We start from the raw sequence: 285,228 nt of genomic DNA on the forward strand, positions 1-285,228 counted from the left end.
TTGAGTGTATTTACGATAAAACAGTAGATACTAAATTACAAAGGTTTCGCGTCCCGTACAGCGCTTTTCGTACTCGACTCGCGTCGTTACACCGAAGTGATTTATGCTACTATGTGTGAGTGTGATTGCTTCGGTCTCTACAGAGCTTCTGCCCGTCGTCGCCGGTCCTCGTATCCTTCGAAGCCGAACAACGTGCACGTCGCGCCACCGGTCTTACTCTAGCGAGCGCTCTCGCTTTGCACGCTTTTGCGCCAAATTTGAGTGTCGAATTACTATTTCCATCATAAAAGTCTCAATATCTTTTTAATTTCCAACGTTATATAAGAAAAAAAGCATGTAATTGAACATTTTTATGACACAGTTATTCAGCAATGGTTCGGATAAAATTATAAAAAAGTGGTCTCAAAATTCATTGAGAAATACGATAATTGTCATAAAAACGGTTGAATTTAATCTCTATATATACATCAATTAATATATTTGTAACTTTTATATAACAACTATACAAGCACGCGCATTGATATTATTTCCATAATTTATTTTATTATTTTTAAACTATTAATCTTCGGGATGACGATTGCTCGAAGCTATCAATATGATCATAGTTTTACCTCGCCGAGCTTCTATTATGTGCATAATTTGAATTCGCTGTATTACTATTATGTATATATAATTTTAATTCGCCAAATTTGTATTGTTTGAGAACTATTTTGTATATATGTATCTTTTTATATATTTTTTTCTAAATTTATTTAGTTTAATTGAATATAATTACGTGCGCGAAGCGAAGTTATTTTTTGATAATAAAACCTTAACAATTGCGACGCATGTGTAAAATATTATTATCGCAATTCATGCATAAAAATATATTTATTATGTAACATCTGGTCACGTAACCTCGACTTCGCGGTCGCGATACTTCGCACAAGAAAGAAATAGAAGAGAGGAGGATAAGAGAAGAGAAAGGAAAAGAAACAACGTGGTGTAGAAAGGAATTGAAGAAGAAAATAAGGAGGATGGTCCATGATGTTGGGATAAAGAGTGTATTAGGTAAAGAAGCTGGAATTAGTAGGAGATGAATAGGAAGGATAGAAGATAGAGAGGAAATGGAGTGTGATAAGAAAGGGAAACAGAAGGAGAAGGAAGATTTAGAGAGAATAGCATATTAGGAGAAGGAGAAGGGAAGTTTAGGACAAATAGGAAAGAGAAGATATAGAAGGACAAAAGTAGGAGCCAAATGGATAGAGAAGAGAGGAAGGGAGAAGGCAAGAAAAGGATTGAAATGAAGAATAAGGATTGTAGAGGAATTTAGTAAATTATGACTAGAATATTAATATGAATTTTGTTCGTAAAAAAAAATGTTCGGGACCACTCCTTATAAAAGTGCCTTGTAATTCTCACTGGGAGCACAATAAAGAATGTATGTATGTAATTATGATATATCAACTTTCTATTTTCATCTTACATTTTTATAGATATAGCAACTTATAAAAATATATACTTTTGTTCAAAAATTAATATTTTATTTGGAAGAAACTTATATTAATGTGTACAAAAATTTTTAGTACATTTCGTTAATATTATTTCTATAAATAGATAATTATAAATTATATAAAATATTATATACATAATATACATAATATTTATATAAAATATTATACATGTTATAGAAATCACTATATAAATTACATATGTTAAAATTATAAATGTTATGAAATATATTTTTAAAAAATGATAAATATCTAGATAAAGTACATTTTAAATGTATGCCGATTCTTAGTTATAAAATATTTAACATAATATATGCGTTTACAGATAATTTGAGACACACTGCGAAAGAAAATTGTAAACTTTACTGAGTCTTTCAGCTAAATAATTTATTAATTCAACATATAAAAATTTTTAAATTAAATATAAAATATTAAATCTGACAAAACATATATATATTTGAGTTAAATACTAATATATATGTATAATTAAAATAATAGTAATTTAGTTGAAAGATTTAGTTAAGTTAACAAATTTTTTTTTCAGTGCAGTTCTGCAGTTATATAATTATATGCATTTACAGATAATTTTATACATTTATAACATTATTTCACTTTATATATATTATATTTATATACATATAAATAAATATATAATTATACTTTATAAGTTATAAAACATAATATATATAGAGAATGATGAATATATAATTATAGATTATATATAATTTATATATTATATATAATTATATATTATACAAATTAAATGTTTTATAAAATACATTAAATAAATACAAGTATCTAGATACATATCTTGATGTAAGATGCTTAATTACGAAATAATTAAAAAATATAAGTTTTGCCGTTCATTTAATATAATTAGATATAATAAAATAAAAATAAGATTATTTACGCCATATATTATAAAGATAAAGCGATAAAGTCAAAAATATGAATTTCTTATTTTATTTTATTGTCCACGTCCATGATAATACGTTAGCCTCATTTCTTTCGAAACCTGCGTCCATGTTGTTGAACTTTTCATTAAGCTTCTGAAATTTACATGAAAAATTAAATCAATAAAAATTTAGAATAAATAATATTAAAAAGAAATTAATACAATTGTCGCTCGTATATTGAAAACAAAGTGATAAATATAAGGCCAACTTATCGAGCTGAATATTCGAGATGTTCAGTCAACTACCATTTATTACATGTATAAATTATAAAACTACAGTCATTATATTAAAACTAACGCAAATTACAATCATTCTATAAACGTTTCGACCGCACGCGGTCTTCTTCAGTATAATTATTGAAATATAAATTCTTACAATTCACATAATATCGAAATTTAATTATAGTTATTCAGAATCAAGAGTTTTTGAGCAATTAACGCGTGTTTCAATCCGTCCTGTCCAACAATGTTCGCCTCGATATGATCCCTGATTTTGTTCAGATCTCGGATAGTTTCATCGTTAATATGCGAGAAATTAACCCGTTCCGTAGGCGCTGCGATTAATAAAAAATTACCGATCAACGTATGTCCAAATTATAATATGTATCCCCTACAATTGGTAGTATGCTTACCTATCATCGTTCTTCTTGACAATTTTGCTACTTATTAACAGTTATTAAGGATGACACATAACAAACCAACAATACAGAAAGACAGCTCATTTTAAACTCTACTTGATCGGAGAGCGTGCGTGTTTATATATGATCTAATATCTATGTTTTACTCGTTAATGTCCTATTTGTCCTATTATTATTTCTTGTTCGCTAATATATCCAAAATATCAAAATACGACTCGCTAAGTAACTCAGTATCTTTGTTTAAATTTAGTCCATTTTTTTGTTCCTTGATATGTAGCATCTCAGAAATGAGTCTTTTATAATAATTATTTTCGTTGTCCATGATCTTAACATCAGGGATCATATCGAGGCGAACATTGTTGGACAGGACGGATTGAAACACGCGTTAATTGCTCAAAAACTCTTGATTCTGAATAACTATAATTAAATTTCGATATTATGTGAATTGTAAGAATTTATATTTCAATAATTATACTGAAGAAGACCGCGTGCGGTCGAAACGTTTATAGAATGATTGTAATTTGCGTAAGTTTTAATATAATGACTGTAGTTTTATAATTTATACATGTAATAAATGGTAGTTGACTGAACATCTCGAATATTCAGCTCGATAAGTTGGCCTTATATTTATCACTTTGTTTTTAATATTAAAAAGTTTTTTTCTTAAATTATGTGCGTTGTTTAATATTGGACAAAATGTAATTGTTACTATTAAACTTTATCTTATAATTCATACATTCGTGAGAATTCGAGAATACATGTCTAAATATTTTCCGGATCCAAAAGAGACCCTAATATTTATAGATGTACAAATATATATTTTCAAATTGATGATGATGTTTGCTAATTGTATGTAAATCAAAAGTTGATGACATATTTAAGATTAATGTAACAAAGTTGATATTTATTAACTTCTAATGCTTTCAAAACACAAATGTATGCGCTATACGTAGATAATTTATATATTTATATATTTATATGATAAAAAGACTAATATTTGAATTTCTTGCGCTTATTGCACATGAATACAAGTATTTGCAGTAATCATTGTTGTGCTTAGAAAATTTTAAAATTAGCTAAATAAAGATGAGAAGAAAAACTATATATATAAGTTAATTTTCGATAAGATAGAGAGATATGTTTTTGATTTAAATATTACTTAGATAAAAGATAAAATTACACGGCGATTCATCTAGATAACTTATACAGCTAATATTATTTTTAATACCGCTTATGTAAACACAGTTCAAAAACAATGTAAATTATTAAAGGGTATTCATACTTATGTTTATTAAACACTAAGATTACCTCAAGGCTCTTTAGGATCAAATATATGTATATACAACTATGTTTATTAGAAATATATTCACTGTTATAATTTCTATTGCTTATTAATTAAGTTCTACTAATTAAGTATTTTTAAGTGCTATAACTCTAAGTAAAATTATTTAACCATTATTTTAAATCTGAATAATTTAGTGAAGATAACACTCTTTCTCATTTAAAATGCATAGATAATACATAATTTTATTGTCTATGTAAATATAAGAATAAAACCAAAATATCATCTAGATGATCATCTGTATAATTTTATTTAGTGTTTGTTAAACAGTAAACACTGCAAGTAATTGAGAAAAAATAAAAAATAAAAATACTGTTTAATTTAACACTTATAGTGCTTTTAAGATACAAATGAATTTAATATAACTGATTTAAATATTTATAATAGTTAAAACAAAAGTGGCAACATTTGATTATAATGTGCTTATTGTTCATAAAAATGCATGCAATAATTGAGAAGACATAAAAAATAATATTTTATCTCAATTATAAAAGTTATTGCTATTTACCATTAGGGCGTTCTGGTGAAACGAAATTTTTTGCAGCTTCTCTTCCCGTCCTTATTGATTGGTGAGGATTAAATTTATGATCAAGAACCAAATGCCCAAATAAACATGCATACGGCATGTATGGGTGTTGTACCCAATTGCAATTAGGTTCTTTGCATTGTTTCTCTAATGGTCTATTCCTGCTATTACGGGATTTTATTTTATAATATGGTGATATCCATTTATCTATGTTTATATTGCGAGTTTTGATATGGGTTCCTACGAAATGTACTTGCATTTCTAGCATCTTAATTCGATCGAATGGAAACTTTACTTCACAATCTTTAAGACATTTTGCAGAGACCTCATCGCCATCATCGCTTATGTAGAAGTAACGCCAAATCATATGAGGCCAGGGGATAGTTGATCGCTTCATAGATTTTGTCCAGTCAGAGTTATGTGTATCACTTATATGCTGACAGATACATCTTACGGATTTAAATAGTAATTTCTTATAGGCACATAATCTACATTGTGCAACGTTAGTTTTCATTGTAAAAAATCTCATTATCCAATTCTCGTTTTTTTCTGCCATCGTCGATATGATGTTCCTTTTACTATCACCGATTGTGTTCCACGAGAAAATGTTTTTCCAGTCACGCAAGAAGTGACTCTAACTAAACAAAAGAAAAAGATCGCGAATAAATGTTCGTTTCCATCGAAAATGACACATGTACACAGTTTAAATCTACTTAATGTCTCGAATTTCCTTGTTATTTTTCATCATTTGTTTACAATAATAACATTTTGGAAGTGACAAAGATATATTTATAACTATGTTTATATACATATACGTTATAAGGACAGACACAAATATGTAGAGAGAATTTTTCGTTATATTTGTCCTCAAAATTCACTACAAATTTTATCATGTTTGAAAATAAGTCGAATAATAATTACTAAACTCTATGTTAAAAATTATGAATTATGAAATTATTAATATTGAAATTATTAATATTTAATTTTGTTATATGATTATAGATATGATTTATGCGTGCCAATAATCAATCTTCATAATGATATAATTACATTTTGCAGTTTTACTTTCCATTGTATAATATTTCATTAGCCAGTCCTCGTTTTCAAATCTAATATCGTAACAATAAAATTGAAAATATTATGCTGTATCATAAAATTTATATAAAATATATGTTTATCACTTTCTCTGGCATACATTCGATTTATGAAAACACTTCAAGGAGAGAAAATCAGAATATTTTAATATATTAAACATTCTCGAAACATTATTATATATATTTATGCAAATAAACTTAAATTAAATTTATATCTTATTGTTGTAGATATGAATATTTTTTATCGCGGTAAATATTAATCAGAGAAATTCTAATATAATTCTTCCAGTACCACATTGTCTCACGGTTACCATACATTTCAGGTTAAATGCTAATGGAAAAAAATTCTCTCTGTATGTATATATATATATATATATATATAAATATGTATGTATGTATATTATATGTATATGGGCATGTATGTGTAAGTACGTAATGAAACATTATTAGAGAGAAATTGGAGACATTGAACAGATTTAAACTACACACATATATATATTTTTGACTTTCAATAGTATTAATTAAATAAGTAATTTTAACTGAACTCACTATTTATATTGTTGATCTCTCTTGGCTTCAATTGCACTAAGGAACAGGATGCAAAATGATAAAGAGTGACGTATTTTCCAAGTAATATTCGCTATGAAGCTCTGTTCGGCACGTCTGTCTGTCGATCCAATTTATATTCTACTGAAAATATGCGAGAACATCGAAAGATGCTGATGAGATTTTTTGCATCGTGTTGTGTACGTTTGCCTTTATGTATGTCCCTCTGTATTCGTGTGCGTCTTCCCTGCCTTGTGTTTATAATTGTTTGGCTGGATACGTTTATCTTATGTGTGTCTGCGCACATGCGTATGTAAAAATTTTTAAATAATTAGTTGTTTCTCTTTATTATTTGTATATTATAAAACTAAAAAATAATACAAAATTTTATTCATATTTAAAAATATTTTAAACTATTTTTATTATAAACATTTATTCAAGCGAATTTCTTTCAAATTCAACATTATTAATTTTTTTATGTTTGCTGTTTCATCTTAACGATAATTTGAAAAATGATATATTTAAACAGTATTTTAAAAAATGATTCGTATTTATACTAAAAATACATATGTATTTATCTCATTCAAAATACAATTATGCCCCCGTTTTCCTCTCTCTCTCTCCACTCTTTATTATAAGCCTATTTTGTATACCTGCAATGTTAACATTTTAATTATTGCTTCTGATTTGTATATTACGAACACTTACATATATGCGAGTAAAAATAGATATACAACTTAAGATGATAAATCTATAAATTCTAGAGTTGTTTAAGAGTCTGTTCTTTAATTTTCGTTAATCTAAGATTAGCAAAGATAATTTACGACATGATTATCGTCGGACAAAATTTTTTGTTTAGTTGATAACGGCTAAACAGTAGCCAGGTAATAAATAATTGAAGAATGTTATACTGCTTACATAAAAATTTCAATATATTTTCAATTTCTTACGTTGTGTTAGAAGAACAAAGCTTATAATTGAACATTTATGACACAGTTATTCAGTAATGTTTCTAATAAAATTATAAAATAATCGTCTGCAAATTAAGTGAGAAATACGATTTTTACATACAAACAGATGATTTGAATTTAATCTATATATATATTAACATCAATTGATATATTTGTAACTTACATATATAGCGACAATATAAGCGTGTGCCATTAATATTATATTTCCATAATTTATTTTATTATTGTCAAACTGTTAATCTGCGAGATGACGATTGCTCGATGCTATCAATATAATCATAACTTTATCTTGCCAAATTTCTATTACGTACATAATTTTATTTCGCTGTATCACTATTATGTACATAATTTTAATTCGCCGAATTTGTAATGTATTGTTTGAGAACTATTTTGTATATATGTATCTTTTTATATATTCTTTTCTAATTTTATTTAGTTTAATCGAATATAATTACGTGCGCGAGGCGAAGTTATTCTTTGATAATAAATCCTTAACAATTGCAACGCATGTGTAAAATTATTATCGCAATTCATGCATAAAATATATTTATTCTCAGCAAACACAGTATATAAATGTTATATATTTAAGTATGTTACATGTAACGTATATGTTAGTTGTAATTTCTCACTTATAGATGTAACATTTTTAATATTACATATATTACATTGTAGTTATATTGTCATTATATCTTAAGATAGCACTGACTTATCAATACATCAATGTGCTATTTGGTATATAATTACAGTATAACAATGTAATATATGTTATATTAAAATGTTACATCTATGAGTGGGAAATTACAACTAACATAAATGTTACATGTAACGTACACGTTATATTACCTGTTATATTCCGTATTATTATAGCAATGTAACAATAATATATCGGTGTTTGCTGAGATCTTTTTAATACACATCTGTCATAAGTCCAATCAATTTTCTTTGATACGTGAATTACTTCTGTTACACATATTTTGACTTAGAAAGTTTGCAGACGTATGAAAAAAATATTATTGGGCCTTTACGTATAGACCGGCTACAACAACATTTTTTTCATATATGTTGCCGAGTGTTTTCCGGATAAGACGATTTTGCCTGTGGAAGTTTTAAATATAATTTTCATTCAACTGTATACAAAATTATTTTTTTTTAGAAATGATGTAACATTGAGTAATGGTAAAGAGTTGATAATTTGCGTAGCTTTTACAAACACATTTATTGAAATCAACATATAAAAATTATTGCCGTAAACGCGCGAGGAAAGTTAATTATGTCGTTTTCGTTCCTAATGTGAGAAATGCGCAATGTACCATTTATATGATAAAAATGTATCGTCGATTATATATATGTACAGATTTTACAAAATACATATATCTAAAATAAATACCTAAACTAATGTACTAACATTCTCAGTTGATATGCGCTTGTCTTTCTCAATTAATAGTTTTAACTTGTTGTTTTTTCTTTCAAAGCACCCTACTATTTATCTATTTATTTAATAATTAATATATATTATTTAAAATTTTTCTTAATTTAATAATTTTGTAAATAATATATTATTTAAAAAATAAATATATAAATTTGTTTTCTTCAATTAATAGATTTAACGTTTTGACTTTTTCTTTCAATGCACCCCACTATTTTAGCTATTTATTGAATAATTAATATATTATATTAAATTTTATTAAATTTAATAATTTTTTAAATGATGTATTATTTAAAAAATAAATATATAAATATATATATAAATATTTATTTATCATTAAATGTTTAATTATATATATTATTAATAATATATATATATATATTTTTTTTTAAATAAATTAAAAATATATTGTATTCATTTTTTTCTTAATATATTATTCATATATTTCTTATAAATAAATATTTTATATATTTTTACACATTTTTACACTATTAAATCTTTGTAACGTAGGCAATAAGAATTTGAAACATTCGCGTTATCGCGCACAAGACACTGCTTACATTTCTTGTACACTTTTCGTGGCTGAATCTTGACTGTGAGTTTGTTTGGAAACATATATAATAGCATTATCCCTAAATCACGATGTCCCGAGATCCGACGCCTATCGATCGTTTCCGAATTAACAATCGGGTCTCCTCGAGAAATATTTGGTATTTCGCGAAGCTTCGCACGCGACCCGAGAAATCGAGTGGAAATCCGAGCTCTAGACTCGATTTTAAATATGTTTCTTTAAATTCATATTAATCTAAAAAAAACTAAAAATGATTTCAAACAATTTAACATATATTATCACTATATATCATACATATTATATTTAATTAAATATGACTTTACTTAATCATTAATGTGGTCTTCTATATTTTTCTAACAAGACAGATAATAATTAACATAATAATGAAGAACGAAGAAAGGAGATGGAGATGCGTTGTTAGGTGGCTTACTCTGTATAATATTTTATTACAGTCGAAAATTTCATGTGTTTGAATGAGCGAGTTTTCGTGAAAAATATTGCCTTGACAAATGCGTTTGCCTAAAATATTTTGTCATGTTTAATAAAATTTTCGCTTTTTAGAAAGAAAATATTAAGACTCGCACCTTATTAATTTGTTAAATAATAGATGCGATATATAAAGATAAATTTAATAGAAAAATACTAATTGCCGATGTAAATCAGAAACTCTTTTTCCAACATTTATAATATGTCGAAGCTATACCACACGGATATATTCAAACTAGATTAATGAAATTAAATGAGTACGTTTACCAAAATGAATTTCATTATATATAAAAAAATAGAATTATGTGTTTTAAGCAAATATTGAAACAGTCTGTAAGTGAAACTCATATTTGTTTTTATCTCTATAATTATTTTAAAAATAATAATTTATTTCCTAAAATATTAATATATTGTCATATATTATGCCATTTATGTGACTAAAAGAATGTTTGTAAATTTCAAATATTACAATAGATGTAAACGAAACTCGATTTAAAGGTTTATTTAAATTAGATATTTAACCATTAAATTATTGTTTAAAGATGATTTATATTTGTGAAAAGATTTGGGGGAGAATAGAAAAGAAAGAAGAAAGAAAAAAGGGAAGAAGAGAAAAGAAAGAAGAAAAAGAGTGCGGAAAGAAATAGAAGAGAAGAGGAAGAGAAAACAGAAAGGAGAAGGAACAACGTGGTGTGAAAAAGAATTGTGGAAGAAAATACAGAGGATGATCCATGATGTTGGGATAAAGAGGGTATTAGGTAGGAAAGCTGGAATTAGTAAGGGATAAGTAGAAAGGATAGAAGATAAAGAGGGAATGGAATGTGAAGAGAAAGGGGAACAGAAGGAGAAAGAGGATTTAGAGAGAATAGCATATTAAGAGAAGAAGAAGGGAAGTTTAGGACAAATAGGAAGAAAAAGATAAAGAAGGACAAAAGTAGGAGCCAAATGGATAGAGAAGAGAGGAAGGGAAAAAGCAAGGAAAGGATTGAAATGAAGAACAAGGGTTGTAGAGGAATTTAGTAAATTATGACTAGAATATTAATATGAATTTTGTTCGTAAAAAAAAAATGTTCGGGACCACTCCTTATAAAAGTGCCTTGTAATTCTCACTGGGAGCACAATAAAGAATGTATGTATGTAATTATGATATATCAACTTTCTATTTTCATCTTACAATTTTATAGGTATAGCAACTTATAAGAATATATACTTTTGTTCAAAAATTAATATTTTATTTGGAAGAAACTTATATTATGTGTACAAGGATTTTTAGTACATTTCGTTAATATTATTTCTATAAATAGATAATTATAAATTATATAAAATATTATATACATAATATATATAAATATTTATATAAAATATTATACATGTAATAGAAATCACTATATATAAATTATGTAAAATATATTATATAACATATAAATATGTTATATAATATATTTTTAAAAATGATAGATATCTAGATAAAAGACATTTTTAAATGTATGCCGATTCTTAGTTATAAAATATTTAACATAATATATGCGTTTACATATAATTTGAGACACACTGCGAAAGAAAATTGTAAACTTTACTGAGTCTTTTATCTAAATAATTTGTTAATTCAACATATAAAAATTTTTAAATTAAATATAACATATTAAATCTGACAAAACATATATATATTTGAGTTAAATACTAATATATATGTTCAATTAAAATAATAGTAATTTAGTTGAAAGATTTAGTTAAGTTAACAAATTTTTTTTTCAGTGCAGTTCTGCAGTTACATAATTATATGCATTTACAGATAATTTTATACATTTATAACATTATATTACTCTATATATATTATATTTATATACATATAAATTGATATATAATTATACTTTATAAGTTATAAAACATATAATATATATAAAGAATGATGAATATATAATTATAGATTATGTATAATTTATATATTATATATAATTATATATTATATAAAATAAATATGTTTTATAAAATACATTTAATAAATACAAGTATCTAGATAAAGATCTTGATGTAAAATGCTTAATTACGAAATAAATAAAAAATATAAGTTTCGTCGTTTATTTAATATAATTAGATATAATAAAAATAAAATAAGATTATTTACGCCATATAATAAAAAGATAAAGCGATAAAGTCAAAAATATGAATTTCTTATTTTATTTTATTGTCCATGTCCATGATAATACGTTAGCCTCATTTCTTTTGAAACCTGCGTCCATGTTGTTAAACATTTCATTAATCTTCTGAAAGTTAGATGAAAAATTAAATCAATAAAAATTCAGAATAATTCATATTAGAAAATTTTTCTCTTAAATTATGTGCGTTGTTTTATATTGGACAATTTCTAAATATTTTCCGCATCAAAAAAAGATCTTAATATTTATATATATAATAATATATATTTTCAAATTGTGTAAATCGAATGCTGATGACATATTTAAAATTAACGAAACAAAGTTGATATTTATTAACTTCTAATGTTTTCAAAATACAAATGTATGCGCTATACGTAGATAATTTTATATATTTATATGATAAAAGAACTAACATTTGAATTTCATGCGCTTACTGCAAGCACTTTTATTACATAAATAAAAGTGCTTGCAGTAATCATTGTTGCGCTTAGAAAATTTTTTAATTAGGTAGATAAAGATGAAATGAAAATATATAAATTTATCTTGTTAGATGAAATAAAGAAATGTTTTTAATTTAAATATTACTTAAATACAGGATAATATTACATTCCGATTCATCTAGATAATATACGGCTAATATTTTAAGACCGCTTATGTAAACACAGTTATAGAACAATGTAAATTATAAAAGAAATATAAAAGTATATATTCATACTTATGTTTATTAAACAGTAAGATTAACTCAAGGCTCTTTAATATCAAATATATGTACAACTGTGTTTGTTAAAAATATATTCAGTTATGATTTTTATTGCTTATTGATTAAGTTCTCCTAATTAAGTATTTTTATGTGCTACAACACTAAGCAAAATTATTTAAACATTATTCTAAATCTAAATAATTTAGTGAAGATAGCACTTTTTTTCATCGAAGGTGCATAGATAATACATAATGTTACTGTTTATGTAAAGATAAGAATGAAGCCAGAATATCATCTAGATGATCATCTGTATAATTTTATTTATTGTTTGTTAAATAACAGTAAACACTGCAAGTAATTGAGAATAAATAAAAGAAAAAAATAATATTTAATTTAACACTTATAGTGCTTTTAAGATATGAATGAATGCAAATAGCTGATTTAAATATTTATAGTAGTTATAACAAAAGTGTCAACATTTGAATATAATTTGTTTATTGTTCATAAAAATGCATGCAAATAATTGAGAAGATATATAAAAAATAATATCTTATCTCAATTATAAAAATTATTGCTATTTACCTCATCACCGTAAATCATTATCGCAAACAAAAATTTCCAGAAGAATCTTTGAACAATCTTATTGATGAGTCAGGTATTAAATTATGGTGAAAAATTAAATGCCCAAATAATAATACAAACGTGCCCATGTTTTTGCGATATACAAAATTAGAATTAGGTATTTCACATTTTCTCACTAAGTAGCGATGGTTGCGCTCACGTTCACTTATTTTATAGTGTGGTACTGTCCATTCATAAATGCTGCCAGAAAGTCGAAATATATGGGCACTTATAAAATGTAGTTTCATATCTCTTATCTTATTTAAACTGGAATTATACGTTATTTGACAATTTTCTTTACAACATTTTGCGTTGCCATCATTGTTTATGTAGAAGTAACACCAAATCAAATGAGGCCAGGGGATAGTTAATTGACTCATAGATTCTTTCCAGGCAGGGTTATGTATATGAGTTAAATGAAGGCGCATATCTTCTACGGATTCAAATAGTGATGTCTTATAGTCACATAATTTACATTCTGCAATGTTACTTTTCATTCCAAAAAATCTCATTATCCAATGCTCGTTTCTTTGTGGCATCGTTGATATGATGTTCCTTGTACTATCACCGATTGTGTTCCACGAGGAGATGTGTTTCCAGTCACGCGAGACGTAATTCTTACTAAAAAAAAAGAAAAAGTTCGCGAATAAATGTTCGTTTCTATCGAAAATGACGCATGTACAGTTCAAATCTACTTAATATCTCGAATTTCCTTATTATTTTTCATCATTTGTTTACAATAATAACATTTTAGAGGTGACAAAAATATATGTTTATGACAACGTTTATATACATATACGCTATATGGACAGACACACATATGTAAAGAGAATTTTTCGTTATATTTGTCCGCAAAATTCACTAAAAATTTTATCATGTTTGATAATAAGCCGAATATTAATTACTATACTGCATGTTAAAAATTATGATAAATTCGTTATACGGTCATAGATATAATTTATGCGCGCCAATAATCGATCTTCATAATGATAATAATTACATTTTGCACTTTTACTTTTCATTGTAAAATATCTAATTAGCTCGTTCTCGTCCTCAAATCTCGTCGTCCGAGACAATTGAAAATATTATGCTGTTTCTTAATTTATATAAAATATATGTTTATCACTTTTTCTGGCATATATTCTACTTATGAAAACCCTTCGAGAGAGAAAATCAGAATATCTTAATATATTAAACATTCTTGAAGTTTTATTATATATTTATGTAAAAAGAATTAAAATATCTTATTGTGGTAGAGATATGAATCTTTTTATTAAGAAAATATTATAGTAAATATTAATCTGAGAAATTCTTATATAAATTCTTCCAGTACCACATTGTGTCCCACAATTACCATACATTTTAAATTACATTCTAAGGAAAATGTATGTAGAAAATGTATATGTATGTATGTATGTATATAATATGTATATGGGCGTATGTGTATGTACGTAATGAAAAATTATAAAGAAATTCGAGACATTGAACAGATTTAAACTTATACACATATATATATTTTTTTTATTTTTAATAGTATTAATTAAATAAATAAGTAATTCTAACTGAACTCACTATTTATATTGTTGATTTCTCCTGGCTTAAATTGCACTAAGGAACAGGATGCAAAACGATAAAGAGTGACGAATTCCAAATAATATTCGCTATAAAGCTCTGTTTGGCACGTCTGTCTGTCGATCCGATATATATTCTACTAAAAATATGCGAGAACATCGAAACTGCTTAAGAGACTTTTTGTATCGTGCTGTGTACGTTTACCTTTTATATATGTCTCTCTGTATTCGTGTGTGTCTTCCCTGCCTTGTGTTTATAATTTTGTTTGACTGGATATGTTTATAGTATGTGTGTCTGCGCACGTGTGTGTGTGTTAAAGTTTTCAAATAATTATTTTAGTTGTTTCTTTTTACGGTTTGTATTGAATAACTAAAAAATAATATTTTATTCATATGTTTGTTATTTTAAACTATTTATATTATAAACATTCATTCAAGTAAATTTCTTTCAAATTAAATATTAATAATTTTCTTATGTTAAAATATCATCTTAACAATAATTTGAAAAATAATATAATTAAGCAGTATTTTGAGTCATGATTTGTATTTATACTAAAAATACAAAATAAAAATATTTATCGTATTCAAAATACAATTGCCTCCGTTTTCTTTTCTCTCTCCACTCTTCATTATTAGCCTATCTTGTATATTTGCAATGTTAACATTTTAATTCTTGCTTCTGATTTGTATATAACAAACACTTATTTATATGCGATTAAAAAAAGATATATAACTAAAATGATAAATCTATAAATTCTAGAGTTGTTCAAGAGTTTCTTATTCTTTAATTTTCGTTAATCTGAGATAAGCGAAGATAATTTACGACATGATTATCGTCGGACAAAAGTTTTCGTTTCGTTAATAACGGCTGAGCAATAGTTAGGTAATATATAATTGAAAAATGTTACAACTAAAAGAATTATACGTAACGATATGGGCCAACGTAACGAGCAAGAAATTATAATATACAATTTAAAGCATGCTTAGATATTTATTAACACATAAAATTAAAATTGATAAAATAAATTAAATAAATTAAAATTATAATACAAAGCATTAATATTCAGAAACAAATATAAACTAAAAAATTATAAAATTTAGATAAAACTATAAACTAAAAAATTAACATTTCGACTGTAACCTCAACCTTCATCAGAAAAATTTAAAATTTATAATGTACTTAATTATCTCAACATAATAAATCAAAAATGAGAATTACTTAAGATAACTTTTGCAGTAGTGTTGACAGGCGCTTGTATTAAGTTAACAAAATCGCGGCGCTCACATAAAAAGTATTGAAACAAAATAACTCAGTCACACATAATGATAAACGCAGATCCCCAATTGCAATGACAAGCACAACTAACATGTCCATCATTCAAAGTAGAGATGTAATAATTCCGTCAAGATTTTAAAATTCTATTAAGTCAAATAACCAATGGTTCTAGATTCCGTCGTTGTCAACCGGCGAATTAGTTGGTCAAGAATAAACTATTTATGTCAAAAGAAAAAAAAGAAAATTATATCAATCAAGTGTTTTTGGTTGCTAAATTAATCTTAAATTTAAAATTGCTCACCATCCTGAAGGAAATATCAAAACGTTGTCAAAGCAATCTCAAAGATCCGATCGATAGTTAGGAAAACAATACAATTAAAGAGCGATGACAAAAATGCATGTTTACATATTTGTTTGTCTGTTAGCTATTTCTTCTAGAATATCAAAGTATGACTCATCAAGAAGCTAGTTTTTTAGTTTATAGTTCTATCTGAATTTTATAATTTTTTAGTTTATATTTCTTTCTGAATTTTAATGCTTTGTATTATAATTTTAATTTATTTAATCCATTTTATTAATTTTATTTTTATGTGTTAATAAATATCTAAGCATACTCTAAATTGTATATTGTAATTTCTTGCTCGTTACGTTGGCCCATATCGTTACGTATAATGTTTTTAGTTGTTACAATCACGAGCTATTTTAAGATTTGTATATTTCATAATTGTTGAAAAATGTTATACTGTTTACATAAAAATTTTAATACATTTTTTAATTTTTTACGTTATATTAGAAAAATACAAAGCATGTAATGAAACATTTATGTTACAGTTATTCAACAATGGTTCGGATAAAATTATAAAAAAATTGTTACAAAATTAAGTGAAAAATACGATATTTTACATACAAATGGATGATTTGAATTTAATCTATATATTTATATACCGGGTCATCAAAAAGTATCGGACCCCCTTAATATTTTAAGTTAGAATGCATTTTGGAGAAAATGTCCAATAGCAAAGTTGTATGGTTTCAAGCGGGGAGTAAGATGATGATCGTGACTTTTACCTTGACCATGGCCTTCAAGATCATTTTAAAGTCAATTTAATTTTTGTAAATGGAACCTTCTATATTATATTGCATATTCTTATAGCTTATCTCGAGAACTCTCCAAAACACTATAATAAAACATTTTTTCATTAAGTACTTTACAAATATTTTACATTTTGTGTCAAAAACTTGTTAACTTTAAACCTGTATAATTCAAAAAGTACTTAATAAAAAAATATTTTATTATAATGTTTTGGAAAGCTCTCGAGATAAGCTATAAGAATATGAAATAAGATGTAAGGAGTTCCATTTACAAAAATTAGGTTGACCTTGAAATGATCTTGAAGGCCATGGTCAAGGTCGAAGTCAAGGTCATCATCTTACTCCCCGCTTGAAACCATACATCTTTGCTATTGAACATTTTCTCTAAAATGCATTCTAACTGAAGGTATTATAGGGGTCCGATACTTTTCGATGACCCGGTATATAAATATGTATATAGATTAATATAAGAGTTTTAACAAGGCTCTGTAATATAAATATAAATTTAACGTATAAGACGGGCAACAAGAGCCAAATCGCGGATGACAATGCGTTATCCTAACGAAACTAAATAATTTTCCGTTAGAATTAAATACCGGTGCACAAGGCACCAAATTTTACTTGGACACGGCCAAGATTTTAAAATATGAAATAATCTCATATTTGAGATTTAATTTCAATACCCCCTTTAACCCCCCTACGGAAAATAAATAAATGAATGCATTTATATTTATATAGATTAAATTCAAATCATCCATTTGTATGTTAAATATCGTAAATATATATATATATATATATATATATATATATATATATATATACATCAATTAATATATTTATAACTTTTATATAACGACAATATAAGCGCATGGCATTGATATTATTTCCATAATTTATTTTATTATTTTCAAACTATTAATCTCTTCGCGATGACGATTGCTCGATGCTATCAATATGATCATAATTTTAACGCGCCGAATTTCTATTATGTGCATAATTTTAATTTGTTGTATTACTATTATATGTACATAATTTTAATTCGCCGAATTTGTATTGTATTGTTTGAGAACTATTTTGTATATATGTATCTCTTTATATATTCTTTTCTAATTTTATTTAGTTTAATCGTATATAATTACGTACGCGAGGCGAAGTTATTGTTTGATAATAAAGCTTTAACAATTGCAACGCATGTGTAAAATTATTATCGCAATTCATGCATAAAAATATATTTATTATGTGATTCATAAAAATTCAATATATAAATTTTTAACAAAAAATAAAAATATAATTTTTTACAGTTTGTTTTTTTCTATCCTTTCCATCAGATTAATACATCCCAAACATGTATCGCGCTGCGCGGCTCGCGCGGGACTGATTCTCATTTCATGCGGGGTATCGCGAACGCGGGACCAATAGTCACATGATAGCGGTCACATGACCACTGGTCACGTGACCTCGGCTTCGCGCTCGCGATACCTCGCACGAGAATCAGTTTCGCGCGAACTGCGCAGCGTGATGAATGTATGGGATATAGAGTCTTGCGCAAATTTAATAAAATTGTAGATATTTGATCATAAAAAGATCCTGTAGAAAATTTTATTTCTTTGTTCGTATTTTCTATAAAAAATTCAAATATAAAATTTTTATATGCGTTGCATAATTCATTAATATATTTTTTTTATGCATTGATTGCAATAATAATTTTTGCATGCATGCGTCGCTATTTTTGAGATTTTATTATCAAAGAATATAACTTTGCTTTGCGCGCCTAATTATATTCGATTAGATTATACGAAGTAATATATATATATAAATATATAAATATATATATATATATATGTATATATATATATGTATATATATACATACACACACACACACAAACATATATATATATGCTATAAAAATTTAATATTTATAAGCAAATTTGTTAATACAGTAGGAAGTTACATATGAAAGTAATTATGTCGACTTATAAATTAAATTCACTTTTATTGTCAAGTTTAATTATGATAGCAAATTATTTTTAGTATAATGAAGGGTAGAATACTAATACAAATTTCAGAAATACAATTCGATAATTGTTAAAAAATTATAAAGACATAAATGATGCTACAGTATTATGTTTAACTAGTTACATTTTAATTTTATATTTTATTATATATTTTATATTTTAATCTTAATTCTTGAATGTCTTTTATGTAAATAATTTTAATTCACCGAATTTCTATATGTCCATAATTTTATTCTTGAATTTTCATTGTGTACCTAATTTTAATTCTTGAATTTCCATTATGTTATCAATTTTGATTCGCCGAATTTCTACTATATGTACAATACATAAGTATTTTTAAATTTCTATTATGCGTTATAATTTTAATTCGTCAAATGTTATTGTGTACATAAATTCAACTGGCCGAAATTCTATTAAGTACAATTTCAGTTATTTATATCAAGAGACACGGTAGTGTCTCGCGACCAGTTAAGGGCGTAGCGGAGACACCGTGTATCTTAACGCGAGTCGGACATTTGAGTCTTTATAATATTTCGAATTCTCAATAATGGCTGAAGCAATCGAGTTTATACTAGACTTAATCGATAGATTGAGTTCGAATTATATAATAAAAGTGTCTTTATTTCTGCTCTACGTGATTTGTAAGCAGAGATATAAAATGCAAAGTCGAAATATGAAAAATTTCTATTAAGAAACGTCCCCGTCATCATTATCATCATTATCATCATCATTATCATCATTATCATCATCGACCACGCATACATAGTAGTATCGTGCTACACGTATTCACACGTATACAACACATGCGCACACATATATCACACGTACACAACACATGCAAGATGCATGTAGTGGTAATTTTGTCCATCTCGCACGTTTTACAACAGATGGCGATAGTGGCGCTCCGCCATATCGGCAGCGTGCGGGTTATGTTGGCTAACTCTCTCTCTCTCTCTCTCTCTCTCTCTCTCTCTCTCTCTCTCTCTCTCTCTCTCTCTCTCTCTCTCTCTCTCTCTCTCTCTCTCTCTCTCTCTCTCTCACACACACACACACACACACACACACACACACACACACACACACACACACGCACACACACACACACTCTCTCATTCTCACTCACTCACTCACTGTTCGTCTTATTTAGTACATTCATGATTAAACATCTATATGCATTAATGTGAAATTTACTTACAATTAGTTTACTTGAAATATTCAATCTCTAAAGTGTTTATCTTATAGACAAAAAAATCTGAGTAAATAATAAGAAAAAAAAACAAGGATTATTATTGTCATAATTTTTTATCAATTAAGTACTCTCAACTATCCAATAATTAAATAAATACGTACAAATGTGCGCGCGTGTACACACATACACCTATTGATATTAAAGAGATTGAAGGAGAGGAAGGAGAAGATAAAAATTTAAATATTCACATATATTTTCAAATATTATATATGAATTTATAGTTTACATATCTAATTAATAATGAATTTCTAATTATATTAAACATATCAAAATAAAGACATACATGTATTTATCAAATGAATAAAATTATTGAATACAGACTTAAAAAATTTATTAAACATAGACTTAAAAAATTAATTAATTAAACATATTCCAAATTTAGAAAAAATAAACTTTATTTATATATGCAACAGCTTTTTAAACTAAATTTTTAAATTCTATTTTATATTAGACAATTATCTCAATCAACATCTACGTCCACATTAGCTGCACTGCAGACTACCTCTACAGCCACATTATCTGCTCCGCGGATATAGCGTTATGCCAATACGATACATTACATGTACTTACTTACTTGCCTTTACTGTACCAACTCTTGTTCTTTCCACGTAATCATGTTTTTACAGTTATCGTTTGCTGTATATCTTCCAGCAAACTTTATTTCGTGTGAAGTGTATTTAATTAATTAAATCTCTGCGAAAGATTGAGAAGATGAAGGGATAATTCAAACTATGAAGACATGGTTACATGGAAAAGACAAGAGTTGATACAATAATAAAGACATACATGTATTTGTATCCTGCTGGCATAAGGTTATAGAAGTTGATTGAGATTGAAAAATAATAATGAAAATAATAAAAAAAATAAAGACACATGTATTTGTATCGTGCTGGCATAAAGTTATAAAAGTTGATTGAGATTGAAAAATAATAATAAAAATAATTAAAAAAAGGAAATATTCAATCATCATTTAAAAGCATATTTGAAATTTGTAGAATAAACAGTTTTTGTAAAAAATGTGGAGCATTTGAGCTCTAGTAAGTCTAAAAATAAATGTAAACATCAATTAATAATAACTGATGTTATATATATATATTATATATATAAACCAATTTGTTGCAATATTCACTATAAAAGGTTGTAAGGGTAAGATGGCTAAAAGTGAATAATTTAAAAGATAGTTAACATAATTTTACATAAACTGAAATATTTCATAAAATAAAATATTTGTAATATTTCGAAGTTTATGTAAGATTATGTAAAAATTATACCTTTACAACTTTTTATAGTAAATATTGCGAGTTAAATCGATTTATATGAGAAAAATTAAGGTAATTCTATTTTGAAAATATAAGTGACCTTTAAATAACTTTGAAAATCGCCGTTTAGGAAAAAATGTCAACTTTTTCTTTTTCGAAATCCTGCAACTTTTATCTAAATTTAATAGAAAATGTATAAAAAATGCTCGACATTAGTACACACACACACACACACACACACACACACACACATATGGGTAAATTTATATAAATAGGGTGCTTTAGGAGGAATGATCAGGATTCTAGGATATGATTGTACACATCATTTTAAGCAAAGAAGTTTAGATAAACATGTTTAATAATTGTTTTATTCCGGTCATAAAAATATACAAAAATGAATGATATAATCTCTAAAAACTCACCTTTAAAAAAGGTAAAAAAAGGCGACCAGTTAAGGGCACGCCATTAACAAAAATTATCCATTGCAAACCCATGTAGAATCCTATCCTATTGCAAACCCATGTAGAATCCTATGAAAAATTAATCATTGCAAACCCATGTAGAATCCTAGGCAAAATTAACCATTGCAAACCCATGTAGAATCGTACCCATTGCAAACCTATGTAGAATCCTATGAAAAATTAACCATTGCAAACTCATGTAGAATCCTATGAAAAATTAACCATTGCAAACCCATGTAGAATTGTATTAAAAATTATCCATTGCAAACTTATGTAGAATCCTACATTGCAAACCCATGTACAATAGAATTGTATGAAAAATTATCGATTATAAACCCATGTACAATCGTAACAAAAGTAATGAAATAAAAAAAAAATTGCGCCAAGTGAAAGTAGAAACTTGTACCAGTGGAAAATTAAAGTTGCAGACATATATAGAGTCGTATAATGAATCAGTAAAAATTTAAATTTGCAAATGTAGAATCGTACCATAAAAAAACTTATCTTTTAAAAAAAAAGATAAACAAGATGCCAAGTCCATGCGCCATGTGAAAAAAAAATAAAAAAATTTTAGTTAAAAAAACTGGGAGCGCTGCTAAATAATATTCTAACAATATTAAAATTAAATTGTTACTTTTAAACTCATTACAGTTAAAATATGTTTTGTGTTTAAATTAATTAATGTTACTTTAAGGTGCATTGTAATTTTGAAACTTAGCAGCGCGCCCAGTTTTTTTAACTAAAATTTTTTTATTTCTTTTTCACATGGCGCATGGACTTGGCATCTTGTTTATCTTTTTTTTTAAAAGATAAGTTTTTTTATGGTACGATTCTACATTTGCAAATTTAAATTTTTACTGATTCATTATACGACTCTATATATGTCTGCAACTTTAATTTTCCACTGGTACAAGTTTCTACTTTCACTTGGCGCAATTTTTTTTTATTTCATTACTTTTGTTACGATTGTACATGGGTTTATAATCGATAATTTTTCATACAATTCTATTGTACATGGGTTTGCAATGTAGGATTCTACATAAGTTTGCAATGGATAATTTTTAATACAATTCTACATGGGTTTGAAATGGTTAATTTTTCATAGGATTCTATATGAGTTTGCAATGGTTAATTTTTCATAGGATTCTACATAGGTTTGCAATGGGTACGATTCTACATGGGTTTGCAATGGTTAATTTTGCCTAGGATTCTACATGGGTTTGCAATGATTAATTTTTCATAGGATTCTACATGGGTTTGCAATAGGATAGGATTCTACATGGGTTTGCAATGGTAATAGATTTACGGCGAATTAAAATTATGTGCATAATAGAAATTCAAGAATTAAAATTATGAACATAATGGAAAATCAAAAATTAAAATTATTTATATAAAAGAAATACGGCGAATTAAAATTATGTTCATAATAGTAATTCAGCAAATATAAGAGTTTTTAACAAGGCTCTGTAATATAAATATAAATTTAACGTATAAGACGGGCAACAAGAGCCAAATCGCGGATGACAATGCGTTATCCTAACGAAATACGTAATTATACGTTAAATTTATATTTATATTACAGAGCCTTGTTAAAAACTCTTATATTTGATACACGCTGGCTTAAAAAATGCGTTTGTTTACCAACATTAATATATATAACAGAGAAAAGTATAGAATCGAAAGGATCTGAATAGCTCAGCTGGAAGAGCAGTCGCCCGGCAAGCGAAAGGTCTCGGGTTCGATTCCCGATTCAGCGATTTTCGGATCTATATTTTTCTCTTGCATTCATTTATTTATTTTCCGTAGGGGGGTTAAAGGGGTATTGAAATTAAATCTCAAAATATGAGATTATTTCATATTTAAAATCTTGGCCGTGTCCAAGTAAAAATTTGGTGCCTTGTGCACCGGTATTTAATTCTAACGAAAAATTATTTAGTTTCGTTAGGATAACGCATTGTCATCCGCGATTTGGCTCTTGTTGCCCGTCTTATACGTTAAATTTATAGTAATTCAGCAAATTAAAATTATGTATATGTATAATAGAAATTCGGGAATTAGAGTTATGTACATAATTGAAATTCATCGAATTAAAATTAGGTACACTCGCGGAGGAAAAATTTGTTTGGCGCGCGCTTGTGGTATTTAGTTTTTGTACAATATCCCTGATAAAAAAATCGATAAAAACTATAAGAAACGATTATATCGTTTTTAATCGTAGTTATAAATCGGAAGTTAACGAAAGGATATCGTGAATGTGCAATTGATTGTAACGTTTCCTTTCGTAAGTATCTTAAATTATTAATGTATTATCGTTTCTTTTCGCTATTAATCGTGAATATACCAAAAATCTATCGTAAATTAATGATAAATGTTGTATCATTTCCTTTCATAATTATCAAATATTTATTTTTAAAAGCACACATTCAAAAGATGACATTCAGAAGATGTTTAACATCTGCATGATTAACAATTATAGGTTTCTTTTTTTAATTGTACGTTTAAAAACTTAAAACTTTCTTTATCGTACATATACAATTGATTACGATAAATTTTCAATCATTTTTTGTCGGTAAATTCCAACAAAACGATAAAAAGCAATATATTATTACTATATACGAATTTTATCGTATTTTAACGACTGAATCCGATTTTAACAGAAAATGAAAGGAAACGATAAGAAACGATAACGCTTCTTTGAAAATATAAAAAGTGAAACAATAGGTTACGATAGAAAACTGTAAAACTTTTTACAAATCCTATCAGATCTAAATGTTTTCTATCGATTTTTTTTTATCAGAGATGTCAAACTTTTTGTAAACTTTATATATGCATCAGTGTACTACAAAATTAAGATGTATAATTTGCAACATAAAATGTAAATTGTATTTATATTTTAAGCAATATATAGAGATTTATGTTTAAAGTCTAAAAAGCGAGAAATCAAAGCATACATGTATGTAGATAAATAATAAAATATACTTATTATTTATAAAAACAGAATATATCAGATTTATAATTAATAGTATATAACAATTTCATTATTGTTTAAAATATTTTCATATTTGCACATTTATTTATTAAAGTTCATTCATTATTCTTGATATAGTATTATTTGGTGTTTTCGATTTGATTGTTTTCGATAGCATTACGAATTTTGACTAAATTATTATTAATTATGGATAAGATTTCTCTCCTCTCAACTAAATACATACCTATGTCAAGTCCATGTTGTTTGGCAAAATCTTTTATTTATAACACAAGTTATTTCGGAATTCAATGTATATCTATCACATTCAAAAACGAACTTAATAAATATTTTATATAATATAATATTATATGATAAGTAATAAAATAATAATAATATAATAAAAATATAGAAATAGTATTATTTTATCTTTAATGTATTTTACTAATAGTCTAATAATATCAAAGTATAATAATGACATTTTACCTTTTTAATTTGATTTCCCGCTAAGTATAATAATAAGGTAAAGGACGTATTGATTAGTTCGGCTATAATAAAATATATATTATTTAAAATTGCTTTAAAAATGATTATTAAACATTTTTTATTATATCTATCTCTGAGCAGATAATTATCTACATCAATTAATATAAGCAAAACTTATTTAAATATACACGCAAATATTTTGCTTTATATAAGTATAATAATATCATGCATCAACACTTACATATCTTTGAGAAAGAGAAAGACAAAACGAACATTAAGAGAATATTAATTTTAGAAAAAAATAGAATGAAACGCCACAGTACTGAGTGATATTTAATTAAATCTTTTTAATATGATATATATATATATATATATATATATATATATATATATGATATTGATTCCGACGAATCTGTGATACTTAAAGGTTAATCGTTTTATGATTTCGAATCTTTATGAGTTGCACAGCTGTTTAACCTATGCAACAAAGCATTTTAATTGTTATTATAGTTTGCAATTGCTCTGTTGGATTCCATTCAGGTTAACCGATCTGATAGAGTGGATTTTTAATATATTGTTTAATATATTGTTTATGTATGCGAGAAAGTGATTTTCTTTGCATGTGTTTTAGTGCTATATTTCTTCAATTTATCATTATGGATAAGATTTCTCTCCTCTCAACTAAATACATACCTATGTCAAGTCCATGTTGTTTGGCAAAATCTTTTATTTATAACACAAGTTATTTCGGAATTCAATGTATATCTATCACATTCAAAAACGAACTTAATAAATATTTTATATAATATAGTGCTATAGAAATATAGCACTAAAACACATGCAAAGAAAATCACTTTCTCGCATACATAAACAATATATTAAACAATATATTAAAAATCCACTCTATCAGATCGGTTAACCTGAATGGAATCCAACAGAGCAATTGCAAACTATAATAACAATTAAAATGCTTTGTTGCATAGGTTAAACAGCTGTGCAACTCATAAAGATTCGAAATCATAAAACGATTAACCTTTAAGTATCACAGATTCGTCGGAATCAATTCTATTAGCAATTCCTACATAAAGATTTAATGTTAATTAAGTCATTAATATACTCTTAATTCTATGTATTTTAATATAATACAATGAGATTTTTTTTAATTAATTTGACTGAACAAAAATTAATGAAGTAAAAAAACTGATAATTTAAAAATATTAACTATTAAAAAAAGTTTTGATTACATAAAAAATATAAAAGCATAAATATATTTGGGAAGAATTTTTTTTATTTATTTTATTTTTTAGAACATTGCAATTTATTTTTTTTATTTTAAATCACAATGTATTTGCAAAAGCTTAATTTGATCAAAAACAATTTTTGTAAACAATCTATCTATAATATACATATAAAGTAATTCTAATTATTATAATTAGCAATTCAAAAAAATGTTTAAGCACAAATTTTAATAAAAATCAATTTATTAGAAAAAACGTCCCTCTCGCTCCCATTCTTAAAAATTGTATTCTAGTTAAATGTTATCTCGTTTTTTGAGAGTCGCAACAAAATCAATTTTGACAAGCTTGTAAGAAAATAATTCCGATATCGTGACAAAATTACGCTCTTTTATAATATTCCTCTCACTGATAGCTTTTAATATAATCATAAAACGTGAATATTAAAATATTACCAGCTTTGAACATGCTTTGTTCGAGAAGAAATATAAAAATATTGTATTATTTTCGACGATACGTGTTTTAATGTTTCAAGGCGAAATTGTTGACAACGTCATACATAAACTTTTATTCACGGTATTACTTTTTGAATTCTGGCACTATTTCCGCGATTGCTCTTTGACAAACCACGTAGTGTAAATCAATATTGCAATAAACCTTTATGTTAAAAAAAATCGGCGGTAATTTTGAGCGATTTCTACAATCGATCGAAAGATGACACAGGCCGAGATATATTTTCAATATTTAAAATTCAATCCAAAAATACCTCCAATCCGCCAAAAGGAAACAGCTTTGTGTGTGTGTATCTGTAAAGTTCCATTGAACGAACAAAAAATAACGAATGGGTACAACACGCAAAAAAAAATGCATAAATGATGTCTGTTTGAACATTCCTACCGTAAAAAATTGATAAAACAGACAAAATGTGCAAATAATATAATAACTGCGTGCTCACGTATACGAGATTTACGTGGCAAAGTGAACTATCCGATTTGATATAATGTAGCTAAACTAGCCAATGTAAAATATGTAATGGAATATCTCGAAAAACTTGATTAATAATAACGAGCTGATCAGTTGATATCTGTCAGATTTAAGACTGTCAAATCTTGAGTTTATTTCTGTAGACTTTTTAAATTAATATCGAATTGCTATAAAAAATTACACACATACAAAAAGAAATAATAGAGATTATTTTGAAATCTTGGAAAATATTGATGGAATACAGAACGAATTCTGCATTGAAAAAATTGTATGCTTATTTCAAGAATTTTTCATATTTTTAGAATTGTTTCAAAATAGAAAGGTGTCAAAAGAACTTTTATATTAACAAACAAAGATTAAATTTTAAAGATTAATATTAGATCCTGATTTATAAGAATATAAATAAAATGAGATTTATTTCTACATCAACAAAAAGTATATTAATATAAATTTAACATATATAAGATAGGCAATAAGAGCCAAATCGCGGATGACAGTGCGTTATTCTAAACGAAACTAAATTTTTTCGTTAGAATTAAATACCTGTGCACAAGGCACCAAATTTTTACTTGGACACGGCCAAGATATAAAATTGGAATAATCTCTACAAGAGATTTTTAATTCCATGTATCCCCTATTCCCCCTAAAGAAATAAAGTGCGAGAGAAAAATATAGATCCGAAAGTCGCAGAATCGGGAATCGACGGATTTTCTCTCGCACTTTATTTCTTTAGGGGGAATAGGGGATACATGGAATTAAAAATCTCTTGTAGAGATTATTCCAATTTTATATCTTGGCCGTGTCCAAGTAAAAATTTGGTGCCTTGTGCACAGGTATTTAATTCTAACGAAAAAATTTAGTTTCGTTTAGAATAACGCACTGTCATCCGCGATTTGGCTCTTATTGCCTATCTTATATATGTTAAATTTATATTTATATATTACAGAGCCTAGTTAAACTCTTAATTTATACACGCTGGCTTAAAGGCGTTTATTTACCAACATTAATATATATAACAGAGAAAAGTATAGAATCGAAAGGATCTGAATAGCTCAGTTGGAAGAGCAGTCGCCCGGCAAGCGAAAGGTCTCGGGTTCGTTTCCCGATTCTGCGACTTTCGGATCTATATTTTTCTCTCGCACTTTATTTCTTTAGGGGGAATAGGGGATACATGGAATTAAAAATCTCTTGTAGAGATTATTCCAATTTTATATCTTGGCCGTGTCCAAGTAAAAATTTGGTGCCTTGTGCACAGGTATTTAATTCTAACGAAAAAATTTAGTTTCGTTTAGAATAACGCACTGTCATCCGCGATTTGGCTCTTATTGCCTATCTTATATATGTTAAATTTATATTTATATATTACAGAGCCTAGTTAAACTCTTAATTTATACACGCTGGCTTAAAGGCGTTTATTTACCAACATTAATATATATAACAGAGAAAAGTATAGAATCGAAAGGATCTGAATAGCTCAGTTGGAAGAGCAGTCGCCCGGCAAGCGAAAGGTCTCGGGTTCGCTTCCCGATTCTGCGACTTTCGGATCTATATTTTTCTCTCGCACTTTATTTCTTTAGGGGGAATAGGGGATACATGGAATTAAAAATCTCTTGTAGAGATTATTCCAATTTTATATCTTGGCCGTGTCCAAGTAAAAATGTGGTGCCTTGTGCACAGGTATTTAATTCTAACGAAAAAATTTAGTTTCGTTTAGAATAACGCACTGTCATCCGCGATTTGGCTCTTATTGCCTATCTTATATATGTTAAATTTATATTTATATATTACAGAGCCTAGTTAAACTCTAAATTTAAAAAGTATATTGTTTTACAGCACATGAGCAAAAAAAGATAATAAAGAAAGCATAGATATATATATGCATATATCGAATTAGTTATGCTACATATTTTCCTTAAATCGCTCAAGTATATTTTTTTCTAATTATTTATTATTATTTTAAATTCTAATTATTTATTAATATTTTAACTTCATCCATTCTTCTATTAAACTAAAAAAATCATTCAATTATAAACATTGCACTGTACTTGTATATTGCAACATTATATATGTTGCTGCAATAATATAATCATATTAACACATAATGAATGGTTCGCATAAAAAAACATATGTGTGACCGGTTTTTTATTAATAAAAAATCTTAATTTTTTAAAGAATGTTCTAGAAACACTTAAGAATATCTGTCAGAAGGGATTTTATGGTATAGTTCTCTCACTTCGAGAATACAATTTTTTCTCTCAATGTAATTATAATATCGTTAATCTTATATCTGACTTCGCGATGTAAAAAAGAAAAGTCACATTTTCGGTTCGGTTGAAAAATTCTACTAAAAAATTGAATAAGGGTTGTTAATTTCATGTTCTTATAACGGTATGGGGAAAAATTAAAACAATACTATAATTAAAGAGTAAAAAATGGTCAAAGAGCACGATCTTGGTGTAAAGTTGTAATAAAACAATACAAGCAATCAGTTGTTAGACGTTTCGGTTATTATTTAATCATTTTCAGTGACAAACTAAAATACAATAATTGATATTAACATATATAATCGGATAAATAAGAATAATTAAAAAATATTAATAAATATTCTTTTTATTAGTAAAAAAAATATCTGCCAAATTTCATTTTTTTAACTTGTCCACAATTTGAGAAAAAAAAATCAAAAATGTAATTTTTATTTCAAGGAAAGATATAGGAAAAATGTGTTTATATGAAAAACACCTCTCAATTTTTATTAAAAAATTGAATAAGGGTTGTTAATTTCATCTTCTTTTAACGATATGAAAAGATTTAAAAAATATTATGAAAAGTATCCTTTTTACTAGTTATTTTTTTATTTTTTATTTATACTTTCATTTTTTCTAACTTAACTAACAATCTCTATTCAATTTATTTTTTTTATGGATCAGAATGTGATCATTTAAAAATATGCGTTAGAGAATTTGATTCCATTGGAAACTTTTATATTTCTTTTATTTTTCGTAAAATCAATTATTTTTAAGAAAAAAAAATAAAAATCTAATTTTTACTTCCCTCTTTGGAGGAATGTAACTTCTCAAGGAGAGACTAGAAATACATGTTTAAAACTTCTTAATTTTTGACAAAGAATTATATCCTAAAATTTGTCACATTTATTTAAAAATATTGAAATTATTTAGAATAATTTATAAAATATTTTTAATACTTTATTTTACCTTACTTAAAATTTAATTTTCTAAAAATTCATAAAATATTTATAAAAAAAATACAATTTTATATAATTTTATAGAATATATTTTTCTCTAAAATAAAATCAGATATAAAACAATCTACTCTATAAATTAGAAATATAAATAAAAATCTTTCAAATATAACAAACGTAATACAGTACGAAAAAAAATTATTTTCAAATAAGATGTGTTTATTTATATATTTTGTATAGAAAATACGTTTAAAAATCGAAAGGACGTCTTCCAGAATTTTGTATCGTCTAGAAAGAAATTGACCACTCTTTCTCGTTCCGAGATATTCGTCACGTTTTTCTGTTTTATACAGCCCTTCAAGCCGGAATTCTCGGATCTCGATTATGCGGACGTGGACTACAAATCTTACGGACCGATAAATTATAAAGCCGCCAGTATCGCGATCCTCCAAAAGCAAAAGCAGCAACGGCAACAGCAACAATTGCAACAACAGCAACGACTTTTGAGCAGGAGGCCGCAAATGTTGCAATTGACATTTTGACATATGCATAGACGACTTATGACCTAATCTTCACATGCGATTGGAAGAAAAATGGCGGACGAGAATATTCACTTTTATAGAGCCTTAGAGAAACCAATCGTAAGTTGCATGTGTATTATTTATTATATATATTCACTCGACGATACGCTATAATGAAATTACATAGATTGTAATTTGGGATTCGATCGCCTACACGATTTCGATTGATGATTATTTGTATTTCGTTTGTAGCAAACACTTTTTAGATTTAGACGGAACGAGACTCACGCTTTTATGTGATACACCTTATCATATATTTTTATTCGTTTTAGCATCTCTTTGGATTTTATTTCTCTTTTTATCGTCTTTTACGCGCTCGTATTTTGCAATTCAATCGTGTCGCCTCCGAAATTCGCCATTCATTGATATATGTATATAACGGGTGTCGCAAATTTCTCTTGAAGAGTTTCGCAGCATTTTCTTTCATTTGCGAATTTACTTTGACCAATTTCAAGTCAATTTTATATCAGAGAAATTCGATTTAACGCCATCTCCTTTTTTATATCTTCTCGACATATTTAAATTTTGCAAGATTTTTCAGATTAGAATTTTGCCGATTAAAAATGCAATTTAGATAAAATTAAGCGATTTTAGCACTCTAAAATTCAAATGTTTACTATCAAAATTTGTATAATATGCAAATTATGGAAAAGGTGGGTATCCATCAAAATTTTGTTTGCGAAAAAATTAACTTCAAAACCAAAGAATTTGTAAAAAAATTGCTTAAAAAAGTATATATATATATATATATATATAATAAATAATACGCAAACACGTAATGTGATAAATTTGCTATATGTCATGAATTTCTACACTTATTAAAAATGAAAATACACGATTGGATAGCTTTTTCGGAGAATTGTTAATAAGATCAATCATTTCTTCTTTTAAATAAGAATGTGGAAATTTGTTTACCATCCTACTGTTCCACGTGCATATACATATTTTTCAATATTTTATTGCTTTTTAAAGCTCTTACAATAAAAATGTTAAATTTAATTAAAGTTTAATTGCAGTTTGAGATGTGTATTGAGCGTTAGAGTATGTGTATAGATTCAACGGAACATTTATGAAGTTCCCGATGATCATTTTCCTAAATTCCACAATAATAGTGATCGATCATTTGTAACATATTTACACAGAGATCCCCGAAGACAAATGAGAAATAACACTGTTCGACAAGAAAAACACTGGAATGATACTAGTCACTTTACATCATTTTTTTGACATGTTGAATACGATTCCGATAAGCGATAATTGCTCCATTACACGTCATCATTTTGAGAAATTTGCAGTTGAGGTTACACAATTTTTATATATTTTCTTACAATATGTGACGGTTTGAAAAAATTTTATTGTAATAAAAAAAAAATATTCGTCAATTATAATTAATAAAATATTTATAGTTAAATATAAAGTATATTTTAGAAAAATTGCGAAATAAATTATTGAAAATATACCAAATATATAGTTTTAATATTTGTTCACTTGACAGTTATGCCGCTAAATTTGTTGTAAATGTTAAAATTAACAAACTTAAAATAGTTAGTAGGAATTAATATTGATACGCAGCTAAAAATTAAAAAATGTTCGCATGTTTGCGAAAATTATATATATGTACATGTAAAAAATGGAGACATTTTGCAAATTTTATATACTTTTCTACAAATGTCTCAAAATTGTGACGTATGGGACAATTTGAAAACTGCGAAATTGATTTAAAAAAAAATTAATGACTAGTCTTGTTCGAAAAAAAATTTTGTTAAACTGTGTAATTAAAAATGTGTGCGAAGTGTGAAAAGTATAAATAACAATAAAAGTTCTTCGAAAAAACATGTATTAGACATACGTGAAGTACCCAGTTATATACACAGGAAGCAAGAAGCACGAATTACATATTTTTTTACATTGAAAGTATACGTATGACAATTTTTTTCGGATTTCAGCCATTTCTTTTTGATACGCATCGTTGTATGCAGAGAGAATACTAAAATAACAGTGCATTTACAAGATTTGGAAATATTAATAAAGCAAAGGACAACATATTGGAGATGTTCAATTTTGTAAGAAAAGTCTAGATTTATGTAATATTAAGAAGATTACATTTGCGTCGCCTTTATTGTTAACGTGTAACGTCCAATAAAATTTTGTTGTATACAATGCATTACATTTACTTCTCAATATCCCATGAGAGATTAACAAAGTTACTCAGAAATAAGAAATTTTAATAATTTTTTTCTAAATAATTATAATATTAATATTAGAGTCTGGTAGCATAATATAATAAATGTATATAAATATATAAATATATAAATATATATATATATATATATATATATATATAAATATATAATAAATATAATAATAATATATATATATGTATAATAATAATAATATATAAAATTATTAATATATATATATATATATATATATATATAATATATATATGTAATAAACGAGATGAGAAGAGAGGAGAATGACTAATTCACAAGAGGATATGTTTCGTACAAAACCTATTATTTTGAATGTAGGCAAACGTGACTACCCCTGTATTTCAATTGTCTGTATGTCAATTGAGCGATTATTACTCCATTACCCAACTACTTCATATAAAGCAAATCAAGAGATAGAGTCAAGCGCCAAGTCACGTGCAAGCAACAGCGAGCCACACTACGAGCCCAGTTGTTCCTCATATTTCGGATTCTCAATAACGATCGTTCGAATTCTTCATAGGTTTAAAAAATAGTTTGAGTCTTAATTATGTAAGGAAAGTGTCTTTATTTTTTGTTTTACATGGTCTATAAGAAATATTACGATGCAAAGTTCTATATGTGAAAATTTATGTTAAGAATTGTCTACGTTGTTCATTATACAATAATTCAGATACAATACATACAATACAAAAAAATGTGGTAGCCTTTTGCTATTTTTTACAGAGGATTCTGGAGACGTATAAAATGTTGATACTAATTTTTGATTTTGACACTTATGCGTTTTGACAATTTGTATATCATCATAATGTGTATAATGAGGATTAACACATTCATCAGAATAGGTATGTGTATATTTTAAATATTAAATTTATAAAATTTATCTTTATTGCTTTCTATCTCACTCGGTCAAAAAAAGACACAGAAAAATAGAAAAAAATTGAAACCTTAAATGTTTGTAACGCAGCTAATAATTACGATATTGAAAGCCAAAAGTCTGTAATTTGAAAGAATTTTAGTGTTCATTACGTGGAATAATCAGTTTTGCAATAGCCGATGATAGAGTGAGAACTTGCTAAACTGATTAATAATAAAAGATCCACTTTCCTAAATTGCATGAAATGAATCAATTAAACTTAATGAGATAATTTTAATATTTATTGTAATAGTTTTTAATAGTTAACTTCTAGTAATTTAAAATTAATTTAATGCAAAATTAACATTTAATGTACAAATTAACTAAAAATATGTTAATTTTCGATTTTATCCCACACATCCTCACTTATATTAAAAAATAAAAATGAATATTTTATTTTGTAAATTTTAACAGATAAATCTTGTCACTAATAAAACAGAACATTATTTATTATGTAAAATTAAAAATAGATGCACATTGTGTTATTTTTACATTTTTTTTAGTTGTTTTAATAATTTAATATTTAAATTCAATTAACACAACAGTTATACGTTAAATTAACACATGAATGTGTTAAATATTTAACACAAAAATTTTAATGGGGACTGTTTTTAAGAAAACACAAATTTTTCTACTGTGTACTGTGTACTGTGAATGTATCGCTGATTAAGTAATAACAAAATTAACATTTAGTTCGCTTTAATTAGAAAAGCGGAAAATTTTAAGAGGAAAAAATTTTTTGACAAAAATTCTACCATATATTCACGTATATGCTGTAAACACGAAAAGTACTAGCCTTGATGCAGAATGCATATTTGCGACCAATAATGCCTGTCACAAAACGTTCAAACTTTGAATTTTGATAACAGAATCGTGCACCTTTCTCTGTCTCTCTCTTTCTCTTTTACAATAGATGCATATATCCTGAAACTCACTGAAATTACACGAATATGCGAATCTTATCTTATTGTTAGTGCGGTAGTCATTCAGAATGCTATTGTCATGTAATTTGAAACGGCCATTTTGCTTTCCCGTAGGAAGCATCCGATAGAATCCTAGCTGATCTTCCCGTATATGTATGATTTATGTCAAAATTATACATGCTTTCAATATTCTCAACCGTTCGAGCAGTAACAAGATATTTTATGTCGCGTGTATAAATTGCTCGATTTGTAAAAATTGTTTGCTTTCAAGTTTCAGACATACCAGAGAGAAATGAAGAAGTCTGTCTACGATTTTTGATTTAAAGCTGCGCTGAGACATGGAGGCCAAATCTGATAAAAAATTGTGATAAGACTAAGTACACGGAATTTAGATTGTCGCTTTCTTAAGTCTTCGGGCTAATAAAATCATTCTATTTGAGCATGAATATAGATAAGGTAATCACCGCTCAATGTTATATTGAATTGCTTTTGGTTTCGCTACGGAAATATTACTCTCTCTCTCAGTTACATTTTAGCTCAATTTCGATCAACATCGATTTTATATTTCAATGTCGCTTCCTCGTTCTTTTTTTAATTCGCGAAATGAAAAATTCTGAACTGTAAAATACAATTCCAAATTGTGTTCAAATCACGCTCTAAATTCACTGTTCCAAATCTAATAAGCAAAATTTAAAGTGTAATTAATACAAAATTCTATAACTTGAGCAAATGTCGGAAGTGAATTTTTTGAAATTTTTTTATAAAATAATATTTATATAAATAAAAAATATTTCATAAAAATTTATTAATAAATAATGTAAGATATTTCTCGACTTCCTTTAAATATATTGTAGATTCTAGTACAATTACTGTAACGTAAGTGAGAGAGAAAGTAAAGGTTTCTACGAAACATACTTTGCGAAAGATTTAGGAAAATGGAAGATACAAATCTGAACGAAGTGCTCACTGTAAAAAGTTCGACAAAGATTGCGAAACTAGACGTGCAATCGGACATTAAACCGATAAAATTAAAAGTGTATAAAAGAAGATGGTTGATGCTGGCCATCTATATGTTGTATAACAGTACGATGGCTTCTCAATGGATAGAATACGCGATAATAGCTAACATAGTCTCTAGGTATTATCACACGTTTCTCTTAATATTTAACACAGTAAGAAAATTTGTGCTTTTTTTTTTGTTAAAAATGGTTTCCGCTAAAATTTTTGTGTTAAATATTTAACACATTTATGTGTTAATTTAACATATTGCTGTTATGTTAATTAAACTTAAATGTTAAATTATTAAAACAACTGAAAGAAGATGCAAAAATAAGACAATATGCATCTATTTTTAATTTTACATAATAGATATATTATGTTTTATTAGTGACAAGATTTATCTACTAAAATTTACAGAAAAAAATTTTGATTTTTTATTTTATAATACAAGTAAGAAAAATAAAATCTAAAATTAACATATTTTAAGTTAATTTTTACACATTAAAACTATTAAAACTATGTTAATTTTACTCCAAAAAGGAATCAAACCCGATTCAGCGACTTTTGGATCTATATTTTTCTCTTGCATTCATTTATTTATTTCCGTAGGGGGGTTAAAGGGTTATTGAAATTAAATCTCAAATATGAGATTATTTCATATTTTAAAAATCTTGGCCGTGTCCAAGTAAAATTTGGTGCCTTGTGCACCGATGTATATTTAATTCTAACGAAAAAATTTAGTTTCGTTAGGATAACGCACTGTCATCCGCGATTTGGCTCTTATTGCCTGTCTTATACGTTTATTTTAAATTATTTTAAATTTTGTATTTATTTTGTGTTAAAATATTAACACAGTATTTGTGTCTTTATTTAACATCCATATTATGTTAAATTAACACAAAAATTTCTGTGGACCGTTTGAAACATGTGGTATCTGTTAAAGTTAACACAAATTTTTCAACTGTGAAACAATCATAAAAAATATAAGTGAATTTATGTTTTTCTTGTATTATTCAGATATTACAGAATATCTACGTTAATGGTCGACTGGACGTCGATGTCCTTCATGCTGCTTTACGCGGTGTTCGTTATCCCAGTGCAATATATGTCAGACAGGTACGGAAGTCTGAGATGGACTGCCCTTCTTGGCAGCGGCTTGAGCTGTCTGGGAGCATGGATAAAAACCTTCTCCATTCACCCCGACAGTTACCACATCGTTATCATCGGTCATTCTATCGTCGCATTCACGCAGGTTATTTTCCTAATCTCGTTAAAAAAATTTTATACTTGCACTCTATCTTCTTTTTCTAATCTTTTTCCTATCTTACTATATTTACATTACAGTAAATTTTAATATCTATATGTAAAGTATAGATGTAGTAATTATGTAAGTAAATGTAGTAGTAAATATAGTAATTATAAGTATAGTGACTATACATCTAAAATAAATATAATATCTACAGTAACTATACAAATATAGTTATTAGATGTAATAACTATATAAGTAAATATAATAGTAAATATAGTAACTATAAGTATAGTGATTATATACATATCTAAAATAAATATAATATCTACAGTAACTATACAAATATAGTTATTAGATGTAATAACTATATAAGTAATATAATGGTAAGTATAGTAACTGTATAGTGACTACATAAAATAAATGTAGTAACTATATAAATATATAGTCACTATATAAATAGTTATTAGATAAGGTAAATATAGTGACTGTGTAAATATAGTATGTATAGTTGCTCTATAAAATAAATATAATAAATATAATAACTATATAAAGTATGTATATACAGGGTGTCCCACAATTTTCGCAAATTACAATACAATCATTACAAGAAAATTCTCGAAAAAATGAATTAAGAAAGTATTTGTCATTTTTCATTTCAAACAGTAGTTTGTGAGATAGAAAGGGTTAAAACTGGTCAATTGTAGATTAAATAACGATTAAATAGACGCTACTGTTGAGAATAAAAATCAGCAAATATCTTTTAATTTATTTTTTCGAAAATTTTCTTTTTACAATATTTTTATTAGCAAAAATTTTGAGATACTGTATATATCTTCCACCACGTTTTCTGTTAATGACAATTACACTGTACTCTATTAGACTCTGATTCTACCAATACCAGGACGCTTGGCCGCTCAATGGTTTCCTTCTAACGAACTTTCGACCGCGACGTGTTTGGGTCTTTTTGGTAACCAAGTGGGAATAGCATTCGGTTTTCTCTTGACGCCTATAATAGTGAAGAATCACGAAAATCTAGATAACGTTGGCAACGATCTGTCACGTTTATGCTGGATTGTTGCTATTGCTACTACGGTTGGATTTATTTTAGTCATCCTATGTAAGTTGAATGCTTCGATATGTACATATATGTATATGTAATATGAAACCTATATGCAAACGACAGGCACGTCTCGTGCATCTAATGTGAATTATTCAATTTTTATGTGTTATAATTAACATAGACCTGAGTCCAATAATATTTTAATTTTTGTACAATTTCTCATGACTATTTTTCTAATTTAATAAACATAAAGAACAAAATTTTGGTTATCTTATATATTTCTTCAATATTAATTTTAATTAATAAAATTTATATTTTTTTTTATACAATATTCTACATATTAAATTATAATAATTTAAAGTTAATGTGTATTTTTCATAAAATAATTTTTCATAAATCTAAATTAGAAAGTCATTTATTGTATATCTCGTATATCCAAATGTCTCGTATCTTTTATATATACATATGTAAATATGTATATCCTGCATGTTCCGCATTTTATTAATATGCATCCAATGTATTAAAGAAATTTTTAACATATTAGTGGAATGAAAAATTCGATAATATCGACATCTCATCTTTTTTCTAGTATAATAATATTTTTCAATTTTCAATGCGGTCAATCCCAGTTTTCATTTGGTTCGTTTTTTATTTACATATGCCAACCACGAGAACATATATACGGAATTAATTAAACTACAGTCGCGCATTAGGAAAGATAACGTATTGTTTTTAATTCTCTCAAAGTGCTTTCGTGCATCAGTATTTCAGGACGAGCCAAAACTGCCACCAAGCGAGACGCGAGCCCTGCAAAAATTGAACCGAACAAAAAAAGGAGAGCCTTTCGTCGCGCCGATTAAAAGACTTTCCAAGAACAAAAATTACGTCCTGCTCTGTAATTCTCATGGCTTGAACGTCGGCGTGCTGAATGTCTTCGCTACATTGCTCAATCAAATATACCTCCTGCACTTTGAGGTAAGCCACTTCAAAATGTTTAACTATGTAACAGATAAAACTTCACAGTTGAAAATTTTGTGTTAAATTTAACAGATATCACATGTCATCCCGAACGGTTCACAAAAATTTTTATATTAATTTAACATAATATGAATATGTTAAATGGAGACGCAAATACTGTTAACATTTTAACACAAAATAAATACAAAATTTTAAATAATTTAAAATAAATTTTGTGTAAAATTAACATAGCTTTAATGTAAAAATTAACTAAAAATATGTTAATTGTTTAGATTTTATCATCCCCACTTATAAAATAAAAAATCAACATTTTTTCTTATAAATTTTGTCAATAATAAAACAAAACATATCTATTATGTAAAATTAAAAATAGACGCACATTGTATTATTTGTACATCTTTTTTTCAGATATTGTTTTAATAATTTGACATTTAAGTTTAATTAACACAACAGCAATATGTTAAATTAACACATAAATGTATTAAATATTTAACCCAAAAATTTTAACGGGGACCATTTTTAACCAAAAAAACAAATTTTCCTACTGTGCTAGAAAGAGAGAATATCGCGAACAAATATTTTTATGCATTAACAACATTTAAAAATATATTCACGTCCATTTCGTTTAAAATCAAAGATACGCATATGTATTTTAGAATGGAGAGGAAGATGCGGGTAGAATTGGATTAGCTATGATTTTCAGCGGGATGATTGGTACCGTTGTTTGCGGTATCGTTCTTGATAAAACACATAAGTTCAAGTAAGAACGACTTTGTTTTAATGCAATTCTAATTTATTCTGGCGGTCGTAAACTGCTCATTGTCAAAAATCATGTCGATATATAGCTATTAACGATTAATAATTTATACTTTTAGAGAGAGTGCCATTGCTGCATATTTTCTCACATTGTGCGGCCAAGCACTATTTGCCGTATTTATTTGTCTCGGCATAAATTGGATGGTATATGTGTCATCCTTTATTTTAGGGTAATATATCAATACATTTATATATATATGTATTGTATATACATATAATGAAATATTATATGTATTATAATAATACAGAGAAAAATATATTATATGTAAAATAAATTATACGAAAAAATAAAATAAAATTTGTCAACGATATATTTTAAGCAATGAGTCATTTAAATTATTATAATTATTATAATTTTTAATCCGTAAAAATATATATATATATATATATATATATATATACAGAGTATCCAATTTTAATCGATCATCTCTAAAAACGTTTTTATTTTTGATTATACACTAACAATATCTGACAATGAGATAAAAGTTGTTTGATTTAAAAAAGGATAGAAGATATGGTGATACTGATTTTTTCCTGAAAGGTGCTTTTCAAGATCATTTGAAGATTATTTATGTTTTTTAAATGAAATTATTTTAATTTTTTTATATAAAAAAAAGTTTGTAGCATTAAAACATTCTATTGTACAATAAAAAATAAAAGTTTTTAAAAATGATCAATTAAAATTGGACACTCTGTATATATTTTTTACGGATTAAAAAATTATAATAATTATAATAATTTAAACGACTCATTGCGCAAGATATATCGTTGACATAAGTTATTCACTTTATTTCTTATTGCAACATAATTATAACATTTATACTGACGAAAATTCACGTATCAAGTAAATTACATCAATTATGTGTGATACAAGAAAATGCATCATTTTATTATTTCGTATAATTTATTTTGAATATATTTTTCTATATTAATTCTACTACTATGTGACTCCTGAGAATAATATGTTACTTTCTTGGTGTTTCATGTTTGATAGATTTTTCATGTGGGGATACCTAGCAATGGGATATGAATTGTGCACCGAATATACGTATCCGGAATCGGAGAATATGTCTGCAGGAATTCTCAATATAACGAATAACATTTACGGCGTAATATTTGTTATAATACTTGGAATAGTATTGCAAGCATACGGAGATATTCCCGTGCACGTTGCCTTTTGCTTGATTCTCCTGCTCGGCTTGATTATAACCATTTTAACGGAAGACGAACAAAGACGACAGGATACAAAAAAGAAGGCTCAGTGTGAAAGAACTGCGAAGCTCGAGGACAACATCGATAACATTCCAGAAACCGATCAACTAACTCATAACATTAATTAATAAATATTTTGTAAATATCGAATTCTTTATTATATTTTATATTTTAGAAAAATATGTATATAATTTTTCAAATAATTGTGATTTTATTGATGAGACATGAAATACATCAATTATGATGAATTTTGATCGATATTTCTCTGCATCTCTGCTCAATATGCATTTGCAATGATAAAAGCGTAAATAATAAATGCATATAGTCGGGTGAAAAAAAAAATATATATATATAATATTGTATATACATATAGTTATCTATTTTATAAATTTTCTTTTAATAATGAAATTAATTTTTGCTAACAAGTAATATGGCGTACTTTAATATTACCTTTATCGTATAAAACGAGATTACTTCTTAAGAAGATTAACTTTATGAGAAAAGCTTTAACACGATCTAGTATCTAAAAAAAGGCAATGGATAAGCTATGAGGGAGGTTTGTGCACATTAAAAATTATTTTTTTCTTAAAGATCGGAAATGCTCGTAAATTGTTCTTAACTTTTGTAAAATATTCTGACTTTATCTTGTTATACGCGATAAGAGCTTAATTAATTCTAAATAACAAAACTTAGGGCTACCGGTAAAATAATCGTTCTGTAAATTCTAATTTTTAAACGCTTAGACAACACTCGCGATCCGAGTAATTAATTAACCGAATAGAAGCAAGCATTCTCCAAATTAATTCTTTTCTTAAGCTCTTCTCTTATTTCATTAGTTTGGTTTAAAATCGAACCCAAATACTTAAAATTGCTGACCCGCTCAAACATTTTATCTCGAATGATCAAGCTTCCGCAATTATGAATACTCTGGATTCTATCAGTGACCATATATTTAGTTTTTTCAACGCTTACTTGCAACCCAAGTTCTTTCGTTTTATATAATAAAGTTTTAGTGTTATCAATTAATGTTGCTTTATTATCTCCAAGCAAAGCAATATCGTCCGCATATGTTAACAGCTGTGTTATACCGTTTAACCGCAGACCATTTTCACTTTTCTGCATTTCTTTAATAGCATATTCCAATACTAAATTAAACAAAAGAGGTGACAATGCATCCCTCTGCTTTAATCCGCTATGAATGTTAAAAGTTTCCGATATTTGGTTACCTATTTTTACCTCTACCTCTAGAATCTTTTAAACAGATTTGAACCATGCTAACCAATTTTTTAGGAATCCCCAGCCGAATTAAAATTTCAAACATTTTCTCCCGTTTAATCGAATCATACGCTTTTTTGAAATCAATAAAAAATTGATGTACCGGTTGACCAAATTCCCATTTTTTCTCCAAGATTTGCCGAATAGTAAAGATTTGATCTGTAGTCGATCTGTTTCTTCTAAAACCGCATTGATGATCCCCACTTATTTCCTCTACATATGGTACAAGCCTCGTCAATAAAATGTTCGACAAAATTTTATAACAAGTAGGTAACAGTAAGATGCTCCGATAATTATTACAACTCATTTTGTCACCCTTTTTGAAAATCGGAATTATAATTGAATCTTTCCATTGTTCCGGCAATGCTTCTTTATTCCAAATTAAGATAATTAATTTCTGAATTTCCTCTATTAACCTACTTCCTCCCCATTTCATTAATTCCGCCGGAATCAGGTCGATGCCCGGTGCTTTATGATTTTTTAATTTTTTAATCGCGCTTTTTACTTCTGAAATTGTCGGTTCGTTAATCAAAGGTTTCGCCGTGTGAAACTCAAAATTCTCTATTTCCCGGTTGCTTTCAGATTCAACATTCAATAACTGATCAAAATAATTTTTCCAAGTATTTAGCACTCCCGTTGAATTCGTAATTAAATTATCGTTCTCATCTTTTACCATTTCCGTCCTAGCTTGGAATTCCTTTCTAAAATTATTTATTCCCATGTAGATACCGCGGACGTTACTGCTTTGACAATTTTCATCTATTTCTTCAATTTTACGTTTTAAGTATTGACGCTTTTTATTTTTAAACATATTATGAGCCGCTTGCCTAATATTAAGAAACTGATTCCGAGTTTCAGCCGTATTTTGAGTCAACCATGCGATACGCGCTTTGTTTCGTACTTTAACAGTTTTTACGCATTCTTCGTCAAACCACGGTTTGTTTTTGTGTCTTTTACAAAAACCAAACGTGGCTTGCGCCGATTTTACGTATTTTGTCCCGTTCTCTTCCCTCGGTAAGACTTTGCACATTTAGACGTTTGGAACCAATTAATTGCCCGTTAGTTTTGTTTAACGAAAGACGTTCTCTGATTTTGGCAATTACCAAATTTATTTATCGCTCGCTTATAAATTCCGATTGCGATTTTCAGAGTAACAACTCGAATCTTGTCATCCGTACCCTTGTGAATTTCAATGATTTTTCCTAATTTCCACTTCAATGGTGGCAAATTATTTTCTTGTATTAAAACAACGTCGTTAATTGCGATGTTGGGCCTTTCTGACTTCCATTTAGTTTTTCCTTGCAACAAAGTTAAATATTTTTTGCGCTCCACAATCGCCAGAAATCTTGAGTTAATTTTGGAATTAACTGCCAATAATCCAATCTGTTGATCGGTACGTCGAGTACGTCTAATTCCGGAATAGCTGTTAATGATTCCCCGATGAGAAAGTGACCCGGTGTTAACGGTTGTAAATCTGTGGGAGTTGAGGGCAACTGACATAAAGGCCGTGAATTTAAACATGCCTCGACTTGTATTAACACGGTAGCTAATTCTCCACATGTCAAAAACGTGAAATCTATGACTCGTCTCAAGTGAAATTTACAAGATACCGGACACCCTGTATAAGAGGAAAACAATGTCTCATGTCTCGACTAGCACATTCCAGAAGATACATGTCCAACCATCGTGCAAACTCGTGAAATATAACAACATGGAATAATAATTCTAAACACATTTATTGGAATCAACATATGAAAGATATTCCCGTAAACGCGCGAGGAAAGTTAATTATGTCGTTTTCGTTCCTAATGTGAGAAATGCGCAATGTACCATTAAAAATGTATCGTCGATTATATATATGTACAGATATTACTAATGTATTTACATTCTCGTGTGATATGCGCTTGTCTTTCTCAATTAATAGTTTTAACCTGTTGCTTTTTCTTTCAAAGCACCCCACTATTTATCTATTTATTTAATAATTAATATATATTATTTAAAATTTTTTTTAAATTAATAATTTTTTAAATAATATATTATTTAAAAAATAGATATATAAATTTGTTTTCCTCAATCAATAGATTTAACGTGTTGACTTTTTCTTTCAATGCACCCCACTATTTTGCTATTTATTGAATAATTTATATATTATTTTAAATTTTATTAAATTTAATAATTTTTTAAATGATGTATTATTTTAAAAAAAATATATAAATATATATATAAATATTTAACAATCATATATAGTAGGCCAACTAAACGAGCAAATAAATAAGATGTAAAAAATTTTTTTATTAATAGTCAAATCATTAAATTAACATTCCGTTACAGAATCGATATAAATTGTAAACGTTTCGACTGCACTACAGTCTTTATCAATACATAAAAATTAAATATTAAAATATAAAGTTAGATGTTAAAAATACAAAGTTAGTTAAATATTAAAATATAAAATTGAAACGATTCTTCGCTGTTGACCAATAGATATGCAAGGCGATTGGTCTGAGATGCCAAGTTATGCGACATTTGAGCATGCTACGGATATAATACGCGAATTAAATCAATGTCAGAGAAAATTAAAAAATCTTTCAACTTACATTATCGTTTTAACAAGTCCTTTTCCCCGATATTTCAAGTGTGTGTTGCGAAGTCTGAATACCAAATGTCAAAATAGAGAGCGTGATGTATTTATTTATTACCAATGTTTTTTCTAAATTATGATTCAGCAAATTTTTTAAGTATGTCAAAATAACTACTGTCTAACAATTCGGTGTCTGTATTTAAATTAATTCCATTTTTCTGTTCTTTAATGTGGATCATTTCAGATATTAGTCTTTTATGGTAATTCTTTTCATGATCCATAATTTTAATATTGTCCCAGTCAAATGTATGTTGTTCGTTTAGAATGTGTTCCGTGATAACCGAATGTCTAGCAGAGTCTAATTTAATATTATTTTTATGTTCTTTAAGTCTCGTTCCTAACTGTCTTTTTGTCTGTCCGACATATGTGGCGTCACAATCGTTGCAATTCAATTTGTAAATAACGTTAGAATTCGTGGGGCAATTATTTTTGTCTTTTTGAACTTTTATGAAGTCATTCAATTTTTTAATGCAACGATATGCTATCACTACGTCAGGTCTTCTTATTGCTGAAGCAACTTTCTCAGATATTGATTCTATATATGGTATGACAAAATATTTAATGTTAGTATTAGTATTATTAGTATCTGTTATATTGTTATTATTAGGCTTGTTAAATTTCTTAGTTGAGAGATTTTTTAATCTGCGTTTTATTTCTGTGAAAATTAGATCAAGAGGATAACCATTGGATAGCAAAATGTTAATAGCTTTCTCTATATTTTTTTTGTGAAATTGCGGATGTGATAGTAATAAAGCTCTATCTACCAAGTTATAAATTGTTCCTATTTTATGACAAGTCGGATGATTTGAAAAAAATGAAAGTAATCTACCTGAGAATGTCTTTTTGTGATACCAATCTAAATAAATTTTGTTATCTATTACTTTGATCATTATGTCTAAAAAGCTTATACAACGATTATCCTCCTTTTCCAATGTAAATTGTAGTCTATCGTTATAATTGTTGAATTCGTTCAAAACATATGTAATATTGTCAGCGGAAGTGCATAAAATAATGTCGTCTACATAACGGAAATAGAAAGTCATTTCGCAATTTAAATTACTAATTACTAATGTTTCCAAGTCCTGCATGACTATATCGGCAATGATCGGAGAAAGTGGGGAACCCATAGGAGTCCCATAAATTTGTTTGTAAGTTATGTTATTAAAAGTGAAAAATGTAGAAGTTAATATAAATTTTATCATACCTATGAATTCATTTTTGGGAATCTTTGTGTGTGACTCTATAAAATGCCATCTATTATTGATACCGTTTAATGCAAGATCTACGGAAACATTAGTAAATAATGAAACAACGTCCAATGAAGCTATTATGTCGGTATCTTGTATTGTTTTCCCTGATAGAATGTTGCATATATCAAAACTGTTATTTACAAAACTGTCCGCTCTAGGAAGGCTATCTTTTAAAATTTTATGAAAGAAAGAAGCAATATTATATAGAGAAGTATTTATTGAGGAAACTATTAATCTAAAAGGAATATTTTCCTTGTGGATCTTGGGGAGCCCATAAGCTTTAGGAAGAAGAGAGTCGCTTGAAAATAAATAATAATATTCTTTTTTGTTGATGAAGTCTTTTTTCAACCATTTTTTTAAACAAATATTGAGGTCTTTTTCTATTTTTGTTGATGGATTGTTTTTAACTATGGTATACGTAGAATCGTCTTCTAGGAGACTCTCAACTTTTTTTATATAAAATTCTTTTTCTAGTGCGACTGTAATGCTGCCTTTATCTGCTCTAGTAAATAAAATATTAGGATTTTGATTGCAGAATTTAATTGTGTCTTTATGCATGTGAAATAATTTTTCTTGTATGTCCGTTTTTTTGTCGTTATTGTTTAAAAATAATGAAAATTGTGGAATGGCAGCATTACGAATCGAAGTAAGATTTCTGATCCCGTTAGAATTGCTTTCTATATCTTTGATGAATTCGTGTATAGCTACTTTTTTATTTAAGTTAACTGGGAGACTAAATTCACCTCCCAATTGTAATAGATTGGTTACATTGGGGGGAATTTTTTTATCAGTTAAATTAATAAACCATTTCTGGTTAGTTTGTTGTAAAGGGTTATGTGTAGCATAACGAAAACTGTTGGCAGAAACAGTGTTATCAACAATATTTGTCGATGATGTTGTTTTTAATTCGATAGGATCAATATTTTTAATGTACTCTGTTTCATGCGATTTACGTAGCCATAGGAATTTTTTCTTATGTATGAGATATAATTTTTGGTTGAACAAAGAAAAGGAGTTGCAATGGTGATTTAAAATCTCCTGCCAGATATAAGATGGTAAAAGATTTTGGAGAATTTGGAATTGCCTTGACCGTTTTTTATTAAGTGAGTTTAAAGTTCTATATAAATCAAATATCTCTATGTTAAGACATTTGTAAATAACAGTTTTGATATATGCAACATTCTATCAGGGAAAACAATACAAGATACCGACATAATAGCTTCATTGGACGTTGTTTCATTATTTACTAATGTTTCCGTAGATCTTGCATTAAACGGTATCAATAATAGATGGCATTTTATAGAGTCACACACAAAGATTCCCAAAAATGAATTCATAGGTATGATAAAATTTATATTAACTTCTACATTTTTCACTTTTAATAACATAACTTACAAACAAATTTATGGGACTCCTATGGGTTCCCCACTTTCTCCGATCATTGCCGATATAGTCATGCAGGACTTGGAAACATTAGTAATTAGTAATTTAAATTGCGAAATGACTTTCTATTTCCGTTATGTAGACGACATTATTTTATGCACTTCCGCTGACAATATTACATATGTTTTGAACGAATTCAACAATTATAACGATAGACTACAATTTACATTGGAAAAGGAGGATAATCGTTGTATAAGCTTTTTAGACATAATGATCAAAGTAATAGATAACAAAATTTATTTAGATTGGTATCACAAAAAGACATTCTCAGGTAGATTACTTTCATTTTTTTCAAATCATCCGACTTGTCATAAAATAGGAACAATTTATAACTTGGTAGATAGAGCTTTATTACTATCACATCCGCAATTTCACAAAAAAAATATAGAGAAAGCTATTAACATTTTGCTATCCAATGGTTATCCTCTTGATCTAATTTTCACAGAAATAAAACGCAGATTAAAAAATCTCTCAACTAAGAAATTTAACAAGCCTAATAATAACAATATAACAGATACTAATAATACTAATACTAACATTAAATATTTTGTCATACCATATATAGAATCAATATCTGAGAAAGTTGCTTCAGCAATAAGAAGACCTGACGCAGTGGTAGGATATCGTTGCATTAAAAAATTGAATGACTTCATAAAAGTTCAAAAGGACAAAAATAATTGCCCCACGAATTCTAACGTTATTTACAAATTGAATTGCAACGATTGTGACGCCACATATGTCGGACAGACAAAAAGACAGTTAGGAACGAGACTTAAAGAACATAAAAATAATATTAAATTAGACTCTGCTAGACATTCGGTTATCACGGAACACATTCTAAACGAACAACATACATTTGACTGGGACAATATTAAAATTATGGATCATGAAAAGAATTACCATAAAAGACTAATATCTGAAATGATCCACATTAAAGAACAGAAAAATGGAATTAATTTAAATACAGACACCGAATTGTTAGACAGTAGTTATTTTGACATACTTAAAAAATTTGCTGAATCATAATTTAGAAAAAACATTGGTAATAAATAAATACATCACGCTCTCTATTTTGACATTTGGTATTCAGACTTCGCAACACACACTTGAAATATCGGGGAAAAGGACTTGTTAAAACGATAATGTAAGTTGAAAGATTTTTTAATTTTCTCTGACATTGATTTAATTCGCGTATTATATCCGTAGCATGCTCAAATGTCGCATAACTTGGCATCTCAGACCAATCGCCTTGCATATCTATTGGTCAACAGCGAAGAATCGTTTCAATTTTATATTTTAATATTTAACTAACTTTGTATTTTTAACATCTAACTTTATATTTTAATATTTAATTTTTATGTATTGATAAAGACTGTAGTGCAGTCGAAACGTTTACAATTTATATCGATTCTGTAACGGAATGTTAATTTAATGATTTAACTATTAATAAAAAAATTTTTTACATCTTATTTATTTGCTCGTTTAGTTGGCCTACTATATATGATTGTTTAATTTTGTTTAATTTATACGAGCCTTTCATTAATTAATTTTTATATAAATATTTATTTATCATTAAATGTTTAATTATATATATTATTAATAATATATATATATATATATATTTTTTTTAAATAAATTAAAAATATATTGTATTCATTTCTTTCTTAATATATTATTCATATATTTCTTATAAATAAATATTTTATATATTTTTACACATTTTTACACTATTAAATCTTTGTAACGTAGGCAATAAGAATTTGAAACATTCGCGTTATTGCGCACAAGACACTGCTTACATTTCTTGTACATTTTTCGTGGCTGAATCTTGACTGTGAGTTTGTTTGGAAACATATTTAATAGCATTATCCCTAAATCACGATGTCCCGAGATCCGACGCCTATCGATCGTTTCCGAATTAACAATCGGGTCTCCTCGAGAAATATTTGGTATTTCGCGAAACTTCGCACGCGACCCGAAAAATCGAGTGGAAATCCGAGCTCTAGACTCGATTTTAAATATGTTTCTTTAAATTCATATTAATCTAAAAAAAACTAAAAATGATTTCAAACAATTTAACATATATTATCACTATATATCATACATATTATATTTAATTAAATATGACTTTACTTAATCATTAATGTGGTCTTCTATATTTTTCTAACAAAACAGATAACAATTAACATAATAATGAAGAACGAAGAAAGGAGATGGAGATGCGTTGTTAGGTGGCTTACTCTGTATAATATTTTATTACAGTCGAAAATTTCATGTGTTTGAATGAGCGAGTTTTCGTGAAAAATATTGCCTCGGCAAATGCGTTTACCTCAAATATTTTGTCATGTTTAATAAAATTTTCGCTTTCCAAGGAGAAAATATTAAGACTCATACCTTATCAATTTGTTAAATAATAGATGCAATATATAAAGATAAATTGAATAGAAAAATACTAATAGCCGATGTAAATCAGAAACCTTTTTTCCAACGTTTATAATATGTCGAAGCTATACCACACGGATATATTCAACTAGATTAGTGAAATTAAATAAGTACGACTACCAAAATGAATTTCATTATATATAATAAAATAGATTAAATGTGTTTTAAGCAAATATTGAAACAGTCTGTAAATAAAACTCATATTTGTTTTTATTTCTATGATTATTTTAAAAATAATAATTTATTTCCTATAATATTAATATATTGTCATATATTATGCCATTTATGTGACTGAGAGAATGTTTGTGAATTTCAAATATTACAATAGATGTAAACAAAATTCGATTTAAAGGTTTATTTAAATTAGATATTTAACCATTGAATTATTGTTTAAAGATAATTGATATTTGTGAAGAAATTTGAGGGAGAATAGAGAAGAGAGAAGAAAGAAAAAAAAGGAAAAGAGAAAAGAAAGAAGAAATAGAGAACGGAAAGAAATAGAAGAGAGGAGGAAGAGAGAAGAGAAAGGAGAAGGAACAACGTGGTGTGAAAAGGAATTGTGGAAGAAAATAAGGAGGATGGTCCATGATGTTGAGATAAAAAGGGTATTAGGTAGGGAAGCTGGAATTAGTAGGGGATAAGTAGAAAGGATAGAAGATAGAGAGGGAATGGAGTGTGAAGATAAAGGGAAACAAAGGGAGAAGGGGGATTTAGAGAGAATAGCATATTAGGAGAGGGAGAAGGGAAGTTTAGGACAAATAGGAAGTAGAAGATAAAGAAGGACAAAAGTAAGAGCCAAATGGATAGAGGAGAGAGGAAGGGAGAAGGCAAGGAAAGGATTGAAATGAAGAACAAGGGTTGTAGAGAAATTTAGTAAATTATGACTAAGATATTAATATGAATTTTGTTCGTAAAAAAAAAAGGTTCGAAACCACTCCTTATAAAAGTGCCTTGTAATTCTCACTGAGAGCACAATAAAGAATGTATGTATGTAATTATGATATATCAACTTTCTATTTTCATCTTACATTTTTATAGATATAGCACCTTATAAGAATATATACTTTTGTTCAAAAATTAATATTTTATTTGGAAGAAACTTATATTATGTGTACAAGGATTTCGTTACTATTACATTTCGTTAATATTATTTCTATAAATAGATAATTATTAATTATATAAAATATTATATACATAATATACATAATATTTATATAAAATATTATACATGTTATAGAAATCACTATATAAATTACATATGTTAAAATTATAAATGTTATGAAATATATTTTTAAAAAATGATCCGATAGATATCTAGATAAAGTACATTTTTAAATGTATGCCAATTTTTAATTATAAAATATTTAACAAAATATATGCGTTTATACAGATAATTTGAGACACACTGCGAAAGAAAATTGTAAACTTGACAGAATCTTTTATCTAAATAATTTGTTAATTCAACATATAAAAATTTTTAAATTAAATATAACATATTAAATCTGACAAAACATATATATATTTGACTTAAATACTAATATATATGTTCAATTAAAATAATAGTAATCTAGTTAAAAGATTTAGTTAAGCTAACAAATTTTTTTTTAGTGCAGTTCTGCAGTTACATAATTATATGCATTTACAAATAATTTTATACATTTCTAACATTATATTACTTTATATATATTATATTTATATACATATAAATAAATATATACTTATATTTTATAAGTTATAAAACATATAATATATATAAAGAATGATGAATATATAATTATAAATTATATATAATTTATATATTATATATATTAAATAAATATATACTTATATTTTATAAGTTATAAAACATATAATATATATAAAGAATGATGAATATATAATTATAAATTATATATAATTTATATATTATATATAATTATATATTATACAATCTAAATATGTGTGTTTTATAAAATACATTTAATAAATACAAGTATCTAGATAAAGATCTCGATGTAAGATGCTTAATTACGAAATAAGTAAAAAATATAAGTTTCGCCGTTCATTTAATATAATTAGATATAATAAAAATAAAATAAGATCATTTGCGCCATATAATATAAAGATAGAGCGATAAAGTCAAAAATATAAATTTCTTATTTTATTTTATTGTCCATGTCCATGATAATACGTTAACCTCATTTCTTTCGAAACCTGCGTCCATGTTGTTAAAATTTTCATTAATCTTCTGAAATTTAGATGAAAAATTAAATCAATAAAAATTCAGAATAATTCATATTAAAAAATTTTTCTCTTAAATTATGTGCGTTGTTTTATATTGGACAAATTCTAAATATTTTTCGGATCCAAAAGAAACCCTAATATTTATATATATAATAATATATATTTTCAAACTAATGATGATATTTGCTAATTGTGTAAATCAAATGTTGATGACATATTTAAAATTAACAAAACAAAGTTGATATTTATTAACTTCTAATGCTGTCAAAATACAAATGTATGCGCTATACGTAGATAATTTTATATATTCATATGATAAAAGGGCTAACATTTGAATTTCATGCGTTTACTGCAAGCACTTTTATTATATAAATAAAATTGCTTGCAGTAATCATTGTTGTGTTTAGAAAATTTTTAAATTAGATAGATAAAGATGAAATGAAAATATATAAATGTATCTTAGATGAGATAAAGAAATGTTTTTGATTTAAATATTACTTAAATACAGGATAATATTACATGCCGATTCATCTAAATAACTTACGGCTAATATTTTAAAACCGGTTATGTAAACACAGTTATAGAACAATGTAAATTATTAAAGAGTACATACTTATGTTTATTAAACAGTAAGATTTACTCAAGGCTCTTTAATATCAAATATATGTACAACTATGTTTATTAGAAATATATTCACAGTTATAATTTTTATTGCTTATTGATTAAGTTCTGTTTATGTTACTGTTTATGTAAAGATAAGAATGAAACCAAAATATCATCTAGATGATCATCTGTATAATTTTATTTATTGTTTGTTAAATAACAGTAAACACTGCAAGTAATTGAGAAAAAATATAAGAAAAAAATAATATTTAATTTAACATTTATAGTGCTCTTAAGATATAATTGAATGCAAATAGCTGATTTAAATATTTGTAGTAGTTATAACAAAAGTGTCAACATTTGAATATAATTTGTTTATTGTTCATAAAAATGCATGCAAATAATTGAGAAGATATATAAAAAATAATATCTTATCTCAATTATAAAAATTATTACTATTTACCTCATCACCGTAAATCATTATCGCAAACAAAAATTTCCAGAAAAATCTTTGAACAATCTTATTGATCGGTCAGGTATTAAATTATGGTCAAAAATTAAATGCCCAAATAATAATACAAACGTGCCCATGTTTTTGCGATATACAAAATTACAATTAGGTATTTCGCATTTTCTCACTAAGTAGCGATGGTTGCGCTCACGTTCAATTATTTTATAGTGTGGTACTGTCCATTCATAAATGCAGCCAGAAAGTCGAGATATATGGGCATCTACAAAATGTAGTTTCATATCTCTTATCTTATTTAAACTGGAATTATACGTTTCTTGACAATTTTCTTTACAACATTTTGCGTTGCCATCATTGCTTATGTAGAAGTAACACCAAATCAAATGAGGCCAGGGGATAGTTAATTGGTCCATAGATTCTTTCCAGCCATGGTTATGTATATGAGTTAAATGAAGGCGCATATCTTCTACGGATTCAAATAGTGATGTCTTATAGTTACATAATCTACATTCTGCAATATTACTTTTCATTCCAAAAAATCTCATTATCCAATGCTCGTTTCTTTGTGGCATCGTTGATATGATGTTCCTTGTACTATCACCGATTGTGTTCCACGAGATGTGTTTCCAGTCACGCGAGACGTAATTCTTACTAAAGAAAAAGAAAAAGTTCGCGAATAAATGTTCGTTTCTATCGAAAATGACACATGTACAGTTCAAATCTACTTAATATCTCGAATTTCCTTATTATTTTTCGTCATTTGTTTACAATAATAACATTTTGGAGGTGACAAAAATATATGTTTATAACAACGTTTATATACATATACGCTATATGGACAGACACACTTATGTAAAGAGAATTTTTCGTTATATTTGCCCGCAAAATTCACTAAAAATTTTATCATGTTTGATAATAAGCCGAATATTAATTACTATACTGCATGTTAAAAATTATGATAAATTCGTTATATGGTCATAGATATAATTTATGCGCGCCAATAATCGATCTTCATAATGATAATAATTACATTTTGCACTTTTACTTTTCATTGTAAAATATCTAATTAGCCCGTTCTCGTCCTCAAATCTCGTCGTCACGAGAAAATTGAAAATATTATGCTGTATCTTAATTTATATAAAATATATGTTTATCACTTTTTCTGGCATATATTCTACTTATGAAAACACTTCGAGAGAGGAAATCTGAATATTTTAATATATTAAACATTTTTGAAGTTTTATTATATATTTATGTAAAAAGAATTAAAATATCTTATTGTGGTAGATATGAATATTTTTAATCAGAAAATATTATAGTAAATATTAATCAGAGAAATTTTTATATAATTTATCCAGTATCACATTGTCCCACGATTACCATACATTTTAGGTTAAATTCCAAAGAAAATGTATGTGGGAAATGTATATGTATGTATGTATGTATATAATATGTATATAGGCGTATGTGTACGTACGTAATGAAAAATTATAAAGAAATTCGAGACATAGAACAGATTTAAACTATACTCATATATATATTTTTTATTTTTAATAGTATTAATTAAATAAGTAATTCTAACTGAACTCACTATTTATATTGTTCGTTTCTCCTGGCTTGAATTACACTAAGGAACAGGATGCAAAACGATAAAGAGTGACGAATTTCAAGTAATATTCGCTATAAAGCTCTGTTTGGCACGTCTGTCTGTCGATCCGATATATATTTTACTGAAAATATGCGAGAACATCGAAACTGCTTAAGAGACTTTTTGTATCATGTTGTGTACGTTTACCTTTATATATGCCTCTCTGTATTCGTGTGTGTCTTCCCTGCCTTGTGTTTATAATTTTGTTTGACTGGATACGTTTATAGTATGTGTGTCTGCGCACGTGTGTGTGCGTTAACATTTTTAAATAATTATTTTAGTTGTTTTTTTTTACGGTTTGTATTAAATAACTAAAAAATAATATTTTATTTATATGTTTATTATTTTAAATTATTTATATTATAAACATTCATTCAAGTAAATTTCTTTCAAATTCTAAATTAATAATTTTCTTATGTTAAAGTATTATCTTAACAATAATTTGAAAAATGATATATTTAAGCAGTATTTTGAGAAATGATTTGTATTTATACTAAAAATACATATGTATTTATTGTATTCAAAATACAATTGCCTTTGTTTTCCTCTCTCTCTCCACTCTTTATTATTAGCCTATCTTGTATATCTGCAATGTTAACATTTCAATTCTTGCTTCTGATTTGTATGTTACAAACACTTACTTATATGCGATTAAAAATAGATATACAAATAAAATGATAAATCTATAAATTCTAGAGTTGTTCAAGAGTCTCTTATTCTTTAATTTTTGTTAATCTGAGATAGAGAAGATAATTTACGACATAATTATCGTTGGACAATTGTTTTCGTTTAGTTAATAACGGCTGAACAATAGCTAGGTAATAAATGATTGAAAAATGTTATAACTAATAAAATTATACGTAACGATATAGGCCAACGTAACGAGCAAGAAATTACAATATACAATTAGGAGCATGCTTAGATACTTATTAACACATAAAAATAAAATTAATAAAATAAATTAAATAAATTAAAATTATAATACAAAGCATTAAAATTCAGAAAGAAATATAAACTAAAAAATTATAAAATTCAGATAGAACTATAAACTAAAAAACTAAAAAAATAACGTTTTGACTGGAACCTCAGCCTTCATCAAAAAAGTTTAAAATTTATAATGTACTTAATTATCTCAACATAATAAATCAAAAATGAGAATTTCTTAAGATAACTTTTTCAGTAGTGTTGACAGGCGCTTGTATTAAGTTAACGAAATCGCGGCGCTCACATAGAAAGTATTGAAACAAAATAAATCAGTCACACATAATGATAAACGCAGATCCTCAATTGCAATGACAAGCACAACTAACATGTCCATCATTCAAAGTAAAGATGTAATAATTCCGTCAAGATCTTAAAATAATTAATAGTTCTAGATTCCGTCGTTGTCAACCGGCGAATTAGTTGGTCAAGATTAATCTAATTATGTCAAAAGAAAAAAAAGAAAATTATATCAATCAAGTGTCTTTGATTGCTAAATTAATCTTAAATTTAAAATTGCTTACTATCTTGAAGAAAATATCAAAACGTTGTCAAAGCAATCTCAAAGATCCGATCGATAGTTAGGAAAACAATACAATAAAAGAGCGATGACAAAAATGCATGTTTATATATTTGTTTGTCTGTTAGCTATTTCTTCTAGAATATCAAAGTATGACTCATCAAGAAGCTAGTTTTTTAGTTTATAATTCTATCTAAATTTTATAATTTTTTAGTTTATATTTCTTCCTGAATTTTAATGCTTTGTATTATAATTTTAATTTATTTAATTTATTTTATTAATTTTATTTTTATGTGTTAATAAATATCTAAGCATACTCTAAATTGTATATTGTAATTTCTTGCTCGTTACGTTGGCCCATATCGTTACGTATAATTTTTTTAGTTGTTACAATCACGAGCTATTTTAAGCTTTGTATATTTCATAATTGTTGAAAAATTTTATACTGCTTACATAAAAATTTTAATACATTTTTTAATTGTTTACGTTATATTAGAAAAATACAAAGCATGTAATGAAACATTTATGTCACAGTTATTCAACAATGGTTCGGATAAAATTATAAAAAAATTGTCTCAAAATTAAGTGAGAAATACGATATTTCACATACAAATGGATGATTTGAATTTAATCTATATATTTATATACCAGGTCATCAAAAAGTATCGGACCCTCTTAATATTTTAAGTTCGAATGCATTTTGGAGAAAATGTCCAATAGCAAAGTTGTATGGTTTCAAGCGGGGAGTAAGATGATGATCTTGACTTTTACCTTGACCATGGCCTTCAAGATCATTTTAAGGTCAATTTAATTTTTGGAACCTTCTATATTATATTGCATATTCTTATAGCTTATCTCGAAAGCTTTCCAAAACACTATAATAAAATATTTTTTCATTAAGTTTAATCGAATATAATTGCGTGCGCGAGGCAAAGTTATTCTTTGATAATAAAACCTTAATAATTGCAACGCATGTGTAAAATATTATTATTGCAATTCATGCATAAAAAGAATTTATTATGTGACCACTGGTCACGTAATCTCGGCTTTGCACTCGCGTTACTTTGCACAAGAATCAGTTTTGCGCAAACCGCGCAGCGTGACGGATGTATAAAGTATGGAGTCTTGCGCGAGTTTAATAAAAGCATAGATATTTGATCACAAAATATCTTGTAGAAAATTTTATTTCTTTGTTCGTATTTTCTGTTAAAAATTCAAATATAAAATTTATATATGCGTTGCATAATTTATTAATATATTTTTTCTGCATTGATTGCAATAATAATTTTTGCATGCATGCGTCGCAATTTTTGAGATTTTGTTATCAAAAAATCAATAATATAACTTTGTTTTGTGCCTATTATATTCGATTAAATTATACAAAGTGATATATACACATATATATATACATATATATATCATTTTATATTATTATGATTTTATATATATATATATATATATATATATATATATATACAGGATTTGTCCCAAAAGTAATGAGCCTCATTTTTTTGCCACGCGATTGTACAGCGCACACTTGGGCGACCGGTTGGATGTGGTGATGGAGACTCTAAACTTGCCAACGACGCCTGGTTCAGATGCGTACAAGCTCTCGGAGCGGTGGGACGTCATTTTTAGTGAACCTCCGCGGAGAACCTTGTCGTGGTTACAGGTAGGATGGAGAGAACTTTGGAGCAACGCTATGCGATAAAATTTAGCGTCAAACTTCAAAAGACGGCGAAGGAAACGTTTGATTTGCTAACTCAGGCCTTCAAGAATGATTGCTTGTCGTACTCGCAGGTCAAAAAGTGGCACAAGTCGTTTTATCGCATAGCGTTGCTCCAAAGTTCTCTCCATCCTAACCACGACGAGGATCTGCGCGGAGGTTCACTAAAAATGACGTCGCACCACTCCGAGAGCTTGTACGCAACTGAACCAGGCGTCGTTGGCAAGTTTAGAGTCCACATCACCACTTCCAATCGGTCGCGCAAGTGTGCGCTGTACAGTCGCGTGGCAAAAAAATGAGACTCATTACTTTTGGGACAAACCCTATATATATGTATATACGTAAATATACCTATCCCCATTGTGTATCCGCCAGGAATTTCTATATCGTGACTATATAATGTCATTGTACGTTAGATATATAATTTACAGTGGCTGGCCATTCAGCAGCAACTGTATCAATTTGTTTGACCATTGGTCGAATATTATTCTCCTGTCTTTTTATTCTGACAGCTAATTCGGACATCTACAGATCTTCGAGAGCGGGAATTTGTTTGTCCGAAAAATCGTTCTGCTTTGCGCCCAGCAGCACGTCCTGCGAAAGTTTTGTACAATCGATGTTTTCTAAAAACACATAATAATTGATAATGTTCTTCATCTTTTCAAGAAACCAGCAATTAATTTTTGTGAGTTCGTATAATCGATCGATTGTGTAACCAGTCTTGATCGAAGCAGCGAGAACAAACATTCTTTCGTCAGTCGGTTTTTCCAATTCTTCATCGTTGATTGCTATCACATAAAGATCGAAGCCATTCACATTTTCATCAACCTTTCTTAATGCCTTTTGAAAAGTTTTCGCGAATTTACGTCCGATCGCCATTACTTCGTCTATACTCTTCATAGAACTGCCGATCTGAAAAATAAGTATTTAATATTAAAAATATAAAGAACAATCGATTAAAATAAATTATATACAAATAAATATATATATATATATATATATATATATATATATATATATATATTGTAAAATAAAAAAGTTTTATATTTTTTCTTTAATAAATTAGCTCTTTATATACTTTATTGTGACTCTTTTAACATATCATATAATATATACATATGGATTAAAGAAATACATATTTTCTTTCTTTCATTTTCAAATATATAATAGATAATACGAATAATAATATAACATCGTATAAAGTATTACAAAAATTATCAAACGTTTAACGTTTTTTAAAAAATTCAAAATTAAAAAATTTTTATCCAATACTTTGATGCTGAAATTTGTACGATGAAATTTTTTAAGATCCCATCTAGATATTTTAACTACACAATAATTAAGACTTGGCTCAAAACGAGCTGTTGTTTTGTCAGTGACAGAATTACGCATATAAAATTAATGTATAAGAATTTGTTGCACATATTATTTTTAATAAAATTGTAATTTTATAAAATTATAAAAAACATTAAGCTGTAAAAAGATGTCTTGTCGTTTACTTATATACCTCTTGAACGGAATACGTGGTGCGACTCTTTCATTTATCTCGCTAACACCATCTGCAATTATTTTTCTGTCTTCAGTTTTTATGATAGATTCGATCGGTCTTCCTAGAATTTTAACATTGTAGTACGCAAACATCCCATTTCTCTCAAGTTCTAGCCACAGTTAAGGGCAGTTTGTCCACTGAATGTTAATAGTACGCCATCCGGTCTCTCCGATCGTATTACCTAAAGCAAATAATTAAAAAAAAATTATTTCTTTCTCCGATAAGAAGATTCTTAGTATGAAATATCCACAGTAAAAGTTAGTAAGTATAAGTTATTAATTAAAAAGTTTAACCTTTAAATGTATAATTTGGCTTACCTGCTCGACATATTCTGGTGTAATTGGCAAGAAATACACTTTATCGGTCATGCCTTTTGATGTTTGTACCGTATCGATATTAGGATTTATCAAAATAAACTGTATCGATTTTTCCTTTAATACTTTTATTGCCTATGAGAGCCCGAATAATCGAATTCTCTGGCTTGGCCAACGCTGAATCCTCCGGAGCCCAAGATTAGCACTTTCTTAGGTCGTTCGAATGTAATTACTTCATTAAATGTTTAATTATCTATGTTATTAATAATATATGCATATATATATATATATATTTATAAAATTAAAAATATATTGTATTCATTTTTTTCTTAATATATTATTCATTTTTTTATTGTAAATAAGTATTTTATATATTTTACACATTTTTACACTATTAAATTTTTGTAACATAGGCAAGAAGAATTTGAAACGTTCGTCATCGCGCACAAGACGGTGTTTACATTTCTTGTACACTTTCGCGTCTCAATCGTGACTGTGAGTTCGTTTCACATATCATAACATTATCCCAAAACCTGATGTCTCGAGATTCGACGCCTGTCGATCGTTTCCGAATTAACGATCGGGTTTCCTCGAGAAATATTAGGTATTTCGCAAAGCTTCGCACGGGGCCCGAGAATTCGAGTAGAAATCCGAGCTATAGACATAATTTTAAATATATGTTTCTTTAAATTCATATTAATCCTAAAAAAACTAAAATAAATTAAAACAATTCAATATATATTATCACTATATACCATACATATTATATTTAATTAAATATAACTTTACTTAATCATTAATATGTGATCTTTCATCCTATATTTTTTTAACAAGACCGAGAACAATTAACATAAAATTGGAGAACGAAGAAAGGAGATAAAGATGCGTTGTTAGGTGATTTACTCTGTATAATATTATATTAAAGTCGAAAATTTCATGTGTTTGAATAAGCGAGTTTTCGTGAAAAATATTGCCTTGACAAATGCGTTTGCTTCAAATATTTTGTCATGTTTAATAAAATGCTCGCTTTTCAGAGAAAAAATATTAAGACTCATACCTTATCACTTTGTTAAATAATAGATGCGATATATAGAGATAAATTGAATAGAAAAATACTAATAGCCGATCTAAATCAGAAATCTTTTCTCCGACTTTTATAATATGTCGAAGATATACGTATATCTTCAAACCAGATTAGTGAAATTAAGTAAATACGTGTATCAAAATGAATTTTATTATAAATAAAAAGAAAGGATTAAATGTGTTTTAAGCAAATATTGAAGCTGTCTGTAAATAAAACATTTATATTTATTTTTATCTCTATGATTATTTTAAAAATAATAATTGATTTCCTACAATATGAAGATATTGTCATATATTATGCCATTTATGTATGTGACTGAGAGAATGTTTGTGAATTTTAAATATTACAATAGATGTAAACGAAATTCAATTTAAAGGTTTATTTAAATTAGATATTTAACCATTAAATTATTATTTAAAGATGATTGATATTTGTGAAGAGATTTGGGGGAGAGTAGAGAAGAGAGAAGAAAGAAAAAAAGGGATAAAGAAAAAAGAAAGAAGAAAGAAAGAGCGGAAAAAATAGAAGAGAGGAGGAAGAGAGAAGAGAAAGGAGAAGAAACAACGTGGTGTGGAAAGAAATTGTGGAAGAAAATAAGGAGGATGGTCCATGATGTTGGGATAAAGAGGGTATTAGGTAGGGAAGCTGGAATTAGTAGAGAAAAAGTAGGAAGGATAGAAGATAGAGAGGGAATGGAGTGTGAAGAGAAAGGGAAACAGAGGGAGAAAAGGGATTTAGAGAGAATAGCATATTAGAAGAGGGGGAAGGGAAGTTTAGGACAAATAGGAAAAAGAAGATAAAGAAGAACAAAAGTAGGAGCCAAATGGATAGAGGAGAGAGGAAGGGAGAAGGCAAGGAAAGGATTGAAATGAAGAACAAGGGTTGTAGAGAAATTTAGTAAATTATGACTAGGATATTAATATGTATTTTGTTTGTAAAAGGTTCGGGACCACTCCTTATAAAAGTGCCTTGTAATTCTCACTGGAAGCACAATATAGAATGTATGTATGTAATTATGATATATCAACTTTCTATTTTCATCTTACATTTTTATACGTATAGCAACTTATAAGAATATATACTTTTGTTCAAAAATTAATATTTTATTTAGAAGAAACTTATATTATGTATACAAGGATTTTTAGTATATTTCGTTAATATTATTTCTATAAATAGATAATTATAAATTATATAAAATATTATATAAATATTATACATAAATATTTATATAAAATATTATACATGTTATAGAAATCACTATATAAATTACATATGTTAAAATTACATGTTATGTAATATATTTTTAAAAAATGATAGATATCTAGATAAAGTACATTTTTAAATGTATGCCGATTCTTAATTTTAAAATATTTAACAAAATATATGCATTTACAGATAATTTGAGACACACTGCGAAAGAAAATTGTAAACTTGACTGATTCTTTCATCTAAATAATTTGTTAATTCAACATATAAAAATTTTTTAATTAAATATAACATATCACATCTGACAAAACATATATATATTTGAGTTCAATACTAATATATATATTCAATTAAAATAATAGTATTTAGTTAAAAGATTTAGTTAAGCTAACACTTTTTTTTCAGTGCAGTTCTGCAGTTACATAATTATATGCATTTGCAGATAATTTTATACATTTATAACATTATATTACTCTATAGATATTATATTTATATACATATAAATTAATATATAATTATACTTTATAAGTTATATAACATATAATATATATAAAGAATGATGAATATATATGTATATAGATAATATATAATTTATATATTATATATATATATATATATATATATTATATAAATTAATTATGTTTTATAAAATACATTTAATAAATACAAGTATCTAGATAAAGATCTTGATGTAAAATGCTTAATTACGAAATGAATAAAAAATATAAGTTTCGCCGTTTTTTTAATATAATTAGATATAATAAAAATAAAATAAGATTATTTACGCCATATAATATATAGATAAAGCGATAAAGTCAAAAATATAAATTTCTTATTTTATTTTATTGTCCATGTCCATGATAATACGTTAGCCTCATTTCTTTCGAAACCTGCGTCCATGTTGTTGAACTTTTCATTAATCTTCTGAAATTTATATGAAAAATTAAATCAATAAAAATTCAAAATAATTTATATTAGATTTTTCTCTTAAATTATGTGCGTTGTTTTATATTAGACAAATTCTAAATATTTTCCGCATCCAAAAGAGACCCTAATATTTATATATGTAATAATATATATTTTCAAATTGATGATGATATTTGCTAATTGTGTAAATCGAATGTTGATGACATATTTAAAATTAACGAAACAAAGTTGATATTTATTAACTTCTAATGCTTTCAAACATAAATGTATGCGCTAGACGTAGATAATTTTATATATTTTTATATGATAAAAGGGCTAACATTTGAATTTCATGCGCTTACTGCAAGCACTTTTATTACATAAATAAAAGTGTTTGCAGTAATCATTGTTGTGCTTAGAAAACTTTAAAATTAAGTAGATAAAGATGAAATGATAATATATAAGTTTATCTTAGATCAGATAAAAAAATGTTTTTGATTTAAATATAACTCGAATAAAGGATAAAATTACATGGCGATTCATCTAGATAACTTACGGCTAAAATTTTAAAACCGCTTATGTAAACACAGTTATAGAACAATGTAAATTATTAAAGGGTATTCAAACTTATGTTTATAAACAGTAAAATTAACTCAAGGCTCTTTAATATCAAATATATGTACAACTATGTTTATTAGAAATATATTCACAGTTATAATTTTTATTGCTTATTGATTAAGTTCTTCTAATTAAGTATTTTTATGTGCTACAACTCAAAGCCAAATTATTTAAACCATGTTCTAAAACTAAATAATTTAGTGAAAATGACACTTTTTCTTATCAAAGGTGGATAGATAATACATATTGTTTATGTAAAGATAAGAGTGAAGCCAAAATATCATCTAGATGATCATCTGTATAATTTTATTTATTGTTTGTTAAATAACAGTAAACACTGCAAGTAATTGAGAATAAATAAAAAGAAAAAATAATATTTAATTTTACATTTATAGTGCTTTTAAGATATAAATGAAAGCAAATAGCTGATTTAAATATTTATAGTAGTTATAACGAAAGTGTCAACATTTGAATATAATTTGTTTATTGTTCATAAAAATGCATGCAAATAATTAAGAAGATATATAAAAAATAATATCTTATCTCAATAATAAAAATTATTGCTATTTACCTCATCACCGTAAATCATTATCGCAAACAAAAATTTCCAGAAAAATCTTTGAACAATCTTATTGATCGGTCAGGTATTAAATTATGGTCAAGAACCAAATGCCCAAATAATAATACAGTCCTGCCCATGTGTCTGTTATATACAAAATTACAATTAGGTATTTCGCATTTTCTCTTTAATGATTGATGGTGTCGCTCACTTTGTTCAATTATTCTATAGTATGGTACTGTCCAATCATAAATTGTGCCAGAAAGTCGAGGTACATGAGCATCTACAAAATGTAGTTTCATTTCTTCTATCTTATTTAAACTGGAATTATACGTTATTTGACAGTTTTCTTTACAACATTTTGCGTTGCCATCATCGCTTATGTAAAAGTAATACCAAATCAAATGAGGCCAGGGGATAGTTAATTGGTCCATAGATTCTTTCCAGGCAGGGTTATGCACATAAAATAAATGAATGCGCATATTTTCTACGGATTCGAATAGTGATATCTTATAGTCACATAATCTACATTCTGCAATGTTACTTTTCATTCCAAAAAATCTCATTATCCAATGCTCGTTTCTTTGTGGCATCGTTGATATGATGTTCCTTGTACTATCACCGATTGTGTTCCACGAGGAGATGTGTTTCCAGTCACGCGAGACGTAATTCTTACTAAAGAAAAAGAAAAAGTTCGCGAATAAATGTTCGTTTCTATCGAAAATGACGCATGTACAGTTCAAATCTACTTAATATCTCGACTTTTCTTATTATTTTTCATCATTTGTTTACAATAATAACATTTTGGAGGTGACAAAAATATATGTTTATAACAACGTTTATATACATATACGCTATATGGACAGACACATGCACATATGTAAAGAGAATTTTTCGTTATATTTGTCTGCAAAAGTCACTAAAAATTTTATCATGTTTGATAATAAGCCGAATATTAATTACTATACTGCATGTTAAAAATTATGATAAATTCATTATACGGTCATAGATATGATTTATGCGTGCCAATAATCGATCTTCATAATGATAATAATTTTACATTTTGTACTTTTACTTTTCATCGTAAAATATCTAATTATCCCGTTCTCGTCCTTAAATCTCGTCGTCAAACGAGAAAATTAAAAATATTATGCTGTATCTTAATTTATATAAAATTTATTATATGCTTATCACTTTTTCTGGCATATATTCTACTTATGAAAACACTTCGAGAGAGGAAATCAGAATATCTTAATATATTAAACATTTTTGAAGTTTTATTATATATTTATGTAAAAAAAATTAAAATATCTTATTGTGGTAGATATGAATATTTTTAATCAGAAAATATTATAGTAAATATTAATCAGAGAAATTCTTATATAATTCTTCCAGTACCACATTGTCTCATGATTTCCATACATTTTAGGTTAAATTCTAAGGGAAATGCATGTGGGAAATGTATATGTATGTATGTATATAATATGTATATGGGCGAGTATGTGTATGTACGTAATGAAAAATTATAAAGAAATTCGAGACATTGAACAGATTTAAACTTATACACATTTATATATTTTTTATTTTTTTAATAGTATTAATTAAATAAGTAATTCTAACTGAACTCACTGATTATATAGTTGATCTCTTCTGGCTTGAATTGCACTAAGGAACAGGATGCAAAATGATAAAGAGTGACGAATTCCAGCAAGTAATATTCGCTGTATAATTTTGTTCGGCACGTCTGTCTGTCGATCCGATTTATATTCTTCTGAAAATATGCAAGAACATCGAAACTGCTTAAGAGACTTTTGTATCATGTTGTGTACGTTTACCTTTATATATGCCTCTCTGTATTCGTGTGTGTCTTCCCTGCCTTGTGTTTATAATTTTGTTTGACTGGATACGTTTATAGTATATGTGTCTGCGCACGTGTGTGTGTGTTAACATTTTTAAATAATTATTTTAGTTGTTGTTATTTATGGTTTGTATTAAATAACTAAAAAATAATATTTTATTCATATGTTTATTATTTTAAACTATTTATATTATAAACATTCATTCAAGTAAATTTCTTTCAAATTCAATATTAATAATCTTCTTATTTTAAAATATCATCTTAACGATCATTTGAAAAATGATATATTTAAGCAGTATTTTGAGAAATGATTTGTATTTATACTAAAAATACATATGTATTTATCAATTCAAAATACAATTGTCTCCGTTTTCCTTTCTCTCTCCACTCTTTATTATTAGCCTATCTTGTATATCTGCAATGTTAACATTTCAATTCTTGCTTCTGAATTGTATATTACAAACACTTACCCATATGCGATTAAAAGAAGATATATAACTAAAATGATAAGTTTATACATTCTAGAGTTGTTCAAAAGTCTCTTATTCTTTAATTTTCGTTAATCTGAGATAAGCGAAGATAATTTACGACATGATTATCGTCGGGCAAAAGTTTTCGTTTAGTTAATAACGGCTGAACAATAGTTAAGTAATATATAATTGAAAATTGTTATATTGCTTATATAAATGTCTCAATATCTTTTTAATTTCCAACGTTATATAAGAAAAAAAAGCATGTAATTGAACATTTTTATGACACAGTTATTCAGCAATGGTTCGGATAAAATTATAAAAAAAGTGGTCTCAAAATTCAGTGAGAAATACGATATTTGTCATAAAAACGGTTGAATTTAATCTCTATATATATATCAATTAATATATTTGTAACTTTTATATAACGACTATACAAGCACGCGCCATTAATACTATTTCCATAATTTATTTTATTATTTTTAAACTATTAATCTTCGGGATGACGATTGCTCGAAGCTATCAATATGATCATAGTTTTAACTCGCCGAGCTTCTATTATGTGCATAATTTGAATTCGCTGTATTACTATTATGTATACATAATTTTAATTCGCCGAATTTTATTGTATTGTTTGAGAACTATTTTGTATATATGTATCTTTTTATATATTTTTTTCTAAATTTATTTAGTTTAATCGAATATAATTACGTGCGCGAGGCGAAGTTATTCTTTGATAATAAAACCTTAACAATTGCGACGCATGTGTATAATATTATTATCGCAATTCATGCATAAAAATATATTTATTATGTGACATCTGGTCACGTAATCTCGACTTCGCGCACGCGATACTTCGCACGAGATTCAGTTTCACGCCAACCGCGCAACGTAACGGATGTAGGGAGTGTGGAGTCTTGCGCGTGTCTAATAAAAACGTAAATATTTGATCACAAAAAGATATTGTAAGAAAATTTTATTTTTTTGTTTATATGTTCTGTTAGAGATTCAAATATAAAATTTTTATATGCGTTGCATAATTCATTAATATATTTTATTATACATTGATTGCAATAATAATTTTTGCATGCATGCGTCGCAATTTTTGAGATTTTGTTATCAAAGAATCAATAATATAACTTCGTTTTGTGCACCTAATTATATTCGATTAGATTATACGAAGTGATATATATAATATATATACACACATGTATATATATATCATTTTATAGTATTATGATTTTATATATATATATATATATATATATATATATATATATTCATATAAATGTATATACGTAAATATACCTATCACCATTGTGTATCCGCCAGGAAATTCTATATCGTGACTATATAATGTCATTGTACGTTAGATAAAGATATATAATTTACAGTGGCTGCGGCCATTCAGCAGCGACTGTATCAATTTGTTTGACCATTGATCGAATATTATTCTTCTGTCTTTGTATTCTGACAGCTAATTCGGACATCTTCAAATCTTCGAGAGCGGGAATTTGTTTGTCTGAAAAACCGTTCTGCTTTGCGCCCAGCAGCAAGTCCTGCGAAAGTTTTGTACGATCGATGTTTTCTAAAAACACATAATAATCGATAATGTTCTTCATCTTTTCAAGAAACCAGCAATTAATTTTTGTGAGTTCGTATAATCCATCGAATGTGTAACCAACCTTGATCGAAGCAGCGAGAACAAACATTCTTTCGTCAGTCGGTTTTTCCAATTCTTCATCGTTGACTGCTATCACATAAGGATCGAAGCCATTCACATTTTCATCAACCATTCTCAATGCCTTTTGAAAAGTTTCCTTGAATTTATGTCCGATCGCCATTACTTCGCCTATACTCTTCATAGAACTGCCGATCTGAAAAATAATTATTTGATATTAAAGATATAAAGAACAATCGATTAAAATCAATTATATACAATTAAATAAATATATATATATATATATATATATATATATATATATATATATATATACATAATTATATTGTAAAATAAAAAAGTTTTATATTTTTTGTTTAATTAATTAGCTTTTTATATACTTTATTGTGACTCTTTTATAATATCATATAATATATACATATAGATTAAGGAAATACATATTTTCTTTCCTTCATTTTTAAATATATAATAGATAATACGAATAATAATATAACATCGTATAAAATATTACAAAAATTATCAAACGTTTAACGTTTCTTAAAAAAGTCAAAATTAAAGAATTTTTATCCATTACTTTGATGCTGAAACTTGTACAATGAAATTTTTTAAGATCCCATCTATTGTAGATATTTTAACTACACAATAATCAAGATTTGGCTCAAAACAAGCTGTTGTTTCGCTTGTGACAAAATTACGCATATAAAATTTATGTATAAGAACTTGCTGCACATATTATTTTTAATAAAATTGTGATTCTACAAAATTATAAAAAACGTTAAGCTGTAAAACAATGTCTTGTCGTTTACTTATATACCTCTTGAACAAAATACGTGGTGCGACTCTTTCATTTATCTCTTTAACACGATCTGCAAATATTTTTCAGTCTTCAGTTTTTATGATAGAGTCGATCGGCCTTCCTAGAATTTTAACATTGTAGTACGCAAACACCCCATTTCTCTCAAGTTCTAGCCACAGTTAAGGGCAGTTCGTCCACCGAATGTTAATAGTACGCCATCCGGTCTCTCCGATCGTATTACCTAAAGCAAATGATTAAAAAAAATTATTTCTTTCTCCGATAAGAATATTCTTAGTATGAAATATCCACAGTAAAAGTTAGTAAATATAAGTTATTAATTAAAAAATTTAACCTTTAAATGTATAATTTGGCTTACCTGCTCGACATATTCTGGTGTAATTGGCAAGAAATACACTTTATCGGCCATGCCTTTTGATGTTTGTCCGTATCGATATTAGGATTTATCAAAATAAACTGTATTGATTTTTCCTTTAATGCTTTTATTGCCTATGAGAGCCCGAATAATCGAATTCTCTGGCTTGGCCAACGCTGAATCTTCCACAGCCCAAGATTAGCACTTTTTTAGGTTGTTCAAATGTAATTTTTCATTAAATGTTTAATTATCTATATTATTAATAAAATATATATATATTTAAAAAATTAAAAATATATTGTATTTATTTTTTTTCTTAATATATTATTTATTTTTTATTGTAAATAAGTATTTTTTATATTTTACACATTTTTACACGATTAAATCTTTGTAACGTAGGCAAGAAGAATTTCAAACGTTCGTCATCGCGCACAAGACAGTATTTACATTTCTTGTACACTTTCGCGTCTCAATCGTGACTGTAAGTTCGTTTATTATCCCAAAATCTGATGTCTCGAGATTCGACGCCTGTCGATCGCTTCCGAATTAACGATCGGGTTTCCTCGAGAAATATTAAGTATCTCGCGAAGCTTCGCGCGCGCGCACGCGACCCGAGAATTCGAGTGGAAATCCGAGCTCTAGACTAATAATTTTAAATATACGTTTCTTTAAATTCATATCAATCTTAAAAACACTAAAATGAATTAAAACAATTCAATATATATTATCACTATATACCATACATGTTATATTTAATTAAATATAACTTTACTTAATCATTAATATCGTCTTTATCCTATATTTTTCTAACAAGACGGAGAACAATTGACATAAAATTGGAGAACGAAAAAAGAAGATAGAGATGCGTTGTTAGGTGATTTACCCTGTATAATATTTTATTACAGTCGAAAATTTCATGTGTTTGAATGAGCGAGTTTTCGTAAAAAATATTGCCTCGGCAAATGCGTTTACCTCAAATATTTTGTCATGTTTAATAAAATTTTCGCTTTCCAAAAAGAAAATATTAAGACTCGCACCTTATCAATTTGTTAAATAATAGATGCAATATATAAAGATAAATTGAATAGAAAAATACTAATAGCCGATGTAAATCAGAAACCTTTTTTCCAACGTTTATAATATGTCGAAGCTATACCACACGGATATCTTCAAACTAGATTAGTGAAATTAAATGAGTACGTCTACCAAAATGAATTTCATTATATATAAAAAAATAGATTAAATGTGTTTTAAGCAAATATTGAAACAGTCGGTAAGTAAAACTCATATTTGTATTTATCTCTATGATTATCTTACAAATAATAATTTATTTCCTAAAATATTAATATATTGTCATATATTGTGCCATTTATGTGGCTAAGAGAATGTTTGTGAATTTCAAATATTACAATAGATGTAAACAAAATTCGATTTAAAGGTTTATTTAAATTAGATATTTAACCATTAAATTATTGTTTAAAGATAATTGATATTTGTGAAGAGATTTGGGGGAGAATAGAGAAGAGAGAAGAAAGAAAAAAAAGAGAAAAGGAAGAAAAGAGAGAGAGAGAGCGGAAAGAAATAGAAGAAAGGAGGAAGAGAGAAGGAAAAGAGAAGAGAAAGGAGAAATGAACAACGTGGTGTGAAAAGGAATTGTGGAAGAAAATAAGGAGGATGGTCCATGATGTTGGGATAAAAAGAGTATTAGGTAGGGAAGCTGGAATTAGTAGGGGATAAGTAGAAAGGATAGAAGATAGAGAGGGAATGGAGTGTGAAGATAAAGGGAAACAGAGGGAGAAGGGGGATTTAGAGAGAATAGCATATTAGGAGAGGGAGAAGGGAAGTTTAGGACAAATAGGAAGGAGAAGATAAAGAAGGACAAAAGTAGGAGCCAAATGGATAGAGAGAGAAAGGGAGAAGACAAGGAAAAGATTGAAATGAAGAACAAGGATTGTAGAGGAATTTAGTAAATTATGACTAAGATATTAATATAAATTTTGTTCGTAAAAGGTTCGGGACCACTCCTTATACAAGTGCCTTGTAATTCTCACTAGGAGCACAATAAAGAATGTATGTATGTAATTATGATATATCAACTTTCTAGTTTCATCTTACATTTTTATAGATATAGCAACTTATAAGAATATATACTTTTGTTCAAAAATTAATATTTTATTTGGAAGAAACTTATATTATATGTACAAGGATTTTTAGTACATTTCGTTAATATTATTTCTATAAATAGATAATTATAAATTATATAAAATATTATATACATAATATACATAATATTTATATAAAATATTATACATGTTATAGAAATCACTATATAAATTACATATGTTAAAATTACATGTTATGTAATATATATTTAAAAAATGATAGATATCTAGATAAAGTACATTTTTAAATGTATGCCGATTCTTAATTTTAAAATATTTAACAAAATATATGCGTTTACAGATAATTTGAGACACACTGCGAAAAAAAATTGTAAACTTGACTGAGTTTTTCATCTAAATAATTTGTTAATTCAACGTATAAAAATTTTTTAATTAAATATAACATATTACATCTGACAAAACATATATATATTTGAGTTAAATACTAATATATATATTTAATTAAAATAATAGTCATTTAGTTAAAAGATTTAGTTAAGCTAACACATTTTTTTTCAGTGCAGTTCTGCAGTTACATAATTATATGCATTTACAGATAATTTTATACATTTATAACATTATATTACTCTATATATATTATATTTATATACATATAAATTGATATATAATTATACTTTATAAGTTATAAAACATAATATATATAAAGAATTATGAATATATATATATATATATATATATATATATATATAGATTATATATATAATTTATATATTATATATAATTATATATTATATAAATTAAATATGTTTTATAAAATACATTTAATAAATACAAGTATCTAGATAAAGATCTTGATGTAAAATGCTTAATTACGAAATAAATAAAAAATATAAGTTTCGCCGTTTATTTAATATAATTAGATATAATAAAAATAAAATAAGATTATTTACGCCATATAATATAAAGATAAAGCGATAAAGTCAAAAATATGAATTTCTTATTTTATTTTATTGTCCATGTCCATGATAATACGTTAGCCTCATTTCTTTCGAAACCTGCGTCCATGTTGTTGAACTTTTCATTCTGAAATTTATATAAAAAATTAAATCAATAAAAATTCAGAATAATTAATATTAGAAAATTTTTCTCATTAATTATGTGCGTTGTTTTATATTAGACAAATTCTAAATATTTTCCGAATCCAAAAGAGACCCTAATATTTATATATGTAATAATATATATCTTCAAATTGATGATGATATTTGCTAATTGTGTAAATCGAATGTTGTGATGACATATTTAAAATTAACGAAACAAAGTTGATATTTATTAACTTCTAATGCTATCAAACATAAATGTATGCGCTAGACGTAGATAATTTTATATATTTTTATATGATAAAGGGCTAACATTTGAATTTCATGCGCTTACTGCAAGCACTTTTATTACATAAATAAAAGTGCTTGCAGTAATCATTGTTGTGCTTAGAAAACTTTAAAATTATATAAGTAGATAGAGATGAAATGAAATATATAAGCTTATCTTAGATCAGATAAAGAAATGTTTTTGATTTAAATATTACTTTAATACAAGATAATATTACATGCCGATTCATCTAGATAACTTACGGCTAATATTTTAAGACCGCTTATGTAAACACAGTTATAGAACAATGTAAATTATTCATACTTATGTTTATTAAACAGTAAAATTAACTCAAGGCTCTTTAATATCAAATATATGTACAACTATGTTTATTAGAAATATATTCACAGTTATAATTTTTATTGCTTATTGATTAAGTTCTTCTAATTAAGTATTTTTATGTGCTACAACTCAAAGCCAAATGATTTAAACCATGTTCTAAAACTAAATAATTTAGTGAAAATGACACTTTTTCTTATCAAAGGTGGATAGATAATACATATTGTTTATGTAAAGATAAGAGTGAAGCTAAAATATCATCTAGATGATCATCTGTATAATTTTATTTATTGTTTGTTAAATAACAGTAAACACTGCCAGTAATTGTGAATAAATAAAAGGTAAAAATAATATTTAATTTTACATTTATAGTGCTTTTAAAATATAAATGAATGCAAATAGCTGATTTAAATATTTATAGTAGTTATAACGAAAGTGTCAACATTTGAATATAATTTGTTTATTGTTGATAAAAATGCATGCAAATAATTGAGAAAATATATAAAAAATAATATTTTATCTCAATTATAAAAATTATTGCTATTTACCGCATCACCGTTAATCATTGCGCAAAGATAAATTTCCAGAAGGATTATTGAACAATCTTATTGATCGGTCAGGTATTAAATTATGGTCAAGAACCAAATGCCCAAATAATAATGCAGTCCTGCCCATGTTTCTGTTATATACAAAATTACAATTAGGTATTTCGCATTTTCTCTTTAATGGTTGGTATCGCTCACTTTGTTCAATTATTCTATAGTATGGTTCTGTCCACTCATAAATTCTGCCAGAAAGTCGGGGTACATGGATATCTACAAAATGTAGTTTCATTCTTTCTATCTTATTTAAACTGGAATTATACGTTATTTGACAATTTTCTTTACAACATTTTGCGTTGCCATCATCGCTTATGTAAAAGTAATACCAAATCAAATGAGGCCAGGGGATAGTTAATTGGCTCATAGATTCTATCCAGGCAGGGTTATGTATATGAGTTAAATGAAGGCGCATATCTTCTACGGATTCAAATAATGTTGTCTTATAGTCACATAATTTACATTCTGCAATGTTACTTTTCATTCCAAAAAATCTCATTATCCAATGCTCGTTTCTTTGTGGCATCGTTGATATGATGTTCCTTGTACTATCACCGATTGTGTTCCACGAGGAGATGTGTTTCCAGTCACGCGAGACGTAATTCTTACTAAAGAAAAAGAAAAAGTTCGCGAATAAATATTCGTTTCTATCGAAAATGACGCATGTACAGTTCAAATCTACTTAATATCTCGACTTTTCTTATTATTTTTCATCATTTGTTTACAATAATAACATTTTGGAGGTGACAAAAATATATGTTTATAACAACGTTTATATACATATACGCTATATGGACAGACACACATATGTAAAGAGAATTTTTCGTTATATTTGTCCGCAAAATTCACTAAAAATTTTATCATGTTTGATAATAAGCCGAATATTAATTACTATACTGCATGTTAAAAATTATGATAAATTCGTTATATGGTCATATATATAATTTATGCGTGCCAATAATCGATCTTCATAATGATAATAATTACATTTTGCACTTTTTTTATATATTTTCATTGTAAAATATCTAATTAGTCCGTTCTCGTCCTCAAATCTCGTCGTCACGAGAAAATTGAAAATATTATGCTGTATCTTAATTTATATAAAATATATGTTTATCACTTTTTCTGGCATATATTCTACTTATGAAAACACTTCGAGAGAGAAAATCAGAATATCTTAATATATTAAACATTCTTGAAGTTTTATTATATATTTATATAAAAAGAATTAAAATATCTTATTGTGGTAGATATAAATATTGTTAATCAGAAAATATTATTGTAACTATTAATCAGAGAAATTCTTATATAATTCTTCTAGTACCACATTGTCCCACGATTACCATACATTTTAGGTTAAATTCTAAAAAAAATGTATGTGGGAAATGTATATGTATGTATGTATGTATGTATATAATATGTATATGGGCGTATGTGTACGTACGTAATGAAAAATTATAAAGAAATTCGAGACATTGAACAGATTTAAACTATACACATATATATATTTTTTATTTTTAATAGTATTAATATTAAATATTTATATTAATTATATAATATTTATATTAAATAAATGATTCTAACTGAACTCACTATTTATATTGTTGATCTCTCCTGGCTTAAATTGCACTAAGAAACAGGATGCAAAACGATAAAAAGTGACGAATTCCAAGTAATATTCGCTATATAAAGCACTGTTCGGCACGTCTGTCTTTCGATCCGATTTATATTCTACTGAAAATATGCAAGAACATCGAAACTGCTTAAGAAACTTTTTGTATCATGTTGTGTACGTTTACCTTTATATATGTCTCTCTGTATTCGTGTGTGTTTTCCCTGCCTTGTGTTTATAATTTTGTTTGACTGGATACGTTTATAGTATGTGTGTCTGCGCACGTGTGTGTGTGTTAAAATTTTTAAATAATTATTTTAGTTGTTTCTTCTTACGGTTTGTATTAAACAACTAAAAAATAATATTTTATTTATATGTTTATTATTTTAAACTATTTATATTATAAACATTTATTCAAGTAAATTTCTTTAAATTCAATATTAATAATTTTTTTATGTTAAAGTATCATCTTAACAATAATTTGAAAAATGATATACCATATTTAAGCAGTATTTTGAGAAATGATTTGTATTTATACTAAAAATACATATGTATTTATCGCATTTAAAATACAATTATGCCCCTGCTTTCCTCTCTCTCTCTCTCCACTCTTCATTATTAGCCTATCTTGTATATCTGCAATGTTAACATTTCAATTCTTGCTTCTGATTTGTATATTACAAACACTTATTTATATGCAATTAAAAGAAGATATATAATTAAAATAATAAATTTAAAAATTCTAGAGTTGTTCAAGAGTCTCTTATTCTTTAATTTTCGTTAATTTGAGATAAGCGAAGATAATTTATGACATGATTATCGTCGGGCAAAAGTTTTCGTTTAGTTAATAACGGCTGAACAATAGCTAGGTAATAAATAATTGAAAAATGTTATAACTAATAAAATTATACGTAACGATATGGGCCAACGTAACGAGCAAGAAATTATAATATACAATTTAGAGCATGCTTAGATATTTATTAACACATAAAAATAAAATTAATAAAATAAATTAAATAAATTAAAATTATAATACAAAGCATTAAAATTCAGAAAGAAATATAAACTAAAAAATTATAAAATTCAGATAGAACTATAAACTAAAAAACTAAAAAATTAACGTTTCGACTGTAACCTCAACCTTCATCAGAAAAGTTTAAAATTTATAATGTACTTAATTATTTCAACATAATAAATCAAAAATGAGAATTACTTAAAATAACTTTTGCAGTAGTGTTGACAGACGCTTGTATATATTAAGTTAACAAAATCGCGGCGCTCACATAGAAAGTATTGAAACAAAATAACTCAGTCACACATAATGATAAACGCAGATCCCCAATTGCAATGACAAGTACAACTAACATGTCCATCATTCAAAGTAGAGATGTAATAATTCCGTCAAGATTTTAAAATAACCAATGGTTCTAGATTCCGTCGTTGTCAACCGGCGAATTAGTTGGTCAAGAATAAACTATTTATGTCAAAAGAGAAAAAAGAAAATTATATCAATCAAGTGTCTTTGGTTGCTAAATTAATCTTAAATTAAAAATTGCTCACCATCCTGAAAGAAATATCAAAACGTTGTCAAAGCAATCTCAAAGATCCGATCGATAGTTAGGAAAACAATACAATAAAAGAGCGATGACAAAAATGCATGTTTATATATTTGTTTGTCTGTTAGCTATTTCTTCTAGAATATCAAAGTATGACTCATCAAGAAGCTAGTTTTTTAGTTTATAGTTCTATCTAAATTTTATAATTTTTTAGTTTATATTTCTTTCTGAATTTTAATGCTTTGTATTATAATTTTAATTTATTTAATCTATTTTATTAATTTTATTTTTATGTGTTAATAAATATCTAAGCATACTCTAAATTGTATATTGTAATTTCTTGCTCGTTACGTTGGCCCATATCGTTACGTATAATTTTTTTAGTTGTTACAATCACGAGCTATTTTAAGCTTTGTATATTTCATAATTGTTGAAAAATGTTATACTGCTTACTTAAAAATTTTAATACATTTTTTAATTTTTTACGTTATATTAGAAAAATACAAAGCATGTAATGAAACATTTATGTTACAGTTATTCAACAATGGTTCGGCTAAAATTATAAAAAAATTGTTTCAAAATTAAGTGAGAAATACGATATTTCACATACAAATGGATGGTTTGAATTTAATCTATATATTTATATACCGGGTCATCAAAAAGTATCGGACCCCTTTAATATTTTAAGTTCGAATGCATTTTGGAGAAAATGTCCAATAGCAAAGTTGTATGGTTTCAAGCGGGGAGTAAGATGATGATCTTGACTTTTACCTTGACCATGGCCTTCAAGATCATTTTAAAGTCAATTTAATTTTTGTAAATGGAACCTTCTATATTATATTGCATATTCTTATAGCTTATCTCGAGAGCTTTCCAAAACATTATAATAAAACATTTTTTCATTAAGTACTTTACAAATATTTTACATTTTGTGTCAAAAACTTGTTAACTTTAAACCTGTATAATTCAAAAAGTACTTAATAAAAAAATATTTTATTATAATGTTTTGGAAAGCTCTCGAGATAAGCTATAAGAATATGCAATAAAATGTAGGGAGTTCCATTTACAAAAATTAGGTTGACCTTGAAATGATCTTGAAGGCCATGGTCAAGGTAAAAGTCAAGGTCATCATCTTACTCCCCGCTTGAAACCATACATCTTTGCTATTGAACATTTTCTCTAAAAGGCATTCTAACTGAAGATATTAGAGGGGTCTGATACTTTTCGATGACCCGGTATATAAATATGTATATAGATTAAATTCAAATCATCCATTTGTATGTTAAATATCGTGTATATATATATATATATATATATATATATATATATATACATCAATTAATATATTTGTAACTTTTATATAACGACAATATAAGCGCGCGCCATTAATATTATTTCCATAATTTATTTTATTATTTTCAAACTATTAATCTTCGCGATGACGATTGCTCGATGCTATCAATATGATCATAATTTTAACGCGCCGAATTTCTATTATGTGCATAATTTTAATTTGTTATATTACTATTATATGTACATAATTTTAATTTGCCGAATTTGTATTGTATTGTTTGAGAACTATTTTGTAAATATATGTATCTCTTTATATATTCTTTTCTAATTTTATTTAGTTTAATCGTATATAATTACGTACGCGAGGCGAAGTTATTGTTTGATAATAAAGCTTTAACAATTGCAACGCATGTGTAAAATTATTATCGCAATTCATGCATAAAAATATATTTATTATGTGATTCATAAAAATTCAATATATAAATTTTTAACAAAAAATAAAAATATAATTTTTTACAGTTTGTTTTTTTCTATCCTTTCCATCAGATTGATACATCCCAAGCATGTATCGCGCTGCGCGGCTCGCGCGGGACTGATTCTCATTTCATGCGGGGTATCGCGAACGCGGGACCAATAGTCACATGATAGCGGTCACATGACCACTGGTCACGTGACCTCGGCTTCGCGCTCGCGATACATCGCACGAGAATCAGTTTCGCGCGAACTGCGCAGCGTGATGGATGTATGGGATATAGAGTCTTGCGCAAATTTAATAAAATTGTAGATATTTGATCATAAAAAGATCCTGTAGAAAATTTTATTTCTTTGTTTGTATTTTCTATAAAAGATTCAAATATAAAATTTTTATGTGCGTTGCATAATTCATTAATATATTTTTTTATGCATTGATTGCAATAATAATTTTTGCATGCATGCGTCGCTATTTTTGAGATTTTATTATCAAAGAATATAACTTCGCTTTGCGCGCCTAATTATATTCGATTAGATTATACGAAGTAATATATATATATATAAATATATAAATATATATATATATATATGTATATATATACATACACACACACACACACAAACATATATATATATATGCTATAAAAATTTAATATTTATAAGCAAATTTGTTAATACAGTAGGAAGTTACATATGAAAGTAATTATGTCGACTTATAAATTAAATTCACTTTTATTGTCAAGTTTAATTATGATAGCAAATTATTTTTAGTATAATGAAGGGTAGAATACTAATACAAATTTCAGAAATATAATTCGATAATTGTTAAAAAATTATAAAGATATAAATGATGCTACAGTATTATATTTAACTAATTACATTTTAATTTTATATTTTATTATATATTTTATATTTTAATCTTAATTCTTGAATGTCTTTTATGTAAATAATTTTAATTTGCCGAATTTCTATATGTCCATAATTTTATTCTTGAATTTTCATTGTGTACCTAATTTTAATTCTTGAATTTCCATTATGTTTTCAATTTTGATTCGCCGAATTTCTACTATATGTACAATACATAAGTATTTTTGAATTTCTATTATGCGTTATAATTTTAATTCGTCAAATGTTATTGTGTATAAAAATTTAACTGGCCGAAATTCTATTAGGTACAATTTCAGTTATTTATATCAAGAGACACGGTAGTGTCTCGCGACCAGTTAAGGGCGTAGCCGAGACACCGTGAGTCGGACATTTGAGTCTTTATAATATTTCGAATTCTCAATAACGGCTGAAGCAATCGAGTTTATACTAGACTTAATCGATAGATTGAGTTTGAATTATATAATAAAAGTGTCTTTATTTCTGCTCTACGTGATTTGTAAGCAGAGATATATAATTGCAAAGTCGAAATATGAAAAATTTCTTTTAAGAAACGTCCCCGTCATCATTATCATCATCGACCACGCAAACATAGTAGTATCGTGCTACACGTATTCACACGTATACAACACATGCGCACACATGTATCACACGTACACAACACATGAATAGATGCATGTATTGGAAATGTCCATCTCGCACGTTTTACAACAGACGGCGATAGTTGCCCTCCGCTATATTGACAGCGTGCGGGGTTAGATATTTTCAATTTTCAATTTCAATTTTTACATTCAATTTTAATGTTATTATTTGCAAATTTATTGTCATAATAATTTATGTGCAAGTTTACAGTCTGTGATACAAAATCAGATATTTTGCTATTATTTCAATAATATTTCAATTATATAAATGCCTATGTATGAGTATGCATATATTTTTAATAATTTTCTTAATTAGCTTCTATATTTTTTTCAGTTGTACATCAAGCAGGTAGCATTATCAGCTCACTTGTGAGCATGGGTTGGGCAATGGCTAGTTATCATCGCAGCATTCGATTAGCTTAACAAGATAAATCTAATATCAGTGCTATAGGAACTATTTTACAATTTTTCTGGCATTTTCTTATTGCAGGTACATATATATCCAATAATTAATATACAAAATTAAATATTATTCATCACACACTTTGTACCAAAATAATATATTTTTTAAAATTTATTTTAAATTTATTTAATCATTTTTATCATTGTGATTGTAGTGGCAAGGATCTTATTGCTCAGTGTCATTGCAAGCATCTGGCCTGTATATACCATAATATATTGTGTAATACATTGGCTAAGTATGACAATATAGATTTTGATAGATTCCCATGGAATATTGGAATGTTGTCGGACTTACAGTCATCCACCACATATGCAGCCTACAATTAAAGAACGCATTTATTCCATATGATTTGCTTCCGTTATTGGAATATTTAAAATAAAAATTTTATTAATAAATTTCGATGAAATAATTTATAAGAGGTTGAAGAAACTATGAAACACATTCAGTCTCATAAAAGGGTAGTTGGAACAATAGTGGTGAATGCAGAAGGTATTACATGAGATCATTGACATGATTTACTTGTAGTTGTAATCAAAAATTTATAAAATTATATTTGTTTTAGGTATTCCTATAAAGTCAACATTAGATAATACGACAACAGTTCAATACGCAGGTTTGATAAGTCAATTGTCAGATAAAGCTCGTTCTGTCGTACGTGACTTGAATCCAACAAATGATTTAACTTTCTTGCGCATACGTAGCAAAAAACATAAAATTATGATGGCACCAGATAAAGAATTCATATTAATAGTAGTACAAAATCCAGTTGATTGATATTTAAAAGAAACAAAAATATATTTTAAAGTTGAGATTTATTTTTTTGGTTGTTAATTTAATCTATATGCTACATTGGATGTTAATATCTAATCAATTAAATAAAGAAAAATAAAAGAATAAAGCTTAAAAATTATACAAAATGCAGTATTTAATTACTAATTTAACAAATTATGAACTTTTAGAGTTTTTAAATAGTGCTTTCTTCTTTGGTAACAATATTATATTTTTAAGTTTGATAATTATGAAAATATGTATATATAGTAATTCATGGCATGTTTATTTTTGTATTTAATACAATTATAAATGTACATTTCTCATCAATAAAATATCACAGTATCTTTTTTATAATTTAATTTTAATATTGAGATTGTTTTTATTCAGTGGAAAAAAAAATGTGTAGTTGGTCCCTATTAATTATACATACATATAAGAGTGTCGCACAAATAATTCTATGCAGTCTTTTTAAGATAATATAAAAATACTTATAAATATAATCAATTAAAATACATATAATCAAAATTGTATGTATTAAAATTCAATAGCATATAAAAAAGATTTTTTAAAATTATATATATAATAAAAATCCAACATTTTATATATATATATATATATATATATATATATAAATATATATTTATTTATTGTATATCATAAATATATATTTATTTATTTATATTTACCTATCTTTTTTTTATATATATGGTAGAAATACAATGTATGAGTTATTTTATTTTGCAAAATTGTTGAAAGTTAAACTATTAATTACAATGAAATTATTTCATATAATACCGAGATTCTTTTCATAATAAAGATTAAGAGAGAGTTAGATTTTATCATAAGATTTATAAAAGTCATAAGATAAGGTTAATTGCATATTGTATAGTTTATCTCTCATTTTTTAAAGTAAATAAATATCAAAGTTACATTGCTTGAACTGGTGCGTTTGAAGTATGTTGTCTTTTTGAGGGATGCAAGACAATATAGTACAAAAGCATTGCTGTAATTCCCAAGAAAAAGGAAATGATACAAATAATAAAGATTATATTAAAGTACTAAGCCTCTTTAACTGCAGGAGGACAAGCATATTGCCATAATAAATTTGCTGCAATATTTTCAAAAAAGCAGATAACATAGAAAGATAGATGTTTTCAAAATGTTTTGCTATCTACAGCATTGAGATATATAAAAATGTGCACTATGCCAATAACGGAAGCAAATAATATGGAATAAATGCGTTCTTTAATTGTAGGCTGCATATGTGGTGGATGACTGCAAGTCCGACAAAATTCCAATATTCCAAGGGAATCTATCAAAATCCATATTGTCATACTTAGCCAATGTATTACACAATATATTATGGTATATACAGGCCAGATGCTTGCAATGACACTGAGCAATAAGATCCTTGCCACTACAATCACAATGATAAAAATGATTAAATAAATTTAAAATAAATTTTTAAAAATATATTATTTTGATACAAATTGTGTGATGAATAATATTTAATTTTGTATATTAATTATTGGATATATATGTACCTAAAATAAGAAAATGCCAGAAAAATTGAATTTGCTTATTTATTTAAAGATGCTTATCATATACAAAAATGAATGATATAATCTCTAAAAACTCACCTTTAAAAAAAGGTAAAAAAAAGGCGACCAGTTAAGGGCACGCCATTAACAAAAATTATCCATTGCAAACCCATGTACAATAGAATTGTATGAAAAATTATCGATTATAAACCCATGTACAATCGTAACAAAAGTAATGAAATAAAAAAAAAATTGCGCCAAGAGAAAGTAGAAACTTGGACCAGTGGAAAATTAAAGTTGCAGACATATATAGAGTCGTATAATGAATCAATAAAAATTTAAATTTGCAAATGTAGAATTGTACCATAAAAAAACTTATCTTTTAAAAAAAAAGATAAACAAGATGCCAAGTCCATGCGCCATGTGAAAAAGTGTTAAACAAAAAAGTATTTTTAAGTAAAAAAATCTATCAATTGACAAAAATTTATGTTCTAAAATTAATATCTCTACAAAAAGTAATGTCCAATTATTGCGCGAATAAATAAACATTTTTATAAAAAATTAAAATTTAAAAACTTATGCAAATTTAAAATTAATATAAAATAAAAAGAAATAAAAAAATTTTAGTTAAAAAAACTGGGCGCGCTGCTAAATAATATTCTAATGATATTAAAATTAAATTGTTACTTTTAAACTCATTGCAGCGCGCCCAGTTTTTTTAACTAAAATTTTTTTATTTCTTTTTATTTTATATTAATTTTAAATTTGCATAAGTTTTTAAATTTTAATTTTTTATAAAAATGTTTATTTATTCGCGCAATAATTGGACATTACTTTTTGTAGAGATATTAATTTTAGAACATAAATTTTTGTCAATTGATAGATTTTTTTACTTAAAAATACTTTTTTGTTTAACACTTTTTCACATGGCGCATGGACTTGGCATCTTGTTTATCTTTTTTTTTAAAAGATAAGTTTTTTTATGGTACAATTCTACATTTGCAAATTTAAATTTTTATTGATTCATTATACGACTCTATATATGTCTGCAACTTTAATTTTCCACTGGTACAAGTTTCTACTTTCACTTGGCGCAATTTTTTTTTTATTTCATTACTTTTGTTACGATTGTACATGGGTTTATAATCGATAATTTTTCATACAATTCTATTGTACATGGGTTTGCAATGGATAATTTTTGTTAATGGCGTGCCCTTAACTGGTCGCCTTTTTTTACCTTTTTTTAAATAATAGAATTACGGCGAATTAAAATTATGTGCATAATAGAAATTCAAGAATTAAAATTATGAACATAATGGAAAATCAAAAATTAAAATTATTTATATAAAAGAAATACGGCGAATTAAAATTATGTTCATAATAGTAATTCAGCAAATTAAAATTATGTATATGTATAATAGAAATTCGGGAATTAGAGTTATGTACATAATTGAAATTCATCGAATTAAAATTAGGTACACTCGCGGAGGAAAAATTTGTTTGGCGCGCGCTTGTGGTATTTAGTTTTTGTACAATATCCCTGATAAAAAAATCGACAAAAACTATAAGAAACGATTATATCGTTTTTAATCGTAGTTATAAATCGGAAGTTAACGAAAGGATATCGTGAATGTGCAATTGATTCTAACGTTTCCTTTCGTAAGTATCTTAAATTATTAATGTATTATCGTTTCTTTTCGCTATTAATCGTGAATATACGAAAATCTATCGTAAATTAATGATAAATGCTGTATCATTTCCTTTCATAATTATCAAATATTTATTTTTAAAAGCACACATTCAAAAGATGACATTCAGAAGATGTTTAACATCTGCATGATTAACAATTATAGGTTTCTTTTTTTAATTGTACGTTTAAAAACTTAAAACTTTCTTTATCGTACATATACAATTGATTACGATAAATTTTCAATCATTTTTTGTCGGTAAATTCCAACAAAACGATAAAAAGCAATATATTATTACAATATACGAATTTTATCGTATTTTAACGACTGAATCCGATTTTAACAGAAAATGAAAGGAAACGATAAGAAACGATAACGCTTCTTTGAAAATATAAAAAGTGAAACAATAGGTTACGATAGGAAACTGTAAAACTTTTTACAAATCCTATCAGATCTAAATGTTTTCTATCGATTTTTTTTTATCAGAGATGTCAAACTTTTTTTAAACTTTATATATGCATCAGTGTACTACAAAATTAAAATGTATAATTTGCAACATAAAATGTAAATTGTATTTATATTTTAAGCAATATATAGAGATTTATGTTTAAAGTCTAAAAAGCGAGAAATCAAAACATACATGTATGTAGATAAATAATAAAATATACTTATTATTTATAAAAACAGAATATATCAGATTTATAATTAATAGTATATAACAATTTCATTATTGTTTAATATATTTTCATATTTGCACATTTATTTATTAAAGTTCATTTATTATTCTTGATATAGTATTATTTGGTGTTTTCGATTTGATTGTTTTCGATAGCATTACGAATTTTGACTAAATTATTATTAATTATGGATAAGATTTCTCTCCTCTCAACTAAATGCATACCTATGTCAAGTCCAAGTTGTTTGGCAAAATCTTTTATCTATAACACAAGTTATTTCGGAATTCAATTTATACCTATCACATTCAAAAACAGACTTAATAAATATTTTATATAATATAATATTATATGATAAGTAATAAAATAATAATAATATAATAAAAATATAGAAATAGTATTATTTTATCTTTAATGTATTTTACTAATAGTCTAATAATATCAAAGTATAATAATGACATTTTACCTTTTTAATTTGATCTTTCCCGCTAAGTATAATAATAAGGTGAAGGACGTATTGATCAGTTCGGCTATAATAAAATATATATTATTTAAAATTGCTTTAAAAATGATTATTAAACATTTTTTATCATATCTATCTCTGAGCAGATAATTATCTACATCAATTAATATAAGCAAAACTTATTTAAATATACACGTAAATATTTTGCTTTATATGAGTATAATAATATCATGCATCAACACTTACATATCTTTGAGAAAGAGAAAGACAAAACGAACATTAAGAGAATATTAATTTTATATGAAAAAGAGTTACTTACTTTTCAACAATCTTGTCAAATATTTTAATAAAGAAATCAATAGTTGCATTTATATTTGACATATTTTGCAACATATTTATAAAGAGATGATTATAAATATCATATTCTTCAAAATAGTTTATATTATTAGTTATTAGCCTTTCCATCATGTCTAAATTCTCCGAACAACCAAAAAATGGGAGATGTTGTAATGGCTTATTTACTTTCTGCAGGAATTGATTCGAAATAGATTTATTTGCTTGCATCAAGCCAAAGCAAATAAATTTTTGGTCAGATAGAACCCTATAATACGAAATTAAAATTAAAATATTTAAGACTTGTAATAATATATTAATACACAAAAAATCATACCATATGATTTTCAAATTATATATATATATTTATATATATATATATATTTATATATATATATGTGTGTGTGTATATGTACATATGTATATATATATATATATATACATATAAAATAAGAAAAATGTGATGTGCCAAAAATGAAAATTATTTACTATTAATCACTGATCTTTTTAACAAACAATTTGTTCGGCAAATTATTACGCGACATGCTTTTATGTTAATAATTATGTAGCATTAACTTTATTTATGAGCAACGTGTTACATTATGTAAAACAACAGTATTTATACTTTGCATCAATTCAAACATACATATATACATGCTATCTTACTTTAATAAAGCAAAAATATCATTCAAAAATATTTTTTTATATAAATCTAATTGTTAATTGTTTTTATTTTATACAGAGAATCTCGGCATTATCTAATCTAATTTAGTGACGTTTGAGATAAAACTAAATTTGTTGAATTTATTTGTCATATTCATATTTCTTAGATAAAATAATAAAAGCTCACATGTTTTTGATTGGACTTTCCATATATGCAAGTAATTTAGCGGTAGCTTTTGCTCGACATTTGTCATGATCAATCAAGTCTAGATATATGTTGTATAAACAAGCAATGCTCATAAATTTTGCTCTAATTCTTCTAGTCGTACGATCATCATCAGAATGCTCGTCGAAATCGATATGTTCAATTAACTTATTATATTGCGTCAACTTGTAGAAATATGGCTTAAAAACATTATATAATGATCAAACAATTTGAAAATGCAATAACTTAATTCAAGATAGCTTTCTTCCTAATAATTTTTCTACTAATTATTAAATATTTAATTTGGAAAAATTAATCACAAAATTATTATAATTTATGTATATTAATATTTAAATTTAACTAATACTAATATTTTTCTTTTCTCTTCTCTTTTGATTAATTTAGATATAATTGATCAGTTTTAATATATATTTATAAATTGTGCAAAACCTATCTTACTTTAAAGACCGTAGCTATACGGGGTATCCGCAAATAATAATCTAATTTGTAAATGATTCGGAATGCTGGATACCATGGAACGAGATCGATTTCGCGCGACAAATAATTTATAGCTTGGAGAAAAATAATAAAATCAAGCTGTCCGGTTGCTAACATGTAATAAGCGTCGTCGATAATTTGCGCACGATTAAAAACTGGGCTTTTGTCGTAATCGTCGGAATTAAAGGAAGCAATGATTCGTCTCCAATTGGTTATATCGTAATTAACGCGATAATAGTCTGTATTTAGAATAAAAAAATTAATAATATGTAATGTACACTTATAATTGCAGCATTATTTTTTATTAAAATAATTAAATTATATTTTTGAAATTTATATATTAATTTTCTATAATATTTATATATATATACAATTATATATAATTTATAATATATAGGTATATAATTTATAAATATACTATTCATATGTAACTGTAAATAATTCGCAGTACTCTGAGATGATAACAAAGTTTTATGAGCATACTGACAATAACTTTTAAATACAACTTCTTTGCTGAACCTTGCTGATTTCTATTTTTTTCTGTGCATTTAATAAAGCTCAATATTTCAGAATTTGTTATCAAATTTCGAATAAATTTTTTTAATTTATTATAAATAAATATAAAAAATTTAATAAATTTAATAATTTTTCAAAATTTTGTTATCAAATTTTGAATTAAATTTAAAACATTTTTTAACTTGTACCTTATCTGATAACATAACGATACTTACCTGTCAACTGCTTATTCACAATAATCCAGTCATTAATGTCGACTCCTGCGATCGTTAAACTCTCATCCTGAGGTTTTAACCATTGTGTAGAGTTGATGAAGAATTCGGATTACTTTGGGTAATATAATTCAATGGAATCCACCATGCGTCGTTTGTTTCAGTGTCATTAAGAGATGATAATTGAATAACTCTCTTTTACGTCACCTTAATCTCATTTGTATCATAATTTCGATCGACTGTCACGACTGGATACGCTGCCTGTTTGAACCACGTGTCCATCATTTCTTTTACTTTAAAATTATCATACGGTACGTTCGATTCGTCGAGAGCATCTTGCAATGCTTTCCATAAATCGTCTGGTGTAGCACTACTGTATTGGCTGAAAATACAGTAATCAATAATGCATATAATATAGATATGTAAGTGTACTTGATAATAATAAGACTTTTGATAATTAAAAGCCTTTGTATTTTCTGTAGCCTAACACATTTCTTTAAGAAAATTAGAATATATATAAATTTAATATTTTTAAAGTGAAAGACAGACAATAAGAGCCAATCGCGAAAGACTGCTTTATCCCAACGAAACTAAATTTTTTCGTTAGAATTAAATATCTGTGCACAAGGCACCAAATTTTACTTGGTCACGGCCAAGATTTTAAAATATGAAATAATCTCATTTTTGAGATTTAATTTCAATAATCCTTTAACCCCCCTACGGAAATAAATAAATAAATGCAAGAGAAAAATATAGATCCGAAAGTCGCTGAATCGGGAATCGAACCCGAGACCTTTTGCTTGCCGGGCGACTGCTCTTCCAACTGAGCAACTGAGATATGTTTTGAACAATTAATATTTTTAATTTCTCAAAATTTAAACTCATTTAAAAAACTTTAAATTAGATTATGTAAATTTTTTAAACAGAGGCATGTCTGTGATTAAATACACCAAATAAATTTAATGTTTAAATGATCAAACATACACGCAAAATGTTTTAATGATCAAACATATACGCGATAAAATTCTCGACTCTGTCTTACATCTATTAACTTGAATTATGAATTTATACTTTATTTAAAGGTAAATAATATATAATAAAAAATTCAAAAAAGTTATATTTACTGTGCTTGAAGATATTTTATCAAACCATTTCGAAACACGTCTTCCCTCAAGAAATGCGATACCATTCGCAATAGAACAGCAGCTGAAAAGATTAAAAAAACATAATTTGTAAATATATTTTACAAATATATAAGCAACTACGCGATATAAAGAAAGATAATATTTATCTTGATATAATAATTCTGAGGAACTTATGATTATGCTTTTCGTTTAAGACAAACGTTTGAAAAAAATTAAATGTACATTAATATATTATAAAAATTGACTTGTGTGATATTTCTTAACCAATTAAACTTTTTAATTCCTTTTTTTTGGCTCTCATTATAAATAACATATTAAGATGTTTATAAAAGATATTATTATAATTATTTTTTATAACAATTATCACATTTCTTCGAATAGATATTTAATAATGTCATTATATATACATATATACATATAGTTAAATAAATATATTTAAAAAATGTCTTGCATTTTGTATACGTGTTGTCAGAATATGTTTTGGAGATATCCAAATGATTTGTAATGTTTATGTTGATCGATTGAGAATGAACATAATCCTTAAACAATTTTGGTTGTTCATATCCCACCACCAATAAGTCCATCAACCGCCATTCTTTAATAAACTGAGAAGAACAAGTTCATGAAAAGAATTAATACAACATATATATTCTGATTGCGAAATTTGCCAATATTTTGTCCATAATGTAGAACTTCAAATAGGTCGATATGCCTTTGCTCAACCAAAGATAATCCCACCAAGACGGGCTGATTAGATTTCCAAACCATTGATGCACCAATCTATATATATAAGCACCGTCTGTCTGTATGTATGTACGCGAACTACTTCCACATTTGTGGACCGATATTCGTGAAACTGGTACCAAAATGTTGCAAATTTTTTGGGGGTGGCTGCTGTGGGGTTTTTTTTTTAATTTTTTAATTTTTTTTTTTTCTACAGAGGAGGGTATGTTTAATCTTTTTTTGCAATATTTCTGAACACATGGTATCAAAATGTTGCAAATTTTTTTGGAGATAACGACGATGCGGTTTTTTTAAGTGTTACACCCTCACCCACGCACCCACCCACGCATCCACCCACGCGCATGCGCATTTATGGACCAATTTTCACGAAATTAGTACCAAAATGTTGCAAATTTTTTTGAGAAAACTACTGGTTTATTTTTTTAAGTTTACCCCTCCACCCACGCACCCACCCACGCAATCGTATATTTATGAACCGATTTTTTTTAAATTGGTACCTCTTCCGGCTCTTGCCCATCGAGCTTTCTGTTTTACTGCAAAAAATGATTATATTACATAATATTTATTTATAATATTATATTATTATATATAATATTGAGGAGGGAGAGGGAGAGAGAGAGAGAGAGAGAGAGAGAAAGAGAGAGAGGGATTAATTTAATCTATATATATAAGCACCGTCCGTCTGTCTGTCTGTCTGTCTGTGCCCGAACTACTTCCGCATTTGTGGACCGATTGTCTCGAAATTGGTACCAAAATGTTGCAAATTTTTCGGGGGTGGCTGCTGTGGGTTTTTTTTTTAATTTTTTTATTTTTATTTTTTTTCTTCAGAGGAGGGTATGTTTTTGCGAAAAAAATTTTTTTTTGCAATATTTCTGAACACATGGTATCAAAATGTTGCAAAATTTTTGGAGATAGCGACGATGCGGTTTTTTTAAGTGTAACACCTCCACCCACGCATCCACCCACACGCATGCGCATTTATGGACAAATTTTCACGAAATTAGTACCAAAATGTTGCAAATTTTTCTGAGGAAACTGGTGTTTTATTTTTTTAAGTTTACGCCTCCACCCACGCAATCATCCACGCGCGTGCGCATTTATGGACCAATATTTTTACGAAATTGGTACAAAAATGTTGCAAATTTTTCTGACAAATCTGATGTTTTATTTTTTTAAGTTTACGCCTCCACCCACGCACCCACCCACGCAATCGTATATTTATAAACCGATTTTTTTTAAATTGGTACCAAAATGTTGCAAATTTTCTGAAGATGGCGACGATGTGGTTTTTTCAATTGTTACATTTCCACCCACGCATTCATCCACGCGCGTGCGCATTTATGGACCAATATTTTTACGAAATTGGTACAAAAATGTTGCAAATTTTTTTGAGAAAGCTGCTGTGTGGTTTTTTAAAGTTTTATCCCACCCACGCATTCACCCACGCATTCACACATTTATTCACAGACTTTTTCGAAATTTGTACTCAAATTTTGTTGAGGATGGCTACTATGATTTTAACAAATTTTTATCATCCTATTCATCCACCCACGCACCCATGCACCCATGTGCATACGCATTTATTGACTTGGTCACACCAATAAGTAATTTTAAATAAATTTGTGTACATGTTTGTGATTGCAAAAATTTGCAACATTTTGGTACTAATTTCGTGAAAATTGCATATAAATTAAAGGTTTATTTACACGAATTGCACACATAATCACAAATACGTACACAAATTTTTTAAAAATTACTTCTTGGTGTGACCAAGTCAATAAATGCGTATGCAAATGGGTGCATGGGTGCGTGGGTGGATGAATAGGATGATAAAAATTTGTTAAAATCATAGTAGCCATCTCCAACAAAATTTAACTACAAATTTCAAAAAAGTATGTGAATAAATGTGTGAATGCGTGGATGCATGCGTGGGTGGGATAAAACTTAAAAAAACCACACAGCAGCTTTCTCAGAAAAATTTGCAACATTTTGGTACTAATTTCGTGAAAATTGGTCCATAAATGCGCATGCGTGTGGGTGGAGGTGTAACACTTGAAAAAACCACATCGTCGCCAAAAATTTGCAACATTTTGGTACCAATTTTTTAAAAAATCCGTTCATAAATATGCGATTGTGTGGGTGGATGCGTAGGTGAAAGCGTAAACTTAAAAAACCCCACACACATACACACAGAGAGAGAGAGAGAGAGAGAGAGAGAGAGAGAGAGAGAGAGAGAGCGTGTGTCTTAAAGAAAGAGGGAGGGAGAGAGATAAGGAGAGAGAGAGCATGTGTCTTAAAGAGAGAGAGAGAGGGAGCGCGTGTGTTTTAGAGTGAGAGAGAGAGAAAGCGTGTCTTAAAAAAAGAAAATAAAATATCTGGGAGAAAGAAATAGATAACATAGTAGTCATCCACAAAAAAATTTAAACATTTATTTTGGTATAAATTTCGTGAAAGTCGAACAACAAATGTGGAAGTAGTTCGCGGTAATACAAAAAAAGAATTAATTTTTTGTGTTAAAACGGATTTAATATAGACTATATGAGGACCGCGCAAAGCGCGGTCCGAATAGAAAGGCTGGCTTTGAGGACCGCGCGAAGCGCGGTCCGAAAAGCTAGTTCTTGAATAATTTCCATGGTGTCATATATCGAACGCGAATTCTCATCTAGAAGAAGTACGTCTTGCCTGAAATTTTGCAAATATTTTCATTACCAATACGCACGATTATATAATATAAAATATATTGTTACATTGCGATATACATAAGTATAATTTTCGGCAGATACTTTACAATTCTCATGTTTGTAAACATTGAAATAATCTACATAAAGAGAGAATTTTTATTTTCCTCTGCTTTTTCTCCTTTTTTGTCAAAAATATGTTCTAACTGTCAAACAAGTAATTGGGGCATTTATTTTATTTTAATAACTATAAATCTTCAATTGTTTGAAAAGTATAAGAAAATTTCTTTTATTCTAGTTTTAATATAAGTATATAGTATATAAGTATATAGTTTTAATTATCCTCGTGGTCTTTTAAAGGATCGATTATCTATAATACTATTAATTATTTTCTCTGGAGAGGAAAAAATATGTTTATGTACTTACGCATAGAGGATCATGCCCCAGACTTCAGTGGCGTCACCTGTAAACTGGGGAATGGAAACGTGCTATTGGTGAATCTTTCAAGTTCGCGCGTTGCTTTCTCAGCGATATCAAGGGGATATGCGGCGTAAGGCAGGTGATGCCTCGAACCCCATATTTTCATGGTGCCATCCGAATTCGCGATGTACTCAAAATCGGCGATCACAAATCCCAATAAGTTGGTGGACATAATAGGTGTCGTCTGGAAGAGTGTCCACAATTTTCCATCGGCCGAGTCGATCTCCGACCGTATGGACGGCATGTTCGACAACGCTGTGTAATTAGGATAATGTTTTATGGAAAATTGGAAGGTCGCTTTTATAGCAGGCTCGTCCCAGCATGGAAACGCCTTTCGTGCGTAGACTGGTTGGAAATCCGTTGCTGCTAACCATCTGTAAATTTATTGTAGTTTGCTTCAGAGTGAGGAAGCAGATCGCTATATAATTCAATTAATTTTTGAAGGGCAATTACAACAGTTACAAACGCGAAAATTGTGCTTTTCTATTCACTTTTTTTATATAATATATATTTAAGCAAATCAAATGAAATATATACTTCCACTAGCGCCAGTAAATATAATCACAAAGATAAATTATTAGAAATCGTAGACGACCACACAAACTGGGCAAAGTGTTAATTTATTAAATCTTCTTCATAACGTTTCGACCTTTGGTTTTTATCAAGATCATTATCAAATGAAAGCTGAAATAACAATTACAAACTTTAAATAATACAATAAAAAATTAATCATTATGGAAGAGATCCAGTTTCGTCGTCTACGATTTCTAATAATTTATCCTTGTGAATATATATATTTACTTCTTTTATAATATATAAATAATATATAATTATAATATATATTACATTTATTTTATACAGACATGTTTTATATATGGAAATTTTATAAAAATTTACATTTATGTTATATCTTTATTGATTTTATTTGTACATGTGTAAATCTTTTATTAATGATTACTTACACTTTATGGCCTTCATTATTAGTATAGAATCTTCGATAGAATCCATGATAAACAGTACTAATCACACCCGTAAATTTGAGATATAGCTGGTAAGTTCCAGGATCCTGTGGCGATTATATCGTCACATATTCCCCAGTTTACATATATGCGAAGCTTACGCGGGACGAAAGGAAAAGCGAGACGCGAGACATAATAAACAAGTGAAAAGACACAACGGACAAGACGGGGAGACAAAGACGATAATCAAGACTCGAAAACAATAACACAAGCGAAATTAAAAAGGATGAGTCGAGAAGATTCTCGAAGGTCGTAGGAACGGGCAGGAAGAGAATAGATAGCGCGGGTTCGAGAGATTCGGCCCCCGTCAGTTATCGCGTGCGGACGTGCGACCGAAGGAAAAGTATGTACCGATTGAAAGTCGTAAAATTAAATGGATACGAACATTAAAGGCCTCGATTCTTTTCACACACACACTCTCTTTCTTATATATGTGCATATTACATCCTGCACTGATCAATTGGCACGTCAGGTAGTTAAAGTGGTGACCCCGACGTGATCGTGCATACGCGAAGAAAACATTTTTTTTTATTTTATTTTTGTGACAAGACATTTCATCGAGAGTGAGGACAGTTTCGCGATCGATTGTCGAGTGAATGAGAAAGAGCGACATGCCGGTGATGCGAGACGGCGAAGACGCTATTCCACGCGTGGAGCCGGAGGCGCGGGCGCTCGAGCGGCCGGGGATTCAGGCGCCGAATTCGCACCTGATTGCGATGCAATCGGCCCGGGCGGAGCAGCCACCGGGGTATTATTTGCCTGCCCCCGAGGTGAGTCGAGTGGGCATGCGAATGCCAGAGTTCACGCCGACGGATCCGGAGCTCTGGTTTAACATCGTCGACCGGAGTTTCCAGGCCGCCGGAATTACGGTCGACGCGACGAAGTTCGGGTACGCGTTGACTGCCCTCGGACCGCGTTATACCACCGAAGTGCGCGATATAATTATGAATCCGCCCCCGGAGCGCGCGTACGAGACTTTGAAAACCGAGCTTGTTAAGCGACTAAGTCTGTCGCAGAAGCACAAGACTCGGAGGCTCCTTGAACACGAGGAGATTGGCGATCGAAAGCCATCGCAATTTTTACGCCACCTTCGCGGTCTTGCCGGGAACGTGGTTGGCGACCAGGTGTTGCGGACGATCTGGCTGAGTCGGTTGCCAGCTCACCTTCAGCCGCATTTAATAACGCGTACGGCAGATACGCCCGAGCAACTGGCGGATATCGCGGACGCGATCGTGGAGGCTTCCCGGGCGCCGGTGTTCCAGGTGGCGGAGACGACGAGATTCGCCGCTCCTCAGGGTCAGAGCGCGTGCGACCCGATGTCTCTGGAGGCGAAAATGGAGCTGCGAATGACGCAGATGCGACTAGAGATGCAGCGGGAGATGGCGGAGCAGTTGACGGCCATACGGAGATCGATCGAGGCGATCGGGAGTGACCGATATGGAGAAGACCGTGACGACGATCGGCGCCGCCCGCGTTCGCGCCAGCGTTCGCGTTCGCGCCCGCGAGCGCGATCGGCAAGCCGTGATCCGCCGGCCAGTGGGATATGTTGGTATCACTGGCGATTCGGACCGAGCGCTCGACAATGCAGGCCGCCCTGCTCGATGCAACAACCGGGAAACGCGGGGGCCGGTCGCTAGTGGCGGCGAGTGACTCAGGCCACGGGGCGCGTCGCCTGTTCGTGACCGACGCGAACACAAAAGTGAGTTTTTTAATTGACACGGGCGCGGATCTCTGCGTGTATCCTCGGAAAATGGTTCGGGGACCGCGACAGAGATCGACCTACGAGCTTTCGGCCGCGAACGGCACACCAATATGTACATACGGGACAGAAACATTAGTTTTAAATTTTGGATTACGACGTGCATTTTTGTGGCGATTCGTGATCGCGGACGTTTCGCGACCTATAATCGGCGCCGATTTTCTGGCGCATTACGGACTCCTCGTCGATCTGCGAAATTCTCGTCTCGTCGACCAGGTGACGAGCTTGACCGCGCGCGGACGATGCATCCGATGCGATGCACCCTGCGTCAAAGCGGTCACGGGAGAGACGCCGTATCACCGGCTGTTGGAGCGGTACGCGGACATCGCGAGGCCGAACGGGCGCCCAAGAGAAACGATCCACACAACGCGACATCATATAGAAACGACACCGGGACCGCCTGTCGCGTGTAGGCCGCGGAGGCTCGCTCCGGACCGATTGGCGGCCGCGAAGAACGAATTCAGAAGGATGGTGGAAGCTGGAATCGCGCGACCTTCAAGGAGTAGTTGGTCGGCGCCCCTACATATGGTGCCAAAAAAGGACGAAGAGTGGCGACCCTGTGGAGACTACAGGGCGCTGAACGCGCGAACGGTCCCGGATCGCTACCCGGTGCGACATATACAGGATTTCGCGCAGGCCCTCGGCGGTAGGAAAGTTTTTACCACGCTGGACCTAGTGCGGGCATACCACCAGATACCGGTAGCGGAGGAGGACATCCCGAAGACGGCGATCACCACGCCGTTCGGCATGTATGAATTTCCATACATGTCGTTCGGATTACGCAACGCGGCACAGACGTTTCAGCGGTTCATCGATGAGGTTTTGCGCGACCTTGAATTCTGCTACGCATACATCGATGACATCCTCGTTGCGTCATCGTCAGAGGAAGAACACCACGAGCACCTACGGACGGTGTTTGAGCGTTTGCGAGTATACGGGGTAGTGATCAACCCCACGAAGTGCGTATTCGGACAACGGAGGGTGGAATTCCTCGGATACGAGGTGTCCGACGAAGGAACACGACCGCTGCCGGCGCGAGTGGAGGCAATCCTCGCGTGTCAGATGCCGAGGACCGCGAAGGATTTGAGAAGGTACTTAGGCATGGTAAATTTTTACCGAAGATTCATGCCTAAAGCTGCCGAGATTTTGGCACCGCTCAATGACCTGCTTCGAGAAAACATTAAGGGCAAGACGCCGATATCGTGGACGCAGCAGACTCAACGAGCATTCGAAACATCGAGGGAAGGCTTGGCCGAGGCCGCGCTTCTGAGGCACCCAAGGACGAACGCGGAGCTCGCGTTGTTTACTGACGCGTCCGAACAAAGCATCGGCGCGGCATTACAACAGCGGGGCAGCGACGGCTGGGAGCCGTTAGCATTCTTCTCGAAGAAGCTAAGCCCAGCCGAATCGAAGTATAGCGCCTTTGATAAAGAGCTACTAGCGATATACTTGGCGGTCAAGCATTTTCGGCACATGCTGGAAGCGCGCGCGTTCGCGGTATATACCGACCATAAGCCAATCATCTTTGCTTTCCGACAGAAACCTGAGAGGAGCACGCCGCGCCAGTTCCGCCACTTAGACTACATCGGACAATTTACGACGGACATCCGGCACGTGACGGGCGAGGAGAATGTCGTGGCGGACGCGCTATCGAGAATCGAGGAGCTCCGAACTCCTATGAATTACGCCGCACTGGCGGAATCACAGAGGACCGATGAGGAGCTCGAGAAGTATTTAAGACGGGAGACGGGACTAAGGCTGAGCAAGGTGGAGATCCCCGGAACCGGAATTGCGATCTACTGCGACACAGCGACGCCGACACCGAGGCCATATTTGACAAAGCCTTTCCGTCGGGCCGCATTCGACCTGGTGCACGGCCTGGCGCACCCGGGAATCAGGTCGACGGGCAAACTCGTGGCGCAGCGCTACGTTTGGCCGTCGATGAACGTGGACTGCCGGGGTTGGGCTCGATCCTGTGTGCCCTGCCAGCGGTCCAAGGTGTCGCGACACGTCTCGGCACCGCTAGAGAAATTTGCTGCTCCATCTAGCAGATTTGAGCACGTGCATCTAGACATCATCACAATGCCAGTCTCAGAGGGCAAGAGGTACTGTCTCACGTGCGTGGACCGTTTCACGAGATGGCCTGAGGCGTTCCCCGTGCGGGACCAGGAGGCAGAGACGATCGCGAGAGCGTTTTATGAGGGGTGGATCTGCCGATTTGGGGCACCCCTCCGAATTACGACAGACCAGGGGACTCAGTTTGAGTCCGGTCTGTTTCGACGACTGAGCGAGATAACGGGAGCAGAAAAATTGAGGACGACGGCATATCACCCGCAGGCGAATGGGATGGTCGAGCGGTTTCATCGCCAGCTCAAGGCGGCGATCAGGTGCCAGCAAAACGACCGCTGGACGGAGTCATTGCCGACCGTCCTGCTGGGGATCAGAGCAGCGTGGAAGGACGACCTGAAGGCGACCACGGCCGAACTGGTGTATGGTCAGGCGCTGAGGATCCCGGGGCAGTTCTTAAGTCGGCTGCCGACGGACAACGAGGACAGTGCCGTCGACTTCGTCAGGACGCTGCGTGAGCGATTCGAGAGGCTGCGACCGGTGGACGGGACCCGGCATGGAGAGCGACGACCGTTCGTCTTCAAGGACCTAGCGACGGCCGGGCGGGTGTTTGTGCGGCGCGACGGACCAAAAAGGATGCAGCAGGAGCCATACGAGGGACCGTACGAGGTCATCAGTCGCAGCGAGAAAGTCTTTGTCGTGCGCATGCACGGCAAAGAGAGAACGGTCACGATAGACCGACTAAAGCCCGCGTATATTTTTTCAGAAAGCGATACAGGAGGCGACGGGCCGGCGGGATCGACGGCGCGGGACCGAGGCAGTGAGGTCAATCGACGAGAGGAGCGCGAGGACGCGGGACCGCCGCTCCGACGAGGCGAGACGACGACGAGAGCAGGGAGAAGAGTCCGGTTCCCGGACCGTTTCCAGGCGGGCCTGTGACGTAGGATAGGAAATAATTATTTCGGGTCGCGAGGTTCTGGGAGAATTCACACGTTAAGCAAGTTATTTCATTTTATTGTATTCTAGTTCTATTGGTTTCGCGGTTTATAGCGCTATTTCTCTATCTTATATTTTTGTTTTTTTTGGTTCTCAAGTAATTGACACGCGTACGCATATGCGAGCACGAACGACACGATTATATTATATTAGCGTTCTCTTATTGTTTTTTTTTTGTTTTGATTTTATGTGTGTAATTTTGCGTCGCGCTTACGTATAAAGGAAAATGTAATTCGTAGCGTCCGAACATCGAAATATCGTGCTATCGGTATAGCACTGGCGGGGGAGTACTGTGGCGATTATATCGTCACATATTCCCCAGTTTACATATATGCGAAGCTTACGCAGGACGAAAGGAAAAGCGAGACGCGAGACATAATAAACAAGTGAAAAGACACAACGGACAAGACGGGGAGACAAAGACGATAATCAAGACTCGAAAACAATAACACAAGCGAAATTAAAAAGGATGAGTCGAGAAGATTCTCGAAGGTCGTAGGAACGGGCAGGAAGAGAATAGATAGCGCGGGTTCGAGAGATTCGGCCCCCGTCAGTTATCGCGTGCGGACGTGCGACCGAAGGAAAAGTATGTACCGATTGAAAGTCGTAAAATTAAATGGATACGAACATTAAAGGCCTCGATTCTTTTCACACACACACTCTCTTTCTTATATATGTGCATATTACATCCTGCACTGATCAATTGGCACGTCAGGTAGTTAAAATCCAATCGCTCCTCGAATCGTACAGTCGAAATTTGCGTGTAACCATTATATTCATACTGTTTTCGAACATAATTCGGTACAGGATTTACATCGTTCTCCTTGCGAGTTAGTGTTGTTTCATCTATATTTATTTCTACGATGTGGAATGCGATAGTGTTTGTCGGTTTCGACACCTTAATTTGCTCTCTTCGCCATCGAAAATGAAGTTACCTTCCACGATATGTGGTACTAATTTTATATCGTAATGAATAGGCGTGACATGTTTTGGTAGCCGATATGTATTTTCTATATATTCTTCCACTACTGTGTTATTTACTGCTTCATTATCTTGAAGAGTAACACTCTGGCCTGCGATCAGCAATAAAGCTATCGTTAACAGACCTTTGACGACCATAACGAGAGAATGTATATAACTATGTGACACACATGTAGGCTACTAAAAATATAAGTCCGTTATAATTCCGTTATTTGGGAGTCAAAAATATACAATATATACATATGATAGGGAAAAGACGAAGAAACACGAAAACAAGGATATCGAGTGGGGGAAAGCGCTGGTATGCGAATATCGAGAGCAGAGAGTCGAAGTCAGGCCGGGAATATAGACAGACTGATATCGATAATGAAAATTGATCGATCGTGAGAGACTGCGCATGTCTAATAAATTATTTTTGTGCAATTAAGTGATAAACGAAATATTTTTCAAATACTTCTTTCCCTAACGATTTCTACACACGTCTCTTCCATTAAGAAACTGAAGTAATCTTGTAAAGCAATAATCTTCCAGCATATGATATTCAGAATCAGAATGTTTATATATGCGCCCGCTTTATAAGATTACTATATATTACTATATATTATATAGTATAAAACTATACTATATATATTATATTATATTATAAAATATTTTAGGCTAACTCATTGGCCGGGACGTTATTTCTCACGAAAACTCGTTTACTCAAACACATCGAACTTTGACTGTAAGTAATAAAATAAATATTATATAATATTTATTAAATATTTAGTATTAATTATTAATTATTTATTATTTATTATTTATTTTATATTTAATATTTAATATTTATTATTTATTTAATATTTATAAGATATATCATAAAATAGTTTATTATTAAAATAGCTTATATTAATAGCATCAAGTAATGTCATCATGAAGATTACTAGATCGACAGTTGTAAAATAAAAAATAAAATTAATATCAATAACGCACGCGAGAATTAGTTCATCCCACACGTCCGTCGTGCTGCGCGGCTCACGCGACACTGGTTCACGTGCAAAATATCGCGAGTGTGAGACTAATGATCACGTGATCAGTTTGGCGCGAGCCGCGACGCATAGTGGATAAGTACATACGCGCAAATCTAATGGAAGTACAGATATTTTGATCGAAAGATTCTTGAAGAAAATTCTGTTTTTTTCTGTTAAAAATTCATATATATTGAATTTTTATGAATCACATAATTAATTAATATATATTTTTATGCATGCATTGCAATAATAATTTTATAGATGCGTTGCTTTTTATAAGGTTTTATTATCAATGAATAATATAACTTCGCTTTGCGCATGTAATAATATTCGATTAAACAAAATGAGTAAAAAAATATATAAACAGGTATATATATATATATACAAAATAAATATATGAAACTATACAATAAAATTTCGGCGAATTAAAATTATGTGCACAATACAAATTCGGAAATTAAATTTATATACTACATAATAGAAATTCGGCGAATTAAAATTATATGATTATATTCATCGCATCAAGCAACTGTCATCGCGAAGATTAATAATTTGACAGTTGTAAAATAAATAATATAAATAATATAAATGATGTGCGTAAATCGCGGGCATGTGTCGTCTAGTGATTACAAAAAAAACTTGTGCGTACATTATAAAACTATTAGCAAAAAAGAATAAAAATAAATTAAGCTCTTTAATATTATCGCAGTCATATATTATATTTAATTATATATCACTGAATTTTTATTCTATATATATATCAATAATGCGGCCTTAAAATTTACTCTTTTTAACAATAAGATGGAGAACAGCAGAAATAGAATAGGACGAAGGGGAAAGAAAGACACGTTATTATATATATATAAAATTGCTTCTTCACAGTATAATATTTATTTGATTACTTACAGTCGAAAGTTCGATGTGTTTGACTGAACGAGTTATGGAAAATATTGTCCTGGCCATTGCGTTCGCCTAAAATATTTTATGTCATATTACAAAGAATAATTTTTTTCTCGTCAGAGATAATCTAACATACTCATACATACTTCATCGCATATTAAGTGGCAGATGTGATTTATAAAGATAAATTGAATAAATTCAAATAGTACTCCAACACATCCAAGGCAAATCAGACTTATTTCATCGAATATGTATACAACGTTAAAAAGTCGTGTTACCATGTTGAATAACATGATTAGGATCTAACAGAGCAATTGCGGACTATAATAAGAATTAAAATGCTTTGTTGCATCGGTCAAAAAGCTATGCAACTGATGAAGATTCGAGATCGTCAAATGATTTACATTTGTCACAGGTTCATCGGAATCCCCTTTATCAGCCATTCCTACATAAAGATTTAATAAATTAGTAAAATGATATTTTTACAAAAATTATGTTACAATAAAACTGATCATTATGAATCAACGGGAACATTTTCATTTCATTTTTTCTTCTCGTCCCTTATTTATGTAAATGTTTCTGTTATATTTAACTCACCAAATGTATATATTGATATAATTTGCCCTGAACAGAGAATATAAATTATCGTTTTTAAAATAATATTTAATTTATTAATTTACTTTCAATTCTATGAATTTTGTAAGATAAAAAACGAAATTAAAAAAAAAATAATTTGGCTTATCGTAAATCAATAAAATTGAAAAACTAAAAATTTAAAGAGATGAATAAATTTATCATGTCTATATATATACATGTATATATATACAATATATATATATATATATATATATATATTGTATAACATTATAATATATTAAAAAATTTTTACATAATAATATTGATAAAAGTTTTGATTGTATAAAAATATTAAAAGTGTTTTCCGCTATTTTTCTTTTAGAAAATTACAATTTAACTTTCATTAATCGATCATTTTAAATCGTGAAATTTTGATTTTAAATAAAAAAAATAGCAAAACTTAATTTGAACAAAAACTATTTTTATAAACAACGTATCCACAATATAAAGTAATTCTAATTATTATAAATAACGATTCAAAAAAATTTATTTAAGCACGAAATACCAGTTTTGATGTTCTCGCATATTTTCAGTAGAATATAAATCGGATCGACAGACAGACGTGCTGAACAGAGCTTTATAGCGAATATTGCTTGAAATTCGTCACTCTTTATCATTTTCATCAAAGGTGAGGAATTATTGGAATATTTTACTTTAAATATATAACCGATGTTGTGCAAAGATCATACTCTGCGATGAATATATAGAAATTTTTTCGATTTGTAAATTAATTGGTATACAGGACGCTTCATAATTTAAATTATATAATGCAATTTGTGAATGAAAAATGAATGGAACATTTTTTAATTATATTTTTCTGCGAAGATTAAGAAAAGGAAAAATAAAATAATAATTATTTAAAAATTTTAACACACATACACATACACATGCGCAGACACACATACTATAAACGTACCCAGGCAAACAGAATTATAAATACAAGGCAGGGAAGACACACGAATACAGAGAGACATACGTAAAGGTAAACGTACACAACACGATACAAAAAGTCTCTATAGCAGTTTCGATGTTCTCGCATATTTTTAGTAGAATATAAATCGGATCGACAGACAGACGTGCTGAACAGAGCTTTATAACGAATATTACGTTTAAATTTCTTCGAATTCGTCACTCTTTATCATTTTGCATCCTATTACTTAGTGCAATTGAAGCCAGAAAAGATCAACAATATAAATAGTGAGTTCAGTTAGAATCATACTTATTTAATTAATATTATTGAAAATGAAAAATATATATATGTGTATAGTTTAAGTCTGTTAAATATCTCGAATTTCTTTTTATAATTTTTCATTATTTACATACACAAACATTTCTATATACATATTATACATACTAATATATATATATACAAAGACAATTTTTTCCCTTAGAATTTAACTTGAAATTTATGGTAATCGTGGGACAATGTGGTATTGGAAGAATTAATTATATAAGAATCTGATTAATATTTACCGTAAAAAAAAATCTTAATATCGACCACAATAAGATATATAAATTTAATTTTACATAATTATATAATAAAACTTCGAAAATGTTTAATATATATTAAAATATTCTGATTCTCTCACTCTCTCTTGAAGTGTTTTCGAAAGTAGAATAAATTCCAGAAGAAGTGATAAACATATAAAATATTTTATATAAATATTAAGGATACAGCATAATATTTTTAATTTAGCTTTATCGTGACGACGAGTTTTAAAAACGAGAACAGGGTAATGAAAAGTAAAAGTGCAAAATGTAATTATTATAATTATGAAAATTGATTATTTTATTGGTACGTATAAATCATATCTATGATTTCTCTCTCATATAACAAATTCATCATAATTTTTACGATGCAGTATAGTAATTAATATTCGGCTTATTATCAAATATAATAAAATTTGTAGTGAATTTTGTGGACAAATGTAATGAAAAATTCTCTCTACGTATGTGATATGTCCTTAAATCGTCTATGTATATAAATGTAGATTATAAACATATTTTTGTCACCTCCAAAATGTTATTATTGTGAACAAATAATGAAAAATATTTAAAAAATTTCAGACATTAAGCAGATTACTGTGTACATGTGTTATTTTCGAAACGTACATCTATTCGCGATCTTTTTCTTTTGTTTAGTTAGAATCACATCTCTCGCGTGACTGGAAACACATCCCTTCGTGGCACACAATCGGTGATAGTAAGAGGAGTATTATATCGACGATGGCAGCAAGAAATGAGGACTGGATAATGAGATTCTTTACAATAAGAAGTAACTTTGCACAATGTCGTTTATGTGTCCATAGAAGTCAATCATTTGGACGCTTACATCACATCTTAGATCACATACGTGAAGTACATAATTCTAACTGGATACAATTTACGAAAGTAAATATCCCCTGGAATTATTTGATTTGGCGTTACAGCTACATAAATGATGATGGCAAGATAGAATGTAAGTTATGTGATGCAACGTTTACTTTCTATATAAGTAGGTTGGTGGAAATGAAACGACATTTCATAAGAACCCATATCTTATCCCACAATAGAAATATTGAAAATTGGATAGGACAACATTATAGCTGCGTAACTCAATATAACGACTGTGGTAATATAAAAGTGAGATCATGCATTCAACGCAATTGTAATTATTCACACTGTGACAGTATCATGTCGTATTCAGATTTATTTGGGCATTTGGTTTTTGGCCATAAGTTAATTCCTCCACGATCAATAAGATTGGGAAGAAGACGTATAGGAAAAATCTTATAATAGGAGCATATTTTTGTAATTGAGATAAAATATTTTTTTTATATTTTTTCCATTATTCGCATTTTTATGAACAATGAGCACATTATATTCAAATGTTAGCACTCTTGGTATAAATATTCGAATCAGCTATATTGCATTCATTTGTATTTCAAAAGCACAATAAGTGTTAAATTAAATATTTTACTTTCCTTTTATTTCTTCTTAATTATTTGCCAGTGTTTACTGTTATTTAACAAACAATAAATAAAATTATACAGATGATCATTTATAAATGATATTTTGGCTTCATTTTATCATTACATGAACAATAAAAATATGTATTATCTATATGTGCATCTTAGATGAAAAAGAGTGTTATCTTCACTAAATTATATTTAAATTTAAAATGATGATGTTTGGATAATTTCTCGGTAAAAATTTTTTATACATAATTATAAAATATTAATAATTGCAGAGTATATAATTATACATATAATCATAAAATTATATGTAAAATATGTTCATTTTTATACATAATTATATAAATTTATATATAAATTGTAAGGGTTCATATGTAATTATATCAAATTATACATGAAACATACATATTTATATATATAAAGAAATATTTATTATTTATTATATATATATATATATATATAAATTTATATAATTATATATAAAAAGCACTATTTAATTATCTATGAACATATTTCATATATAATTTTGCGTTTATATGTATATAATTTTATATATTTCTATATAATTTTATATTGTTACATATTAAAAAATTTTTCCCGAGTTGATTTAGAATTATAGCACATAAAAATATTGAATTAGTAGAACTTAATCAAAAACGATAAAAATTATAACTGTGAATAATTTTTTAATAAACATAAGTATGAATATATTTTTGTATTCCTTTTATAATTTACAGTTATTTATTGTTCTATAACTGTGTTTACATAAGCGATCTTAAAAATAATAGCTGTAAGTTATCTAGATGCCATGTAATTTTATCTTTTATTTTAATAATTTTTATCACAAAAATCTCTTTATCTTATCTAAGATAAACTTACATATTTTTATCTTATCTTTATCTAGCTAATTTTTAAATTTTATAAACACAACAATGATTACTGCAAGCATTTTTATTCTTATACTTAAATATGTCATCAACATTCGATTTACAATGCAAATATCATCGCCAATTTGAAAATACATATTTTTATATATATAAGTATTAGGGTCTCTTTTGGATTTGAAAAACATTTAGATATGTATTCTCGAGTTCTCTCGAATATATGTATATATAAATCTAAATATAATATATGTATATGTAAAATAAGATGAAGTTTAATAGTAACAACTAGAATTTGTCCAATATTAAACAACGCACACAATTAAAGAGAGAAACTTTCTAATATTAATTATTCTGAATTTTTATTGATTTAATTTTGCACGTAAAGAGTAACAAGTCGTTAAATGAAAGAACACAGGTTTCGTAAGAATATAATAAAATAAAGAATTCATATTTTTGATTTTATCTTTATAATATATGGCGGAAATTATTTTACTTTATTTTAATTATATCTTATTATGTTAAATTAACTGCGAATCTTATATTTTTTAATTAAGCATCATATATACATTATTAAATGCTTTTATCTAGATGTTCATAATTTTTTAATGTATTTTATGTGAAACATTTAATATGTATATAATCTATAATTATATATTCTACAGATCCATTATTTTTATATATACACATATATTATATCTTTTATATCTTGTATAAAGAGTATAATAATATATTCATTTATATGTATAAATATATAATATATATATATAAAGTAAAATAATTTTATAATTGTATCAAATTATCTGTAAACGCATATATTACGTAACTATGCAGAACTGCACTGGATGAAAATTTGTTAACTTAACTAAACTTTTTAAATAAACTTACTATTATTTTAATTGAACATATATTAGTATTTAACTCAAATATATTTTGTCAGATTGGATATGTTAAATTTAATTTAAATATTATTTTATATGTTCAATTAACAAAATATATAGCTAAAAGGCGCAGTCAAGTTTACAAATTTTCTTTCGCAATGTGTCTCAAATTATCTGTAAACTTTAAAGATATTGTGAATTATATCACTCTTCAATATATCCGTTCGTAGTATAACATTTACAATTAAATTTTAAAATATATGATTGAATGTGTGTAACTCATCACTCTTTTAAAACTATGAGTTTCTTTTGTGTAAAAGCTTTAAACAAAGCATCTCAAATAAACATAAATGTAGGTATTTTTAATTGCAAATATTTTTATGTAATACTTTTTAAAAAACATGCTTTTTTCACAAAAATCAGTTATCTTTAAACAAATGATATTTGCGAATTAAATTTCTAGATCAAATAAATTTCTAATCAGAAATCAATTATAATTTTTGAAATAATTATAGAGATAAAAAATAAATATATGTGTTTCGATTGCAGACACTGCTTTAATATTTACATAAAACATTTTATACAGTCTTTTTTTATAATGTAATTTATTTTGATACATGTACTCACGTAATTTAAACGATCTATCTACAATATAAACTACTTCTAATTATTATAATTAGCGATTCAAAAAAATATATTCAAGCACAAATTTTAATAAAAATCCATTTTTTAGAAAAAGTGCTCCTTTATTATATCTTTCTTGAAAGTTTCATTCTAGTTAGATGTTACCTTAATTTTATAATACAGCGTTTCGAATATGAAGTAAAATTTTACAATTTCCATCGAGAATGTAATTTGTGATTTGTGACACAACTTTATACATCTTTACTACAAGTAATATATGGTAAGTCATATTAAAAAGCCGAGGAAAATCCAAGCAAGAAAATAATTAATATATAATTGTCAACTTTTTTGTTTTATCTTACCTTAAAATATTAAACATATTCATATAGAATTGTATTAAATAATAAATAGTTTGTATGCATATTTATTAATACATATAATAGAATAAAAATATGAACTTTAATAATGTTAGGTAATTATTATAGATATATAATATTGATGAGATGCATAAATTTATTATATGCATCTCATTTTTGAAGGGAGAATTCTTTGCAATTAAAATTAATATATAAAATTTAAACGCGTGTATTATCAAATATAGTTAATTATATGTTTAGTCAAATTAAATATTTAATTTTTTTTTAATAAAATTCTATCTAATAATATCAAGAAAAGTTCTTTACCAAAAATATTTATTATAAATGAAACTTGTGGAGAAATTGATTGATTTGATTAAATTCAACAAAGAGATATATAACTTTTAATATACAAATTCAATACTTATAACAATAAAAAGTGATCCATTAAACTATAATTAAATTATTTTGAATACATTTTTCGACTTTAGTTATAAATATGCAATAAAATATGATTTCCGTTTTAAAAATTCTAAAAATTATTTGTGTATTTTTCTTATAAATACTTTATTTTCAAAATATTTGTCTTTCCGGGAACTTTAGTCACATCCTGTAATTAATATAATTCTATTAAAATTTAAATGTTTAAAATTTATGCACTAATTCACATATGTTTTTGGGATTATTTATTTCTCTCATTGGTCCATTTAAAGTTGTCTTCCAAGTTTAATGAATAGATGAAGCTAATATCACATACATCAGTATAACGCCAAATGCCTATATAATAAATAAATAAATATATATTATACAACCGTCAAAAAGTTTAAAACCAAAAAATTTATAAATTTAATTTATTATTTCTACCCAAAAATAATGCAAACTATTTTTACTTTTATGGTGTCATAACATTTTTATATTATTATATTATTAAAAATAAAAATTAGTTGTGTGTAGGCAGAATCATAAGCAAATAGAAATAATTTGATGTAAATAATTTAATAATACCTTTTTAAAAAAAGATAAAAAAAAGATGCTAAGTCCGCGTAATGTCCCTGTAAAAACCTATCCTACAAAAATTAATAATATAAAAAAATTATTCTAAGTAACAATAAAAACTTTGAAATATTTTTATTTTATTTAATTAATCAAAAAGGTTATATAAAATAATTTTTTAATTTCCTACATTCTACAAAAAATAATATTAAAAGTTTGCAATAATTAAAAAAATTAAAGATAAAAAAAATAAAAATTTTTAAATTTTAAAAAATATATAGAAATTAAAAATTAAAAAAGATTAAAAAACTAAAAATTTTTTTTAAATTAAAAAATTAAAAAACTTAGCACTGCTAAACTTTAATTAAAGGACATTCAAGCAAAAAAATACATTAATTTTAACATATTGTTTGTTTAATTACGCAGTGCTAAGTTTTTTAATTTTTTAATTTTTATATATTTTTTATTTTTTTAATTTTTATTTTTTTTATTGATATATAAAAGAAAATAAAGCAATTATTGTTATTCAATTATTTTTTAATCAGTTTCTAAATTTAATTTTTTTATCTTCGTAAAATATTAAAATTTTTGGACAATTAAAAATCATTTTTTAATTACATTTGATTGAGTCTTTAAATAGTCAAGATTTGATTTTTAGTTTTTCGCAAAAATCGACAAAAAACACTGATATTTATTAATAGCCCTAATATGTATATAAATTTAGTAATCAATAAATTATAGAAAAATATGATTTACCGAAAATGCAAGACGGTTATCTAAATTAAACAAACCACAGATTCTAATTCGTAAAGGATAGACTTGAAGACGTACTCCCAATTCGATCACTTCCTATACAAACAGGAAACATATGTAGTAAGAACATATATTTATAACATTTATTTATAACATTTATTTATAATATTTATTTAGTTAAAAGATTAAAATTAAAAGTACATTCTCTCAAAATTATTAAATAAATAAAAATTATTAAAAATTTATGTGAAACATATATATATAATTCTATTCTATTTTCTTAAATTTTATATAGCAATAAAACTACAATATAAATTAAAACTACTTTAATATCATTGCTATCATATAATATATTGGATCAAATATAAATGAATATCTCTACTTAATATAGCAGTAATATGATCTTTCATCCTATGTTTTTCAAAGATAAAGTCAGTTAAAATTTAATTTTAAATAGAAGAGAAAAGAGATGCATTATATAAAATAGCTTATCTTGTATAATATTTATTCGATTACTTACAGCCGAGTTGATGTGTTTGAATGCGCGATTTTTTGTTAAAAATATTATCCCGGCCAACGCGTTTGCCTAAAATAAATTTATAATTAAAAGCAAAATTAATGAAAAGTAAAGAAAAAGAAAAAAATAATTTTATGTAATTTTAGAAAAGTCATTTCTCTATATATGCATATAGCTCGTTAAAGAAAACATAAAATACTCATACCTCATCGCATGTTAAATTACAGATGCGACTTATAAAGATAACTTGAAGTGACAAATAGATTAATATAATACATGAGATGCAAATCAGCACTGTATTCTTCGTTTCATATAAAATGTCGAAGATATACGTTATAATATCCAGTAACATGAATGCGAGCCAACAGAGCAACTGCGGACCATAATAAGAGGTAAAATGATTTGTTGCATCGGTCAAACAGCTGTGCAATCGCTGAAGATTCGAGATCGTAAAACGATTAGCATTTATAGATACGCTGGTACCAATGTCGGTGGTCACTCCTATATAAAAAATTTAACAGACTACATTAAAATTATATATTATTATAATTAGATATTATTATTATATTATTATATTACGAAAATAATACTTTGATTAGCTCTTTGTGATTCAGTAAAACATTTTACCACCTTTACTTTTTCAATTTTTTGAAAATTGTTTATACTAATTGTCGAAAAAAATTGATTGTATTGAAAATATTGAAACAAACGTTATTTATTAAAAAAAAAAGCATTTTATTTTGCTTAATCAGTCATTTTAAGTTTTCTATTTATTTAAAAATAAATAAATACATATTTATGTTTATTAATAAAAATTTATTTATTTACAATTAATTGCACAATTAATTTCACAAATAATTAGAAAACTATATGTAGTTCGAATTATCATTGTCATCAATTTTTAATTTTGAATTTATTTTTATTTTTTATTTTAAAATTAATTCAGCCTTAATTAAATTTGTCAATTAAATTATATACCGGACAATTTGCAACACGATCCATTGAGGCGACGAAATCTGCGATACAACGCGTCGTATATGAAGCAAAATTTCGCGATCTCCATCGAGAACGTAATTCGCATTACGATTTGCGCCACGAGCGTGTACAAATTCAATTGGTACAGAGGTATCACGCACGTAATTAGCATATTGGCCGAGATCCAAGCGAGGGAGATCGCTAACATAACGAACCATTGTCTGTAATTCATCATTTGTCCCTCATCGGCAGGATAATTATTAATTACTAAACTGTCGAATTTCCGAGCGACAATCACGGCACGTTCGAACTCCTTATGTCGCAAACACGACAGTAATATCGTCACGATCACGTAGAGGCACCGATTGTACCGATTTATCCGCTGGAGGGCGCAGCCTATCGTCGCGTTGCTGTCGCCACAATTTTTGCCGAAGCCCAAAACGTAATACGCCGCGACGCTGTATAAACCGCACATAATTAACGAATGGATCAACAACAGGCAAAAATTTATGCGGGATCGTTCGTCGATCGTGTGCGGATGACATCCGGAAAGTCGCGACGTTTTCAGCAACCACCGACAATTTTCCAACATGGTTTCGCGAGAACTGCGTGTATTTTTCTGTGCTGTAAAAAATAGAAAAAAAGGAAAGAGCTAAATTAAACCTCGGGATCGACGAAGCAATAATAACGATGATTTATTTTTATCTTACGGGGGATCTCTCTTTTACAGATCATAAATCCAAGCAAATAAAAAGGGAGAGACGATAAAATTTTTTTCCTTCGCTTTTAGAATATTAATATAAATGTTCGTTTAGATTATTAATGTATATATAAGCATAATATGTCTATTATATGTCGTAATGTACATTTGTAACGATCAGATAACGTGAGAACGCACGCAATTGATCGATCCTAATAAAAGTTTATAATAGATCTTGCAGAATGATTATTATTTTTATCATTGTTATATCGCCACATCGCCATTATGTCGGTAATAATATTTTCTCTCTCTATTTTTCTATTTTATCACAATCTTATTATCTTTGATTTAAACTCATACTCTGTAAAATAAATTCACTTTTGATGTTGTCACTGGCATATGCGCGATTTTTTCTTTTTTATTCTTTTTTATTCCTGAAATGTTAAATATATTTCACGTAAACTAATTTAATATATTCAAACAATTTGTTTTTATATGTATTTGTTAATACATTAAATAAAAATAAATTTTAATCTCGTTAAATCGTTATTAAAAAAGGTGATAAATCGATAGGTTTTATATTATTTTTAAGAGAATTGAGATATTTAAAAAAAATTTTAAGGGAAGTGAGAATTTGATATGTTCAATTGAGTAATTTATTTTAATTTTTTAAATAAATTAAAATATTTGAATTGTTAAAATTCTCGATTTTAAAAAGTTTTCTAGCAAAAATTGAGTGCAAATAGAACGTAGAGTTTGCTACACAAATTTAACACTTATAATTAAGCAGATTTATTAATGTAAGAAGGAAATTATTTTTAAAAATAATTATTAACATGCTTATGGAAAAAAATAATTATTTTTTGTGAATCTTTATAATATAATAAATTTTTTCTGCTTTCGTTTTTACAATAACGAAACGAATTTTCTTGTTAATCTTATTATTTTTACGTAATTTCGATTACTTTTATTGTAAATAAATTGTAATAATAAAATATTAAATTAATAATAAATGTTTTATTTAATTAATTAATTCTTTTTTTATTTAATTAATTGATAAATAAAACATTTCTCTCTTATTTTGAAACATAAAATCTATTCAAACAGATTTTCCAAAGTATCTGCTATACATTTTTATCAGAAAGAAATACATGTTGCTTACTGGACAATCATGCTGTAAAGAAAACAAAAAATTTCACAGGCATGTAATGCAAACAAAAACTAATTTATATTTAAATATTCTTTACACTTTATGCCAAGATACAATCGTTTGTTATATCGATAAAATATTGTATTTATGGAGGAAAATAAATTGCTTAATGTTTAAATATAACACATCCTTCTCTAAATAATTATATAAATTTTTTCGATATAACTCAATTGACCAGATTTAAAAGACTATTTCGAATTTAGCACATATAGTAACGCATTCTCTACACAATTCTAAATTAGTGTTATACGATAGATAAAATAAGATATCACCTTTGGTCCCGTTGATAGAAATAACTTACAATTAATCGCGAAAATTAGACATATTAATATTTCGCAAATTAAATCGCTATTAGTACTTATATCGATATCTGATTCGCGATTAATTTTGGTATTATTCTATTTTTCATAAGTATACATTTCAATAAAGCTAAAAATCAAACAGTTCTACTTTGAATTAAAGGTAATTAATCTAACTTTCGCCTTCTCTCTTTATGTTAATTAATGAGCAATCGTGTTGATGACTATTCAAGTAAATAAAACAAGTGTTTTCCGTCCTCTTTTACGATCAAGTAAACATCGCGAACATTCTTTTAATACTATATACATCTTCTATCGTCTCGCAACAAAGTTTTGGTTGTTATAGCTTTCTATTATATCGTATTTACATGTGCTTAACGTGGAACCGCAATCGGATTTTAGTTCCATTTATTATAGTTATTTCTATTGAAAGTATAGCTGGAAAAAATATACTTGATAAAGTATAATTCGATCAATTTGCAATATCAATTATTAATATTGTGAGGACATATTTTTCAGTTTTCTTTCCTCGTTAAATGATGCAACATAAACTCCTTTTCTCTATAAGATTTATATAAATATATATATATATATATATATATATATATATGTAGTGTGTATGTATGTGTATTAAATATTAGAGTATGTGTGTAAACATGTTTCGGAAAATATTTTATTTATATATATATGACTTTTAGCTGCAATAAATCAGCGCTTAATATATACTAAAATGCCATTTAAATATTTTTTTCTTTTATATTAATCCCAAAATACTCAAAAAAATGAAATTATAATAATTATTATAATAAATTATTAACACTGGAGTTACAGACAAACTATTTTTGTCTTATTTTCAAACTCTCGAACTGATATTGATTTACCTTTGTATTGCAAAATTGTAAATTCTATTAGAACTATTACAAAATTTTTAGTAATAACAGTTTTTCTACAATCTAAGTAAAAAATATTGCAAAAATATGCATATTATTTTAGTAATTTTAGAGATTTAACAATCAGCATTTTTAATGTAAATATTAATGACATATAACATATATCATCATGTGTAAAAAGATTAAGCAATTATATACAGAGATGAAAAAAATAATAAATTATCAAATCTTTTAGGATTCTGCATTCTAAAAGATTTGGAAAAGCGAACCTTTAATAGTATTTTAGGATTAAATAGAAATCAAAATTATTTTCACATATTTTTTCTAAACAAAAAATAGTTTTCACATTTAATGATCTGAAAACAAATAATATAAATTTATATCTAATAAAAAAACACTCTTACAAATCTCGGAATGTTTTCAAACAGATTTCTTCTCTGTAAATTGCTCTATAATGTTTAGCTATATCAATATCTCTCTGCAATCTGAAACAGAAAACAGTTATTTTTCATGATTATTTGATATCCAGTTAATACTATTTGTTGCTAAATATTTTCTCTTCTAATATCTTCTAATTCTCCTTAAGGCTCCTGGATTCTCGCCGCGACCATATCAGATTGTGACGTCAGATTTTGCCATTTTACAGCTATTGATTAATTATAAAGTAATTATATTAATTAATTATTTTATTTTGAAATGGCTGGCATCTAAGAATTTTTAGTGTGTATGTATTAATGTAAATTTTACATCAGTGTACTTACATTTTTTAACTTTTCACGTCTGAAGTTCCTGATGGACTCCAACAGCGTATCCCTAGAATCCAACTGAACCGATTTGGGTCTTGGGTTGGTATTTTTCAGCGTCACTCCCGTTATCACCGTCCTGGTTGGAAGCTTAGGAGGTGGCACGCCCTCACTCGTCAACAATTCTTTACGATTGATTTGATTATTATTCATTTTAGGGTTGATAATAGGTATCTTGAATCCCTTCACGACGGGCATCGGCGGATTGATCTTCACAGCGTTGCTGAAATTACATCTGAGGGATGTTGGCTCGCTTTGCGGCCTGAAGCCTTGACTCGTCTCATTTATACCCACGATGGATGTGTACCTCCTCGCTTGCGAACTCTCCTGAAGATCCTGCGTCCAAGAATGCCGTTTGAAGGAAAGCTCGTCTTGACTGGATGCCTTCGCGAACTTGGCGTGGCCATTTTGCTTACTGACATTCGGTTTCCCTATTCTCACCTCCACCTCGGCGAGTTGCGTATCGTAGTTCGCCGAGTGTCTATTGATGTTAACGCGTTTGGGTTTCTGCTTGAAATTCATGTGCTGGCCGAATGTATTTGACAGTTCCTTGACGTTTCTCGAGGCGTCGTTTTCGTCCTCGCCGTACTTCGGCGTCTCGACAAAGGTCTTCTTCAGCTCGACTCCCATCACGAAGGGTCGATCTTTGCTCTTCGACGAATCGAACACGTTAACTCGATTCGACGTCGGCGCCTTGAAACCGGAAGCTGTTGTGTGCGCGATTAGCTTCCTCGTGAGTTCTCGCTCGGCCGGATTATTCTTATTCGTCGAAGCATGGATTTTGTCTTTGTGATTGGCGATGTTATTCTTATTGACGTCGCTGGCATAGTTCGCGGTATCCTTCTCGTTTCTCGCGTCGGTAATACTGACGATGGATTTGCTGTCGTTTGTATTACTTCTTCCTAGTTTGTAATCGGTGTCCGTTTTGATTTGAACATTGATGCTGGGTCTCTCCGACCAACTGCCCAGACTGATCGCAGGTGGACCAGTATAAACGTAGCGTTTCATATTTTTCTCCTTCGACGATGGTTTATATTCCGGTTCTGAATCTTGTGATTCGGTGAATTCAGGTTCGTATCTGTTGGAAAATAATTTTATTATAAAATATTTGCAACACAGTGTTTATAGTTATTTCTTATTTATAATCAATACTAAAAAATATAATCATAAGATGATTAATAATATAGGACAATAATTAGCATTAAAATCATAAATAATGTTTCGATTTCTTCAAGATATTTTTTGTTGTGTGTATAATTTTTTGATTTATAAAAAAAATTTTCTTTAGCAGAAATAATAAATTTTCATAGATTTTTTTGTATTTTATAAATATATAAAACTGGAATAAATGTATAAATTTTTATTGATCCAATGAGAAAATTCAGAATTGTAACTTGTATGTTTAAAAAAAACTTGACATTTGCAAAATTACTAATTTAATAATTAAAAATCATAAAACTTCCACTTGAAATAGTTGTTTATGATATTTGGTTTTTCTTTTTTATAAAAAATAATACTCACTTCTTTTCATTTAATATTGCGCTACTGCGTTCTTTGGATATATTTTCCTCCGCTTGTTGAGCATTTTTCAACTGCGGTAAAATACTTTTCAGCACCTAAAAGTTTAAATATTTTTTTAAATAATACGTTGACAAAGTTCAAATATTATATCATTAATTTCAGCATCAAAATCATATTGGCATTAATTTTCGAATGTATATTTAATATATATAGAAAGTTTTTAACTATTAATTATTAAATTTAATTATTACACATATATAAGCTAAATATTATATAGTAGAAACATTTTTTTAATAGATTAAATCACTAGCAACAATTATTATTAATTAATATTATATATATAAATATTTATAAATTAATATTAATATTTATAATACAATAGAAGATAATAAAATAATAAAAATAATTAATAATTTCTGCAATATGCTGTATTTTTTTTTAGAATCTATTTGAAATTCTTAAAATAATAAAATAAAATATACAACTTCCTAACGCTTTAACTCATAATTACCTGCAATGATTGTAATTGCTTCTCCTTGCTGGGCTCCTTCTGTTGCTTCAATATATTATCTCTCCATTGCGAGAACTTCTCGGTGCCTTGTAACACGTCGACATTCAGGTCCGCGATGCTCGTAGATTTTTTCACAGCTGTAATCTTCGGTTCTTCAACTTCCTTGTCGATCTTCTGCTGCGTCTTTTCCGTTTGATACTTGGCGTTGCTGGATATCGATATATAACTCTTGGATCGCTGGATGTTAACCTTTTCATTAGCTTCATTATTATTGAGAGACTCCAATCTGTGGGGTAACTCACTCTTTGGTTCCGTTTTACATTCAACATTTGGACACTCCTCGGACTTCGCCTTCTTCTTCTTCGTCGCATCCTTCTTCCCATAATTCTCCGCGCTGTTCCTCGGCAGGGTGGCAAACACTTTGACAAACCTGTTGTCCGAGTTGGACTCTTCCAACTCTTCGTAAATGTCCAGGCTATTCTGTTTGGTATAAGTGGTGATCATAAAGTTGGACAAAGTGTTGTCCTTCGGTGCGGATAAACTGTCCACCCTTCGATCGAAATCCTTGTTGACAGTTTGCGCCAAAGCACCGGTCTCTATTTTGCTCTCCAGTTCCGTGATAATTTCCTTCCGCAGATCCGGATTAGTTGGATTGGGAGTTTTGTGAGAAACAATGGACGATGTTTGGGTTTCCTGATCGAAGTTCGGCCCAGAACCGTTCAATAAATTCTTAGCATCGCCACTATCTGTAACATCCGGTTCCGCCGACTCCGCAATTGGGTTCACTATTTCGGGTTCCTTGAAGGCGCTCACCGATCCCAGAGTAATCGTGTCGTAATCGTCGTCCAGGGTAGGCGAAGACGAATCGCGAAAGGCACTTGGCGGAGTCGGAAGCTGATACTTCCAGTCGCTGATTGACTCCAAGTCCTCGTTCATCGCCGACACGTAATCTGAAGTGTTCTCTTGCGAATTAGCGGTAATGTTTGGCGTGCTGGCGCTCAAAGTGGCTTCTGAAAGATCGAGACACGACTTGTAGACCTCGTTTGACTCGTCCTCGTCCTCGAAGGGTTCTGGTTTAGTTGTGGAATGTTTGAAGTTGATGCTTGCTTGGATGGATGCGGTTGGGTGACTCGTCTTCAGGGGCAACGTTTCTGATTCTAGAGACGATGGGGCTGGTAGCACATTTGATAAGGTGTCCGATACCTTCTGCAGCAGGATATCGGTTGGTGTGGATAAGACGTCTTGGTTAGCTGTTGTAAATATAAAGACAGAATAAAAAGTTAGCCAAATATTGTACTGGTCTTCTCAAAAGTCGTAGTTACGTTCTCATGAAAATTATTTAAAATTTGAAAATTAATTGTGAAACAATACTAAAGAGTCAGAAAAAAGAAGTTGTTATATTTATAATAAAGAATAAAAAATAATAAAACATAAAAAATAAAAAATGGCAATAATTCACAAATAGAAAAGAAAAATTTCAAATTAAGATATCTTAATCGAAATAGAGTAGCATGATCTTTTATGAAGATGATGATTATAACAATCTTATGCAATATTTATAAAGCAAAAAATACTAAGTATGATTAATTGAACCAAGATGAATATGTAATTTACATAAATCGTAGAATTAAAAAATATCAATATGCAGACAATTTCAATAATTCACTTCTTAAAAATATCTCCAAACATTGTGTTAGTTGATATAAATTTATTAATTAAAGAAAATTGTATAGTACATAATGTATGCATATCAGAAGATAAGAGCTCGTAAAAATACTTCGGTTTCATTCTATTATCCAGCTTACACAATAATCTGTCAATTATTTGAACATTATATGATGCTTCTAGACAATCAATGCCATTTTTTTCCTAAACTATAGAACCGGAAGTCTTTAGTGCGCTTATCCGTCGTAAATATTCCTATAAAGATCATCGTATGCACTCTTTTTTTATTTAATCTTGTGTATTTATTTTTTATGCAATTTTTTTTATGTTTCCATGCTTTACAAGATCATATATATATTTTTTTATTAACTGCTAATATAATAATAGTTCAAATATCGTACTAATATCATAATTAATAAATCACATTAAAAAGAAAAAAATTTCCTGGCTCTCAATTGTCCGTTTCCTCTAATTTTTAGAACATTTAAAATAATAGTCTTATTTTAAAAATCTCTCAGAAATAAATTTACAAGATTAATAAATAATAGGATTTAAAATAAATGAAAGAAAATTTATATGCAATTTATATGTGTGTAACTTCTTCTGCCTCATGTATCTTACATAGATTATTATCCTATACATACATTATTATCCTATAAGATGATTACAAGATAAATATTTATAATTTGCATGCGTGCATAAAAGAAGCGCAGTTCTGGAAGAAAGTGGTGAAAGAGGGCCAAAAACACATTGAATGGAATAAAACAAAGATTGAAGAAAGTAACATCGATGCGACAAATTATTACAATAGGAAAAACAAGTATAAAGGTAACAGCAAACGGGAGAATCCCGTTAAGTTTATACATCCGGATACCACACGTTCACACATATTGATAGGATAGGATAACCAGATAACACGAATAATCAGGAGGATTCTAATATTTAATTAGTCAATATAAGCTATTTATTTCAATTTAAAAAATTAAGAAAAATTTTCGGATATATTAATTTATATTAAATATATTTAATATAATTTATATATATTAAATAATTTAATTATGTATATATAATTATTATATAATATATTAAATAATATAACATATACACACACACATATATGTATATATAAATTAATAATATATTAAATAATATAATATTAAATATATTATAATATAATATATTAAATAATTTTAATATAGCCACAGAGACAAGCAAGTTATTTTATTTTTACTAAAGCCGAAAAATCTTTAATTCCTCCTTCAATTCAAATTTTGAATTTGTCAACATTTATTTAGTATTTCTTATTCTATAATTTTTCAACACCTTATATATACACATACATTATATATACATACAATTTTAAAATGATACACGGAACACGAAACTGAGAAAAAGTGAAAATATGTGAAGGATAACAAGATGAGATGCTTAAAATAGAATGTTAGTAATATAACGACATGCACCTGTGAATAATCCATCGTACGATTCTCTCTTATTTACATCCCCATCTCTTGCACGATCATCGCGATATTCTGCGTTAATTTCCTCCTGCTCTTTTTGGGAAGATACCGAGTTTCGAGAGGAGAACTTTAGGTTCAAAGCGTGCGCGATGTCCTCTTGAGGCGAGGTAAGATGTCGCTTCTGCCTCTTCAAGGTATCCACCTCGAAGTCCTCCGACTTGGACTGGCTCCGAATCACCTTTGTCCTTTTAGTAGTCTTCACACCGTTGTTTGATTCCTCGCTTTGATCAATTTGTTTCTGGCATAATTCATGCACATTTTCCACAATGTTATATTTTAAAGCATCATCTTTCCTAATGACATCAAAATGATCGCACTTTGGTATAGTGGAGATGATCGTACATGTATCTTCTTCTTTTTCAAAATTACTCTTCACTTCTGCGTCGCACGTTGCGTCTTTGGGATGAAGATATTTTGCTGTCTCGATACCTTCTTCGATTTTAATTGAGGAAGAAAGTCTTTTCCTCGGCACTCTAAGTGGTCCTTCGCAAGATTGATCATCCAATAGCTTCAGTTGTTCGTTGTTCGTACTTTTGTTCATCAGAGAATCATCGTTCGATACATTCAATTTACCACGTTGATTCTCACTTTCATCACGTGAAGCTATATTTTCAGACTTTATATTGTCATCTTGGTGTAAAGTATTATTCTCCTTTTCCGTAGAAATAAGTAAAGATGATTTCTTCTCTAAAACATTTCTTTCCAACTCTATGGAATCAGAAGATAGCCCATTTTCTTCATTATTCAAATTTAATGATTCATGAATCTCTGAATTATCGACATCTAATCTTTCCTCTTTGCTAAATCCATCTCCGTTCAAAGGTTTAGCTTTGGATTCTGGATCAATGAGGATCGATTCCGTACAGTTAGGATTCTGTAATTCCAAGTTGCTGCTCATTTGGTGACTTGGATTTTGATTTAATTTTAAAGACATGTCATCTTCATCGATTTTTGATGTCTCTTCTTCTTGGATCGCTTTCTGGTCTTCGGTTGAAGGTGCAGAATCAATTTTCGACTTCGAATGCGTCCTTTCTAGCTTAACGTGCGCAATATCATCTTCATTCAGACTGTTTGTACGATCGCGTTTCGTGTTCAAGATTCTTGGCGGTACCAAGGGCGGGACCACTTTACGCTTAGGTGCCTTTGGAGATTCTGAAGCGCTAATCTTACACGTGTTAACCTTTCGAGGCGTGGGAAGGGGTACAGGTTCTCCAACTAGTTTGGATAAAAAAAGAAAAAAAATCACCGTCACCGAAAAATATACAAGCCGGCAAAATATGATACAAACAAGCAAACTGATTAAGGTACAAGAAAAATACATTATCTAGACGAAAATCCCAATGGAGGTGTGCAAAAACTTAAAAGTCTCAGTGCAAAATCGTGTCTGTACAGCGTCGTCCATATATTTTTATGCGGAGACAAAAATATCTGGAATCACTTTACTTTTCTCAAATAAGAAATGTATCATTTATATTTAAAGAGAATAAAAAGTTTTTTCTTAATTTAGTTACTTAATTAACTATTTTAAATTGGAAATTCATTAATTTATAATTTAATCTGTAATTCCAAATTTATATTTAAAGAGAATAAAAAGTTTTTTCTTAATTTAGTTACTTAATTAACTATTTTAAACAAAGTGATAAATATAAGGCCAACTTATCGAGCTGAATATTCGAGATGTTCAGTCAACTACCATTTATTACATGTATAAATTATAAAACTACAGTCATTATATTAAAACTAACGCAAATTACAATCATTCTATAAACGTTTCGACCGCACGCGGTCTTCTTCAGTATAATTATTGAAATATAAATTCTTACAATTCACATAATATCGAAATTTAATTATAGTTATTCAGAATCAAGAGTTTTTGAGTAATTAACGCGTGTTTCAATCCGTCCTGTCCAACAATGTTCGCCTCGATATGATCCCTGATTTTGTTCAGATCTCGGATAGTTTCATCGTTAATATGCGAGAAATTAACCCGTTCCGTAGGCGCTGCGATTTATAAAAAATTACCGATCAACGCATGTCCAAATTATAATATGTATCCCCTACAATTGGTAGTATGCTTACCTATCATCGTTCTTCTTGATAATTTTGCTACTTATTAACAGTTATTAAGGATGACACATAACAAACCAACAATACAGAAAGACCGCTCATTTTAAACTCTACTTGATTGGAGAGCGTGCGTGTTTATATATGATCTAATATCTATGTTTTACTCGTTAATGTCCTATTTGTCCTATTATTATTTCTTGTTCGCTAATATATCCAAAATATCAAAATACGACTCGCTAAGTAACTCAGTATCTTTGTTTAAATTTAGTCCATTTTTTTGTTCCTTGATATGTAGCATCTCAGAAATGAGTCTTTTATAATAATTATTTTCGTTGTCCATGATCTTAACATTGTCCCAATTAAAAGTATGATGTTCATTTATTATGTGTTCAGAAATTACTGAATGTTTCGTTGAGTCCAACCTAATATTATTTTTATGTTCTTTTATTCGCGTCTGCAATTGCCTCTTTGTTTGGCCTACATAAGATGCATTACAATTATTGCAACTGATCTTATAAACCACATTCGAATTGCATGGATGTTTAGTTTTATCTTTCTGCGCTTTAATAATATTATCCAGTTTGTTGAGACATCTATACCCTACCATACAATTTTTATTTTTTACCGAGGAAACAATCATTTCTGAGATCCCATCTATATACGGAATGACAAAGAATTTTTTATTAACCGAGTCATTTCTTATACTTTTTGTTCTTTCTATGTTGGCCTGTCTCTCTATAATGTTCCCCTTAGATATGATGTGTTCTATCCGATGATTAATTTTGTTAAAAATCAGATCAAGAGGGTAACCATTGCTTCTGAGTATATTAATAATTAACTCCAAATTTTTATTAAAAAATAGTGGATGTGATAGCAATAGACATCTGTCTACAAGGTTATATATTATTCCTATTTTGTGGCATAGTGGGTGGTTTGAATAAAATGATAACGTCCTTCCTGAGAAGGTTTCTTTTTGATACCAGTCTATATATATTTTGTTATTAATAATTTTAAGTGATAAATCTAAGAAATTCAAGCTATGGTTAACCTCTTGTTCGACCGTGAATTTAAGTCTTTCATGATAGTTGTTAAAATTATTCACAATCTGAGTCATATTAGTCATAGAGGTGGCCACTATTATGTCATCCACATAACGAAAATAAAACAAACATTCCAAATTCAACGCTTTGAGAACTGTATCCTCAAGATCTTGCATAACCAGGTCTGCAATAATTGGTGATAACGGTGACCCCATAGGGGTCCCAAACGTCTGTTTATAAATTATGTCATCAAATGTAAAATATGTAGAAGTCAATATGAATTTTATACCCCCCAAAAATTCGTTTTTCGGTATTTTAGTATTTATTCCAATGTGATCCCATCTATCGTTAATACCGTCAATCGCAAGATCCAGAGGAACGTTCGTAAACAAAGACACCACATCCAAGGAAAACATCCTATCATTCTCATCAATCTTTTTACCAGACAATATGCTGTACAAATCAAAACTATTATTAATATGACTTTTCGCTTTGGGTAGACTAGTTCGTAAGGTGTTTTGTAAAAACGAAGCCAGCGAGTATAGAGCTGTATCAACCGATGAAACTATGATTCTAACTGGATAGTTTTCCTTATGGATTTTAGGTAATCCATACGCTTTTGGAAGGAGAGAATCACTACAACGTAATTTATAATATTCGTTTTTTGAAATATAATCTTCCTTAAGCCATCTCTTCAACAAATCATTCAAATCGTTCTCTATTTTTTTGCACGGATTTTTTTTAACAATAGTGTAAGTGTTGACATCTTTTAAAACGTTTTCCATTTTGTTAATATAATGAGATCTTTCCATTGCCACCGTAGCATTACCCTTGTCCGCGCGTGTGAATAGAACATTCGGATTGTCTTTACAAAATTTTATTAAATCTTAAATTAAAATTTTGTAAAGACAATCCGAATGTTCTATTCACACGCGCGGACAAGGGTAATGCTACGGTGGCAATGGAAAGATCTCATTATATTAACAAAATGGAAAACGTTTTAAAAGATGTCAACACTTACACTATTGTTAAAAAAAATCCGTGCAAAAAAATAGAGAACGATTCGAATGATTTGTTGAAGAGATGGCTTAAGGAAGATTATATTTCAAAAAACGAATATTATAAATTACGTTGTAGTGATTCTCTCCTTCCAAAAGCGTATGGATTACCTAAAATCCATAAGGAAAACTATCCAGTTAGAATCATAGTTTCATCGGTTGATACAGCTCTATACTCGCTGGCTTCGTTTTTACAAAACACCTTACGAACTAGTCTATCCAAAGCGAAAAGTCATATTAATAATAGTTTTGATTTGTACAGCATATTGTCTGGTAAAAAGATTGATGAGAATGATAGGATGTTTTCCTTGGATGTGGTGTCTTTGTTTACGAACGTTCCTCTGGATCTTGCGATTGACGGTATTAACGATAGATGGGATCACATTGGAATAAATACTAAAATACCGAAAAACGAATTTTTGGGGGGTATAAAATTCATATTGACTTCTACATATTTTACATTTGATGACATAATTTATAAACAGACGTTTGGGACCCCTATGGGGTCACCGTTATCACCAATTATTGCAGACCTGGTTATGCAAGATCTTGAGGATACAGTTCTCAAAGCGTTGAATTTGGAATGTTTGTTTTATTTTCGTTATGTGGATGACATAATAGTGGCCACCTCTATGACTAATATGACTCAGATTGTGAATAATTTTAACAACTATCATGAAAGACTTAAATTCACGGTCGAACAAGAGGTTAACCATAGCTTGAATTTCTTAGATTTATCACTTAAAATTATTAATAACAAAATATATATAGACTGGTATCAAAAAGAAACCTTCTCAGGAAGGACGTTATCATTTTATTCAAACCACCCACTATGCCACAAAATAGGAATAATATATAACCTTGTAGACAGATGTCTATTGCTATCACATCCACTATTTTTTAATAAAAATTTGGAGTTAATTATTAATATACTCAGAAGCAATGGTTACCCTCTTGATCTGATTTTTAACAAAATTAATCATCGGATAGAACACATCATATCTAAGGGGAACATTATAGAGAGACAGGCCAACATAGAAAGAACAAAAAGTATAAGAAATGACTCGGTTAATAAAAAATTCTTTGTCATTCCGTATATAGATGGGATCTCAGAAATGATTGTTTCCTCGGTAAAAAATAAAAATTGTATGGTAGGGTATAGATGTCTCAACAAACTGGATAATATTATTAAAGCGCAGAAAGATAAAACTAAACATCCATGCAATTCGAATGTGGTTTATAAGATCAGTTGCAATAATTGTAATGCATCTTATGTAGGCCAAACAAAGAGGCAATTGCAGACGCGAATAAAAGAACATAAAAATAATATTAGGTTGGACTCAACGAAACATTCAGTAATTTCTGAACACATAATAAATGAACATCATACTTTTAATTGGGACAATGTTAAGATCATGGACAACGAAAATAATTATTATAAAAGACTCATTTCTGAGATGCTACATATCAAGGAACAAAAAAATGGACTAAATTTAAACAAAGATACTGAGTTACTTAGCGAGTCGTATTTTGATATTTTGGATATATTAGCGAACAAGAAATAATAATAGGACAAATAGGACATTAACGAGTAAAACATAGATATTAGATCATATATAAACACGCACGCTCTCCGATCAAGTAGAGTTTAAAATGAGCGGTCTTTCTGTATTGTTGGTTTGTTATGTGTCATCCTTAATAACTGTTAATAAGTAGCAAAATTATCAAGAAGAACGATGATAGGTAAGCATACTACCAATTGTAGGGGATACATATTATAATTTGGACATGCGTTGATCGGTAATTTTTTATAAATCGCAGCGCCTACGGAACGGGTTAATTTCTCGCATATTAACGATGAAACTATCCGAGATCTGAACAAAATCAGGGATCATATCGAGGCGAACATTGTTGGACAGGACGGATTGAAACACGCGTTAATTACTCAAAAACTCTTGATTCTGAATAACTATAATTAAATTTCGATATTATGTGAATTGTAAGAATTTATATTTCAATAATTATACTGAAGAAGACCGCGTGCGGTCGAAACGTTTATAGAATGATTGTAATTTGCGTTAGTTTTAATATAATGACTGTAGTTTTATAATTTATACATGTAATAAATGGTAGTTGACTGAACATCTCGAATATTCAGCTCGATAAGTTGGCCTTATATTTATCACTTTGTTTTCAATATACGAGCGACAATTGTATTAATTTATAACTATTTTAAATTGGAAATTCATTAATTTATAATTTAATCTGTAATTCCAAATTTTTTGATGCATATATAAATATAAAATTTTAAATAAAATTGAAATAAATAAAAAATTGCTTATTGAGAAAGTGCAAATAAATAATATACATATATATAGCATGATTAAAGTGACGAAAAAATAATATTTATTAAATATAATTAATTTTTGAAAATTTTATATTTTAATTTTTTAATATAATCCTTTAATTTAAAGATTAATTGTCAAAAAATTGTTAAAGCAAGATAATGTCTAAAAAAATCTAAAAAATTTATTTCTAATTAATACATTATATTTATTAAGTTCGTCAACTTTAATCTCGAAAACCAAATTCAACTGGATCAAGAAATAAATCCAGTTTTTATTTGATTCTCGACTTATTTGACGGCCAACCAAATAAAAAGGTGCTGGTTGCAAAAGGCTTAAGTTTCTCTCCTCTAATCTGTTCTTGGTATGATTTATAATAGATAGCGAGGATATATAGGCCCTCAATGTCACTGAATATGAAATTTGTAAACGCCATTTAGATGTCTAATAACTTCGTGGAGATCGCAAATATCTACAAAGTCCGAGAAGACAAGTTGCTTTCCGCGTTACAAGATGTTCTACCTTTTTTTAGAAATTTTAAACTTTGTATAACACATGAATATGATCATTAGATATGATAACAAAGTGATAAATATAAGGCCAACTTATCGAGCTGAATATTCGAGATGTTCAGTCAACTACCATTTATTACATGTATAAATTATAAAACTACAGTCATTATATTATATTAAAACTAACGCAAATTAACGCAAATTACAATCATTCTATAAACGTTTCGACCGCACGCGGTCTTCTTCAGTATAATTATTGAAAAATAAATTCTTACAATTCACATGATATCGAAATTTAATTATAGTTATTCAGAATCGAGAGTTTTTGAGCAATTAACGCGTGTTTCAATCCGTCCTGTCCAACAATGTTCGCCTCGATATGATCTCTGATTTTGTTCAGATCTCGGATGATTTCATCGTTAATATGCGAGAAATTAACCCGTACCGTAGGCGCTGCGATTAATAAGAAATTACCGATCAACGTATGTCCAAATTATAATATATATCCCCTACAATTGGTAGTATGCTTACCTATCATCGTTCTTCTTGACAATTTTGCTACTTATTAACAGTTATTAAGGATGACACTTAACAAACAACAATACAGAAAGACAGCTCATTTTAAACTCTACTTGATCGGAGAGCGTGCGTGTTTATATATGATCTAATATCTATGTTTTACTCGTTAATGTCCTATTTGTCCTATTATTATTTATTGTTCGCTAATATATCCAAAATATCAAAATACGACTCGCTAAGTAACTCAGTATCTTTGTTTAAATTTAGTCCATTTTTTTGTTCCTTGATATGTAGCATCTCAGAAATGAGTCTTTTATAATAATTATTTTCGTTGTCCATGATCTTAACATTGTCCCAATTAAAAGTATGATGTTCATTTATTATGTGTTCAGAAATTACTGAATGTTTCGTTGAGTCCAACCTAATATTATTTTTATGTTCTTTTATTCGCGTCTGCAATTGCCTCTTTGTTTGGCCTACATAAGATGCATTACAATTATTGCAACTGATCTTATAAACCACATTCGAATTGCATGGATGTTTAGTTTTATCTTTCTGTGCTTTAATAATATTATCCAGTTTGTTGAGACATCTATACCCTACCATACAATTTTTATTTTTCACCGAGGAAACAATCATTTCTGAGACCCTATCTATATACGGAATGACAAAGAATTTTTTATTAACCGAGTCATTTCTTATACTTTTTGTTCTTTCTATGTTGGCCTGTCTCTCTAAAATGCTCCCCTTAGATATGATGTGTTCTATCCGATGATTAATTTTGTTAAAAATCAGATCAAGAGGGTAACCATTGCTTCTGAGTATATTAATAATTAACTCCAAATTTTTATTAAAAAATAGTGGATGTGATAGCAATAGACATCTGTCTACAAGGTTATATATTATTCCAATTTTGTGGCATAATGGGTGGTTTGAATAAAATGATAACGTCCTTCCTGAGAAGGTTTCTTTTTGATACCAGTCTATATATATTTTGTTATTAATAATTTTAAGTGATAAATCTAAGAAATTCAAGCTATGATTAACCTCTTGTTCGACCGTGAATTTAAGTCTTTCATGATAGTTGTTAAAATTATTCACAATCTGAGTCATATTAGTCATAGAGGTGGCCACTATTATGTCATCCACATAACGAAAATAAAACTATTTTTCAATAATTATACTGAAGAAGACCGCGTGCGGTCGAAACGTTTATAGAATGATTGTAATTTGCGTTAATTTGCGTTAGTTTTAATATAATATAATGACTGTAGTTTTATAATTTATACATGTAATAAATGGTAGTTGACTGAACATCTCGAATATTCAGCTCGATAAGTTGGCCTTATATTTATCACTTTGTTTTCAATACACGAGCGACAATTTATATTAATTTATTAGATATGATCTTTGATTTTACAATGTAATGTCCCTCTTCAATATCGAGAATCTATACTTTTTAGGCCCAATGTAGCACGTGACATTTCATCATTCAAGCCTGTATCTTCGCTCCGATGTGAGTTTTTCGAAGGACCTCGCGCTTCGAAATTAAGAAACAAAGCAATCAAGCAGGCCAACTTACCTCTTTTCGTCGCTACTCTAGCTTGCTCTACTTTTGGGGCAACTTCTACAGGAGCGCTCGCGTCCACATCCGCTTTAGCAAGCTTATAGTCGAGCGAATCGGTTTCGGCACGTGCCTCGACATTCGTTTTAGCAACACGATTCTGCTGAATGCCGCCGTCGAACTTGTACGTCGCGACTTCCGACTTCGATTTGCGATTCAGCTCGAGCATCGACTGCGATGATCCTACGCCGATGTCGGAATTCGCTTGAAGAAACTCGATCTCGGAACTGATCTTCGTCGGTGCGCCAATGTCCGACGACGGTTTCGAGGGATTCGCGCCGGACGTCGACGACGCCTCGGAATCGACGATGCGTTCTAACGCCTGTGTGGAAATCGCCAATGAAACTGGTCTGGTTGTCGGCGGGGAAGGTGCAGTCCTCTTCTTTCGAAAACCTACAAGCAAAGTTATCGCATTGATCAAAATCTTGTCTGCAAAACAACTTCTCACATACACAAGATGCCCCATTTGAATCAATATTTCAAATAAAAGTTGTTTGAACGAGAACAGGAGATGGTACTACTGATTTTTTCTAAAGAATGCCTTTCAAGGTCATTTGAAGATCATTTAAAGGTCATTCAAGGTCATTTCAAGATCATGTATGTTTTTTTTTAAATAAAACCACTATATTTTTTTATATAAATTTACATAATCGTCATCTGTCCCGATTTAAATAAACAACTTTTGTTTATGAAGCATTTTATTGTCCAGTCAAAAATTAAAAAAAAAATTGTACAGGGGTGATCGATTAAAATGGGGCATCCTGCATATATGCCCACAAGTTTTATGTTAATTAACTATTTTCTTCAGCTTATACGTGACCAAATCTCACCGGTGGAGCTGAGAGAGGTGTTGCTGATCCCTCGACTGAGGGTTCCGCCGGTGGTCACTAGATTGCTGAGACTTTTGCTGGACTGCGAGGTTTGCGCGAGTTTTCTGGACGCGTTGGACATACCCGGGGCCTTGCTCCGCCTCGGCAGGGTCTCCGGTAGCCTCGCGGCCGACTCCGGATGATCGCTGAGCACCGAGGCCTCGTGGTAACCGGAGCTGTCGCTGCTGTTGCGACTGTGATTGATCATGGTTTTGTCCTTGCCGCTGTCCCCGGCTGCATCTTGAGCATCAGGCGCGGCCAACGTCGGTGGTTTCGGGGCCGGTCTCCTCTTCCTCTGCGGTCGAACTGGCGGCTGAAGAGGACTGGCGCTTCTCGCTGTCTCGTCACTTCTGGCTGGCGAAACGCTGCGAGCCCCGAGACTATCCGTGCTGAGCGAGCTCTCCTTGGACTTCTTGAACATGAAGCCGAACACGCTTTGCTTGGTCTGCTGTCGGCGTCGCTCCTCCTGCCTCTGCAGGGCCATTATGTCCTGGGTACTTAACGTCGGACCCAGACTCTTGCCCTGTTTCGCGTAAAGAGTCACTTCCTGAAGATGATAGTCCTGCAGCGATAGCGATAAATCCAACGTCTCCTCCAGGTTGGCTGGAATAAAGAAAATAAACACTATTAAAATTCTGAATGCACATTTCAGACCAAATGCTGATTAGAATTTATATGCTTGATGATGTATCTAATAATTTATTAAATTTCATGTAGTTCAAATTATTTATAGTTGAATTAAATATAATAATTTAATATATAATATATAATAATCGAATTATAAATAAATAAAATAATTTTCAATTCTGTTTCTTTTTTTGCGTAATAATATTGACGTCGCAATAATTTTGTATTGCGTATAAAAATAATTTTATGCATGAGGAAGAATATAATCTTCTGCATGAAAAACCCCGGAAGAGAAAATGGACTTGGAGAAGTCCCGATAGAATAATCGAAAATGAAATCAATCACGTTCTCTGATGATACCTAACTCGAGTTAAGAAAAAGTTAATCGAAAAGAAGATCCGATCGTGCGCGAGAGTTGTAGGATAAACAGGACATCGCTCTCACATTGAGCGTAAACTACACCTTATGAAAGAACTGAAGAAACTGGAAATCGAACTATCCAAAAAGATCACCAACAACATCCAAGTAACGGTTAAGTATAAGTGTCCATAAAATGAGAAACGAACGAGGAAGTTATGTCAACAAAAGAGAACATCACGACATCTCATCCAGAAACTTTTATACTAATTCAATATATATAAAATATTAAATATTAAATATTTATAAAATAAAATACATATAAAATAAATAAAAATTTTACCATATATGTAAAATTATATATATACATATAACATCTTTGTATAAATTATGTATATCATTATATAACATTCATGCATTATACATATTTTTAGAAAGCATTAAATACAAAAAATTATTTGTTAAAAAAAATTAATATTATTAAAAATATACTTTGACTGTACATTTAATTATTAAAAATTATCTAGAATTCATTAAATTTTATACTGAAAAAATTTATGTAAAAATTTTCGCATTTTTGCAATTCAAAATAAATAGATAAAATAGATAATTCACAATTGAACAATTCATTTGTCATATTTTCGTATCTAAAAAGAAAATTACAAAGTCGCAGATAAGTAACTACTTAAAAAATACTTTTAAAAAATGAGATATTTTTTTGGTAAATCTCAGAGCAAAAATTATCAGCTCTTTTCATACCTAATTTTGCATTTATATCAGAGCCATTTCAATTTATATTAACTTAATTTTCAGTAGATTATATTATTGATTATAATTATATTATACCAAATTATCTAAACATTATTCTAGATAATTTAGTAAAGATAACACTTTTCTTCATACATATTTTTATTATTTATATAAAGATAAGATGACGCCAAATTTCATCTAGATGCTCATATATAATTATATATAATTAAATCATGTAAATTCATCTTATTTTCAGATGAGCTGCAGATGATTTTGTTCTGAATGTAAAAGATATAAAACTATATATGACGAGTCATCTAGATAGAAGAACTTCCAGATAAGAGCGCTTATTTATGTAAACACAGTTACAAAAAATGTCATCCTTATCTAGCTGATTTCAAAATCATCTAAGCATTTATTATTTATATAAAGATAAGATGGCGCCAAAATTTCATCTAGATGCTCATATATAATTATATATAATTAAATCATGTAAATTCATCTTATTTTCAGATGAGCTGCAGATAATTTTGTTCTGAATGTAAAAGATATAAAACTATATATGGCGAGTCATCTAGATAGAAGAACTTCCAGATAAGAGCGCTTATTTATGTAAACACAGTTACAAAAAATGTCATCCTTATCTAGCTGATTTCAAAATCATCTAAGCATTTATTATTTATATAAAGATAAGCTGACGCCAAATTTCATCTAGATGCTCATATATAATTATATATAATTAAATCATATGAATTCATCTTATTTTCAGATGAGCTGCAGATGATTTTCTTCTGAATGTAAAAGATATAAAACTATATATGGCGAGTCATCTAGATAGAAGAACTTCCAGATAAGAGCGCTTATTTATGTAAACACAGTTACAAAAAATGTCATCCTTATCTAGCTGATTTCAAAATCATCTAAGCATTTATTATTTATATAAAGATAAGATGGCGCCAAAATTTCATCTAGATGCTCATATATAATTATATATAATTAAATCATGTAAATTCATCTTATTTTCAGATGAGCTACAGATGATTTTCTTCTGAATGTAAAAGATATAAAACTATATATGGCGAGTCATCTAGATAGAAGAACTTCCAGATAAGAGCGCTTATTTATATACACACAGTTACAAAAAATGTCATCCTTATCTAGCTGATTTGAAAACCATCTAAGCGCAAGACTACGAGCGTATTCCTCGTTTGTGCTCTCGCAGGAGCTCGCAGGCTCTCCCCGACCGGGAGCGTGAATGCACCTGGAGGTATGCGAGCGGGAAACTGGAATTGCATTCTTCGCTCCCCTCGCGCAGCTTGGATCAATTATAAAACGTACGCCAGCGAGAGCATGAGACCGGGTAAGCCGGCGTTTACGTTCGTCCTCTTCCACCGCGAGACGGAGAGATGCGAGAATGAGAGGAGGAAAAGCAGAGCCTAACGGCTAGGAATAACAAGTGTTGCAGGAGCCTCCTGGCAACATTGCGATAGTAATCTTGGCAGCCAACCTGTAACTAGCTAACTGAAATATCTCGTGCACGCTTGTGCGATTCAGGATTCAGAATGTAGGCGGTGTCTCCTCAAAAATGGATATCAGTAGCGAACAGCTTTGTAAATCGAGAGCCTTTGAATATTTATTCATTTGTCTGCATATTTTTTTTAATTATTTAAAAATTACTTGAAATTATTTTAAAATTATTTTTTCACGAAAAATAGAATACTTGAATATGAATAAAAATTTCTTTTTAATTTATAATAATGTATTATTTTTGAATTACTCCTCAAAACTATTTAAACTATTTTTATAAAAACTAATTTTTTAGTCAAAAGTGAAGATCAGTAGTAATAAAAATAGCTTTAAATTGATATATAAAATTAAGTTTTCTGAGATATGCATAATTATTAAATTAATATACAATAAATATTTATTAATTTAATATTAATAATTTGTCTCTACACATTATTGTTTTAAATGTCTCTTCCACAAAAAATTTAGAGACCATTTAAGAATATATTTTATGTATGTACACTTAATATGATCAAAAAATTTAGAAAATATAATAATATATCACGTTTTAATTACTCTCCAAAACTACATAAAATATTTTTATTTTTAAAAAATTATAAAATGTATAAAAGTTCTTAAATTTTAAGTCAAAGTGAAGATCAGTAGCGGTAGAAATAACTTTATCAATTGGCATGAAATTAAATTCTCTAATATACAATTATTAAATTATTAGACAAATATTTATTAATTTAATTTTATTATATTTGTCAACACATTTTCTTTAATTTTTTTTCTTAAAAAAAATTGATTGGCCGAAAAAGATATACTTAATATAATTTTAAAAATACAGAAAATCTCTATTGAATAAAGTAATATATTATTTTTTAATTGCTCTTCTAAACTACTTAGAAATATCGTTATTTTTATAAAATGTATAAAAGCTCCTGAATTTTAAAATCGTTGCGTGCAGCTACATTGCATATATTTAGCATTATTATTTTGATTGCGAGAAATAAGTATTTCCTATGATGAAACTTAAGTAGAGTTTTTGAAAATAAGTATAAGCGAGAATTGCTGAAGAATTGATAGAAGAAATCGAATGAAGACTTTCATCTCCGCATATAATGCGAAAAGCATTTCGAGAAAATTGGATTGGATGATATATCTGTCTTATACATATACATGCACATGAATCATTTGGCTTCCGAAGCCGTACCGAAACCTACTGATCAGCATTTAAATATATAACGAACGAAATTAAATCTTTTAATAGCCAGAATTATTAATTGAGGTCTTGAAGATTTTGATAATTAAAATCAATATTATTTAAGCACTTGATATCGCCAAGCAAAATTCGAGCTTCGTATACAATCATTTATTCTCAAGAAAAAAATATATTTAAAAATTAAATCAAATTAAAAATTAAATTAAATTTAAAAAATTAAGTTAAAAATTCATTTAAAAATATCTTTAAAATTTACGCATTATTATTATGCTTTAACATTCTTAATGGCTCGAAAATTTTAAATACTTAAATATGTAATTATAAATTACATAATTATATATATAAATATAAATATTTAATTTAATATAAAAATTGTTCACTGTTTTACAAATTATACATATACAAAAATATATAAACATATAAAAATATATAAAAAAAATATATAAAATATATATAAAAATATATAAAAAAATATATAAATATACATGAGAAAAATACTTTTTGCTTTTTTACTTTCTCAAAATTTATTCATACATTTTTACTAAACTTATATGATTAAAATATGCAGAGACTCACCTGGATGACGAAGTTCGTAATTATTTTTGTCCAGATTCTTTTCGCGACACACTTCATCTAGAATTTCTCCAAGGTTCATCTTCGGACTGACCCTCGACACATAGAGTTGATTTCTCGGCAGATGCACCTGCGGCGATTATCAAGTTATCGTGCATTGCATTACTGATTTATTATATTCGTGTTGCGTTATATTCTACGTTTGCAACTGGTTTTAAATGAGATCTTTATATAGAAGTCAGAGGATACAAAACCGTGCTTCATTCGCTTTCAACATTTGCCGGTACATCGAGAAAGTACAAATCAAAATGCTTCTATATTAATATAATCTACTTGAAAATAATATTGTGCTTTCGTTTTTCATTAAATTTTAACTTTTAAGATAAATAATTAGAAATTTTTATTCAAAAATGACATAAAAAAATAATATTTTATAAAAGATCATCTAAAATGTCTTGTAAAAGAATATTATTTTGACTTTCAATTGATTTCAGTAATCAAATTTTAAAATTGCTTGTATATACAAATGAGATACACAAATTACATACAAATACACATACATATTTTCTCAAATATACCTTTGTCATAAATATTTTTTTTAATTTTAATTTCTTATAAATTTTGAATTATATAAAATATTTAAAAATAAAAACGATAAAATAAGTTTTATTTAATATTAATAAAATTAATATTAAAATTAATATGAAATTAAATATTATGCGTAATTTAACAAAATAAAATAATACAAAAATATGTAAAGATGACAAAAAATGTATGTGCATAATAATTGAAAAGTTATATGTTTATGTTGTATTTTACCTGCAATCTAAATGTCGGTTCAAAAGGTTGATTAGCTTGCTTTGTTTTACGTGGCACACACGTGCTCTGTTTGGGAAGTAATTTAACCTGAAATATATATAAAATAGACATTTTTTTTAATCATTTATTAAATCGCAAATTTTATTGACTATATATTTTGGCTATAAAAAATTATATATAAATTATATTATATATAAATTATATATTTATTTTCCACATATTTTTTCTGCATGTGTGGAAAAAAATAATAAGCTCAATATATAATTTATATATATTAAATATTATTTCTAAAAAAATATTTCGGTAATATTATTTATGTTATACTTTTGTACAAACATATATCTTCAAAGCATTACTAAACATTGGACAAGCTAAAATAAAAGCGAATAAATAGGATTTCCGTGGAAGGAATTCTATTAAAACTCTTGCGTCCCAGGAGAGAAAGTATAACGATTGGTACTGGGAATTCATGTGCGAAAGGGTTAATCTAACACGCAAAGCAATGAGCGAGCATCAAAGAATTGTCGTTAGAAAGTGCGTAGAAATTCTCGCATAGAAATTCATGCGATATATGCTGGAAAATTGTTGGGCTCATTAATGACACCGGTTGCCGCCCGGATAGAAAATCAACAAGTGATGACTTCTATTTGTGATCCACAACTGACAGTCAGTCATATGCAATTATCGACTCGATCGAGTGAAGAAAAAACCACGACGAAATTAAGTACGCACAACTGATTGCAATTAGAATTTTAATCAATCACTTTTTATTACACTCTTTCTCTCTCTCTCTCTCTGTTTCTCTAAGATTATTGCTGAGGTCTCAAGGACGCAATTTTAATAATTAATCTCCGTGATTGCACATGTGCAACATTGCAAAAAAATGACAATATGCAAGATTATTTAAAAAAATTTTTAGTCGCATGTAGTAATATAAATAAAATATAAACAAAATAAACTAAATATTATAAAAATATATAAATAAAGAATTATATATATAATATAAATAAAATAAAATAAAATATAAATAAAATAAACAAATAGAGAAAGGCGAAAAATATTTTAAAAAATTAAATTGAACTTCGTTTAATATAACATAATTGTCCCTAAATTTCTATGAACTCCAAACAAATATTATGTAAGTTTGTAATCAGAGAAATGCATTATTTTTATATAAAATTATATAAAAGATTTTTAATCTATTTAATTATATACTTATATAAAATTTCTCTAATTTAAATTACCTGAAGAACGTCTAATACTCCTATAGGAGTGTTTGGATGATGAGATAGAACTAATCCGTGTTCACCGATCGCTTGTAATGTGTAATTTGAAGCTGATAATTTATGAGCCGTCGCGATCTGCACCAGAAGATCCATCATCGGTGTACTGTAAACAATTATATTAACTTTTTTATTCAAAAACGTATATTGACATAACATTCATTTCTCATAAATGTCTTTTCAAAAAGTTTAAAAAATTTCCATCAATTCACAATTTTTATATTATATTTTTTATCGTTTTATTATAGTTATATTTTTATCGGTTTAGTTTTCAATTTTTTAATTTTTTTAATAAACATTATTAGACAAATAAATTTATTAAGCTTAATTAAAAAAGAGTTAATGTATGCATTAAGTTTTTAATTATATAATATATGGATGAATCTCTGCTAGAGATTTTCAATTTGTATTAAAAAATGTTTACGCTATATAAAATAATTCCTTACACATTTCTTATTTTTAAAAAGAAATGCAATTATAAATGAATTAAAAAACTTCTTAGGTTCTAAGCAGTCGAAAATTGTCAACGAAATATTCTAAACAGTCTGTTTGACGCAATATAAATTTGAAATTATTGTAACTTAATTTTAAGTTGATAAACTATAGTTTCTCGAAAGAAATAGCGATGAGATCGCGATAATAGAATGACGTCATAACAAGATAAGCAGTCATCTGATTACATACTTAGTACACAACCTAATTTCGATATCTCACGATTCTTAATACTTTAGTTTTCCTTAATTATTGCGCTTACGTAATATGAACAAGAAGATATAATCACAAAAATATAGTCAAGAACGATTTTTATTCAGACATATTTTATAATAACATCAGCTCAGGCTTTATTGTTCTTCATCTTTTTATTTTTCTCTCTCCTACCTCTCTTTTTTCTCTTCGTATCTTTTTTTTCTTCTCACTTTCTTTTTCTTTTTTTTCTTCTTTTCTTCTTTTTTTCTATCTACTTTCTATCTATCTATATATACTTATCTATTTATCGATCTATCTATTTATTTATCTCATAATTGAATTATAATTTACTAAGTATTAATTGTCTGTATTTTTTAAAATTTTTTATAGATTAATTCCAACTTGAAAGTGTATACATTTTTTTTAAGAAATTAATTTTATAATTTTTTTCTAATACATACGAAAGTCGATACAAAAGAAATTGAAATAATTATTACGTATTACTCATCTATATCAATTTGGCAATATATTTTTTCATCTATGTAATAACAATATATATTTAATTAATAACTCAATAATAAATAATTTTCATTAATAACAATTAATGTTATTAATTAATATTATTAATTTGTTGTTTACATATGTAATTCTTATAACAATAAAAATATATCAATAAAATTAATAAAAAGGATATAAGTGTTAAAAGTAGATTTTGTTCTTGACTTTTGTTGTTAATAAGAATGTCGTTGTATTTAATTCTCTAATTCTTGTAAATATAATCTAATCTTTGTAAATATACCTTCTTAACACTGTAAGCCTCTGTGTATGAAGATCACGAGGCAGTTGGACCAGAAGCTCCATACTTCCGGCCAACATATCCGCCGGAGTGTCCTCCGTCACAGTAAGAACCATGCTGGATGATCTCTCCTCTGGACTCCTGAAATAAAATAATATTTTATTAATTAGCGAATAAAAATCAGTTGCGTATAATTATATGCTATTGCGAGAAACATGCGCAATAATAAATACATTTTATCAATTGTTTCATGAAATCTAGATTTATTATTTTAAAAATTATTGCAACTTTTTTTGCACATGCATATTAATTATATATAATTATATACATAATTAATATATTAATTATATAATATAAAAAAAATATATAATGCATAATATATATATATATATATATATATATATATATATATATATATATATATATATATCATAATTATGTCAAAACATGTATACACAAATGTCTTAGTGAAATACATAATTGTATTATGCATTATTATTTTTATAAAAAACTATAAATTTATTAATTAAGCTATAACATATATACATCAAAATAATACATTTTTATGTAACTATTTTTTGGATGAGATAAAATATGAAATACTTTTCTATGTATTAATTTTTAAATGCACGCATAGACTTATTAGCATCTTTTATTTAATTATTTAAATTTATAGTTACGTTTTAAAAATATGTATATAAAAATTGTCACATTTTAAATGTATATATACATATATATATTTGAAATTTTGTATGAAAAATATTAGTTTTTTTCTGTTTAAAGTACATGTAAAATTTATTTTCAGAAGATCTGCAATTATTTTCTCTTTAATGTTCGTTAAGCTTCTTAATTTACTTTTCAATTTTATGGTCTATGGCTTGTAACGGATTATAATCAGTATGTTCATGTAATATACATATGTACGTGATGTATACACATACATATATACTTATGCAAAATACTAGGTAATGCGTTAAGGAAGTAATGTGCTCATTTAATTATTGCATTAGATTTTATTTAATTAGATGTAACTTTCGCCTATTGAAAAAGAAAGCATGTTCTTTTAGTTGTCGATACTTCGATTTAATTAGTAAAATATAAAGTTAATAAATTTTTTCTTAAAAAATATTATTAATTTAAACTTAGAATAATTTCATAACTTCGTATTTTTTGCAATTTAAACGGTATTATAAAAACAGAAAATTGAGTTGATCGTATAATACAAAATAAATAAAATTGTTGCAATATTTTTACAAGAAATTTTAAAAAGATGCATTTAAGATATATTTTAATTAAATTTAATACAAAAATATATGGCCGCGCATAATTTGCTGAAAATAAATTTTGTATGACATAATAATTGTAACCTTTGATCATTATTATATGTAATTATGCACATTTAAAAATATTGTATTTCAGAAATAAATTTAACTTATTTAATATATTTTTTTAATATTATTATTATATATTATTTAATATATCTTATGAAAAGAATATCTTTTATATTTCTTAGTATCCAAAGGAAAAAAATTATTGTGTAAATATATATTATATAAAATAAAATCTTTCCTACTTTTTCATACATGAAATTTAATGACAAATTACATAAATTTAAAATATTGCAAAAAAAAAAAAATGATATAATATTTAATAATACACAGAATAATATACAGAAATTTTAATTTCTTCGAAAAAAATTTTACATTCTTCTCTTTCTGCAGAAACAGAATAAAAGTATATATATATAATCATCGTCAATTAAATTCATTTACAAGAAAATAAAAATATTTAAAAATTTTACAATTTTTTTCTGTATTTTACGTAGTTCAATATTTGATTTGCATTGAATATATATAATATTTATTATCAATTTATAAATGACGCAGACAAAGGATTTAGCTCGGATACATAAAATGAAAATACACTGTAAAAAAATATGTAAATTTACATAAATAAGTGTAAAATTAGATACGATCATAAATAATAAAAATGTATACATGTTCATTATTTTCGATGTAATTTTACATTTGATTATTTATGCAATTTTACATATTTTTATGTAATATATTACATCTTTTTTACACGGCTGAAATCCACGGAATATATAGTACATATTTTCTTGGATCTTCTTTCCCAAATTTTCTCGCGACGCTGCTAAGTTTCGCTAACTTTCTCGCGCTGCATCCGTCATCCTGTCGCATACCTTGCCAGCATTTAATAGAAATCAGATCAAGCACTTTTTTTGTCTCTGTTAAATTTTTCACAAACAGAGAGTTCACACAATTGTTACGACTCTCATGAGAATGGATTCTTTTCACGAATGGTTGCAGTGAATCGGCAATATATGCGAATACGCTATGTTTTCTCGTGTAAGAAAAAGCGCGACGAATATGTAAATATAATTAGAAATTAAGAATTCAAGAAAAAGGCAGAATTTTTTTGGAAGATTTTAATTAAAATCAACAAATATTTATAAAACATATCATAAATAATATATAGACAAAAATACAGGCTATTTTTAAGATAGTGGCTCAATGTTCATATTATCAATATACATAAAAAAAAATATCTATATAACTGTATTTAATATGAAATTTTTCTTCTTGATAAAAACATTTTGAAAATTTTCTAGTAAAAATTTAAAAAATTTTACTTGCTGAGAACGATTAAATTAACATAAATTTAAAGTAAAATAATATTTAATAATAAAAAATACATAAACTAATATATTAAATAAGTAATTAATAATTAATTGTTATTATTAGATAATTAAATAAAACAACAATAAATGTTATATAAAATATCGCAAACTAAGCTTTATATATTTAGAACATCATTACTTGTTGATCATAAATATCTGGAACAGGAAACTGAGTAATCGTAATTCACAACTTATAATGCCTGATTTCGATAATCAACTTTTTTTGGTCACTTTCGGATACATTAAGCCATTAAGCGATATTAACGCGTTATGTAGGGCATGTGATTTTAAAGTAGGATGCGACATACATATAAAATTGTAAGTATATATATACACGTGTCAATATAAGATATGCAGTATTATTACTACTTTTCAGCAAAAATTACATATAATGAAAATCAACTGCAATAATAATAAATTAATTAAGATACATACAGACGCATATATATATATACAAATAAAAACACACTGAAAAAAGAAATAAAATGACAAATAAAAATGAAAACACGGTAATTGCATAAATAAATTATACAAAAAAATACTTCATAAATTAGAAATTAAATTTTTTAGATCATCTCTTTGAGCGAAATATTATATATAAAGATACATTCAATAATTCACAAAAATGAAAATCAGTCATCATGTTTGATGTATTTATAATTTCGATATATTTGTAAAGTGTTAAAAAGAATCTGGAAGACTTTATTAAGACGTAAATCAGAGAAGACGGACAGACAAACAATAAAACAAATAGATAATGATAGTGATTTTAATCTTGATTAATCTGATCTTTCTAAAGAACAGATCAAAGGTCGGAGCGCGAGAAAAAAGAGAGAAAAGAGCTCATCTTTTTTTCTCTAAAAGAAGCGAGTATTGTTTCACTCAAGAGAGATGAGGTGAATTATTTGCCGTGGCATTCACAAGCGTCACTTTCCTTTACGGGATTTGCTACTTCCGCTTTCTACTTGACCTTTCAGAGATTTTTCACATAATCACGTCATATATCTCTCTTACCATTTTTTAATTCATCCACTGCCAGTACTTAAACAAAGTATGATAGAGAGTTTCGATCTCTATACAATTAATCATATTATTAATCAACCATTAGTTTTTCTTATCAAACTATCTAAATCGTCTCATTTCATTTTTAACGAATAAGAACAATAATAATCTATTAATATTTTTTCAAGATAAACTTTTTAATGGCTTTTGACCAAATTCTTAACCGTCACTGAATAAAATTATTGAGAAAAATACGAACATTTTCATATTTCTTTATGTGGTAAAAGAAACATTTACGGATCAATAAATATCAGTAACATGCAAATAATATAGGTAATTGTGCGGTTTCTCTGCATACAAGATAGTTATACAAGACAGCTAATAAATTTGCAAGATTATGTAAATTATTATGTAAATGTATTTAGTTATAAATATAATACTTGATAAAAAAAATAATTATTTTAATAAAAATTATATTTATAAAAATTTAATAAAAATTAAATAATATGCAATAAAAAATTAATTAATTATTTAATAAAAATTTAATTATTTATACAAAAGAAAAATATTGTTCTTAGTTTAATAGATTTTTATAAAATCTTTCTGCTGCCTCTTGCTGTTATTAATAACGATGTTTCGCTTTTTTTTTTTTTAATTTTTAACCACTCAATGAATTCGTCAAGCGTTGCAGGCCATAAAAAAATTCGTACACGCGAATTTTAGACTTATATAATAAACTAATAAACATTCTTCTGCAACAGCTGACAATAAGATTGCAAAATAGAAGTAAGATGGTTTTCTCCGTCATATAATGTTCTGGGAGGGGGAAATGAGATACAATAAGGGAAGCAAGAAGAGTGAGAGTGAGAGTAAGAGGCGACCCCGCTTCTCGTCTTTCCTTTTTTCCGAGTGACTGCAAAATTGGACAAAAAACATCTTACTCTCTATTATCCTCTGTTACTGATGTTGCTTTAAGCTTTCAACACGGAAACGTTTAGTCTATTTATGTAAATCTACGATGTACTCGCGGAGACAGAAACGCTTCAACATGTTAATTTGAGCGCACATGTTGGAAATATAGAAAATGCATATATGACTGACATGTGCATAAATTCATGTATAAGGCATTTCTACCACCTGGTGTATTATATACGACAGAAATTGTATACATACATACATATGTATAAACGCTTAAAGTATCCTACTTTATTTTTGACGCTCAAGTATGTTGAAAAAGGTGATTTTTCTAAATATTTTAAACAAAAGTTACTTATTAACTAAGTACATATTAAGTTACTTATAAGTTACTTAAATTATTTAAGTTACATAAGTTACATAAGTTGTTTAAGTTACTTAAGTTGGTTAAGTTACTTAAGGTTTTTAAGTTACTTAAGTTGTTTAAGTTGCTTAAGTTGCTTGGATTACTTATTAACTTAAGGTACATATTATTAAGTTACTTATAAGTTACATATGTTATTTAAGTTACTCAAGTTACTTGGGTTGGTTAAGTTACTTAAATTATTTTGTAAGTTACTTGAGTTGTTTAAGTTATTTATTCACATAGAAGAACATAAAACATAAGATTTTAGCTTATTCTTTCTTTTTCCTTAGATTAATAAGTTGAGATCATTTAGATTTTTTAAATGGAAAATCCCACTATTTATTACATTTTCTTAAAATTGACGTCACAATTAACATAGCTCTCAAATAACCTTCTATTAATATATTTTTTGACTTGAAAAATTATTTAAACATTCATTTTACTGAAGCGTGTATTTTTCGAGATATTTGATCGTTTTGGAACTTTTGACCGTCACTGTACCTTACATACACGTATTCATGCACAGTCCTTCATATACATATATAGACTCATTAATATTATAGTTGTTAATGTTGCGCATTCTTTTGAATATTTATGTACGTAATAAGGTATATTTTTTCCAGCAAAGAAAAAAGATATTTAAAAAAATGTCACAGATCATTATAATAGTCAGCAAAAAAATATTACAATAATTTTAATTCTTAATAATCTAAACTCTTGTAAAATTAAACTCACTTCAAATATATTTATAATAAGTGTATTATTGCAAAGTGTGTCTGGTAATAGTTAAAAGACTAGCCATACAAGAAAAAGGCAAAGTATAATTATCAGTATATAAACATCAATAGTTAATAAAATATTATTAACACTTGAGAAAGTTTAACGGTTGTATTTAGGTTTTTACTTTGTGCCAAGTGTGACACTGTGACACAGTTGAAACACGTGTTAGCACAGTGTTACACTGTGTCATCTGCGTATAATTTGCCGGTAAACACTCATTACATTCTAATTATCTAATTGTAAATGCTGAAAATGTTGCATTTAAATGCAGGAGAATTTCAAAAGATAAAGTTACATTGTGTAATTTATTTTTAGAAACTTATATAATAAAATCTTTTTAATTAAATTTGAAGTATCTTCATATTATTAAGACGATTAAAATTGATTTAAAATTGATTAATAATAATTGATTCATAAATTGATTTATAATTATTTTTATCATTTGTTTATTTTTGTTTATCTCCTTTTAATGATTTATTTAGATAAAATTTTGAGAACTTTCCTATACTAATATGTAATCTGCTACGATTAAAATAGCAGATTATTTCTGAAACATTTGCATACTCGTTTATAAATTTTGTTGCAAAAAATAAATACGTAAAAACAGGAAATTTCTGTACATATTCATTTAATTCTCCTAATTATAATTTCCTATCTTTTTTTGTCAAATTTTTTGTCCGTCGAAATTTTTGTGTATTTATATTTTTCCAATAATTAAAATTAAATCTTTTGACAAATTTTTCGATGGTTTCTTATTTATTTATACAAAATCTATATTCCTTTTTTTGTGCAAATGTTCAATAATTTGAAATGAATAGCCTTGTGTGTATAGATTATTAATAACAAAAAAATTCTTTAAAAAATCTTAAATATAATATTTATGATTTTTATTAGAATATTTTTTATTTTTGCACTGAAAAAGAATTGTTAACTTGAGTAAACCGTTCAACTAAATTACTAATTGTTAATTGAATATATCAATAATATCTCATATTTAATTTAAAATATTTCTCCATGTTCAATTAACAAAATAATATTTAATTGAAAGGTTTAATCAAATTAACCATTTTTTCCAGTGTGTTAGTATGTTCTATTTTTATTTTTATTAGTGTTACCAGATCGGTATTATTTTTGAAATCATCATCAAGCATACCGCAACAAAACTCTCTCGTAAGGCTCTCGTAAGGCGTATCTGTTTGACACTGAGAAATATAAACAGCTATTAGGCGTTCACAAGTCACGACAAAACGGCAGGTCTCGTCACGAATTGCATCATCGCAATCTACAACCTTGCAATGTCGCGATGTGTTTTTCTTTTTTTCTTCTCTTCTTATAGTCGATCGATCCGGGAGGAAAGGCCATATCATCGCAGGCCATGTCATCATCATCATCATCATCATCTATATTCTATACCAGTCGCATCCGTTAACAACACGTATAACTATGCTGCTTCTACGATCTGTTGCTATACGACGCGAGTTCATCCATCGTATGATTTGCGCGCGATCAAGGTCGAACTGAAGATAATTTATTCCATTTTACGAACAAGATGAGCGTTTCGCATATGCATATGCAATTTTTGCACGTAGTATACGAGTCAATTTGATCGTAAAATGTGTGATTATGGACGTGCCAAGATTGTTGAGGCATCATCGTATCGTATTTATAGTTGAAGGGTTCAGCACATGTGCGCGGCTTACAACATCCTTTTTCAAAACTTTATAAAGATTAATTCTAGTATTCTAAAAAAGCACGAAAAATATATTTAATGAAAAAAACTACAAAAACCTGGTTTTATTTGGAAAAAAACGGAAAAATATGGGAATGCAGAAGTAGCGCTCCTAGCGGTAAAAAATAAAACTGCTCACTAATTGTATATGTATTACGTTTTACGTTATTTATGTTCATTTTATTTCACATTTTAATTCACATGTAATGATGATATTGTCCAAATCACAAGCGTTACAACTCATAACACTAAAATATTTTTTTGTTTATTTTATATTAATATTTTATAAAATTTTATTATTTTTAATGTAAAAATAAATGATTAAAGTGTTAATTTACTCAATTTTTATATTTGTTTTGTTTTATTACATATATTATAAGTTATAACTACCTATGTATTTTCATCTTTAACTAATCATTTTTAGGATAATAATAGCCCCTACGTCTGCAATAATAGTCCAGCCAGCATTAAACTAAATAATCTATAAAAAAAATATTTTTCCAGAAAAATTGTCGAAAACAGAAACCGAAAAACCCGTTTTTTTCGTATTTTTCATGTTTTTTTTCTGCCCTTTAGAACCCTAATAAATTCTATACAATTTTTATTTAATATTAAAATTAATTTTTTTAATAAATTATAAAAATTGTTTTTAACATTTATTCATTTATATGTAATTTGCATAAATGTTATTACTAACTTTATTTTAAAAAACAATTATCAAATTGATAAATAAAATCAGCAAAAATATTTTATTAATATTTTATTGATAATTCTATTAATCAAAAAGAAAAAAGAAAAATATTTATCTGAAATTGTATTTCTATATCTAAAAAAAGTAAGAAAACATTTAAATTCTATAATCATTAATATTTTTACAAAATAGCGTAATCTTTATCGTATTTTCCAATGTCCAAATTCTATTACTTCTAAACAATGACAAGTTATATATATCAAAATATCGATAATAAATATAAGTTAAGATGTCATAAAAAGAGTGAAATTTTTGCGATACGTACAAAAATTAATAAATGTAAAAACAATGTAACTTTGACTGTTTTTCCGTAAACAAAATTGGAAAAATTAATGTGATTTCCTATCAAATTAATGTTATTCTAAATGAGGAAAGAAAATTATATATCGTATGAAAAAATCATATATGATTTATTTTCTAAGATACTACATCATAACTTGAAGTTTTCAATACCGTTAGTTGACGTATACGTATCGATGCTATATAGCATTGATTGCAAAATATGCAAATATAACTTATATAGTTTTCTCAATCATGCTACATGAAGTATTCGATTGCGTATCGAAAGATTGATAGAATAGTAATCAGACTATTTTATCGTGCGCGTTATAAAACATGAGGCATTGTTTTGCCTCTTGGTGCCTAATTTCATTATGGACAATCATTTTGCGAAAGATATATTACCATGTTGATAAAGCTGGTAAAAAAAGAAATAAAAAGCTACGCAATTAAAATATTCCCAGACAGCACAGAATATTTATAGAATATTTATAATAATTATTTTAGTATTTTATAAATATTTATCATAAATATTTTATAAATGTTTTTGGAGTCTTAGATTCAATAGATTATAAATATCAGAAAATATTTACGATAATTTTATGGTAAATATTAATTATATAAATATATTTATTAAATCATTATGTGGTACATATTTTTTAAAATTTATATTTTCTTTAATAAATACCTAATAAGAAATCATGAGTTAAAAAGACATAATCAACAATTTTTCAATCAAAGCGATCAGTTGATATAGTCTAATCTAAAATTTGGTCGATTAGATGTTTTTGTGTTTTTCAAATTCTATTAGCCATTTATAAAAATTTAAAAATGTGTAAAAAATGTTTATAAGTAACTCATTATAGACATTTATTTTAAAATCGAATATAAAATTATAATATACACTGAATATACTTAGGCAACAAAGTAGTTTAACAAATAAATTATAATAAAAATAAATAAATAAAATATTTCTAAAATATTTATATAATATTTGTAAAAAATATATATATTTATGAATCTTTATCATAAATATTGTGTACTGTCTTGGATTGAAGATATTATTTTGCCAAGGCAAATTAATAGTATAAATGCATATATTAAAAATCAACTTGATGATATTTTTTTCTTGTTTCTTCATTATATTTTCCATATGGTATTTTGTAAAAATATATGTTCATTATCAAATTGTAATTCTCTTCTAAATTCTAGTATATGTTTCAAATATCATTCGATTATACTAAAACTAATTTGCGATGTTCCGCAGATAAAGAAACGTTGCGCCATGTGTGGAGTATAATAAAAAAATGTAAATTACAAATGAAAGAAACTTAAGAATTAAAGAGCGCGAATGAATGTATTTGCATTGCAGAAACTTAGACGGAAATCATTGGGTAGCTCTTTCATGATACGGTAAGAGGCGAGAAAAAGAGGTTGAGTTCGTGTTTTCTAAGTTCGTAATCGGAAATTGCAAAATGCAAGATGTAGATTCATTCATGAGCGAGTTTCTACAAATACACACATATACATATATGCACCTGCGCGCTTAAATAAAGACGAACTGAAAAGAGCGATAAGCGATAATCACCGAATTTATGTGCCATGCGCAGTTGCATTAGAATAAAAATAGTTCGTATTGTAAAATTTAAAATGTACAATAGTTTATATTTAAAAAAATATTTAATTATTATATTATATTTATATAATATAAATTATATAATAAAATAATATATTTATAAAAAAATATTATAAAAAAATTTCTTGTGTATTTTCGAAAAACTTTAAAGCATGTAAAATAAATATTAAATTATAAAATAGATTAAAATATAATAAATGCATATATATGTTTGATTTAAAAAGGATATAATAAGTAATAACTTAGAAAAAAATCTTTGAAATATAAATAATACATTTCGAAGATTGTATTCATAAAATTATTTCATTTTTCAAATATTTTGTATATAAGTTATTTTTTATTATTATTTTCTTATTTTTATCAATATTACATATTTATATTATATATCTGAATTTTAAAAAATAATTACATTAATATTAATTAATTAGTTTTTATTGTTATTATTTAATTATTATCAATATATTATATATCTAAATATTAATAATAATTAAATAATATATGGCTAAAAATTGATTAATTATTAATATTAATATAATTATTTCCTATTACCATTTCGTGTTCAGATTATATCCTATATTAAGATATGCAAAGCAAATACAAATCAATGAAATAAAAGAGGAAAATGATATACATCGACTCGCCTTGAAAACGAAAGCACGTGAAATCCTTGTTGCGAAAGCTGTAAAGTATTTCCTTAGACACGGATGTCCGCGGGACAGTTGCGAAAACATATATTACGAATCTAATTAAAGACTATTAATTCTCGATACGCTCCTACAGCTTTACGTCATAGAAAAAAAGGTAGCATGAGCGCACTCATTGTTAATAGATATATGCGATTAAATTGCGATTATGTATATTTAAAGCGCTATAAAATGTAAAAATTGCGCGTTAATTAATCCTAATTAAAATTGTAATTAAAAATCCTATTGCAGCCTGCTTCATATTATTTTATTTTATTTTACCTTTACGCTAGTAAAACGGAGATTGTGATTGTATATTTTTTTTTCTATACACTCTTTGTTTAGAAAAGATAATAAGAAAATTAATTAAATGATAAATAGAAGCATTATATATAATTTTCGTATTATAGAAAGAATTTCTTAAAAAGTTGAAAATAGATTATACAATAAATATAGTTTTATACACACACATATTGTATATATATAAATATATATATATATATATATATATAATTATACAAAATTATATAGAAATTTGTATAATTTAATCTTACCAACCTTATTTATTTTTTTTTTTTTTAATAAACTGCAAAAATTATTATATTTTTCTATTTTTCAATTTTTATTATTATTTTCAATTATTTTTATTATTTTCTTTATAAACTAATAGTATAAAAAATTATATATATTTACATTAATATAATTTATATACTTTTTAGCTGGATAAATCTTTATATATATTTTAAAATACAAATAGAAAAAATTGTTTTAATTCTTATACTAAAAAATAAAATATTCTATTAAAATTCTATTTAAAATATTCTATTAATATTGTATTTCCAAATATAAATATTTATTCAACTAAAAATTATATATTAAAATTCTAAATTAGATATTAAAAAATATATATTATATATATTATATATATAATTTTTTAATATTATTTTGTTCTCTCTTGCAATATAAAATTTATTAAATTTGCACATAAACTTTGTGAAAAAAAAATTAAATCCACAAATAAAGGATGAACGAAATAATTAAAAGCCAAGCGTGGTAAGTAGTGTGTAAATAATTTTTTTGTTAAATATTTATCGTGTCAGCCCTAATAATGTAAATAATCAGCAAATAAAATCGATTGAACATGCGTCTATTTGTGACCCACAATGATCTTCACAAAGGTCGAGCAATTTGAAAACATATATTTATATAATTGACATAAGAGTCGTAATCGTGAGATAATTTAAACAATGATGTTAGAATCATTAGTCATGAAGTATTAAATCAGCAATAAAAACTCATTATGTAATTTCTTGCGGAGGCTTGTCTTATGTTAGTAATCACCGGGCAATAAAATCACGTAATGTTGACGTTCACTCCACGAAAATTAGCTACGGAAGTCAGACCCAAGAAAAGATACGGCACTAAAAATTGATTACAATTGTTTTTCTAACGGCGCGGCGATAAGATTATGGCGATCGAAAAATACGATACGATCTTCCCGTTGAAAGTCGGAGTGTGTTTATCGACTTGTAAATTAAAATTGCGATTTAAGGACAAAGAAACGCAGCGCGCCGATAAGCGCGCGGTATCAGTCGACAGTTCGTTTAAATTGGAGCGTGACGTCACATATTTGAATTGCGAGTATTATATTGTCGCGCAAAGAATGCCGACGAGAAATCTTGATCGCAATCGCACAAATATTCGCTATATCTCGATTTCTATATCTCGAGTATCGCTATACAGAGTGTAACAAAAATATGTGGGCCGCTATTTCGGAGAAGCACATTTTTCTCTCGACATATTTATTTTGTTACACTTTGTATAAACTTTGTGCAAATATCTCGACGGAAAATCTGCCATTTAATAACAAAAACATGCAAATCTGTAATTTATATTTCTTAATATTAATTTATATTATCGGCTCAGGCTAATAAACAATTCCCATAATTTTCAGACTTTCTTGCAAGCTCGAGAAATATAGATTATAATTATTTAGTAAGAAATTTATTTCTTTTTTAATTAATGTCATATATTACAATAACTTGTTATTAATTTTCTATTTTATATATTTTATTAAAATAAAGTTCCTTTCCTACTATTGTAAATATTAATTTTGTGTGTGTTTGTGTGTATATTTGTGTATATATGTGTACAATTATACGGGAATCGCGTCTATTAATTCTGGAATAAAAGAAAAAATAAAGAATATAGATGTGCAAACACATTTAGCAAATAAATATATAATTTTCGACTTATTTTTCAACAAGAAATATTACTATATACCTTTATTGTTCAAGAAAATAATTATAATGGTACACAATTTTTTTCGAGAATTTTTTATTAATAAATTTCAAGATTAATATTATTATTTTTTAAATAAAATCATATGTTTCTGTTTGCGTCATTTTATTATTGACATCGAAAGAAATCCAACGAGTTATGATTAATGACTCAGATAATTTGAAGCATGGAGATCATATATTTAAGGAAAAAAATTAAAAATTAATCTCTCTCAACACAAAAACTTAATTTTAAAAATATTTAAAAGATCCATCAGTTTTTGAATAAATAATATTAATAATTAATAATTAATAATTTTTGCATAAATCATATTAAAAATTAATATATATGTATAATATATTTTCGACAAAGAATGGCTCTTTTTACGTTTTCCATTTCTGCGATAAATTACATGCTTGAAGAATTCGTTCTCGCTTGCTTTCAAAGGATCATTGATATTCTGTTTACAAACATAAAAGGAATTTATGTGCATCAAATATTACATAACAATTGCATGCAAAAAGATCTCGTAATCGTTGTTGTATCTTTTAAGCATGTAATTCCATCACACTAGAAATAATGAAAAATCTATCAAAGGTTGATGTTATTTTAAATCTCTTCCTGAAATAAATTCTTATGTTAAAATTTAAGGCATAAATTAAATTTTTTAATGTTGTTAGTTTCTTCGAATATTATGTAATTTATTATATTCAAGATTATTTGCATAATGTTACAAGTCGTTGAACTTTCGATGACAGTTATAAAATGATGCAAACAAAAATAATTTAAAAAAAAAAATAATCTTGATCCCAGCTCTTTCAAGAGATCTAAAGAAAAAATTCTCTTATTATTATATAATTGTCCCATTAACAAGTGTAAAGTGTTTTTTTTTTAAATGTATCGTATCAAAAAGAATAAAAATATTCCAGATAATTAAGTATACAAAACATTCTAAGGTAGTATTAATTCATTCCCTCCCATTAACAATAAAGCAGAGTAATCTTCCTTGATAAAAAATATAAAGATATTAAATCATATATAAAAATATAATATCTTTTAATACAAAATTTAAAAAAAAACAGTTTATTTTTTCATTGAAAACAATTTTTTTTTTTCTACATCTCATGTAAATAAAAAATATATACACAGTATGTTCTGTATATGTTTGTGTGTAAACATAAAATAGCACAATAAATACTCTAATTGTAAGCATAGTAAACATATAAAACGAGTATTGTAACAATATTGTAATTATTCTTCACGAGTCTAAACTGTTAAATATTTTCGGAATTAACGAACTATTTTAAATTGTAACAACCGCAAATTATCATTTTTACATAGTGTTGGACAAATATAATTTTAAAGCTCACATGAGAATTAAGCAAAGTAATAAATAATTCAAATTGATATTTGAAATACGATAATATTCATTAGCGTAATTAAAATATAAACAAACACCATATCACATTCTTTTTTTTTATACAAGCTGATGTTATAAAGTGATATATGACTTTGCAATATAAATATTTCTGAGAAAGAGCGAGATGCCTGTAATAAAAAAAATTTAGATTTATTACGTTCTACAAAGATTATAAAATTCTCCGAATTCTTTTGTAATTATTGGAGCGAATAAATCAAATTAAAATGATATAATTTTTGTATAAATTGTTATACAAAAGAAATAAAAAAAATTTTTTACATATTATATAAATTATTTATTATATATAATATATATATAAAATATATTTATTACATTTATATATATTATAAAATATTTGTAAAATATATAAATTATATTATATTGCATAAAAACATAATAAAAAAATTGTTTTTATATATTAAAAATATTATATTTATTATAAAAATAATATAATTATTTAAACATAATTATTTTTAATATTCGGAATAAAAGAAATATTTTGATAAGACAATTTTATAAATAATACATCTTTTCAAAAATGCCAGAATAAACTTCGAATTATAAAATGTTTTAAAAACTTTAAAAAATTATTCTTAAATACCTTCCGACTGCAATAAAAAGAGTAGAACAACTATTATTTTGGTTAATGCAAATCGTAAAATGACTTGAATAATATCGGCTCGATAATATATCACTCAACAGCCAGCACATTTTATTATATTATTTGCGCTATCTTGGAGACTACTTGATGAATAGCTCGTGTTCAAGAACGAGATAATAAGTTGTATCAAATTCCATCCTATTTCTTATGCGATCTAAGATCTAAGATCACACACAATGACGTCATAGCGTCACGCTTTTAAATCGTCCTCATAATCATATATCTCTACACATACGAAATATTTGGAGGTCATTTATGTGTCGAACACTCAACAATATCTATCATCGTGTTTTTTTTTTAATATGAATGTACGATTTGTCTCCTTAATTAATGTAAATGCCACGTTATCTCCATCATAAATTTTACGTAGCAGAAGTGATCATAATATTTATTTTTCCACCGAAGTGTAATAATATTTAACACATATTTTTAAATATTTAAATACTCTCGATACATTTTTTTCTTCCTTCCTGGTTTCGAATAAAACATATATATAACAGCACACATATCCCGAAGACGTTCAGAGAATATCCTGAAGATGTTCGAATGTCGTCTGGATATCCTCTGAATATCTTTCGAATGTGTTGTGCTATTAGGATATTAATTTGACATGTGTTTGACATATAGTTTGACATATGTCACATTATCACGATTATTATTAACCAAACAAATCACAATTGGGAAAATAATCTGTCAAACAAAATTCTGCAATCTCACCTTAAAAATCAAATCTCATTACACTGTTATATCATCCGCGATGACAAAATTCTTCGAATTCCAGTCTTATCACCGCCACTGTTCCGTAATAACGAGCGCAGAAATTGTCACGACGGTTTTTAAACGGCTGCATTTCCGGCAGAAGAAGAAAAAGACGTCGCGACAACAGGCTGCTCGCAATCAAGCACTCTTAACGACGTTAATTAGGCGACGTGATGGTGCCGGACGACGTCGATCGGTGGCGCGCGTACATCCGCGAATAACGATCGACTTTTTCTTTCCTCCTTTTTTTTTCTTTATCAAACGCACACACACGCGCGCGCGCGCGCGTTTACCGAAAATCCGAGGAACCGCGCACCGACGCGCAAACTGTCGCTCCGCGACTGACCGACAGGTAACGGCTTTCGCGCCGGAACACTTCAGCAATTTTCGCCCGCTCGCCGCTCACTTCGCTCCGTCGTGCGAGCGGCGCGGCGCTCGGGCATCTTCGGCCGGCCACGCCGCCGCTCGGCCGCGCTCGGCCGCGCTCATGCGTGGCGCGACGAGGCCGACGCTCTTCCAGCAGCGCCGATGACAAATCAGCTGCTCGCTCGATTCGATGTCAGCCGCGTTGCGTTCGCATGATTCTCAATTATTGTGGCATATGCCGCGCTGGAATGTATAGGAAATGCTACCCTCGGAATTGGACTTCGATTTTCGTACGCAGAACATCTGTGTGTAATATAACAAGAAAGACGATTCCAAAAAAATAAAGCCAACAATTTTTATAAAATTAAATAATAAAATAATTATAAACGATAAAATAAATAATAATAAAATTGAATAATAAATTAATAGAAAAGTAAAATTTAAATAATAAATTAAAAAGACTCGCTATAATATATAAAATATATTAATATATATAAAAAATGTATGTGTGTAAGTCAAAATATATATTGAAAAGATGATTGTAAAAAAATAAGCCAAAAATTGAAATAAAATTAAATAAAATTAAATAATAAAAAACAAATAATAATAAATTGAAGAATTAATAGAAAAATAAAATTTAAATAAATTGAAAAGGCTCTGATATATCAAATATAATATATATAAAAAATGTATGTATATTAGTCAAAATATATATTCGAAAGACGATTCTAAAAAAATAAACCAAAAACGTAAAAAAATTAAATAATAAATTGAAAAGGCTCTCTGATATATATAAATATTATATATATATATATATATATATATATATATATACTAATAATGTAAATAATAAATATAAAAAATTTTGTACGAAATTATATGTTGGCATATGCGACGCTGGAATGTATAGGAAATGCTACCCTCAGAATTGGACTTAAATTTTTATACACAGCACCTGGTGTGCGTAACGCCAAAATATACCGAAAAAACGATTAAAAAAATAAGCCTAAAAATTTTAAATAATAAATTAAAAAGGCTCTCTGATATATAAATATAATAAATACATAAATAAATATGTATATATTTAATTAATATAAGTAAGTGTAAAATAAAAATTTTATCCCAGACACATATTTGAATATTTTATACTTCTTATACTGAATAATATAAGATAAATATAACTACGTAATAGCATATTAAAAATAAATTTCTTTAATATTTTTTGTAATGTATATTTCTTAAAATACATCATCGATATTTCACTTATTTATCAAATATTATAATTTATATATATATCTGAGAAATAGCAATACTGTGTACATATATTTTACTGCTATGCAACTCGTATATAAGTTTTTTTTATGACGGCATACTAAATTTACAAAGGCCACATCTTCATTTTTTTATTTTATGTGAAAAGATAGATAAACCATAAGGATTAACTATTCAGATACTGGAATTCACACATCAAGGTAAACCGGTAGGAAAGGAGATTATTGCATTACATAATTTTGTAACATAATACAATAATACGTAGAGAATAAGATTGAAACATTAAAATTAAAAAAAATCACGATAAATATAACAATTGTTGATTTAATAATTAATGTATGTCTTTTTTTAATAAAATTTAAATTATATCGAACAAAATATATTTGAGCATTTCATAAGAGAAATAAATATTATTCGTAAAAATAGTATAAAAATCATATTTATAATTTCTAATACTTCGATTTTTACTTGCAATAAATTTTTAATAATATGAATAATCGCACTTTGATAAAGATTTATCGTAATACAGTTTCATGTCAATTAGCAAAAGTTTAATAATTATAATATAATATAATAAGAAAATAAAAAAGTAAATAATATTTAATAAATATTTAATAAAATAAAATAAGACAAATAATATTCAACAAAATAAAAGTAAATATTTAAATAAAAATTTAATAATCGTTAATTATAATAATCATAACAATTGTTATATTTTGATATTAATTGCGATTGTGTTTAGAAATAATAATTCGATAATATAAAAAAAAGCATTTTCCCCTACTACTTTATTGCTTCAATCGATACGTGAATGACAAATGAGTGATAAATAAAGTCGAAGAACGTCAACAATAACGCGCTAATTATGAAAAATTTGTTACCGAAATATTTTATTAAAATATTATATTAAAATTATATTAAATTATATTAAATTAATAATATTATATTAAAATATTTCATTAAAATATTAAAATATTTTAGCAATGAATTATCGATTAATGTTCGGCCTTGATGACGGAATAAAATGCGATATCATTACATATCACGGCCTTGTTATGTAAGTAGTGGTGTAAAAACATTCCATCAAATTCCTTTTCTAAACACGATCGCGATAAGTATCGGAAAATAACCTAATATGGTTATCATAATTAACGATTAGCAGATTATTGTACTTAACAATTAGCAGATAAAAAAAATGAAGATGTGGCCTTTGTAAATTTGTAGATTCTTGATAAACTGTGTCATGATCGATAAATATATTTATCAAAGTACGATCGTTCATTTTATTACAAATAAAAATCGACATAACGAGGACAAAAATTAGAAATGATTACGATCTTTTGATTATGATCTTTCAATTATCGCGATTCTTACACTAGATATAATAATTAGTTCAATAGAATCAAATACCTGTATTTTGTCCAATGCTTTAAATCCTTCTAAAATATGTAAGTATTATATAACACGAGCATAAATTAAATATTAATTAAACGGTTGCTACATAATTACGTTGCTTTTCATTAATTTAATCTTTCAATCTTATGATTCGTTATTACATATTATTATGCATATAGTATGCATATCAACAATAGAGATGATAGCACTTGTTGTATTATATTATAATAATTATATATTATTTATATTTTTTATATATTTTAAAATATATATTCGTGTTCTTTTTTCATTTCCTTAATTCTAACTAACTAAATTATTGTATTATACATATATGTATATATAAAATTTTAAATTAACGCTGCTAATGATTAGAATTCTAGAAAATGCAGTTTATTTTTTATTTATTTATTTTTTAACAAATATACTTTAATTTTAATTGAAAAAAAAATAAGTTTTACTATTTTACAGTGTTTATTTTTAAACACAGTTTATTTTTTTATATATAGTTTTATATATAATTGTATTACTTATATATAAAATATAATTATATTATAGTTTTATATATATTCGTGTTCTCTCGTGTATTGATTATATAATCATATTTATATAATCACAGTTTGTACATTTAATTTATCTTTTATACTATTATATTTAATTTAAATTAATTTTATTTTTTAAAACACAAATTAGACATTTAAATGTCTGTATATAATTAAGCTGAAAAAGAGAAAAGCAAGAGAGATTTGTTATATTACATTTTCTTATTAATAATTACAGCGAGTTATTATACAATCGCTAAACAACGGTATTGTTCTTGCATATTTAAAGCTTGTATGCGTGTGCAGAATCTATCCTTTGAGAAGGCGGTTTTGAATACAGTCATTAGATTTTGCTACCGTTAGAGATAGTAGAATAGACAAGAGAAACAACGTGAATCATAATTGCAAAATTACGTTGCGTAAAGTTATTAGTAGTCTTTTATCCTTTCGCTATCGACAATCTCAAGGCTGCGAGTTTTTCTTTCGAAATTTATTTCTTTCGACGCGCAAAATCATATTATTTAAAAAAAAACTAGAGAATTGATATGTCATAATTTCAGCTTTTTGTCTGAAAAAAAATTTTTTGCCACGTATATAATTGTAAATATATTCTAAAAAAATTACAATAGATATATATGTATTTAAATAATTCAACAAAATTTCATGCATTTATGTAACATTTTTTTCAATGTAATTTTTTAAATTCAAACATCAGAAGATACTGTTTAATTTAACTTTTTAATTAACTATATTAATCTTATTAATTAATATATTAGTAAATTTAATTATTAATTATTTTTGTATTAATTAATGTTAACTAGTATTATATCGATTTGATGAAACAATAATATATTTTACACGTTCAATGATCATTCACAATATTTGTTGTGCATTTCTGTTGGTGAATTGCTTCTCTTTTTATTACGAATTCAATTAATTTCACCAACAATCGATTGTTTTCTGATAATGGATTGCATTACAATTGTATTTTGCATCTTCCCTCCTCGGATGAATCCGATGGGAGATCTCTCTAACGGGAATTTGTTGAAGATTCCGGGATCCCATGTAAATTATATTTATGATCCCATGATACATCCCGTTATTTTTTTTCGTCAAATTTTAACTATGTATTAATTTGATTTTATAAATATCTATTCTCTCTTTTTTTTATGTAAACTACTTTCCTTTTTTTTGTGTTTTTTGTAATTATTAAAAACTGGCTCAACCAAAGTTTATTTTTAAATAAACAATATTTAATGTAAAAATTAGAAAAATAAAAAATAGAAGAAATGATATATTTAAATTGCAGCGCCATTTAAATTCAACCTCAAAAATTTATATACAGATCTAATATATTAAATGTGTAAATATTTGTATGTAATTATCTTATTTATATATATATATATTATCCTCTCTCAAGATAATATATAATATATTTAAAATTTAAACTTGCAAAGTTTAATTACTAAAAAAAGTAGTGAAATAATCTATAAATTTATGAAATTCACGCATCTTAATAGCGACTAGGGTATATCAAGTTTATATATATATATTACTTTGGTTTTAAGTTCATTAATATTTATGTGAAAGAGAAACTTAAAAATTTACATAACGTAATAAATTTTCTTTTAGACCGTATAGATTGTACGAAATGTGCTTTATAGGATACGAATTATAAGAACCTTAAAACGATTATAAATTGATATTATATAACTAACTGGTTCGATATCATATTTATTTTTTCACAATTAATTCTTTAACAATTATTTAATATAATTATTTAATAATTTTTTGTTACGCGTATAGACAAATATAGATATTTTTTTATTCAGTGGGTTTTTATTTTTTTTTTTTTAACATTTTTTAGTTATATAACTTTATTCAATCTTTTTTTTGTTCAATCAGTTACGAAATTGTGATAAATTTCTCTATTTGCATTGAAGTATAAAAACCGTTGTGTACCATATATTTTCCTTTATAAATTATTGCTGACTCAAGATTTAAGTGTTGCAGAAGACGCCAATTAAATCGGTTTTCTTATAATACAGTTATTCATAGCCACATATTGCACAAATGTTACTCTAATTGTGCAAAGAATTTGATAACGAGAGATAGGATTATAAAAATATCGTCATATTTATTATTTTGCATCTCAATATTGAAAGATTAATAAGATATTCGCACCTTAATTATTTATTAATTAATGCTCGAATAATCTGTGAACTTGAATAAAAAATTAAGTACAAACAAATTTAAAAAAACATAAACATATACAGAATGTCCGAAAATTACCGGATATCATTTTAATAACAGATGCTCCAACTAATTAGGAGATGATTTTTTTCTCGACGAAAATATCGAGAGAAATCATTATTCTTTGCAAATTTCTATTTTGCCATATATTTATTAGTAAATAAATATCTTAAATTAAAATTCTATTAAAATAAAGTCTATCTGAAATTCACTGAAGAATGTAATTTTGTTAATCGTTTAACTTCACAAAATTTGGTTTGCAAAAACTTCTTCTTTTTCAATTACTTGTATTAATAACTCGGTAATTATCGATACTTCGACAGTTTCATTGAAAAATAATCGTCCCCAATTTGGCCAGAAAATCTATTATTATAAAAGAATATCCAGTGATTTCAAAATATCCTGCATGGAGCGTCCATTAAACTTTATTTTGTAAGTTATGAGAAATTGAAAAAAATGTTCTAAGCGCTTTTTGCTTACAATGTACTTCTTAATTCAATTTTTATTAATAATAATAAGAATAAAATGTTTAAATTATAACAATTTTTCAATTATTATTAAGTTTCTTGAATTTAAATCTTACGTAGGAATCTTTAGGATAATTTTTAAAAACTTTTCATTTTTTAATGTATAGAATAGATGTAGTTCATCGATTTTTTTTAGAAAAAGACAGAAAAATAATACGAAATTATGTACATACATTTTTTAATTACTAAATTCAAAAGAATTTAATAATTTATGTGAGAAAATTCGGTAGAAATAAAATAAAATACTATATTTCTCAAATGTCATCTCGATTAAAATTTACGTCAAAATTCGCTTTAAAAAATGTGTTTATTTAGAGGCATTTTAAAAAGTGGGATTTTTTCAAACTAGAATTTTAGAACTTTGTGTCTTCTCTCTTACAAATTAAAAATACGCATTTTTGTTGCCATCTGAACGGCGTTAAAATCGTTTATATCTTCCATAAAACCGTATACAGATAAAAGTTGTACGAAAAAATAATTTATATCACGCAGATCTTCGCCGGAAACAAAATAATTACGGCTGCATGCAATTTTTTTAATTACAAACGATGGATGACTCACCTGTTCTTACGCAGCAGTGTCATAATAGCCATGTTTAAGGCTTTTTCATAGTTATTATTATCCTTTTTCGACCGTCTCGGAATTGCCGCGCAAACACCCTCTGTGAAGCTATAGGTCCTTCGTTTTTTCAAGCACAACATCTTCCCGACCTTCTTCACGTGTTCACGAACTCGTTATAATTATACCCCATCGCATTTTCGCTGACAATATATTTTTAATTTCCTCGAAGTCACTTGTCCTTCTCCATGTTCTTCTAAATAAATTTTCGAACACCTTTATTTAATAATCTTTTATATCAAGTAATTTGAATTTAAAAAAGATCACAAAATGCGTACAAAATAAGTAAAGTATAAACAAATTTTGGAGCACCTTTATTTAATAATCTTTGATATCGAGTAATTAGAATTTTTTTAAAAATCACAAAATGCGCACGAAATATAAGTAAAAAGTTTGCGAGAATTTTATATCCGACACACACAACAACAAAAACACACACTAGGCACGTGATTTAATTTTGTATATGGCAATAAACACAATATTATGTCAATTTAAACATAACGCATTTGAACAATCAATAGCTATTGTTAACAAAGTTCAAGTGATATGATTAATGATCGAGATGTCTGAGTGGGCAATCAATTTTTCCACGATTTTTTTCTCACTTTTTATCATTTCTGTCGGAATGATTATACAACGTGTGTGACTGTTCGAGAAAAAAAAATATGACGACTTATCGTGCGAACTCTCGCGAGAAGAGCCAAAGGACGTCAGCCTTGTACCGACGTTATAACTGTACTGAACGCTGCGTTCAGAATCTTTCCTCGGGCGCAAGTGCGCTCAGTGATAATGACCCCTACGAAAATTACGGGAGCATCCTCGGTCTCCGTCCTTTGGAATCCCGCATATATTTTTGTCAAGTTTAACCAAACTTATGTCACGAACGAGAATAATATTTTCATTCATTCGGGACTCTCTATCCAAGTAGCAAATTGACGTCATTAAACGTCAAAATGACGTCATTCGCCGTTTAATGATGTCAAAATGACGTCATTCGCCGTTTAATGACGTTATTCGCCGTTTAATGACGTTATTCTGACGTCTAATGACGTCATTGCCGTTTAATGACGTCATTCTGACGTTTAATGACGTCATTCGCCGTTTAATGACGTCATTCGACGTCAAAATGACGTACGATTGCTATTTGGATAGCAATAATGCATGTATAAATATTAGATTGAGATATATATACATATATACATTAATACATACACATACATACACAAAAATATATACATATATATTTAAGTAATGTAAATATATAATATATAAATAATATATATATAAATACATATAAAAATTTATAATATTATTAATTCGTAAATTTTTTTAATTTTAAATTAAAATTATAATATTATTAATTTTACACATATACATATATAAAATTAATAATATTAAACAATAATATTAGTAATAATATACTTAAATAATTTTCCAGATACGTACGTCAGTTTGCTACTTGGATTATAATAATATACTTTAAAACAAATTTTATATATATATATATATATAAAATTATGTAATAATATACTTAAAACAAAGAATTTAACATATATTACAACATCAATTTTTATTCCCACTTTGCAATTCCGATTCTTTCATATTTTATCGTTTGCTTTGATATAAACGTGACATTATTGACATTATCATAAAAACAAAGATCTGACCAAAGGTGCCAAATTAGCATTCCGATTATGCTTTGCAGTAAGAACCAAAAATATAATTGTATAATTACAAAATTTTTGTATAAGCCATTATTTTCTATTTTGTGTTGCTTATGTATTATAATTAATTTATTTAACTGAAGATAAAATTAAAAATTTCTGAAAAATCTTAGTTTAATAGTAGCAGAGAGGCCAATTTAATAAAGATAAAAAATTATATTATATTATTATTATATTATTATTATATGAATAATATGATAATGAAAGCATGAGAAAATCACATTATTCATATAATATAATAATATTATTATATGAATAATGAGATTCTCCCATGCTTCTTTTTACTACACTGAGTTTTTCTCATAAAGTGTTTAATTAAAATAAAAATGAATTAAAAAGAATGTAACAAGTATTTTTAAAATGTTTCAATTTGAATATAAAAATGGTTAGTTTTTTATAGGATCACGAAAATGATGATAATGAAGAAAAATAGAATTACTAATGTTTTATTTGTGTGACGACTATAAATTCGCATCTTATGTCGATTTGGATAAATTATTTGATATTTAGATTCAATATAAAAAACAATATATTTTATAAACTTTTTCACGACAATTTCTCAATACCATATATTTATTTTTAATGTGCATAAAATGAAATCAAACCAACTAATATGTAAATAAATAAACTTAATCACGCAAATAAATTTAATGCTCAAAATGCATATTTTAAAAAATAATTAAAAAATATGTTGTATAATTTAATAAATAAGCAAGTATACATAAATAATAAATATATATAATAATAAATATATATATATATATATATATATATATATATATATATATATCTCAAGAATAAATTCAATTGAAATTGATCTTTTTTAAATATTATAGATTTCTGAATAGATTTCTTAAAATACGTGAATTTGTTTCAGCAGATGAAATGCACACGTATACAAACTTCATTTACAATAAATCTCAGCTCAATCAGCTGTTCTGTATTGCATTTTATACGCTACATATAAGAACGTCCATTCCAGTGTAAATATAGGTTCCGTTGATGTTGGATTAACACAAGGAACCGGTCAGTCGAACCGGAAATATACGATTCGTCTATACATACAAATATACATATACACGCATACAAGCATAATGAAGTCACTAGTCCTGTTAAGCTATGTTTAAATAGCTACACCTGCTGCTATAGTACTATAAGAAAACCAAATTACATGTATAATTTGTCTTGTATAAAATTTTTCTTGTTTTTACTTATATTTCTTTAAACATACACGTTAAATAACTGCGGCTTTCTAAATCGCAAGAAAATTTTCATCAAAATCCGTTTGTTTTCTCTTTATTTCTTACACATATAAAATATAATTCTATATGAGAATATATTCTATGTAAAAATTATATATATCTATATTCTATATAAAAAATCTAGAATAAATTTTTTATATGAGATTTCTTATTTATCTAACCACCTTGTTTTATGCATTATTGAATTTATTTCGACAGTAATTATTTAAAAAATATGTATATAAAAAGATACATTTTTTGATTAAAAATATAAAATTTAATTTACACACAATTTCTCTTTCTCTCATTAGCATAACTTAAATTATTATAAACTATTTTATCAATAAAAAATATAGATATGTTTACGCATTTATATATTATAAATTATAATAATTACTCCGTCAAAATAAAAATGTAACATAAGTTATTAAAAGTTATTCAATTTAAATAAAGACCGTATAGTTATTAATGTCAATTTTCTAGGAAGTAAAAAGGCTTATATAAAAAAAATTATTTTATATTTTTAGCTAACTTTTGCATATAAATTTATTAATTTTATTTTACATTTTTTCTTAAATATTTTCAGTTTGATTTTTTAATATTTTAAATATTTTTAAAAAATTTTAAATAATAATTATAATATTAATCATATTATTTAATTAATATATATATATATATATATATATATATATATGTATGTATAATATTTGAATTAAATTGAATCTATCCATCTATATGAAGTTAATTAAATTAATTTGAAATGAATAAAGTATTTTCTTGAAAATTGCAACTTAAGAAAACAGCGTGTAAAAAGGTGCATGGCAATGCCACGAGCTTACACAGGTTCATACGGCACAGCAGAATCAAGTGCAGTTATGTTACACTGACCGCTAGGATGCTCCAGCCCGACCAGCAGAGCGACTTGTTGCCATGCAACGTGATGTTTGTCAGAGAATAAAAAAGTGCATCCGATGAATATCGTCCGCTAAGCGGAAGAGTATATAAGCAGTAAAAAGCCTATAATTCTATCATTAATGTGTCTTGAATGATTTATATCATTTGAAAACGATAAAGAAAACTATACCATATGTGCAACAAAAATTGGTAATTATATTCTCGTCAAATTTGAAAATAATAAAAGCAAAAAATAAGAAACAGTTTCTTTAATTAAAGACCATAATTAAATTTGCTATAAAGGCGCACGCATTTCCCGCCTTTCATAATTGCACATACACGTGTGTCTATACATATACGCATATATGCATATGTGTATATGCGTATAGAATATACATATATACATATCTCGGAGGCTCTTGTAAATTTAGATTTTTTTATAAAATACCTCTCACAATCAATTTGGCATTTATTTTTATTTAAAAAACAGATGATCTTATAAAAAAACTTGCAGGAAATAAAAAAATCAGAATTAAATATATATTATTATACATTTTATATATTATATTAAATGCGATTGCACAAACGCTTGCAATAATATATAATAATATATAATAATATATAATAATATAAAATAACATAATATAAAAATATATAAAAACAAAATATTTTTGCTTTATTAATTTCATTGATTAATAATTAATTAATCATTTATAAATTAAAAATATTTTATGTTTGTTTTTTACTTATTATATTATTTTATATTTTATATATATATTTCATATATTATTTAATATTTTAAATATATTATATAATATAATTATATAAATTATTAGTAATTATTAATAATAATTAATATATCATATAATATTGTGCAAAACAAAATTATTTATTATAAACTTATAATAAATTTATTAAATTTTTGTTTTCTGCGTTGTCCTTATCTTTATATATCTTATCGTATCTTTGGTTTTTTTTCTTTGAATCATTTTATAATAATAATATTTTTTAAATTATTTGCTGATGTAAATCTATACATAAAATTCTTTAGTTGAAGAATATTTAAATTTTTAAAGTATTTTCTATTAAAAAATCTAGCGGATTTAAATCGCGCAGAATAACCAAGCAGAAATATAATAAAATATTTTATTATTAATAAAGATTTGTGGAAATAAAAAATTAATTATAGAATAATATAAAATATAATATAATCTTCTTTGTTTTTTATTGGATGCAATTTATATGCGATATATTATCTATAAATCTTTTTTTAACGATCTTTTTATTATGTAAAATAATATAAAATATTATATAAATATAAATATTATCTAATATATATATATATATATCCCAGACAGTACAGAATATTTATAAAATATTTATAGAATATTTATAATTATTTTAATATTTTATAAATATTTATCATATAACCGATTGAGAAATAGTTGATTATGTTTTTTAAACTCATGATTTCTTATTGGATATATCTATTAAAGAAAATATAAATTTTAAAAAATCTGTATTATAATAATTTAATAAGTAATTTGACGTCATATATTGACTAAATTTATATCATTTTTTGGTCAATATTTAATCAATATGACGTCAAATTGACATTATTTTGACCTTCTGTTCTCCTTGGAAAATTGTTGTTTTATTTTTATTTGATTTGTTATTGAATGCAACAAAATTAATATATAAAATATTGAGAATATTTTTAATATTTCTATAAAAGCTGGTATAAAAAATTTTAAATTACCTCTGTATGTCTCTCGCGTTAAATCAAAATTATATCAGAAAATAAGTGTCTTAATTTTTGCGTTATGTCTCATTTTATTTCATTTCATTTTCATTCAAGAAATGTCGACGTCATCGACCTTTGTACAAATATATGTATATAAAGATCTAATCAACATGGCTGTCAAAAAATTAGTCCAGAAGACAACAGCCAATCAAAACGCTCTTACTTACAGACACATATTGTTTTCCATCTTAATAATCTATTTAGTCTATGACGTTGTTTATTTACGTTCTGTTGTCTGCGAGTTGCACGAGAATGACAGTATTGTAAATAAATAAATTAATTGAGAAGATGCATATTAAAGTGTAATATAATATTAGAAAATTAGAATTGTTATTGTGAATATTCTCAAAAAATATATATATTATATGGATAAAATGAACGTGGAACAGAATATTTGTAACCTCATAACTCCAAATAGAGAGACGTTTAGCCCTATCAGTAAGATTATTTCTTAATTAAATATAACTAGATACGTATACCATAAATTATATGTTTATACAAATAAAATAGAGTAATTAAAAAAATTTATATTAAGAGATTTTTTTAGTATTCTTATGGAACTGTAAATAATAAAGAAATATTTATATTAAAAGCATTACTTTTCAGAATTTTACATTATATTAAAATTAATTTATTGCAGAATTATCTCCACATAAATTTCAAGGAAAAAATTTGACAGGAACTGCATGTCTCGTACATAATTTAGCTGCGGATATTCATTCAAATATACAAAAGTGGAACAGTTTCCATATTCAAGGAGTCACCTGCTTAAGAAACATAATACAACTAAAGAGGGACAAAAATTATTCTGTGGCTTTGCAAAATCTATGCGATGAATTAGAAAATGTTTGTAATAATCTGGTAAGAAAACCTTCTTTTCTCTTTTTAATTCTATTTCTTTTAAAGTTTTAAGTTGATTAACTTTTTATTTTTAGTTTAATAATTTTTAAGCTGTTTCTAACATTGATCAATATAAATAAAAATAATTGTTTTTACAGGATAGCATAGTTAAAAACTTGGAGCAAATTAAACATCAGTTGATAAGCATAACAGCCTTACAAAAAACTGCAAATAAATTGTTTACGACATGGCCGACAAACAAATTTGGTAAAGGACTCTTACAACTAATTAAAACTTGTAATCCAAAAATTTTTAAAATTCTAGCGCTGCATGGTTCAAACTGCTTATAATTTTTGTATCTTTCGCTAGAGAAGGTAATATGGTATACATTTACAATGCATTTTTGTAAGTGCATTACATATGTCATAAGTAATTTTAAAATAAGATTTCCATGAACAAGGAGTAACAAGTTTTTTCAATGTATTTGTTAAATGTTTTATGAATTTTCATACTTCTTTTTGCCAACTTTGAAGTAAAATCTGATGCTCATTCTTGTTCATGAAAATCTATTCATTTCAAAATTGCTGGCAACATATGTGATGCATTTATGCACCCAATAAAAAAATTGTATTTACATTATCTTACCAGTATTTTGAAAAATATTGGAAATGGATAAATGCTTGTAAACTTTAGTAATATTGGTTAAGCAAAAATTTTTTATTAAACTGATTATTTAACTAATGTTAATTTTTTTTTTCAATTTTTATATTTTTTAATATTATTCTGTTATAGAATTGTATAAATAATATTCAGTATAAATATATAAAATCATTGATGCATCATAAATGTATGTTGCCTTCTCTAATAGTAGATGTTGATTCTATAAGCAGTTTGTATCTAATAATATAAAACAACTAATATTTTAATTAAAATTTAATTATTAAAAAAAATCATTATTTAACTATATATATTTCAAACTGTTTAGGTGAGGTAGCAGAAACTATATATAAGACATATCATAAGGAAGCTGAATTGAAACGCAACTTACTTGAAAATGTTGCTCACCATCATACGGAATCTTGGAAAATGTTTTATCTCGCAGCATGGGCACATCAACCTTTAGTATCTGAAAATTTAACGATATTATTGAACTTATTGTTAATTGAAACTGGCCTCAAATGATAACAGTTTCTAATATAGCATTTAATTTTTCTTTATTTTAATGTAATTAAATAATGAATTAAAATAATATTATTTAAAAAAAAAATTATTTTATGTTCCAAAGTTTGCATTGTCAGAATACTAATACAAAAAATTTCCAAAGAATTGAATCATTAATATTAAACTGATTATAGTCAACTAAAGTTTATATCTTCTTTTAATTTTTATATTTTTAATTTTGTTCTTTTATAAAATATATACAATATTTGCATATTCTATATACATTATAATAGTAAATATTATTTATATATAATTTTATAAGTATAATTAAATTATATATATATATATATATATATATATATATATATATATATAATATGTATATTGTGATTAATAGATTATTATAGAGTGATTAAAAAGAAAAATTTTGATAACAAAAAGATTTTTGTCACGATTATCAATCTCATATAGATATAAATTATTCGACTGGTGTTTATTTCTTCTTTTAATTTTTGTTTTTAAATTTTTTTCTGTTCTTATAAAATTATATATAAATTGTATATAAAAAATTGTGTATAAAATGTATATAAATTTATATATATATATATATATATATATATATATTTTTTTTTTTTTTTTTGTTTAATTTTGTTCTCTATATATATATAATTAACCTAATCCTTATATAACAATTTATCATTAGTAACACCAATTAATCACTTTATTTCAAGTACTTAAAATACCGATATACAGTAATTTAAGTACTCGAAATAAATGATTAAGTACTCGAAATAAGTGATAAATTGGCGTTACTAGTGATAAATTTTTATAAAAGAATTATATTATAATTATATATATATATATATAAAGTTTCTTGTAAAATTCAGAAAAAATACCAGAGAAGTTCTCAGAGAAAAATAAAATAATATGTAACAGCACTTAGAATTCTTTTCTTCCGCACAGAGCCGTTCTTCCAGGAAGTACGAAAAATTCGAAAATAACAGACTACCCATAATTCATCCCTAAACCGACCAATACAAACCTTCCCTGTGTCTTCCGCCGATCCTCGCTCGTGATTGGTCGAAAAGGCCTCTAGGGAATTGTTTCGCGCGTCCTGATTGGCCGACGTCGCACAACACCCTAGAAACTCCCCAGCTGGCGATCAATCGGCACGTTCGATGAGTCACGTCACGTGACAAACATATATATAATAACAATAATAACCTCGTATAAAAGATCTGTCCGGATCCGTCAGCCGTGCTACGTTACTTCGCGAGTTGGTTTGGTCGAAAGGGAGGAAAAAAACGGAGAGAATCTATCGCATTTCCGAGTCTTCGAAATTCCTTGGGGTCAGTATTTCGGGATCGGTGCCGCTCGCGCGAAATTTCGGGAATGTCGGCGGGGAAATTCAACGGAGTCGCGAGTTTCACGCGAGCGAGATCCACCGATCCTAACCTATAAAAGACACGCGCCACATCGTATGCAACAGATCATTATCGCTGGAATTTTGTGCGCACGCGGGGATTCCGCGTAGCCGGCCGGCTCGTGATTTCATTCCTGTCAGACGGCCCCGTCCCGAGGCCGATCCGCACCCGGCTCGCCTCCTCGTTTTCGAGTCCGAGCGGCCTCGAGTAATTTTCCCGTCCACGTCGGGCTTTTTGTTTACTGTCCCTGCCGTTTTGAGGTTAGGTCGTCGCTAGGATGAATAATTAAGGCAGGAAGTTGCCTCTTTTGCTGGCAACATTTTTTTTTTTTTTTTTTTTTTCCATCATTTTGACGTTTTTAATGTCAAACGTCATATGTCATTGTTAAGAAATATATTTTATGCGTTGCATTTATTAGAATTTATATATATACATACATATATATATATATATATATATATATTAAAATTTAAAAAATAATATAATAATAATAATAACTAATAATTTAATAATAATAATTTTGACGTTTTTAATGTCAAACGTCAACAAACGTCATATGTCATATTGTTAAGAAATATATTTCATGCGTTGCATTTATTAGAATTTATATATATATGTATATATATATATATATATATATATATATATTAAAATTTTAAAAATGATATAATAATAATAACTAATAGTTTAATAATAATAATAATTTTGACGTTTTTAATATGAAACGTCAATAAACGTCATATATCATACGTTGCATTTATTAGAATTTATATATATATATATTAAAATTTAAAAAATAATATAATAATAACTAATAATTTAATAATAATAATTTTGACGTTTTTAATGTGAAACTTCAACAAACGTCATATGTCATATTGTTAAGAAATATATTTCATGCATTGCATTTATTGGAGTTTATATATTAAAATTGAAAAAAAAGATTTTTTCTGCTTAGGAATTTTTATTGTGCATTTTTTTTAAGAATTATATGTTACGCAATAATTTATTTACATACACATATATACACTAATGATAAAATATATATATATATATATATGTATATATATAAATCTATGAATTGATTACATTTTCATGAGATATTTGTACATTAAAGGTTTATTTTATACGTTATAATTATAAAATTTAATAAAACTTGTCATACAATGAGATCTTGTTGCGATGGAACTCTTGAATAGGATTTAAAATGATGTTGATATTTTTACAGATAAATAATGGCAAATACGGAATCACTTGCGGAAGTAACTGATGTTGTACAAATTCTACGACAATGGGAAGAAGAGCATAATTCACAAATGTACGACCCTATTCCTGTTCTTCAGAGATTAGCAGATATAATAGAATTGGAGACTGAAAATTATATGAAGATGGATCCAGATCCGTTTGATGAAAGACATCCCTCTCGCACTGATCCGGAGTGTAATTTTGGGCATATATTAAAAGTTTTATTCAGGAAAGATAACTTTATGACAAAGGTAATTATTTTTTTATGTATACAAAACAACATTTATAAATATTCCTTACATGCTTGTAATTTATAACAATTTTTGGAATATTTTATCTTTTTTTTTTTTTAATATGCAATTAGTATGTTGAGATAGAAACTAAATTTTATTTTTGCTATAAGAACATTTGTGTTATAAAGTTCTATAATTTTTTTTTTTATTGTTGAGTTTTCTACAACTTGTCATTTTTGAAATAATTATAATTGTCAACAATAATTATATGTACTTTGTTGTCCATAAGTACTTACAAATAATAATACTTAATACTTAAATCTTTGTCATATGAATGTTTTAATGCAACACTTGTTTCCAGTTTATAAATGATTATTTGAGGGACACATACTGGTCTCGTGCGGGAATAACTGGAAGGGATGTGAGAAAGTTGAACATTGCTGCCTGCCGCTTGATGCTAGACATACTTCCAGGATTGGAGACATCCGCGGTGTTCCAACCAGATATGGAGGGACTTATCCACAGATTATTCTCTTGGTCGGAGAAGAGTGTCGAACCGTTACAGAGCTACTCGACCGGTCTTCTGGCAGCCGCCATGGAGGTGCAAGACATTGCGACGGGATTCAGGGATCAGAACGCGAAGATGGTGCCGCTGATGCTGCAACGATTGCACAAGTTGCAACAGAAGGCGCAGGAAGATCGTCAGCAGAAGGCGCACGAGGATCGTCAGAAGAACGCGAGGCCGTTCGCTCACTTCGGGCAGGACAGGAACAGCGGCGCCGGCGACCTCGAAGACAAGGGCGTCCCAGGGCGGCACAAGGCGCGCGAGAAGCCACGAAAGAACGGAGTGGTGAAGAGGCAGGAGGTCTCCTCCGACGAGGACGATTCTTCCACGCGTAATTCCGACGATTCGCCGGTAATCAAGAAGAAGAGGAGCAACTCCGGTTACGAGACCCCGGTAAAGAGCACCGACCTTTATCCCGAGATCATGTCGCCGCCTCTGTCCATTCCGAAAAGCGCCAACTCCGTCAACAACTCCAGCGTGACGCCGTCCAAGCAGAGCGGCCTCCAGCAGCAGAGGAACGTCCCGGCGTCCGCCAGATGCAACTTTCAGAAATTGTCGAACCTATCCTCGCAGAACTCCAGCACGTTACTGGAGGGGAACTCGAACTCGTCCTGGGCCGAGATGGAGTCCTACGTGATCGGCAACGTACAGATGTACCCGCCTACCCTGGCGACCCGGCAGATGCTGATCCTGCGTTACCTCACCCCAATGGGGGAGTATCAGGAGTTCCTGGGCCATGTATTCGAGCATAACGCTCTGGACCTGATACTCAAGTACATAAACGTACGCGAGACCAAGGACAGCCGGCTCGCTTTCGAGGCCCTTAAGTATCTCGCGTCCTTGCTTTGTCATAAGAAGTTCTCGATTGAGTTCCTGAACGTCGGCGGTTTGCAACGACTCTTAGACGTGCCGAGACCGAGCGTCGCAGCAACAGGTGTGTCTATATGTCTGTATTATCTCGCGTACTGCGAGGACGCTATGGAACGAGTGTGTTTATTGCCGAAGCACATTATATCCGATCTTGTAACTTATGCATTGTGGTTACTGGAACGCAGTCACGACTCCGGACGGTGTCACGCGACTATGTTCTTCGGTTTTTCCTTTCCTTTCAAAGTTATACTGGAGGAATTCGATGCGCAGGACGGCTTGAGAAAATTATTTAATGTGGTAAGAAAATATATATATATTTATAGTTTAATTATTGTTTATTTATTTTGATTGTTGAGAGTCTTGTGTTTATGTTAGATTGTGACGTCAGCGGCGAGAAAACACATGCTGAAAATTAGATGCTAGGTATTCGAAATAAACAGATATTTCGGTGAAACAGCACTTCAGATGGTTTTAGCACATTCTTAAAATTCAAAATTATCCTTTTCTGTGACGTCACAATTCCAGCATGGTTGACAAGGAGCCAGGGAACCTTAATTAAAACTTATTTTATATATTTATTTCATTCAAAACAAAAATGTAAAATTTTATTGCTTTATTAATTTAATTATTTATTTTAAATGTTAAGGGTCTCCTGAGTCTTTGCCGCGGACATGTCAGATTGTGACGTCAGAGACGAGAAAATACATGCTGAAAATTAGATGCTATTCGAAATAAACAGATATTTCGGTGAAACAGCGCTTCAGATGGTTTTAGCACATTCTTAAAATTCAAAATTATCCTTTTCTGTGACGTCACAATTCCAGCATGGTTGACAAGGAGCCAGGAACCTTAATTAAAACTTATTTTATATATTTATTTCATTCAAAACAAAAATGTAAAATTTTATTGCTTTATTAATTTAATTATTTATTTTAAATGTTAAGGGTCTCCTGAGTCTTTGCCGCGGACATGTCAGATTGTGACGTCAAAGGCGAGAAAACACGCTGAAAATTAGATTCTATTCGAAATAAACAGATATTTCGATAAAGCAGCACTTCAGATGGCTTTAGCGCACTCTTTAAATCGAAAACAATCCTTTTCTCTGACGTCACAATTCCAGCATGGTCGACAAGAAGCCAGGAGTCTTAATAGAAACTCTTATTTTATTCGAAACAAAAATCGTCAATTTTTATTGCAAGAAAGATGATATAAAAGTAGATTTAAATTATTCTTCATGAATGGCAAAGTGTGAAATATGCTTAAATGTTGCAGATATCTACATTGCCAATTTTAAACCTTGAAGAAGAATCAACTATAAATGACGATGAGGAATGTGCCTCGAGGCAAATTGTGCGACATGTAGCTGTTGCTTTAAAAAGATACATGGAAGCGCATTTACATATGAAAGCAGAACAATTACAAAGAGCAGAGAATGTTAGAGCTGAACGTGATACGTGGCAGCCTTCGTTACCACCTTACAAAGTAAACTATTTTGTGATTATGAATTTAATCTATTTTATTTTAATTACACAAGAATTCACGTTAACATCTCATTAATTAATTCAGAAATTTTTTTTTTAATTATAAATCTTTTTTAAATTTTAAATTATCTTTGAATCTAAAAGCACCTGCCTTGCCTCTCATTAAAAGTTGGTAATCCACAACTATGTTATTATTTATAGATTTAATTGAACATTTATTATTCTTGAAATGTTTATTCTAGGCATGCAAACTCAGCAGCGAAGAAATTCAAGCCAAGGTGGAGCTCCTTCAAGAATTAATGTCGGTCAGAGCAGTGTGGCCACCAGTGGAAGAGCTTCATCGCTTGGGTGGTATCACATTACTCTTGCAAATCATAGCTTTTGCACGTGAATGGAATTACAGTGGACGGTAAGACGTATTCAATGCATCAACAAAAAGGACCCAAGCTCCAAATACATAGGATTTTAGCTTTTTTTCATATGTCGCAGCTTAGATATTGTTGAATAGAAGATAGTGGTAACTTGAAAGCTAAATATCAGATAGTAAAGTAAAATATCAGATAGTACACTAAATTACAGCTGTCAAACAACACGCAAAGTTCTAATTTTTAGTGTTTGACTGGCTGTCAAGTCAAGTAATAAGCTACAACATACAGCGTGTCCCATAAGAAATTACTAAAACTAATCAGCTGTCATTTTTTAACGCATCTAGTTATTGAGAACAAATATTGTGTTGAAAAGAGGAAAATCTACAGTTTTTAATGGATATAAATAAAACGTTTATATACCAGTTTATTTTAGTAAAAAATAGTAATAAAAAAGTGTGCTAATAATCACATATGAAAACTAATGATAAATATTTTTGAAATACGCACTGTTTGGATTTGTACAAAATTCTGTTCTTCAACGAAAACTTGTAAAAACTTTTTCTAACATGTCATTTTTAATAGCTGCTATTAAATCTGACACTATTGAAAATATTTATCATTAGCTTATGTGATTTTATGTGATCATTAGCACTTTTTTCATTACTTTTTATTAATAAAATAAGCTGGTATACAAACATTTTATTTTTTTAATAACTGTATGCATTAAAAAAATGACAGCTGATTAGTTTCAGCAATTTCCCATAAGAAATCTTTCCTATGGAAAATTACTGAAACTAAACACCCTGTATGGAAAAAAAACAGCCAGTTCTACCAAAGGCCAAAATCCTATGTATTTGATGCAGGATCTTTTATCAAATTTGTATAATTTGGTAATTTATTAAAATCTTCTGTGTCGTAAGTGTACACAATTATTTTTGAGGATGTCTAAATGATTGATATTTCTTTAATTTTCAGGGTACATGCTACTTCCAGCGCGGAGACTGTTCGATCGTGTCTAGACGTAATCGCAATTTGTTCCGTTGTACCTAAAGTCATGTTGCTACTGTGCGAAAGAGTTGATATGCCAGATATGTCGATGACGATGGCGATTAATCTTTTGCTAGCGGCGGCCGAATGTGAAATTATCGCGGACGCTGATGTTCAGAGAGCAGCACTTAGAGCTGTAATTAATTGTGTATGCGCTCCCATAAATAGAGTAAGTTTTTTCTAGATAAATTCCTCTTCCGGATATTTTATTTTTTTTTGTATGTTTGTGCTAATGACTAATGCTAACTTTCAAGGTCGGAGGAAATGTAGCCAGATATTCCGTAACTGGATCTGCTAAGAAAAAGACAAACATACACAACAGTGAGGAATTGATCCAGAAAGTATGGGAAAGTGTTAGGTCAAATAATGGAATAATGGTACGTTTCCATATAATCATGTTTTTTTAATTATTTTCCTAATAATATATTTATGTAATTATTGAATGTACAATAATTAATAATATAAAATTAAATATATTAATTATTAAATATAATTATTTATATATAAATTCTATATTATATAATAAATATAATATATAAATTATACATAATAATAATTAGATTTAATAATTATGTATTTAATTATATATTTAATAATTATAGTCTTACTGTATAATTTATTTATATGGTTCTTGTAGGTATTACTGCAATTAATGATGGTAAAAACACCAATCACTGATGCCGATAGTATACGAGCACTAGCATGCCGTGCGTTAGCTGGATTGGCACGTAGTGAGAAAGTCAGGCAAATTATTAGCAAACTACCGATGTTCACAAATGGACAAATTCAGTCTCTTATGAAAGATCCTATTTTGCAAGAGAAACGACAGGAGCATGTTACTTTTCAAAAATATGCTCTTGAACTAATGGAAAGAGTTTCTGGTAAAGCAAAACCAACAGGCGCAGAATATGAAATTTCCTTAGTTAGTTTACACAGGGTAAGCTACTTGCAACTTATATATATATATATATATATACACAGGATAGTCCAAAATAATCATATTTTTTTCAATTATAAATTATATGATATTTCAAAGAAGAGAAAAAGGAAGGAAAGCAAGAGATATTTTTTGGAATCTTTAAAAAATTCTACAATATCTGTTACACTTCTATATATTTATTTATATTTTTTTTATAAATTTTTAAATAAAATGAATTAATTTTTTAATTAATATTTTATTCAATATATTTAATATTTTTTAATTTTTAAATTATATTAAATATATTATTTAATATAAATTTAATCATATTTTTTGATATATTTAATATTTTTAATTAATATTTTAATTAACATTTTTTATAGGCCAATGTTGTAGCGCAAACAAGGATACAATATAATGAACAACAGCTTAATCAATTAATATATCAGCATCTCATTTCAAAAGGTTTGTTTGAAACGGCTAATATGTTACATAGAGAAGCAAGTTTAGAATCATCTGCAATTATGAGATCTACAATAACATATCAACCATTTACATACCGAAATCCTACGAACGTAACCGTGAGTTCAATTTTTTTAATTGATAAAATTAATTTTTATAATCCTAAATATCAAGTACATACATAAAATTAATAAATATTATCGTTATATACATTCTTTTTTTAATTATGAAATAAATTCAATTATTTTCTGAGAAATATTTTTATATTTCAGCCGAGAAATAGTTTTTCTCCTGGTGCTCCCGTCAACTTATACAACACAAGCAGATGTACGCAAAGAGAAGCCAGAAATAATGCTACCCCCACATCATCTCGATTTATATCTCATACGGGTGCTTGCACTGGTTCACCATCTATTAACAATAATATTAGATTAAAACTTGCGGACTGCCTGAATCAAAATGTTATTTCGAACAATGTGAATCAACCGATTAAACTACAAATTAATCAGAAGTATGTTGCCAACGTCTTTTTTAATATGTATATTTATTATATATATAATATATATATTTTTATTATATATATATATATATATATTTTATATATTTTATAATACAATATATATATTTTAATATATATATTTTTAATATTTATATTAATATATTATATATATATATATATATATATATATATATAAAATTACATATTATAATATATAAATTTATAGCTTGTTTTCTTTCTAATATTAATTTAACATTATATATTATAGAAAATCAATGTCGTCCGATAAACAACTTCTAGTCCCAACTAGTTATCAATCTACGATACAACCAATCAGTTGTAGATCTTTACAAAAACAGATCTCTAGAGATCCTGGAGGTGGTGGAGGGCCTGGGGTAGCTACTTCTAATTTATCTGTTACTCTTGATTCTATTATTACGGAATATTTAACGAATCAACATGCACTTTGTAAAAATCCTATGGTAACATGTCCACAATTCAATCTTTTTGAGTAAGTAAAATACATTTTCAATTTTTTTCAAAGAAAGCTATATATTTATAAAATTGAATTGTTTTTAAGTGGAAAATTTCTCTAAATATCTAAGTAATTAATATTTATTAATATTTAATTAATTATTATTTGTATTATATTTTACTATTATTACTTAATTAATCATTTATTATACTATACTATAGTAATTAATCAATATTTATTAATTTAATTGTTATCAGGCCACACAAGTGCCCAGACCCATGTACAAAAAATTCTTCACCTACGAACGTAACAGTGAGATTAGCGAGGCGAGCATTAGGAATGGATAGTAGAACGTTAGATAGAAGATACATCTACAGCCGCTTCTGTCCTGTAAAAACTTTTCGGCCTACCGACGCGGGAGGAATATTCACTTGTTGTTCTTTCTCGGTAAGGTTTAATTTGTTATTCTAAACCAGAGCTGAGATTTAATTGCAACTTTGATAGTAGATGCCTCTTCGACATTGGTGTCTTAGCAATAGAGTTACATGTAACTAAGGGTGTTTTTCAGCAAATTACAAGTTACAATTAGCCAGCTCTGTATTTGAATTATTCTTATATACCTCTTTTTAATTATATCTTTGAACGCAGCCTTGTACACAATATCTCATTTTGGGCACCCATGCCGGAGACATCAAAATGTTCAATATTCATACAGGCATGGAGGAAGCAACTTATCAGTGTCACGAATCATATGTATATCATATGGAATGTAACCAACGTGGTAATCTCCTGTTGACGTCAACTGCTTGGAGAACTCCTATGTCAGCACTTTGGGATATAGGAGCGTTTTTTGAAATGAAACTGCCTTTAGACAATGAGGATTATGTTGAATTTGGAAAGCTGCAAGATAGAATAATTGGTACACAAGGAGAAAGTGCAACGGTAAATATTAAATTGTTGAAATTTAAGAAATGCACTGCGTTTCACATAGGAAAATGCTGAAACTAATTGGCTGTCATTTTTTAATGCATACAGTTATTGAGAAAACAAAAATTGTGTTGGAAAGAGGAAAGTCTGCAGTTTTTAATGGATATAAATAAAATGTTTGCGTACCAGTTTATTTTATTGAAAAAAAGTAATGAAAACAGTGCTAATAATCACATATATAAGCTAATGATAAATATTTTCGAAGTGCGTACCATTTGGATTTGTACAAAATTCTGTTCTTTTACGGAAACTCGTAAAAAACTTTTTCTAACATGCCATTTTTAATGTTATTGACGATCCTTTTAATAGCTACTATTAAATCTGGCACTGTTGAAAATATTTATCATTAGTGTATGTGATTTTACATGATTACAATAAAATAAACTAGTATACAAACATTTTATTTATACATTTATTTTATTTAAACATTTTATTAACTGCAGACTTCCCTCTTTCCAACAAAATTTTTGTTTTCTCAATAACTGCATAAAAAAATAATAGAATCATAAATTGATTAGTTTCAGCATTTTTCTATGGGACACACTGCATATATAATTTTACATTATATTTTGAACAATCTCAACAAGATTTTATATTTTTAATACTGTCATTACATATCTTTCTATTATAGATATATGATATAGGAACGGGAAAATTATTAACGACCTTGACGCCATCGATTTCTAATCAGTACACGAAGAATCGTGCAACTTTTAGTATGAATGATGAATTGGTGCTTAGCGATGGCATATTGTGGGACGTGAATTCGGGCAAGGAAATCCATAAATTCGACAAACTGAATCAAACGTTAAACGGAGTCTTTCATCCAAACGGGACTGAAGTTGTGTCCAACACCGAAGTATGGGACTTGAGGACATTTCACTTACTTAAGACAATTTCTACCCTCGACGAGATGGAAGTGATTTTTTCACCGATCAATAATATTATATACGCAGTTGCATTAGATCAGGATACTGAAAGCGATTCTCATTACGTGACTTCTTTTAAGACTCTAGACGCTTTAGATTATAGCAATATTGGTAAGTGAAGAAGAAAAGTTTATATTATTACATTTATTAATTTTATTCTATGAATTGTTCCTTTGTATAAATAAAATTTACATTATTACAATTCATAAAATAAAATTTATTAATTTTATTCTATGAATTGTTCCTTTGTATAAATAAAATTTATATTATTACAATTCATAAAATAAAAATTAATTTTATTTTTTTATAAAAAAAATAGTATTAAATAGTATTAAATTTATTTATAAAATTTATTAATTTTATTGTATGAATTATTCCTTTGTATAAATATAATTTATTAATGTTACAGCAACTTGCGATGTAAAAAGAGGAATTTACGGTCTTGCCTGTAACAAATTCGACACGCAGATTGCTATAGTGGAGAATATAGGAGATTTTTCAAGCATACAGGAATCATGCGTTAGATTATACGATGTTGGAAGACGAAGGGACGACGAGGATGAAGCCGATGAAGATGACGAAGAGGAAGATCTCGATGCCAGCGATGATGATGGCTCCAATTCTGCATCTGATGATAATAATGCAGATGGTAAAAATTGATTATTTGTTACGATTTGTATGTTCCAGCTGTATTTTCTATATACAAGGTGTCCCATTTTAATCAATCGTCCCCAAATCTTTGTACAACAAAATGTTTCAAACAAAAATTGTTTGATATGAAGCGGGACAGAAGATGGTACTAAAGAGTGCTTTTTAAGATCATTTGAAGGTCAATTATGTTTTTTAAAATAGAACCACTATATATATTCTTATAAAGTAAAAAAAAATCAGTAGTACTATTTTCTGTTCCCCTTCGAATCAAATAACTTTTGTTTGAAACGTTTTGTTGTACAATAAAAATAAAAAAATTTGTGGTGATCAATTGAAATGATAGGGACTGTATTAAATTTAAAATTAAATTTTTTAAGATTAGAATTTATTCGCATATTTTTGAAACAGATGGTGATAATGCTGATGCTAGTGTAGAGGACAACGGCGATGATAACGATCAAAATGACAGGGAAAATAATGACGACGACGGCGACGACGAAGATGGCGGGGATGGAGATGATTCTGGGGACGATAGCGCAGATTACGATCCTAGTGTCGATATTCATGACCTCTCCGACGAATTTTCTTTATCCGACATAGATGATTTGGAGATATATTTTTCATGAATATCATTGATAATCCCCTTGTGTATACATACACTCACTCACACACATACACACACGAATACATACATAAGATAATTATAAAAAATTTGCACTACAATGTATTATTATTTGAAACTCTTTAAATGTATAAATATTTTCAATCGATTTAATATTTTGCTGTAATTTAAATATTCTCGTTTTACATATGGATATATAAATATGTCTGTACTTTTAAAAATTACAGATGATTCATTGTAAATGATTATTATCAACTTTTTTGTTCGATTATTGAATAAAAACGTGTTATATATTCTTTTCAATCAATGTTTATAAAAAAATAAAAATTAAATTTTAAAATAAAAATTAAATTTTAATTTTAAATTTAAAATTTTTTAAACGCGTCGAATTGAGGCCGCATATTTTGTGATGTAAAAAATTCAAAAATCGCGGGTAAATTCTGAATAAAAACTCCCTAGGTCTAGAAAATTCCTAGATTCCTTGTTCGGAATTTTCCTGTCATTTTTGCTGTCACATCTATCTTACTTATTTGTTTATAACCGGATTAAAGTGATTCAATCGGTGCGACTCAAATTAATTAATTGCTAAATATTTGCGTTATATCGCACAACATTAATTAATAAAATGTTTGGCAAGAAAAAAGAGCCGAGACGACCCAGGACAGCTGGTGATTTGGAACAGGTATTACATTTTTTATGAATATATGCAGTATAAATTATTTCTCGTTGTTTGATGTTTTTGAGATTTGCATATATTTTTTATGCATTGTATTTTGCATTATAAATTTAATTCTCTTGGGGTTTGAAGTATACATAATTATGACACGTCTATTTGTATATGTTTGTTGATTATTATTATTAATATTATTATTATTATTAGATTATTAATATTTTATTATTTGTGGATTTTTTCATTAATATCTCATATCTCTAGTTTGGCATCTTCGAAGTGCCTGATATAAATATGGATAATATTGGTGATAATATGATGGATGATGACAACGATGAGGAATTAGAAGCTGAATTAGCTGCTTTGGCAGCTGGAAATGATACAGGCTACAAAAGTAGACGCACCAGTAAGTTGATGTTTTTTTAGTATATTTTATGAATTTGACATATAACAGAAATACATATGTATAAGATATAATGAAATTATATATATACATTTACAATACATAATTTACAAGATGTTTTAAAACTATTTTTAATATTTAATTCTGTGGCGCTAATTTGAAAATAGTTTTTCCTTTGATTTTAGCAAAACGTAAAGGAGTTGTCGGGTCAAATTTTCTTTAGTATATATTTTTGTAAACTAAATTCAAATTAAAATTAAATTACAGGATACTCTATCTGAAATTAATTAAAGAATATAGTTTTGTTAACTCTACAAGTTTAGTTTGCAAAAAACTCTTCTTTTTTTCTTATAATTCGGAAATATTAACACTTTGACATTTTTATTGAGAAGAAATTATTTCCAAATTAGCTGGAAAATTTATTATTAAAAATCGTTTGGTGAAGATTATAAAATTCAATAAAAGACACTGTTTAATAATTATAACTTAAAAAAAATTTCTTTAATCTATTCATGATCTACATTGTAATATTTCTCCTGAGAATCTTAAATAGAAGAAATATATTACCAAGTTTCTCCTAAAATGTTGTACATTATAATTCTTGAATTGCAAACAATAATTTATATTCTATATTTGCATCTGAATATAATATATAATATAGAAATATTATAGTTGCACGCAAAGCTGTTACCGATGTAAATTTGGACGAAATGGTGGCCGAGTCTATGAAGGATACAGTTTCTGATGAAGAGCCATCTGAAGGAGATAATGATCCTGCATTATTGGTATGTGATACTTAATCATACTAGATCATAATTAGTATAAGATTTAATCATTTTAAAATTCTTTGTTGCTTTAGAAAGAGCTGCAGACACTCACAGGAAATAAAGAAATAACGGAAGAGGCAGAAACGCCAGAAATAATGAAGGAGGAACAAGCAAAACCTAATGAAAGTGAATCTACTCCGGAAGAAAAAAATTCTATGCAAGAAATGATCCAGATGTTGCAAGAAAGACTAACCATTTATGAAAAAGCTGAACAGAAGGCAAGAATAGAAAATGAATCTGGCAGGGCTAAAAGATTTAACAGAGGTGTAAGGACGCTCAAGGAAATGTTGGTTTCTGTGCAATCAGGTAGAAACATAGATGAAGCTGATATTCCTCCACTTTTACCTCCTTCTGCCACTGGAGAAGCTACAATTAAAAATACAGGTAAATACATATTTCATGTGCACATGCCAAGTATTGTTATTTATTTTTTATCTATGAATTTATCTAGATTTAATATTGAAATCAAATTCTATCTTGAAGAAAATATATAAAAAGTTCCATGAAACAAACTTTCATGAAAAAATATCTTCAAAAATAAGCACTTTTGAAAAGAAAGTTTAATATAAAGTTGCGTAATTAAAAATTGTAAATATACATTATACAATAATATTAATATTATCTTGGATAGTGTTTTTAAAGTTGTGAAGACTTGAATTTTTTTAAAGAGGAAAATTTCTATTTTTACTTCAGAAAAGTTATATCAGAAATTACACCAATTAATAATAAAAATTATGCACATTATAAAATTTAATTCTTTTCTATCATATTTTAATATCAACATTTTTATATCTAATAATGTATAATAATTATATATTTTATATAAACAGTGTGTATACAAAGTTTTCTTTAACTTGAAAGATTTGAATATTTCCTTTCTTTTTATGATACAAAAAAAGAGGAATCCAATAAGGAAATTTTTCCTTTTGAAGAAACAAATATAATGATATTTTTTATATACGATTTTGTATTTTGTGTGACATAACAGAAGAGTAGTTAATATTGAAGATAAAACTGTAATATTGCATTTTATAGCTTTTTTAAATTTTATAACAAATCAATTATATTTATCTCTATTTTTTAAACATTGAATTTGGAAATTTGTGACATTAACTTTTATAAATACTTTTTTTTTACAGTAAACGAAATATCGTCAACTGAAGTTGATGAACCATCTGCTGCATCAGATGTAGTTTCAAATGAAGGCCCTTCTGAACCTTCTGAACCAGCCGCAGATGTCACAGTTGATGAGGAAGCTTTGAATAAATTAAAAGCGCAACAGCAAAAATATAAGACTGCTGCAGTTGCTTGGAAAAAGGCGGGAAATAAAGAGCAAGCATTAGAGTATGTAAAAACCATAAAGCAATTCGACATAGTTATTGCTGCAGTTACTGCAGGTGAGAAGCTTGATTTGTCGGATATGCCACCTACTCCAACTCTACCATCTTCAGCAAATATTGCACCACCAGCAGCAGCAAAAGAAGAAAGCGAAACTCAGAAGCAAGCTTCTACAGATACAGGTTAATAGGCAACATTTTTTTCAAAAATATATGTTGCATTTGTTATTGTATATTATGTATTATATTATGTATTATATGTAATAATAATTAATAATATATAAACAAATATTTACGTAATAATTATCATTAATAATAAAAATATTATATAATAAATAAATAAATAATGTAAATTAAAATAAATTGCATACATCAATTCTTACTTGTAATAATATGCGATACAAAATCACATAATATATATATTTTAAAATAATAGAGTGTGGCTTATATTACTGACAGCTGACTCGCAAGCGAAGCTCGGTCCCGAGAACATCGAGGGTGCTCTTAAGGAACGTTTGGAAATGTACAGAAGAACAAAAGTGGCTGCCGATGCTGAGGGTAATACTTCTAAGGCGCGCAGATACAATAGAATTTGCAAACAATTTGAGGACGCTATTAAGTTATACACATCTGGGAAACCAGTAGCTCTGGATGAGCTTCCTGTTCCACCTGGTTTTCCACCATTGTCCAGTTCGCCAAGTAATGACAATACTGTGCAACCTGCAGCTCAGTCCAAGTCATCCGAAGATAGTGTAACAAAGCCTGCACTGCCAAAAGCACCTGTTCCTCCTCCTAGAACAGGTAAAGGATAATTAAATTTATTTTATATTTCTTTTGTATTTGTATACAGTGTTGAAAAAAGGTAAAATATTTTAAGGAGATTTGGCTTGTATGGCTCAAAATAAGTTAGAAAGTCTCAATAAACATGGGTCCGCAATTATAATTAATTTAATTTACTTATATTTACACGAATAAAATAATAAAAATAACAATTTTAAATTTAAAAAAATATCTCAAACATGGTTTATTATATATATATATATATTTGTATTATATTGTCTGATATTTTTTATTAGGACAGAAACCTCAAAAGATTACATCGCGTGCAGAGAAGCAAATGATACAATTGCAGTTGCGGCAGCGCGAATTGAAGCAAGCTGCGTTAAATGCTAAACAAGAGGGAGATATGGATTTGGCGCGTGATTATCTAAAACAAGCCAAAGGGATACAACCTTTAATAGAAGCCAGCAAGGCTGGATTGCCTGTCGATATGAATTCGATTCCATTATCGCCTCTTGAAAGAAGTGAAATTACTACGTGTCAAAAAGATGAAAATTTCATATTGGTATCTGCTGAGGATTTTTCAGAAGGCTCCACCGGGACAGATGATCAAATTTACGAAAATCTTGAAACTCAATTAATTAAACAAATTAAGGTAATAATAATCTTTTATAAGATAACATTAGAGTGATTTATTTTTATTTTATTATAAGAAAATTAAAGTAATGAATAATATATAGAAATTGGGAAAAAAAATATATATATATATAATAATAAATTGTACAGTTGCTGGCTTATATTGATACTAGCTTCAAATTTTAAAAATATATATATTAAATATATATATTTTTCGCATATAAAAAATATATATATTTAATATATATATTTTTAAAATTTGAAGCTAGTATCAATATAAGCCAGCAACTGTACAATTTATTATTTTATATTATTTAATAATATTATAATGATAAATATATATAATATAATAAATATAATAATATTATAAATAATAATTAAGTTTTTATTATTTAATTTCGCAGACGTGTTTGTCTTCACGGGATCATTCCAAAGCGTTGGGGAATGTTGCTGCATATAATAGGTGGGAACGACTTGCACTTGGTTACACGCGAGATTTAGATATGCTGAGAGTTCGAAAACGCGATTTACTGCCACCACCACAACATCATTACGAAGTCAAAACCTACCAAATAGTACAGTCAGTATAAATTAATTTTTTTTAATACCGATGATAATTCAAGTATTAAATGCACAAGAGTAAATGAAAAGAAATTATATGAAGAAAAGATCTCTTTTTTGAAAATGTACAAAATTCTTCATTTTTTTATTACATATAAAGCTCAAAAAATCTTAGTTTATATTTTTATTTTCTACTTTTATTTTTATTCTAACGAGAACAACACATATATTAAATATAGAAATATTATTATAAATTTAACGTATAAGACGGGCAACAAGAGCCAAATCGCGGATGACAATGCGTTATCCTAACGAAACTAAATAATTTTTCGTTAGAATTAAATACCGGTGCACAAGGCACCAAATTTTTACTTGGACACGGCCAAGATTTTAAATATGAAATAATCTCATATTTTGAGATTTAATTTCAATACCCCTTTAACCCCCCTACGGAAAATAAATAAATGAATGCAAGAGAAAAATATAGATCCGAAAATCGCTGAATCGGGAATCGAACCCGAGACCTTTCACTTGCCGGGCGACTGCTCTTCCAGCTGAGCTATTCAGATCCTTTCGATTCTATACTTTTCTCTGTTATATATATTAATGTTGGTAAACAAACGCATTTTTTAAGCCAGCGTGTATCAAATATAAGAGTTTTAACAATGCTCTGTAATATAAATATAAATTTAACGTATAAGACGGGCAACAAGAGCCAAATCGCGGATGACAATGCGTTATCCTAACGAAACTAAATAATTTTTCGTTAGAATTAAATACCGGTGCACAAGGCACCAAATTTTTACTTGGACACGGCCAAGATTTTAAATATGAAATAATCTCATATTTTGAGATTTAATTTCAATACCCCTTTAACCCCCCTACGGAAAATAAATAAATGAATGCAAGAGAAAAATATAGATCCGAAAATCGCTGAATCGGGAATCGAACCCGAGACCTTTCACTTGCCGGGCGACTGCTCTTCCAGCTGAGCTATTCAGATCCTTTCGATTCTATACTTTTCTCTGTTATATATATTAATGTTGGTAAACAAACGCATTTTTTAAGCCAGCGTGTATCAAATATAAGAGTTTTAACAAGGCTCTGTAATATAAATATAAATTTAACGTATAAGACGGGCAACAAGAGCCAAATCGCGGATGACAATGCGTTATCCTAACGAAACTAAATAATTTTTCGTTAGAATTAAATACCGGTGCACAAGGCACCAAATTTTTACTTGGACACGGCCAAGATTTTAAATATGAAATAATCTCATATTTTGAGATTTAATTTCAATACCCCTTTAACCCCCCTACGGAAAATAAATAAATGAATGCAAGAGAAAAATATAGATCCGAAATATGAGATTATTTCATATTTAAAATCTTGGCCGTGTCCAAGTAAAAATTTGGTGCCTTGTGCACCGGTATTTAATTCTAACGAAAAATTATTTAGTTTCGTTAGAACAACGCATTGTCATCCGCGATTTGGCTCTTGTTGCCCGTCTTATACGTTAAATTTATATTTATATTACAGAGCCTTGTTAAAACTCTTATATTATTAATTTGATTATATGTTTTATGGAGAAAAAAGAAAATGAGGCAACTAATATTTTTTTATTAGTTTTGAAAAAAATGTTGAATGTCACAATTATTTTTGTTCAATTATATTTCTTCTAATTGTAAGTCAGATTATAAAAATTAAATCTGAATAAAATTATATTTTTTTCAGGTGTTGCACGGATTTAAACGACGGCGACATCGAAATTTCTATAATTAGGGGAATCAATTATTCTCGAGAGGCAGATACGTATGTCATGTTTGAATTTCCATTTCCGTCAGAAAATCATCCCGCGGATAGAACATCGACAGTCAAAGATTCTGCTAATCCTGAATACCAGGCTGTATTTCCGTTGAATGGGATTATAAATCGCACTTCCAGACAGTGTCAAAGGGCCTTCAAACGGCACGCTTTAAAGTGTGAAGTTTGGGCAAAAGGGTAATTCAATATTTTGTGTGTATGTGTGAATGTGTGTATATCAATAGCGTTTAACATTAATTAGTATTTAATATTAATTTTAATTTTAATCCATTGCACATTTAACAAAATACTATCGAAGATCCACAACTTTATTCTGCATGCAAATTTTTTGTCACTGTTAAGTGGCTTGAAATTGTGCATTAATAAGCATGGATATTAAATTTCACACACCATACTAATTTAATATCACATTATATAATTATTCCAATGAGAAAAATATTTTTGTAAAAGAAAGATGTAGATTTTAAATGCTCTAACACTAACAAATTCATATTTAAAAAATGATAAAACATGTCTGGAACAAAAAGTGACTTATAATTTTATGCAGAAAGATTATTTGTCTGAAAAATAATTTTGTTAGAAACACTAATAATTACCTGTATGTGTATTTATTATTGTTTAGAATTTTTTATTTATAAATATTTGTATTTTTATTTTTTATATAATAATACTCTTATCCTTTTGCAAATATCTATATTTCTTTCTCATTTAAATGGAAAATATATTAGAATAAAAAAAATAAGTTGAATTATCTCTTAGACAAGTAATAATCAGCATTTGTAGTGATAGTGAAATAATCTTTTTAAAATGCAATTAAATTGCATGAATTGCAATAAAAATAAATTGCATCTCTAATTTTACTTGTATACATCTTAAACATTGAAAGCTAGTTAAATATAAAAAGACAGTTAAATATTAATTATGTTAAATATTAGGAAACAGTATAAAATGAGAATATTGTACATAAAAAATAGAATATTGCTTGCAGATGCTCATTGAATCCCATTTTATGCTGCTCTCATCCCAGGTATGACATCCCTTAAATCCTGTAGAGTATGCAATTTGTTACATTTGCACAAAGATTTTGATAATACATTTTTAAGAATGATGTAATGTGCTATCCTAGTATTACCATATTATAAAAAGAAACAATAGCGTTTGCAAGATTAAATATTATATGTAAAAATTATCATAATGTTTGTAGAATCGTATACGTAAAATTGTATCGTTATTATTAATAATTATAGATTTTATCATATTACACAAGCAATCTGTAACAGCGTATATTTGAATTTCTGCGACGAATTTCTAAAAATACTCTTGATATCAGTTTTTTTAATATTTATTACATGTTTCGTAATGTTGCAGAGGTTTCTTTCGAAGTGATAGTCTACTTGGCACAGTGACGATAAAGTTACAACCTCTGGAGTCCCAGTGCACTTTACATGATTCCTTCCCGGTAATTGAATAACTTATTAATTTTGCACACTTTTTCTATACATGTAGAATAAATAAAAATTACCATATTATTTCAGCTTATGGATGGCAGAAAAGCAACAGGAGGAAAACTAGAGATAAAGATCCGTCTCAGAAATCCAATTCTTTTCAAGCAAATAGAAAACATGACGGAAAAATGGCTAACTATTGATCAATGATTGAATACAGCTCAATAATTTATCGTTGTCATTTTTTTAATCGTGAGGCCTTTATAAATTAGTTTTCGAGAGTAAATTACTGTATTTTTTAAATATATATGTAATTTAATATATATGTTAATTTTTTAAATTACATATATATTATATTATAATAATATATATGTAATTTAATATATATGTTAATTTTTTAAATTACATATATATTATATTATAATAATATATATGTAATTTAAAAAATATATATAAAAACACATTCAATAATAAGTAAGATGCAAAAATGTAAATATTCTGTATGAAATAGTTCTGTATTGTAATAACCCAGGTAGCAAGCTGACGTCATTAACGTTAAAATGACGTCGAATGACGTCAGCTTGCTACCTGGGAAGTAACATACAATTGTAATATATATAAATGCGATAAAATTTTGACTGCTTTGCTTATGAAATTAATAAATAAAATAAAAAATACTTTTAGTGAGGAAATCATATTTTTTATATATATATAATGATTTATGAAATTTATTGCAAAAATATTTAAAAATTATCTTCAATTTTGGCGCGAATAATCGAATCTGTAATTCGCTGATTCTCCGCTAGAGGTCTCCACCGATTCTCCTGGCGGCCAAAATTATCGGAGGTCCTTTTAATAGATTTTTTTATCAATTTGAAGATGCACGCGTAATTTTTCCTCAGCAAAAATATCGAGAAAAGTCATCATTTTTTGTGAGTACCCAATTTTTATCATCATATATCTTGTAACTAAGCTTTAAATTAAAATTTATATTATAAAATAAACGGCGTTTATGTAAAATTAATTATAAATAAGAATATGTATATATACATATATAATATTCTTAATCTCTTAACTTCGCAAAGGTTAATTTGCGAAAAGCTCTTCTTTTTCAATTATTTAAAATCCGAGAAATTCGTATATATCTATCTTTTTTGATATAATAATTTATATGCAATTCAAAATTCCGCATATAATATAATGTGCGAATTGATATTAATATTTTCGATTTATACAAACTATTCTAAAATATATATTATTTTCGGAAATATATATCAAGAAAAAATTAATTCAAAAAACATAAATATAATTAATAAAAATTGTTTAAAAAAACATAAATATAATTAATAAAAATTTTATTAATATTTTATTTTCAATTTAATTTTAAAATATTGAAATAAGTATAACATTAATTACAACTTTTATTAATTGTAATATTTATTTTTTATAGAATTTCTGCTTGAAATATATATTCAGAAATAATATGTAATTTTATATAAGATAACTTGTAATTAAATTGAAATTTCTTTTATATATACTATAATTAATATAATATAATTAATATATAAGACATAATTTAATTTATAATATATAATAAATAAATTTTAACATATGATCTATTTTAATATATAAATTTAATATATAATTTGCATGCCTTAAAAATGCGAAATTTTTTTTTACATTGAACTGTTTTATCAGTAAACGTATAAGAATAAGCAAAATGCATATGATCATTGCATAGATATAGATTATATATCTAAAAAGATATAGTGTGGATTTCTTAGATTTTAAATAGATGTGTATCGCGTGATTTACACACATAGAAACAGAATAATTCGCGCACTAGAAGCTGAATCCACGTTTCTCAGAGAACAATACAGCAGGTGAACCTCACTAACAAACTATTGTCCGATAATCGTTCGACTATGCCTCTTCCCTCAGTTAGCTGTACTATTAGTTCATTCCTCGATCTGTGTATAAGGCTTCCTATTTTAAGGATATATTTTAGGAGAGTAAAAAAATCTGTTCTTTTGCACAAAGTCAAATTTTAAAATATTTGTCGTCTAATTATTTTTATTTCGGGCAATATGTTAAAAAAACGCTTTTTTTCTATTTTAACATTTTGATTGCAGTTTCCAATTTACTTGCATTATTTATTTTCCTCGGATTCTATTTTATTTTTGTTTAAAAATTTTTAATATTTATAATAAATGAAAAAGAAATGATTGTGGGTTTAAATGAATAAATTATTTTTTAACACATTGTTTCGAAATATTTGTGCATCATAATATTAAAGTTGTAGCTGACGATTTGACAATTCTAAATATTGTTGCATTTTAAAAATTAAACAAGATTAAAAATTTGTTTTCAAACATTTTTTTAAATATTATTAATATATGATTAAATAATTCTTATCATGAAACTTTTGTATAAAACATTATCTGATATCTCGAATACTTCGAAAAAAGCTCTATAAAGGTGGTTGCAATCCTTAGAATCATTTTTCAATCGCAACTACAAGTTCATTCCTTAGTTTAGAATATATTTTAGAAGAGTAAAACATATGTTCTTTTGCAAAGTTAAATTTTGCAATATTTGTCATCGTCTAATTATTTTTATTTCGAGAAATATGCTAAAAACATACTTTTTATATTTTAACATTTTGATTGCAGTCCAATTTACTTGCATTATTTATTGTTATTAGAATCTATGCTATTTTTCTTTAAAAAATATTTTTTATTTCAAAAATTTTGTAAAATCTAAATAAGATTTATAATAAATGAAAATAATGATTATGTTTAAGAAAATTGATTTTTTATTAATGCAGTTTGTGTCTAAATATTTGTGCATTATAATATAGAGTTGTATCTGAAAATTTGACAATTATAAGTGTTGATACATTTAAAAATTAAACATAAGATTCAAAAATTTTTTCAAAAAATTATTTTTTTTTAATATTAATAGATTAAATCATTTTTACCATGAAACTTTTGTATAAAACATTTTTGATATCTGGAATATTTTTCGAAAAAAGTAAAAAGTCGCTCTACACACTGAAAAAAATTTAATTTAACTAAATTTTTCAACTAAATTACTTTGTTAATTGAACATATATTAGTATTGAAATCAAATAAACATTTTGTTATATTTAATGTGTTATTTTAATGTAAATATTTTTATATATTTAATTAACAAAATAATTATATTTAATTGAAAGATTTAATCAAGTTAACATTTTTTAGTGTACAACCCTTAAAATTATTTATTAAAATAAATTTCAATTTAATTACAAACTATCTTATATAACAATACATATTATTTCCGAAAATATATCTCAAGCAGAAATTCTATAACAAAAATAAATATTACAATTGTAATAAAAATTGTAATTAATGTTATATTTTCAATATTTTAAAATTAAATTGAAAATAAAATATTAATAAAACTTTTATTAATTATATTTATGTTTTCTGGACTGTAAGTACACAAATTCCTAAATTCGTACTATTAATTTTTCCTACAAAATTCCTTCCGAAGATCAGAATTTTCACGAGGGCCTCTGGTCAGCATCCCTTTTCGCTCTCTCCATTCTTTTCCCCGACAAATATTTCGCGCATCTAATATCCATAATCGATTTGCGCGTAAAACGCAGTGACACCCGCACAAGTGTGTCAGCCACAAGTATTAAGTAACCACGTCTGACACAGGGAACAATGCGTTAAGAGCGACGAGGGTGAGGACTCTGAAAGGTCACCGAAAATTCGGAAGACTTCAGGAGAGGGTTGCGTTAAATCAAGTACCGTCTATCGATCGCGCATGATCGGAAAACAATGGGATTTATTTGCCAATTAGACAATTAACTCGGCCCACATGGAGAGCGGGAGAGATGCTCTTCTCTCCGACCGACTGAAAACTCCGGCGAACGTGCATATACCCTCGGGGGCGCATAGTATTTGCTGTGTATACACGTAACGGTGGTAATGTTGACCCTTTAGCCTCTCCGACTTTCCGCCTGCAAATTAATGATGTTTATTCGCTCAACCCTTTCGCCTCCGTCTCGACCTCCCGTCGTCTTATTCTCATCTGCGAAAATCACCAAAAACCAGTGTTCTGTATCACGATTTTGCTTTTTTTTTTATATTTTTAACAAGTATTTTACTATTTAATTGACAATATTTATGACTAATTAATTAAAAATATATTAATAATATTATATTTGAACATATTTAATATTAAATATATTACCTGTGTTTTTAAATATTAATATTAATATTAATTAATATACATTTATATATATTTATATATATTTAATTAATTTTATATATGTATATATATATATATATAATTAATTAAATATATACAAATATATATTAATATATATATTAATATTTAATATTTAAAAACACAGTAATATTTAATATATTATACTTTAATATATTAAATATATTACTTTAATATACTATAATATTACTTTAAAATTTTTAATATATTACTTTAATATATTAAATATATTACTGTGTTTTTAAATATTAATATACATTTATATATATTTATATATATTTAATTAATTTTATATATATATTTTTTTTAATTAAAACATTTTAAAAATTTATAAAAATTGTAATATTTTGTTACTATTCCCGTAATTTTTTGAATGGTTTTATTTGGAAAAATATATATAAAAATCAATTAATCATATATTTATGACTAATTAATTAAAAATATATTGATAAAATTTGAACATATTTAATATTAAATATATTATTGTTTTTAAATATAAATTAATATATACATTTATATATATTTATATATATTTTTTTTTTAATTAAAACATTTAAAAAATTATAAAAATTGTAATATTTTGTTACCTTTCCCGTAATTTTTTGAATGTTTTCATTTAGAAAAATATATATACAAGATCAAATTAAGCACTCAAAATTCACATTTTTAAAAGATATATCTAATCCTCTATATTACAGAAGATTGGTGGTATTTACATTCTTGTACTAATGATTTAAAAACAAGTAATTAAGAATTAATAAACAGTATTTTGTATTATTTACAAATAAGAGATGATCAATTGTAATATTGCATTCTACACATTAATTTGAAGATTAATTGATATATATATTTTGCATACATACAGTTTAGTTATAAATAGCTCTCAAATCAGAAAATTGGAAATCACGAAGAGAAACAACTGTCTTGGACGATGTTGTGTATGGTTAAATGCAAAAAATGACAAATTTTTAAGTCTTGTCCATAAGATAACCTTTAACATAGAACCAACTATTTATCTCTACAAATATGTTACAATGTTCTGATTCGAAGTTCAACGATGACGTGTAATCTCAGTTGCAGCGAGATTAAATCATGAATCAATGTTATGTGTATTAGAAGATTAAAGGTTTAGAATTATAAAATTTATCTACAAATAAATAAATATATATAAACTTTGATAATTTTGATAATTTTATTATAATTAATTTAATATTTATATTTTTATAATAATGTACTTCAAGTTGAGTCGACATAAAATAAATTCTCCTGTGGCAGCAAAATTTTCATGTAAACAAAATAGATTCTATTTTGTGTTATTTTTTATTTCTTTTCGTTATTTCGTATTATTGTATTGGAATTATTAACATTTTTGGAGTTTATTAAAATTTTTAAAAAGACTAAAGAAGCAGTAAATGCTATTATATTAACATATTAAATTATATTAACATATTAAAAAATAAGATATTTCGGGAACGATATATTTTCAAAAATTTTATTAGAAAAAAGAATATATAATAAGAGACAGTAATATATATAGAATATTATAAAAAAGAAATATTTATTCAGAATTTTTTAAATTAGATCTCGTATTATTTAATAAATTTTAACATTAAAAAATATATCTGCATGCAAATATAACCATGCATCAATATATAAAAATTATGAATTTAATCTGTAGAATAACATAGTTTAAGTTTATTAAAAATAAAAGCGTGTGCAATCTTTTTTATAATTCAAAGATAAAAATTCGATAAAAAATTTATATCTATAATGAACAAAGATATTCACTGCTAAGTATACATATATATTTCCTATCAAAATGCGTAATCTCTGCAGTATATAAAAATGTGCTCCTGTGATGAAAAAATTAACTAAGTTAAACAAACTTATTAGTCTTAAACTGATTATAAGTTAAATTAAGTTCATAGATTATACATAAAGAGTTCTAATATAAAATATAACATCTCATTACTAATAAATAAATATATATCAGTTTAGGAATCTTTTACGTATTTTAGTATTTTTTTTTTTATATTTTATTAATTTTCTTCTGTTAAACATTTTTTTTCACTAAAATTTACCAAAATTACTGATTAATTGAAAATAATTTTTTTGATACAATAAATTATTTATTAATATATATATATATATATATATATATATATATATCACAGTATATATTTAATAGAGCATAACATTAAAATAGTTATGCGTGTGTATTAATGAAAAATGAAAAAATAGAACGTACACATTCAATTTGCTTACTTATGGAAAAACATGAAGGCTAAATAAATGCTAATTAAAGCAATTTATAACTTACTTGAATTGTAAGTCGAAAATATATAACGATGAATAAGTCATAAAATCGATGATATCGTAAATTTAATGCATATACAAAATATTTCAGACAATCTAATTAATTTATAAAACATCTGGCTTTTCATGAAAGATTGCGCTTCTGGAATTAAGATTTCTTAGATTTAACAGATTAAATATTTAAAAAATAATTATTTTTTATAATTATAATTATTTATAAAATAAAATTTATATGCGAATTATAGATCTTAATAGATTTTCTAAATAATTTAAAATCTAATTTTTTTATAAGCGAATAAAAAAAGAAATTACAAATTTAAAGGTTTAAAACAATAAATATATAACAAAAAAAATTATTTTCTTAATTAAATTTTGAGAATTTTAATTTTTTTTAAATTTAGTTACACAAACATTATATAATATATCCTTATATATAAGACATTATATAATATATATATATATATATATATATATATATATATATATATATATAAATATATATTTATATAAATACATGTATATAAATATATAAATCGATAAACTGGAATGAAAGAGAGTTGTGTTACACAATATAATATTTCATTTATTTTTTATATTTTTCCTAAGAAAAAAATAATAAATTTTATATTATTATTATTGTCATAATTATTGTGTATTCGATAAGAATGATCTTGTCTTATATATTAAAATTAAATTCGTATAAAAGAGTAATATTATAAATTGTTGATAAATTAATTTTTGTCTACTTTCTAGAAGCGTTATCTTATTTATACTCATAATTATTTTAAAAGTTAGATATAATTTAAAACAAATATTTCAGGATAGTCTCTCCCGCTCTTTCTCTCCATCTTCTTCGCATTAAATAATTCTAAAATTAAAGCAATTAAGAAAAAAGATATCTCTTTTGTTTTCCCCCTGTGCGTTGAAACATGTTCGATTCCGTAACACGACGTGTCTTCAGATGCGACACGTGCTTCTCGCGACGGTGTATCTCTCCTTTTTCGAAACCGTTCCCCGTGGATAGAGTTTGGTTACGCCGTTTCTGCTTATTCGGCACATACGACCGGACGTGACGTCACTGGAACTACGCGGAGTGTTGATTGCAGATGTCAAATGCGACCTGACACCCGAGGAGTTCTGCCTTCTCGTTGTGATTCACTCGCGTTATACCGCTGTTGTTCTGTATGCAACAGATTTCGATCAGATACAAGCGGCATCGATGTTTGATTGAAGAAATTTTTTTTTTTTTAGTAACTCGAAATGCCCTCTCTGATATTAAAAAAAAATTTGTTCCTCGTATAAAACGTTTCTTCCAAAGAAATAAATTTTCTTATGCGACGACGAATGCGTTCTGATATGCAAAAAAATTATCTTAATCATTAATACTGTGTTTGAAATAAATAATCTAATTTAAAATTTTTATTTGACGAACAAAAAAATTATTAAAATCTAAAAATAAAATTTATATATAATTATATATAAAATGAAGTTATACAAATAAATTATACAATTAAATATATAAGCATTTTTTTGTCACTTATTCAAATTTTATTTTAAAAAAACTTTGGGAAAAGTATTTCTTTAATTATTTTTAATTTATAAATTAATATGTAATTTATTTTAATTACTTTTTAAATTATGCTTTTTTTATTTTTCCTGTACATACAGACCGAAACAAAAGATATATTATATAATATATAATTTATATAATTTATATATTATATAATATATTTATATTTAAATTATATATGAACTTTTTTCTCGGGAAAAATTTTAATTTATCAGTTTATCGAGAAAATATTATTATTAATAGATAGTAAGGTATATCATAAGACAACCTAGTTGTCTCTTAAGATAAAAATAGCTTCTTGTTACTTAATATAAGATTATATTTGATTATAATAAGTAGGAGGGGGTACATTGTTACTTATTATATCTTATTCTACCTTTTCATAATTTTATATTTAAATTTATAAACACATATCAAACATTGTCAATTTTTTTTAAATTAACAATTCTAAAGGATAAATATATAATTACATAAAATAATATCATAAATTTCTATAATTAAATTAAATACATAATAATTAATTTTACAAAAGATTAAGAAAAAAATTGCTCACAAAATTTGATTGATCAAACAATGAATAAATTTACATAAATATTCCACAATTATTCCGGCAACCAGGATCTTATTTCGTTAAATAAGATTTGTAGTCGAATTACCACAATGTTATCGTACAGTGTTTATAAATTTCCACAATGTAATCGTATGACAAAGATATATATTCCCCATCCTAATCAGTCGCGATTGTTGTTATGTCTTCAGTAACATCTCACGTAAAGAGCTTCACGTAGAAAAATTACGTCATTACGAGATATACTTCTGAGTTGATCGACTCCGATAAATAATACCAGTGTGTTTGCTGTTATCTAAATATAGATGATTATCTAAATTATTTAGAATTATTATATTTAGTATAATTTATAAATAAAAATATGAATACATATATTTTTTATAATTTACATTTTTGTAATAACTGTATTTACATAAGCAGTCTTAAAAATTATTATCTAGAAAATTAGAGAATCGCCATATAATTCAGATGAATCCAGATGAATCGCCATATAATTTTATCTTTTATAGCTAGACATAATTATATATAATTTTTATCTTTTATATCTAGATATATTTAAAAAATTATCTTCATCTAATTTAAGATAAATTTACACATTTTTATCTCATCTTTATCTAGCTAAAGATTATATTTAAAAAATCATCTTCATCTAATTTAAGATAAATTTACACATTTTTATCTCATCTTTATCTAGATAAAGATTAGATAAAAATGTGTAAATTTATCTTAAATTAGATAAAAATGATTTTTTAAATATATCTAGATATAAATATATTTGAATCCTACATACAAATTATTTATTATAGATAAAAAATTTCAAAAAAGAATTCAACATATGAGACAATATAGACCTTTACTTTATATAGTATACATATATTTATTGTAAAATATAATTTTTATATATATAACATAAATAAATAAATAATTATTTCGAAAATTATTTTAAAATTAGCTAGCTAATTTTAAAATGATCCAAGCAACAATACTGAATAATACACACGGGTTTAAGCACACGCAAATGAGGTCGTGACCGTAGTTGGCCTTTTTTCTAGCTTACTACTAAGTATCGATGCTGTTCCAGATTAGAGCGCGTGCTTCCCCCTTCTCTCTGTGTTCGTCAAGTTAAAAAGAGCGTTGCAAAAATGTCTTCGCGCGTGCAATCTCGGGTGCACGAAGGTCGCCGGTTTTCAGAGATATCACGGTGCACATCGTCGCGATACGATCCGATGCAACGCGATGCGACGCGACGTGATACGTTTCTCGTATGCATCGCCGTAGTCAGCAATTGGCTTACAAGAGAGCTCTCGCGGCCACCGGTTATTAATAATTCGTTACTAGGAAGTCCAGCCCCTGCAAATGTGCGAGCGAGTAGAATCAATTCCGACTGTGCAACACCGAACGATATCGTTAAGAAAGCTATAACGTGTCGCTTACTATGTATTATTGAGTGCCCGCCTATCTCGGTTGACCAGAATTGTTTTACACGGGAGAATAATATTGCGTTATGTATTCAGAGACTGATACAAGATTTTCGATTTTTTTTACATTAATTATAATTTATCAAAATTTTATTCATATAATTTTATTTATATGTAATATTTCCCATACAGCACACAAGTTTGCAGCAATATTGCAACAACATTGCAATATTGTACATTGCAGCAACATTTCAGAAATATTATGAAAATAAAATTTACGCAAAAAATATTATATAGGTACAGAACATTCAGTCCGATTTGGCACATTTCCAATAATCCAATAGTAATATTACATATATATTCAATATTAAATATATATATAGTAATATTACATATATAAAGCGGACATTTTACCGTTGCTGCAACCTTGCAGCAAGATTGCTGCAACATTTCACAATGTTTATGCAATGTTGTAATATTGCAATGAAATGTTGCCACAATGCTGCTGCAATCTTGTTGTGCTGTATGGATTATATATAATATTTATTTATATATAATATTTATATTTTATTTATATACAATTTAATTTAGATAACACTGTAGTAACTTTGTATCGTCAAATAATAGACAAGAATAGAGCGCAAGACATAAAAAGCGCCTCGCTGGGGGATGATCGGCCTAGCTATTAAATTTAATAGCTATGGAAAAAGTGCGCTTTCGATCGTTCGATTCTGAAAAGCTCGTCTTTCACGTCCTCGCCCTCTTCTTGCGCTAAAACAATAAAAATGCGCCATTAATAACGGCTGAGTGACAAATATGACGGAACTTCCGACGCCGGACCGGAAACCGCTAAATGCACCCCCATCCCGACCGCAATTCCCACAAATATGGTATTCCTTGGCGATTCTCCGCTATATTCCGTACTGTCCGTCGTTTCCTTCCTTTCTTCTTACGCTTCTCTCCTCTGATATATGACTTGCCATCTACTCATAATCACCGATGTGCAAAACTTCGTCCAAGTTTTACATAGAATGAATCTTTTCCTACACGCTTAGAAAATTCTAAGGACGAAAATAGCAGAGAAGAGAGAGAAATATATATATATATATATATATATATATATATATATATATAATTTTGTTAATGTCAAGCGACATTTTTTATGCAAAAAAAATAATTGTTTATGTGTATCGTGAGAAACTTATCATTGCGCTGTAAAATTTTTTTTTACAATTAAGGGGATGCTGCCGTAGTTCTGTTTTACCGAAGTTAGGTTAGGTTCACTTTTTATTGAGAATATACAGATTGAAAAATCCTCCACAATAAAGTATTATTTTTCTGTATTATTCTTTCATGTTATCTCTATTGAGAGCGCCATATTTTGTGCACAAATAAACTGCAGAACTTTTGTATTAAATATGTATAGTTATGAGCTGATGCAAGAGGCCGATAAAAGAACTGTAATTTTTGAACTTTTATCGTTTTTTATACGAAATTACAACGCTTCCCGTTCATTATTATCAGTACTTTAATTGTAAAGAAGGATTTTTCAATCTATATAACCAATAAAAAGAAAAGCTCTTGAACTCAAAGTCGATAAAACAGACGTGGTCAGCATCCCCTTAATATTAATTCAGCAAGGACAATAATTGTGTATAATTAATATTTTAATAAATGTATATGTATACGAACGATTTTTTTCATATTGAAAAATAGAAAATTAATTTTTAAATAAATTATTTTTTGTTTGGATATTTAAAAGTCAATTAGAAAAAAAATAAAATTGTAAGGATTATTCTATAATCTTAAAAACGTAAAACAATTTTCTATAAAAATCAGAGCAACACGTATACATAATAAATATATTTAGAATATAATAAAATAAATTTTATGTACGGGGTGTCCTCAGAATCCTGCAACAGTTAAATATCTCAAAAACAAAGGCTTTTTGAAAAAACATGTTTCAAATAAAAGTTGTAGAGCTTTAAGTGGCGCATTATTTTTTAAAATAAAAACCCCTATTTTTTATTGCACATCTTTGTAGCTTATCTCGAAAACTTTTCAAAATACTATAATAAAGTCTTTTTTCATACAGTGTTTTTCGAATTATAATATTTAAAGTTTACAATATTTTGACATAAAATACAAAATATCTTGTAAGATTTATTTATATCTTGTAAGATTTATTTATATTTATGAAACAACTTAAAAATTTTTTTTCTTTTCCATCAATCATGTTTTTTTCTACATATAATATATAAAATTAAAAAAAATTATTTTGCGTCGGTTCAAGTTTCTCTTTCTCTCTCTCAATAATATTGTAATGATTAAACATAAAATTGTTTACCAATCAAAAGTTGGAAGCAAACGTTTTGTAATCACGACGACATTTGATTGTTCCTGGAACCGATATACGACGATGATCCGAGAATAATTGAGGCACGAACGGCAAACAAATTCCGCGCCCCCTTTCTGGCGATTTCTACTTCATTGTCATCTGTCATCGCGCCCGGGATAAATGAGCGACATATACACACACACGTACACATACATACACACATGTGAACAATTCGCTCGAGGATTATCCGTCGGAAATGTAGGCAGAAGGTAGAAGTTGCGGTCCTCGAACGTCTCGATTAAGTATTCGATCACTACAACGGAATATTTGTGACAATAAGTGAATTGCACGACGAATTTTTTGGCTTTTATTGCGATTTTTTCGATCATTGACAAAATATTTTTCAAGATCTTAGGTTTAAATTCATTTTTGTAATTATCGAGCAAGAATTCACGGATGAAAAGAATGCTTTATTAATTTTAAAGCTATTATAATTAAAAATTATTCTAAAATAATACCTATATTTTTTTACTAAAAGAGTACAAAGTAACGAAAGTATAATATATGAAAAATGTTAGTTATACTATAAAAAATTGTTTTTTTCTAGCATTATCAACGAATTTTTTCTATACCACAAAATAGTATTTTAAAAACATTAATTATTTTGTGTTTACTAACTTTTTTTATATATGTGTTTAAGATTTTTAAATTAATTGTTTACTCTAAAGAAATGATATTTCTTGAATGCAACAATGTGCCTCATTCTTAATGAAAAATGTTCAATTTTTTAAGAAAATTATTAATAAAGGATAATAATAATGTTAATGACTAATTATAAATATAAAATAAATAATAAAAAATAAATAAATAAATAATAAATAATAAATCAATAAATAATAAATTATGATATCATGATGAGACCGACTTAAAGATGAAAGAAATGTTTTATAATCTTTCATATAATTAATTTTTCTGAATATTTGGCATAAAAAGTTATAAGAATGGTCGAAAATGAACGATTTACAAGATATTTTATACTTTAGTCTGATATATATTTGATGTAAAATTTGAAATATTTCTTTGCGACCATTTTATTTTAAACAGTTTACTTTATTCCAAATTCATTGAATATCATATTTAATGATTTATTTGCATTCTTAAAGTTTAGTTTATGAAAAGACTTTTTTCTATTTTCAACAATTCTCTTCGATTATTTAAATCATCTAATTACCTGGATATTTTTGTAGAGAAAAAAATAAATTCCAAAAAAATGCTATCATATAACAGATAACATATAAACACTTCGAGAATTTCGTCAAAAATGATTCAATTCAAATAATTTATTCGAGATTCGCTATTGAAATCTTTTTACGATAGATGAGGATAAAACACTCAGTATATAATTGAACAAAAATAGCGATTGTTGCAACGACAAATAATGCTGGCTCGGCGAATGAGTTGTTTTTCTAGCGATAAGCAACGCGGTTGCTTATAGCAAAAATTTAACACGTGCTCTTGAATGCCGTTACCCAGTTTTACCATGATGCATGTATGTGTACATGCAAGGTCGCTGTATATTTTCTATTACGGAAGTAATAAGAGCCCGTTTATAGAAGATCTGTTTCAACTATAGCGCAGAGTTCTATTTATAATTTTCGAGATATTCGAAATAATATAAGGATAATTTATAGTAAGGATAATTTATTATTTAGTTATTATTTATTTATTTATTTATTTATTTTATTATTTATTTTATATTTATAATTAGTCAAACATTATTATCAATTTAATTCTAACGAAAAAATTTAGTTTCGTTGGGATAACGCACTGTCATCCGCGATTTGGCTCTTATTGCCTGTTTGACACTTTAAATTTATATTATTATCATCTTTTATATTTTTCTGAAAAAAATTAATTAAAAAAATGAATTTTAATAAAAAAGATATCCAAGAAATTATATATAAATATATATGTTCGTTATAAAAAAATTACATATTATTTTATATATATTATACTTATATTAATACTATATATTATACTCTTGTATATTATTATATGTTAATACTTACATATTAATATATTATATATTATATATTAATACTTATATATTATATATTAAAATCTTTCTTTTTAATTTAATATTGGTTTATATAAATAAAAAAAATGTATTGCACCTAGTTTCTGCATTCGGTCTATTTACTGAATTTTGTATTTATGTATCAGAGCTTTTCGTTTTAAAATAATCTCATAAGTAGATTATCGCGAGTACACGGTAACTTAATAAGGATGTGATATGAAAATTATTTATCTCTTATACTCTGTTAGGGTCCTCTTCTCGAAAGAAAGGAGAAAAAAGAAAACTTGGTTTGTCATTACAAACTATCATAATTATGATAACAATTCGTGGCAGCCACAACATATATAATCAAAATTATGAATTATGAAGCAATTTATGATGTATATAGAGCATTTTTTCAAGACTTTATAAATATAAATAAGATTCCACAAATATGTTTTTTCTATATATTGTTTACAATATATTAAATTACATAAAGTATGTAAAATTTTGTTGTTGCAATTTCTATCGAAAATTATGGACAGTTTAAAATAGGCTTAAAAATTCTATTGCGACAGTAAAGTATGATAATGTAGCTATCGTGTGATAACCTTAGCACTTTTGTGACATTGCTGCACAAGGTGATCTTCACCACAAAACAGGGAAATATATAAGGAAAAAACGAAGGGTATTGAAAAATCAATCCAAAAATCATGTTTGCCATGTGCATTCTGTAACATTTCCTGTACAGCATTTATGAAATATTTATGAAATATAGAACTTATTCTGTTGCCAACTTTTCATATAATTTTTTACATTTATATATAAATATATTTACATATACGTACAACATTTAAATATTTATTAAAATTATAATTCTTTATTGCAATTATAATTTCTAAAATTTTATTTGTTTAAAATTTAATTAATGTATTAATTTGTAAGTAGATTGATTGATAAGTATTTTTTTACTAATAATTTTTATAATTTTTTGTAAAGAAATAGAATTCTTTATTGAAATTATAATTTCTAAAATCTTAATTTTATTTAAATTTAATTAATGTTTTAACTAAGTACTTTTTATTAATAATACTTTTTAATATCAGCACATATTTATATATTTTTTAAATACTTTCAAGAATTCAAAAAATTTTTGTTTTAAAATTTATAATAAATTATTTATATTATTAAACATATAGGGTATGTAGTAATATATATAAATTTATTTTACTATATGTATATAGATACATATATATATATAAAACACAAATATATAATATATAAAATATAAAATATGATGTAAAATAATATAAAATGATAAAATATAAATTAAATATATAATGTAATAATAATGAATATATATTTATGTAAGTTTTTAGATGTTTTTTCTTTTTTTTTATTAAAATTAATTTCCTGGGTTTCAAATAAATGATCCCATACAGCACAATAAGATTACAGCAGTATTGTGGCAACATTTTATTGCAATATTACAACATTGCATAAACATTGTGAAATGTTGCAGCAATCTTGCAAGGTTGCAGTACCGATAAAATGTCCGCTTTCAGAAATATTGTTCTATAACATTGTAGCAATTATTGCAATAAAATATATATGTAATATTACTATTAAATTATTAGAAATGTGCCAAATACATGATTGGACTGAATGTTCTGTACTTGATATTTTTTGCGTAAATTTTATTTTCATAATATTTCGGAAATGTTGCTGCAACGTTGTTTAAAATATATTGCAAATGCATGCCTATATAATATTTCTGCAGTATTGTTATGCAATGTACAATATTGCAATGTTGTTTAAAATATATTGCAAATGCGTGACTCTATAATATTTCTGCAATATTGCTATGCAATGTACAATATTGCAATGTTGTTTAAAATATATTGCAAATGCGTGCCTCTATAATATTTCTGCAATATTGCTATGCAATGTACAATATTGCAATGTTGTTGCAATATTGCTGCAAACGTGTGCTGTATGGAATTTATTCGGCAGTATTGAGATAAATATTTTGTCGAATTCAATAAACCTTTTTTTCAGTGCATATTCGTACTGTATTTCGGGATTAGTCGAGGAAAACCGAAATTATCGGGTGCCTTGCACCGCGTAAAAGCTGTCGCGAAACGATGCTGAAGAGGGGATCAATATCGAATGACGCGTGAAATTTCGATTGCGCCTGGATCAACGCGTGCAGTAACACTTTCTGCCGGGAAGAAAAATTTCTCTATCGATTGCAGAGGTGGGTTCATTGGTAGATAGGTTGGTTTGCCGGCTGACTGGTTGGTATCGATGTGCAGGCTGGCAAGCGGGCTATGCTGGCTCAGCACTCTCCCTCATCTTCCTCCTCTTCACTCCTGCGCGTCCTCGCCGCCGCCTTCGCTCCCAATTCCGTAGCCATAGCCGTAGCCTTAATCTTGCTGTGCGAGCCTCGTCTCCAAATTTCTCCATAAACTCGAGTCCTCTTCGAAGGCTGCTTTTATTTTCATTTGCGGGAGGGAAGATTAACCCCTGAAAATTAACGCCGGCCTTTCTTTATTCTTAATTTTCTCATATGTGCACTTTAGCCTTCCTTTGTTTATTTCTTGGAACACACTTAGCGGATCGTGTTTTGCTGGGAGAAAAATATGATAATTGATATAACCTCTTTTATTTGTTGCACAACTTTTCATTTATAACGATAGATAGTTTTGTCCACTTTTTTTCTCTATTCAATTTATATTTGTGTGATTTTATAAAATTAATCTGTACTGATTATTCTATAGCTTTTCTTATGTATCCTCTTCTCTGGAGTTTCCAATAAATTCTATATTTGCTAAATTTTTATTGTTTATAATTGAAAATTGACAATTGAATTTTTTTTAAATCCAAGATTGATCAGAGAATTTACGTAAATAAATAGAAGCAGATTACACAGAAAATACACCGTGTATATTTTTTTATAAAAAATGTTTTATAATTTGCATTAAACCTTGTCAGTGCAAATATCGAGATATGAATAAACTATATATAAGACAGGAAAATAAAAGATTCTTCTTCATAAGTAAAAGTTTGAACAAGTAAATAATGAAATTTCTTTTTTCAATTTAAAGTAAATATTATTTCAAAAGAATGTTATGTTTTACTTTAAAATAAAATATCCATACATATTCTTTATTTTTAATTAAATACACATATATATATGTATGTATATATATATATATATATATATGTGTGTGTGTGTGTGTGTGTGTGTGTTGTGTGTGCAAGTAAAAATAAAAAAATGATTAGAAATTGATGTGTTATAGGGAGTGTTTCAATAATATTAATATGTCTCCGTGTATTTTAGCTATCATTTGAAAAAAAATTAGAGATAAAATAAAATCAAAAATTCTAATATGAAAATATCGAGATACAGCGGTTTTTGAATTATAAATAATCAAAGTGTCAGCCAATGAGAGATATATTGCGTAGAACTCGCCCAGGCCCGTAACTATAATACACTTACACACTGATCCGTTATCTGTTATTGATTTCTACAACACAGGTAAATAAATTAATTGATTTTCACAAATACTTCTCCCAAAGTTGCGCTTAGATCATTTTAAAATTAGCTGGATAAAGATGAGATGAAAATTAAAATAAAGATGATTTTGTTTTAAATGTATCTAGATAAAATTATATGGCGATGCATCTAGATAATTTCCAGATAATATTATTTTTCACACCGCTTAGGTAAACACAGTTATAAAAAAATATAAATTGCAAAAGGGATATAAAAATATATTTTTATTCAGTTTTTATCGTTTACTTATTGTTCCACTTTAAATCAAAATATCTGATATATTATTCTAGATAATTTAGTAAAGATTACACTTTTTTCATCTAAGATGCAGATATAAATAATATATATTTTTATTATCTATGTAAAGTTAAGATGACATCAAAATATCATCTAGATAATCATCTATAGAATTTTATTTAGATAACAAACTGACTTCTCCAATCAAAGCAAAAATAAACCTCGTTTATTCTTAAATATGTGTATGTGTAGGAAGATATTAAATTTATTAGTCTAATTAAATGCAATGATTAATGAACCATTTAAATTGTAGTATTATTTAAAAAAGAATTAAATGTTTTTTTACATATAATATTTATTACACTTGTTAATATTATTATTACAACTTGTTAATATTAACTAACCATCATATATCTAGAAGAGAAACAATAAAATCAGCTGTGCGGTAAAAATCGATATCACCTGACGTGTAAAAATCAATGACAGATGACAGATCGGCATCAGTGGCAAACTTTAATTGCTTATAGCCTCGATATTTTTGTATTAAGAGAATTTGACTTTATTTTACCTCTAGAATGTACAATTAAAGTATTAATGGAAGTTGTGAGACATTCTGTAGAATAATATAAGTCATTTTTTTTCATTAAATTACTTGATATTTTAAACAGATTCATAATTTTTTTGAATTAATAATGTTATATGTAAAATTTAACAAAGGTATATCTGGACACATACCATGCATGTCTGTGTATGTAAAAGATTGTGTAATATGTTAAAATAAATTACAAAATATGTAATCAATTTTTTAAGAATTTTAATATATTAATTAATAAAAAGACTCGAATTAGAAAAATATATCAATTTTTAAAAACAAAAGTGATTTAAAAATCTCAGAATATTTCTTAACGTTATAAGAATTCTATATACATATATGTATATCTTTTACTTCCTTTACATATATTATTTTTATCTTTAAGACATTTTTTCTACTTAAGATACAACATGTATTATTATTATTATTATTTTTAAAGATAGAGAAATAAAATAAAAAAAAATGTAAGCAGAGAATTAAAAATTAATATTATTAATTTCATATTGATTTGTTTTGTTAATAGTAATTAATATAATTCATACATATATATACACTTTAATTAATTTAATTGTTAAAATAATTACGACAAAGGAAATAATTATATAAATAATTAATATCTATAAAATTTATTACACGATATTAATATTATAGTAACAAACAGGATTTAAAAAGTTTTGTTCTTAGAAATTCGAACTCCACTCGAAATTGATTGTTACAATCGAGTTGTTGTACTAGAAATTACGATTGTGTTTTTGTGGGAAGGAAACTATGCTATTAGCAATTTCAATTATGCGCTTCAACGAGCATAACGAATTGCAACAAGGGTGCATACGCACGCGACCGCGTTTGTAATTAATGAAAAGACCTGACATAGAGTACAATGACATGATTATATTCATTATTAGATTATATCCGTCAATTGCATTATTAAATTAAATATTTTGTTAGCATATTTAGAAATATGAATTAGTAGAAAAAAGTGCGCTTTTTTCTGTTAAACTATATTTTAAATATAATTAAATATATTTCTCTAATAGATAAACAAATATAATGCAAAAAATTGCATTAATTTTTATATATATAGTTTTAAAATAATTAATTTTTATAATAAAAATATTTTAGATTTTTATACAGAATTGTTTTTAGTGATTTATATTTATTTTTTAAATAATTTCTTTTAAATTTTATTTACTTCTTTTCTCCCTCGGATAATTTTTCATACTTTACAACAAAATTATAAGATAAAATCGAAGTATTTCAAATCGATACATTTTATTCGAAATAGATTTATTTTTTAAAAAGTTAATGTTACATATATTATAATGTTGATGACGTATCTGTCAAATTTTGACAGCTGTCAAATCAAATGAAATTGAAACAAATAAAATGTTAATTTTAAATGTTCAATTAACAAAATAATATTTATATAAAAGGTTAAGTTAAGTTAACAATTTTTTTCAATGTAAAAAATTCAAGAGGTTTTTTTAAAAAAAAAGCATCGATTGAAAAATTTCTTTTATTAGAATAAAAAATTCTAAGAATGTAAAAAAACTTTAAAACTTTGCTTTCTCTTAATTATATATTTTGATAAATTCTTGTTCGCATTAATAAAGTTTTGTAAATTTTACAAAAGGGACAAGAGTGATGTATTTAAAATCGTGCAACTAGTGCGTCTGGACGGGTGGAAAATTTCCGACACTTGTTACACTAAGAAATCGAATGGCATATATCGAGCGCGAATAAATGGCGAAGGTAAAACGCGGGAAGGAAACGATGGACGGAGGATGTTGAACTGCAGCGTCGACAAATTCCTTGCGCTCAACGAAATGGCCAGACCTATTGTCACCTCGCTCGTCACTATTTCGACTTTCTGGATGGTGATGATGATGCTTGCTCGCCTGTCGATGATGGTTATAATGCATTGAAAGATCTCATTTATGTTCGATTAGACCTTAAAGTTCAAGAAAGCATTTTGAGGTCTAGACGTGTTTAAAAAATGGAAAAGGAATGTAATATGATCAATGTTTTTAAAAGCTTAAACTTTTTTGCTAATTGAAGAATATTCCTATTTTTTGGAAACTATGTATACAATCGTGCGTGATTCGTAAGTATTATTTAATAATATTAAATGGTATAACTAAATGTAATTAATATATAATTATATTTGTGTCATTTAATAATATTATATTTTTATTAGATTATAGAGAATAAAACATTGTAAAATTGTTGAATTGTTTATAAGTTTAAAATGTAGCAGTTAAATTTATATATATAATTACACATAGTTATTCTCTGTAGTTTTACACATGTGCAATTTCATTATTGAAATGTTAATAATAATAATAATGTTTTTTTATAAATTAATATATTTGTTTATTAATTTATATTTATGTTCATTAATTAATGTTTATAATATAATATAATTAAAATCAGAATATACGAACTTAATTTAATTAGATAATAAAATTTACTTCTTTTAAAAAATATTATGATTCATATTTATTTCCAACATATATTTATAATGTAGGAAATACATATAAATTATAAGACAAAATTTTAAAATTACGTTTCTCTAACACATATATTTTGTTAAAGTTACAACAATAACGAATTTGTATTTTTCGACAAATTTTTGTTAATTGTTTCATCTGCCACATACGCATTAAAATGTATACAGGATATTTCAGAAGAAGGAATACAAACTTTGAGCATATATAAAATAATAAAAAAAAAACAAGATCTTAATAAACAAATTTTTTAAAATTGAATGTTTATCGAAATATAAACGAATGATAAAAATCCATCATAATATATAAGTTCACTCTATCAGTGTATCATATAAATACAACTCATTCATTAATTTTATTAGTAATATATCTTTATTAAAATACTTTTTTTAAATAAATAAACACTGTTGAGAATGCATGTAGCAAGAAATCTGTCAACATTAGCAGCATTCTGATATTAAATATAAGAACGTTCGAACTTGACACTTTATAAAATTGACGAATTGACGAAATACTCGTTATATGAAGAAAAGCAGAATTTTTAAGACTTCGCATTTTTTTACGACGAAGAGTTGAATTTTTTATCGAAGTGGGATAAAATCAAATAGATTATAGGGCTGATAATAAAACTGTTTATATTTCAATAAATATCGATTTTAAGAAGTATACTTTCATTATAAGATTTTCTTGCTTATTTTATTGATTATATATACTAAAAAAAAAAAAGGACCAATTAAATGAATAAATAAATATATATATATAAATTATATAAAAACATTTGTGTGTAGTAGTTAAAATATAAAATATCGACATGAATCCACGCGTTCGATAGGAACAAGGTCGTTTCGCGAACTGTGTCAAAGATGAAACAAATCACGCAAATCGAGCTCTCCGAGATAAACTTTTAAATTCCCAGACTTTTGTGAATGCTCGCTTCCGGTTGCGCGAAAATTCAAACACGCGTGGACCAATATCTCTTTAATCAGGCGTTTAATCAGCGATCAGCCACCCAAGTTCCCCCCTGGCAGGAGCATTTATCTCCCTCGTGCTTCTCCCTCCTCTTAAAACGAGAACGACGCGTCATAGACACCCCGTGACCCGTCCTCGATCGCTGCGCGAGCCTCCTCGCAGAGAGAAGATCGTGCCTCATTTGTTTTGAGATCGCAATTGCCAGATAAAATGTCACTCGTACCGACCGCCGGTAAATTGAAATCCCGAAGGAAAGAAGCGAAAAACCGCGATACGGCGCGTCCTAGAAGAGAGAGAGAGAGAGAGAGAGAGAGGCGAAAAGAGGGTAGTGTCGCGGCTTTATTATGTCGGAGGCGCAATATCGGAGGCGACTCACTCTAGGGAGAGAGGGAGAGAGAGAGAGAGGGAGTGGAAAAAAGGGGGGAGGGAGGAAGGGGTAGAGCTTGCACGCGATCACGCTCAACTGAAAAATTATAATAATCACTTTAGAAATTAATGGGGGTACCTCCGGATGACCGGATCTGCGCGCCGCGCGACGCGGCAAAAGAGATTTACGCTTTGCTCCCCGGTGGGGGTTAAATGGGGGAGGTGTGCAAATGGCGGCGCAATTCAGAGCGGGCCAATCGCGGGCCGCGTCGGAGGAGCGAACGCGCCGGGCCACGCCCACTCGGCGCGTGACGTCACTTAAATGCCCTGCGCGCGAAGAACGCGACCTGCATCCACTCTTGGAGTACGTCTGGCCAGTCATCACTTCGACGGCGTATCTACTGCCGTCTGTCACGCGATCGCTTTTTCTCCTTCCTCCTCGTCGAGCGCGCTTTTTCTTCGCATCTCTCTTCGTCCTTTTCTCTCAGTCTGATTTCTCGCTCTAAGGAGCGCGAAAATTGAAAAAATATATATATATATAAAATATGGAGTATACACGATCTCTCTCGACGGGGGAGGGGAGGAACGTTTGATCCACGAATCGATTTCGGGGGGTGGAGTCAGCAGCGTTTGATCTACGAGGTTTCACAAATTAGAAGATTAAATACGTATTTCTTCGATCTTGGGAGAGGAAGAAATAACAGGAACCACGATTGATTGCGAAAGCACGATAGTCCCAAGTTGAACTGGAAGACGAAGAGATCCACCTAGAATTTTTTTTAGCGGGAAAAGTGTTCAAGTGTCAAGTGCTTGCGGATGAATATTGTGATTATATTGTGAGAGGATCAACGCGCAGTGTGTTGGAAAGTGATGATAAAGCATAAATAGAAACGAAGTGAGGTCTCCTGAACTTGAATTCCCTCTTCTTGAGAAGAGGTAATTAACTGATACAAGCTAACGACTTGGCACATACAACATTGCTCTATATTTATTGTAACCCTTCTTGACTTTGGCTTCATCGTGGGATTCCGGTAGAACGATTAATCCTTTACTTGATCTGCGAAAAGCAAGTTGTTACAACCCCATCATCTCCTTCCGAAAGAGGACCCTTCGTCCAATTATTTAATCTATTGCCGTTCAAGCCTGCGGAACTTGGTTTGCGTGTCCCTTAGATGCTTAAAGGAATCTCTTTATAATCACGAAAACTAGTGTTAGAATCGAGATTAAAGGGACAAATAATGATCAGTAGCAAAACTGGTATCAGACAAGAAGCCACCACCTATTGTTGACAAATCATTGCTTTAGATGATCAGTATTCGGGTTTTTATCTTCAGTGGCTAATTGGAGACCTTTTTTGTGAAAACTAGTGGAAACTTAGGTTCGCCACTCACGTGGCCAGACGGAGCCGCACATGTCATCTGTCTAGTTTCCTCTCGGGTGGAATATTCAAGCGAAAAAAGTAGTCTCCACGCAACAAACAACGGTCACGAGTTGCTCGAGTGGCGGAGGCAGTGGCGGCGGAAACGGTGGAGGCGGTGGAGACGACGGAGGCGGCGGTGGAGGCGGCGGCGGAGGCAAGCAAGAGACGCTCACGTATGCAACCGCAACTGACGCGGTAGAGAAAGTGGAAGTAGAGGTCGACGAGGTTAAGATGGAAGCCGAAGACCATCTAGCGAGAGAGTACGTGCAGGAGTTCGTTCTCGATCATCTGGATCCCGCTGACGTCAAACGAGAGGTAAGAGAGCCCTGAGAAGAGGCGAGTTTCTAGGAATACCTCGGGTTATTGAGATATATCTGCTCTTTCTCTTCTCTTCACAATTTATGATGGAAAGAAGTGACAGAGAAATAAATTTGGAGTTGCTAATAATGACCACTTTCTGTGATGTTGCTCCTTTTTATAGAGATTTATATTTTTTATTTTTATACGTAATATTGGTGAATTTTTTTCAATTCGATTTAGAGCAAAAAATATTTTATTTGGTATATGTTATATACAGAGTGTCTGACGTAAAGTGTCATACCGAAAATTTACAAGTGGATCTTGTTATTTGAAGACAATTTTTCCTCAGCAAAAATATTGAGGCATCAATCATTTTCGAGTTATAAACAATTGAAAATTTAAATTAACGCAAATTTAACGCAAATTTAACCTTGTAGACATAAAATATTGACAAAACCACATTCTCCAATCAATTTCAAGTAGAGTTTACTTTAATAAAATTTTAGTTATAAAGATACATGATGGCAAAAATTGGAAACATACAAAAAATGATGGCCATCCGCAACATTTTTGCTGAGGAAAAATCGTCTCCAAATAACAAAATCTACTTGTATATTTTCGGTGTGACACCTTATGTCAGACATCCTGTATATAAATAAATAAATAAATTTAACGCTGTGTACACAAGATAAATCTCGGTACATTTCTCTCTTTTCTCTTCGCAATTTATGATAGAAGGAAGTAGCAAATAAAAAATTTTGAACTATTAATAATGACCTAACTTTCTGTGATGTTGCTCCTTTTTATAGAGACTTATATTTTTTATTTTTACACAATATTAAATTTTTTATATAACATTAAAGATAGAAAAACGTGCAATTTATATAGAACTTATTTTGTTTAGGATTTTATGCCTTTTCTGTATTATTAATTATAAGCTTAGTTCGTGCTTTTGTTTTGAATCGCCCATATTAAAGCAAAGATACAAAAAAATCAACCCGAAAATTTCCTAAATTAAATTCCGCACTTTACCAGAACTGATATAAATTTAATCCGTTTTATTAATTTGCTCGATAAAAGCCTGAAGTTTCATCGAATTTATTTGTTATTCATTTATATGCAAAATCTGCTGTTTTGTAAAACCTTGAAGTTTTTGCCTGTAATTTTCTTTTTCGAACTATACTATAAATTTAAATAGCGACAAAATATTTTTAATTATTAAAAAAAAAACGCTTAGTTCTTCTTAACGCTTAGTGACTAAGATTCTTGTGAACAGTTAACATCTATTTAATATGTGCTTACTTCTGTCAGTCTTACATTGTTCATCAAAACAAGCGTTAACATTGTCGGTAGTTTGCATAGAAGTTGATTTACTGTTTTAAATTTGGTATGTAACACATTTTTGTATTTAAATGTATAATTAATTGTTGCGAATAAGTGTATTAAATTATAATTATTTTGATTGAACTTTTTATAGATGTACTTGAAAAGGGCTGCAATGACAGCCGAAACGTTGTTGTTGTATTTCAAATAATTATTTATAATAAATTATTGCCAGTCTGGTCGACTTTAAACATTGAGGAGTGGTTTTTTATTAATTATTACTGGCAACCTTAAGGATTATTATTTATTTTTAATTATATTACGTTATTTTATAATACGTTTTCTATAAATCTCTAAAGCTGTCATAGTTTTGTTTCTATTTTTTATCATGAATTTTATGTTCCTACAATTTTTAATATATGTTGCTTTGGAAAGAATTTTCTTAAATTTTAATTTTCCTTTTAGTTTAAAAAAAATTACTTGTTTTAAAAAAATTTGAAATGGTGATATCAAAACTTTCGTATAACCTAATAAAGAGCAATAAAAGTAATTAAAATGGAAAAATCCATAAATGTGTGAAATATACAGGTATAACTAAATCCGAGATCTGATTTATTCTGTTTAATTTTTTTACCGGATGAGAGAGAGAGATGTTATCTTACATTATTATTCAAAATGTATAACACACAGAGTGCACGATGAAAATATTATATTCGTTGTAATGTATAAATCAATTATATCGCGATTCTGTAAGTGAGATTATCACATGATTGTCAAATTAACACGCGACTGTCAGGTTAACACGTGACTGTCAATTAACACGATTTTGCACGTGATTATCTTTTTCACAAAAAAGTACGGTCATAAATTTTTTGACAAATTTGCAAAGTTTGCATAGCTTCTATTTATTCTTTATTCACAATACATTGTTCAACTTCATATCGTCTAAAAACAATACATATAACTCGATCTGTTTAAATTAAATTTAAATTTAAATAATCTGAAAAATTCAAGATTTTAGTCTTGAAATTCGGATCGTCCAAATTGTTTGATCACTTAAAAATTCTAAGCATTAAAATATACGATTACACATTAAACATTAATTAATAATGATATTCCGTCATTTTTTTATAATTATGATTATTATTTGAGATGTTCAGATTGAAATTTGATTAAGTAACTATGTATAAAATTATTTTGTTGTAATCTTTGTTTCTTTTTTAATTACAATTTTGCTGCAAGCAAGTCAAATAAGAAAATAAACAATTTTTAAAAATTTATTATGATAAACTTTTTATATTATTTCAATAATACAATATTTGAACGTATAAATAAAATAAAAATAAAAGTAGAACAAAAAATAACGACTTACAAAACAAAATTATTAAAACATTAAAACAAAAACAATTTATAAGTATATAATTTAAAATAAAATAAAATTCGGCAAAACAAAGATAATTATTAATTATTTAGAAACATTTAAGAGAATTTGTTAGAGAAATCTGAAAAAATTCAAATATTACACGGAATCAAATATTAAATTGAAAAATATTTAGCTTTATTTTATAAAGCATGAACCTAAAGATTATATCATATTTATTAATTTTCGCATAATATTTAATATCTAAGTATAGTTTCTTACACATAATTTTATATAGTTTTCGACATATTTGATAACATAAATTCAATTAGTTTATTTTAAGAATGGAAAACAGATTTATTTCACACATAAAAACATTATAATATGAAAAATATAAAATATTAATATTATGTTACAAGGAAAGTAGGAAGAATCTTTGAATTCCAGTTCAAGTGGCTGGCAAATCCGACTGTTGTGTCATTAAAATATTCCAAAGTGTTTTTGTGTGCTGAGAATAGTGATTCATCATTTAGTTTTCTTTTACTATTTATTTTACTTTACATTTTTAATTTTTTATTTTATTTTACTACTTTTTTCACTATTTAAAATGAGTGCTCTGACTGCAAAGAAGAAGTGCAAACAGTGATGAGTGTTTTTCGCTCAGAGAGGGATGAAAGGCTTGGAAAAATTATATTTGCAGATTGCAGCAGCAGCACGATGACGAAAGTTCAAGTCGAAGTATGATTTATGACTAGATAGATGATTTAAAAAATGACCGGATTTCTCTCCGCGATGTGAAGAGTTCAAATAGATCTTCCGCTTCAAAGATCAAACATCAACATCGATCGAATGATTTCGTGATGATCGGCAAATCAAAATTCGTCCCGAAATGTTCGATAAGTCTGTGCTGGATTTTACTACTGAGTTGACAAACTCGGACAAACAGAATCGTTTGAAAATTTCGGAAAAGTTATGTCACTTCCAAGACGAAGTTCAAAAGCCAATTAAGTGCTTAGAAATGAAAGAAGAAAGGGGGGATTATGTAGAAAAAAATCTACATTTTTTACTTTAGTAAGTGCAATTAAAACTTTTCTCAGACGTTTTCCTTTTACTTGGTGACTTTCCCTGTGAAAGTGTTTCTTATAAAATTATGTCGCAATTCTTACGAGCAAACGCCAAAAAAATTACATCAGTGCACATCCAAGATTTTAATTATATTATTTATTTTCCTGAAGTTAGATCAAAGATCTCTAACGAGTTAGGCCATCTTACTATCGTTTTATCTCTCTTTCACATTTTTATTCACGTAATATTGCATGAAATTTATTCAAAAATTAATAAATACTAAAATAGTACAAAATAGTACTTTTAAAAGAGAAAAATTGCTCTCAAATGATGCATAATAATGTGCACAAGAGATATTATTTTTTGTGCAATGTAAGTATTACTTATGAAATTTCTTATATTTGGGGACATAATATTATTTATATTATATTATATTAATTATATATATATATATATTTTTTTTATCACATTATCTACTTTCCTTGAGACGGATCGCACGCAACTTATATAAGAGATTATTTATGATTATCAAAAGTCTCTGAGTTAATCTTACGCATTTCGTCATCTTACTTTTTTCCCATATATTTTTGGATTGCATAAGTAATTCATAAAATAATAAATACTAAAATAAAAGTGATATTTTTACTAAATTATCTAGAATAATGTTGAGATAATTTGGTTTAGAATCATGGCACATAAAAATATTTTAGTAGTAGAACTTAAGCAATAAGTGATAAAAACTTACGATAAATATGTGTGTATACATAATTTTATTAATATATTTAATAATCCAGAAAAATATAACACAATATAATTTATATTTTCAAAATAATATAAAAGATAATAGATATAAATAATATAATAAGAAATAATATAAATACGTATATATTACAAAATTATTTGAAGGCACAAACAACAAAAATAAAAACAGAACAAAAAATTATATTTGAAAAACAAAAAATCTAGAACAAATAATTTAATTATTTAAATAAAATAAAATAAACAATTATATATAATCTAAAATAGGATAAAATTAGGCAAAACAAAAATAATTTTTAATTATTCAGAAGCCTTAGAAAATTTGAGAAAAAAGAGACCCTTTTCATATTCGGTGTGAAAATTAAAAGAAAAATAAAAATAGAACATATAATTATATATGTAACCTTTTTAAATAAAATAAAATAAAAACAATTACATATTATCTAAAATAGGATAAAATTAGGCAAAATAAAAATAATTAATTAATTATTCAGAAGCCTTAGCAAATTTTCAAAAAAAGGACAAAATTCCTCACGTTTCTCACGTATAAGAATAGCATAATGAACAATAGGCGCAAAAATCGAAAAATCATCTCCCGTTGAAAATTCCTAGGTACGAATGGGCTCGCCGACGGTGATGGTGAACAGCAACGTGGTGCAGCTCCCGGGTCAGGTGCAGCCGCAAAGTCTGACGCTGACGCCGCTGACTCCTCCCGCGCACGAGCTGGAGCAGCCCCATCCCCTGTACGGCCAACCCCACATCCAGGTGCAGCACGGGGTCCTGGTGAAGGCGCCGCCGGTCGCCGCGGCGCATCTCACCACCCTGTCGCACCCGGGGACGCCGCCGGACACGCCGCCGGTCTCGGCCTCGCCGCCGCCGCTGCAGCTGCACCGCGGAGCCGAGCGAGATCACCGGGTGGCTGGGCGAGACCCGCGGGACCGCGGAGGCATCCTGCTGCAGCTGCAGCAGCCGCCGGCCCTGGTGCAGGACGAGATACAAGTGAGCACCGGCGGCATGAGCTGGCTCACCCAGTCCCTCAGGCAGGAACCCCTGGACCTGAGACCCCACTGTCCCCAAGAGCAGACCCCGGAGCCCCATCACGAGTCCTGGTCCGCCGCACCGGTGCATCACCACTTCCAGGAGCTGCAGCATCTTCCAAGACCCACCAGGCACACGGGTGAGTACACCGGAATTTCACTTATTTTAGGGGAGGATCTTAACCCTTTAGTGCCTGACGTGCCATATTTGGCGCGTGCATTTTAGATTATTCTTAAAACGCATCAATCTATAATTTACATTTTTCATCACGCTCTCAATTAAACAATTTCAAATAAGTTGTAAATATTAAAAAATCCCGCTCCGTACCGTTCGAAATCCAATATGGCAGCAGCATTTCTAAATTCAAAATCTGAATCTTGGACTTAAAGGGTTAAGGGGATGCTGCCGTAGTTATGTTTTACCGACTTTAAGTTGGGTTAGGTTCACTTTTTATTGAGAATATACAGATTGAAAAATCCTTCGCAATAAAGTATTATTCTTCTGTATTATTCTTTCATGTCATCTCTATTGAGAGCGCCATATTTTGTGCACAAATAAACTGCAGAACTTTTGTATTAAATATGTATAGTTATGAGCTGATGCATGAGGCCGATAAAAAACTGCAATTTTTTAACTTTTATTGCTTTTTTATACGAAATTACAGCGCACCCCGTTCATTATTATCAGTACGTTAATTGTGGAGAAGGATTTTTCAATCTGTATAGCCATAAAAGAAAAGCCCTTGAACTCAAAGTCCGTAAAACAGACATGATCAGCACCTTAAGAGAGAATTTCGGAAAAAATCAGTTATGCTGTTTTATGATTTAATGTCCTCTATTGAAAGTGTCTTGGATAAAATAGTGAAGAAGAACTTGAAAGCAATCATTCAAATTATGAAAAAAGATTTTTAATTACATAGAAAATTTAGAAAAAAAAAATTTATTTAGAAAAAATTTTTTAAAGGAAAAATATAAAAAATTTAGAAAAAAGTAAATATAAGATCAGAAGTTTTTTAATTATATAAAAAATTTAGAAAAATATATTTAAAAAATTATTAAAAAATTTTTTTATACCTAATTTTTTATTAATATATCAGTCTTTTCAATTTATTATAATGTATTTAATTTTATATACAGAGTGGTTCTGACATAATATGACCAAATTAATCTCGGACGCATATAGGCTATTTGTGATGAAGATGAAAAATGATAAACAAAATATGTTTTCTTGATAAAATTGATTAACACGAAAAACAACGTACATTGTGTATATGATATAAGACGTTAGTATTGTCATAACATGATATTGTCATAACATTCAAATAAACAATATTAGTCGCATGTTTCAAACAATATTGATATTAGCATTGATATTTTCTTCTTTTTCCTCCTTTAATATTTTATAAAGTAGATATTGTATTATATTAACAAATAGAGAAGAATTATTTGTTTTGGAAATTTATTTTATTTGTGATTGTAATAAAATAGAAAATAAAAAATATAGTAACATAGAAAGAAAATTGTGTAAATTGTTGTAATTAATTAAAAAATGTTTTAAATAGAAATGCAAGAAATTTTATAAATAATTATATTTTTGCAGTGATTAAAAATTATTAAATTGTTTTGATTTGTTCCATATTACTAAAGAAACATCCGTTAAGTGATTTTTATAGAGTAAAGATGTATGAAATCGACAAAAATGACATTTCTGACAACGTTCGTTGTTTTAATGCTTGCGTGATTGTAATTTTATGCTATCATAGACAGGAAGTTCGCGACATTTCATTTTACGATGAGTTTACAAGAGATTATCTTCGTTATTTTGCACACATAATGTCTACACACTCCCTCGTTATGAATATTTTCGAAAAAACATTTTTATTTAATTGCACAGAAAGATAATAGTACAATAACAATTAATGTAAAAAATTAAGTATTTTAATTAAAGAAATTATTATAAATAATTCGATCAAAATTTTTTAAGAGTTCTTATATGTAACTTTTTTAAGATCATCTAAGTAGTACTACATTTATATTTTAAAGAAATTAATAGCTAGATAAAGATGAGATGAAATTATGTATACTTAGATAAGATGAAGATGATTTTGTTATTCAAATATATCTAGATAAAAAATGAAATTACATGGGAATTCAACTAGATAACTTCCAGATAATATTATTTTTGAAACCGCTTATGGTAACAAGTTATAAAAAAATGTAAATTCTAACAGGGATATAAAAATATGTTGATATTTTTACTCATTACTTTTTATCGCTTACTGCTTAAGTATTTTTATATCAACTTTACACCAAAATTATCTGAATATTGTTCTAGATAATTATTTAGTAAAAATAACATTTTTTTCATCTAAGATGCAAACATGTAAATAATACATATTTTTATTATTTATATATAAAGATAAATGATGCCAAAATTTTATATCGATAATTTCATCTAGATAATCATCTAGATGAGATCTTAATGTAAATTTATTTTTAAATAATCTTTTTAAAATTTTTTAATATATATATATATATATATATATATATATAAAATAAGCTATTCAATTTTAAATAATCTAAATTATTATCTAGATAATTATCCAGATAATTATCTAGATAATTATCTAGATAATTATCTAGATTAAATTATCTAGATGAAATTTTTTCGTCATCTTATCTTTATATAGATAATAAGAATATATACAACCATCTAAATGATTATCTAGATAAAATCATTTAGATAATCATCTAGATAATTATCTAAATAATTTCATCTAGCTCATCATATATAATTTAATTTAGATAACAGCACAAACACCGATCCTGCATCATCGCGCGCGCGTTTTATTGTCGGTAGGTGGATACCTGACGATGTCGAATCATCTGGACTACTATAGCCCTGGGGCAGGGGGTGGGATGCTGCCCGCCGGCAGCAGCGTGATGCAGGGAATGGAAGACAGCATGCAGGGTATACCGATGCAACCCGGCAGACCTCTGAGCGTCTGTTCCGTCAGTTCCTGCGGGGCCGGGGGTCCCAATTCGGTCCATCGCTCGGCTAATGGTCTCTATTCCAATTGCAACGGCTCGAATCCTCAGGACGAGCTCATGGACGACGAGCTGCTGATGTCGCTGTCGGTGCGCGAGCTCAACAAGCGTCTCCACGGCTGTCCGCGGGAACAGGTAAATGTATGGTATATTAACATATTTTCAAATAAAATAACAATTAAAATCGGTCCAGTGTCGCGCGATATTATCAGATTGGAAATATATCTAATAATGTTTTCTTAAAGTGTAAAATTAATATAATTATTTTATACTTTTAATAAATAGCTTTTAAATTGATTTACCGATTGCGTTTATAAACTAATGTTACCGATTATTATTGTGCATGTTCAGTGTTGTGCTTAGATGATTTTAAAATTAGCTAGATGAAAATAAGATAAAAATATGTAAATTTATCTTAGATAAGATGAAGATAATTTTGTTTTAAACATATCTAGATAAGAGATAAAATTATATGGCGATTTATTTAAATAATTTTCTAGATAATAATTTTTAAGACTGCTTATGCACACAGTTATAAAAAAGTAAATTATAAAAGGAATATAAAAATATATATTCATGTTTTTATTTATAAATTTTTATCGCTTACTGCTTAAGTTCTACTATTTAAGCATTTTTATATGCTATAATTCTAAACCAAAATTATCTGAAAATTATTCTAGATAATTTAGTAAAGATAACTTTTTTCATCTAAGATGCAGATATAGATAATACATATTTTTATGATTTATATAAAGATAAGATGACGCCAAAATTTCATCTATAGATGACCATCTATATAATTTTATTTAGATAACAGCAAACACTGTGCATGTTTCATAATTACAAACTTAAGTTTGCGCACATGCGCATTTGTATACATAACATTATTGCGCACATAAACTATGAAAATCGCAATAAAACTTTGCGCATGTAAAAATTATATTCACAAAATAAGAAATCATATTAATACTTTACACATAAAATATTATTGCGCACATTCATATTTCACATATGATTTTATTACACGCATATTACACGTATTTTTAAAAAATGCAATTGTGCAAATAATGTCATGTGCATAAAGTGTTAATATAATTTCCATATTTTATGTGTTATATGTGTATACATATAAACATATATACATATACGTGCGCAATAAAATTATATGTGCATGTGCACAATAATGTTATATGCGTCAACATAAGTTCACTTCAAATTATTGCATGTGCAATAATGCTTGTAAGCAATCGAGATTGTTGACAATTAAAACGATATAAACAATAAATTAAACTGTTAGCAAGCAAGCTGAATTATTTATGGACAAACAAATTCGTTCTAGTAATTTTGCAAGAAAAATATAACATTGCATTCTACAGATATACAGAGTAGGACGTGCAACAAAAATACTTCGACAATTCTGTAAAAATTAATTTTAGCAAAGTGTTTTAGATAAATATTACAGTTTGAATATTTATATATTATATAATTCATATAAATATATAATTTTATATTTTTTTATTTTTAGTTTTATTATTTGTGAGTTTATAAAAATTGAAAGTTCAGCCACCCTTGATTTTTTAAAATAAATTTAAAGTCTTTTATGATCAATATTATAGAAAGTATTAATATAACCATAATAAATAATACTATTAATTTTTTTTTTATTTATTATGTTTTAAATTCATTTTAAAAATTTATCGCAGTATTAATCAAAGTGCGCATGACTTAAGATTTTATTCATTATAAATATATGTAAAAATCGAAGCAATCGATAAGAAAAAGAGGTGTATATAATGTTTTCACATTCACCTATTTTTGTTGTAAAAAATCCATCGGTCATAAATGCCAATTACTGTTAAATTGCAACAGATCTGTTTAATTGTATCCAGTGTTTGCTGTTATCTAATTAAAATTATATAGATCTAGATTCTAGATGAAACTTTGGCGTCATCTTATCTTTAAAAGGATAATAAAAATATGTATTATCTACATATATCTGCATCTTAGATAGAAAAAAGCATTATCTTCACTAAATGATCTAGAATAATTTTCAGATAATTTTGGTTTAGAATCATAGCACATAAAATACTTAAATAATAAAACTTAAGCAGTAAACGATAAAAATTTATAAATAAAAATATGAATACATATATTTTTATATCCCTTTTATAACTTGCATTTTTTTTATAACTATGTGTTTACATAAGCAGTCTTAAAAATTATTATCTAGAAAATTATCTAAATGAATCGTCATATAACTTTATCTTTCATCTAGATATATTTATTTTATACATATTTTCATCTCATCTTTATCCAGCTAATTTTAAAATCACCTATAAGCGCAACACCGATTGTAACAAATTCTACGACAATATGCAAAGGTGGTGCGGCTGAAGCAGAAGCGGCGGACGCTGAAGAATCGCGGTTACGCACAAAACTGTCGCAGCAAACGGTTGCAGCAACGTCAGGACCTCGAGACGACCAATCGGAATTTGCAGACCGAGCTTCAGCGCACAAAGATCGATATGGCTAGGCTGCAGCAGGAACGCGATCTCTACAAGCAGAGATACGAGATGTTGAGAGCGCGACAAAGTCATCACCACAGTCACAATCACAACCATCATCAGCAGCAGACGCTGCAGCAACAGCAGCAGCAGCAGCAACAACACCAGACCCCGAATCAGCAACCGCATCCGCAGCAGCAACAACAACCGCAACATCAACCCGCACCCGCAAGCCCCGAAGTCTATCTGTGACATCGACAGCGCCGAGGGGGCGCTTGTTGGACTTGAAATCATTTGTTACGTCAATGGATTCTTCCATTGGTGAGTAATAAACAATTCAATAAGTCTGCATATATGAGGAACAAATTAATTATATCTTTGACTGTATAAGAATGGACTGCTAGCGGTCTGCATAAACTATGGGTTTGTTCTTTATTGCTGCACTGGTGAACTAGCGTACATTGGTGCAGTAAGTTAGAGTGAAACAAAATATATTTATCTCACTTTAACTTGTTGCACTAATTCACCAGTGCAGCAATAAAGAACAAACCCTATAGCACTTCTGCGAGCCAACATCTCAGTACCCAAAAACGCGCCAAATTCAAATAGTCATTGATATATTCATAAACGTTTGGTCACATATGTTTATATTTAGGTTATCATATTTTTATATAGGCTAATAAGGTTGAACAAATTTATCAAATCAACGTTAAGGGGATGCTGCCGTAGTTCTGTTTTATCGATTTTAAGTTAAGCTAGGTTCACTTTTTATTGTACAGATTTTTAAATTCTCTATAATGAAAGTACTAATAATAATAAATGGGGAGCGCTGTCTGGCAACTAATTTTTGCTGTTTTAACTAATTTTTTCTACCTCGACATCGATTCCGCACGCAAATATACATACATAATTAATTCAAGTACGAATCTTTTGATACGGGCTTTTAATCTTATTTTTATTACTTTTATATTATTCTTTCATGTCATCTATATTGGGAGCGCCATATTTTGTGCACAAATCAACTGCAGAACTTTTGCATTAAATAAGTATTGTTATGAGCTGATGCAAGAGACCGATAAAAACTGTAATTTTTTATATGTTTTTATACTCTCTCGATTTAAGACAATAAAAGAAGTCACACTGTAATTTTTTAAGTACATTGCTTTTGACAATTCCAAATATGTATACATTTATATGTTTCAACAAATTTCAGTTCTGATTAAAGCTAATCTTGAGCTGAGTTAACCTATCATTTTTAAATCATATGATAACATAATTAGTACTATTTTAGTTCTTGGGTACTGGTGTCGCTGTAGATCTTGAAACCAGCGTGAAGTTAGCAGTCCATCCTTATATAGTTCCTCAAAGAATTATACATAATAATATTGCGCGACATTCCGCGAAGTGACGCTCGCATAATTTAGGGGGATAAAAATATTTCGCACTTTGAAAAACGCAAAATGTTATATACTTTATATCATATTACATATAAATAATCTAATTTATCGAGATAGAAAATTTTGACGATATATTTTATATGTTATGTATTGTTTATAAGTCATTTATAAGTTATATATGTTATAAGTTATAAGTGATGATATAAATTTTATTTAAATATATATATGAAATTTTTATATACGAATGCTTTTCTCTTTAGACGATCCATAATTCGCGACAAAATTCAAGATAGAATTTTATTTTTAAATTTTATGCGTATTACAGAAAACATTTAAACATAGAAAATACATACAAAAATGTATATTGAAATACACGTGTACAATAAAACTTCGGACGCATAAAAGTATAAATAAAACTCTCATTTTGAATTTTGTCGCGAATTATAATCATCCAAAGAGGTATTTACATTTTCAATGTTTCAAAAATAGCATGAGTATGTGATTAAGCGTGTATCGACACCTTTTTAAAGTAGAAAGATGTTTAAGAAAGCCAAAGCATGTACTTGTTAAAAAAATTATTGTACAAAAAAGTATTGTTTTATTATATATTTTATTAGATATTTTTATCATGTTTATATTATATTTTATTATATATTATTATTATTATTATTATCATCATCATTATTATTATTATTATTATTATGTATATTTTGCTTTATGTTTCAATTATAACTTGTACTTTATATTTTATTACAAAATGCAATAAATTAAACATCTTCAAAAAATGTTCCACTTCCAAATCAATAACTAAAGAATATATTAAGTATAATCTTATTATTATTAAATATTTCTATACAAAAATAAAAAACAAATTTAAAAAATATAATTTTGAAAGAGATTAAAACTTTTAGTATTTTCCATTTTTCTTTTATTTAAATCTGCGTCTTTTATAAAAGAGGAATAATGATAGAAAAAATTAAATCAACTAAAAATGAAAAATAATACATAAAATTTGATCAAATTTGTTATAAAAAATTCTTTATTTTTAATAATTTACAATTCAAAATTATTCTTATATCGACATTTTATTTAAAAAAAATTAAAAAAAGATAAACAGGAATAATATTAATAAAAAATGTGTTGAAAATTTTATTTCCATTGAAGAATATTTTGCTACACAAAAAAATTAAAAGGCTCGAATATATTGCAATTTTTTGTTGAAAAATTGGCTTCCTTTATAAAAGGGATGATGACAGAAAATTGTGTCAACAGCGATATATGTGAATATAAATATACATATATATATATATATATATACATATATATATATATATGTATACGAAAAATGTATTATACAAGTTATCGGTGAAGTCTGACCAAAATTACTATCATAGCGGCGAATAAATCTTTGGATTGTATAAACGGTCGACTGGTTTTACTACTTGGAAACGCGAGCACGCAGAGCGCGATTTCATGAACGAACCAACGCAACGGTGGCGCGAATCCGCTGGTCTTTCCCTCGCTTCCCTCGCTTTATTTGCAACGCCATTTCTGCTGACATCGTCGTTTGGCGATGAAACCATCGAGATGGAACGTCGGTAAACAATACGTTCACCTCTTTCGCAGTCTCGAAACTCGCAACCCAGCTGAAAGCGAAAGAGAGAACCGGGCTTGCCAAGAACGCCCTACAAATATACAGAGCGTTCGCTCTAGGCACATCGTGCATTTCTTCTGGATTGCCAACACACTAAAGAGGTACCCGTTTTATTTCGAGATTCCGTGATTTTCTTTTTTTTTTATTCCATCCACGAGATTTTTGATACGCAAACATATCTTGATTTTTATTTCATTGAAGACGAGTAAGTTTGATTCTCTCTCCTTTCGCTCGAGTTTACTACACTTTTAATCTTAGATTTAGGGATTAAGTTTAATTTTCTAAATTAAAATTAAAATACATTAAAATAATTCACGCTTGATTTTTGATCTCAAGAAAAATGTATATTTTAAATAATTCTATGTTGTTTTTGTGAACAAATATATACATTTGCAAATCTTTATTGTCAAGGTAGCATATTGATGAGCAAGCATAATTTAAAAATAAAATGATGATGCAACCTAAAAAGATAATGTAAAAAATTTCGTTTTATATTTTAAATTAAGTTTTTTAAATATGTATATTTATATATATAGGACAATAAAAAATATTGTGATTGAGAAGAAAAGTAAAATATATCTTACTTTATAGGTATACCTTTAATATATTATACAATATTTAAGATATATTTAAGATATATTACAATTTGTAAGATATATTTATACAAATTTTCACATAATCACAATATTTTTTATTGTCCTATATATAAATATATTTAAAAAAATTAATTTAAAAAATAAAATATATGTAGAATGTTTATCTAGAAAAATCTAGTTATTTTGAAAAGGGGATCACAGTTCCGATTATCAACAGCTTTGTTTACATCCTCAACATTTTCTTCCACCCCATTTTTCCAACAGCTTCAATTTCCAACAATTCCGATTATCTACATTGTTTACAAACATTATTGCATGTAAATTATAAAAATAGGTCTAAATCTGCTTAAATCCAATCAAATAAATAGATTAAAAATCTATCACAAAACGATTGAAAACATTAATGTTCACATTTTTAATTTCTCAATATGGAAAATCGATACTAACACAAAAAACCTTTTTTATTTTGTTGTCTAAAATTATCAATTGTTTTCTTTATTAAATATTGCTCATAAATAATGAATAATCAAAGTCAAGAATTAAACTATTTTTAGTAAAAATTAAATAATTGTTATGTGCGATATATAAAGTATTTTTCAATTATTTTCAATTAAATAATTTAATCAATTCACATGTGATATGGAAATTTAATTATTATACGCGTAAATTTAAAACACAAAATTAAATAAAAATCAAAAGTGCATACATATATTTATTAATTTATCAATTTTATATTTTTAAAAATGCTATTAGAACTTTGCAGTTTTTAAAATAAGAATATTTTTGTGATTTTTTTAAAAGACAAATAAAAATTTTAAAAAATAAAAATTTTTTTTAATAAAATTTTTGCAAATTAAAAAATTCGAATTAAAGAGTCAAAGCACCCTACATATGAAAGTAGATTATAAAATTATAATACAGAAACAAAGTTATGCTGTACAAGTACGAATAAATATAAGTATTCCATGATTTTCAAACACAAAGGTGGGTAAAGTTCTAATGAGAATTTAACAGACTTGTCCACAAGAGGGTCGTTTGACAATTGATCATTTTCGACCCTCGACGATCCCTTGAGCAGATGTCACATGTCGTCGAATCCGACAAGTTGACGGATCGACTAATCGCTCGTTTCAATGGGATTTACATTACTTTTGCATGTCGTTACGATAACCTTCGCTCAACATATACGTATCAAGAAACTTTTTTTAATATTTATATACTTTTCCTATTAATTTTTTATGTTATACAATTTAATTTTTACCTGGTATCATTATTAAAAATTAATTTTATTTTTTGCTATATATATATTTATAGATAAGTTAAAAAATGTATAGGTAACTTAAAAATATTATATAGTCAACTTAAATTTATATAGGTAACTTAAATATAAGTAACTTAAATTTAATAAGTAACTTAAATTTATAGGCAACTTAAAAATATTATATAAGTGACTTAAATATAGGTAACTTAAATTTATAGGTAACTTAAAAATATTTTCCAATTATTTTCTTCCCTTTTTTAAAAAAGGAAAGTAAAAAAAGGGAAAAAAATAATTAGAAAGTATTTACAAGTTAACTTATATATAAATAAATATATAGCAAAAAATAAAATAAAATAAATTTAATTTAATGAAATAATTATACCAATTGCAAAAAAGAGTGCGGATAAGGGGATGAAGAAGAAATTAAGAAGATTGTTTGACGGGCTCGAGTTTCGTAATTTTATAACTCTTCTACGTTATTTTTCGAGTAGCTGGCCGGTTCATGAGTGATAGGCAAGATAGCCAATGGTGTCGCGAGCTGGTGTATAGAGGTGTCATCGATGTATCGAGACCGAAACAGGTGGGACGACGACGAGAATCGAACCCAGGGGCCTCGAGAATGAATCGGAGATAGGAACTTCATTGTCAAGTCACGCCGACACATCGTGGTCTATCTCTATCTTCCACAACGATCCCTCTGCTTTGGGAAGCTCTCTCCCTTCCTGACAGAAAATCTACCCCCTTCGATTTCTGGCGCTCTTCGTTCTAGCCTTTGTCGGTTTCATCATATTTCTTGAAAAAGATACATTTTTACTTATTTTATTGTATTTTCATTATTTTATTCGACATTCATCTTTTTTTCTTCCATTAAACAGAATTTTTTTGTAAAAGTATAATTTTTTAAATTTCTTTACGATTTTTTACGATTTTCTATAATTTGTATTGTTTCAAAATTTACACAAAAATTATTTATTTTTTATGTTATATTTTAGTATATAATACAAAAAATTAAAACTTGTTCTATTTTAACCTAAACGCTTTATGTGTATTATTATTCTTTGTGCTTTTACTATTTGAGCAATAAAGAATCCTATCTTGAAAAAAATTGATACTTTCCTATTTTGCGCGCATACATAAAAAATAAAAGTAAATAAATTTAAGAGTTGATACTGATTAAAATTTTACACCTTTCCAAAATATTTAAAACACTGTAATCAATATAATAATTATTTAATTCCATTATTTAATTTAATATAAAAATCTAAAAAATTAGTCAATATTTATGAAATCACGAAGATACTTGAATATTAATAATAATTTTTCTTTATATATATAAGTATTAAAATGTTAGATTTATTTCCAGAACCAAGATAAATCACCGTATAATTGTTTTAGTATTTTGTAACTTATTTATATATTCTTTTATTGGATTGTGTACAAAAATTTATATTTATTCCTTACTATATTTATTTTTCTTAAAAAATCTAGTTTTAAAAACTTAAAAAATTTTTTAAATCAGTTTTTATTAAAATTAATATTTGTATATAAATTAGTACTAGCTAATTTTTTTAATTACTCAAGTTTGAAAATATATCTATAATTCAAGTTATAATCAAAGAATTCAATCCATTCAAAATCAGGCATATGTTGCGAAAAATTAGGTGATACATCAAACGATGTGAATAAAATGTAAGTAGAAGTTTTTCCCGCGAACCTTCTTTGAACAGGTTCAAGAACAGATAAAGGATCCGATTCGTTTGAATCTTTAATTCAAACCCTATTTTAATCTTCACCGGTGCAGCATGAGAGAATCAATTGGTAGCATTGATTCTGTGCTGCAGCTTTAAGTTGGTGACGTCACATTTACTCTCGCTGCGTATAAAAGGTGGAGGAAGGAAAGATTTGGCGACGCCAGCATCTTTCACTTCTGATGACGATGTAGGTTTGCGGTGGTTGATGACGCGGCACGTAGCTTATATCCGTATCTATATAGAGACACAAACACACGTATACAATCAGGTATGTACATATGTAACACCGACGCGACCGGGGTCCAGCATTCGAATGAACGAATGAACGAAATCTGCAGATACGGAAGTAAGAAAATCACGAGAAGACAGCCACCTGACCCAGTCTTGCTCGCGACTCGGCTGAATAATCGCGCACGCGCACGAGAGAGAAGGAAGATATACTAGTATACGTACTTTTGTGAGAAGCATTAAGGTCCTGATTATTCACAATAATATATTTCATTTTTGTATCAATATATTACACTTTTTATTTTTCCTTAGAATATTAAGCCCACTTTACACGATCTATAATTCGAGACAGAATTTTATTTATTGGTGAAAAAAACGTCCACCATGGGAAGAGGCGCTACTGAAGCAAAACAAAGATGGCCGTCGCGAATATACAACAACAGTTTTAAGTGTAAAAATAAATGTTTTTCATGAAAAATATGTCATTGCGACGAACATTATTAATTAATTTTTCAAATAATAATAAGATAACGTTAGATATATATTTGCAACGGCCATTTATGATAGTTCACGCGATCACCACTAGTGTCACATTAAATTTTTAAGCCCCGAATAAATTTTATGCGTCGTGTAATACAGAAAACACACGTGACGGTCAAATTATAACTAGAATACTCTATTTTTATTTTTTATGAATAGAAAAGACTATTAAATAATAAAAACGTATACATTTTACACTTATTATTTATGAAATTTTACATAATTTTTATGTAATTTTATATTTTTTTTACAGTGTAATTTTCTAAAGAAAAATAAAAAATGTATGTACATTTTCATCATTATTTATGTAATATTACACTTCATTATTTAAATGTAATTTTACATATTTTTATGTAATATATTACATATTGTTTTACAATGTCATTATTTGATATAAATATTTTTTAAAATACTATTTTTACTTTATATTTAATTGTATAATTATTTATTATGTGAATTAAGAACCTTATTAAGGAAGATATATGACTTTTTAGAAACATGCGATATAAAATTTCAGTGTTAGAAAATATAATTGTAGCACAAAATAATTAACTCATTATATATTTTAACATTATTTTAAAATTACCTTGCGCTAATGTAATAACATGCACTATAAATAAATATATTATTTTATAATCTGTTAAATAAAAAAATTAATACTAAGTCTCTAGATATTCATTTCTAAAAAAATTAATTCTTATTATAATTATATTTCAAAACATAGTTCCACAATAAAAAAAATATTTTATTATTGTATTTTTTCTATTTGTTTCTATATTATAATTTTTTAAAAATATAAGATTTAAAATTTTAAAATTTTTTATATTATTTAAAGAATAGTATTAATAGATGGAAATTATTGCTTTAAAAAACTGGCAGATAGTAGAAAAAGAATTTGTAGAAGAAGCAATAAAAGCACAATGTTTCTAGTGTAATGACTTTGAGAAGGCCATGCTGATAATCAATTCGTCAAAGAAGATCGATGTCATTAAATTGATTTACTCTGTTTTCCCGTTGCATGCACATTTTATAGAATCAACAAGTTCAGCGTAGTTTAAGTTGCAAATTGATGGATAAATCTAAACTCGTTTAAATCATAATTTAATTGAAACAAACGTAAACTCATTAAACTTTTGTACAAAAAATCTTGCTAAAAAAATAATAATTCTTTTTTTTCTTCCATTAGACAGAATTTTTTTATTTCTTTTATTCTTACTTTTTTATGATTTTTTATAATTTGTGTTGTTTCAAAATTAACACAAAAATTATTTGTAAAATAAGAATACTTTAAATATTATTAATGAAATTATTTCTTATGTTTTACCGTAAAATATAAAAGATAACATTAAAACTTGTTTCATTTTATTTTGATCTAAATACTTTATGTATATTAGTCTTTAAGAGTAATAGATTTTTATATCGAATCCTATCTTGACAAAATTAATATTTTGAGAATATACTATAAAATAAAGCTTTTGATCCACCTTTTTTTACGCGCATGCAAAACAAAAGTAATCAAATTTAAGAGTTGATGCTGATTAAAAATCTTGTTATTAGTGATTAGAAATTATCCTCTATCAAAAATTTCATATAAAAAATGATTTAATACTTTAAAATTTTACACCTTTCCAAAATATTTGAAACACTGTAATTTATATAATAATTATTTAATTTAATATAGAAATCTCAAATAATTTTTTAATATTTATGAAATCACAGACGAAAATATTTTTATTCTCCTGAATTATGTATAAATTTCAATATTTATGCACCATCCGCAAATTAACAATTATTAAATTGCACTTCATATATACACACTGAAAAAAAAATATTAAATTAATAAATATTCATTTCAATACTACCTAATAAATCATTTATTTGAAACAAATAAATATTGATCTGCTTTGAAAAGAATTTTTTTATATCAAATAAATATATTTCACATCAAATCAATATTATTAGTTTCAAATAAAATAAATAATTTATTAGGCAAGTAGATATTGAAATAAATATTTATTCGAATTCAATCAATTTTGTTTCAGTGTATATATTATAAATAATGTAAATGTATATTATACATATTATATTGTATTATATATATATATTATATTATATTTTATATATATATATATATATATATATATATATATATATATTACAAATAATGTAAATCTTCATTATCGTGAGCAGTTTTTCAGGTTTATCACACAGAAGGCATGCAAGACGGTGTAAAACTTCAGCCTCCCTTTCATCGATTTCTTCTATTCTTCGTCATCGCGTGAGGGGACGCTGCTAGTTCCTTCCTAGGCGTATACTAACTGGTGATTTAGTGAGATCCAATCTCTACGAGCAGATCTACCGATCAGTTGGACCATAAATATCAGGTGTTTTTTTTTGGCTCGCATACGAATACACACACACGTACACTTATACTGTTTCTTCCTCGAAAAGAATAAAGTGTCGGGAATAAAGATTCGTCTCCTCTTGTGAGTTCACCCCTTCTTGAATTTCTTTCAATATTCAAAATGAGACTATCCTACATTTGTCTATTCAGTAGGTAAATTATTATTTTTTTATTTATATTTCTTATATATTTTTTATTTCGCTAAATAAATATATTAATATATTATATATAGTATATATATTGTGTTTTAATATTAATATTTGATATTAATATTGTAGTATATATTATATTTTTTTATGTTATATGTATGTTATATTATTATATTGATATATTAATATATGTATATTAATATACAAAGTGTACCAAAAATCCTGCAACAATGAAACATTTTTTTCAAACTTTTGGGACATCCTGTATATTAATATAATAAATATATTTTTTTTAACGAGTTTTCTCGTTACGGATCATGTAATATATTTCAATGATACTAATTGTAACTGTGTTATTAGACAAAAATGTTTTATTCAAAGGCTGATCAAGCCACACATGTAAAATATATCAAACCAAGAAAATAAATTAGAAGAATGCACCATATTATGATTATTAAAATATATCTTCGAGTTGCGACTTTTATGATTATTTAAATAAAATTTCATCTTTAAACAAGGGAGAGAGGAGCCTAAAACTATCTGCAGTATATACATATACACTGTAAAAAAATATGTAAAATTACATAAATAATAAGTGTAAAATTATATGATAATGAAAATGTACACATTTTTTATTTTCCCTTAGAGTATTACACTCTGAAAAAATATGTAAAATTACATAAATAATAAGTGTAAAATGTATACATTATTTCATTATTTATTTAATAACTTTAAACTTAATTATTTATGTAATTTTACATGTTTTATGTAATATATTACTTTTCTTTACAGTGTAGACGTTCTGACGTCTTATAATTTCTCGAAATTTTAGCAATCTCTAAACGCGATAAAAAAATATATAAAATTACATTAAAAAATATGTAAAATTACATAAATAATAAGTGTAAAATATACACACTTCCATTATTTATCGTATAATTTTACACTTAATTATTTGCGTATAATTTTACATATATTTATGTAATATATTACTTTTTTTTTTTTTTTTTTTTTTTACAGTGTAGGCGTTCTGACGTCTTATAATTTCTCGCAGCAATCTCTAAATGCAGTAAAAAAAATATATAAAATTACATAAAAATATGTAAAATTACATAAATAATAAGTGTAAAATATACACATTTCCATTATTTATCGTATAATTTTACATATATTTATATAATATATTACTCATTTTTTTTTACAGTGTAGGCGTTTTGACGTTCTCGAAATTTCAGCAATTTCTAAACGCGGTTATTTACCAATTATGCGTATGTACAAGAGAGAGAGAGAGAGAGAGAGAAAGAGCGAAAGAGAAGAATCTGCGCTCGGTTGGAAAGCCTAACTGCACTTTTATAGCGCTTCTCGACTTTAAACGGATAATTTTTATCCGCTAAGCCGCCGCGCGGCATCATCGCGCGTATTCCACCCTTCCAATGACGCCCTCGTCGTTTCGGGCGACCCCTCGTAAAATTAAGTCAAATAGTCACGGGGTGCCAGGCCATTCTGCCACTCGCTTTTTCGCGTTTTCGCTCTGTTCCCCCGGTGGAAGAGGAACTCGAGATGACACTGCGTCGCTTTTCGCAAAATGATGATGACGTCTCCGCGATGAGGAAATTATATGGAAACTCTTTGTCGTAAACATTGTTATTTTTTTTTTTTTTGCATTTTCTTCTCGCAAATTGCAAAAGATATTTTCCTTTAAAATAATATGTGCACTAATGATTGCAATATTGGACTAGAACAAGAAAAAAATACTGGTATTTCGATATTTATTTATTTATTTTACACGATAATATTTCGATAATTTAATTTAATGAGGTTTGCATATAATAAAAAGGTGAATGCAAAAATTAATATTAAAAAATTAATATTAAAAAAACTTAGAGAGAAAGAGAAAAAAAGAGAGTCTATTTTAATAATATAATAATTTATACAAAGTAATGATAACACTATATTATTTGTAATTTAAATACCTATATGCAAAAATTGTTTTAAAAGGTTAAATCGAAGAGAAATATTGTATGATGGCTTACGAGTTTTAATGATTATTTTAAAAAAACCATTATTTTTCTTGTAAAAGTTTTCAATTAATCCATTTTTTTCGATTTGTGTATTCAATTTTGCTTGTGCGATTTTACGTTTTATTTTCTTAGTCTATTTAAGTATAAAACTTCTAAATGCGTTTCAAATTTTTAAAATTAAATATCAAAGTGTGGATAAAAATATCAATATTTCGATATTTTAAAATAAAGCTCGAATTCTCAATTTCAATATTCTCACAAAATAGCAATATTGCAAATCATTATTTTGTATAATGTTCTTGCAGAGAAAAGAGAAAACTTTGCTTTTCTATTATTTTTTAATTTCTAATTTTACTTATAAAAACTGCATTTGTTTTTTTAAGTATTAATAATAATAATAAGATTAATGGTAAATAAATAATAAAATTTCTGAAAAAAACCTAACACAGAAAAACAAAGTCCTATTCAAAATTTCTATTATTACGTAAAACAAAAGATTGAAATATAATTATTACATTATATGCAGAAACTTAATAAACAAAATAACAATTAAATTTAATAGAAGTATTAAAAAATAAGCACACTAAATAATAAAGTTTAACTTTGTTTTTCTGCGTTATATTTCAAAAATTTTACCTTATTATCATTACTAATATTTTAGTTTAAAAAAATATAATAAATGCAACTTTTTAGGAACAAAGTCAGAAATTAGTAAACAATCAAGAGAGGAAAGTTTGCTCTTTATTTAAAAATATGCAAAAATACACATATACACACACAGTTATGTAGAAGAATATTTCTTATTACAAATAAATACAATAAAAAAATGAAAAAGGATAAAGATTTTTTCATCCCATATATAAGAATATTTTTAAGCTTCGTATATTCTTTATATCACATTTATTTAATAGCAAGTTGATTATATCAAATTCTAATTAATTAATATAAATTTTTACAAAAAGACTCGACTGGAAAGAAAGAAAATTAAATCAAAAATTATTCCTTAATTAAATATTTAATTGAACAGTTGTAGCATGTTAAAAATTGTGAATCCTAAAAATAGAACAAAGTTATATAAATTATATGTAACATTTTTTAATAATTAGTGAGATGCAATAAAATTGACTGTTTATTTTTATTTACTACAATCAAAAATAAAAAGTTTTTGGGGTGGATAAATTCAAAAATATAGGATGCTCTATATAATAATATGAATAATATATGCAGTGTTGCTGTTATCTAAATAAAATTATATAGATGATCATCTAGATGAAACTTTGACGTCATCTTATCTTTATGTAGATAATAAAAATTGTATTATGTATATTATCTATATCTGCATCTTAAATGAAAAAAGTATTATTTTTACTAAATTATCTAGAATAATTTTATAAAAAATTTTATAAAAAATAAAAATACTTAGACAGTAAGCAATAAAAATTTATAAATAAAAATATGAATACATATATTTTTATATCCCTTTTATAATTTACATTTTTTTATAACTATGTGTTTACATAAGCAGTCTTAAAAATTATTATCTAGAAAATTATATATCTAGATGAATCGCCATATATATAATTTTATCTTTTATCTAGATATATTTAAAATAAAATCATCTTTATCTTATCTAATTGCAAGATAAATTTACATATTTTTACCTCATCTTTATCTAACTAATTTTAAAATCATCTAAGCACAACACTGAATATATGTATACATTATATAAAATATTTAATATACATATATGTATATATATTATTATATTATATTAATTATATATATACATATATATATTATATATTATATATATTATACAATATATTGTATATAATATATATTATATATATAAATAAATAAATAATAAATATATAAATATATTTTATATATAATTATATATAAAATATATTTAAAATGCTTTTTCTATATGTTTACAAGAATTTTGTGTGAATATCGAGGACTTAAAAATTCTTGATTCGTTGACATTTATATAGAAACGTTCGTGGGGACACACGAAATTCTCTTTCTTTCTCCGTCTCTCGTTCGAATTGAATTACTTTTACCGTCGTGACGGAAAAGTAGACGGCGATTTAATTCGCAGTCGTTCATGCGAGTCGCAATCGAGAAGGCACAGATTTGATCGCGTTTTCCGGCATTACACCGGTTATAATTCTTTCTTCTTTTTCCTTCGCGCTTCTTTAACGGCACCAGGCCGTCAGCCGTCAACGTGATTGACGAGTGATATCATTAACGATTTTAAGACTCCCTTCCTTCCTCCCTCTCTTATAGCAGCAAGAGTGCAATCTACTGCGATAATCTTATTAGTAGTTATTCTCGTTCAAGAAGGAAACGTGTTTAATGTGTTCCTTGAGCACGTTGATGGTTTTTTTATATCTTCATAATTTTATTTTCGATGTAAATAATTATTTTAAAAAATTATATGTATAATTTTTTGCGATCCAAAATATTATTTTCTTGATATTAAATTGACATGAGTATCTTTATTAATTTTTTTATATACCTATTAATAATAATATAATATTGTGACAGCATCAAGTTATTATATGTTTAAAAATAATACTAATATATTTTTATTTTTATTAAAGATTTTTATTATAGATCATATATACACTTTTCTGTTTTAAACAAAATATATTTAAGAAATATAAGTATGCTGTCTTCTAAGCCGGGCAATAGAGCCAAGGAAACGAAAACGAAACGAAAAATTAATTAAACGGAACTGTATCTCAATTTGAGATCCCAAAGTTCCACATATATTAATTAATTTTTCGTTTCGTTTTCGTTTCCTTGGCTCTATTGCCCGGCTTAGAAGACAGCATACTTATATTCTTTATATTGAGAGCCGATAAAAATATTTATTTCTGAAAATATATTTAATTTTAAATGTAATTACTTATTGCATCGATAATTATCAAAATACAGTATTAGCAATTGTATCTCTTATCATCAAAATAAAATATTTAGAGATATATAGAAAGAATCCCTCTATATACATACATACATATATATATATTGTATATATATATATATATATATATATATAAATCTAATAATATTATAAAATAAATATAATTGAGATTATTAAGAATTACACAATTATTGGATGTTGTTTGTATGCAATTTTAAAATATTTCTCACACGCGCATAATTATGTGATTTTTTCTTATTTGCATTAAAATAAAAAAGTCTCCTTTATAGTTCAGTAAAATTAGACTTGAAAAGAACAAAATCTCATAAAAATTAGAAACAAGCTGAATTTTTGTGGAGATCTTTCTTTGATGTTTTAATAAAATCCTGAAAAGTACCCTTAATTTCATCCAAGGCGTTTTTTTATGGGAGGTAAATTTTAGTTTTTTGCCATTATCTCGAAAACTATCGATTTTTCGAGAAAAATAGTTATTATTAAAATTGTAACTCATAAATTTCTCTACATAAAGGTCATTATACTTTTTTTTGTATACAACTAATCGTTTTTGAGTAAAACGGTAAAGTTGCAATGTCTATAGTTCGTAAAAAATACGTACTCCTTTCCACACTATACCGCGGGGGTAGAGCACTGGGCGCTCTATTTTTTTCACTCTATATCTTTGAAACGGTTAATTCCACGAAAAAAAGTATAATAAACTTTTTATCGGGAATTTTATGAGCTACAATTTTGATAATAACTATTTTTCTCAAAAAATTAATAGTTTTCGAGATAATGGCACAAAACTAAAACCTACCCCTTTTTATCACCCATAAAAAATGCCCTAGATGAAATTAAGGGTATTTTTCAGAATTTCATTAGAACATCGAAATAAAGGTCTCCACAAAAATTCAGCTCGCTCCTCATTCTTATGAAGTCAAAATCTAGTTTTACTGGACTACTATGGAGGAGGCAAAATTGTTGAAAATGCTAAATAAAGTGGTGAGACGGAAAGAGACAGAGAGAGGGTGGCTGTAAAGGATTCTCGCGCGCGCGCTGTCGCGTCGCCGGATGATTGCAACAACACGAGGGGTTGAGGGGTGCAGGGGGAGGGGGTAGGGAGATATATCTATCCAGTTTGCAGAGATATATACAGTTGCGCACATCTCTCTGGAGACGAGCGTGGAACCTGGCACCGGTTAGCTCCGCCTACTTGCGATACAACCTTCAACTCCTCGTATATATAATACTCCTGACGGTGACAATCAGTTATTATCATCGTATCTGCCTCGTCGAGCTCCTTTTTTCCTTCCACAACCCTTATCACTCTGCTACACTTCGCCAAAATACTCGATTCGCAGTCGTTCTGGCAAATGTCAAAATCACCCTCTATTACATGCTTTCATTTTTTGCGCGAATTGTAATATTAATTATTATCAGAGTTGGGCAATAACTAGTTAATTAGTTAAAAATTTTTTAAAAGTTAGAAAGTTAATAACTTAGCTTAGTTAATTTAAAATGCATTAATTTTTAATTTCAACTAGTTTTTTTTTTAAAGTATTATTAATTTTTATGCTCATTTGTCATCAATTGTAATTACCAAAAAATATATTTGTATTACACGTGCAGACAAAGTGGCACTTTGTGTGCGTGTTTTCTGTGCGAAAAGCGGCCGATTTCCCACGCCGCCATCTAGCGACGTGGTGAGTGAATAAGCCGCATTCAAAGCCATTGCCTACGGCTGAGCCGCGTTCAAAGTTATTGTCCACGGCTTCAGCCGTAGACAATGACTTTGAACACGGCTATTCCCGCACCGTGCCGCCGCAAGATGGCGGCGTGCGATCGGCCACCTCGCGCACAGAAAACGCGCATAAAGCCACTTTGCCTGCACTTGTAATACAAAATAGTATGTGTATCGCCTTCGGCTCGTGCGTCCATCCCCCACACTTGTGACCAATTGTCAACTTTCCGCACTTAATACACAATATACTATTTTATATAAAAATAAAAATTTTTTTGTTATTTGTTGTTATACATTTTAAAAGAATTAACAAACAAATTTCTAATTTAATATATTTAATGTAAATAATGTTTTTAAAAATTAACTTTTAATTTGCAACTTTTAATTTACTACATTAATTTTATAAACAACTAACTTTAACTTAACTTAGTTTAAAAAAAATCATTAATTTACCCAACCCTGCGACTATTATTTTTATTACAATTTATTGTAATTTTTTTTAAACACGAAGAATTATTTTGCACCGCAGTTATATTGAATTATAATGTCCGATATATTAAAAAAATCATAATCCTAAATTGTAGTCATTTTTTTTCTCCCACTATAAACGAAATAATTCGTGTGCTAGTACTTTCTTTTTTTTATAATGTATGTAGATTAAAATAGCATTTAATATAATTACATTGTCCCTTGTATTTATTCTTTTGCCGCAAGACTCATACATAAATTAATTCTGCGGGTTATGATCAATTTGATCTCGTGTGTGGCTCCAAGGTTAAATGTTTCGGCAATGATTTATAGGGGCGAGAAGAGAGAGGGAGATACCTATCGACAGTGCATTTATCATCGATATGATATTCACGGCGTATACATGCATTGCGATGTGCTTTAGTGCAGCAACACAATATATTCTCAGGCGTAAAGATAATTCTCTGTTCTAATGCAATAGTGAAATATTTTCTACATATGAAACACAAGATATAAAAATTAAAATTATATATAATTAAATATAAATTCATGAATTTGCATAAATTGGTTTTTTTAGTGTCATGAAAAATATATAATTCAGAAAATCCAAAATAAATATTATTAAAATTTTTTTCTATATAAATGCTAGTGGAAAGAAGACGATGTCCGATAATCTCCGATTTTTTTTTGCGGAACATCTGCACGACAATGCGGGCGACGAAGCTCTTTAGCATTTTTATGCGAGCTATGCTACTGACAGTTTATTTTATTATATTGCTAGATGGCTGCCCATCGCGGGTGCGTCCATTGTCCAGGAGAATTCATAAGTCAAACTTAACGCAAGTGCACTCTAAGTGAACAATCTGCACATGGAACTCTGTTCTGCCCTATTTTTTCGATCGATTTTTTTGATTATTTATAGTTGTTATAATAAAAAAAACATATATATATATATATATTAATTTTAATTGTATCCCTTTTAGCTTTAATCGAAAAAATCAAACAAAGCGAATATATTATTAATATTTTGTATTGCAATAAAAAAATTGCAAAAGAAAAAAATATGTTTTTTCCAACTATTGTATTAATGCATGCATGTGTTACAAAAGTTGCAATCACCGACATACTTTGCATTGTATTTATACTAGTATAAATGACAATTTAATTTATTTTGCGAGATAAAGAATGAAAATATTTTAATCGGAAAAGTAATAAACTATTAACAACATTTTAGTTTAATGTCAAAGATATAGATTTTTATAATTATTTCATATTAATATTTTTGTATTATAATATTTATATCTATATTAAAATATTTGTATACTAATATTTGTATTAGCTCGAGTTGAGAGATATAAATTGAATTATTAATCTTTCCTCATTTTCTTCAAACAACTTGCATCGATTAAAAGCTTCTTTCTAAAATTACAGAAATAAAAATATTAAACAAAAAAAAGATTACGTTTAAATAATTACATTATCCAATTCAAAGACGATAAAAAAACCTTATCCTTTCATTTTCTCAGCTGAAGCGAGTTCCACACGACGTGGAACATCGATCGCGGAATTTATATCTCGCTCCTTTTGTACGTCCAAAGCTGAAACTCGCAACCTTTTCTCCGAGTTCTTGGAAGATTTTGACGCAAACCGTCCCACAAAAAGCTGCAACCCGATTAGCATGACAACTGGAGCCGGGAGCCGGAGTCCGATAGTTTGTTACTCAATTCTCCGCGCTATATATATATATATATATCGGCGGACGGCCCCGGGGGCCACCGAAGGGTGGTTCTGGCTGTCAGGCAGTATTTTTTATCTAGTCACGGTCAACTGGCTGATCTGCCCGTCCGCCCATTATTAGCGCAGCACACAACGACGAGAGAGTCTCCCTACGTCCATCTACGTAAGGTCCGGTAGCTTATGGGCCACCTAGCCTCGGAGCAATAGCTCGCCCTCGAAGGGTGGACAGCGCCATCGCGCCCCTTCTCTTTCTCTCGGAGGTCTTATCTTTTTAGTATTATTGCGTGAACGCCACAGTAGCCAACCCCCGAAGGACGGATGGAGAGAGAGAAAGAGAGAGAGAGAGAGAGAGACATTGTGAGAAGATAACTGGCGAACTATGAACCGTCATCGTTTCGATAGCTACGGAATTTTCTTATTAGCATAAAGGCGCGATATGAGATCTCTTTCGCTATTTTATCCTCCGTATCTAAATCACTGAATTTGTCGTGGATTTTTCTTCGGAAGCTTCTGGACAAGCGACTTATTTATAATGCCAGATAAAATTGTAATAGATGATCATCTAGATGAAATTTTGGTCATCTTTGTCGTCTTATTTTTATATAGATAATAAAAATATGTATTACATTCAGGGTTGTGCTTAGATAATTTTTAAAATTAGCTAGATAAAGATGAGATAAAAATATGTAAATTCATCTTAGATTAGATGAAATTTATCCTTTGTATCTAAATTCTAAATCACTGAATTTGTCGTGGATTTTTCTTCGGAAGCTTCTGGACAAGCGACTTATTTATAATGGCAGATAAAATTGTATAGATGATCGTCTAGATGAAATTTTGGTCATCTTTTTCGTTATCTTATTTTTATATAGATAATAAAAATATGTATTATATCCAGGGTTGTGCTTAGATCATTTTTAAAATTAGCTAGATAAAGATGAGATAAAAATATGTAAATTTATCTTAGATTAGATGAAAATTATCCTCCGTATCTAAATTCTAAATCACTGAATTTGTCGTGGATTTTTCTTCGGAAGCTTCTGGACAAGCGACTTATTTATAATGGCAGATAAAATTGTATAGATGATCGTCTAGATGAAATTTTGGTCATCTTTGTCGTCATCTTATTTTTATATAGATAATAAAAATATGTATTACATTCAGGGTTGTGCTTAGATCATTTTTAAAATTAGCTAGATAAAGATGAGATAAGAATATGTAAATTCATCTTAGATTAGATGAAAATTATCCTCCGTATCTAAATTCTAAATCACTGAATTTGTCGTGGATTTTTCTTCGGAAACTTCTGGACATGCGACTTATTTATAATGGCAGATAAAATTGTAATAGATGATCATCTAGATGAAATTTTGGTCATCTTTTTCGTTATCTTATTTTTATATAGATAATAAAAATATGTATTATATCCAGGGTTGTGCTTAGATCATTTTTAAAATTAGCTAGATAAAGATGAGATAAAAATATGTAAATTCATCTTAGATTAGATAAAAATTATCCTCCGTATCTAAATTCTAAATCACTGAATTTGTCGTGGATTTTTCTTCGGAAGCTTCTGGACAAGCGACTTATTTATAATAGCAGATAAAATTGTAATAGATGATCATCTAGATGAAATTTTGGTCATCTTTTTCGTCATCTTATCTTTATATAAACAGTGTTGTGTTTAGATGATTTTAAAATTAACTACATAAAGATAAGATAAAAATATGTAAATTTACTTTAGATAAGATAAAGATGATTTTGTTTTAAATATATCTAGATAAAATTGTATGGCAATTTATCGAGATAATTTCTAGATAATATTATTTTTAAGATTACTTATGTAAACACAATTATTAAAAAAATATAAGTTATATAAAAGAGATATATATAAAAATATATATTTATACTTTTATTTACAAATTGTTTTATCGTTTATTGCTTAAATATTTTTATGTGCTGTGGCTCTAAATCAAATTATCTGAACATTATTTTAAATAATTTAGTAAAGATAATACTTTTTTTTATCTAAGATGCAAATACACAATATATATTTTTATTATCTATATAAAGATAATATAATACCAAAACCACGAGATAAATCATCTATATAATTTTATTTAGATAACAGCAAACACTGATTATATCTATATTTATGCATCTTAGATGAAAAAAGTATTACTAAATTATCTGGAATAATGTATTCAAATAATTTGATTTAGAATCATGGCACATAAAAATATTTAAGTAGTAGAATTTAAGCAATAAGCAATAAAAATTATAAATATAAGTATATGTGAATATATTTTTATATCCCTTTTTTTTATAATTTATATTTTTTAATAATTGTATTTATACAAGCAATCTTAAAAATAATATTAGCTAGAAGTTATCTAGATAAATCGCCACATAATTTTATCCTTTATCTACATATATTTCAAACAAAATCATCTTCATATAAATTTACACATTTTCATCATTGCTTTAAATAATAAAACACAAATTTTTAAATCAAATTTTGCATCGGAAATCGCTAAAAACAAAATGTATTTCAAAATCAAATATTTAAGTTTCAATTGCTTTTAATAATCGAGAATGCAAAAAATAAAATTTATATTAAAACAATGAGTATAAGAAATAAATGTTCATGAAAGAGATGATAAGTTCCTGCGACGCGTTTTGAAAAAATAAGAAACAGAGTATAATACACCAAAGTTCGAGAGAATCTTAACGAAGCTAATACTCTTGTCACTTGACCCAAGCGACGCTACCAGACATGACGTTCTGACTTCTGACGCGTTATTAACGTCGAGCTTCGCGTGACGCGCAACACAACTGTTGAACGTCACATTGACGTCGCGATATATAACGTTATATATACTAACGAGAAAGGGCGGGTGTTAACATTGTTAAATACAGAACAAGACCGCTCATTATAGACTGATGCAATTCGGAAATCATGTGACACATTGACAAGTATCGAAGAAAAATTTGTATCCCTTTATTATATGTGTTACTGCAGATAAATAAATTTTTAGTTGCTATATGAAAAGATAAAAGATGTCATCTAATTATAAATCACAGCTTTTATCATGTGGTTCATATGTATATTTTTACCAAAATATATATAATAAATACTTTAAATATATTTAATTGTGTTTATAATTTCAGTACTGTTTCGTGTCATTAATTTATATTTCTGTTTTATTGCGATTTTTGTAAAGAATTTCTTTTTACTAAAGAAGTTTTATTTTTATAAAGATTTTTAATTTTGTCTTGTATTTTATAAAAAAATAATTTGCTTAATTTTAATACAATACATAATTTTGAAATTTTATAGTATTTATTTTCTTTGATGTCATTTTCTGCTCTTTTGATCAAAACTTTTTTATAAATTTGATAAATCTTTAAAAAGTAATACGCTGTTTAAAAAAATTTATTTTTATCTTTTACTATTAATGAGATATTCGAAAAAATTAGACATACATTTTTAAAAGATGAAATTGTATCTTTTTAAATTGATATTTAAATCGATAACAATCTAAAAAATTGTTTTATGGATTTATGATGGATTATTGTGAATTTCACAATCTTTTTGTTTTTTTTTTATTCTCCTTGCAAATTGCAAAATATACGTACAATATTTATTAATAATCATTATCGTTATCACCTGAAAGATTATGGAAATAATCTAAAGAATTCGAGCCGATGCGATGTTAGGATCGCGCCAATATCGAGAGGACATAAATGTTTTACATGCAATAAGGCGTTCGTCCCGGATGGTCGAAACTGCCCACAGTCCGATTTTATTACTCGACCGCAAAGAGAACCTGGCGGAAAGAAAAGCGACAGGACAGGAGCCAGGAGTGTTAAAAAAAATCTCGCATAAATGCGAAAAACACTTCTGTATTTGTAGATTTATATTCTGAGTACTTATTTCATTAACAATGATAATAAATGAAAAAAATAAGTATTAAAAGAAGAAATATTGCACATTAAATGCATTTTATTAAGTTTAGAATATTTCATTAAGTTTAGAATAAATATTTATATAAATATTTACTTCAATTATTTTTATCGCATATCTTATTTAAAATTAAAGATTATTTAAGATTTTTATTATTTTGTAAAAAATTTTCTATCAAACATTACACGTTTTTGGAAATGTTTTACTTTTCCTTTTAAAGTATAAAATAATTCTAAAAAATATGCCCTATATATTTAATAAATGAATAACATTAATAATGACATTTTATATAAAGCATAAGTGATTTTCACTAATTTAAGTTTTTTATTAAAATAGTTATTATAGTTATAATAAGTTTCTTATTAAAATTTTTTCTTACATACTTTGATAAATCTTTAGAAGGTAATATGCTATTTAAAAAAATTTTATTTTTATCTTTTACTATTGATGAGATATTCGAAAAAATTAAATATAGCATACTTTTTTAAAAGATGAAGTTATTTTATTTTTTTAGATTCAGAGTTTATCTTAAAAAATGTTTATTATACATTTCAATATATGGTTCAGATTTCAAGTTTCATTAAAATTAGAATTTTTGTATTAAAAAAATACATTTTTACAAATAAAAATTATATAAACAAATTATATATATATATATATATATATATAAGTCGATAAAACTTTTAATATAAATGACAATATTCTTAAACAAAACAAATTATTTTATTTTTTTATTTTTTAACCAAATTTGTATTTAGTAAAATTTTTATTTTTAAATAAATAATTTTAATATTTTAATTTTAATTTTAATTTTTAAAAACAATTAATAAAAATGGGAAATTTTTTCTGGATCCCGATGCTTACAGCTACAGAGACATGGAATGCAAACATCATAAATGACAGTCGGCGCATGTAAATATAATATATATATATATATATATATATATATATATATATATGTAGCATGTATATATACGATTTATGGCGGTCAGTTTATTGAAATAGGCAGCCCCTCCGCCCTTTCATCCTCACGGCACTCGCCAAAATCATTTCTTGGCATTTGCGCATATGTAGAGACATAAGAGATATAACTTTTCTGCATCCGGCGACACGTTCCTGCATTCGGCCAGGTCGGCCGAACTCGCGCATATCTGTGTGTGTGTGTGTTGTTGTCTCTCGTGTGCGCGCTAAATCTTTAATATTCTATTTAATATCCACTTCTCTCTCTCCCACTTCCTCCTCCAGCGTCCTTCTCCGGGCCGCAAGCGCCGCGAACATATAAATCAAATGGGAGATATTATTCGTTTTTTTGCCGGCGCGGCGCTTCGGACGCTCCAACGCGACCTCCATAATTGTTTTTCCGGATTATAAATTTTCTTTTTTACCCCTCGCAACGCGCGACAAAACCTTCCTTCTTCCGAAAGAGGTAAACGCTTTTTCTTAATCAGCCTATTCATTTCCCGCACGAGCGTTTCAACTTTCCTTGTCAATTATGACCAGCGTTAAAAGTTTAGCTCATAATAAATTCGCTATATCGATCGAAATAAACTTCATTTATTTAGAAAGATTCTTGTAATAACTTATATAAATTATTTATTTTTTCATTAAATATTTGTTTTATTATTAATATGTTTATTTAAAAAATATATTATAATTTTATTATATATATATATATATATATATATATATATATATTATACATATATTATAATTTTAAATATATTTTTCTATATATTAAAATAAAAATCTTGATTATATATGTGAGTAATTAACCTTAATTAATTTACTTTAAAAAGCTTTATTAAGCTTTCTCTTTCATAATATAGCGAGCAAAATATTTCATCAAAAAAGAATAATATTATAAATGCATTCTATTTAAATTCGATACTAAATTGAATTTGAGTATGATATATTGATTTAGCTATAAAAATTTAATATATGTATATAATAATATATAAATATATATATATATATATATAAACTATATAAAATAATATATGTAATGTAATATATAAAAATATAATATACAGTATAATATAAAATTATATATTAAATTATTATATTGTAAGATAAGAAAAAGAAGAAAAAATAATTGTCTAAATTAGAGGATACTTTTACATGATTAATATATTAGGCATTTATAGTTGCAAATAAAAAAAAATATAAAAAACCAGAAAAAAATAAAATGTAGTTCTACAAATCATGCTAATTAAATTAATAAAGTCGATGACAGTACGATTTCGGAAATGCTCGGTAATCGTCTATCGTTGCATAACAGACATCCATATTTATATGTATATCAGACTGAAGGAGCAGATAATATTTATAGGCTATCTTTGTTCCCCTCGACCCCCTCGGTGCTCACTTTCGGGGAGACATTGGCATCGTTTAAACGCGGGAGTTCAGGGGTTAAGAGGAGAGATTTTGGGGTCGCGTTAATTAATACCGTAGCGTATACCCCTCCTGTATCCGCGCGCGATACTAACTATATAACTTAAGCTGCCATTAATTCACATCAACGTCTTTCTACTGCGTTAGGGGCTAGTGACTTGCATCCTTATTGCTGAACCGAGATAAGTGAATGGATACTCGAAAGGAAGCACGCCGTAGTAATTTTATATTTTTTATATTTTTCTCAAAATCGTGATTAAATGTAATAAAATATTTATTTCAATGCAATTAATATACAATATTATATATTATATAATATAAAAATTTTATATATGTATATAATATATAAAATAATATAATATATAAAATATGTAATGTAATATATATAAATATAATATATAGTATAATATAAAACTATATATATTATATTATTATATATTACATTATTATTCGTATTATTATATTGTTCTATATATTAATTATATTATATTATATTACGTAATTAATATAATATCTAATTTAATATATATTATTATAACTATATTATTTGTATATAAAAATACTATTATTATATAATTATATTAATATTATATAATTAAATATAATATTATAAAATTATGTAATATAATATATATTAATTATAAGTTTTTGAACATATATTTTAGAAGAAAATAATAAATCAATTATATATTATATTATTGTATTATATTGTTCTATATATTAATTATATTATTTTACGTAATTATATAATATATATATATATATATATATGTAATATAATATCTAATTTAATATTATTAAAATTACATAATTTGTAATAAAAATACTATTATTATAAAATTATATCAATATAATATAATATTATAAAATTATATAATATAATATATATTAATTATAAGTTCCCGAACATATATTTTAGGAAGGAAATGAAAAATCAAGAGTGTATTTATTAAGCTGACTCCAATTCTGTAATAGGATCCTCGAGATCAATATCAATGTTCTCTTGTTCCAGGCCTCCTCATATTCGGCGATAATAAATTCCGCGGGGCAGCTTGAATCAGAACGAATGTCTCCGGCAGTCTTGCGAAGGGAAAAAGCGCTGTTGACACGCGTGTCCAGCGTCGGATGTTCCCGAAAGTCCTAGCACACATTCGGCCGGATTCTTTTCCGTTGGTTAAGCCGATCATTGGCGCGGTAACAAGCCGGCTATTGACAGGTCCTCGTCCGCCACGTCTAGGTGTGAGTGTATATCCCAGGTCTTTGCAGGCCCTCCTTATACGAGGGGGACAAACCGCAGTTTGACCACCGACCTGGTGGTGGTGTTACTACGGGCTCCACATACTAATGGGGCATTACCTTAACACCCTCTATCCGGGCTCTCGTTCAGTTAGTTACTCCTCGGGGATGTGAAAGAAAGAACAGAAGAAAGAGAGAAGGAGGATATATATATATATATATATATATATATATGTATCTCTCTTTCAACCCCCGACTTCACCTCTCTTCATTCGTCGAGGACGAAGGCGCCTTCCTCCTTCTTCCCTTCGTCGGTTTTGCCCCCATTTTACTCCTTTTGATCGATCGCTCAGGAAATAACACCCCTTCTCCAACATAAATCCTTATCGTTCGACGTTTTTGCCATGTTCGACAGTAAAATTCAAGTGCAATCTAACTGTGTAAAATAATCTTTTTTTCTCGACGCACGAGTATATCTTTAATTGACGTGTCGGAAATATTTTCCAATATACAGGAAAATTGAGCGAAATGTATTTCATAATTCTGGTAATTTATAGTATTTTTTGTTAATAAGGAAAAATTATATTTCTCTCTTTTCTAATCAAATTTTTTGCTGCTATAATCTAATTGTGCAAAAATATTTTAGAATTTTTATCTTCAACATAGAAGTATAATAATAATTGACATATCAGAAATATTTTCTATTATTTATAAGAAAAATATGTTTTAAAAAATTTTTTAATGCAATGTGCATTTGATAATTTTGACAATTTATAGTATTTTTTGTTAATAAGGAAAAATTATATTTCTCTTTTCTAATCAAATTTTTTGCTGCTAATTATTGTGTAAAAATTCTTTTTTATCTTCAACATAGAAGTATAATAATAATTGACATATCAGAAATATTTTCTATTACTTATAACAAAAATATGTTTTAAAAAAATTTTTAATGCAATATGCATTTGATAATTTTGGCAATTTATAGTATTTTTCGTTAATAAAGAAAAATTATATTTCTCTTTTCTATTCAAATTTTTTACTGCTAATCTAATTGTGCAAAAATCTTTTTTTATCTTTAACATAGAAGTATAATAATAATTGACATCAGAAATATTTTCTATTACTTATAACAAAAATATGTTTTAAAATATTGTTTAATATGCAAAATATTTAATAATAATTGATAGAAATTTTCAGCATTTTTAATTGACAAATAAAATTCTATTTCTATTTTCTAATCAAATGTATCTATAAAATTTAGTTCCATCTTAAAAAATATTTCAACATTGCAAATTGAGCAAAATATTTGATAATTTTGACAAAAATTTATAGTATTTTTAGTTAATAAGTAAAAAATTATATCTCTCTTTTCTAATCAAAAGGTGCTAAATTAACTCTACAAAAATATATATTTTTTTATCTTTAACGTATAAGCCTTTTTATTATTTATAACAAAAATATATTTTTCAAACATTAAAAAATGTGCAAAATATTTAATAATAATTGGCAGAAATTTTCAGCATTTTTAATTGAACAAATAAAATTCTATTCCTCTTTTCTAATCAAATTTAAACTATCTTCAAAATTCTAATAAAATTTATCTATAAAATTTAGCTCCATCTTAAAAAATATAGCATTTTCAACATTGTAAATTAATTAATAAATAATCTCTCTCTATATATGTAATTGATGTAAATTTCGCGCAAATTATGTAGCGTCTAAATCATCTATGTTTTTATATCTCCTATATTTATTATAATTTATAATACAAGTGTTCCAATGTGATTAAGTTCTTATTAAAAAAAATGATATTGTTTAATAAAAATTCTTAATAAACTCCCCTAATATGACAAAATTACATCGATATTATTTACAGATACATTTACAGATATATTTCCAAATTAATGTAACATAAAAATATCAAAATTTTAACAAATGTACATATGTTACAAAGTAATTTACATTGTTATGTCTCTGTATAATAAATATCATTAGAAAAAAAAAGGAAAGAACAAACATTAAATAAAAAACCATAAAAATTGCCATTTACGAGAAAAAGTGTCTGTGAAATGTAAGTGTTCTCGAAATATAATTTTTCTTCATAGAAATCGGGAAAGAAATTTTCGTCCAAAATGTCAGAGGGAGGGGGAAAGACGCGCAAATCTTTGTTCATCCTTCCGATCGCGATTTTGGATAGATTCGACCGGAAACAATACGAGAGATACGACTCGCCGATAGCCCGGGCGCCGCAAGATAGCGCGGAAATGGTGGCGGAGTGACGAATTGCATGAATTTCAATCGACGTCTTATCTGGCGCGCGGGCGAGACTCTCGAGTGCCGCTGGATCGTGATCAAGTGCCGGACCGTCATGAAGAGGACAATACACGACCGCGCGCGACCGACAAGCGGCAACGCGCTATCAAACGCCTCGTTGAGGCGCATTGCTCTTTTGTTCCGACTTTACGCCGCGCCTGTCGCATGTGTGACGATGACGATCGAGAGATATCCGCCCCGACGAGAGTATGTGAAAAAAAAATTGCTTAAAATGCAATACAACGCACGCATGTAAATGCAGGAGGTAGAATTAGTAATTGGGATTTTAGCATTTTTTGTTATTTATTTATTTCTATCAGGGTTGGGTAATAACTAGTTAAGTAATTAAAAGTTTTCAAAAATGTTAAAAAGTTAATCACTTTCAACTTAGCTTAGTTAATTTAAAATGTATTAATTTTTAACTTCAACTAGTTATTCTTGATCTTAAGGGAATGCTGATTATGACTTTTCTTTTTATTAGCTATACAGATTGAAAAAACCTTCTCCACAATTAAAGTACTGATAATAATAAACGGAGAGCGCTGTAATTTCGTATAAAAAACAATAACAGTTCAAAAATTACAGTTTTTGTCGGCCTCTTGCATCAGCTCATAACAATACTTATTTAATACAAAAGTTCTGCAGTTTATTTGTGCACAAAATATGGCGCTCTCAATAGAGATGACATAAAAGAATAATACAGAAAAATAATACTTTATTGTGGAAGATTTTTTAATCTGTATATTCAATAAAAAATAAACCTAACCTAACTTAAAGTCGATAAAACAGAACAATGGCAGCATCCCCTTACGGTTATTAACTTTTTCCTAAGTTAAATTTGTTTATCTTTGAATACTATTATTGTTTTTTTTATAAGGTATAAACGTATTATTTTTAAATTAAAGTATTATTAATTTTTATGTTTATTTGTCATCAATTCTAATTACCAACAAATATATTTCTATATAAAAATCAAAATTTCTTTAAAAATTAACTTTTGATTTAACTTCAGTTAATTTAATCTCAACTTAATTTTAACTGAGTTAATTTTTCTTCGTGCAACTTTTAACTTAACTATAAATTAATTTTATAAGCAATTATATAACTTTAACTTAACTTAGTTTTAAAAAATCATTAACTTACCCAACCTTGATTTCTATACAAAAATAAAAAAAAGTTGTTTGCATTTCTGCCAGGGTTAGGTAATAACTATAGTTAATTAGTTAAAAAAAAGTTTTTTGCTAAGTTAAATTTTTTTATCTCTGAATATCATTATTGTTTATTTATAAGTTATACATTTTTAAATTAAAGTATTATTAATTTTCATGTTTATTTGTCATCAATTATAATTACCAAAAAATATATTTCTATATAAAAATCAAAATTTCTTTGTTATTTGTTATTATAAATTTTAAAAGAATTAACAAACAAAATTTTAATTTATATAATATAAATGCTTTTAAAAATTAATTTTTGATCTAACTTCAATTAATTTAATCTCAGCTTAACTGAGTTAATTTGTTGTTAATGCAACTTTTAATTTAACTAAATTAATTTTAAGCAGCTATAACTTTAACTTAACTTAGTTTTAAAAAAATTATTAATTTACTCAACCCTGATTTCTGCTTCATATATTGTCATCTCATCTCATGAATATAGAATTTAGTTATGTAAGCGTAGATCATACAATGTAAGATTTAAATTGAATATGTACATAATTATCGAGAACCATTATTTTATATGTATACGTCATTTCAATATAGATTAATTATTATTATAAAAATTATGTAGCGTTGTATATACAAATATAAATATATTATTAGATGAACATTTTAATAAATCCAAACGTTATCTCCTCTCCTGGTCAGCGCAATACTAGTTATGGATTTCGCAAAAGCGATGTGACTGCTACCATATTAAATCCATCTCAAGACTATAGTGCAACTTTAAGACCTCACATATATTCTAAGTTCCGACGTCTCGCGGCCCCTCTTTCCAGACTATGTCAACCCCTATACGGTTATACGATTCGGGACTGCTAAGGGGTGGAATGGTACAGCATCCGATAGGATTTACTGCCGCAGACATATTTCAGGTTCGATCCGAGGATTTCGGTCATCGACGGACACGCGCGTTCTTCTCTAATGCGTCTCATGTTTGTCTCTTTTTGCTTCATATACGCGCGTCATGATATAATATATGCCAAGATGCGGATAAAATGGAGTAAACATTTCACTGATTTTTTCATAATATTATTTGTCATTTTTTTAAATAGATTATACATCATTTATAATTAAGTGTGAAATTATATATTATTTTATAATTATAAAAATTACAAAAATATTTATTGTATAACAAAATATAAAATTATATATTATCTATAATTAAATAACAAATGTATTATTTATATTTTTTTACATTGAAATTATATTTTTTACTTTAAATTATTTTAAAAATATATAATAAAATTATAAAACTAAGAAAAACCATTATAAATAATATTGTGAAAAAATCAAGCAAATATTTTCTCTATTATATATATTTTCTTTCATTATTTCAGTTATAATTGAACTTACTGCTGATTTAATAAGAATAAATTTGTTGACTCTTCTCTCTCTGATATCAACATATATGAGTGCTAAATATGCAGAGAATATGTAATGTAATTTTACTAATTTGATCGAAATAATATTTGTTATAATTGTTATATAATCCTACATTTATTTGCGTTTCGCGATGTAAACATATCTGCAACAATTCTTCGAATACTCATTCTTCTATCAGATCATCATGAAAGCAATTAAGTAATGCACTGTGGGGGAGAAAGGTCCACTGGGATCGAACAGAATAGAAAACATTCGAAGATAAACGACAATCAACAAAATCTTGGAAACACGTCTGATTAATCACACATTTGTTAAAATAATGTTTTGCCAATTTGAGAAAAATAGAGATAATTGATATTTTGATAAACATTTTGAATTCTTTTAACTCATAAAAAATATACAAGTAAAAAAGTATTACATATTGATATAATTTTTTTTTAATTAAAAAAATATCTTTAAATAAATAAATCTACATTTTTTGTAAAATATGTTTCACAAAATGTAGATTTAATCTTAACTTTAACCGAGTTAATTTTTTGTTCATGTAACTTTCAACTTAACTAAATTAATTTTATAAGCAACTAATTTTAACTTAACTTATTGAAAATAGAAAATTTTTCTTTCAATTATTTCATATACCTATTTTTTATAAATATGTTTATTATTATATAAAAGAATTAGGAGGTTTAGAAGTTTATTAGAAGATTTTTTATTTAAAAGGTTCATTATTATTTCAAATATTGACCAAAAAAAAAATCGAATCAGCTGATGAAATTATTAGAGAAAAAGCTCTATATTTTATATTTCTAATATAAAAAAAATCATTATTATTTCAAATATTAGCCGAGAAAGAAAGCTCGAATCAGCTGGCAAATTAGAGGACGATTGTCTCCTTTTTCTCCAGCGCAGCAGCGAGAAGGGCTAATCAGGCATTTGCACTCCTTCTCGGAAGCGAAACGAATTTTGTTCTTCCAATAACGCTCGAACGAGATTTTGTCTCTTCCTTTTCTATCGTTTCTCCTCCCCTGGAGCTTTTTAACTCGTGAGGACTCGTGAAAGTCAGAACTGGCGCTAAACTCGAGTCCACTAACGGGCAATCAGATCGCCTCTGTTGGGACAACAAACTGCTCCGTCTCGCCCTCGCGAGTGAATGCCGATGCTTGTATGGCTTATTTATCGAAGAAGTTTTCGGGGGTTAAACAGCAGTAAATCCTTCCTCCCTCGCGCCCATTTTCCCACGGGAAGAAGATACTACGGCTTAATTGCAAAAGCTTAATGCTATGTTTTATTGATTGGATAACGAACAGCTTTGTGACGCTTCTAATCTGAGAATGGAAACGAACCGATTGACCAAAAACAAAATTCGGCAAATTTTATACTGAATTTTTAATCGAAAAAAAATGCTTTTTTTACTTTTTATTCGAAAGAGGAAATTGCTGATTTTATACAAAAAACATTTACTATATATTTTGATTAAACCTTCATCGCTTCTTCTATAAAATAATATCAAAAATTGTGCCAGTTAAAAAAATTGTGCATATTATAGAATTGTATTTTTTTATTTTTTCTTTATGTCTTAATATATTAAAATTATTTTAATAAATTAAATGATTAAAGCTTTTATAATAATTATTTTCTTTGTAATATATATATATATATATTTTTTTATATATTATTATATTTCTTGATATTCTATTTTGTATCAATCAATTTTTCTCAATTAAAAAAGAAATATTCTAAATACTTTTTATAATTACACAAACTTTATATAGACAATTTTCAACAAACAATGAATTATATTCTATGATGATTTATTGATTTTATAATAGTAAAAATCAATAAATATTATAGAAAATTGAAAACATTCAAATAATGAGAAAAATTTATACAATGTAGTATAAAATATTTAGCTCTCATAATTTAAACTATTAATAGAGACAATTTAATCAGTATTGGGATTTTTACAAGTACTATAAAGAATTCGTAAAAACTGTGCAAACTTAAGATTAAAACTGACATTTAAAATTTTTCAAAACTTATGCTACATAATTTTTATAGAAAATTATTGCAAATTAAAATATTTCTTATTTTAATAAATATATGTGGAAAAAAGAGTTTTTTTCAATAATTATCTCTCATTACATCATTACAAAATTCCAGGATTAAGTAAATTAATGATTTTTTAAAACTAACAATAAGTTAAGTTAAAGTTAGTTGCTTATAAAATTAATTTAGATAAGTTAAAAGGTACATAAACAAAAAATTAACTCATATAAAGTTAAGATTAAATTAACTAAAATTAAATCAAAAGTTAATTTTTAAAAACATTATTTATATTAAATTCGAATTTTGTTTGTTAATTCTTTTAGAATTTATAATAACAAATTTTTAAAAATTTTGATTTTTATATAGAAATATATTTTTTACTAATTACAACTGATGACAAATAAACATAAAAATTAATAATACTTCAATTTAAAAATAATACGTTTATAACTTATAAAAAACAATACTGGTATTCAGAGATATAAAAAATCTAACTTGGGAAAAAAATTAATAAATTTAAGGTTTAAATTAACTAGTTAGAGTTGAAAATTAATACATTTAAAAAATTAATACATTTTAAATCAACTAAACTACGTTAAAAGTTATTATCTTTTTAACTTTTTTAACTAATTAACTATAGTTATTACTATAGTAATAACTAGAGTTATTCTTATATAGTATCTAGTTATTACTACAGTAGTAATAACTATAGTTATTGCTATAGTTGATCAATTATAATTAACTGTAGCAATAACTATAGTTAATTAGTTAAAAGTTAGAAAAAATAACTAGTTATTACTATAGTTAATTATAGTTGATTGACTATAGTTAACTATTACTATAGTTGACTATAGTTAATTAATTATAGTTATTACCCAATCCTGAAAAATTCCGATTAAGTTAGGATCGATGCTATATATCTTTATCGGAGAATTCATCGCGCGAAGAAATGATCATGTGTTCGCCGCAAAAAAAAAGCGAATCAAAGGAACGATATGGCAGGAGCAAAGAAGACCAATGGACTATGCACGATTCTTTACGAGTCTAATTGAGCGCGGAGATAACGCGATTGATTTCTACCGGGCAATAGCGTTTCCTCGTTTCCGCTCTCTTTAATGGTCGAGCTAATCGCTGCTGGTATCTTAACTATACTCAAGCATGCCGCATTCTACCCGCGTCTTGTTGCTATCGATTGTTTCAGAAACCTTTGTCACCGGATTTATTCCGTGTAAAGATTCTGCTTATCTGTTTGATTCACGATAATCAGATTTTACTTTACGGTGTTGTTTCATTCGAGTCAATAATAATCGACTTGGAAATATTTTTTTTATCTGTTTTCAATTATTCATTATTATTGCGATTAAATTGAATCGTAACATTAACAATGTAATAATATTATGGATTTATTTTTTGCAAAAATGTATATTGCAATAATTAAATAAATTGAAGTTAAAATAATTTCAGAAAAATATATATCTATATTGGAAAATAAAAATTACGTAAACATTAATTATCTTCTCTACATTATAAGAAAAAACATTTTATTGCTTTAAACCAATATAAACAGAATTTAACATCAATAACAACTATATGAAATTATAATAATATTCATCAAATTAATTTAAAAAAAAAATATTAAATATAAAAACATAAAATAGAAATATAATTTTTTTATGAACACAGTATGATAAATAACTTTATTCATATATCATCTGTCTAAAATAAAATATTTTTGTTTTTCAAAATTTGAAATGTTTCATTATGCCTCAATCGCGATATAATATTTTTTATTAATTTGTTTATAATTGTACAATGAGAATTTGTTGTCACAGAGAGAGAAAGAGAAAGAGTTAAAAAATTAACTAATTAACTATAGTCATTACTATAGTTAATAATTAACTATAGTTATTACTATAGTTAATTAACTATAGCAATAACTAGAGTTATTCTTATATAGTATATAGTTATTACTACAGTAGTAATAACTATAGTTATTGCTATAGTTGATCAACTATAACAATAACTTAATTTTGTTGTGTTAAAATATTAACACAATATTTGTCTTCATTTAGCATATCCATATTATATTAAATTAACACGAAAATTTCCGTGGACATGTGACATCTGTTTTTAACACGCAAATTTGTCAGCTGTGCATTTTAATTAGTTTTTTTAAAACATGAATGGCAGACGTCATTCATGCAACCTGCAAGAACCCCATGAAACAGCGCGAGCTCGCTGGAAGGGTTTAATATCCGTGTTAATAGAGGTGTTAAATAGCGAAGTAAGTTATCGCCATCGTCGATGAACACTTGGTGCGAGCGTAACGTTCCGTGTGCGCTACCTACGGGACCTCAGAAAACAGACGAAGCTCTCTCGATCGCCGCTGGATATATAAGTATTCCCGAAGGCGAGGGGCAATTTGTCCCGGTCATTTGGCGAGTCCACGGGGACTCCCTGACTGTAATCCAATCACTAGCCGCACTCTTTCTCTCTCCAATTCCGCTCCCTCTCTCGCTCTCACCACCGGCCCTCTTTCCATCCGTCCTTGTCGCCACCCTCCCTTTTGCTCCGACGACTCCCCTGTTCGGTCGTCATTGAGTCTCCTGCAATCTTGACCGAGTGACGACTGCCTCCGAACACTGTGCAGGGATTCTATACTACTGTGCAAGTGCAATACCGAAAACCACACTGGCTATATGTATACATGGTAATTAGTATTTAGTAAGGTCATTAGATGGTATAGTAAGGTGTATTTTTGCTGATGGAAAAAATTTTAGCAATAATTTTTCAGTTATCAGAATTCTATGTTTATAGTTTTATAAAATTGCTACGATAGCTTACACTATAAAAAAATTTGTAAAATTACGTCAATAATAAGTGTAAAATAGCACGATAAATAATAAAAATGTATACACTGTAAAAAAATATATTACTAATATATTACATAAAAATATGTAAAATTACATAAACGAATATAAGTGTAAAATTGCACGATAAATAATAAATATCGAAAACCACACTGACTGTATGTATATTATGATCATGGTAATTAGTATTTAGTAAGGTCATTATATGGTAATTATATAGTAAGGTGTATTTTTGCCGATGGAAAAAATTTTAGCAATAAGTTTTCAGTTATCAGAATTCTATGTTTATAGTTTTATAAAATTGCTACATACCTTACACTATAAAAAAATATGTAAAATTACATAAATAAGTGTAAAATTGCACGATAAATAACAAAAAAGTATACACTGTAAAAAATATGTAATATATTATATTACATAAAAATATGTAAAATTACATAAAAAAATATAAATGTAAAATTGCACGATAAATAATAAATGTACACACAAATGCATACGCTGTAAAAAATATGTAATATATTACATCAAAATATATAAAATTGCATAAATAATTAAGTGTAAAATTACACGATAAATAAAAATGTAAAATGTATACATTTAACGTGCCATTTTACACTTATTATTTGCATTGATGTCTCATGGATTGTAGAAAGTGTTGAAAAATACACTTATTATTTATGTAATTTTACTTCAATATATATTAATTAAAAGATGCAGATGCAGATTTGTAAATTTGTGCACGTGGATGATTAATGTCATCCACGATCGGGATTAACTGGATACATTATAAAAAATGTGTAATATATTACGTAAAAATATATAAAATTATATAAATAATAAGTGCAAAATTGCACGATAAATAATGAAAATATATACATTTTTATTATTTGCAATTTTACATTTATTATTTATATAATTTTACATATTTTTTTACAGTGTAACTATACACATAAAATTTACATTAAATGTAAATATTTTATAACACTGGAATGTCATTATCTATTTTAAGCATTATTAATTTTCTAGATTCTTTAATAATTCTGTGTATAAATAATGTTAATTTTTTTTAATTATCTGAACACATAAGAGCGAATAGTGATGCATAAAAAAATATTTTTCCTTGAAACTAATATAAGGATTTGTACACGGGAAGTAAATTTCAACACGATAACAAAATGCTTAAATAATCTCGAAAGAGAGAGAGTTTAAGATTTATTTTAAATATCCATCTTTCGAAAACATACTATTTATATCTACTTAATATCCTTTATATCTACACTTATTATATTTATATCTATTAATTATCCTTTTCATTTTCAAGAAACGTAAATATTATCGTTTCGAGTGACAAAATACGAAATATTCTCCAGAAATTTTTCAACACTTTCTACAATCCATGAGACATCAATGCAAGGCATGCATTGATGCGGAAGGAAATCACTAATAATTTTTTAATAATAAAGTGTTCTTATCAAAGTTCGTCAAAAATACATTTTTCCTAATATTAGTATTATTTTTCCTAATATTAGTTTTATTTTTCCTAATATTAGAATTATTTTTTCTAATATTAGTTTTAATTTCCCTAATATTAGTATTATTTTTCCTCAGGTTAGTTTCATTTTTCCCAATATTAGTTTTTAATATTAGTTAATTGAAAAAGAGTAGTCACAGAAGCAATTCCCTCCCAAAAAATTTAAAAAAAATTTTAGTGCTTTGCATTTAAGCATTTAAATAATTATAATGATTTCTTTACATAATATATATTCAGCTAAATTATATTTATTCAAAAGTGTTATTATACAATATTGTATTCAAATCAGATATTTCACAATGAAAGTTTAATTTGCAATTGCAAAACAATCGCAATTGAAAAAAATTGAAATAGGATCAAATTTAAAACTTCTTTAATTTGTCTTTTTTTCAATTTCTCTCGAATTTGTGATATGTAAATATAGATTAAATTTTAATTTTTAATAACGCTGCATTCGAGTAACGACTATAACGAGTGTCGAAAAATTCCAACGACATCAATTTTCGTCATCTGTTATTCTGAGAACGAACATTTTCTTTCTCGAAGCCTACACGGAGTCTCGAACAAATAAGAATAAAATGGTGCTAATGAGAATAGCAGAAATGTTACATTACGTAGATAATTAGCCGAAGAAAATTGTATAGATATTTCTCTTTCTCTCTCTCTCTCTATTTTTTTTATAGTATTACAATATATTTTAAATAGAAAATTTTCTCTAAAATATTTTATTTTTATTATTTCATATTTTTTAAATAGATAAAATAAATAATTTTTCTTTTTTATAATATAAAAATAATTTTTAAAATTTAATTTGGATTATAAACTAACAAATAGTATTTTCTAATTTAAATATTCCTATAGCACAATGCTGTACATCTTATATTTCAAATATTATTTTGATTATATTTCAAATATTACGTGTAATCTGCATCAATAAATTATTTTACGAAGCTCAATGAGAGGTATAATATATAATTATAGAGAGAGACACAGAACATTTTAGATAATAGTCACATCAAGTGCACCAGTAGCATATTGTGTTAAGAGTACATGAGTCAAATTTAAAACACTTATTTTCATTCGTTCTTTAGATAAATAGCTGTATATAAATGTATCGTATAAATTCGACAGAGACGTAAAAAGAGAAAAATTAATCAAATTTTAAACAGAGGCAAAACTTAATTAAAAGTGATACGTGAACTTGATTGTTCGGAAAATAAACAAAATTAATTTGTCACGTGCTAAAATTTCGAACTTTTTATTATTTATCATAAAATAAGTGTCAAATTTGTAAATTAATATTATAAATTGATTAATAAATCTTTCTTTTTTAATTTATTCATATTTTCTTGAATTCATTATTAACAAAATAATTTCTAGCATTATAATATAATATATATAATTGTATAATTTTAATTTTAATATATCATAAAATTTTTTAATATTTCTAAATTACAAATATGTAAACGCAATCTAATTTTTATTATTTTCCGAATTTAATTATTTTTATAATAGAAATACGACGAATTAAAATTATATGCATAATAAAACTTCAAGAATTAAAATTATATATATAATAAAAAATTAAAAATTAAAATTATGTACATAATAGAAATTCGGTCAATTAAAATTATGTACATAATTGAAATTCGGCGAATTAAAATTATGTACACTTGCTGATTATATTATTTACTATATTTAAGCCGGAAAATTCCCGCGCGAAGTAATACATGAAATCGGCCGATTCTGACGTGACGTCACGTGACGTGCTTCAGCCAGCGCCGCCATACCGGTCAGTGCGAGTCCAGCGGCAGAGGAGCAGAGTGCGTGTCGCGAATGCTCCGCGTCTCGTCTAGATTTCGTGCGCGAGTAACGCGAATAAACGGGAGTGCAAGTCCAGGAATGTCGTGTTTTGACGCAATGGACCGAATAATCTTCTCGGAGAGCTTCCGGGCGTCGACGGAGCCCCGGGAATCTGGGAACATCGCGAATTCGCGGAATTAGCAGCTGCAGGAGGAAAAGGGGAGAAGGGACTATCGCTTGAGATATCGTTTTCGACTGTATTTGGACTATATTTCGACATATACAGCGGCTCTCGTGCGGTATTTTGGCATTATCCGCTCGAGGAGGAGTTCCGCGAGTGCTCAAGCATCTCCAGAAGTGCCCGTGTATCGGAGAAAGTGTCCGAGAAGCGCGAATTCATCGAAATCGGCAAAATTCAAATTGTGGGGGAGGATGGGCAACCGTTGCTTGAGATATTGTGGTGCCGAGACTATCCGCGTAACAGTCGGTGGCGCGCAAGTGTCACTCCGCTATGACACTTCGCTCACTTCGCGATGTCACGTAATGACGCGGCGCACCGGGAGATGTGACGACAGACTTCTATGGATGTCGCGAATTAATTTAAGAGCATTTCGATGCGTTTAATGTGATTAATATTCGGACGCTCGTATTCCCGGAATCGGAAAAGTATATTTTTTCGACAGATATTTTGTTCATGTTTTTATTCGCGAATACGATATCAAATGTGATCGAGCGGGATCGAAAGTGCCGAATGGATTCATGAGTGATCTTATTTTTTTTGTATCGTCTGTTTATTTCGAAGTGCATTTCACTGTGTATAGTAAAGTGATAAATAATTGTTGCAAATATAAAATAATAGAAAAAGCAATACAGTGATTAGTGTATGTGCCAAATCATATGGGATTATGGCAGAGTAGCAGGGAACCATTAAAGCGGATGTATTAAAGCAGAAAGGTTAGATAATTAATTCAACGCAATGTGAGTTTATTTTGTTGTTTATGTTACATTGTTCGAAAAATAATAAAAATTAGATTGCGTTTATATATTTGTAATTTAGAAATATAAAAAGATTTTTTGACATATTAAAAAATTAAAATTATACAATTATATATATTATACTATAATGCTAGAAATTATTTTGTTAATAATGAATTTAAAAAAATATGAATAAATTAAAAAATAAAGGTTTATTAATAAATACATAATATTAATTTACAAATTTGATGCTTATTTTATAATAAATAATAAAAAGTTAAGAAATTTTAGCATGTGACAAATTAATTTTGTTTATTTTCCGAACAATCAAGTTCACGTATCACTTTTAATTAAGTTTTGCCTCTGTTTAAAATTTGATTAATTTGTCTCTTTTTACGTCTCTGTCAAATTTATACGATACATTTATATACAGCTATTTATCTAAAGACCGAATAAAAATAAGTGTTTCAAATTTGACTCATGTACTCTTAACACAATATTTATGCTACCGATGCACTTGATGTGACTATTATCTAAAATGTTCTGTGTCTCTCTCTATAATTATATATTGTACCTCTTATTGAGCTTCGTAAAATAATTTATTGATGCAGATTACACGTAATTAAAATACATTTCATTAATTAATTAAAATAATATTTTTTATAAAATATAAGATGTACAGCATTGTGTTGCTATAAGAATATTTAAATTAGAAAATACTATTCGTTATTTTATAGTTTGAATTAAATTTTCAAAATTATTTGTCGATTTAACACAAATATAAAAAGAATATACATATATAACATAGAAAAATTATTTATTTTAAGTATATTGTTGTAATACTCTGGAAAAAATAGAGAAGAGAGAGAAAGAGAGAGAGAGAGAGAGAGAGAGAGAGAGAGAGAGAGAGAGAGAGAGAGAGAAAGGCATCTATACAGTTTTAACGATTCATAGAAAATTTTGTGTTTATTTAACATAATGTGTTAAATGAAGACACAAATATTGTATGAATATTTTAACAAAAAATAAATGCAAAACTTCAAATAATTTAAAATAATTTTTTGTAAAATTTGTGTAAAATCAACATAATTCTAATATAAAAATTAACTAAAAATATGTTAATTTGAGATTTTATCATCCTCTTATATTACCTATATAATAAAAAATCAACAATTTTTCTGTAAATTTTAACAGATAAATCTTGTCACTAATAGAGCAGATCATATTTGTGTAAAATTAAAAATTGCATATTGTGTAATTTTTACATCTTTGTTTCAGTTGTTTTAATAATTTGACATTTAAGTTCAATTAACACAACAGCAATATTTTAAATTAACACGTATATGTGTTACAAAATATGTAACACAAAAATTTTACCAAAAAAAAAAACAAATTTTTCCACTGTGTTATATATATAATTTCCTTGATTTTCCGTCACTGAACGATATATGAAGATGTAGTAAGGACGCGAATTTTCAGGATCGTGCCTGCAGGCGAACGCCATACGTGATGTCGATCCGTAAAAGGGCTGCGCTGTACGAATTAGCCTTGTTGTGAGACGCGGGCCCTTTATGCTGCCGCCTCACGTGCACCTCTCTTTTCTCAGCCTTTAAACTGACCGACCCCGACGTACGACTGAACATGGCTTGACGTGCCTTTCGCGCAGAATTTTATTCCCTCCCCGTTAACACATGCGAATATCTTTTCCTCCTTTATGCCGATCGCGAGAAACAGAGGAAAAATGTATTCCTCTCAGCCGAGGGTGGGTTCTTTTCTTTTTTTCCTCTCTTACGTGCATCTTCTATATCGTGGCTCACCGCGGAAAATTTGCCGGAAAAATTCAAATTCACACAATTTCAGATGACCCAGTTATTTATTTAAAAATAAAGCACATTAGATCAGAAAATCGAATGTCATTAAAATGTTCGAAATATGTATATCGAAAAGCATGATTTAGAAAAATATTGATTAAATCGTGAAAAAAATAATTAATATGAGTTAAAACAATTATAAAAAGATGCATTTTTTTGTAATTCCTAAATAATAAATATAAAATATAAAATATAAATCAAATATTACAAATATTTAAATAATGTATATATCGATATAAATATGCAGCACATTAATATTTTGTATTTTTGCATGTTCAATTTATAATGTAAATACAATTTTTTATTTCAAAGTAGCTTTATAATCATAATTATACTTATTTTAGTACATGATATTTATTTACTTAAAAATAAAATAATTCAAAAAATAAGTTATAAAAATATTAAAAATAATATTGACAGATTTATCACCTTTATATATGTATAAATAAATACACATATCTGAAAAAATAAATATATATTATAAAATCAATATATATTTACACACATATTTGCTATTGCATTTATTTTATATTTTCATAATTCTATATATATTCTTATTTCTAAATTGTATTAGAAATTACATATTTTAATTCATTTTTTTATATTACAAAATTCGAAAGTGTTGAAAATCGCTACTAATTTCTGATATTAACTCTTTAAATACGTGCGTGATATTAAAAAAGGAAAGGATATAATTAGAATACTATCTACTCTTTAAACAAATGTTATTCAGCATATATAATGCATCATTGCGACAAAGATAAAACTGCCTGAAGTCATGCTTTTAAGGGAGAAAGTGCACTCTTGAAAATGACTAAAACAACTAATTATAAAAATTCTTTTTATTCTGTAAGAAAAAAATAAACAAATAATTTCATTAATTTAATTACATAAAACAGTTTTTAAATGACTGAAAAATATTAAATATAGAAATGGCATCCAAAATCTTTGAACACTAATCTGTAAAATTTTATTTCTCAACCTTAATATGCATTTTTCTTGAAAACTACTAGTGTAATTGTTATCAATATGTTTAATCTTTTCAGAAATAAATAAACAAATATAATTTAATTAATTATAAAAATGATAAATATTACCAAAAAATGAGAAAAAGACAATTACCGAAAAAGTTTCAAAGAATCAAAATCGCGAAAAAAACTATTCAAATTGTAAAAAAATGCAGAAACAATTACTTAGGAATAAAACCAACAAGCATCAATGAAATATAGTCAGGCACATGAGAAATAAAATAAAAAAATTATTGGAATAATGTTGACCTAGTGCTGCGAAAAAGGAACATGAAGAGGTAATATTTTGTGGTTTCGCAATTGCACTTTTCCCCTTAATACCGAGCAAAATGTGCGTTTCGTTCAATACTCTCATCTGTTAAACAGTTCTGATACGTGTATAATATAATAACCGCACGCAAATCCGGCCAAGCGGTGCCGCAATTACGGCGCCGTGATTTAGGACTCACCCGTTATAGAGTCAAGCGTCTTTGATTTACGACGCCGCGTGCTGAAATTAATTTGAATACGATATACGAATAATTCACGCTGGCTATAACCGTAACGACGTAAAGAAGTATTTAAATAGATTCATAAACATTCGTTCTCGAGAAATATTATCAGGTGGTAATTTCATACTCGATCTGATAAAATATGCGGTTCGGGGCTGGCGCAATAAAAACTTAATGACATGTCATATATATTTCATATTAAGTCTTATATATTATGCTCATCGAAATTTGTCGATTTAAATTTTTTAAAAATATAAAAATAATAAAAATATAATAAAAACATAATAAATATAATATAATATATAAAAATAAATATAATTAATAAATATAATATATATAATATATAACATGCTATATAATATAATATAATATAATATAATATATAATTCTTATATATAAAATTAATTTAGTTAAATTAAAAGTTGCTAGTTTCAAAAACATTATTTATATTAAATTAGAATTTTGTTTGTCAATTCTTTCAAAATTTATAATAACAAAGAAATTTTGATTTTTATATAGAAATATATTTTTTGGTAATTATAATTGATGACAAATAAACATAAAAATTCATAATTCTTTAACTAAAAAATGTATAACTTATAAAAAAACAAAAATGGTATATTCAGAGACAAAAAAAACTTGGAAAAAAAGATAATAAGTTTAAGGTCAAAAATAACTAGTTGAAGTTAAAAATTAATACATTTTTAATTAACTAAGCCGAGTTAAAAGTTATTAACTTTTTTATATATTATATATATTATTTATATATTATATATTATATATTATCCTATGTTATATATTATATATTATATGTAGGGTAGTGAAAATATTTTTAAATACAACAAATAAATTTTTATATATTTTTATATATTATATATTTATATATATATATTAACTTTTTTTAACTTTTAACTAATTAACTAGTCATTATCCAACTCTATACCTAAATTATCCTTAACCACTGTCATATAATCTTCAAGGAAGATCCGACATCGTCTTCGCAGCTGATCGTGATTAAACGCGAGACGAGTTTTCAATCGCGCAATATATACACGAAAATTAATTTCAAATCTAATATATATATATATATATATATATATATATATATATATATATATATACGATATAGATAGGTCGAAATGTACAGAAAAGCCAGGAAGACCCGCTACGCCTCGTTGATCACGAATACTGGTAAGATTGAGCCGATCGGAATGAGAAGCTCCTTAGAACGCGGTTCTCCCGCTCAAGTCGAGTATATATAAACCACCCCCTCGAGATGGTAGTAAGGAGCGAGGCCGAGAGGGAGGGATGGTCGAGTTCGGTAACGAGATTTTCTCGATGTCCACGAACGATTTAAGCCGGGATCACGTTCGAACGTTTAACCCTCTTTCTCGTTCGCCCCACTCTCTCTCTCTCTTTTCCACCCTCCCTTATTTTTTACCATCCTCGCACTCGCCCTCGTATACGCGTACACCCTCTCCCTATTCTATCGCGCTGCGATCGAGATAAAACGGATAGATCGCGCGTGCATCAAGAAAGAAGCTCGGCCTACCGGCAAAACGCTTTCCACCGCTCGCACGTATGATTTATTCCGGCGCGAAGCACCCACCAGAAATATCAGATACCCTCTAATGAATTTCTAGGTCCGCCGCGCATGTGTGGGTGCGCGTGCGAGCACCGAGGAAAAAGAAAATATACGGGCACACACGTAGAGAGGGCGCGACCTGACCGAAATGGTTGTTTTGTCTCTTCTCCGACTGGCTTCTCTATGCTAATAACTAATTATATTAATTTAGTGAGTTATTGTACTTTACTTGCGCACTTCTTTTTGTTTCGCAATATAGATTCCCGAAAATAAAGTATTGATAGATTACAATAATGTAGCATGAAAATATATGTTCCCAAAATAGCTTTATATTTATTATTAAATTAGTTTACATTATTAGATTCTACATTATATATTATATGTTATGTATTATATATTATATATCATATATCATATCATATATCATATATAATATATTATAAATTATATGTTATATATTATATATATTATACATATATTATATATCATATATCATATATAATATATTATAAATTATATATTATATATTATATATTATATATTATATATTATATATTATATATTATATATATTATATATATTATATATTATATATTATATATCATACTATATGTTATGTATTATATATTACATATAGCGCAGTGAAAATATTTTTAAATACATCAGCTACAAAGAATTAAATTTTTCTATATTATTAAGTTAATAAAAAGAACAATTTTAGAAAATGAGAGAAACGTTTCACAAACTTCTGTCAAAATCTTATTATTTGTTTGATTTTTAAAATTTTATTTATTATATATTATATATATTATTTACTACTAACAATAAGATTTTTAATAAGACTCTCGATGTGACGCAAACATTTTTTATATTTAAACAGCAAATAAGGCAATATTTATAAATTTGAAATTATCTATCTTTCTGTAACTACACCCTAAAATACTTTTTATTTTGTTTTATAATCTCTTTAGACGTGCACTGATTTACATATTTACTCTAATAGGGCCTGAAAACTCGCCTACACTTTAGGGGGATCTGGAGGGATTATTAAAAATAAAAATCGCGAAAAGTAGATGAAATTTTAATTATGTTGCGTAAAAAAATAGGTTATTTATTTATGTTGCGTAAAAAAAATAGGTGCACAACAATTTGAAAAACAAAAAACCAATTTTAGATTATAATAGCTTTGTTTCGAATAATTATGAAATTTTAAAAATTATTAAAACTTATTTGTAAAATTAAATAGACAATTAAATAAAATTTATTTTTCTACATTCTATTTAAAGTACGCAGTTTTTTTAAAGAGATTTTCTTTTTCAATCGCTTATAACTTAAAAATTTTTAATTCTCTTTTTCTTTTATTCTTTTTCTCTCATCTGGTGTAAATTAATTACGGAGAATTCATTTCAAATTGATTAAAGACTATTATCATTTTTTTATCATTATAATCTATAATGTAATCGTTTAAAAATTTTTTATAATTATAAATATAATTATAAATTTACAACATAATCGACTTGCTCGGACATATTTATTTAAAATTAATTTTTCTATTATGCAATTATAAAACTAAATCAAAATTTGTTGTAATAAAATATAATATATAAAGTAATATAATAATAATATATTGAACATATATGTTATATATTTAGAGTTATATAATAGCCTTTAATGAATTTATTGACGATTTTATTGGGTAATTTATTTTTGCACAAAATAAGTGCATAATATAATATATAAAGAAGTCTCATAAGAGCATCAATATAAGTCGATGCTTGAAATAAGAATCTGCAGGCAGCGAGAATTCTCAACTTCTATGAGATAAATGACACGTGGCCCGCATGAGATTGAGAGCGAGGAATATTCAGCATAGAATTCGCGAGAAATTAGGCGTGAAATGTAACCATGTGCTTCGAATATTCTTACCACGAACACACAGAATCCAACCTCTTGTGTCAATCCGTGAACGGGATGATTCGTCGATAGGGTTTAGTATTCACAAAGAGTTTCTTATTCTTTATCTCTCGGTATATACAGGGTGTATAAAAGTTTTCCCGAAAAAACCTCGACAACGCTTTGGACTTTTTTTTAAATCCTTATTTTTCAAAATACGTGGCGCAAATAATTAAATTTTAATTTCTATGTAAAGTTTCTTAAAAATATATATAATTAATTAAATATAAAATATATAAAATATAATTCTATTAATAAATAAAAATTTAAATGAATGGAATTTTAGATAAAAAAAGTAAAAAGTTATTTGAATAATATAAGAAAGCAATTTGGCTAGTAGAATATTTTTTTTCTTTAAAAATTATTACATGACTTATATTTATATTTATTTAAACAATAAACAGAAACAGGATAAATCATTAAATAAATAATAAATTGACAAAATATAAAATTTGTTTTTTATAAAACAATAAATTTGGAAAAATTAAATTAGTAATCTCGAATAATAAAACAATACGATAAATGGAATAATATAAACAACTTCAAAAATTAAAAATGATAATTCCTATTCAAAAATTAGAGACAATCATATAATGATTCAAGATCATCATACTAAAAAAAACGAAGGAAAAAATATTAAAAAAACAAGGAAAAACAAAAAAATGCATACGAGTACGTTGATTATTCAGATGCGTTTTTTATTTTGAATAAAATTCGTAATATATATGTAATTATTTTTTAAATATATTATTAGATTTTCGAGATGTTCAGTCAACTACCATTTATTACATGTATAAATTATAAAACTACAGTCATTATATTATATTAAAACTAACGCAAATTAACGCAAATTACAATCATTCTATAAACGTTTCGACCGCACGCGGTCTTCTTCAGTATAATTATTGAAAAATAAATTCTTACAATTCACATGATATCGAAATTTAATTATAGTTATTCAGAATCGAGAGTTTTTGAGCAATTAACGCGTGTTTCAATCCGTCCTGTCCAACAATGTTCGCCTCGATATGATCTCTGATTTTGTTCAGATCTCGGATGATTTCATCGTTAATATGCGAGAAATTAACCCGTACCGTAGGCGCTGCGATTAATAAGAAATTACCGATCAACGTATGTCCAAATTATAATATATATCCCCTACAATTGGTAGTATGCTTACCTATCATCGTTCTTCTTGACAATTTTGCTACTTATTAACAGTTATTAAGGATGACACTTAACAAACAACAATACAGAAAGACAGCTCATTTTAAACTCTACTTGATCGGAGAGCGTGCGTGTTTATATATGATCTAATATCTATGTTTTACTCGTTAATGTCCTATTTGTCCTATTATTATTTATTGTTCGCTAATATATCCAAAATATCAAAATACGACTCGCTAAGTAACTCAGTATCTTTGTTTAAATTTAGTCCATTTTTTTGTTCCTTGATATGTAGCATCTCAGAAATGAGTCTTTTATAATAATTATTTTCGTTGTCCATGATCTTAACATTGTCCCAATTAAAAGTATGATGTTCATTTATTATGTGTTCAGAAATTACTGAATGTTTCGTTGAGTCCAACCTAATATTATTTTTATGTTCTTTTATTCGCGTCTGCAATTGCCTCTTTGTTTGGCCTACATAAGATGCATTACAATTATTGCAACTGATCTTATAAACCACATTCGAATTGCATGGATGTTTAGTTTTATCGCACGCTCTCCGATCAAGTAGAGTTTAAAATGAGCTGTCTTTCTGTATTGTTGTTTGTTAAGTGTCATCCTTAATAACTGTTAATAAGTAGCAAAATTGTCAAGAAGAACGATGATAGGTAAGCATACTACCAATTGTAGGGGATATATATTATAATTTGGACATACGTTGATCGGTAATTTCTTATTAATCGCAGCGCCTACGGTACGGGTTAATTTCTCGCATATTAACGATGAAATCATCCGAGATCTGAACAAAATCAGAGATCATATCGAGGCGAACATTGTTGGACAGGACGGATTGAAACACGCGTTAATTGCTCAAAAACTCTCGATTCTGAATAACTATAATTAAATTTCGATATCATGTGAATTGTAAGAATTTATTTTTCAATAATTATACTGAAGAAGACCGCGTGCGGTCGAAACGTTTATAGAATGATTGTAATTTGCGTTAATTTGCGTTAGTTTTAATATAATATAATGACTGTAGTTTTATAATTTATACATGTAATAAATGGTAGTTGACTGAACATCTCGAATATTCAGCTCGATAAGTTGGCCTTATATTTATCACTTTGTTTTCAATACACGAGCGACAATTTGTATTAATTTATTTTTTATTAGATTTTATTGTGTATTAATATAATAATTTTTCAAAGAAAAAATATAATATATTTTACCCACAAAATTATTCAAATAGATACTACTCTACATTATTCGAATTGCCATTGGTTCAATCAGAAGAGTCCGGATTCGTCTTATCTGAAATGTACTACATTTAGATAGGAAATTGCGCATAAATGTAAGAAAAATTATCTGAACGCTGCCAAGTGATAATTTTAGACATTCAATGTGCTAATATTGAATAATGCGACAAGAAGTTTAAGAAGAAGATTTAAATAATCATATATATCAAGAAGAACAATAAATTCTGCGCGTCCATTCAACCCTCCCAGCATCACCACCCTAACTACTGCCTTCTATAGGCAATGGGGGTGAATCAGTGATATATGTCTTCCCTATAACAGCCAGAATCAAAACACCGAATCTCCCTCCATGGCAATGTTTGTCCTTCCGAACACCAACTTCTGCAAGGGACAGCATCGGTAATATCATTATATTAATTACGAATAAGTTGCCATGTGCAATCAAGTCAATCGGCATCATTTGCATCAGACTGAACAAAGATTTATAAAATATATAATTGCCCTCAATTATATGTCTATACACTTCATATTTTTATATTTTTATTTTATATATTTTAGTTTATATTTTTTGCAAAATACACCTCAAACTGTATATACGAAAAATATTTTATTAGCATCTTATTTAACAAAAAGAATTGAAATTTAATTATTCCTTTTCATATAAAATAATACAATAATAATTCATTATATAGATATAATTATACGAATCTAGTTTAGCTGTCGATCAGAACAAAGTTTTGTTTGTAATGTTTTTTTTTCTAAAAAAATGCTTTTCCAAAATTAAAATAAAGAAAGTCAAACATATTTTTTTATTAAAGAAATTTCTTTAAATACTGAAGTAAAAAAATTAATTTTTTTCTATTTTTTAAATTTTATAATATTTATCTTTTCTCTCTCTCTAGTTTTTTCATAATAATATCGGATTTTTTTCGAATCTTTTTATCTCTACCAATAGAAGACTTATCAAAGATAAATAAAACTGATGACGATGGAAACTGAAGGTCAAGACAATGAATTTATCTTTTTGTGATTCGAATTGCTGATCCAAAAAGGATACAAACGTTGATCATTATATTTGAAGAAGATGTCTACATAATTTAATTCTACATTTGAGTTTTATTAGCTACTTCCTAATTTTTATATTTAACATATTAGAACCTTTCTTTTTTTAATTTTATCAAATGATGAAAATGTTGTCTAAAATAATTTTCTCGAAGTAATTTAACATATTTAAAAAGTTTAGAAAATAAAATGTGAAATATTATCTACTTTTTTTTAATTACTTATACAAGAGTTAAAATTAAAAATTAATACATTTTAAATTCACTAAGCTAAGTTAAAAGTTATTAACTTTTTAACTTGTAACTAATTAACTAGTTAGTACCCAACCCTGCACATAATATACCTATACTACTTCCAAATTCAATAAAAGGGATACTAATCTAAAAATTCGTATATACTTATAGCTTAAATAAAAAATAAATAAACCTTAGACATTATACTATTTTACTATGACATTTATTGCAAAGTTCCAATAAAAAATTTTAATTATATAATGAAAAGAAAATACTTTAAGTACACTGAACAAAAATTTGTTAACTTGACTAAATCTTTCAATTAAATATGATTTTGTTAATTAAACATATAAAATATTTAAAATAAAAATATAACTATTGTATAAAACTATAACTATAAAAATATTTAAATTAAATACAACATTAAATCTAACAAAACGTTTATTTGACTTAAATACTATACATGTTTAATTAACAAAATAGTAATTTAGTTAAAATGTTTAGTCAAGTTAACAAATTTTTTCATTGTATAGCTAAAAATTATATTTAAATAAGAATTAAACAACTAAATCATACAGTTAATATCTATTTTCTATTATATAACATCATTGATATTGATACAAAGTGCTTATCTGTGACATAAGTCGTTAATGGCGCGGATTATCGCGCATGGCCGGCTAATTCGCGACGTAAAACAAGGCAAGGGATTATGGTAAGTGTATGGTCAGCCCGGTGTATAAGATCGGGATATATAATATGTGGATATTCCGTGTTCTTTCTCTCTCTCGCCGCACACGTGGCTGCCGCGCGCGAGCGTGCGCGCCCTCGCGCGACTGAAGAATGAATATTCAACAGTAAACAGTGGTAACGCATGTAAAGGGCCCACCCAGTAGGTGAGGGGGTGCCTGTCGAGCAGAGCGGAGTCGGCGATGGTGCGACTACGCGCGGACATAAACGCGGTAGGAGCTGAGAGGGACGTTATTGTTTACGATATTACATCTATAATACCGTAGTCAAGTGGCCAGTGTCCGGCCATCGCCGTAATCTCCTCTGCGCCAGGACCTCGCGACCCTTACCCAGATACAGCACGTCGCGCCGTATACTGAAATTATAATAATGTTCGAGGTACGGTCGCGCGTTCGCGTTCGCACCCCGCTGCTTTAAAACCGCCTTTCCTCAAGTGCTCCACGAGCATAAAAGCTGTTGCGAGTCATCAGGGATATTGTATACATCGCTGTAGAAAGCAGAAAATTTGCCTAATATGAGGAAAATATATAAATAACTCGTATATAGTCTCACATATATAGATATTTATTCGTATATCTATTGATGTATTACACAATTATTGCGGTTTTGATTTATTTTCGAGGTCTCGAAAAGAATTTTAAAACCTTCAAGTGTAATATCTAATATTGTATATATTCCATCAGGGTTGGGTAATAACTAGTTAATTAGATAAAAGTTAAAAAAAAGTTAAAAAGTTAATAACTTTTAACTTAGCTTAGTTAATTTAAAATGTATTAATTTTTAATTTTAACTAATTATTTTGGACTTTAAACTTATTAACTTTTTTCTCAAGTTAAATTTTTTAAATCTCTGAATACCATTATTGTTTTTTATTTGTTTTTAAATTAAAGTATTATTAATTTTTGTATTTATTTGTCATCAATTGTAATTATCAAAATATATTTCTATATAAAAAATTTCTTGTTATTTATTATTATAAATTTTAATAAAAGAATTAACAAACAAAATTCTAATTTAATATAAATAATGTTTTTAAAAATTAACCTTTGATTTAAGTTCAGTTAATTTAATCTTAACTTTAACTGAGTTAATTTTTTGTTCATGCAACTTTTAACTTAACTAAATTAACATTTTATAAGCAACTAACTTTAACTTAACTTATTGTTAGTTTTAAAAAAACATTAACTTACTTAACCCTGCAATAATGTAATATTATGTAATAAAAAATAGATAGGTATTAACTATGGTTTATTTCGATATTTGCGCATCTATTTCTCTTTCCACTCTATTTTTCTTTTTTTCCTCCTTTTTCTCTCTCTCTCTCTCTTTTTCCTCTCTAATCTAAAATAAAATTATGACCACAAATCGTGTTAAACTAAAATAAAACATTTTAAATATCTTTTTAAATAATGTCACTACTTCAGAAATAATTATATATATATATGATAATAATTTTAACATTTTAATTCAATATACCCTTATATTTAAAAATTAAGAATTAAAAAATTGCTCTTAAATTAATAAAACTTATAATTTAAAGATTTCCTAAAATTATAATAAAAATAAAATGAATGATTGAAAAGAAATTTGCATATTACGAAAATAGATTTTCTTTCAATAATTTATTTCATTATTATATAATTATAGGAAATCTTTAAATTACAAGTTTTAATTTAAGAACAATTTTTAAATTCTTAATTTTAAAATATTTGTGTATAATAAATTGAAGATGAATTGAATTAAAAATAAGAAATTATTAAAATTAATTAAATAAATTATAAAAATAAATTTTCTTGCATAATATAATATAATATTGAATAGATTTTGAAAATTTTTTCATATTTACCGCGAATATTATTGTAAAAACAATAAGATGAATTTTATCTGCTTAGTGTATCTCCAACCGAAAGTTACGATTAAAAGATCGGCACTAGGGATCCGCCCAGGCCATGTCCCGAATTCTCAGTTCTTGGCTTTCGTAAGGTATTATGGGAACTTCACAGAACCAACCATCAGGATACGCCTCAAAACCGAGGCAAAATGCGATGCCTCGAAAATCTACTTCGAATTTACGATATCGTAAACATCGGCGCAAACAAAACTTTTCGTAAATTAATCGAGAACGAAATGTTATGCTCGTATCTCCTGAATGAAGCACAACAGGTAGACTTCATGTAGATAGGTAATGATTAATGAATGTATAACTATTGATAGTTTATATTAATAGCATATAATAAAATTTATAAATATAAATTTATAAATTTTATTAGCCTTTAACAGCATATAATAAAATTTATAAATTTTATAAATTTATAAATATTAAAATTTATAAATTTTATTATATACTATTAATAAGCCTAATTTTTCATTATTAGGCTATTAAAAATGTATGCTATAAATTTTATTTATAAATTATTATACATTAAAATAAAATTTATAATTTTATAAATTTAATAGCATAAATTAAGTAGTTAAAATCTGCTATTTTTATAAAATTTATAAATTTTATTATATGCTATTAAATCATAGTTTAAATATTTAATCATTTAAAATTAATACCTAATCAAACCATCACATACCAATGTTCAAGCTCGTATGACAATAAAAACAATGATAAATTATTAAATTAAGGCCATGTGTAACGAGCAATACGAAATTATTTTATTATTTAGAAGAAAATTCTTAATTTGACATAATAATTACACAAACGTTTCGAGCTCTACTTGCTCCTCTTCAGTGCGCAAAAAAATAATGATAATAAATACCCATAATAAATAAATACATACATAAAGTTCTAATAAAAAATCCGCAATACATAGTCAATATAAGTTATATAGTTAAGTCATAGTTAAAACGCAAAATATATTTACAATGAATTGAAACCATTAAAATAGTTCAACAAAGTAAGAACCCAATTAGAAGCAGAATGATTCGTCCGGTTATTCATAAAATATTTTAGAATTATTAATAAAAACTCGGAGTGACACTTATACATTGCTCCAAACGAACCACTTATCGTTATTTGACGAAAGTCCCTCGATCTGGCAATGATTATGTCCATCCTCTCCAAATTATTTGATATTTGTTAACTGAATTTAGAGAATTTCTTCAATTGTAAAATAGGATTCCACTAATGTGTATGTAAAAAAAGATTAAAAATTACAAATTAAACTAAATACTAAAATATTGAACCTTTATGCTTACAAATTGTTCCGAATAACTTGAGATGACGATGCTTCTAATTGTTGTTGGCCTTATTGTTAGTACTTGACTGTTGTCTAGTCTTTTAAAAAGTCGAATAAATAGGTGTCAGATCTCACAAAATAAACATTTACATAAGTCTAAAAATTCGATATTTCTTCTAGAATGTCGAAATACGCGTTGTTAAGCAATTCGGTGTCTGTGTTATTATTTATACCATGCCTTTGTTCCTTGATGTGTATCATTTCCGAGATAAGTCTTTTATAATAATTAGATTCACAATAATTCCTACCAATGTCACTAATCTATTACAATTTGGAAGTAAATTCGGCCTGCCGTTTAAGAATGACAAAAAGTTGGCCATACACGAGTTTATCAAAGATATAGAAGGGAATTCCACTAGTTCTAACATGAAAAATTTAAATACATTACGTAACAATCTGGTTGTCCAATAACCGTTGTCCAATAATATTTTAATACACAGTTCTAAATTTTTCTTATGATATATGGGATGAGATAATAACAATGCCCTATTAATAAGATTATAAATTACTCCTATTTTATGGCACATAGGGTGACTCGATAAAAAAGATAGTACTCTACCTGAACATGTCTTTTTTTGAAACCAATCTAAGTGTATGACGTTATTTATTATTTTAATGTTTAAATCTAGAAAATTTATGCTTCTATTAATTTCGTATTCAATCGTAAATTGTAGTCGTTGATTGTAACTATTAAACTTATTCAGTACACTATCAATTTTATTCTTTGGTGCCACCATAATAATGTCGTCTACATATCTATAATATATTCCAATACCAATGTCCAATTCATTAATTATTGATTCTTCAAGATCTTGCATAACAATATTAGCAATTATTGGCGACAACGGGGAACCCATAGGTGTGCCATAAACTTGCTTGTATACAATGTCATTGAATGTGAAGTATGTTGACGACAATATAAATTTAACCATGGAAATGAATTCATTTTTTGGAATTAATGTATGTGTATTGATATAATTCCATCTATTGCTCACACTTTCTATTGCAAGATCTATCGGAATGTTAGTAAATAGTGAAACCACGTCTAATGATATTAGAATATCTTCCGCACCAATTTTCCTACCCTCTAGCTTGCTGTAAAGTTCAAAACTATTATTTACATTACTTTTTCCCGTAGGAATACTATTTGAAATGATTTTATGTAAAAATGTGGCTATCGAGTAAAGCGTGGTATTAATCGATGACACAATTAATCTAAATGGAGTATTCTCCTTGTGTATTTTTGGGAGACCATAACATTTTGGAAGAAGGGAGTCGCTGGAACGTAGTGAGTAATATTCTTTATTAGAAATGTACTCTTTTTTTTGCCATTTCTTAAGAATATCGTTTAGTTCCTTTTCTATTTTGGAGGATGGGTTCTTTTTTATGATAGAATAGGTGTTATTATCTTCAAGTAAACCTTCCATCTTATTCGTGTAATATTCTTTTGTCATCGCGACTGTTACGTTGCCCTTATCAGCCCTTGTAAAAAGAATATCCGGATTATCATGGCAAAACCTCCTTGTATATCTATGCATACTAATCAAATCTTC

At 27.5% G+C, this 285,228-nt stretch overlaps 11 protein-coding genes, 5 long non-coding RNA genes and 2 pseudogenes across 35 annotated transcripts; 8 read left to right on the forward strand and 10 right to left on the reverse strand.

The window, feature by feature from the left end:
- Window positions 1-2,261: 2,261 nt before the first annotated feature.
- On the reverse strand, window positions 2,262-9,591 carry LOC114934622 (uncharacterized). The gene is made up of 4 exons (XM_085487445.1): window positions 9,549-9,591; window positions 6,595-6,888; window positions 4,934-5,589; window positions 2,262-2,539 (listed from the first exon to the last, which is right to left on the reverse strand). Exons 3-4 carry the CDS (start codon window positions 5,505-5,507, stop codon window positions 2,532-2,534), a joined length of 582 nt encoding a protein of 193 aa, XP_085343571.1. The 5' UTR covers window positions 5,508-5,589; window positions 6,595-6,888; window positions 9,549-9,591; the 3' UTR covers window positions 2,262-2,531.
- Window positions 9,592-12,054: 2,463 nt separating this feature from the next.
- On the reverse strand, window positions 12,055-15,293 carry LOC114934746 (uncharacterized). The gene is made up of 3 exons (XR_003820342.2): window positions 15,095-15,293; window positions 13,484-14,143; window positions 12,055-12,309 (listed from the first exon to the last, which is right to left on the reverse strand). It is a non-coding gene; the product is annotated as an uncharacterized LOC114934746 (long non-coding RNA).
- Window positions 15,294-34,543: 19,250 nt separating this feature from the next.
- LOC114934558 (choline/ethanolamine transporter flvcr2a-like) lies at window positions 34,544-42,508 on the forward strand. 4 transcript variants are annotated; one of them, XM_029307220.2, is made up of 10 exons: window positions 34,544-34,659; window positions 34,834-34,952; window positions 36,218-36,402; window positions 36,801-37,084; window positions 37,963-38,197; window positions 39,074-39,311; window positions 40,018-40,229; window positions 40,889-40,992; window positions 41,108-41,218; window positions 42,043-42,508. In XM_029307220.2, exons 4-10 carry the CDS (start codon window positions 36,882-36,884, stop codon window positions 42,386-42,388), a joined length of 1,449 nt encoding a protein of 482 aa, XP_029163053.1. In that variant the 5' UTR covers window positions 34,544-34,659; window positions 34,834-34,952; window positions 36,218-36,402; window positions 36,801-36,881; the 3' UTR covers window positions 42,389-42,508. The 4 variants fall into 4 exon arrangements, with proteins under 4 accessions (XP_029163053.1, XP_029163069.1, XP_029163062.1 ...); XM_029307236.2 differs by having other exon boundaries at window positions 34,544-34,952; window positions 36,872-37,084; XM_029307229.2 differs by lacking the exons at window positions 34,544-34,659; window positions 34,834-34,952; window positions 36,218-36,402 and adding an exon at window positions 36,415-36,643.
- A 10,748-nt stretch (window positions 42,509-53,256) lies between these two features.
- LOC114934664 (uncharacterized) lies at window positions 53,257-59,182 on the reverse strand. The gene is made up of 4 exons (XR_014925791.1): window positions 58,404-59,182; window positions 56,198-56,840; window positions 54,601-55,257; window positions 53,257-53,538 (listed from the first exon to the last, which is right to left on the reverse strand). It is a non-coding gene; the product is annotated as an uncharacterized LOC114934664 (long non-coding RNA).
- A 79-nt stretch (window positions 59,183-59,261) lies between these two features.
- Window positions 59,262-61,583, reverse strand: LOC114934806 (multifunctional protein CAD-like; annotated as a pseudogene). The gene is made up of 4 exons (XR_014925788.1): window positions 61,348-61,583; window positions 60,989-61,211; window positions 60,754-60,760; window positions 59,262-60,393 (listed from the first exon to the last, which is right to left on the reverse strand). The product of XR_014925788.1 is annotated as a multifunctional protein CAD-like (transcript).
- A 2,754-nt stretch (window positions 61,584-64,337) lies between these two features.
- Window positions 64,338-71,427, reverse strand: LOC114934816 (multifunctional protein CAD-like). 6 transcript variants are annotated; one of them, XR_003820358.2, is made up of 8 exons: window positions 70,899-71,391; window positions 70,541-70,763; window positions 69,731-69,922; window positions 69,354-69,633; window positions 67,347-67,488; window positions 66,114-66,392; window positions 65,730-66,038; window positions 64,338-64,558 (listed from the first exon to the last, which is right to left on the reverse strand). XR_003820358.2 is itself a non-coding variant. In XM_085487413.1 (7 exons), exons 3-4 carry the CDS (start codon window positions 69,908-69,910, stop codon window positions 69,538-69,540), a joined length of 276 nt encoding a protein of 91 aa, XP_085343539.1. In that variant the 5' UTR covers window positions 69,911-69,922; window positions 70,541-70,763; window positions 70,899-71,427; the 3' UTR covers window positions 64,338-64,558; window positions 65,730-66,392; window positions 67,347-67,488; window positions 69,354-69,537. The 6 variants fall into 6 exon arrangements, 5 of the variants coding, with proteins under 5 accessions (XP_085343539.1, XP_085343537.1, XP_085343538.1 ...); XM_085487413.1 differs by having other exon boundaries at window positions 65,730-66,392; window positions 70,899-71,427; XM_085487411.1 differs by having other exon boundaries at window positions 65,730-66,392; window positions 70,899-71,380.
- Window positions 71,428-73,908: 2,481 nt separating this feature from the next.
- On the reverse strand, window positions 73,909-77,079 carry LOC114934826 (uncharacterized). 3 transcript variants are annotated; one of them, XR_003820367.2, is made up of 4 exons: window positions 76,915-77,079; window positions 75,651-75,929; window positions 75,271-75,537; window positions 73,909-74,101 (listed from the first exon to the last, which is right to left on the reverse strand). It is a non-coding gene; the product is annotated as an uncharacterized LOC114934826 (long non-coding RNA). The 3 variants fall into 3 exon arrangements; XR_003820363.2 differs by having other exon boundaries at window positions 75,271-75,401; window positions 75,466-75,929; XR_003820362.2 differs by having other exon boundaries at window positions 75,271-75,929.
- A 4,734-nt stretch (window positions 77,080-81,813) lies between these two features.
- Window positions 81,814-83,206, forward strand: LOC146721096 (dynein light chain roadblock-type 2-like). Of its 2 annotated transcripts, none has more exons than XM_085487450.1 (4): window positions 81,814-81,892; window positions 82,114-82,269; window positions 82,397-82,731; window positions 82,805-83,206. In XM_085487450.1, exons 3-4 carry the CDS (start codon window positions 82,674-82,676, stop codon window positions 83,014-83,016), a joined length of 270 nt encoding a protein of 89 aa, XP_085343576.1. In that variant the 5' UTR covers window positions 81,814-81,892; window positions 82,114-82,269; window positions 82,397-82,673; the 3' UTR covers window positions 83,017-83,206. The 2 variants fall into 2 exon arrangements, with proteins under 2 accessions (XP_085343576.1, XP_085343577.1); XM_085487451.1 differs by lacking the exon at window positions 81,814-81,892 and adding an exon at window positions 81,899-81,989.
- A 3,833-nt stretch (window positions 83,207-87,039) lies between these two features.
- Window positions 87,040-101,909, reverse strand: LOC114934693 (aminopeptidase N-like; annotated as a pseudogene). The gene is made up of 13 exons (XR_014925799.1): window positions 101,423-101,909; window positions 95,816-95,920; window positions 94,800-95,227; window positions 94,371-94,377; window positions 91,620-91,970; window positions 91,403-91,556; window positions 90,931-91,012; window positions 89,810-90,188; window positions 89,040-89,317; window positions 88,563-88,780; window positions 87,699-87,980; window positions 87,383-87,446; window positions 87,040-87,180 (listed from the first exon to the last, which is right to left on the reverse strand). The product of XR_014925799.1 is annotated as an aminopeptidase N-like (transcript).
- Window positions 96,484-97,571, forward strand: LOC146721097 (uncharacterized). The gene has a single exon (XM_085487425.1). It carries the CDS (start codon window positions 96,484-96,486, stop codon window positions 97,507-97,509), a length of 1,026 nt encoding a protein of 341 aa, XP_085343551.1. The 3' UTR covers window positions 97,510-97,571.
- Window positions 101,910-111,548: 9,639 nt separating the features above from the next.
- LOC114934755 (uncharacterized) lies at window positions 111,549-114,353 on the reverse strand. The gene is made up of 4 exons (XM_029307471.2): window positions 113,159-114,353; window positions 112,386-112,681; window positions 112,184-112,249; window positions 111,549-111,759 (listed from the first exon to the last, which is right to left on the reverse strand). The coding sequence occupies exons 1-4, from the start codon at window positions 113,745-113,747 to the stop codon at window positions 111,646-111,648; spliced, it is 1,065 nt and encodes a 354-aa protein (XP_029163304.2). The 5' UTR covers window positions 113,748-114,353; the 3' UTR covers window positions 111,549-111,645.
- A 708-nt stretch (window positions 114,354-115,061) lies between these two features.
- Window positions 115,062-164,624, reverse strand: LOC114934785 (uncharacterized). Of its 4 annotated transcripts, XM_085487458.1 has the most exons (12): window positions 163,847-164,624; window positions 140,935-141,072; window positions 139,410-139,554; window positions 138,166-138,252; window positions 137,350-137,476; window positions 132,270-132,911; window positions 131,398-131,832; window positions 122,212-123,489; window positions 119,090-120,339; window positions 118,579-118,673; window positions 117,016-118,135; window positions 115,062-116,739 (listed from the first exon to the last, which is right to left on the reverse strand). In XM_085487458.1, the coding sequence occupies exons 1-12, from the start codon at window positions 163,984-163,986 to the stop codon at window positions 116,722-116,724; spliced, it is 5,475 nt and encodes a 1,824-aa protein (XP_085343584.1). In that variant the 5' UTR covers window positions 163,987-164,624; the 3' UTR covers window positions 115,062-116,721. The 4 variants fall into 4 exon arrangements, with proteins under 4 accessions (XP_085343584.1, XP_029163350.2, XP_085343583.1 ...); XM_029307517.2 differs by lacking the exon at window positions 122,212-123,489 and having other exon boundaries at window positions 163,847-164,184; XM_085487457.1 differs by lacking the exons at window positions 122,212-123,489; window positions 163,847-164,624 and adding an exon at window positions 156,892-157,308.
- LOC146721098 (uncharacterized) lies at window positions 126,665-128,374 on the forward strand. The gene is made up of 2 exons (XR_014925800.1): window positions 126,665-128,182; window positions 128,261-128,374. It is a non-coding gene; the product is annotated as an uncharacterized LOC146721098 (long non-coding RNA).
- A 5,159-nt stretch (window positions 164,625-169,783) lies between the features above and the next one.
- LOC114934676 (cyclin-dependent kinase 2-interacting protein-like) lies at window positions 169,784-171,736 on the forward strand. The gene is made up of 4 exons (XM_029307381.2): window positions 169,784-170,004; window positions 170,207-170,427; window positions 170,565-170,673; window positions 171,392-171,736. Exons 1-4 carry the CDS (start codon window positions 169,932-169,934, stop codon window positions 171,586-171,588), a joined length of 600 nt encoding a protein of 199 aa, XP_029163214.1. The 5' UTR covers window positions 169,784-169,931; the 3' UTR covers window positions 171,589-171,736.
- A 1,061-nt stretch (window positions 171,737-172,797) lies between these two features.
- On the forward strand, window positions 172,798-184,497 carry mahj (LisH and WD40 domain-containing protein mahjong). The gene is made up of 16 exons (XM_029307493.2): window positions 172,798-172,916; window positions 174,220-174,487; window positions 174,831-176,201; window positions 177,177-177,386; window positions 177,628-177,794; window positions 178,729-178,969; window positions 179,055-179,177; window positions 179,438-179,737; window positions 180,103-180,300; window positions 180,454-180,692; window positions 180,949-181,191; window positions 181,413-181,602; window positions 181,804-182,097; window positions 182,774-183,182; window positions 183,481-183,720; window positions 184,131-184,497. The coding sequence occupies exons 2-16, from the start codon at window positions 174,227-174,229 to the stop codon at window positions 184,346-184,348; spliced, it is 4,704 nt and encodes a 1,567-aa protein (XP_029163326.2). The 5' UTR covers window positions 172,798-172,916; window positions 174,220-174,226; the 3' UTR covers window positions 184,349-184,497.
- Window positions 184,498-184,838: 341 nt separating this feature from the next.
- Window positions 184,839-193,504, forward strand: l(2)gd1 (lethal (2) giant discs 1). 3 transcript variants are annotated; one of them, XM_029307185.2, is made up of 12 exons: window positions 184,839-185,026; window positions 185,279-185,420; window positions 186,090-186,202; window positions 186,277-186,628; window positions 187,384-187,764; window positions 188,041-188,382; window positions 188,658-189,016; window positions 189,402-189,577; window positions 191,293-191,559; window positions 192,371-192,409; window positions 192,751-192,841; window positions 192,918-193,504. In XM_029307185.2, the coding sequence occupies exons 1-12, from the start codon at window positions 184,970-184,972 to the stop codon at window positions 193,035-193,037; spliced, it is 2,439 nt and encodes an 812-aa protein (XP_029163018.2). In that variant the 5' UTR covers window positions 184,839-184,969; the 3' UTR covers window positions 193,038-193,504. The 3 variants fall into 3 exon arrangements, with proteins under 3 accessions (XP_029163018.2, XP_085343564.1, XP_085343563.1); XM_085487437.1 differs by lacking the exon at window positions 184,839-185,026 and adding an exon at window positions 185,073-185,184; XM_085487438.1 differs by lacking the exon at window positions 192,371-192,409.
- A 22,460-nt stretch (window positions 193,505-215,964) lies between these two features.
- On the forward strand, window positions 215,965-230,604 carry tj (Maf family bZIP transcription factor traffic jam). Of its 2 annotated transcripts, none has more exons than XM_029307482.2 (4): window positions 215,965-217,339; window positions 222,444-223,008; window positions 225,729-226,057; window positions 228,298-230,604. In XM_029307482.2, the coding sequence occupies exons 1-4, from the start codon at window positions 217,256-217,258 to the stop codon at window positions 228,670-228,672; spliced, it is 1,353 nt and encodes a 450-aa protein (XP_029163315.1). In that variant the 5' UTR covers window positions 215,965-217,255; the 3' UTR covers window positions 228,673-230,604. The 2 variants fall into 2 exon arrangements, with proteins under 2 accessions (XP_029163315.1, XP_029163319.1); XM_029307486.2 differs by having other exon boundaries at window positions 225,729-226,051.
- Window positions 230,605-283,069: 52,465 nt separating this feature from the next.
- On the reverse strand, window positions 283,070-283,896 carry LOC146721099 (uncharacterized). The gene is made up of 2 exons (XR_014925795.1): window positions 283,635-283,896; window positions 283,070-283,560 (listed from the first exon to the last, which is right to left on the reverse strand). It is a non-coding gene; the product is annotated as an uncharacterized LOC146721099 (long non-coding RNA).
- Between the last annotated feature and the right edge of the window lie 1,332 nt (window positions 283,897-285,228).

The sequence above is a fragment of the Nylanderia fulva genome, unplaced genomic scaffold, assembly GCF_048542155.1.
Source record: "Nylanderia fulva isolate GAGA-0341 unplaced genomic scaffold, ASM4854215v1 Scaffold55, whole genome shotgun sequence".
NCBI classification, from domain to species: Eukaryota; Metazoa; Arthropoda; class Insecta; order Hymenoptera; family Formicidae; genus Nylanderia; species Nylanderia fulva.

What these genes read in the sequence shown, in the direction of transcription:
- LOC114934622 (XM_085487445.1), bottom strand. Translation starts at nt 5,507, where the DNA reads ATGGCAGAAAAAAACGAGAATTGGATAATGAGATTTTTTACAATGAAA.
- LOC114934558 (XM_029307236.2), top strand. Translation starts at nt 36,882, where the DNA reads ATGGAAGATACAAATCTGAACGAAGTGCTCACTGTAAAAAGTTCGACA. An exon ending in ATTTATTTTAGTCATCCTAT is followed by an intron (nt 39,312 to 40,017) that starts GTAAGTTGAATG and finishes TTCGTGCATCAG; the next exon opens with TATTTCAGGACGAGCCAAAA. An exon ending in GTGTCATCCTTTATTTTAGG is followed by an intron (nt 41,219 to 42,042) that starts GTAATATATCAA and finishes CATGTTTGATAG; the next exon opens with ATTTTTCATGTGGGGATACC.
- LOC114934816 (XM_085487409.1), bottom strand. Translation starts at nt 67,667, where the DNA reads ATGTTAACACACACACACGTGCGCAGACACATATACTATAAACGTATC. An exon ending in ACAGAGAGGCATATATAAAG is followed by an intron (nt 67,489 to 67,552) that starts GTAAACGTACAC and finishes GCATATTTTCAG; the next exon opens with AAGAATATAAATCGGATCGA. An exon ending in AGAGATCAACTATATAATCA is followed by an intron (nt 66,393 to 67,346) that starts GTGAGTTCAGTT and finishes CTTTTTCTTTAG; the next exon opens with TAAGAATTACGTCTCGCGTG.
- LOC146721096 (XM_085487450.1), top strand. Translation starts at nt 82,674, where the DNA reads ATGAAACACATTCAGTCTCATAAAAGGGTAGTTGGAACAATAGTGGTG. An exon ending in AATAGTGGTGAATGCAGAAG is followed by an intron (nt 82,732 to 82,804) that starts GTATTACATGAG and finishes TATTTGTTTTAG; the next exon opens with GTATTCCTATAAAGTCAACA.
- LOC146721097 (XM_085487425.1), top strand. Translation starts at nt 96,484, where the DNA reads ATGCCGGTGATGCGAGACGGCGAAGACGCTATTCCACGCGTGGAGCCG.
- LOC114934755 (XM_029307471.2), bottom strand. Translation starts at nt 113,747, where the DNA reads ATGTTGGAAAATTGTCGGTGGTTGCTGAAAACGTCGCGACTTTCCGGA. An exon ending in GTAATTTAACATGCGATGAG is followed by an intron (nt 112,250 to 112,385) that starts GTATGAGTATTT and finishes AATTTATTTTAG; the next exon opens with GCAAACGCGTTGGCCGGGAT. An exon ending in TCAAACACATCAACTCGGCT is followed by an intron (nt 111,760 to 112,183) that starts GTAAGTAATCGA and finishes CTGTTTGTATAG; the next exon opens with GAAGTGATCGAATTGGGAGT.
- LOC114934785 (XM_085487458.1), bottom strand. Translation starts at nt 163,986, where the DNA reads ATGTTGTGCTTGAAAAAACGAAGGACCTATAGCTTCACAGAGGGTGTT. An exon ending in GAGTATTAGACGTTCTTCAG is followed by an intron (nt 138,253 to 139,409) that starts GTAATTTAAATT and finishes TATATATTTCAG; the next exon opens with GTTAAATTACTTCCCAAACA. An exon ending in TTACGAACTTCGTCATCCAG is followed by an intron (nt 132,912 to 137,349) that starts GTGAGTCTCTGC and finishes TCTTTATTCCAG; the next exon opens with CCAACCTGGAGGAGACGTTG.
- LOC114934676 (XM_029307381.2), top strand. Translation starts at nt 169,932, where the DNA reads ATGGATAAAATGAACGTGGAACAGAATATTTGTAACCTCATAACTCCA. An exon ending in AGAGACGTTTAGCCCTATCA is followed by an intron (nt 170,005 to 170,206) that starts GTAAGATTATTT and finishes AATTTATTGCAG; the next exon opens with AATTATCTCCACATAAATTT. An exon ending in AAAATGTTTGTAATAATCTG is followed by an intron (nt 170,428 to 170,564) that starts GTAAGAAAACCT and finishes TTGTTTTTACAG; the next exon opens with GATAGCATAGTTAAAAACTT.
- mahj (XM_029307493.2), top strand. Translation starts at nt 174,227, where the DNA reads ATGGCAAATACGGAATCACTTGCGGAAGTAACTGATGTTGTACAAATT. An exon ending in CCTTAGTTAGTTTACACAGG is followed by an intron (nt 179,738 to 180,102) that starts GTAAGCTACTTG and finishes CATTTTTTATAG; the next exon opens with GCCAATGTTGTAGCGCAAAC. An exon ending in TTTAGATTATAGCAATATTG is followed by an intron (nt 183,183 to 183,480) that starts GTAAGTGAAGAA and finishes TTAATGTTACAG; the next exon opens with CAACTTGCGATGTAAAAAGA.
- tj (XM_029307482.2), top strand. Translation starts at nt 217,256, where the DNA reads ATGGAAGCCGAAGACCATCTAGCGAGAGAGTACGTGCAGGAGTTCGTT. An exon ending in CCGCTGACGTCAAACGAGAG is followed by an intron (nt 217,340 to 222,443) that starts GTAAGAGAGCCC and finishes GAAAATTCCTAG; the next exon opens with GTACGAATGGGCTCGCCGAC. An exon ending in AAGACCCACCAGGCACACGG is followed by an intron (nt 223,009 to 225,728) that starts GTGAGTACACCG and finishes TATTGTCGGTAG; the next exon opens with GTGGATACCTGACGATGTCG.